The sequence below is a fragment of the Candoia aspera genome, chromosome 3 (genome assembly GCF_035149785.1).
Source record: "Candoia aspera isolate rCanAsp1 chromosome 3, rCanAsp1.hap2, whole genome shotgun sequence".
Lineage (NCBI taxonomy): Eukaryota > Metazoa > Chordata > Lepidosauria > Squamata > Boidae > Candoia > Candoia aspera.
In genome coordinates this window covers 88,639,874-88,928,231 of record NC_086155.1, presented here as the reverse complement: position 1 = coordinate 88,928,231, position 288,358 = coordinate 88,639,874, and the positions used below count along the sequence as shown (strand labels likewise).

The 288,358-nt window shown below is 40.1% G+C and overlaps 5 protein-coding genes across 8 annotated transcripts; 2 read left to right on the top strand and 3 right to left on the bottom strand.

Annotated features, from left to right (window-relative positions):
- Positions 1-85,938: 85,938 nt before the first annotated feature.
- S1PR1 (sphingosine-1-phosphate receptor 1) lies at positions 85,939-92,956 on the bottom strand. 3 transcript variants are annotated; one of them, XM_063298326.1, is made up of 2 exons: positions 92,698-92,956; positions 85,939-88,807 (listed from the first exon to the last, which is right to left on the bottom strand). In XM_063298326.1, the coding sequence occupies exon 2, from the start codon at positions 88,664-88,666 to the stop codon at positions 87,527-87,529; it is 1,140 nt and encodes a 379-aa protein (XP_063154396.1). In that variant the 5' UTR covers positions 88,667-88,807; positions 92,698-92,956; the 3' UTR covers positions 85,939-87,526. The 3 variants fall into 3 exon arrangements, with proteins under 3 accessions (XP_063154396.1, XP_063154398.1, XP_063154397.1); XM_063298328.1 differs by lacking the exon at positions 92,698-92,956 and adding an exon at positions 91,867-92,672; XM_063298327.1 differs by lacking the exon at positions 92,698-92,956 and adding an exon at positions 89,209-89,419.
- A 7,987-nt stretch (positions 92,957-100,943) lies between these two features.
- On the bottom strand, positions 100,944-179,428 carry LOC134493630 (glyoxal reductase-like). Of its 2 annotated transcripts, none has more exons than XM_063298323.1 (7): positions 179,250-179,428; positions 153,868-154,116; positions 147,459-147,560; positions 127,661-127,752; positions 123,987-124,169; positions 122,871-122,930; positions 100,944-101,514 (listed from the first exon to the last, which is right to left on the bottom strand). In XM_063298323.1, exons 1-7 carry the CDS (start codon positions 179,368-179,370, stop codon positions 101,413-101,415), a joined length of 909 nt encoding a protein of 302 aa, XP_063154393.1. In that variant the 5' UTR covers positions 179,371-179,428; the 3' UTR covers positions 100,944-101,412. The 2 variants fall into 2 exon arrangements, with proteins under 2 accessions (XP_063154393.1, XP_063154394.1); XM_063298324.1 differs by lacking the exon at positions 100,944-101,514 and adding an exon at positions 116,833-116,934 and having other exon boundaries at positions 179,250-179,427.
- A 67-nt stretch (positions 179,429-179,495) lies between these two features.
- On the top strand, positions 179,496-212,736 carry DPH5 (diphthamide biosynthesis 5). The gene is made up of 8 exons (XM_063298325.1): positions 179,496-179,564; positions 180,335-180,515; positions 181,815-181,939; positions 186,279-186,387; positions 202,713-202,833; positions 208,732-208,771; positions 210,660-210,763; positions 212,338-212,736. Exons 2-8 carry the CDS (start codon positions 180,381-180,383, stop codon positions 212,541-212,543), a joined length of 840 nt encoding a protein of 279 aa, XP_063154395.1. The 5' UTR covers positions 179,496-179,564; positions 180,335-180,380; the 3' UTR covers positions 212,544-212,736.
- Positions 212,737-214,598: 1,862 nt separating this feature from the next.
- Positions 214,599-256,601, bottom strand: SLC30A7 (solute carrier family 30 member 7). Its single transcript, XM_063298337.1, has 11 exons — positions 256,367-256,601; positions 255,491-255,592; positions 251,106-251,219; positions 247,510-247,597; positions 246,004-246,130; positions 241,132-241,269; positions 238,677-238,727; positions 234,802-234,937; positions 220,968-221,058; positions 219,945-220,094; positions 214,599-218,856 (listed from the first exon to the last, which is right to left on the bottom strand). The coding sequence occupies exons 1-11, from the start codon at positions 256,444-256,446 to the stop codon at positions 218,809-218,811; spliced, it is 1,125 nt and encodes a 374-aa protein (XP_063154407.1). The 5' UTR covers positions 256,447-256,601; the 3' UTR covers positions 214,599-218,808.
- Positions 256,602-258,216: 1,615 nt separating this feature from the next.
- EXTL2 (exostosin like glycosyltransferase 2) lies at positions 258,217-284,637 on the top strand. The gene is made up of 5 exons (XM_063298322.1): positions 258,217-258,619; positions 260,369-260,435; positions 270,077-270,504; positions 279,771-279,841; positions 282,321-284,637. Exons 2-5 carry the CDS (start codon positions 260,431-260,433, stop codon positions 282,810-282,812), a joined length of 996 nt encoding a protein of 331 aa, XP_063154392.1. The 5' UTR covers positions 258,217-258,619; positions 260,369-260,430; the 3' UTR covers positions 282,813-284,637.
- Positions 284,638-288,358: the final 3,721 nt, after the last annotated feature.

Here is a 288,358-nt window from a genome sequence, read left to right as displayed (position 1 = left end):
GATTATAGAAAGAAGAGAGCTAAGTTGTAGCCATTGAATAAGAGGTAAATTTATAATTGTACTTATAACTGCTGTAAAGAAGATTGGAAGCTACTTTTTTGTATCTTTTTCTTTCCTATTTTTCTTTTACTTTTTTTCCCTTTTCTTGCACTTTTCCCTTTCTCTGTTTTCTTTTTCTTATTTTATATTAGTTTGTTTAGTTCTTATCTTCCTTTTAAAAAATCTTTAATAAAATTATATATATATAAAGAAAACTAAGATCCATTTGGACTATCAGGAAAAATGTAAGGCATCAGATAGAAACTGGGAGACCTAAACCAGGAGACCATGAGTTCTAGTGCTGCCTTAGGCACAAAGCCAGCTGGGTGACCTTGGGCCAGTCACTCTCTCTCAGCCCTACGAAGGAGGCAATGGCAAACCATTTCTGAAATCTTCCAAGAAAACTGCAGAGACTTGTCCAGGCAGTCATCAGGAGTCAACACTGATTTGAAGGCATACATCCCAGCAGAGCACCCCTATGGATAAAACTCAAGCCTGCAGATACAAAGAGCCATCTTTCTCATTGGATGTGAATCTGTAGGCACTTATGTAAAATGTGATTTAGCTACACATAAAGCAGCCTTACCTAATTTTGGTCCTTTCCCTGGCGTTCTGCTTCAACTCCCATAATTCTCAACCAAAGTGAGACTGAGGGTGGGCCACCTGGAATTGTGGGAGTGGAAATCTAAAATGTTGGTAGGAAAGCTGATAAAGATATATACTTGGTTAGATTGGTAACCATTTCTATGGCTTCTCCCTTTCTGAAACCACACTTTCTTCCCTCAGGGGCAGGAACAAACCATGATCTGAGGCAGACAATAAGTTGGCTTCCCCTCATGCATGATACATACAGATGCCAGGTTACTTTAACAGGGACAGTGGAGCAACATCACACCCAAGAATTCCCACTTGCCTTACTGACTGTAGAAAGAGATATGAATTATATTGGGAGCCCACTTGGAATTATACTCAGATGGTATAATTTTATATGTTTATAACCTTCCTTAGTAATGTAAATCTTTAAAGAAGTTTGGCTATTGGGTGGATCAGAAATATTACCACTAATATAGCAGGAGTCTTTATTGTGGTCATTACCACTTATATTAATTAATAAGGAGGAAGAGGATAGCCTAAGGCTTATCCTCAGGACCCCTTGTACTAACGTAAAACAAGCTGGGCCCACATGTGAACCAACCACTCAACCCTCTTGATCACTTTCACTGTGAAATGGAATCCAATTCCACTGTCTGTTCGGGAAGGATAAGGGTTAGAGCTGAAAAGACCATGCCTGCATTTTCTTACTATGATTTTCTTCCAAAGCTGCCTAATTAATCAAGGAGTTTGTTCCCTGCCTCAGTGCAACTCGTATATGCCAGAAGTATATTGCCTGTGATTTTTTTTTTCAATTCCATCCTTCACACTTCTAGGAACAAGATCAGCACATGCTACCCACCCTGTAACCTTTTCCTTTATTTCTTTTGGCCACCTGGGTGATTCACAAAATGAAGTATAAATGGGCTGCATCTTTACACCAGCCAGGGAGAGGCAGAGAAGCAAATCAGGAGAAGCACTATTTGAACCTCTAACATCAGTAATGAATTGAATCGCACAGCCCACTTCAATTCATTACCTCCTCTAAGAGACAGATTTATGTAAAGTGAGCAATTTAAAAACAGCCTTTCTTTATCAATCTGACATACCATGTTGCTTCAACAAGCAGAAGCTGATAAAAATGTCCTTCATTAGAGTACTTGAACAATGGAATACAAATACTGTATGGTTCTTTGTTCAATACAAACCGCAAGCAACCATCTTCTTAAGCCTCTTTATAAGCCACCAACCTGGAGATGGAGGTGGAGAAGTACAGTTTGTTTAAATGCCTTCTCACATCTGCCACATTGATACCCCTTTCATTCCTAACTGAAGAGAGCATAACTTTATACCCAGCAATAGCTGCTACGTACATTTCAGCTATAGGATTGTTGGATCTCCAACTGTTTCTTGCTGTCACCATCTGGAAATGGTTGTATAGTTTGTTCATCAGTTATCAAATTACCTTTACTGATACTACAGGACAACTACATTCTCTCTGCTTAATCTAGATAGTGCCCCCCCCCGCATCCCTAGATACAGAGAACATGTACTCAGCTAATTAAGTATTAAGAAAATTGGCCTCTGCTTACAGAGTTGAGAAGCCTGATCGTTACCAGCCAGAATGGTGAAATTGCTAAAAAGCCTATCCTCTCCTTTCTACAGCAGGATACCTTCTGTCTGCATATATACAATGTGACATACTTGCAAAATACAAGTTATACCTACTGTGTAATGAAGCCCATTTCAGGTTGGCTTTCAAGACATAGAAGTGCCTTGCAAGAATCTGTCATTCAGTGTCTACCACAACATGGACATTGATCCTCATATTCTATACAAAATGCTGAAGCAGATGAAAGTCAAGACTATATGGGAGCCATTATATACCATCATATTATCTATGGCTTTCCCAGACTGGTGCCTTCCAGATATGCTGGCCTTCAGTTGCCATAAATCCCACTCTACATGGCTTTCTGGTATGTACATATGTATGTATGTATCTCATTTATAATGCAATTCAAGTATTATACCCAGAGTTCCAGGAAGATTTCCTAAACCACATATTGTCCTGATTCTGACTTACTTTATCTTAGAATGGCTATAGTGCTGTTTACCTTCATCTCTTAGCCTCAAATATCCAAAGCTGTTAGTAAGCATCTATGCCACCTGACAATATTTTAGAATGAATTTTAGTCAGTTTAAACAAAGTTTTAGCAGTAGAAGGTCTCTCTTGTCCTTTGTCTCTGGCAACACAATGTTGACACATAGCATGACTTTGTACATTCTCCCCTTATGCCAAGACTTAGAGAGGCTTTTTACCAATATTTAGTTAATTCCCAGCTGCTCCCACATTGAGGAAGAATATTAGCCAGTCTGCTTAGATTCAGGCATAGAATGGCATCATGCTCTGAGCCACATCTGAGCATCTCCCATCCCTGCCACACATACAGCAGTCCAGAGGTTGGGTACCTGGACCATCAAATACTAGCAATTCTCCTCATTTGCCCTGGAGGGTGAAAGGTGCAGTTCAGCAAACCTAAAGAGACCCAGGTTCCACATCCCATCACTAAGCTTGTTAACAGTCCAAGTTTTCTAACGCCTACATTTGCAAAAATAAATCTCCAGTTTATTTATTGAATATTTATGGGGAGCACATACTAGAATTATTTTACCTTGTCATTCTTGTATTTATTTATTTGGTTGTCAGATTTATATCCCACCCTTCATCCAGGAGTCTGAAGCAGTTTGCATCAGGATCTCCCTTCATTTTATCCCCACAGCAACAACCCTATGAAGGTACAGTGGATTGAGAGAGTCACTGGCCCAGAATTTTCATGCTTCAGTGTAGACCTGAGCCTGAATTTCCCTGGTGCTAGTCTTATACCTTAACAGCTATGTCTTTTATTTTTTTTCTCTCTCTCTCCATCTTCTGCTGTTGAGGTCAATGGTGCATAACTATTTTCAGGCTGAAAGTCAAATGCAACCTTTTTAAAGGACTGTACTTCAAAAATGAGCAAGGGCCATGACAAAAAATGAATTAGATTGAATAGATGTTCTTTTTAATTAAAAGTAAAGCACATTGATTGAATACAGTTAACATGAATATTCCCCTTATATTTAATATGTTCTGTCCTATTAAAAATTACTGTTTGATAGCAACATTTGGAGGAACTTGGGGGAGCAGTTTTAACCCTGGGAGCTTAGGCTGCACAGTCCTAAGCTAGCTCCTAATCAAGATTTCAGTCCCCATGAAATAATATCTTTTCTTCAATTAGGAAGATTGAGGGGACTTGGTGTTTCATTATGAGTCCCCTTTGAGTTGAACTCAGCTCTAGGAGACTTCATGTAGGTTTCCTGGCAACAAAATGGAAGCAATTTGCCATTGCCTTCTGGGATTTATTTATTTAGCTAACATCACTCTAGTGAGCAGCTATGGATTTTCAGGTACTCTCCCATCTACATACTAACTAGGTACAACCCTGTCTAGCTTTCTGAGATCACCCAAGGTTAAAGCCTAGGTCCCAAACTTGTTTAATACTGTAAGGGTATGTGGGAATGACCTTGAGAGGCAAAGGGAAGAGATGCTACAATCAGATAAAAGGGGGAGGAGCCCACAGCTGCACAACAGGCCCAGAAAGAAACTTAGACAGGATCTGCCCTAACTTCTCAGGCTGTAAAAATAGACAGCAGGAGATTTGTACTTTCAGACTTGCAAGATTCTGTTAATGCAGCCCTACAATAAAGTTGAATTAGCTCATCTTGTCGTGTTTCCTATCTGGTCTACCTGGGAGGCTGACAAATAGCTTGTCTCAGGCTGTTCAAACAACCTACTCCTCAATCTCAGAACTCTTTTTCTCTTTGCAATGTTCCAAATCAGACTAGAAGTAGCTAATAACATAATAACATTACTGAGACCCTAAAAATATTGTGTGGGATCTCATTTTAGGTAAAGGTGGCATTAACGTTTCATGAAACTTTCAAGCTAATCCTAAAGTTCAGATAATCCTCGCTTAACGACAATAATTGGGACCAGAATTTCCATCACTAAGCGATGCGGATGTAAAGCGTGACATTGTATGACCGTATCACTTAGCAATGGCAGTTCTGGCAGTCCCTGGTTACTGTTGTTAAATGAATCACCATGGGTCTTTAAGCGAGGACCTCACATAACCACAACTTGTGACTTCCTGCTGGCTTCCCCATTGACTTTGCTTGTGAGAAGCCAGCAGAGAAGGTCACAAATCGCAATCACATGACTGCGGGACACTGCAACGGTTGGAAATCCAGGCCAGTAGCCAAGCACCCGGATCACAATCATGTCACCATGGGGGTGCTGCAATGGCCAGAACTTCAAGGACCAGTCATGAGTACCACTTGATCAGTGCCATTGTAAGTTTGAATGGTCGCTTGAACGAGTGGTCGTTAACCAAGTACCACCTCTATATTACAGGATTTCTATCTCATTTCATGACTAGCTATCAGTTGCAAACCTGGAATCCAGTTAAAGCATTGATTGCTAGAAAAGCATGGTTTATGTGCTGAGCCACTTTTGCACAGTGGCAACCTGTTGCAGATGCTGCTTCTAATAATAATTATAGTAAGAATAAGAATAAAAGTATCCATTTGAATATTAGCCTATCACATATCTATGCAAGTGTCAGTCTCCACAATAAAACGTTTGGGGAAATGCCTGATTGTGTTCGTCTGCAATGGAACAGCAACTCGATGCATGTCAGAAGAAGAGAGGGGAGGGGGAAAATGCAAGGAATGTGAAACGATCTTGTTTGGGTTTCAGATGGGAGTCAAGGACGTTCTGCAGGAGACATCGGCAACTGGCAGTGTTGGCTGTTGGAAGGAGGATGGGAAAGAAACAAGGGGGAGGGGAATGCCTGGGACTGGAATGTTTTAATGGGGGATTTTGAGCAGGAATTTCTAATTGCAGCTTTTTCATTGTTCTTTGCACTTGTTCCCAATGAACCTAAATTCTGCATACAGCTATTGGGCATGAGTTGGGTGAATGGTGAATTTGAGGGTGCCAGTTCTTACAGCAAGACTTAAAATTCAGGAGCTATTTTCTAAAGGGATGCATTAAATATAGGCATTAATAGAAATATAGAAGATAGGAGACCCCTTTCACAGGGGCTAAATGCCTGCATACATGAGGGCTTAGATTGGTTTCACAGAGCTTATTTATCTTTGTTACGGTACAGTATTATAAAACGCATTCACATCCTTTACTGCAGGCCTTGCCAAGGAATATAGATTGCACAGTAGCTATGAGGACATGTTTAATAAACATCATCACCACCATTAAAAAGAAAGAGCCTTGCCCTCTCTTAAAGTAGCATTAAGGTTTTTATCCAACATGACAAAAGCAAAGCACTGAGTTAAAGCTGTCATTTCATTTTTAACAACCAGCATCCCAGGAATGCAAGGGAAAAGTTAATAAAAAGGAACTTCACTGCAGCCATCAGCTTGAGGCCTTTCAGACATGTTGGATCATGCCAGACACCCCAGCATGATTATTGATCTTCTAGCTGCCACTGTAGGAGCTGCAGTCATCCAGCTTACCTGTTAGACATGAAGTTGGGGAAAGCTGCCCTCATGTCAAGGTTCAGCACAAAATGCCATTCTAGTTGATGAGGATTTTGCCTAAGTAATACAGCAATCAATCAGGTTTCCATGGTGATTGATTTCCTCTCTGGATTAGCTTAACCCTGCAGTTCTGTGCATGATAAGTTCGGCAGGATTTACTTCCAGGTAAACACGTACAGGATTGTAGCTCAAATGGTGTCCAGCCCAATACTTTTGGAAAGCCTTAAGTAAAGTTGAAAAAAACCATGGATTTGGTCATTTCTTTTGGCAGGCCAAAGCGAACCACTCCTTCACTGCCCGCTCTTAAAGCTGTGAAGTCTCCTGAATATTTTATGCTATGCTTAGAAAGAGCCGAAAGGAAGAGATAAAGCAGTAAGTAGGCAGCCAATTTCAGAGTGGGGAAAGATCAGCACGCTCTCCCTGTTTGTTATTTCATCCAGAGCAGAACCAAGGAAGAACGTCCCTTTGACTTCAGGAATAAAATGGTCCAAGACTGCCGTTGAGGTCCATGCTAGAAGTGAGCAGCCTGAAGCCCACTCCTCCAGCCCTCTTTTTGCTTCCCTGGAGCTCTTCTCCTACCCAGATTGTGCAGCTCAGTTCAGCAGTGGAAATACTAGAATATTTTAACCCCCAAACCCAGTAAAGATACTGTAGATGGCATAACCAACCTGAAAGGGGGGGTGTCTATGATCTGTATACTTACAGCATTGTTCTTTCAGGTTAAAAATAAGCTGCTTTTGGTCTGTTTCAAAAATCTGTAAAACCAGTGAAAACAAATACGACAACAGGCCAAAAGTTGAGGATATATTATGATTGAATTTTTACCACTTGCATTCAAAGAGTGAAAAAGCCAATACTTCACATACAAACACACTTTGTTTCTTATTTCCAGCTGTTTCTTTCTACAACCTGAATCTACAGCATTGTTTTTAAAAGCAAAATAAACAAAAAAGGGGAGAAGGGGGCCCTTCAAGAAGTCAGTCCATCTGTTCATCACCTAGCAAAACCAGAATCCAGGTACTGTAGCATTGCCTCTCCGAATCAGCTGCCTGATGATGCCCAATAGTCAATCATATCTGAATCTGTCCTATCACAAAGCCCTATGCAGACTGAAGACAATTCTACTTGCCTGCCTCTAAGATGTACAGACAGTTTTGCATTATTTTCATAAACGTGTTCATAAATGGAGCTACAGCCTACTGGGGAAGATGTGCATGATCCAGCTATTGCTACTCAGAGAGAGAGAGAGAGAGGTAGCAAAAGAGAATGTATTAATTATACATTAGCTTTTTACATTGCAGAGCTTTGCTTTGGAGTGGCATGCATAAGAAAAGCCCATTGAAGGCCCACCATAGCAGTCGCCTGCCAAATAAAATTGCTACCTCATTATTGCTCTGGAACTGAATAGGGAGGCTGCACAGAGTTTATTATTAAAAATGAAATTAATAAGTTGTAAGCCTCCTCCAAAACTCAGGCAGACAATACCCAGTTTTCAGGGAACAATAACACACAATTAAGCTGTGGTGATGGTGCCAACAATACAAACTGCATGATGGCCTTTAAAACCCATTATATATCTTGGAGATTAAAACTGTCCTCGTTTCTAGGATAATTATTTTATAGACTTTAATTAGAAGACAGAAACAACGCCATTGTGAAGCTTAACTTCCACTAGTTGACACAACTGGCTCAAAGTCTGCCAGCATTTATGTTAATTTGGTCCCCAAGGGAGTTTCTCTTCATACACTGTCAAGATAGCCTCCTCCATTTGGGCTTTTCTTGAGTTGTTAACCTACTTTGGGACCAAATCTCCAGTCTGTTTTGTCTGTGCAGGGGAGATGATTTTTCCATCTCAATTACTTTTAGCTTGCATGAGAGCCACTGAGGGCCTCCTTTAGAAGTTACAGCATAACTGATGGCATCATGACTTCACTTTTTTTTCTCAGTGATCCTCTCAGTACAGGACTTTGCAGCAACTGCTAGTCCCCTACAAAGCAGAATGAGTAGTGCATCACTGCCTCTCTTTTAAAGATTTCCTGTGGAGTTTTGGCCATTTTGAAAGAAAGATGGAAGCTTCACACTGTCTCTCCAAGGGTAATCCAAACTCCCATAAGAAGAGCACCCCACCAGGGCAGAATCCATCATAAGAAGCATTCTTAGATCTCCATCAATATTCATGAATGAGATGATCAAGCCACTCAATATACCTTATTTTATTTAAGACCATTACATTCTTACTTTTATTCCAGGAGCTCAAGGTGGCACATATGTGGGTTTTCTCCCATTTTGTCTCTAAAACAATCCTTTGAAATTGGTTAGACTGAGAAATAGTAGAATCTGAATGAATGTCACCCAGTGAAGTCCATGATCAAGTAGAGATTCAGAACTGGATCTTCCAGTCTTCATCCAAAACCTTAACTAATATACCATGTTGATATGCTACCTAAGGGGAAAAGGACAGAGGAGGGGAGATCAGTCTACCAAAAGCACCCTCAGCATCACTATTTATAATAAATCTACTAATTATTATTCCCATTCCTAATATCTACATATGCCCACAAATGTCTGTGAGAAGTTAGCTGTACATGAGCAGTTTGATACATGTAGTTGCTCCATGCATTCAAGATCTCCAGCAAGATCTTTCCAGTCTTGCTGGAAAGTCTAAATCATCTTGCATCCCTTATTTCATTTGAAGAACTTCATATATCAGATTTGGACTACTGCAATGCTGTTGTATAACCCTCTTTTATCTGAAGGATTCAGACTGTGGCATGCTGTTAACAAGGGCCTATAAAAAAAATCCATTGGCCAGAGATCTACTGATGTGATGTGGAATGTGCCCAACTAGGCTGAAGTTTTTGGAAGTTAAAACCAATTCTGGTAGTTTGCTCAGAGAGTTTGGGCTGCTAAACTTCTTCAGTCTCTGAAATGGGAGAGATTTCCAAGTCTCATCTTGGATCTTATAGTACCAAGGAGGCTTCCCTGTGGTTCCTTGGCATGCCACTTTACTAGAAGAAATTAGGACTACTCCAGCTGGACTATTCCCTTCCTCCTCACAGGTCTGGTACCACTATCTACCCTGTAGAAAGATTCCTGAAGAGAAAGGGAGAAAGGCAGGAGACAACCATCATAGAAGCCTGATCAGTTGAATTCTTCCCAACTTATGCCATTTCTATGAACTGCCCCATGGGAAGGATTTGAGAAATTTCTTTATTTTCTAATAACATTGATTGTATTAGTATTTCAACTGTTTCTATTGCTTAGAGGATGCAAATAATTACAATGAGGAATTAATTAATTAATTGTGTAATATGATCCCACCCAGGGCTAATAATACGGCCATCAACCATGTTCTTCACCCTGAAAATACTGTATTTCTTAACTTCTTCCAATCTAGTGCTATTTGTCACTATCAAACCAAACAAAGCCAAATTCAGAAAACTGGCAGTTCACAAAGACTTTGATAAACCGCAGTTTTGCTGCCTGATAGAGGCTATTCAAAGCAGGCAACATATCTGACAAATAACTGGCCACAATATATCATATATGGGCTACATTCCACTTGAAGCTTTATATATGCTTTGCAAGTCTGTCCAATACATTTCCCAAGTTGCATGACTTTAATAATCAGAGGGAGAAAGAAAGAAAAAACTCTGGTGCAGTACTGCAGCAGTAACTGATCAAAGGGGTATTCAGACCATTCAAATATTAATCATCTTTAGGCTTCCAGTGGGAATGGCGGACTGAACGGCTGTGCTTGCTGGTTCAGTGGGCGGAGCTGACAACACAGTAACTTTTTTCAGGTTCAGGCAAGTTTTCCTGAAGCCCAGAAACGTTCTCTGGATCAAAGAGAACACCTGGAATCACCCCATCTGTCCTCCGGATGGCTGCTTGCAGCCAGAAGTTCACAAACAGCATTTCGCGTTTGACTGTTAAGAGCCAGCTGGGAGGTGGGGACTTCATCACTTTCCAAGCTGCTCTGTAGCCTTAAAGGGACACTAAGACTGGCCACCCCATTTCTAAATCACCAATTTGTATTTTTTTTTAAGTATATGTACCCCAAGAGAGGCTTTCTACAGCAAGGAGAAGCTGGTTCTCTTGGTGCTTAATGTTATTTTTGGGATTACTTTTTTTTAAAAAAATCTTTTAAGTTTTGGATTTTGTTTTCCTTCCAAAGGAAATTCCAAAGATTGAGAGTAAACCATTGTCTTCCTGTTATTATTTTTGTATTAAATGTGAAGATATTAGCATTTTCCTACACGTTGAATCAGCTGATTTGAACCTTCAGCTTTTTGTTTTCACTTTTCCTTGAGAAGTGTCTGCTATCTTACTCTCACTTTATGTAAACACACTCAGGAACTCTTCCATATCTTCAACTTTTGCTGGTTAAGCTCCTAGGGGGCACCATAACCTACTGCGTGAGACATGGAGGATTTCAAACAGATTCTTTCTGACTTTCACCAGGATTTTAAACAGATTTCTTCAGACTTCTATCAAGCTTTTATGCAAGATATCTAGGACATTGTGGAAAATATGAGATCTAAAATGTGCCATCAGGTTGGGGAAGTGGTGGATGAAATTGAGGAATTTAAGAGCGATAGAAAGGTCTTTTTTAAGACTGAGATTGGGATTTTTTATCAAGATGCTGGATGAAGACTGGATAGTGGAGTTGGAGAAATCTAAGGGAGAGATTGATCTGCAAGCCATACGTAAAATCGATCTCCTGGTGGAATGCCATGAAAAGAACCTGGAATCTTTGAGAGGGGCAGTTGGGCTGTCTGATTCTTTCAAGAGGAAAGTTCCATGCACATTGTGGGGATAGTAATTGCTTTCGTTTATTTTTGAAGTGGGATAAGTGTTGAAGAATGTTTGTCTGGTTTGCTTTAAGGGTTTGACTAATGATATTTGCTCTTAAAGATTTGGATTTACTGTTTTCAACTGTCTTTGTTTTTTGGGTGTATTAAGATTGGGATTATTAAAACTGTTGTGCTATTAAGTATAATAGCAGACAACTTACGTGCTTTTTAATTTGATTCTTATTATAGTAGACAGAAATGTATAGAATAGTGGTAGGAAGGGAATAATTACATATGTTTTATCTTTTGGAGAGGAGAAAGATGTTTAGGAGGTTTATATGAACTTTTTTTTTCTTTATTTTAATATAAGTGGGAGGAGTAACTGTACTTAGTGATTTTTATTATGTGCTAAAGTGGAATGACTTATAGTTTTGGTGCAATATAGAGTAAGAGATTGATTATGGAAATTTTTGTATATCCTTGCTGTTAAAAGTCGGAAGCCACATCCTTTTGTAAATTTGAAAAAAAAATTCTCCTGTGTTTTTGCACTTTTTTAGTTTTTTTTCTTTCTTTGTAGTTTTTTGTTTTTTTAGTTTTTATTCTTCCCTTGAAACCTAATAAAATTTACTATAAATATTAATCATCTTTCAAATATAGTTAGAAATGAGAAATATCACTTGGTGCAGAAGAGGACTCTGCAAATACGTCTCCTAATGTAGTGTTTCGTTTCAGAATGCTGCAGTTGTCAGTCAGTCACATTACAGGCTTAGGTCATGCATGACAACAGGCGCTTTATTAACTTGGAGCGTATAGCAAACGCGGAATGAGAAAATGCAGCTACAGAACAAAAACTGACAAGTCAAAGCAAAAATGCCATTATAGGGCAGGTAATGGGTGCCATACTATTCACAATAACAATAATGCTTCAAATCAAATTCCTATGTCATTGTTTTAAAGCTGTAGGCTAGTTAGATTCTATTAAAAGCTCCGAGAGATAATTCAGCAAAACTGTCCCCAAACGTAGCTTTCTGCTGAAGATAAAAGAGATGCAGACTCAGGCACCCCCAGACATATTAATCCCACTGAAGTAATTAATATGTTTTTCTTGGAACTGATGAGCTTAGTAAATTAACATGAATAAAGATGAAACCTGTTGCAGCTTTGTTTCCGTGATAAATTAGCAAGGGTGAATTAGCAATTTGTCACCAATGCTGCTCCTTCACAGTTCTTCATCTTGTCATTCTCTCTCAGCATGGTGAAGTGCTTCTGACTGGCCAGACCTCAGCAGTCATATGTTCTGTCCACAGATGGCAGAAAGAAATAACTGGGAATTGAAGGGAGTGTAGACTAGCAATGCCCAAGGAAGAGAAAAAGGCCCCCTAGTGAGAGAGATTTTTGTTTTACTTCATTTCATATGGGTCGAATTGAATGTTGCGTTAAATATGTATGAAGAAAAGGCTCTTTCACATATTTTTTTAATGGCGAGTAGGGACAACCAAGATTTGAACTCTAGTACATGTGAAGGAGGGTCAACTATACCAATCTTGAATTGTAAACACCACCACACCCACATAGCTGCTATTTAGCCCTGGGAAGGCAGTGAAGCCAATTTAGTGGCCTGCTAGAACCACTAAAATGGAGCAGAGCTTAACACAGGTTAGAAGCTGGCACAGAAAAAGAAAATGATCTTAGATAGCTTCAGTGAGCACATCAGAGAAACACAGGTTATTGATCTTACACACTCAGCCCTCCAAAGCATAAAGAATCACACGCTTATACAGATTAGGCTAAGAAGTAAAAGGAATTTCTTACTGACTTTAATGTTGCTTCTGCTACATCCTGGAGGAAAAGATGAAGTTCCTTTGTTCTTCTTTCCTTTCTAAATACTTAGCTTTGCCCTAAACTCTCAGCCTTACAGCTGCCAAGAGCTGTGTGGGAGAAAGGGGAATTCCAGGCCCACCACATGGTGCCCAGAATGGAGGAGAGCAGCACACATCCGTGTGCTTGCTTCTGGTGGAGAAGAAGGAAGAGGAGAAAGAGGAAGTGGGAGTGGCAACAAACAGCTTCCTCAGAGTTGCATTGTGGGACAACTTAATTTACATGTTAATTCACATGCAAATGAGGCATGCTGGATTTGCCAGAACTTCCAACAGGTAGCTGCTGGCACTAAACTTATTTGCACATGGGACTCTTGGAGAAAATCAGGTTATGTGCAAACAAAAATTCTAAACTTTCTTTCAGGATAACTTGGAGGCTTTTCAGTCCTATGTGAAACAACTGTAACCATCAGGGCCTCAACTAGGGTCTGTGTCACCTGGGGCAAACGTGGATTCCGTGCCCATTTTGGCACCCCCCCAGCGCTCATTTTGGTGCCCCCCCAGTGCGGCGCCTAGGGCACATGCTCCACTTGCCCCCCCCAGTTGTGTACCTGGTACCCATAGAAGGTCCATGTGCAGCCCCAAACACTCCTATCCTAGGGTGTGCCCTAATATCAATTGCAGGACCAGCTCTAGCTTTGAGAAGTTCCTTCTCCTGCATCAGTGGGTCCTAGTAAGCTCACCTGCACGCAGCTACTCTTCAAAATACCAGGTGGGAGGCCAAGACATTTTAATTTTCCACAAGGCCTTTTATGCTCTATCTCCCCAAGGCTTTGTGGGAAATTAAAATTAACTTGTGATCCAGACATGGTTCTGTGGTTCACTGGAATGCTGGTCTGCTTTGTCATGACAGATAGAGCTTCCTTGAGCATCTGATAGATATAGAAAAGTTTCTTTACGGAGAAGGTTTAGAAATGACAATTCACCCCTCACAAAAGGAAAAAGCAGCCGCCATCTACGCCTCTCTACCGGGTTCAACTCACAGAAAAGAGAAAGAATCAACAATCATATGCTACTATTTTGTTTTCCAAGATAAACACTGGGCTCTTGTTTTGATTTTTACAGCTCTCCATTCTGTGAATTCAAGTTCTGTGTTAACCCAAAGGTAGTCGATAATAATATCAAACCCATCTTCCTCCTACATTGCATTGTTGGGTTTTTTTACTCAGCAGCTTCAGGCTATAAATATGGATTGAAGCAGTAACACATATACTTTTCAGAGAGCTATCTTTTTTTAAACCAAGCTAAGGGTCATAATAGAACTGATGTTAACTCATATTCAGAAAATATCTCCATGGAGGGACAGTCTACAGTCCCCGTGAAACTCCGTCTATCAAAAGAAGGCAGCAAATGATCTGAACCACAGATCTGGTTCTTACTGTTCACCATGGTTCGCCTCGGCTTCATCAGTAGATCTGGAAGAATGATGCCAGTAATGTGAGGAAAACACTTCGTAAAATAACGACAATTTACAATCCCTGACTGCATCTCTGCCTACATAGGCATTATCTTTTGATGTGCTTTGAAGAAATCAAATGGGATTTCAAAAGAGAAAGAGTAAAAGAAAAAGATACTTTTGCACAGCAGCTACCATGATTACAAGAGCAATACAAATAACTATTAAGGGGTTATTTTCCTCCAGCAAGAATGGATCAGAATTATCGTTTGTGGTTTGTCCAGTCATATTTTGGTGCCTAGGGAATTACTCTTAAGCCAATCGTTTGTTATCACGCACCTATGCTGAGTTATAGTATTGTTTCACTTGGGGGTATCTTCACCACTGCTTTCATCAGCTGTTGCTGCTGGGAGTTTTATCTCGCCAGCCCAACAGATTGGTCCTAACACTGACTACTGCAGATGCCTCCAGAAAGTTTACAAGCAGGGGATAAAGAAATTAGCAACTTGTTTCAGTCTTCCCTGACAAAACAAACATCTATAAGAAATGTGTAGCTAAGACTTAATGTCTTGCTTGCTTGCTTATTTATATATACCATTTATACAGCTATTTATCTCACTACTGTGATTCTGGAGGGCTAACAGTAAATAAATAGTAAATAAACAGTACATTTTCATCTAGGGTGGATATGCCCAAGGATTAGAAATGGTTTGGTTTAGTATTTACAGAAATGGGTAAAAATCAAGTAGGAAATCTACAGTTCAACTTATGGGGAATATTCATTGAAGATAATTTTTAAAAATCTAAACAGCTGGTGATTTTGATGCTGATAGTGGAAAGAATCATGACAGCAAGAAATTGGAAACAGAAAATTTTATCCTTAGATGAGTAGTATAATAAACCTCAGTATATTGGAACAGCAAAACCTTACACCATCGAAGAAGTCTGAACTTTATTCCTTTTCTGAGTTTTGGCAAGATTTGATACTTTTCATTAAAAAAAGTATGGTAAAGAACTGTCTCTTTCTTATATTCAGATATGGAAAGATACGTGCTACTTTTAAAAAAGGACTAGGTTTGGTAAGCAAAGCAGATACATAGAAGCTACAAATAATGCAATATGGAAATGCATACACTTGTTCATCCTCAGTATTTGTTATTCTGCTGTGGACAAGCTATGGAAGCTTAAAAGCATCCCCCTCCCCCCCGCCGTCTCCTCCAAAGCATCAGGAAAAGTTTATATACTGAATGAATAAAAGATTTTTCCTCAAGACTAAGCAGCACCAAGACATCAAATGTGCAAGTTTCATCTAGCCTTCTTTTCTCCTCCAGCCCTGGATTCAGACTCCAATAGTCAAGGTTTGAATCATATCTTGCTCATTAAAAAAAAAAAGTTGGTAACTTGTTGACCTTCTGCATTTCCAGAAGAGCAGTAAGCAAACAGAACTGAGCCTGAATTTCTGAAGATAACACCACATTGGGCATTCATTGAAATAATACTCCTCATGTTTGCAAATATTGTCTCCTTTGGCTATGCAGGGCCACAAAGTTATTTTTATAAACTCTGGAATATACTGAATGCACATATTTTTTAAGTAAGTGTGTAATTGCAGGATCCATCTGGAAATGGTGAAACAAACCTTACATGCTGTACTTAAAAGTGAAATATAACTTCAGCAACCTGGAACGGTTCACATGGAGATACCTGTTATGCATATTTCCATCTCCACTTTGGAGATATTTCCAGATCTCCAAAAATTTTCAGCTATGAAGGATGGGATATGTTAGAATGTGGTATACATGACATGAGTGGCTGATTTGTGAGATGGTAGGAGTAGGACTAAGGCTAGAAGAAGTGGCTTTGGAGGTGGTTCTGAAAGCTGATGGCCCTTGGTAGTGAATGAGGTTGGCAGAATGAAGGATGAGATGCCTGAACTAGAAAAGGAGGCAGTAAGCTGCAGTGGTAGTACCTGCTGGGGTCTCCTTATGCCTGGCAGAGGGTGGAAAGACCTGGAGCAGAGATTCCTGGATCTCCTGTTAACTGAGTTGGCCCTAGGAAATCTAAGGAAATGTGCTGCTCAGTGCCAACTGAGACATCATGAGTGATGGGGGAGAGGTCTAAGAGTTGGGCAGAGGCCCAGAAGCAGGTCGTGTGGACAGCAGAGGCTTGGTGTGTTAGGATCTCAGACTGGTTCACACCTGGCTGTTACTATCAGTGATATTAGCACCCCGATTAGTTTGATCACACCATTGCCCAGGAGAGTGGATTTGGGTGATGTAGTAGAATCTGGGTTGGGTGATTCTCAGGATGAAAGGTAGGGAATCTGAGAAGAGCTGAGGCCTGATTGAGAGTACAGTATAAGACTGGGGATGGGGACCTTAGAGTTTGGGGAAGTACTTGCAGTTACTGTTTTTACATATACATGTTAGAATGAAGTACAGAATGTGGAAGGGTGATGAGGAACAGAAGCCTCCTGTTAACAGCTCTGCCGGATTGCTGGCTTCCTGGATTTTCCATATCTTAATACTGGGGTAAGGGATTCCATGCAAGAGGGGAGTTCAGCTAATTCCATTACAACACATCAAGGGAGCACTGAATTTGCTGTTCTTAGAAGGGAATCAACTATATTGTGCTGATCCCCACTTCTGGCCCACTTCTGATCTTGTTCCTGGATCCTGGTGGCCACATCACTGCTGTCCATTGTCTGAAGTTGTTGAGAGTAAACACCAAGCCTACCTGTAACACCTTGTTCATCCACTTTATGGTAGTGGTAGAACAAATGGACCTGGAATCTGGTTGGGCAAGGCAAGGGTGCCAATGTTGCCCTGTAAGAGAGCTACCTACCTGGATTTTGGGTCCTGCAGCAACTGGACTGCAAAGTTCCTTGCCTTTGTCTCAAAGTGGCAGGATGTCATTACCTGTATATCGCTGAGCTGTAGTGACAAGATAGGAATCTCACTGGGGTCCATTCCCAAACCAGGCCTAATCTTGGGACTGGTTTTAGAGCCCTCTCACCTGCTGATATTGGGTGACTGCATTTCCCATGTCCCTGGGGTAGAATCTGGGAGTAGTTGGGAATTTATGACCTCCATGGCAGCCATTCTTCAGCAAAGGATTGTTACCTTGTCGTGGTGCTGGAGCTTGAGCACCTCAATGATGCCATGAGCTAAACCGTGAAGGGCCACCCAAGACGGGAAGGTCATGACAGAGAGGTCAGACTAAATGCGATCCCTGGGGAAGGTAATGGCAACCCACCCCAGTATTCTTGCCATGAAAACTCAATGGATCAGTACAACCAGAGATATGTCAGTATACCATTGGAAGATGAGACCCCCAGGTCGGAAGATGGTCAAAATGCTACTGGGGAGGAACAGAGGATGAGTTCAACTAGCCCCAGACGTGATGACGCAGCTAGCTCAAAGCTGAAAAGACGGCTAGCAGCCGATAGTGCTGGTGGTGAACGGCGAATCCGATGTTCTAAGGATCAACACACCATTGGAACCTGGAATGTAAGATCTATGAGCCAGGGCAAATTGGATGTGGTTATTGGTGAGATGTCAAGATTAAAGATAGACATTTTGGGCGTCAGTGAACTGAAATGGACTGGAATGGGCCACTTCACATCAAATGACCACCAGATCTACTACTGTGGACAAGAGGACCACAGAAGAAATGGAGTAGCCTTCATAATTAATAGTAAAGTGGCTAAAGCAGTGCTTGGATACAATCCAAAAAACGATAGAATGATCTCAATCCGAATTCAGGGCAAGCCATCTAACATCACAGTGATCCAAATATATGCCCCAACCACAAATGCTGAAGAAGCTGAAGTAGAGCAGTTCTATGAGGATCTGCAGCACCTACTGGACAACACACCTAAAAGAGATGTTATTTTCATCACAGGAGACTGGAATGCTAAGGTGGGCAGTCAAATGACACCTGGAATTACAGGTAAGTATGGCCTGGGAGAACAAAATGAAGCAGGACATAGGCTGATAGAATTTTGCCAAGACAACTCACTCTGCATAACAAACACTCTCTTCCAACAACCTAAGAGACGGCTTTATACATGGACTTCACCAGATGGACAACACCAAAATCAGATTGACTACATCCTTTGCAGCCAAAGGTGGTGGACATCTGTACAGTCGGTAAAAACAAGAGCTGGAGCTGACTGTAGTTCAGATCACGAACTTCTTCTTGCACAATTTAGGATCAGACTAAAGAGATTAGGGAAGACCCACAGATCAGCTAGATATGAGCTCACTAATATTCCTAAGGAATATGCAGTGGAGGTGAAGAATAGATTTAAGGGACTGGACTTAGTAGATAGGGTCCCGGAAGAACTATGGACAGAAGTTCGCAGCATTGTTCAGGAGGCGGCAACAAAATACATCCCAAAGAAAGAGAAAACCAAGAAGGCAAAATGGCTGTCTGCTGAGACACTAGAAGTAGCCCAAGAAAGAAGGAAAGCAAAAGGCAACAGTGATAGGGGGAGATATGCCCAATTAAATGCAAAATTCCAGAGGTTAGCCAGAAGAGATAAGGAATGATTTTTAAACAAGCAATGCGCGGAAGTGGAAGAAGACAATAGAATAGGAAGGACAAGAGACCTCTTCCAGAAAATTAGAAACATTGGAGGTAAATTCCAGGCAAAAATGGGTATGATCAAAAACAAAGATGGCAAGGACCTAACAGAAGAAGAAGAGATCAAGAAAAGGTGGCAAGAATATACAGAAGACCTGTATAGGAAGGATAACAATATCGGGGATAGCTTTGACGGTGTGGTCAGTGAGCTAGAGCCAGACATCCTGAAGAGTGAGGTTGAGTGGGCCTTAAGAAGCATTGCTAATAACAAGGCAGCAGGAGACGACGGCATCCCAGCTGAATTATTCAAAATCTTGCGAGATGATGCTGTCAAGGTAATGCATGCTATATGCCAGCAAATTTGGAAAACACAGGAATGGCCATCAGACTGGAAAAAATCAACTTATATCCCCATACCAAAAAAGGGAAACACTAAAGAATGTTCAAACTATCGAACAGTGGCACTCATTTCACATGCCAGTAAGGTAATGCTCAAGATCCTGCAAGGTAGACTTCAGCAGTTCATGGAGCGAGAATTGCCAGATGTACAAGCTGGGTTTAGAAAAGGCAGAGGAACTAGAGACCAAATTGCCAATATCCACTGGATAATGGAAAAAGCCAGGGAGTTTCAGAAAAACATCTATTTCTGTTTTATTGACTATTCTAAAGCCTTTGACTGTGTGGACCATAACAAATTGTGGCAAGTTCTTAGTGGTATGGGGATACCAAGTCATCTTGTATGCCTCCTGAAGAATCTGTATAACGACCAAGTAGCAACAGTAAGAACAGACCACGGAACAACGGACTGGTTTAAGATTGGGAAAGGAGTACGGCAGGGCTGTATACTCTCACCCTACCTATTCAACTTGTATGCAGAACACATCATGCGACAAGCTGGCCTTGAGGAATCCAAGGCTGGAGTTAAAATCTCTGGAAGAAACATTAACAATCTCAGATATGCAGATGATACCACTTTGATGGCTGAAAGTGAAGAGGAACTGAGGAGCCTTATGATGAAGGTGAAAGAAGAAAGTGCAAAAGCTGGCTTGTAGCTAAACCTCAAAAAAACCAAGATTATGGCAACCAGCTTGATTGATAACTGGCAAATAGAGGGAGAAAATATAGAAGCAGTGAAAGACTTTGTATTCCTAGGTGCAAAGATTACTGCAGATGCTGACTGCAATCAGGAAATCAGAAGACGCTTAATCCTTGGGAGAACAGCAATGACAAATCTTGATAACATAGTTAAGAGCAGAGACATCACACTGACAACAAAGGCCTGCATAGTTAAAGCAATGGTGTTCCCCGTAGTAAAATATGGCTGCGAGAGCTGGACCATAAGGAAGGCTGAGAGAAGGAAGATAGATGCTTTGGAACTGTGGTGTTGGAGGAAAATCCTGAGAGTGCCTTGGACTGCAAGAAGATCAAACCAGTCCATCCTCCAGGAAATAAAGCCAGACTGCTCACTTGAGGGAATGATATTAAAGGCAAAACTGAAATACTTTGGCCACATAATGAGAAGACAGGACAGCCTGGAGAAGATGTTGATGCTAGGGAGAGTGGAAGGTAAAAGGAAGAGGGGCCGACCAAGGGCAAGATGGATGGATGATATTCTCCTGAAGACTCGTCCCTGGGGGAGCTGGGGGTGGTGACGACCGACAGGAAGCTCTGGCGTGGGCTGGTCCATGAAGTCACGAAGAGTCGGAAGTGACTAAACGAATAAACAACAACAACATGGCAGCCATCGGTTTGTCCCAGGTATTCTGTGGCCTGACGCTTACAGGCAGATACATTGGACTTCATTTTTACCTCAGAGTAGTTGCATTATTCTCTAATATAGAGGACATCACACTCAGCCTTTTGCCGTGGTCAAATCATTTCTTGGTCTAGTGAGGTTAATTACCACCTTGGACCTCTGTAGGGTGAACAAAGTGATCAGAATAGTCTGTCCCAGGCATTTCATAGGTCCAAATAGATTTTGGTGGATACTTGGAGAATTTCTCAACAATCTGGTGGGCAGTTCCAGTGGTTGCCTGGATAGTAATGGCAACAGATTAGCCAGATTCTCAAAATAATTTGCTTCCAAGCAATCTCTCTCTGTTTGCCGATCTTGTTAGTATCTTGGTTTCCTTAGGAGCTCTGGGAGATGAAGCACCAAAAGCAATGCCTAAAGTGTTGGTGGAGAAAGATAAGAAGTGAACCAGACTGAACACAGGCCCACGCAAAAGTTCAGGCTTCATCATGGTGGTAAGAGGTGCTCTTATTTCTCCCTTACTTTGTTGGCAGGTGGTCAACCAGTGGTCTAGGGTAGCCAATCTCTTTCAGGGAAAAATGAAAGCTAGAAATGATCAGCAACAGATCCAACAAAGAATACTGCAATACAAGGAATTCTTTCTTATCCTGACTTTTCTCCAAGAGGCACAGTAAGTGATGTTCCCTCACCATCACACACCTACATACACACGCACAAACACACACACACTGGAGAGGGTGATTAGTTCAGGCTTATTGCATATGATGTAGGGCTAAGCAGTGCTTCAATCAGAAGACAAAAACGTGCTGTGGAATGGGCTTGCACAAAATACATGTCTGCAATGCTTTCAAGCTCCCCAGATTAGGATTTGGCAGTAGATCTTTGTTGTCTGACTTCACACAGCTTAATTTGGCTGCTGGGCTCAGACTGGCTGAAGCCTTTCAGATACACAGTGCAGCACAGCCGGATACAAGTCTTTATTCCGCACTAAATTGAAACACATTAAACAGTTGCTTGCCCCTTGTCAATGTGAGGGTGCAGTTTCCCTCTTTAAACCTGTTACTGCTTCTTCCTGCCTTTCCAATATTTTGACTCTTTGCCCAGTATTTTATAGCCTTGAAACCAAGCAATTGTGGGTTGTAGACATAACTGGCATCTCTGCCCTGAGAACTACTGACTCTCAGCTTATCTCTCACAAACTCCTTAGATCCAAAATTGTACTCCAAGTACATAAGGCAGCTGCTTTAATGAGCTGCAAACAGACGCCAGGTGAGTGCACCTTCTCCAAAATACCTTTTTGCCCATGAATCTGAAAGGCTGCACTATCCTAATATGAGGAGTCCTAATCCCAAAGAACTAGACTATAGAGTTTGGGGAGTAACATTTAGTTTCTTATCTGTTGGGGACAAAAAAGCAAGGACTTCTGTTCGGTAAATGAATGCCTATCTATTGAATACATTAGCAAGGATGACATGCAAAAAATGAAAGGCAACTGTTCAAAGCCCCCACTTAAAAACTTACTGCAGGGTTCAGTATATAAGCTTTAGGTACAGTCTCCACAGCCCTTCACAAAGTTACTGAATTGTAACAGGATAAATATATTAAATACAGAAGGGATAATTATAGAATATAGAATATAGAATGCTTTATTGACCAAGTATGATTAGACATACAAGGAATTTGACTTCGGTGGAAGAGCTCTCAATATATTTACATAACATAAAAAATAAACAATAGTAAAATAATAATGTTATTTACTAAAATTATACAGTCAAGAAAGAAAAAAAATTGAAGGAAATAATACTACAGCTATTAACTAACACACACTCAATTAAGTATGTGTATGAATGTTTTGTGTGTGCGTGTTGGTGTATTCCATTGCTCTACCTACTTTTGGGAATGCAGCACCCAGCTTACAACTCTGAAGCCAAAATGGGTTCAGCCTGTTCAGAATTATCCCCCTCTGGCTTATACAGATAATAGACTTAATCAGTATTGCTTATTTCTAGTGGGGAATATGTCTTGAATACCAGCCTTCATCACCCTAAGCTTGCAGTACCTGACTGTTTAATCAGAATTAATTTCTTGTGTGTTTTTGATACCATTAAAGAAAAAAAAATTAACCAAGAATGGGGGCCAGCATGAAAAAAAGCATTACCACAAGCCTCCTGATATAAATTATTATTAGTGGAAGGAAAGACCATTATCTCTGCACAATAAGATATTCATGCTGAGCAACTTATCTAATGGGGTTCATTGGATCATCCCTATCTACCAAATTGTTTCCCTCATGGTGCACAGCAGAAGAGGGATCACCTGCTATCCTACTTTCTATCTCTCTTCTGCTGTTGTTAAGTACATAACAGGGTTAACGCTGGATTAACTAAAAGCCACTCTCTTTGGGACTGTCCATACTAATTATGCCCACTATTGTTTCCAGTAGCCCCAGACAGTTCTGGTCTTTTTGACAGATACAGAGCTATATAGATAATGTAAATTCTTGCCTGTTGTTCATATTTTTCTCTCACCTTTGCTTGTCTTTTGTCCCCTTTTGTCAAGTCAACCATTTTTAATGCTTGCTGAAGTTTAATAAATAAGCATCAAGCTATATGTTTTGCTAGCTGAACTGAGTGGCATGCATGCTTGCTCTGATCTGGATATAGGAATTGACTGGGAGTGTGCTGGGTACAAACTCGACTGGAAATTTAGCTACTTTCCAACTGATTAGATCCCCCTATGTCTTTGCAAGTCCACATTGGGTTTCTCTCTGCAAGGGGTTGGTTGAGACATAGAGATAGATCGAATTCTTAAGGACAATGAACAAAAGGAAGCCATTCAAAATAGCTTTCAGAGTTGAATGGTTTATTTGTGTGTATTAAACCCTGTCTTTCCAATTCCAGGCCCTTGATCCATTCTTTTTCAGCCAGTTATGCAATTCAAACACAGCCACCAAACGTGAATATCTGTGCTTGGCAAGTATGCCCCCTACAGGCTCTAGTTTGGAACAGGACCCCATTTTTTGGAAAGATAACCCTTCCTTTTATAGATATCAGGAGAGACAACTGAACTGTGTTTATGTACACTTGCCAAATATCGATAATGAGTGTCAATTAAGCTGCTATGCCGAGTCTGTATATTTGCAGAATTCTTGTGGAGTTCTCCAGAGCTTTTGACTGTAAGGCACTCAGGTGCTACTGTCAGATCGGTTCAGATTTTATTGGGAAATACTGGGATCTGTTTAAATCAACAGCCAGGCCTCGCATTCATAGGTAGCCCCTTTTTTTTCCATTCCAATTATCCACCAATTTCACTAAACACAGCCAAGAAGTCTAGTTTGTAAACTTACCAGACATTGCTGCCAAATAATAGTTAAAGGAGAAAAGGGTAGTTATCTGCAGGGGGACAACTAATCGAGAGGTGCTGCTACAGCTAAGTTACAGTAAGTTATAGTTTAGGTCCAGGGACATTTTTTAAAAAGAAATTATTATGCTAAATGAATCAAGAAAAGTACAACTACATATAACAGCACTAAAGGATCAAGGCAACCTCAAAGTGAATAGCTATAGCAATAAAAAGGAGGGGGAGAGAGAATTGTGTTATTAAACAAAAAAAACTTTTATCATATTGTTTGAAAATCTCTGTCTTTGCTGCTTGTTTGGGGAAAAAAAACTAATTCAAATGATACCTAACAATTATTCACTGCAGCAAATCTGGTGCAGACTTCTCCTTCCAGTGTCATAGAATAATTCTTTTAGCCAACTTGCTCACAATATCTATAATATTTTATATCAATTTCACCAGCTTCTTTAGGTTTCTAATAGAGAAGAGATACTGGTATAGGAGTCACAGATAATTCCTTCAAGATCTCTGTGTAACTTCAGAAGAGTGATCACAGATGGACCAAATAAAACAGAGCATAAATTACCAAGAAACACTCTGAAGTAAATCACTCATGCTTTAATTCTGCAAAAGTTTTTTTTTTACATCCCCAAAATGAGCTGATCCAAAGAAATAATAATATAAGAGGTCTGGTTTACTCCCAAAAGCATGTTTAAATATTATTTTTAAACTGTAATTATCAGAGAATGTAAACTTTTCATGGGCAAATAGATCAAAGTTGCATCTGTAACCTCATATTTGAGTAGGGTGGCATATAAATTTAATAATTCCCATATATGCCTTGCAGCATTAGGTGAAGGGATCTGAACCCTTGCCAGGATTTCAGTGGGTCAGGCAATAACTCTAAAATAAGCCTGAAGAGGGACTGAATTCTAAAGTTCTTTATTTGAGATGGTAACAAATCCAAAACATGATCCAGAAGGTTCCATGAATGACCCCAAAGTCAGAGATAGGGTGAATTTAAATACTGCATGACTAGCCAGATGGTCAAGGCTGCAACAACCACTCCATGCATCATTTTAAAGAAAATAATTCCACAAATATGAGTAGCAGGTAAGTTTTAAAAAATCAGATAACACTTTTGTCAGTGTCTCTCCAGGATGAGTACCAGAGCAGGAGTAAGCCTGCCCCTTCTCTGGCTGCACATCTTCAAAGTCAGCATATGATAGTTTCATCTGCCTGCCACTCACATTTAGAACATTTTTTTTTAATTTGTTCAGTCATGTCCAATTCTTGGAGACTACCTGGACTAGTCCTTGCAGTTTTCTTGGCAAGGTTTTTCAGAAGTGGTTTGCCATTGCCTGCTTCCTAGGACTGAGAGAGAGTGACTGGCCCAAGGTGACACAGCTGGCTTCATGCCTAAGGCGGGACTAGAACTCACGGTCTCCCGGGTTCTAGTCTGATGCCTTAACCACTACAGCAAGCTGGCTCTCAACTTATAACATAGTTTTATTTAAAATGGCATGTGGGTAGTTCCTGGCAGTCTTGATTGGCTGGCCAAGAGTGCAATATTTTTACAGCATATGGTGGTAACTGACTGGCTGGAAGACAGACAGACAAGCCAGCAAGTCAAAATAAGAAGAATTGAAGGAGGAAAATCAAGGCGAAAGTAGTGCAGTGAACATTACAAACAGGATGAAGTTGCAAAGAGGAAATAGATTCCAGCAATAGCTAAAACAAAACTGGTCTAGGTTGCAGGATAATCAAATTGAAATAATTGCTTTAAGTGGTTCTGTCATTTTGCCGTAACTTAGCAAAGGTTAAGGCAATCTGCCTGCATGCGGCTCCATATAAACAAGATCTTAAACTATATTGCAAGAGAAAAAGAAATATTTTCTTGCTACAAGCATCTAACTCAATTTCCTTTTGCTTTCCCCAGATAACATAAAAGTCATATGTTAATTTGTCTGGACTCACTCAATTTTTTAACAGCATTGTCTCCTTACACTTGTGGTTACATTATTAACATCAATAAAAAAAATTTTTTTAAAAAATAGCTAAGCAAGGAGAGGATTCTGCAGCTGAGGTTCTGGTGTCTACAGTCCTGAAAATTTCTGGTAGTCTCCTATCCAAGTCCAAACCCTGCTTAGCCTTTTGAAGATGAAACAAGGTCATCTTGGTTCTGACACCTGTATGGATAGTTAAAAGCAGTTGCATCAAGAGTTAGTTATTTGTTTTCTTAAGGAAACAGGTATGTATATATTTAGCCATCTGTTAGGAGATTTGGAATGCTTCAGCCAAGCAAGAAATTATAGACTCCATCTATTATGCAATGTGCTTCCTTTAGTACTTCACAGTAAAAGCTGGAACTTGCCAATTGGCAAACTTTCTCTCCATTGTCTCTAATCAATAATACAACTATGGTTCACCTTCTTTCCTAAAACAAAAAATTCCACCTTCCTAAATATTATCATCTTTAATCCCTTCAAATGATTCTTTATCAGATTACATCATTTTGAACTCATTACAAAAGTCTACAGCTGCCCCTCTGAAGTCTTGCATAAATGTATAAAAGGATGTGGTATAGTCCTGGCACAATAATTATGTGTTCTGAGTTCCTGTTAGACGACTTTATGTTAGTAGCTTAAAAACATACTAAAGTGGAAGTCATCAGCAAGGCTGATAGAGCTTGAATGCTTCTCTATGAAATGCAGGCTTAGCACTGCAAGGATGTTCTTCATTTATTCATTTTTCAAATATTTAGAAGGGTACTCAAGGCAATATATAACTTTAAAAACAACTTAGACTACTAAATTAAGAAGCAGTGCAAATCTTCTTTTCAACACCCAGAAGACAATATAAGCACGTTTAATAACTTGCCAAAACCAACCTTTATTAAAACAAGCAGGTGTTCCATGTGCTGTGTTGCTAAATACAGACATTTCCATTTTACATTAGATGAAGTTAAATTATATCTCTGGCCCTATTAAATCAAGTGGTTGCCAAATTACTGTTTTGCTGTGGATAAACCATTTTCTCTGCTCATGGGTGGCCGGGGGAGTCAAACAAGTCAAGATGGCAGCTGCAGCCATGCGATCGAAGCCCTGCCTCTTTCTTACGTGCTGCACTTCAAAATGGGGCAAGGTTGCTGCTGTCTTCTTGGTTTTTTTGACACAGATAAAAAGGATGGTGCTTTGATCACAAGGTTGTGGCTGTCAGCTTTACTGTGGACACCTCTATCTCTGCTTTTTTAACTTCCATTTTACTACCAAGCCATCCATACTCCACTACAGAAGTACTTCTTCCATACATTAACACCTCCGCCCTAATGCAGGCAAAAACAGTAGCCCAAACACATCTGGAAACCATCAGGTTGGGAAAAGCTGGTTTAAGGACACCTCTTATCACAGGCACAATTTGAAATATTTTTCCAACCCAGTCCTTCACACAGGAGTGGAGACTATTGTAACTCCCATGAAAAGGGGAAGAAAATGGCATGCAGCAGTTCTTATTTTCTTCACCTCTTATAATTTTCTTCCCACATCAACTACCCAACAGCACTTTTAGAAAAATCACACAACTCCAGCTTTCTTGATCTCCTCCAAAGACTATCTTTCCTCCTCTGACGATACAAAAAGGACAACAGAAAAATCCAGCTCAACCAACAGAAAATAGCAAGGGAAAGACCAAAAGAACCTCTGGGATGGGATTTTTTTTTCCCTATAAATCAGGATGCATGTTCTGAAATACCACATGGTTCATCTTGACCACTTCAAAATACTGTTGGAAGGAAATGCCACAAATAAACTTCTCTGCAAACAGCCACCATATTAAAAAAAAAAAAGGCAAAAATCCTTCTCCCTAATTTATTGGCATTCTGGAAGCAGAGGTTTTGGGTTTTGTCCTTGCAATGGGAGAGTATAGGTCATCTAATCTGTACCCTAGAATACTGTTCAGTTTCATAGCAAAACACAACACATTCTGAAAATGAAATTAATGAGATATTATAAATGATAGAAAAACCAAAGGGGATGTCTCACTCAGATTCACAACACTTCATCTGACCACATTTGTTTCTCTACTGATAGCAGTAAGAGTAATAGTGGTAGTATTTAACAGCATACATTTACAATAACTGTAAAAATCCAATGCAAAATTGCATATCTCAATTTGCAGAAATTGGCAGAGATTTCAGTATTGAAGATTGGGCTTATGTTAAAAGAATATCAAGGCTATGTAGTCAAAACATGCATTAACTGCTGTAGTACAACATATCATTTATTAATTGGCCCATTGTTACACATATTTTAAGTACATTATCCAAGATTTGGCTGGGTCATACCAATACAAAAGAAGGGAGGGAATCCAGTTGTATCAAAAGGCTGCTGCAATTGTCACATTTTGTTCTTGAAGAGATACAGTATTGTACTTTCAGTCCAAGTCTATTATTGATGTGATTTGTTGCTGTTTTGGTGTCCAACCAGATCATGAGCAATGTGGTAATTTCAGGATCTGGGAGAAGGTACATTTTGATACAAACATGTTTTATTCAAGGTCAAAGAAGAGAGAAAACAAGATTAGGCCTAGCAGAACATATTGACAGAAAGACTAGTAAAGCCACTGAAGGCAATCATCAGCGTCAACTAAATTGCCAGCACACTTTTTCTCAATAACACCAACTAGAAGATTAAGGCCCACTAAGTAAAGCTGTCAATTGTTAAAAATCCAAATGAGGTTCTTTCACAATCAGCAAGGCAGAATTCCATCTGATTTCTAATTGCTGCAACTAGATAGGTTTGTTCACGCCACAATTATATAATTATTAGGAAAGTAGGAAAGTAGAAGTGTGCTAACTGTTTATGCCCATAGAGTGGAAGGCTGGAGAACACAAACTTTCTCTCACAAAAACCTTCCAGTCCTTGAAATCTGATCTTATTTTGGGATTAGCAGCTTGGTACTCCTCACTGCCACCACTCTCTTCCAAGTGGCACCTCACCTTGTATCCACCCCCTAAGCCCAAAGTGCACGGAAAATAGGGCTCTCACATCTTATGCTGCGTTTCGGTCAATTAAAAGGTCAAAATCATAAGCTGACATTTAGTGCCATCTCCAGGCCATGTAGCACAGAGGCAGAGTGACTAGGAGATTCAGCCCTTCTTCCCCCAAGCCTCAGGGAGATAAACCATTCTCACAAGAGATGAATATAATTAAACTTTATTTTTTAAAAAATGAAATGTGATTCCCCACCCCACTTTTCCATTTTTAAACTTCAAGTGTTAAAATGAAGTTCTGCTACAAATAAACAGCTCTCTACCCCCAAACTGAATATACATATTACCTATTTCTACAGAAACAGCAGGCTTCCTAAAACAAAGATCTTTGCTTCTTTTCCTGGACCTCTCCAGCTTCTTGCAGATACCAAATGTTCATCAGAGGCTGCTAGGAAAATAATAGCCTCTTTCCACATATTTCTCATGATTGTTTTAAAAAGAGGAACCTTTTTATATATTCAGAAAGGAAGGGTGTACATGGGAAAGACATATCTCACTTATGGGGTAGAATGGGAGTCTGTAGTCTGGCACGCAGACTACATTCATAACAAGAAGAGATTTTATTAAAAAGTTCGCCAGTTGGCAAGTTCCAGTTTTTATTGTAAAGTATTAAAGGAAGCACATTGCATAATAGATGGAGTCCATAATTTCTTGCTTGGCTGAAGCATTCCAAATCTCCTAACAGATGGCTAAATGTATACATACCTGTTTCCTTAAGAAAACAAATAAATAGCTCTTGATGCTACTGCTTTTAACTATCCATACAGGTGTCAGAACCAAGATGGCCTTGTTTCATCTTCAAAAGGCTAAGCGGGGTTTGGACTTGGATAGGAAACCACCAGAAATTTTCAGGACTGTAGACACCAGCACCTCAGCTGCAGAATCCTCTCCCTGCTTAGCTATTTTTTTTTTAATATATATTTTTATTGATGTTAGTAATGCGACCACAAATGTAAATAAAGCAAAAACAAAAATATGAAGACAGACCAAATGAAACAAAACACAAAATTCTAACAAAACTAACAAGCATCAAGAAAAGAAAAACCACTTTGGTTTATTTCTCAATATTTCAATACTGACTTTAGAACTAATTACTATATAACTATATATACTGCAACTGAAGTTTTTTAGTTGAACCTAGACCAGAAAGGAATCATTCTGTGCAGTTTTTTTTTTCCTTTTCCCTAATAAAAAAACAATTCAAAAGCGGAGAGCATATCTCAGTAAATCAAATGTTAGTATCCAGTACATAAGTGTCTTTCCAGGAATACAGCATAAGCTTTTGGGCAACTGTCCAAGCATAGCATATCCAAAATTCTTTGTATAATTAGAATTAGAGACTTGCAAGATTGATGACAGCCTTGCAAGGTAGTCCAGACAAGAAGCACACCCAGGAGTACTAGCTCTATCTTTATTGTAAGGTTACATTAACAGACAAGTCTGAAAGTACATCTCGTCCCTCCTTGCCTTTACAGTCCAAGAAACTAGGGAGGGTCCCTTCTGAGACATGTGCCACACTCCCATCCCTTCTGCAGACTCAATTGCCGCTTGTCTGACCATTGTCTAGTCTGCAGCTCTTCCTCCTGTCTCCCAAGGTCATTCTCACATACCATTACACCCAGTGATATAATATAAAATCAGGAAAAGCTTCCATTTTCATATGGAAGCCGTAACTTTGAAAGGTTGATATTGGTATTTGACCTTTCCATGGGAATTTAATTATTAGCATGTCAATTTATTTAAAATATCTGAGTGGAATTAATATAGCCATTCCTCTAACCTTATTTATCATTCCTGAGGCCATATTCATTTTCATTACATTTATTATTTCCCATGAACTCATAGGTATTTTCATTCATCTATTAATATCCCCATAATTTGCATTATACTATTTGAAGTATTCATATCTATCAAGCAGAATATTTTCCTAGCAATAATGATCTCCAATAATTATCTATTTAATAGAATCTGAACAGAGAGCAAAAGCCAATTGTTTTCATATATCCTTAAATACCTTATCACCAATTGGAAAACTGTTAGATTTATTCCAGTTTATTGTATACCCAGAATCTGTACCATATTGCTACACCATCTCCACAAAACTGAGTAAAGATCTTTGATAATCATTAAAAAGCCCTGAAATATAATCATAATTTATGTTTGATTCCTGCCACCCGAATACCTTAAATCTCCCCAGACATTAGATATTTTTAGATATTATTAGACATCCCAAAGTTCCAACACAAAATCAAATATTAAAATAAGGGACATCCTTGAGACCTGATCCTCTTTCATATAACCAACTGTGCAGGAAGGATGATTGATGGTACCTTTTACAATCTTCATGCCAAAATTACAGTCAAAATCTTAGGATCTACATTTAACAAGAATTCATGGCCACTGTGGCAACCACGGACACTGCCAATTATTGGGAGGTTTCACATTAAACCTGTTTTTTGTCTTGGAGCAGCTGTCATGTGATCTGACAGTACAGTGGTGCTTAAATGTTTGTGAACTCTTTTGAATTTTCCTCAATGAATAAATGAACAAGTATAAAGGTTTTGATTCATTTGTTTAAATGGGTTCTCTCTGTCGAGTTTTAGGACTTGTGTGGAGAACAGGTCATGTTTTAGGTCATATTTATGCAGAAATACTGAAAATCCAAAAGGGTTCACAAACTTTTAAGCACCACTGTAGAAGATGTTACCACTGGTCCTTTGTCATCATCAGATCACTCTCTGGTTGCTTTTCAGTTTACCAGTTTTACTACCCTGCCCCCCATCACTTGCAGGGTTCTTGGTTCTCTGAGGACCTCTGGAAGATAATATATCAGAAGCGATGTCTAGAATGCCATTGGAGGAAGACAAACAACAAATTCAACTGAGCACATGTAAGGGTCCTCTTTAGGGATTACTTCATGGAGATAAGAGTGTTGAAACATAGTTATTTCTCCACTCTCATCTCATCCACTGATAACCAACCAGTGGCCCTTTTTATGGAGATCCATTCCTTATTGGGCAGGGATGAGCCTCAGGGCCATCAATCAGACCACTGTGAAGAATATCCTAAGGCACCAAGTAGGCAAAGTCACTTCAGACTTAGCTTGGTTGGACTTCAACTGAGCAGGTCCAGTTCAAGTGGCAGAGGTATAATCTTGCTTGATTACCAGGGAGGAGTTTGATCCTGATGAAGTAGACAGGCTCCTTGGGACTGCTAGCCCAGTCATCTGTGCATGAGATCCCTGTCCCTCCTAGTTTGGGAAGACAGCTTGAGAGATGACATGTGGTTCAGTCCATTTGGTGGTGTTGGACACTTTGAGAGAGGGAATAGTTCTGCTGGTCTTGAAGGAGGCAGTGGTATGTCCCCTCCTCAAGAGGCCATTGCTAATCCAACTATCCTGTATCATTTTCTTCCAGCTTTCCTTTTTTTACGGAAAGTTCTTGAGAAGGTGTTTAGGTTACAGTCACAGAGAACTCTAGAAGAAACTGATTACCAGGATCCTTTCCAATTAGGTTTCAAGTCTGGATATACTACTAAGCATTACTCTTGTTTGTTGATAACCTATGGTGGAACCACAGTGGGGGTGGTGTAACAGTCCTCACCCTTCTAGATCTCTTAGTGGTTTGTGATGCCATTGACCAAGATATATTTCTGGACTGCCTGTAGAGAATGAAAGGGGATGGCATGGTGTTACAGTGGTTCTCATTTATCTGTGGCTAGTTCTGGTTGGTGTTGGTGGGGGTAGAGAGGTCCTGATTTGTGGGCAGCATGCCACTCTTGCTTCTCCTATTTAATATCTACATGAGGTCACTAGGGCAGATTATCCATCAGTTTGGGATCAGGTACATCTACATATATGCTGATGATATTCAGTTGTACATCTTGACTCCTGTCTGACAAACCAATGCTGTCAAGTTCTAGTCCCAGTCCTGGAGTCTGTTGCAGTTTGAATGGGGAAAAATAGGCTTAGGCTCAATCTTAGCAAGAATGAGTGGCTGTATGTGCTTGGTCTTCCCTGTTCTGGAAACCATCCACTTTTGGTCCTGAATGAGGTTGCACTGCTTTATTTGGGACTGGCATGCAATCTCTGGGGGTCTTCTTGGACTCTCAGCTCCTGCTCAAAGAGCAGGTGGCAGCTGTTGCCAGGAAGACCTTTGCACAAGTTTAACTTGAGTGCCAGTTGTACCTGTTCTTGGATGGAGAAGCTCTCCTTATAATCACTCATGCCTTGGTCACTTCACAAGTGAAATATTGGAATAGATTCTAATGGGGCTGCCCTGAACACAATATAGGTACCAGCCACTCCTTTTATTTTTTATATTATTCAATAGGAAGCCCATCTGTCCCAAGGACTTTCCCATCTGTTCAGTAAGTATCTTTATATTCACATAAATGAGAATAGAACTCCACAAATTGAGAATTAATTACATTATAGTCCATATAAATAATCCACATAGAATATTTTGTTATAGCTCTTATATAATCTTGTTTCACTTAAGAAGCCAACAATTTGCCAGGTTGTTCCTTCTGTTCCCAATGCATCTGCTTAATACACTTCAATGAATTTTCCATATTCACAGTCTATAACTGACCAAATGCCAGCTTCACAGATCTGGAGCCACAATACAATTCTAAAGTGTGATTTATAGCACTGATAACCAAAGCTTCCTTTGCATAATCTTTTAATTCTCTGCAATAAAGTTCTTTTGGTAAGATTTTGACCAAAGGAACTTAGGCTATAGTCTTACCTTGTATAAAAGCTTTAAGTGCATCCCAGGCAATCTTTGTATTTGCCAATCATCTATTTATTTGGGGAAAAAATCAATTATATCTTTTTTGTTGATCAGTAAACTGAGGAACATCTAGCAAAGCCATTTGAAAATACTATCTTACACCAAAATTGGTTTTCTTACCAAAACCAAGTAACATTGTAATTGAATCAATATAATACTTCTCTGTTAATTATGGACTGAGATGCTTAAAAATAATCTAAATATGAACATGTGCTCCACAGAGTTGATGAAAAATGTATATTCCTGATTAAATTTATTTGTCTCCATATACAGGTATTGACCAAATTGAATTACTGAACACACAGTATGCATAGAAAGCACTCCAACTCTGGGAAGGTTTTCCCCAGAAATTTTATCCCAAATGATTAATAGATTCAAAACTAAATTAAAATCCTCAACTACAATTAGATGCTCTACCCGTAAGCAAAAAAAATTTGTGAAACAATTGTGCAAAATATCCGGTTGTCTGTTGTTATTCCATAAAAAAATTATATAAGCCATTTGATTGTTTCCATAATTGTTCACCAAAATTATATAATAACAATCAGTATCCAAATGTCCACTTCACAATTAAGATTCCATAATTAATATTGCCAGTCCTCTCATCATTTTTCAGTTTCCATCTACTGTACATGAATCTGATCCACCCAGTTCTTAGCCAGTAGAATTTTTCATCATGGAGAAGATGAGTTTTCATGCAAATACCAACTTCAGGCTTCAACAGTTTCAATTTGAAAAACAAGAATGCTTTTTTTCCTTTTAGCTGTACCTCTCAATCCTTAACATTCCACAATACACATAATGACATCATTTTAAAGAAAAAAAATTAGAAATATATGATTTTATACTGTAAATTCTGAACTTGATCCCATGTCAAGGTCAGAAGCCAAATGATAATTTTAAAAAATGGTGTGTTCTATTTATGAAAATAAGTCTGCTACATTTGGGATTTGTTTTTCATTTATTTAGTTATTGATATTGTGGTTTTCTAAATTTAATTTCAAGATTATGCGGTTTTTGATTGTTGTCCTATTCAGATGCGGTTTTGCCAAACTTACTGAGTCGTCTTTCGTTTGCTCAGATTTGGGGCTGCATTTATGCTGCTGAATCTTTCCTTGCTGCTGATGTTGCTGTCCTGTATTATGGTTTTAACATGAGGCAATGTACAGATTTATTATTTTTAATCTCATTTTGTGCAGTCACTTCAGGGTTATTTTGTTATGATGAAAGGTACATAATAAATTTTCTAGATTTCATTTCACCTAAAGATTGGGATTGGAAATTCTTATTGCTGAAGGCATAGATGCCAAGAGCCACTGCCATTAGATAATCATCTTCTGCTTTGGAGATAATTGTTGTCATTTATAGCCTTTTGGCCACGTTGTCTCCGCTGTGTGCTACGAAGACATCTTTAGTTGAATTCCCAATTCTTGTGTGTTCCTGACTTTTGTTCCTCTGTTTAAGGCTGACATTGACTGTGCCTACACTTTAAAGTAGCTTCACCACCATAACAATCTCAGGCAGCTTTCACACATACAAGAGCAAAGTCTGTATTGATCAGGCTGACCATACATCCCGTTTTGAACGGGACAGTCCTGTTTTTTTAACATTTCCAGACTCTCCTGTCGTTTTAATATAAACGTCCATTTTGTCCCATTTTCTTAAAAGCCTTACTTAAAAATTTGAAAGTTCCCACAAACCTGTCAGAATGCAGTCTGACTTTGAGTGGAAGGAGGGGGAGCTCAGCAGGAATGGCGAGAAAAAAGGCACAGAGCTCATCCCAGTGGGAAACCTAAAAAGAAAAAAAACAGGATGAGCTGATAGGTGGTGATCAAAGGGCGAGCCAATTGTCTCCTGCCTTGAAACGGCAGGAAGAAAAGACCGTAAAAGCACAGCCAGAGGAGGAACAGCTTGTTGGGGACAGCCGTTCACTAGACTCTCCAGCCCAGCCTTGCCTCTTGCAAATGAAGGAATCCAAAGATTCCCAGCCCAAGAAAACCAGAGAAGTTCCTGCCTGCGGATAGTTCCAGCCCGTCGCCTAGCCCTGCCCCATTTTGCCACCCCAATGTCCCATTTTTAACCCCGTCCCATTTTGCTATCCCAATGTCCCATTTTTGACTCAAGGAAATATGGTCAGCCTAGTATTGATAGATAATTCACTATATAGCCAGCCCCACAAGCCCCAGCTCCTCACAAGCCCCAGGTCAATGGAGAGGAATGCTGGGAGTTGTAGTTCAGTGAATCTGGATGGCCAGCTATATAGAAATTAAATCTTATAAAAGCTAGTGTGGGTAGAGGTCTAGGCTAGTATCAGCGAGATCTTTTATATCTCACTGTGCAATATATACTCCCAAACTATTGAGTGGAGCCCCAAGCACTCAACCATTCGAAAGCAAGTGTTCACCAACCAAGAAGTTTCACATTGCTCTGTCTCCGGCTTGTCAAGATAGCTGCTGTAATATAAATCTTTGCATCTTAAAACCACAGCTATTTTTAGTAGGGCTTTCTCTACCCACACCCCATCCCCATCACAGATATCAGGCTAGCATTTACAGCAACCTGTCATGTTTGGTAGAACAACCTATTCATTTGTTTTTTTTGATACCCATATAGACAACAGATTTTCTATAACAAGCATTATTTCTGTCAAGGTCATTCCAGGAAAGATGGGAAAGATTGGAATAAGAATGGCATGCTTGCAAATCATATTATCAGTCCAAGTAGACAGAAGATGCTTACAGAGCTTTAATGATTCTACTGAGGGAAGAGATTGTTGTGAATATATGAACACTTATATAATAGGGGAAAGGATATTTGTTTTTAAGCCTTAAGCATCCTTCTTCACCAGGTTTTTGCTCTGATATCCTCTAGTTTCTTGAATTTGGATCGGGAGGACTGTAACTTTCCTGAACAATAATAAAATTAGGCCACTCTCAATAGGAACCCAGCTATAACTGTACAACTGACACAAGAGTATCCATAGATCAGTGCTAGACCTCATCGTCTACATGCAGAAGATTTCAGCTTTTATACTCAACGCCTCCAAGTAAGGATGGGAACAATGAAAGCAAAGTCAGTCTTGCACAATGGTTAAGGCACTAGAGCAGATTGGGGAGATCCAGGTTCAGATCAACCATCACTCATGGGTGCTCACTGAGTGACTTCAGTCTGGTCACTATATACAGTCGAATCTAAATTGCCCTGTTGTATAGGAAAAATAAGACTATGTAGTGCTAGGTTGGGTACCTTGAAATTTTGAAGGAATGGCAAGATGTAAATCTAATCCATAAATAAATTAACAGCCTGAAATCCTAAAGAATCACTGCTAATCAACTGTAGAAGATACCGAGTTAGATGAATCAATAACTTGATTTAGTATAAAGCAGCCTCATATATCTACATATACAATTGATCAGATTAAGCCCTTTAAAAAATATGCTTAGTTTTGAATTGTTATTCATGGTTATCAAACACTAACCATTCCAGGCATGCAGATATAGATAGGTCAATATGATTGGGCATGTCCTTCCACTCCTGTTCACCGCTGTATTTCCATTTGAGGAAATGGAACGGTGACTCCTCCTTTTAATTCTCTGATTGTATCAAGGTATAGGAGAGGTTTAGCTTTTCAGTGGAGAGGTTTAGCTCCATGCTTTCTATGGCAGAGGAAGGTCATTTTAAAAGCATTCCATTAGCATGCAAATGTGGTGATATTAAATCATATATACTGTTGCATTGTTACTAACTTTTATGAAGGAACTAGGTGATCATCATTTTTTTGTATTCTGTATGGGAGTGGAGAGGACCAGTTCTGTCATAACCAGGAATATGGTTAACATGTTAGATATGTAAAAAACATAAGACTTCTCGTGCCATCTCTAAACTGATATTGTACTTATATATCTTACCTATTTATAGGACTGTACAAATATTAGTCATTCACCATTAGATTATAATCTTCAATTGCCTAGCTGGACATAGTGAATTCATGCCATGGTGATGATCCTTGTGGGAGAGGACAATTCTACTTTTCAATTACTTTGAATCTTTTTGTTTATTTAGAAAAATCAGGCTATACATTTTAACTGAATAAGATACACCAGAAAGCCGTTTAGCCAACTGCTTCACTAGAACACAAAGAATTGTAGGGTTGGAAAAGACCCTGGAAGTCTTCTAGTCTAACTGCCTGGCCCCTGCCCAGGAATCCTCAGACCAAATGGCTGTTCAATTTTTGTTGAAAACCTCCAGTGATGGAGCACCCATGACTCAAAGAAGCAGGTTGTTGAACTGCGTAATAGCTGTTGTGGTCAGGAAATTCCTCCTTATTTTGAATGTGGATCTCCCTCTGCAAAGCTTTCACCCATTGGTTCTTGCCTTACCCTCAGGAGCCATGGAGAATAAATCCACACTTTCTTCCCTGTAACAGTCCTTCAAGTATTTGAAAACTGTTGTCATGTGCCCTCAGCCTTTTCTTCTTTAGGATAAAAATTCCCAATTCCTTTCATGAGGCTGCTTTATACTAAATCAAGTTATTGATTCATCTAACTCGGTATCTTCTACAGTTGATTAGCAGTGATTCTTTAGGATTTCAGGCTGTTAATTTATTTAGGATTTAGCTTCCAAGTTCATCATCGTTTTCTGCACTCTTTTCATTTCCTCAATATCCTTCTTGTATTGTGGCAACCAGAACTGGATTCATTATTCCAGGTGTGGACTGACCATGCAGCATACAGCAGAACTATCAATTCCCATGAAAAGTACATGTATAGACACAACTCAGGACCTCTGCATCTGCCAGCCCGAGCTTCCTTTAAGGAAAGTATGCCCATTCCTGTCTCCTGATGACCTACCACTGTTTTATCCACAAATAAAAAGAGGACAGCTACAATGTTTAGTGTATAAAGTGAGTAAGGCTTGAAAGTAATTAAGAATCATGGCCACTGGTCAAAGGCTGTTAAACAATTATGTCATTGTTGAAGTTTCAGTGCAGGCCCTGCCTTCTATGCTCTCGTAGACCTGAGAATAATTGGACTTGTGAATACATTACAACTCTAAGAGGGGACAGCCAGAATACAGTTTTGAGCATGGGAGAGGGGAGCCCAAGCTATTCGAAAAGCAGCTGGAAGACAAAAAAAGAGCATTAAATTGGGAAAGTCAATTACATGTTGACTGGGAGAGAACAAGCAATTTCCAATCAAGCCATCCAGAGATCAAATGAATATTCTTCCCATATCTTCCACAGCACAAAGTCAGAGCATTTCCCACTTTAGAAAACACTTACTTATAATTGATAGGCAACTCGTTGCACTTAATCCACAAAGAACTCAAGTGAAACCTTGGTTAGCAACTGACAGCTTCCAAATTAGCCACCGAAACTCTTCAGCAGTCACCACCAACCATGGGAAACCTCAAAGTAAGCTTTGCGTAGGACTCAGTAAAACTGAGAGCAGATGAGACAGCCTTAATTCATAATTCAGCATGATTCATAACAAAAGCATCCTTGCAAGATGCGAGAAGCCACACTGCACAAACCTGGCTATTTAAAGCATAATACAAATGAAGGCCATTCAGTCCTCTTCCCCACATGGAAGAGCAGGGGGCAGCGCGTGACTTTGCATTAAATCCACTTCATTTTGTTTCTGTCACACTGCAGGCAAACGCCAACGTTGTGTAAAAGAAGGTAGCTCAACCTGACTATAACAAATCTGTGCTTCTCTGTAACAGTGGAAGATTTTGCCTCAGGCAGACTTTTTCATTTGAAGTGCTTTATGACTACCAAGGAAAAACAAGTGGCAATTCAAGGCACATTCCCCCAAAGATCAAGATTTTAGAACTCTCTTCCTTGCACCATAGGAGCCCTGTTCAGCCAGTAGAAATAGTTCAGCATTGTCTGCCAGCCCTGAGACATGTTATAGTCTGTGAGGGTTCTTCCAGAATAACTCCCACTGAGAAATGCAGAAGACAAAAAAAGAGCTAGGTTGAGATTGGATTTTTCAGGGTACAACATTCAGAAAAGCAAAGAGCTCTGCAGGTGGCTCGTGAAGGATTGCAACCTGGAGGGATATTGTTCAGAGTCGACATATAAGGCCCCAAGAGCCAACCCACTGGAATTCAAGCCAAAAAACTCTCTTTACGTAATTTTAAAATGTTGTGCAAAACAGCTCTTAGGATTCCATTAAATCTGAACTGTTACACCAGATAACACCACTTCCTCCTTCCATTCATTCAAACAAGACTGTCAGTCTTCAGTGGAAACATCCTGGTGATGATTAAAGGCCATCAGATTTATCTGAATCCCATTTTCCAGGATCTCATATTCTTCTCCTATTTTCTATCTCTCAATTATGTTAGTATTGTCGGAGACTTAAGAATGTTCTTCCATCCCACAGACATCTCACCCTCTCCCCTCACTGACTCCAGGAGATAAATATGGTGAAATAAAGAGAATGATTCTATTTCTAGGGTGGTGTTTTAAATATCTGAACAACTATAGATGACTGGTAAGCAAAAATGCCTGCTTTTCTGGCTCAGTGATCAGTGGACATACAAAATATACTAGAATTTGGCATTTTTGCAGATGGATCTCAAGAAAGAAAGGAAAGTCCAATGGCATGCTGTTGCTTTGAGGAGAGTTTGAAGGCCAGCACTACCTAGCTGCTTACTCAAACAATATGAATATTTTCCTAGTCACTCTGTTTAGTTTCCCCTAGAAGTTTCCACCACTCAAGAACCTGAGCAGCATAAAAAGCAGATAGAGATGGATGGATGGATGGATGGATGGATGGATGGATGATAGATAGATAGATAGATAGATAGATAGATAGATAGATAGATAGATAGATAATAAAAGCACTTCAGTTACAGCAGGGTTTGATAAAGCAGAAGTCCTTTAATATAGATTTCCATACGAATGTCAAAGAGAAAATAATCTGACTTTCCAAGCAATGAAATTGTCAACACTTCAGCATTGATTCATCACAGTTATCAACTTGCTTTTGAAAAGAAATCACCAAAACAATATGGCATTTTTAAGCAACATATATACTGTGTGTTTGTGTGTGTGTGTACTGTATATATACATACATACATACATACAGTATATACAGTATATATATAGTAAAGGTAAAGGTAAAGGTTTCCCTTGACGTAAAGTCCAGTCGTGTCCGACTCTAGGGGGCGGTGCTCATCTCCGTTTCAAAGCCTTGGAGCCCGCGTTGTCCATAGGACACTTCCGGGTCATGTGGCCAGCATGACTCACGGAACGCCGTTACCTTCCCGCCGAAGCGGTACCAATTAATCTACTCACATTTGCATGTTTTCGAACTGCTTGGTGTGCAGAAGCTGGGACGAGCAACGGGAGCTCACCCCGCCGCGCGGTTTCGAACCGCCGACCTTCCGATCGACAGCTCAGCGGTTTAACCCGCAGCGCCACCGCGTCCCTCACAGTATATATATACAGTATATTTAAATGAATTAACTATAAACTCTCTAGTATATTAATATGCTAATTTTAAAAAGTTAGGAAATGCTTCTTTATGCACAACACAATAGGATTGCAAGGATTCTTATAACATTATTATAGTATTGGTTATATTCATTTGCAGAATCACACTGATACTTTTCTAGATTAGTCACTTATTCCCATTGTTTTTGGATTGTTTGATTAAATAACAAATTTATTTTAAAATGTCTATCATCATCTTTTCCTCTAGCAAAATCAATATTTTCTTTCATTGCTTATTTGGAGAAGAACTGGTACTTAATGTTGTTAATCATTGCAAAATCTTCTGTGCTCCATACACTCATGAAACCCAATAATAGAAATAACATGAAAATAAAACTGGGGCACTCTGGGAGCCTCAGAAGTAACTTACAGACCTTTTCCCCACAGCCTAATACACAGGAAATACCCTGAAGAACAACATAGCTAACCAGTTGGCATAATCTTTAAACAATCTGGACTTCAGCAATCTTTGCAGTGCTAGACCGGTTAGTGATTTATTACTCTTGATAAGCTAGAACATTTCCCCTAATGCTGATTGACACATAGTAGCTGCATCTTTGCATTCCTAGGCTTCCAAATGAATCACCTATTTGTCTGCTTAAATAAAGGGAAACGGAGGATTATTCTCAACAGGGTTGTTGCTACATACTGAATAACTAAAAGTTGGGCCTTAATGAGGCCCCATGTATATAAATGTTTTTTTATTCTTTCCACCCAGTGGAATGTCTGAAGGAAATTGTCCACAGGGGCTGAGGACTGTCCATTAGCATCATAACCCTCCAAAACCTGAACAATGTGAGACCAAAATGGAGATGGGGAATGGGGAAAAGAAAGATTGAGTTAAAAATGGGCTGGATCTGATTAAGGGCTGCAGAGAAAACAATTCGGGGGGAAAAAGTTCCCCAGTGCATCCTTAGGGAGAGGCAATTGGCAGTGCCTTGGAATGCTACCAACAGTTTCATTCTTAATTCTCTATCTTTGTCATGTGACCCAGAACATTGCTGCTATTGGCTATTACTGAGTTAGAAAGAATTCCAGGAAGCCTCCTCAATGTGTTCTTCTCTATCTTGTTTTCCTTTGCACATCTCTTCTTCTCTTTCCTTCCACCTTTCCCAGACTTAGGAACTTCTCAAGGGAGTTGGGTCTTTGAATAATATGTTCAAAATACGATAATTTGAGCCTGATCAAATGAGAACTCTGGATTGATTTCTTCCATTATTCATATATTTGCTTACTTGGCTGTCCATGGTATTCTCAAGAGTTTTCTCGAACACTAAAGTCCAAAAACGTCAATACTCTTTCTAACCTACTTCTTCAAAATCTAATTTTCATTTCCATAGAACATCACATGGAAAACCACTGCCTGCATGATTGTGATCTTTATAGATATAGACCCATCACAGCATCTAAATATTGTTTCTAAAGCTTTTGTTGCTACCCTACCAGGTGCTAGTCTGTGGCATGTTCCTTGAATGCTGGTTGCTTTATTGTTGATAGTCCTTCCTAAAAGGCAGAAGCTATCTACCACTTCACTGTCTTCATAGTCTTTCTATAGTTGCATGATTGCTAGGCAATTCTGGAAGTTGGTCCACACATATTAAAGTTGCTGAGGTTGAGAAACACTGCCTTAGTCAATGACAAATCTGTTGGGGAGGATCTTTGCTCAAAACCTAAAGGGGAATGTCCTACAGTCAGTGGCTGTCTTCACACATCACAGCTGACTTACAGCAATCCCTCCCCTGGCTAATTCACTCACTTCTGTGCATCAGCAACACACAAGCCGAGATCTCTGGATCATTCATCCCTTAACCATTATCTTAGTCTTCCCAGCAACTGTTTGGAGGCATTAAATTCCTTTCCCACTTGATTTTAATTGCTGGAGCAAAAAGTAAAAAATCTACAGCCATCACTGCTGACAAAGGGGGCGGGGTGAACACATCAGTTTTCTGTCTCTTTTATACTTCCTGCTTGGCTATGAAGAAGTAAAAAGGAAAATCGCCTCAAAGACAAAGTGCCTGAAGATACTCCATGAGTTTATCTTTGCTCTGGATGAGGAATGGATTAGTACGTCTAGCAACTGGCTGTTCAGAAGGCACAGCTGATTGACAAGAAGGAAAGTTTAATTTCAAACAAACTCAGGGTTGTTTGGGGCTATATCTAACCCCATTAGGATGACTGAAACTGACTAGTTTGGCTCATCAATTGTCACAGTTTTCTGTTTGCATGTCATACTACTCCCTCTGATGACCCAGTCAAGTAGCTTGTGCAAACAGAAATCATGTCCCTTTGCATAAAAGTACAGGAGTTTTCCAAAACCATTGATGTAACTGTTCAGATTTGCCCATTTGCACATGCTAAGGCATAGTGGTGATTGTTCCATTTTGGCATACTGTGTTGCATGAATCCAACTATTGTGATGGGTGAATCATGGTTTATGGCTTAATTACGTGAAATTAGCCAACTGTGGAATAGCCAACAAAGCAATGTTAAGCCAACGGTGTAATGTGTGAACTTCAAACTTTAAAAAGAGTCCTTTGTTACCGTAAAGCCCAGCCCTTCAAAACTGGAAACCTCCAGATGAGTTGAAGCTGCTCTCCAAGAACTGGCAATGCTAGTTGATAAGTGCCATTCCAAAACATCTGGAAGACACCATGCAGAGAAAAGGTGGTAAAGACTGACAAGTTTATTGTGGCATAAGCTTTCATGAGGTAGGAGCTGCTATGTCAAATTCATGAGGTACTACCTGTTTATCTGAATCACTGTTAAGGTGTAGGGGATAATTAATAAGAAGAGAAGCACAAAAAGTACAATTGGTTCTATTAAATTTTAAAAGTTAGCAGAACCAACACAGCAGCAAAACAAGCATTTATGGTAATGCAGGAATCTCAGTATTCCGTATTTCACCTATGTTTAAGCTTGAACATAATTGTCACTGCTGGTATTTCATGCATTTCATTTCCCTCTTACTTCACAGCTTCCACTTTCCCTGTCATCTGATAAAGTGCCCTTCAGTCCATGAAAGCGTAGGTGACAATAAATTGGTTTAGCCTTTATATTGCCACAAGTCTCTTGTAATTCTGAAATACTTCAGATGAAGACTGCTCTGCAAATACAATTCACCATATTCCCTTCTCCCTCTCTCTTGTTATCTCTTTTTGACATACACATATTGACATCCACAAACACACCATTCTGGGGCTGCTCACATTAGATTGTGGGGCAATTCAAACTGACAGAAGAATCTAGTTGTAACATGGTAGGGCCATTTTGGCTAATTAAGAATACAGGAATTGTTGATGATAACATACATTCCCATCATGCTGTTCCCTTTCTGGATAAGCAACCTCATGCAGAGGACAAGGCAAGAGTAAGAAACAGTAAGCAAAATAAAGGTACGATGTGAAAATAAATAAATAGATAAATAGATAAATAAAATCATGCGAAATCCAAGAGCATTTATTATACCTCTCCATAACATTCTATCTTTGAAAACCATACACACTGCCTTTTTTCTTTAACTTCTTACCTCTCTTCTGAGAGTTATCAACTCAGCAACTCTATACAACCATGATTTTCTCATTATTCTCCTTCCTTTCAACCCAACTCTATTTCTTCACATATTTGTACTGAAGTTTGATCTGCATCCATTCTCACAATGTATTTTTTTCATACTCACTTTGTATTCAATCCACATTCATTCAACATCCATTCATTCTTGGCCCCATCTTTTCTTGTACCTCACATGCCTCTTAAATAACCCAGTTGCTTTTATGTTTCTCTGGACATAGCCAATTCTCATTCTTGTATAACAGAGTAGGCAGAGGCATGCCCACATATACACAGTTATTTTCACTTCTAATGACAAATGTTTATTTCTCACAATAGATCATATACTACCCATTAGATTTCTACCAGCAATTCCACATCTCAAAATTTCTCAATCCATTTTCCTATCATTATTGTAGTAAATATTCTACCAAGGCATACAAATTAATCTGATCGCTCTAGTTTTCCTCTACTGATATTTAACTTGCAATCGTTCACTCCATTTTCCCATCAAACACAATTACCTTAGTCTTTAATAAGTACATTTTCAGAATGTATGTTATCATCAACAATTCCTGTATTCTTAATTAGCCAAAATGGCCCTAACACGTTACAACTAGATTCTTGCATCATATAATTTATCTAACATTAGCTGCAAATCATTTCAGTTTTCAGCCAACAGCACCATATCATCAATATACAAAAGGATACATACATTCAGATATTCACCAGCACACCTCTAACATCACCACAAGCACTCCTAATGCATTTAACCATAAACAAACTGATGGGTGCCTGCAGAAGGGGCAAGGATAGGCAAATGGTGAAACATGCATTGTGATGCAGACTCTGCCCAGAATATATTTGCTTGGAACACTGTGACACAAATTCAAAAGAAAGGAGCCTGATGTTGTGACTTTGCAACACATGTGTAATCATTTTGGTACCACTGTGTACATACCTACAGGATGTGAACATCTTCCAAGAAACACTTTATGAACTAATTCCCCAAGATTCTTTGTATTTACTGTTGCTATCTTTCCCTTTATATAGGTCTGGTGGTAGAAGGTTCCCCTTCACACAAACCTATGTGAGCTGTACTCACTATCAAACCTATGAGATGCCCCCTGCCATACCTGGGAACTGCTTAAAGTGCCCTTGTAAGAAAACATTCACAGCAAGATGAATTGACCCTGAGTGGCTACAGGGGGAGGAATCAGGCAGGGACCAGTAATCCAAATCATTTATATTCTCTGATTCTCAGAGATAGTATGGCTAGCATGCTGACCTAGGAGGAAGGGATGAATAATAATAAAGTCACTTGGATGGGTTTATCTGAAATATTTAGCATCACCCTGTAATTTCCACTGTGTCTGCCTTTTTGTCTTTGAAATGTAGCAGACCAAAGGTACATAAGCTGTGGTCCTGCTTTTGCTCAGGGCTGCTCAACAAGTCACCAATGCTTTGCTGAGAGCTCAGTGTACACTCGTTGTTTACAAGCCTTATAAAATTATGTCATATCATCAAAGTGATTTTGGTTGCTTTAGGTGAGCCAGGGTTTGGCCACAACATAGGGGAACAATAAAGGCATTCTTCCAGTTGTCAGGCATATACAAACTAAATAAGTTGCAGAGCTTCTCCATAAGCAGACTACATCCATATTTTGACATTTCTCCATTTACATCAACACCTGTAGCCTTATCATTTTTCAGCATTCTCATGGCATTTGTAACTCTTTTTTGTCCATCTTTTTTTGTGGATATTAGCATTTATAGCTGTTGCTTCAGTCTTATTCTTTCGTATATCACTATCATTCCCATATAAATCTGTAAACTACAGATTGCCTCACTTCAGTTACATCCCAAATCATTTCAACACTTTAATTTTTAATTGCATTTGCTCTGCTGGATGAAAAGAGCTAAACAAGACTCCTTGTTTAGCCCGTTTAAGCACTTCCAAAATAACTTTTCATTGTCTTCAAAACCATTCTGCATTTCCTCTGCCTCTTTTAATCTTAACTATTCCTTGCTTTCTTTGACTACATTCTTTACAACTATCTTTTTTCTCTACATTTACATTACACAATATTGTTATTTCATCTGTATTTTTGCAGCAATGGTTCTCTCATATGAGTTTTTCATCCATAGCATTTTTTATTTAATTATTCCACCAAGCATCCTTTTTCATACTTCCCACTATCAGAACTCTACACACTTCACTGGCACTCTAAAAATAATAATAATTCACTCTGTTTCAAGCAGCTTCTACATTCTTTTTCTTTGTGTCCATCTTCCATTCACCTTGTTCTGAAATATAACTATTTTCTAATACGCTTACGTATAGAACTTGTCCTTTCTCTTCCTGTGGTCATTCTAATTTCATTCTTATTTCTTTCATTTTTTTCTTCCACTCTTGACATTATCAAGATAATGCCCAGCCCACATTCAGAGCCTCTCATCATCTTTGTATCCTTCATTAATTCTCTCAGTCTTTCATCATAAGCAATCAAATCAATTATACCTTTGAATTCATTCCTTTTCCATGTATACACATTAATGGATTTATGATTAAACTGCATATTGGAACCAAACTGACATTTTTCTAAGGAGATACTCAGCAATCATCACTGTTTTTCATTGTTGGATCTCTGAATGGCCTAATCATTTTTTTCTGTACTATCTTATCTCATGCCCAGCCATGCTCTCATGAGATCTAACAAAATAATGTTTTGCCTTAGGTTAATTCATTCAGAATGGTGCACAGATTTTTGTCCCCTCCCAAACTTACCCCTGTTCTTTCACAATCATCATTCACTGGAATATAACACACAATTATCACTAACCTCTGTATTCCTATTTTCTTATGCACCCCAACAATAATTTCTGACAAATATTTCAGCCATTTTATTCACATCTACACCTTCACGTCCCTCCAATCCATAGGACTAAATCACCTTTATTCACTCATATTTTCCCCACCTTCATTTCACTCATATCTTTCCCCTTTCTCATATCTTTCACAAATGCACCCAACAAATCTATTTTTCTTTTTTAAATTTCATTTGTTAACTCACACTTTGTACCATTTACTCCTCTTCCATTCTAAATTCCAATTTGCCATATGGCATGGTCATCACATAATAGGTCCATAAATATTGGCCTCTACCGCCCATCATGGCTTTGGTTAACTGAGGCTTTCACACAACACTTTTTAGTAAGATAGAGGAGCACAGACTAGGTTACCAGCATCCTCTTCTTCCACATGCAGCATTCCCTTCAAGGGCACAATGCTGGTCAGTTTGAGCATATTTGGTCCAGTATTTCACAAACACAACCAAACCCCTGTTTTTATCACCAATGTGCTCAGGCTAGTCAACGCAACTAGGATCTCTAATCTAGAGCCACCTCACCAACCGGTATTTGGATACCCATAACCCACCAAGCACATGCAGTATACAAACACATACTCAGGACATGTTGGTAATAATAAATCCAGAAGAAGAAAATCTTATGAAACTGAATAAAAAATTCAAAGCCTATAAAGAGTGGAGGCAAAGTGGAATTCTGTGACTTCTTGGCATTTTTTTCAAATTCTTCCTATTCTTTTCACAGCAACCAGCTAACTTTATACCACCCAAATTCCTGTATGTTAAATGGCTCTTAAGTGTCCTAGCGCAGCATTATGTTTTTGTTTTTAAAAAGCACTAAAAGGCTTAAAAGACAGAGTAGCCAGAAACTCTCAGATTCTCTCTCTCTCTCTCAATCTCAAAAAACAAAAAAAACAAAAAACCCAACGACATACTGACATCAAGCGTTTTACATTTCATCCAGATAGAATTACAGTAAATCCAGTGCCACCTAGTGGCTAAATGATTTATCAACACAGGTTACAAATCCTTCTAGCTAGTACAAATTCAACATCTGCAAAGAAGCAAGAAGGAAGAGATTGGTTACCAAAAGCACTATGCTGAAAAAAATTATTCTGTAAATTTATTTTTTAAATTTTTATTTATTCTTCTCATTCGATTTGAGAACACTTGAACAAAAACAAACTTTTCAAAGGAAAAGGAAATTCCAATGCAATTCTCAGAGGTGGAGATGCAAGTTTCTTGCCCTTACCTTGGCTTCTTGATGGCCAAGGACTGTGTGATAAGCAGCCAGGAAACCTTTACAGTGATCAAGAAAAGTGTAACAGACACTCACACCTTAGACACCTCCCAAATGGATAACTGCAACGCGCTGTACATGGGGCTGTCCTTAAAGAGTATTCAGAAGCTTCAGCTGGTGCAAAATGTGGCAGTGTGGGCAGTTATGGGTGCCAATCATTTGGTACATGCACCACATCTGCTCTGTGAGCTGCATTGGCTACCAGTATGCTTCCAGCTGCAATTCAAGGTGCTGGTGGTTACCTTTAAAGCCCTTCATGGCTTGGGGCTGGTTACTTACAGGACCATCTCTCCCCAGTAGTGTCTATCCATCCAGTTAGATCTGGCAGGAGAGGCATGCTCCAGGTCCTGTCTGCAAAAGAGCATCATCCGTTGGGATCCAGGAGGAGAGCCTTCTCAGCCATGGCACCTGCCCTCTGGAATACCTGCTGGCCTTTCACAAGGGACTAAACCCTGGCTTTGCCATCAAGCCTGGGGCCCTGATAGCATGGGTGAGCCCATATCATAGCTCGTTTGAGGGGTTGTGAGTCTTCTTGGCTGCTATTTTTATGCTATTTTTGTTGTTTTTAACTCTGGGTTTTTTATTGTTTTTTATTCTGTTTTAATTGTGAGCTGCCCAGAGTCATGTGTATGAGATGGGCACCCTATAAATTTACTAAATAAATAATAAGATGCTGAAAACAACCAGATCAGCAGCAAGCTCCATTCACAATATAGCAAGCCCCAAATCAGTACTAAAATATATTCTAAACAAATTTAGAATGGCATGGCAAAATGAGAAATCTCCTTCAGAGAAAAGAAATCTTTGGGGAAATGGACAGATGGTTTATACAATGCTAGTTATACTAACATCTTCTGACAAATAGCCAGGAATAATAGAATAAAGCTAGATGCTCCAGGACCCAAATCTGGAGCCAGCAATGCTTTAAAGATGGCACTAGATGGCACTGGATGCATTTCACATATTATTTTCAATATCGTTTCTGGGAATATTTTGGAGGATTCATTTTAATTTTTGAAAGGCAAATGAAACTTCTTTATCCCCAACTGCATTTGTGGCATTAGAAGAACTTTAATTACAAGTCAGTTTCCCCCTACACAATTCGTGCTCCAGTTCTAGCTTGGCTACAGGATTGAAATCACCAAGAACTGTTGGTTTCATTTATTTTACTTCATGTTAAATACCCAGCTCCTGGCTGTGCTTTGGCATGCTCATTACCTCCACCGGTCCCTACTTTATCATTTGCTTTAAAAATTAAAATTTGGTAATTGCTACATAATTCTTCTTCAATCCAATTAACTCAGAGCTATTCCAAACAGATGGTTGGAAAAGAAGGTTGCATAAAGTGCACCTCTCAAGAGCAGAGAATAGAAAGTACAAAAGAACCTATATCCTGATAATGTTGTGATGGAAGACATTGCACTCATAAGGCATCAGTCTTCCTTCAAAAGACAAAGCAAAATGGAAAATGGCAGCTCCACTTTCTTTGTACCCTTGTACCTAAGGAAGGTGTACCCTTCCTTAGAAAATGTCCAGAACACAAGATTGGGATACTGAAGGATACAATATTGTATCACTTCATCATGGTAAGGCTAAAAAATAATGCTGGCCATGATCACTGCACTTAGATACAGAGAAAATAGCAGAAGGGATACTGAATATGGGATTGGAGGTTAGCATTGGACTTCTGGAGAGCCTGGAGGCATAGTGATAGAAAGGGAGAATATTGGAGAGTAGATGTAGGCAACCTGGCACTTCTGGATGTTTTGTGCTCCAGCTCTTAAGAGAACCCACCACCATGGCCAACTATCTGAGACTATAGGATTTACTTTAAAAATCTCAAGAACACCATGTTGTTCAGCCCTGCCTTAGAAAAGTAAATAGGCCAAAACATAAATATAAGGAAAGAAAGAGACACAATGAGACAAATAAAAGGTGGTTGTAAAGCATGTGGAAGATCTAGGTATAATGTTATGTTGTTGGGCAGAATAGAGCCATGTTAGTCTATGGTAGCAAAAATTCACAGGGAGTCTGGGAGCTAACACATTTTATTAAAAGGCATAAGCTTTCATGAGCTATAGCTACAGTGACCATATGTCCTTTATTATAAAGGACAGTCCTCTATTTCAAAAAGCTGTCCTTCAGATTTATTTTTCAAAAACTCACTTTTGTCCTTTATTTTGGTCATTTAACTTTTACTGTTCAGTTGGTACCACTTAATGCACAGTCTTTCACATTCATGTGAAAAACATAAAATTGAATTCTCTTTTTAAAATAAATTTACCTATACCATTTGATTTTAGATATTTTTATTAGAATATGTGTTTTTGCGAAGTTTTTCTTGGTTTTGCTCTTGAATTTTCCTTTGTAAAGCAAAGTTATAAACATTAACAATTAATTTTTTTATCCTTATGAACCTCTTTCAGAGTTGCCCTGTTTTTCAGATTTGTCCTTTATTTTTCCAAGAAAATGTGGTTACCATAGCTACAGTATATGCTATTTAAAAAAAAAGACTAAGTGAATTCCTGTACATTTTTACTCAGAATTACATTTTATAGGTTTATTAGTTCTTAGTCCCAATAAATGTATTTGGGGTATAAGTTACTGTTATTATCCTGCATTTTAATCTTGCACTTTAGATAATGGCTTTCCAAAATGGCTTTTTTGTCTCTCTCTTTATTTCTCTGACTTCCACCAGTAAGAGTTATAATACTGCACATTCTTTCCAGAAGCACAGGGAAACCATACTTGCCCGAAGGACAATTATAAATTCCATTTAGGAAACCAAAACAAAAAAGAAATACTGAGAAACAATAGCGCCAGGAGTGTGAGTTGGGGAATTCCTTGTGTGTGAGTCAGGATAACATGCTCATGTAGCTTGGCTCCTACTTGATGGAAGTAGGCTTACCCTGCAGCCTCCCAGTGATCCCTGGGCCCACTGAATGAGCAACTCTTTAGCTCTTCAGACCCAGGACAACCATCAATAGGAACTGAGTGCTTCTATCTGATGGGATTCTAGCAGAGGAGGGGCAAGTCAAGAAAGGCCTTATATCTGCAGCAATGCTATATGAAAGATCTCCAACTTAGCCACTACCATCTCCTAGGAGTCTTGGAACAATTCCTATGTGAAACCTTGGAGACCTGCTTGATGGTGTAGAACTGGGACCCCTACATGGCAGTTGCTTATCTCCATCTGCCTTAAGACATCTCTTTTGGTGCTCATCAGCCCCCCTGTCTCACTTTCCCTTTTCTATTATTTTAATTTCATAAATAAAGTCTACCCTGAATCAACAGATGTTTTTTAAATCCAACATTCCAGTCTAATCCATAGACTTGGGAATTGGGGAACAACCAAGGTTGACAAAGTCCTGGTATCTGCTCTAGATATTTTGATTTTAAGCACAATTAAAGAAAAAGCTGGCATGTTGCAAAGCAAATCATCATACGCCAAAAATGCCTTTAGATTCCACATAGAGTCCATGGTTGTTTGTTTGCTTGTTTATTTGTTTGACTTGCAAAAATGTGAGTCTGGGCAGATTACAATAGTAAAAACAAAATTACAATATCCTCAGCAATAAAACTTCCCAAAAGCAACAGAAACTATGAATATCTGGAGGACTGGAGAGAGCGGCAAGGACCATCCTCAAACACTTGACTTCTCTTAAATTGGTGTATTGTGGTTGACTGAATCCATTGTGACAGCCATTTTGTGAACGGGCAAGTCATCTCTGGCTGCCATTTCCTATGAGTGCCCATGACATGTTCACAAAAGTCAAAGGTGCTCAAAAACTGTTATTTGAGTCTTGTAAGGCAGTTTGGTTCTTACTCGAGGCTCAGTCTGGAATCATAGGGAGTAAGTGAACTCTCCTATATTCTTCATACAACCCACATCAACCCCACTAGGTAGACCAGACCAAGAAATCAATTCCACAGGAAGACTAAAACTACTTGTATTGAAACTGGCTATAATAACAGAATCTTGCAAATCTCATTGTGCTCCTCTCTCTCTTTGTACTCCAGTGAATCTGTCCAGAAATCAGTCTGGACTTAGGCAATGTTTTACCTCTTGTTGCTTTGGCAACAGAGCTTGCATATTGCTGTCAAGGCATCTTCCTTATGCTATACACCACAAAGTCTCCCTCCTCCTTTTCTTCCAAGAGCTCAAGGTGGTATATACAGTATAGCACTCCCTCTATCGATTCCCTAAGAAGAAGATTGGGCTGAGAGTGACTGACTGGCTCAGTCACCCAGGGAGGTTCCATGGCTGAGGGTCTTGCTGGTCTTAATCGAATGCCTACCTGTTAGGCTTGTTCTCCCTCACATTCAACAATCAGGCTCCTATTAACAGTTAGGTTCCTGATGCTACTTGCTGGACAGGTGCACTGAATTTATTCTACGCTATCTGACGGAATTGATTTAGTTCATTTCAGGCCTATAAACAAATGTTTGGCATTACAGTAAGTTGCCCAGACAGAATCTAAGGTGCAGGCTTATAAACATGAGGAGACAGTATGTTGTAGGAGGAATGCTGTGTTAGCCCAGGGTGGCAAAAAACCAGGAGTCTGGTAGCACCTTTTCTGACTAACAAAATTTATTTAAAAACATACATTTTTGTGAGTTGCTTGATGCTTTTGTGAGCTGCATCTGATGAAGTGAGCTGCAGCTCACAAAATCTGATGCCTTCTAATAAAATTTCTTTGGAGAATACACAGCACCTGTGCTGCAATCAGGTCACACATCCCAGCTTGTCTGTGGGTTCCCTCCTTTTGCAGGGGAGTTTCAAAACCTACATTATTTGAAGGGTTTGTTGGCTAAACACCCAACCTATTCTGACTTCATTTTCTTAATCCTGGTCATGGACCATAATAAATGACTGACTGACTGACCTGGCAAATCTGGATTATCTGCATTTCATTTACATGAATCCCACACACTGAAAAAACTGACCAATAAAGCAGTAATATTTCATGTTGAATCCAACTTGGAAGGGCACCATTTATGAGTGAATGATCTTCAAAGCTTTCATTTCAGTCACAGTGTTGACAACGGCGAGTCTTCTCCTTTGGTCCCCAGAGAAAGGGGATAAATGAGGGATGAATAATAGCAGTTGAGCTTTCTTCAGTTCAATGCTAAGCATGACAAGGATTTTTTCATGAAAAAGTGTCTTTATTTCAGAGACAAACCTGAAATCCATGACTGGGCTTCGCTGGAAACCACCCCCCTTTCAGAAGAATTTCCAACAACTAGAAATAAAATGAATGCCGTGACAATAGGCATGAAAAGCAAATGAATTTGCTTTTTTATTGGACAGCTCATCTAACACTAACCCACTAGCTTTTAAATCACTGATCCTTGTTAGTTTTCTGCCTTTATTGACATCTAGTGGTCACTCAGATTTTTGCAACCCAGACATGGTGACCCTACTCATCCTCAAAGCAACTGAGTAAAGGTTCTTTTTTTTTTTTGACACAAAAAGATGAAACGCATAACCAACAGCATGTAGCTTTTGCTGTGCTATTTCAGACCCTGTCTGAGGAATGCTGCCTGACAGAAGAAAACCTCCTGCTATGTGAATTGGTTAAGGCTAAGGGGTCAAGAAACTGCTTTGCCTACTGAAAGCTCTAGGTCCAATCCATTCATCCCCTGTTAATAGGATGAGCTACAAGTGAGGTGAAGGCCCCTCTGCCTAAGACTTGGAGAGCTTCTGCTTGTTGGATTAGACAAGGTGGTGTCAGATGGACCAGTGCTCTGACTTAGTATAAATCATCTTCTCCTGTGTCAGCTCCATTAGGAAGACCAGGCCAGAAAAATCTACTCCACACAAAGGCTAAAACTACTTTTCTTGAGATTGGCTATAATAACAGAATCTCACACTAACGCACTAGCTTGTGCTGTGCCTCCTCTACCTTCTGATACTCCAGCGAATTAGGGAAGCATCTGCCTGAGCCACTTCCAAATGTTATCTCTTATAATACAATTACTAATTATTAAGAATAATGTAATTATAATAATTATAAATAATATAATTTTATAATGAAGGACGTATGATCACCATGCATATGTATCAAAATGCACAGAAATGCATGCATCACAACTCTTTCAGATGAAAAAACAAGGTATTCCATTAGAGCAGGGGTCCCCAACCCCCGGGCCGTGGACCGGTACCAGTCCGTGGCCTGTTAGGAACTGGGCCACACAGCAAGAGGTGAGCAGTGGGCGAGTGAGCGAATTTACAGCCTGAGTATTTACAGCCGCTCCCCATCGCTCGCATTACCACCTGAGCTCCGCCTCCTGTCAGAGAAAGCAAGCCCATTGGCTGCTAACTCCAAACAGCATGAAGAAAAAAGAATAAAAGGTCAGGAAAAAGAGGAAGCGCTTGAATCATCCCAAAACCATCCCCACCCCCCACCCCCCAGTCCATGGAAAAACTGTCTTCCACGAAACCAGTCCCTGGTGCCAAAAATGTTGGGAACTGCTGCATTAGAGAACATACTGCCACGGCCTTACCAATACATTTCTCAAAAACTGGTTGGCTACAGTGCTCCAGCCACACCCACAGCTGCCTTCCTGTTCAGTGGGGGAGGGGCCACTGATGCAATTAAGCCTTGCCAGTATTACTGTGTTGCAAAGGCTCATGGGATACCAGGAAGAGCAGGAGGGAGTATACAGAGATTCATTGTTTCCTCGAGTGGCAGCCTTTAACTTGGTTAATGCAATTGTGTGCTGCCAGATTCTGGCATAAGTCATGAAGACTGGGTTAAGGGGTTTGTGTGAATGAGGCCGGAATCCAGAATCCAGCTAACTAGGGTTTAAACAAACCATGTTGCTGAGAGGTACAGGAGGATTAGAGCAGAGTATGCTGTGTGACATTTTTTATACCTCCAAGCTAATGTTGAAATCAGATTCAACTGCAAGTCTGGTCAGTTTTTATATATTGCATCTGATGAGGAGGTATCAGATATCATATTCTTTAGTTTGATTAAAATGTTTAATAACATTATGAAAATTTTTACATATATTCTTCACTCTCTTGGAAGGTCAAATATAATTCTATTACAATACATGGGGCAGGTTCACACTTCTTTTCGTTTGTTTGTTTGAGACAAAAGCTTGCCTGTGTGAATTTTGCCACCTCACTGGAAACTTTCTAGGTTGCTGTTTCTCAGCCAGGTTTTGAAAGTTTCATTTTCTGTGGCTCTGCCATTGTTTTGCAGAGAAGTACCACAGTCTCTCACACATTTCTTTTTCTCATGTATAAATGAAATTATAAAATTGGAGCAAATGTATTTGACCCTGTCAAAAAATAAATTTGCAATCAGTCCTGAGAAAATTAAACCAAACAGCCCTCAGCTAGGGTCTGTTTTATTATCATCTAAGAAACTTGAATATTGAATCTTTCACAGTACTAAGCACATTCTCGTGGCATACTAATCCACTCAGTGAGAGCATGCTTGCTACCATTTCATCTCCACCTCACCTCATCCTGAACTGCAGCTTAATCGTAATTGGTGGATAACCCGAGGTTAGGTGTGTCATCTGAATTCAGAGGAATATCTATTCCCTGTTAGCACTAACTGATCAAGCTTAGTTGAAGGTTTCAGGTTTTTTTTAGTGCTGCCTGGAAATGGTGAATGCCTTAGATGAGTCTCCGGCCATGGTTTAAAATAATGTAAGACAGAAGACAAGATGGATCTACACATACTCCCATTAATCAACAAGAATGGCTGAGTTGGCAGACAGTTTTCCATGCCAGAGGGAAGTCAATATGGCTGAGCAGGAACAACAGCTCAATATAAAGAGCACTTGCAGACAATAGTCCTTCCTGTCTCCCAGCTCTTCTGTTTCAGTTTAAATCACTTAAAACTGATCTGGACCATTTCAATTGTTTCCAGATTTATTTAGACATCTGGATACTATGAGGATGGATATGTATGTGAGTCTACAGAGCTCACAGAGTGTGTCTAGCCAATCAGCCCTTGTCCTTTTTGGCCAATAGTCAGTGAGTAACTGTCAACCCATTAGTGCTTGCTTGTCAGCTTGTAACTAAATGACACATCCCTTTCACTTTTCACCAAAAAGAAAAGGAAAAACAGTAATAGCATTTCCCCATGTTACTGTGCTCACTATAGTGCTAAGCCTCCATTTTCTTCCAAACTCCCAAGGCCAGCACGTTGGTAGTTCTGAATTTGGGCTTCTTGAATGCATCATGCCGACACTCTACTTTGATGGATCCAAGGAAATGTGATCAGGGCAGGCCAAGAATCCCCTTGACCAAGAGTGCAGACTGCCCTTTCAAGCACTGAGACACTGCTATTTTTAACGTGGCATTTTCTTCCTTGAAATAGCATTTCTCCATCCATGGATACAATGCCACTGTCACAGGAATATAATGAAATGACTTACATTCACAAGCCCTGTTACAGTATCCTATGGCCTCATTTCTTGTGAATCCTGCAACTGTTCCTTCATCTGGAAAATCGAAATGACTCTTCTTTCTTTTCTTAAAGTATTTCTTTTTATGAACTTTGGATATTCTGGCACAGGCATGCCAGTGTGAAATCCAGAGTAAAGCAAAGATGATCTGTTACTCACTATTTCTTTCTTCCACCTTGTTTCTTCTCCAAAAAGGATGGCTAGTTCTCAAGTGCAGTGTCTCTGCTTAAATCACCACATGTTCTTTTAACAGAACAGTGGAAAGAAAAGAAAGGAACTAAATGGGCCAGCCACGCCAAAGATAGCTGGGGTAAAGTCAAAATGTCTCCCAGCTAGCCAGCCAGGACTGGCCTCAGTTTACCCATGGATAATACGAGACATGTCACGGTATATTGTGCAAATGTGCTCTAAATTCAGTATCTGTCAGGCCTGGCCCAAGGACAACAAAGAATCAATCCAGCCAAACTTCAGTTCTTTATTTGCTCACACCATATAGACAGAATCTTGCCAGACTAAAGCTACTGTACCTAACCTAAGGGGAAATAACCTGGGAAGGCTCTAGGGTGGGGCTATTCTGAATCCCTCCATTTTCCCACAATTGCCTCCTGGACTGTGTCTCCTCTTATCTTGTCCTCCTCCTTGGAATGTGCTCCCTCCGTCCTGAGAACCAGCAGCATTACTGAAATCCACCACAGTATCTTACCTTAATAGGGAAAGAAACTGTTAAGTGACCCAGTACCTCAGACTTTATCTGGGTGGCTACATTAGACAAAGAAGATATATTATGAAGATAGATGATACATTTCAACATGAAAGTATCTGAATTGTAAAAAGCAAATGAACAGCCTGAATCCACTTGTTAGGTGATTAAGTTATTTATGTTTTATTAAGAAGCTGAGAATATGAAATATGTCCCATGGAGGAGACAAGATACTCATTTTCTATCTGAAATGACACTTGTGCATCTATTGTTCCCATTGCACTTATTATGTGCTTTTTGATGGTGATCAGATACTAGAATTGCTTCTATTTAGAAGCTATCAACATTTCTAAAAATGTAAAAGTAACACATACGTTACTATTCTTAATTATCTCCTTTCCATGAAAGCGCAGTTAGAAAAATCCTGGCATAGAGAAAAAGATCATTGTCCTGTTTTTGTGACATTTGTAGGTATGCCAAAAATTGGACTCTAATGTTGCCTACAAACTTACCTGCCTTAACCATTCATTTATTATGGATTTTTAAAATTATTATTAATTTTTTTTAATCCTGCCAGAGAGAGAGAGAGTCAACTCAAGGCGGCAAACATACCTAATACTCCTGCCTCCTATTTTCCCCACAACAACAGCCCTGTGAGGTGGGTTGGGCTGAGAGAGAGGGACTGGCCCAAGGTCACCCAGCTGGCTTTCATGCCTAAGGTGGGACTAGAACTCACAGACTCCTGGTTTCTAGGCGAGCACCTATACCACTACGCCAAACTGGTATTTCAACAAAAAGTTTTGTATTAAAGTATGCTTGCATGAGCATATAGAGAATATGATGTACTGGGTCTCATAGGGGGATCACTAGATCTCCACCCATGGACCTCTTGCACCTTCCCAGAACTCCTGAGGGACTGCCTATTCAGAAAACCCTCCCACATTCTCTTCATTCTAGAGAAAGTCCTTCTGCACACGAGTTTATTCAAGAGGAGAAAAAAAGGCAAACCTACTTTCTTTCCTTTTCTGTAGCTCAACTTAGTGAGGGGATGTGTATGCGCTAAAATCCTTTCAGGATAAGCATGCTGCGTCAGTAAGAAATGCAAGTCTTTATGATGTATAGCGAAGGTAGGGAACTAAAGGAGAAAGGGACAAACAAACAAAAGGGAAAAACTATTGATGTCTGCAGAGTTTTCCAGCTAGGAATACAAGTGCCACTCATCCACACATTCAGAGGCACCTAGCTCTAATCATTTCAGTTAGATAACTTCAAAAACCTTAAACCACCCCTAGTTCTACTATTCTCTAGATTGCTATATTTTTCCTGAATCTTCAATCCCAGTTTCCTGAGGGTTGGAGTGTTGTTTACCTAGCTTAGAGCAAATGAGAGAAAAAAAGAAAATGGAGCTGTCCTTCCTTTTAAAAGCTTGCTGGAAAGGAGAATCTTCTTGCTCCTGATTAGCTCTTTAAGAATTTGATTGTCTCTACCCACTACCTAGATTGACAGATCAAATTCCATAGACAGATTGGATTTAGGATACCCTAATTCTTTTATCACTGAACTTTTGGGGATGAGATTTCTTTCTATTCACTACAAGTACACTAACAAAACTTTAAAAAAAATTGTAAAAGCATAACATAGAACTAATAAACAAACAAAAAACAAAATCTACTCAGGAAAAGAACCTGAGGAGTATTTATAGTCTGACAGTGAAATGAATAATACTATTCAATATCTCTATCCAAAATGACATTTGTTTAGATAGAGATTATCTATTAGTCATTACTTCATTAGCGTAAATAGGAAATGTAAAGGGATCCTTAACTGAAGGGGTTTTCAAGGTTCTGTGTTGTGCTGATTATTCAGCCAGTGCTATTTCCCACATATTCTTTGATTCAAAGAAAAAGCCATTTGATAGACTTGAAAGCAATAATGCCTTTAGCTTCAGAGCACTTCTCAAAATCAGTATTGCTACATGGAGACTTGCTTGCAAATAAACTATTATTTGCATGCTTATGGTGACTTGATAAAAAGACTTACACTGTTGCACCAGGTACAGTATTTATGTGGATAATCCCCCAGTCAGGAAAAGGATAACATCTTTCTCTACTTTTCAAGTCAATTCATACACCATCAGCCACTTTCCAGAACATGCAGAGCTCACAGTTATGGGAGGTAACTACAATCCATACAATTGCACAGAAGTTCTGATTTGCAAAAAGCGGAAATTATTTTCTAATCCACTCCTGCGGACATGGGTTCAGTAAAATGCACCTCTTCAGGATATACGTGATATTCTTCTAGGCTGCCAATTGGGCTCTGATGTTCTGCTGTAATTTTATATTGATGGATTGTTCTTTTCCTTTTCCTTTTTCTTAATTCTGTAAAATATAAAAGGAAACATTATTTGAAAATAACATAAATCCATGGGAGAATCACCCAGGCAAGAATCTAACAATAACCCAACAGACATCAAATGGTTTTGTATAGATTATGGATGAAACTGGTGTGGATTAATATAGTCCTATCCCACTGCTTAGAATAGGGAAGAAGATGGAGAATTAGTTACTAACTTAGTGCCACAATCATGTGAAGAAGGCAACATGCCCTCAATGATCTCAGAGTCTATCAGGGATGATGAGGTCATGTACGGGAGACTGAATCTGCTGTTCTCCCAAGATACCAGTGTGGTGTAATTATTAAACTGTTGGACTAGAAGTGGAAAGATCCAGGTTCAAGTCCCCTCACAGCCATAAAAGCTCACCAGCAACTCAGGGCCACTCATTCTTTCCCAGCCCAACCAACCCTATGTGGGGGTTGTTGTGGGAAAATGTTAGAAGTGGGAGTGCTATATAAATACACGAAATGACACCAAACTAGGACAACTATAGTCAGGGTGGCATGCACAAACTAGTTCAGAGAATTAACATTTATCTCATTAATAGCTCATTTTTCTTCAGAGAGCTAAAGACAACATGCATGGGGGCATGTTTCATCCCCACAATGATGTTTTTATGAGGTAAGTTGGGCAGAAAGAGACTAACCGCTCCAAATGTTCATTGGTCAAACCCCATCTCCTTGAAGAAGTGTGAGAAGACCCACCCTATGCTATTATCTTACTTTTCAGTTCTGCAACCCAGAGAGGCATCTACTATGGGGGAGGGGAGGTGATGCACCCCAGAACCACAAGTGAGAATCTGTAAAAAGCAACATACTCTGCATTTTATTCTTTGAATTCTGTAAGTTGATAAATAATTTGATGAACATAATATGAAAAACCGTTCAAAGAACACATGGGTTAGGAAAAATAACATGGCCAGGACTAGCATTTCCTTCCCATATACAGATCTATCTATATCTGTATATATCTGTATCTATTCCTGGATTATTTCTGAAATAGCGATTTTTCAAAGGATGTTGTAATCCAACCAACAAATGTAAGTAGGTAGGCAAAAGGTATCTGCCATTTTATACTGGCAAAAGTCATAAATGTTTGTTATTTATTCCACTGAGGTTACTGAACTTTATGAAGGGATTTTAAAATCTTATTTTGTCAGTTTCAGTATGAGACAGAAATAACTTTTCAACCTCAAATCCACCCTACCCTCTGAGGGAGCTGTGGTCAGGTTTCCTTCCCCCAGCAGTAATGATTATAGTTGTTGTTGTTGTTTATATGCCACCTCTCCTTCAGCTGGTTTATTGATTATATATATATATTTGTTATATATTTATATTTATTGTGTTTGTTTCTTATGCTTTAAGATTACTATTGTTTTATCTATTGCAAGCCATCTAAAGTCATATCATTATTGGAGCATAGAAAAAGTGTAAAACAAACCGATATGTACAAATTCATTATCACCTGCAGTCTTTGGTACAGACTTCTTCTGGCATCAAGTTGGTATAGCAAAACCCTGACCATCTTTTGCCAAGGTCTTTCAAGGGTTTCTAGGGTTGAACGCATCACCCAGCATTCAAATTGTCTGTGAAAGGAACAATCACCATAAATCGGGTTGCCTAGATTGTGGCCTTCATTTTGTCTTCATAAAGGCTTTGTTAATCGAACATATTGTCCTCATGGATCATGTGCCAATATTTGTCTGGTTGGTGCCCCAGCTGCCATATCCATAGGCCAGTGATTTAAAGTGGTCACACCACCCCTTTCTACATGCCAAACCACACCAGTGGTCAGTCCTTCCAAGGAATCACCTGATCTCATTTCCCCGGAAAGAGGTGATGAAGGACAATGGTTTTTTCCCACCTTCTGTGTCAACCTAAGCAGGAAACAACAGTTGCTTTTGGGAACATGGAGAATTGGCATGAAACTGCTTAAAGTCTGGGAGTGAGATAAAGCTGGTGTTATGAGATCAGGGAAAAACATTTCAGTTGCCAAGGTATTCTGGTGCCAATGTAAACGTCAAACAAGGAAAGGGCCTCAGTCTTGCAAATAAGCTTCAGTCCTTCAAATCCCCGTTTGTGTTAGGGAGCGAAACAGAGAAGAGAAATCTGCATTGGTAAGCCCTCTTACTCCATGAAACACTTTGCCCCACAAGACACATGCCAGCAGGCTCTGCACTCCTACCCCCGGAGGGGACAAGGGCCCAATTGTAATTGGTGAATTCCACAGGATTGCTGAGAACACAGCGGCACAAATACTTCAAAGGCACTCACTCCTTCCCTCTCCATCTCTCTGATTCAGAGATCAGAATTCCAGGAGGAAATATAAGAGAATACATCTAAAGAGAATAGTTGTTGGGGAGCCAGAATTGGTACAAGAGAGTAGGGGGGAAAGCAAAGGAGATGGAGGGAAGAGAAACAAAACACAAAAGGCAAAGAGAAGGGAAAACCAACAAGCAGGGGAAATTGTTTGTGTTGGCAGGGGGAGGGGGACAAATAACAAAATGGAAAGAAAAATCACTTGGAGAATGGCCAAGTCTGGGAAGAAAGGAACAGAGGTAGGAACAAAAGGATTGCAGGCAAAGAGAAAGACCAGATGGTGTCAGTGTTGTTAAGAGGACTAAACCGTATTACCCACTAATTGGGTAAGTAAAGTTTCACTTGGGATGAATATCGCCAATATCGCCCACATTTTGTGTATTACATTTTCTTTCATCCCTTCTAAATGGGGCACAATTATTCACATTGTTTGTAGTCTTCCTTTAAAAAAAAATAACAACACACATAAGTACTTTTTTTCCAAAGGAAAAATATTGTGCAAGGCCCCAATCAGGAAATGGACACCAGCATTCCAATTTTTTCAAGAGTGATCACTCATTAACCCCTACTCACACAAAATCCCACTGGTACTGAGCTAACAGCCGTACTCCACTACTACTACCATACAAACTTTGGGGAAATATATTATAGAAAAGGAAGTGGTGAAGAGCAGTTCAAAATAAACATCAGAGGACGAAGGATGGGAATGCCGCCCACTCCACATATGGGTCATGTGTGTACATGGTCATACCTTAGAGACAATCTATTGCTTCCCACCTGAATGTGCTAAATATGCCAGAAATATAGATAAATGCTGAAGTATTATACAGTACCTCTCTTGCAACTCAAGCTTTCTGAAAAAAAACATAGGAGCACAGTAATCATTTGTCAAAGTATTTTATATATGCCCAGCTAGGTGGCAGCACCTAGCTAACTTTGGCCAATCTTTGAAAACTATGCAGAGGCAGACTTGGTTGGTAGGTGGATGAGAAATCACCAGGACTATACACTAGACTAGAAAGTGTAAAGAGGATTCCACAAATCATCCCAGGGAACTTGAATTGTTGCCAAGAAAGTTATATGGACATGTCCATGAAACTCACCAGAAACTGAGCTCAACTCAAACAGTTTTTACTTTTACCTTTCATCTCACAGAACAAGTCAAAACAAGAGTTGAAATATAATAAACAATTGGGTCTTCAGGTGAACATTTCCTATCCAACGGGAGGATATCTTTGTTGCTTGGATGACAAAAATTTTATTGATTGATTGATTGTGTGCCATCAAGCCCTTGACGACCGTTAGTGACCACATAGACAGATTTTCTCCATGACAACCTATCCCTAACCTGGTCTTTCAAATCTTCCAAGGGTGCACTCATCATCACTGTAACTGAGTCCATCCACCTTGCTGTTAGTCATTCTCTTCTTCTTTTTCCTTCTACCTTTTCCAGCATTAGAGCCATCTCCAGAGAGTTAGGTCTTTGCATAATATGTCTGAAGTAGGATAATTTGAGTCTGGTCATTTGTGCCTTGATTGAGAGCCCTGGGTTGATTTGTTCAATGATCCATATGTTTGTTTTCTTGGCTGTGTATCAGCCCTTCAAGGTAGATCAGACTAGGAATCCAATGTCATGTAGGTCAGTACTACTTTTATTGTAAAGCTATAGTAACAGAAACTTGCAAATCTGAATATGCTTCCCCCTTCCCTCCCTTTATCTTCATGAGAACTAGGGAGGGGCTTGTCTGAGACTTTTACTCAGGTTACATTCCTGCCCTGGGCTCAGTCCTCTTTTATCTGACCAGTCTTGGTAGTGGCTCTTCCTCCTGCCCCTCAGGGCCATTTCCTCTGCTGTCTACAGGTATTCTCAGGAGTCTTCTCCAACACTGAAGTTGAAAAGCATCAGTACTCATCCATCCTGCTTCTTCAAAGTCCAACTTTTGCTTCCATTGAGTGTCTATATGAGATTGCAGCAGGTATTGCTTATATAGTTTAATTAAAACCATATTAGGTAATGCAACTCTATTAGTATTATTTGCCCTAAAGTGGATGGAATTCAGCAGTTCTTCCAGTGTTCCTTTTCCATCTTTCTTGCCACCTTCACAGATACCCATCATAAAGACAGACCTATCCAATTTTGCCATTTCTTGGTGAGAAAAGGCTCGAATTACTCATCCTTTATGTTAATTTCTCCCACTAAAGCATCTTTCCTTTGCTGTTCTCTGGTGGTTCTTCAGATGTCTCAGTAAGTTTCTCTCTAAGACACACATTCATGCACACACATTTAGTGGCGAGTCAAATATATTGCTTTGCAGGGGAAATCTCACCAGTTCTGCACATGTTGCTTTCCAGAAATAGGAAGAGATCATGTAATCCAATGGTTGGGTGGCATATGATTTCAATTTGTGTAAGTAGATTTTGAATGTTGTAACAAATGGAGGAAACTCTTGAGGGTGTAACAGAGAATATTACATCAGTAAGGAAAGATAACTAAGCATTTTTAAAGAAGCTCAGTTCAAGATTTGTAAACAAATGATCTGCAAAACCTGATGAAACAGGAAGGATTTAGAAACTGAGATTAAATTGACCACAAGATTTGACCTTATTTTTGGACTTTTTGTAACTTGTTATATATTTCTATCTATTGTGTACTATCTTGCTTGATTAAAAGTTCTGGAGAACTTGAAAAATTGCAGTCTTTTGTGGCATTTTGATTGTTCCTAATATCATCATGGTTTTTGTATATCATTTTCTCATGCCTGTCCTTACTTCTTACAGGACTTATTGGATTATGAAGAAAAAGTGTCTTAATCCTTAACAATTTTTAACATTTTACCAAATGGAATGTGTAGCATTTTCAATCAAATAACAAGGTACCTTTAATGTAGGAAGTGAAATTAGAGTTCATCAAACACTTAAATAGGCACTCAATAAGGGGAATTCATTCTATGATCTTTTTGTCAAATAACATAAACATATGCATGTTTTAGAGAGGTACAGATCTAGTCATCAAGCAAGATGTTTAAAAGCATTTAGGGAAGGAAGGCAGAGAGAAGAAAAGGGCTGACTTGATACTAAAGCCAAAAAACTAGCATGGTCAGAATGAAATGTGAGAGGTAGAAGCTAATAATTATATTATGCATGCCTAGAATTTCTGGGATGGAAAAAAAAAAACCAATGGTAGATCCCCCTCTCTTTTGAAACTATGAAATTAGCAATAAAAGGAAGTAGCAACTGTGCCGATATTAGAGAATTAAAAGAAAAAGCAGAACACATCAGAGAATTGGAACATCTGTCAGATCTGATCCTTTGGGTAGATGCTAACTGTAGGGGTTTTGCTTTGTTTTGTTTTGTTTTCCCACATAATACAAATTTCTGCAGAACCTACCACATGAGCACTGGGAAGAAGCCTGTCCTATCAATAATTTGTGCTGTAATGTCAATTTTTCACACTCACAGGTGTGAGTTCCTGCAACATGATCCCAAATCATGAATTATCTGCATGGAAGCTTACATAGGAGCTTTCACCTGTATAGCTCTACATGCTAACACTTCCCCACTGCAGATAGACACGTTACACTCATGAATAAGCAGTGTCATACCATCATTTTAAAGAGGAGAGGGGCTCCTGTGTGAGGTTTGATTTATCTGTTGATTCAATCTCCATGCCAGAAACAAAGTATTATTTATATGTAAAAATTGCATATGGAGCTTAATCTGGTGGAGCTTAATACAATGAAACCTCCATTTTCCAGACTTGGATGCAACAGGCTTCACAAGGAATGGACAACATTCCACTGCAATTTACTTTGTTCGCACAAGGATCTTGGCACGCAAATGATATAAAGTGAGGATCTGAAAGAAATGAGGGGTCGGTTGGTTTTTTAAAATATATCTACGACTAGAGATCAGAGATTTAACATAGGGAATAGACCATAGGGAAAGTCAATAAAATGTTTTATTGATTCAGGAACTACATCAGAAGTACTCTTCTTAGAATCTACATTGCTTCCTGAATTGGGAAGGTGTTCCTTACTTTCTGAGGACACCACTGACTCCTCAAAGTGAGAGTTACAATAAAGGTAAAGGGAGCTCTCAGAAGAGTTGGATGTCTATAAAGAAGACTTTGCAGACCATCTTCTACAACCTGCTCAGGACAATGAAGCCAAACCTACTCATTTTGGCAGAGCTTTGAAGTCAACTGCCCAGCTGCAGAATCTTTTTCAGTATATCTGAAAAGTGTATGGAAGGGTCAGGACCTTCATTCTTCATCCATCCCATCCCATCCCATCCCCCATTAATCATCAGAACACAAAAGAACAGCACTTATTGCTGCTCAGATTTTGTTCTCAGTTCAAGTTCTATCTGTTTTGCTGGGCTGGTTCCTCTACTTTCAACAGCAGCTTGATGTACAGATGAATGTTTGTACCTACTTCATTTCAGTAGTACAACGTTTAAAAAAAAATCAGTTTCTTTTGGGTTTTTGCATGACAGGTGGCTGTAAAGCTGCAGGAATAAAGTTAGCAAAAAAAAAAAACCTCAACTCAGAGTTTTCTTTTCTTTTTCCCCCCTTGGGTTTTAGAACAAGAACAAATTAAAATAGGGGAAACACCTATTTTATTCCCCTTTTCATTCCTGTTATTCAACTATCCAGCTGACTGGAGAAAAAATTCTTAGCCATTAGCTTGAAATGAATGTTCTTATCCTGTGGAGCTGGCAATACTTTGATCACATTGGGGGGAAAAAACCTTTTGCCATCCATTGTAGGAGTCTCAAATAATGAAGCCTACATTTAGAAGCCATACCAAGGGATCAGCCAGGAAACAAAATTGGTAATAAGTTCAGATCCAAAAAGGTCATCTTAAAAACTGGCTCCTTGGAACTTCAGCATGTCCTTGAAAGAAGAATACTTGAATAGAGTGGATTTGAAAAAATGTCAGGTTGTTTTTTTTTCCCAAAACAAAACAAGACAAAAACTACCAGACAAAACAGCTTTTTCTTAAATATGTTAAGTACATGTTTTGTCTATTTCTATAGACAATTATTGTGCCTACTAAGTGACAGAAAGATGATCCATGACAAGATCTACATCCATCCATCTTTCTTTCTTTCTTTCTTTCTTTCTTTCTTTCTTTCTTCTTTTCTTCCCTCCCTTCCTTTGTGCTTGGAGGAACTTTTTATCTGTGCCATTTTCTGAATCTAATCCCCTGAAGGGTCATGTTGGCTGGGAATTTTTAAAACCGAATTCCCCAATTCCAGGACTGTCAGTAGATTGGGAGAGCTGAACTAAGTCTTGCCCATTTCAAAAGCAAATGCTTTTGCTTGGAGGAGCAGGAAGGAGGTAGAGAAAGAGAGCAGGATGTTTTAGAATATAGTATCAAGAAAGCCATCTATCTGAAACGCTCTACTGCAATTGTCTGAACTTGTGTTCCCCTGTACATGGAAAAGGTAGATGGGACATGCAAACATTGTGGCTCTTTGCTTATTATCTTATAAGCAGAGAACTTCCTCTGCCTTCCATAATTTGTACTTGAATGATGGGTCATCCACACAAAATGTCTGGGAAGTTCAGATGACTGCAAAGACCATCAAAGTTTGGCTGACTGCATCTAGTTCTCTGAAAACATCGCCAACATATTCTCAGCTAGTTCGTGTCTAACCTGAGGTTTACCTTCCTCTCATTACCCAAAGAGATCATGATGTCAGGGAAGTAGCATCAAAGAGACTAAATGTGGCTTACAATAACACATCCACCTGTTGAATGATTCATATAGCATAGCACGATAAACCAATGACCATGTCATACTGACAATGGCAGTCTCGATCTTGGACCTAAAACAGAGATGTCACGGTTGATGGCAAGTATCTGGGAAACTGAGTCACAGAATCACTGTATGAAAAGCAGCCATATAGACTGTGGAGTTCAATCAATTGCTTAATTAAAGGATTAAAGTGGACCCAACAGGCAGCTGTCCAGCTTCTGCTTGAATACATCCAGTAAAGAGCCCACCCCTCCATAAGTACTGGTTTCCATTGTTGAATTGTTATTGTTGTTTACTGTTGTTTTCCTAATATTCAACTAGATTCTGGATTCTTGTAACTTAAGGCCATTATTCCATTTCTTGCACTCTAAAAAACAGGTCGTGGCTATCTTTTGTATAAAGAGTACTGTTACATCCTCTCCTCAGTCGTCTTTTCTGAAAGCTAAACATCCATTTCTCTCTACCTTTCCTTATCTGATTTATTTTCTCATGCTTTGATTCAGTTTGTTGCCCTCTTCTGAACCCATTTTATGATATCAGAATCCTTCTTAATGTGTGATGCCCAAAACGGGATGCAGGCCTGGAGATGGGGATCTGAACAAAGCAGAGGAACTATTACTTTCCATGATTTGGAAACAGTTGTTCTATTGATGCAGCCTAAAACTATGTTTGAGAGTCAGTTTGGGGTAATGGTTAAAGCATCAGGCTAGAAACATGAGACTGTGAGTTTTTTTTAGGCATGAAGCTTAGGAAGAAAGCAATGGCAAACCACTTGCAAAAATGGTTGTGGTGAGTGAGCTCACAAAGAGTGCTGCTGCGCAGGGTGCAGGGAGGGGTCTCGGCATCCCACCCACCCTATCGCCAGCCCTGAAAGGAAGGGGCCAGGCACGGGACTTTTTCCCAGGGCCCCATGATTTTACACCAGTGGGGGTCACCCCTACTCACTCACAGGTTGGGGTTTCTCCAGTTGGTGGGATCGCTAAAGACTTTCCAGTAAAATTTGATGGCGATCCCACGAACCTGTCATTTTTTTTAACTAACACAACAAACTACATGCAGCTATACGGACATTGTTATGCATCGGAAAGTGTCATGAGTAAGGATGGCGAGCAGGGGGCTCCCATCCAGACTGTTAAGCGCATGCGTAGCACTGAGGAATTAGGTAGCCATTCAAAGAGACACAGATCGGGATCGCCTTAACCCTTGGGGGTTATATGGCTGGGTTTTTCCCACGCTTCTTCAGTTTGTTAGGATTCCTGTTATGTACAAGCAATAAAACATTAGAGACCAGTTCCTTGTCTCAGCGTGTTTCCTGGCAGTTAGGACATCAATCCTAACAAACACTTACTCCCATCAAAAGAGGGAGGAACAAGAAATTAAGGAAAGACATTTGGAAATGTCTTCAGAAAACCAAGAAATGCAGCTCGCCATCCAACAATTGGCAGCAGCCCTGCAGCAACACCAACAACAGGTAGATCTACAGGTTAACACATTACAAGCTGCCATGCTACAGCAGTTACAACAACCAGCTCCGATTAACCCACAACCGGCGCCAGTAGCAGCAGCAGCAGCTCCACCAGTAGTCTTGGGATCCCAGGGCAGTCTACCAGAGAAGTTTGGAGGAGAAGCAGGACAGTTGAGAACCTTTCTCACACAGTGCACAATGTTTTTTGACAGCAGACCGGCAGAGTTTCCCACAGACAGAACCAGAGTCACCTTCATCCTAAGCCTGCTAAAGGGACTAGCAGCCAAATGGTGGAGAACAACGACCCGATTCTCAACAACTACCAGAACTTTTTGGCAGGGTTCCAAGCACACTTTGACGACCCGATCAGAGAGGTCACTGCCAGCCGGGAAATTCGGAAGCTCAAGCAAGGTAACAAGAGGGTGGGAATCTACATTGCTGATTTCAAGTTGTTAGCAGGAGATCTGGACTGGAATGAGAGTGCATTAAAAGGCCAATTCAAACAGGGGCTGGATGAGGAAATTAAGAATGAATTAGTGCGCCAGGGAACACCAACTACCCTAGAAGCCTTATATCAGTTGTCGGTGGTCATAGATGCCAGGCTAGAAGAGCTCAGACAGATGCAGCCGGGGAGAAACAGGGCCCTCAGAGTGTTTCCAGGATTTCCAGCTCTCTCCGTAGCATCCACTCACTCAGCACAAGAGGAACCAATGCAGATTGGGGCGAGCAGGAGACTGATTTCCGAGGCTGAGAGGCAGAGAAGGAGAGAGAGAGCCCTTTGTTTCTACTGTGGAGCCCAGGGGCACATGGTGAGAGCTTGCCCAGCGAGAGGCCAAGCAACTTCAGTAAGACCCCCAAGGCAAGCAGCTGAAACAGGAACCATCTCCGCCTCTGCTCCAACCAGGGAAACTCTGTTGGTCTCCCTCCACAGAGCTCAGCAGGGAGACCATCAATCAATTAAGGAGGGCTCATTCCGAGGATTCCAGGCAAGCCTTTTACTACTTACCCGTAATCATGCACATCAGCCCAGAGCACCAGGTCAAGCTAGAGGCCATCGTGGATTCCGGAGCTTCAACAAATTTTATTGATGTGCAGACCGTACAAGACTTCAACATCCCAACTAGAGAATTGCCATGCCCCATAGAAGTGGAGACCATTGACGGCCAGCCCCTCAAGGCAGGGCCGATTAGAAGACTCACAGAACCAGTGCAACTGACAACGAGAGACCACACTGAGTGGATCCAGCTTTATGTTACTGCATCACTTAATGTGCCGGTAATCCTAGGCACGCCTTGGCTGAGGATCCACAACCCGTTGCTGAACTGGACTACAGGAGCAATCTCCTTCCCAGCTAAGGAATGCCAGCACCACAAGATTCAAGCCGCTCCACGCTCTCCAGCAACCAACACAGTCACAGAAGCAGGGGGGGTCCAGTTGCCAGCCAAGTATGCAGATTTTGCAGACGTTTTCAGCAAACAAGAGGCCACAGCACTACCCCCCCATAGGGACTGTGACTGCACCATTGAGTTGATACCAGGAGCCAGGGTTCCAGCAAGGAAACAATATCCCATGTCTCCCAAGGAACTAGCCACCTTAAAGAATTACTTGGAGTCCAATCTCCAAAAGGGATTTATCCGACCATCTACTTCCCCAGCGTCTGCTCCTACCTTCTTCGTACCAAAGAAGCCTGACCCGTTGGCACCTGCAACCCAGGAGACACCCATGAGAATGGTCCACGACTTCAGTTTTTTAAATAAACAAACAAAAAGAGAATCCTATCCTCTGCCTTTAATCTCGGATCTGCTAGATCGCTTACAGAAGGCACGCAATTTTACCAGGTTGGATCTCAGGAGTGTGTACAATCTGATCTGGGTGAAAGAGGGGCACGAATATCTGACTGCCTTCGACACCAGGTTTGGTAAATTTGAGTACCTTGTTATGCCCTTTGGCTTGTCTAATGCAGGAGCCATATTTTCCAGATTTATGAATCAAGTTTTCTCTGATTTACTAGATAAGTATCTGGTCATTTATCTAGATGACATATTAATTTTCTCTGAGGATGCTACAACTCATGTAACCCATGTACGTAATGTCTTGCAAAGACTGAGAGAGAACAGGCTGTTCGCCAAGCTAGAGAAGTGTGCCTTTGATTTAACTGAATTACATTTCCTGGGCTATAAAGTATCAACAGAAGGCATATCCATGGATCCTTCTAAGGTCCAGGCAATTCTCTCTTGGCCACCTCCCCGAAATGTTAAAGATGTACAAAGAATTCTAGGATTTTCCAATTTCTATAGGCGTTTTATAAAGAATTTCAGTGACAGAGCTAGACCCCTCACACAGCTTTTGAAGAAAGGATCAAAATTCATTTGGGGGGAGAGAGAGCAAGCAGCCTTCCAAGAATTTAAGCAACTCTTTGCATCCCAGCTGCTGTTAAGACACCCTGATCCCACGAAGCAATTCATAATGCATTCAGATGCTTCCGATATTGCCATTGGGGCAGTGTTATTGCAATATACAAACAAAACCGAGAGTACATTGCTTCCTTGTGCCTTTTTTTCACGCCTGCTCTCACTAACAGAGAGAAACTATGATGTTTTTAACAAGGAGTTGCTAGCAATTAAAGCAGCATTCCAAGAATGGAGACACTGGCTGGAAGGTGCAGCCCTTCCTGTGAAAGTTTGTACTGATCACAAGAATTTACAGCTTCTACAAAACACCAGATCCCTCACCCCACGCCAAATCAGATGGAGCCAGTTTTTCTCCCGTTTCAATTTTGTTATTTCTTATGTGCTCGGGGCGCAAAACTGCTTGACAGACGCCCTGTCTCGAACCTTTCAGGCAACCCCCGCCACTCACCAGGAGGTACAGGCTACTATATTACAACCTCACAACTTTGATCAGTCTATGAGGGGGAGCCAAACAGAGATTTTAGCAGCAGGCAGACAAGCAGAGGACCTATTTACAAGAGTCAGAGCTCAGCAGCAACAAGACCCGTATGCCAGGGCCAGGATGGATGACCTCCAGAGGGCCCCGCAAGACACTGCCTCACCATTCAATGTGGAGGCAGGAATCCTCTGGCATAGTGGGCGATTATATATTCCCCCTTCATTGAGGGAAGAAGTACTGAGACTTTGCCATGACCACCAAATGGCAGACCACGGAGGTGTTTTCAAAACTCTCCATAGAGCTCTGAGACACTACTGGTGGCCTAAGATGGCTGCAGACATAAAGGGTTACGTTGCTTCTTGTCACACCTGCAGACGAGCCAAGCCTCTCCCAGGGAAGCCCACAGGACTCTTGCAACCCCTAACCACCCCCAGTAGGCCTTGGGATACAATCTCCATGGATTTCATCACTGATTTACCCCCGGTCCAGGGGCTGACTTCCATACTGGTGGTGGTGGACCTTTTCACAAAGATGGCGCATTTTATTCCTTGCAAGGGCCTCCCATCTGCACCAGCCACAGCGCAGTTGTTCATGGACCATGTTTTTAGGTATAGAGGCATGGTGAATCACTTGGTGAGTGACAGAGGCCCACAGTTCACTTCCAGGTTCTGGAGGGCCCTTTTCCAGTCATTAGGGGTCCAGATCCACCTGTCATCAGCGCATCATCCTGCCAGTAATGGGCAAGCCGAGAAAATTAACCAATGGTTACAGCAGTATCTCAGGTGTTACACCACTTATCAACAAGACAATTGGCCAGCCCTGCTACCCATGGCAGAATTTACATATAATAATTCTGTACAGTCCTCTACCAAGATGTCCCCTTTCCAGGCACTCTACGGGGTTAACCCTCGGGTGTTGCCCACCTCCTCCCAGCAGGGAACTGTTCCAGCCGCGGCTGATTTTCTTAAAGAGCAACAAGCTGCACAGGAGTTGTAAAAGGAACAGCTGAACAGGGCAAAGAGTGCTTACAAGAGGGCTGCAGATGCTCACAGACAAGAGGGGCCAGCGATTGCAGTAGGAGACAGAGTGTGGCTCTCTACCAAGTTTTTGAACTCTACCAGACCCTCCAAGAAATTGGACTCTAAATTTGTGGGCCCTTTCACTGTGGCGCAGCAGATAAATCCAGTGGCTTATCGTTTACAGCTCCCAGCATCCATGAAAGTCTACCCAGTGTTTCACAGAGCCTTGCTAGCCAAAGACCCTCCCCCAAGTGCCTTGCGATTGCAACTGCCCCCCCCCACCTCCAGTAATTGTGGAGGGGGAGGAGGAATACGAAGTTGAGGAAATTCTGGACTCTAGGAGGAGGGGAAGGGGCATCCAATATTTCATACACTGGAAAGGGTACCCTGAGGAAGAGCGCACGTGGGAGAATGCCAGAGATGTACATGCTCCAGCACTGGTTCATCGTTTCCATCAGCTTTTTCCTCACAAACCCAAGCCTCGCACTCTACCCGAGATTCCTCTTTCGGCTGAGCAGGCCGAAGAATCCCAAGCAGAAGAGTTCGTGAGTGTGCACCTCCCCCCGCCCCCACCTGAAGCCTTGACTCCAGTTACAGAGGAGGTGGGGGGACTGCAGCCCTCCACCTCGGGCTTACATTTCCCAAGGGGGAGGGGGGATGACTTTTCTAATTATCTAGCTATTTTCCAGCAGCCACCTGGGCCAGAAGCGTTATCAGACCTGGAGAGCAGCACTGAGTCGTCCTTGGAGGAGTTTTCCTTTGAAGACTTTCCATCATTGCCCAGTTCCCATGGGACCTTAGAAGCAGACGGCCAATCTTATCAAGACTCTGGAGGGAAGGGGGCTGAAATGGAATGTGAATCTGGAGGGGAGGGTGATGTCATGAGTAAGGATGGCGAGCAGGGGGCTCCCATCCAGACTGTTAAGCGCATGCGTAGCACTGAGGAATTAGGTAGCCATTCAAAGAGACACAGATCGGGACCGCCTTAACCTTTGGGGTTTATATGGCTGGGTTTTTCCCACGCTTCTTCAGTTTGTTAGGATTCCTGTTATGTACAAGCAATAAAACATTAGAGACCAGTTCCTTGTCTCAGCGTGTTTCCTGGCAGTTAGGACAGAAAGGGCTAAAATCTCAGCTATTGCCACAAAACTCAAGGGCAGAGCCGCGGACTGGTACGTACAAATGTCAGAGTCCGGAGCCCCAGCCCTGACTACCTTTCACGCCTTCCTGACCGCCTTGAAGCGGTACTTTGAAGACCCCCTGGCGAAGGAGAGGGCTAAAAGCGCTCTGAAAGAACTTAATCAGGGGCAGAAGTCGGTCGCAGATTACGCCCTAGAATTTAAGGTCTTGGCAGGGAAGGTCCCTGAAAGGTCGGAGGCCACCCTGATCGATATGATTAAGGATGGCCTCAAGCGAGAGGTGTTGCAATGGGCGCTGTACAGAGATGATCCAGACTCACTGCATAACTGGATCTGTCTTGCCGGGAAGGCTGAACACGCCCAGCGCACCTTCATGCTGGCGGCTAAGAGAGACAGGCTTCCTCCCAGAGGGAAAGGACCAGTGCCACAGTCGGGCCCGACATGGGACGCCGAAAGACAATGCCGCTTTGCCCGTGGGCAATGCATCAAGTGCGGTAAGGCAGGTCACCGTGTGGCAGAATGCCACAAGTCTAGGACAGCAGATCGCCCACCTAGACCAACGCAGAAGGCTCTGCAGAAACCACCCAACCCTCCCCAATGGCTGACAGGAGCACTAGCGACCCTGGATGAAGAAGAGGATGTCTACCTAGCAGGGGACGGGTTGGCCGCCCCAGAGCAGCCAGCGGAAAACGCCTCCCACCTGTCCTAAACAGTGCCGCTGGGCAGGTGGTGGAGAACGGGCGTGATACCACCAGGGTGAGTGCGGACTGCCCCATCCTGGCCGTAAAAATTGAACTAAGCTACTGCTCCAAGACCATCGAAGTCAGGGCTTTGGTGGACTCCAAGTGTTCCAGATGCCTGATCCACCCCAACCTAGTCGCTGCACTAAACTTACCCTGTTTCCCTCTCCTGAAGCCGCTGATCTTCCAGCAACTCGATGGTTCCACGGCGGGGTGGGGGGGCACCCAAGGTACAGGGAATGTTACCCTACAAATAGGCATGCACAGGGAAACCATAGAATTTGTGATCACCACGGTGGGCAAGCCTATAGTGGTTCTGGGAATCCCATGGCTAACTCGCCACAATCCCTACATTAACTGGAGGACCCGTACAATAATGTTTGAGGATGGGTTCTATCAGGCACCTGCTAAAGGGAAATCCCTCACTTTAACTGTAGGGAGGGCTGAGATTGTAGACCCTCAAGTTCACACTTCCCCCATAGAGGGGTTGCCGGAACAATACGCAGACTTCGCTGACGTCTTCGGGGAGGAGGAGGCAGACCAGTTACCCCCCCCCCATCGCAAGACAGACTGTGCCATTGAACTGCTCCCTCATGTCCCATTGCCTAAGCCAAAAATCTACCCAATGACACAAAAGGAATTGGCAGCATTGCGGGACTTCCTCGATAAAAACCTCACTCGGGGCTTCATTGAACCGGCAAACTCGCCGGTTGGAGCACCTGTTCTGTTCTGCGAGAAGAAGGACGGTACCCTAAGACTGTGTACAGACTATTGCAGGTTAAATTCAGCCTCCTTGTCAAACAAGTACCCCCTCCCCCTTGTCAAAGATATGTTGGCACACTTGTTGACTGGAAAGGTCTTTTCCAAACTTGACCTCCACGAGGCGTATTACCGCATTCGCATCAGGGAGAGGGATGAATGGAAAACAGCTTTTAACTGTCCCTTGGGCTCCTTCCAGTATAAGGTACTGCCTTTTGGTCTTGCGGGGGCCCCGGGGGTTTTCATGCAACTAATTAATGAGGTTCTGCATGCCCATTTGTTTAAAGGAGTACTGTTTTATCTGGACGATGTCCTGATATACTCCAAAACTGAGAGAGAACATGAAAGATTGGTGAGACAGGTTCTCACCAAGCTCCGGCACGCTAAACTTTATGCTAAGCTTTCCAAGTGCGAATTCCACAAGTCGCGCCTGGATTAGTTAGGCTACAGGATCTCAGATAAGGGCATCGAAATGGATCCTGCAAAGGTTCAGGCTGTTTTGAGGTGGGAGCGCCTGCGCACCCAACGCCAGCTCCAAAGTTTCCTGGGATTCGCAAATTTCTACACATCCTTCGCAAAAGGGTTCGCGGAGATTGCCCTGCCCTTGACTGATTTGTTGCGGACCAAAGGCGTCGGGGAGACGCACAAGGTAAAGAACCCAGGGGCCATGCTCAATTGGACTCCTGCCTGTCAGGCTGCTTTCAACCGGTTGAAAGCTCTCTTTACAGCGGAGCCAATTTTATCCCATCCTGACCCCGAACGGCCTTTTGTCGTGCAGGCTGATGCCTCTGATTTTTCAACTGGGGCTATCCTATTACAAAAGGATTCTGCCGGACTCTTGAAGTCCTGTGCCTGTCTCTCCCAGAAATTTTCCGAGACGGAAAGGCGCTGGCATGTCTGGGAAAAAGAGGCATTTGCAGTAAAAGCAGCACTGGAGGCTTGGCGTCACCTTTTAGAAGGGGCGACTTGCCCTTTTGAGGTCTGGACAGACCACCGCAACTTCGAAGCGCTCCACACGCCCCGGCGCCTCAGCCCTAAGCAGATTCACTGGGCTCAATTTTTCAGCCATTTTAACTTTCAGCTGAAGTTTATTCTGGGGAAGAAGAATTTTTTGGCAGATGCACTTTCCCGACTACCTCAGGACGCGGAGCCTGTCTCCGCTGTCATGGGCACTGTGCTCTCTGAGTCTCAATTGGGTTTCGCCACTGTCAACCGGAGCCACGCTCAGGAACAGCCTCCTCCCCCCTTGCAAACAACTCCGGCGCAGCCCGCTCCGGGTCGCAGGCAACCACAGATGCCGGGTGGGTTGCATGCAGATTTTGCCCTCGCATTAAAGTCTGATCCCTGGCTCCTTGCTAACCCTGACAAGGTTTCCATGGAACAAGACCTTGCCTGGGTGGAGGGACGTTTATACGTCCCTGACTCGCAACGATCAACTATCCTCAGCCGGTCTCATGACAGCAAACAGGCTGGTCATTTCGGGTTCCTCAAATCCCTCCACTTGACCCAACGCCAATTTTGGTGGCCCTCGCTGAGGAAGGATGTCAAAACGTATGTGGCATCCTGCCCTGTTTGCGCAATGTCTAAGCGACCGTCCGGTAAACCCCAGGGGCTGCTGCAGCCCGTGGCTAACCCTTCACGCCCTTGGGATGAAATATCTATGGATTTCATCGTGGATTTACCATCCAGTCAAAAGAAAACAGTCATTTGGGTAGTCAAAGACTATTTTTCCAAACAGGCTCATTTTGTCCCCTGTGCCTCTATCCCGTCAGCACAACAGCTGGCAAAGCTCTTCTTGGTGCACGTGTACCACCTTCACGGCTGCCCCTCCCGCTTGGTGACCGATAGGGGCACACAATTTACCTCACGGTTTTGGCGGGCTTTTTTGAAATTAATTGGCACAGAGCAAGCATTGTCAACCTCCTGGCATCCCCAGATGGACAGATCTACTGAGATCCTCAATGCCACCCTTGAACAATTCCTCCGCTCCTACATCAACTACCACCAGGACAACTGGGTGGATTTGCTTCCTTTCGCAGAGGTCACATACAATAACGCTGTGCATCAAAGCATGGGACAAACCCCCTTCAGGGTGGTATCGGGTCAGGACTTCGTCCCCATTCCCGAGTTCCCACAGCCCCCATCTCCAGTAGTGGTGGCCTGTGATTGGGGTTCTAAACTCGCAGACTCCTGGCCCATCATTAAGGACACCCTCAATGAGGCACAGACCTCATACAAACTTCAGGCTGACAAGCACAGGTGCCAACAGCCACCTTTTCGAGTAGGGGACCTGGTTTACCTCTCCACTAAATTTGTCAAGTCACCTCAGCCTTCCAAGAAACTGGCCTCCAAATTTATTGGCCCCTTTCAGGTTATACAAATTGTGAACCCGGTCATGGTGTGTTTGGATCTACCGCATAATTTGAAGCGGCTGCACCCTGTGTTCCACTGCAGCTTACTCAAACTGGCCAGTGACCCCTCCCGGTGGCATCCCCCCCCCTCCACCCATCATGATCGACAGACAGCAGCACTTTGAAGTCAAGGAGGTTCCCAACTCCCGCAAGCTTCATGGCTCTCTCCAATACTTAGTGCGCTGGAAACACTTTCCCCACCCCGAGTGGGTCGCTGCCCGCGACATTCAGGCTCCCGAGCTAGTCCACAACTTCCACGTGGCATATCCATCTAAGCCCGTGGCTTGATTTTCTTCAGGGGGGCGGTATGTCATGATCGCCATTGTGATGTTTGCGACATCGTAACGGCTCGCATGACAAAGCGCAGATGCGTGTCAATGACTGGAGAGGTGCGGGCGATAAACCGGACAAAGGAGGTAATGGGTTTGGGAGATCTATTGAACAACAAGGTCACACCGCCCGGTAATCGACCATTGACACCATTGTTAAAGAAATAACCAGGGAGAGGTTCGGAAGGGTGCGGTCGGCTTTCGAGGAATATCGAAGTCTAATCGCTCGGTAATGGACCATTACCTCACAGGAAGATAAACGGAGTGATGCCAGGGATGAATGGGGCTGGACGACCTCTCACCTATCAAGTCTGGATGACCTGTCACTCCGTAGAACTTGTGGGGCACACCCGGGGAGTGTGGGGTGGAGCGCTGTTTGGCGCGAGACTATTTAATTCAACTTTTGGCGCGCTTCCCTCACTCTCAGCTTTTTACTGGTGTGCATTCTATTCTAAATAAAAGCCAGAGCTTAAACTTGATTTAGAGTCTGAGTCTTTTATTTAGTCTTAGGCATTCCTTACACCACATCAAACTGCCAGATCAGTGAGGTTATCCACACTAGAGTTGCCTTACTCTAGAAGGCTGCCTAAAATCCAAAATGGAAAGTATTGTAGACGTATTGCCTTGCTAGATCAGGCCCAGGATCTCTCTCCAGTCTTCCACCTTCCCCTAGTGGCCACCTCAGTTCCCTGGAATGCTCACCCAGGCACAAGGTACTGTAGAGTTGTAGTTAGGTCCCTGTTCTAAAGTTATATATTGTTTATGCTCAGAGTTACAAAACAACATGTTCCATCATATTAAGGCATAACCCAGAATCAGCATGGCCATGATAGCTGGGAACTGTAATCGAAAACATCAGGAGTATCCCACATTAGGAAAACATGTCTAGCTATTTATGGTAAGTTTAAAAACACTGTTGAGGTGCAGATTTTCTAGAGTTCTAGGAAGCCTGATGTTCCTACTTTCAATTCAACACAATGCTGTTGGCATGAATGTTATCACAGTCAAAAGTTTGATCTTCCTTTCCTGAAAAATACTTTCCAGATTGATTGGACAGCAAACAGGCAATCTGGTCAGTTCTTCTAGAGATGCCAAGTAAGGTAAGATTTTTTTAAAAAATTGTGGAATCAGAAGTGCATAGGTGCAGCAGCTTGGAACAGAGCAAGTTATGCTCCATTTGTATGGCTCCACACAATGTTCTCAAATATTTCTTGAAATGAAGGGCATAGTGCATTTCTCATGTTTTCTTTTTCAAATTTCTCTTTTAATTTGTGCAAAGATTTAATGACTTCAACTCTGAAGCAAACAAATCAGGCAAAATAATGTATTTATTTAAAACATTTATGTCTTGCTTCCCATTTAAAAGAAACTCAAAGAATTTACCATTAAAACAAAACTAATCTCAGGACAGCATAGTTAAAGCAATGGTATTCCCAGTAGTAACTTATGGCTGCGAGAGCTGGACCATAAGGAAGGCTGAAAGAAGGAAGATTGAAGTTTTTGAACTGCGGTGTTGGAGGAAAATTCTGAGAGTGCCTTGAACTGCAAGAAGATCCAACCAGTCCATCCTCCAGGAAATCAAGCCAGACTGCTCACTTGAGGGAATGATATTAAAGGCAAAATTGAAATACTTTGGCCACATAATGAGAAGACAGGACACCCTGGAGAAGATGCTGATGCTAGGGAGAGTGGAAGGCAAAAGAAAGAGGGGCTGACCAAGGGCAAGTTGGATAGATGATATTCTAGAGGTGACAGACTTGTCCCTGGGGGAGCTGGGGGTGTTGACGACCGACAGGAAGCTCTGGCATGGGCTGGTCCATGAAGTCACGAAGAGTCAGAAGTGACTGAACGAATAAACAACAACAATCTCAGGACCCAGAAGACTAAAACTATTGCAGTGTGGTGCTGAAAAGGTGAGAGAAATCCATAAATGGGGATAGTTTCTATTGTCAATACTTATTTACCTATCCAAGAATCTGGAAGAGGGTCCCCAAAGAAGAACTCAGTGTTCCATCAAGTAGTCAGAAAAAACCCTTGGTGGAGAGGGATCAAAGTAAGCCATCTATTGCTACTGACACCATATCCTAGCAAGGCAACTGAGTTGGAGAAGTTGGCACCCATGAAGCCAACTGCCAATATGTCAGGTAAGAAGCACATTTGTCAGCATTCCATCTTCCATTCCGTCAATGCATCCAGTAGGATTCTGGTGGACGCTATGGCTCTTCCTTCATGTTTTCCACCCCTCTAGAGCAGTGTTTCTCAACCTCAGCAATTTTAAGATGTGTGGATTTCAGCTCCCAGAATTCCCCCAGCCAGCATGCAAACTGTGTTTGCAAGTGGTCCAGGAGCCAATGGAGCAATACCAAACTACTTCAATTAGACACATTCTTTGTACAGATAATCCCATTTGTTTGTTGTCATCCTGAGAACCAGTTTGAGATGTTGGCTGAGCTGAGGTGCTTAGAAATGTGGCAGTAGTCCTCACTTGCCTTCATCTTCTTGGCCACCATCCAGACTATATGCGATAGGACCAATACTCAGAGCACAGGCAATGTGATGTGCAACCTCTCACTTTTTTTTTTTAAGGATCAGATAGCAAATAACAGAAAAAGCTACTGGCTGACACTTAAAGAAAACTACTAGCCAAGCAGAATTGATGCACGATAAGCTATACATGATGGGTTTGCACAGCTGACTTTTAACCAGGTCAGTTAAAGACTTAGCAGCTACCTTCACAAAAACACACTCACTTTGATTGTAGCCTTCAGGGTAGTTTTTTTTTAACCTGTGATTGCAGTTTGCACCAAACCAACCAATCTGTCTAAGATTCAATATATTGTGTGGACCTAGAAAATGGATTAATTCATTAATGAAATTAAGTGTGCAGTGCAAATACAGCCCAGTAGTACAAAGCTACATATTTCTGTGAACATTTGCATTCATTCTCATTTTTCCACTCCTCATTTATTTATTTATTTGAAAATTGGAAATATGACTATAAATAGAGTAATAGAACCAGGGTCGTTTCTGTAGCCTAGTTTTAAAACTCTCTCTCCCAGAAGTTTAGATTGGCATTCCTTTTGTTTAATGTTAGATAAGCCATTGGAATGTTTTGGTTCTGCATGGTCTTTAAAGAATCTTAAATTACAATAATTCTCCTCTTTTTCTTCAAGGGTGGCTTTCATCTTGGAAAGCTTTGTATAGCCAAGCAGCAATTCATAAATAATATTATAAAGAAATAAAGTGTCAAGGCCATGACTAGCAACCAGGCTACAATGGGGGAACCTGAATTTTCAACCTCCTATATTTCATGTAAATATATTAAGAGATTAAGAGATAACACAGACGGCGAAGCAACCCATAAAAGCCCAGATCAGACTTCCCACAACCTGGCACCCTTCTGATGTGCTATTACAAATCCCAGAATCCCCAAACAACATGGCATTGACTAGCATTTCTGGAAGTGGTACAGTAGTCCCAATGTATCTAAAGGGTATTAGGTTGGAGAAATTAATCTTAGTATTTTGCGTATTCTGACCAGCCACCTCCCACTTCCAAACTTTGCCAAAAACACTCTCTCCAAGAAAAGGAAATGATTGCAAATGAAGTCATTTCTTCCATACCAGGAGACAGATGGAGAGAAATCCCAGCCTTCTTCCGTTTTTTGTCTTCAGGGCATTTTTGGAATTTCCTTCAGGAAGTAAAAGGCTGCAATCTAAAACATTTCTTTCACTTGTCAGGCAGCTGAGATTTCCACCATAAAATGTTACAGCAAGATGACACACAACCTAAGAAGGTGAGGGTTATCTTTGTAACCCAACTGCATCCTGTAAGTTTCAATGAATTCCGAGGAATTACCTGGGGAGTTGGCAATGAAGAGCCAGCATGGGGCACAAAAAAAAAAACCATCGACATATCGTGTTCTCTCTGAACCAGCTCTCCCCAGCCTGATGTCTTCCAGCACAGTCATTGGTTAGAGACAATGGGAGCTACGGTTCAATGCCGTTGCACAACTTCAGGTTTACTGCAACATCTGGAAAGTGTGAGTTCTCACTGGTTTTGCCTCCATTGTAAAACAGCTTTGGGTTTCAATCATTTTGACACACTATAAAATGAGAAGTGCACAGAAATGTTTTGTAATGGAATAAAAGTCTAGCGAAACTGGCAAGAGGCAATTCCCTTATAATCAGTGTGTTAAAACTCTGGATTTTAGCGTAATAATAAATCCTGTATGCTTGTAATCAGAAATAAGACCTGCTGTGTTCCGTAGAGGCTTCCTCCAGTTAAGTGGATATAATAGGATTGAAACCTACTCTTTACATTTTGGGATGGGGGGTGGAATCTAAGAAAAACATACTGTGTATTCTTTCCTTGAAAAGCCCAAAACTGTTCTAACCAGAGAGTGAACATGAAGCCGTGTAGGGAATATTAGTCCCGTTAATCTCTTTTGTCCCTTCATTTGAATGGGGCGGAATGTATACTGGCATACATGTGTGTAAGAAAAACAAACACACTTCATTTTTTTACATAGCTGTGAAAAAGCTGTAGTTCAGAGTTATTTTTAGGGCCCTGACCTACACACGTGCCTCAGGTTTTTGTAGCACTCATTTTCTCTCTGTTTGAACGCTGTATTTAAGAAGAACCACCTGATCCCATCACATGTAACCTATCTTTAATCAAATTCTTCTTGCAATCATAATTTGCTTTTTCTCATTCAGCCTTCCCTGGCCTGGTGTCTGCCAAATGTCTTGGATTACAATTCCTAGCTAGCTGGACAGTGAGGAAAGGAGTTGTACCCCAGAACATCTGGAAGCTATCAGATTGGGAAATGCAGCTTAATTACTATTTATTCTCATTTGAATCTTGGCTTGCTGATCTAAGAACCAATATTAGGTATTTGCGATAAGCCCTATGATCCAGCACTTTCAAACTAATGATTGTCTGTGATAAATGAGGATATCAGGGTATGTTCATATGTGTCATTATGCATGGATACTATGATTAATACTGAGCTGTCCTCTCAGCACAGAAAGGAAATGAGTATTTCCATTGAATTCTTAAAGTATCCTGTCAAAACCATAGCAGAGTCACGTATGACATCAAAGGAAGGATGGGTCAAAACACAGTTTATACAAAATCCCAGTTTATTAATACTTAAAGGTCATGAAGCTATATGTAAATTGTACAACCAAGTTGAAAACATTTTACATACTTTTTTTAAAAATTGCACTGCAAATAATGCTAAAAGGGCCAATAACCTTGTTTCTAACATCCACCTATGAAGTCAGCCAATACTTGTACATTAATCTGTTGGTTGCAGCTACTTTGCATATGCTTAGCTCAGTAATGCACTACTGATGGATTAAAGGCCACAACAGTGGAGACACTCCTGCCATTTTTATTTCATTATTTAAACTTTGGATCCTCCCAGATGCAAAACATGGGCTCTTCCACTGAACTCTGCCCCTTTCAAAGGACACCAGCTCCTGTGCCTGTTGCAGTTGGGCAGCAGAGATAATTTTAGGAGGTATTTCTCTCTCTCTCTCTCACACACACACACACACACACACTCATTTACTTCATGGTAAGCTGCAGCTTCAGAAATTCCTTCTCTCACACAACTATTTTAAGTACAGGATTCCTCAATATCCTCCTTTGCAACTGATCACTCTTAAGTGGAAAAGATAGACATATGTCCCAAATAATTAATATTGGGACCCTCCCTCCAGGTTGGGATTAAGCATGAATTTCTCGTAAAATTGAAGACAACTGCTCCAAATATGGAATAGCATCTATGCTTATTAACATCTCTACATCTTATACTTGTTCAACCTTATTGACTCAGGTTAACATACACACACACACAAAATAGCAATTAACACTATAATAAAATACATTCATTTAACACAAATAATGCTTTCCATGGATGGACACGGATTTGCAGTCAGTGAACACCATTTAAAATTAATGGACATAGTGGTTATACAAGGATCTTGTGTGTGGACATTTGGCTGAGATTGCAGAAAGGCCCAATCTTATTTCTTTGTTCAACCTTAAAAGGCTTACTAATAACTGTGATTCATCTTTCAGCTTAAACTATATCTCAGAATTTAATAAGTAAAATGCTACAAATTGAGGTAAACCTCCCCTTAGTCACATATACATTCATGGGGTCTAAGCTATCTCTAAGCCTCGTGCGGCGTAGACTGGTAGGTGGCAGTACTGCAGCCGAAAACTCTCCACACAACCCGAGTTCGATTCCAGAGGAAGCTGGATTCTCGGGTAGCCAGCTCAGGTCAACTCAGCCTTCCATCCTTCCGAGGTTGGTAAAATGAGGACCCAGATTGCTGGGGAAGGTGACAACTGGGGAAGGCAACGGCAAACCACCCCGATATAGTCTGCCAAGAAAACATCACGAAAGCGGCGTCCCCCCAGAGGGTCAGACATGACTCGGTGCTTGCACAGGGGACCTTTCACCTTTCACAAGCTATCTCTAACTAACCAGGGGAAAAAATAGTATGGTCATAGTAGACAGCTAAGTTGACCAAGTGTGTGGCAGCTGTGAAAAAGTCCATGCTTGAGATTGAAATAAAACCATCAAATTGTAATGCCCTTACACAAATCTAGGGTTCATCCATATTTGTAATGCTAATTACACTTCTGGCTGCTACATTTGGAAAAAGATGTAACAGAGCTGGAAAAAGTGTAGAAGAGGGCAATGAAACAGATTAGGGTTCCAATATCTTCCTTATAAGAAATGACTAAACTATTTACTTATAAAAAGGGAAATGGGAAATCATGTATGCTATGTAGAAAGAAAAGAGGGAAAATGTGTATCCCTCACTCAGAACATTAAGATTCAGGAAAGTCATCCAACAAAGTTGATTGGAAGGAGATGAAAAACAAACAAAAGAAAGCATTTATTCACACAACACATAATTAACCTGTTGAATTCATTACCACAAGACAGGGTGAGGGCCATTAACTTGGATGGCTTTAAAAAGGGATTGGATAAATTCATGGAGAATACTGAAGGTCTATCAAGAGCTATTAGTCTTGAAGTCCTATAGGTTAGAACAGCCTGTCTCCAAATACCAGTTGCAGAACAGTAGTAGTAGCAGTGAATGGCTCCACCTCCTGCTTGTAATACCCCAGATCTGGTTGACCAGTGTGGGGGAAAAAAAGAATAGGGAAAAATATGTATCCTACACTAAGACAAGGTTGGTCATACAACAAAGTTGACTGGAAGGAGATTAAGGATGATCATTGGCCTGCTCCAACAAGGCCGTTCTTACATTCTTATGATTACCATGAGCAGAAATGGGACATGGCTGGTGGTTAAACCTGTGTATATAAAGCTGCTGTTAAAAGTTATTAAAATGCAACTCATCACTGAAAGCAGCATATTTTTCAGTTCTTTTTTTTTTATGGTTCAAATGACACATCTATTAAGTTCAAACAGCCCCAACCTAATTCACACATATCACAGCCCCACTAAATCCTTGAGGATTCAACTACAACCAGGAGTATGGGGCTATGTTCCTCAGAGTAACTCATAGCAGCCTCCAGCACCTAATTCCCACTGACTTTCCATTTATGATTAAGTGCCAAAGGGACAAATGCACCTGAACAACTCTTGAGGTAAAATCCCCCCTCCCCGGTTCTCTTTCTATTACTCAGAATATACTAGCACATTTGCTTCCCTTGACAAGGAGTTAGTTGAAGAAGGCTGTTGTTCCAAAACAGCAAGAACTTGGTTTCAGGGGTCCACTGAAGTTTTGCCTTGAGGAGGGGAAAGGGTTTGAAGATATTTCTCTCCTTCCCCACCCATACTCCAATTCAAAGGCACTGCTTACCCAAGTGTCCACTTTTCAGAGATGTACAGAGCCTGAATATTCCTAATGACCCTAAGTTGCCTAAGGGCAAGCCAACACACAACATTCTCCCAGAGAGGAAATATTTTCAAACGACACAACATGTCTTATGCCATCAACTGCACCCCAATCAGTACTCCATTTCCCCTTCAGACCAACTCGTTCTCACTCTCCTCCTTCTGTCTGGAGACAAGCAAGCAGAGCTATTCCCCATGTGTCAGCCTTCAAGGGGCTCAGGCCTCCTCTTTGCCAAAGCTCCTAAGATGATGAGGTGACATTACCAGAGGACACAATTGTTTCTGGAGGATCCCCCTCATCTTTCTGTGGATGGGAGGAATTGTCGGACTTACTTCGGCTGAATTCTATCCCTCCAATGATTGGTCTCTTGACTTTGGTCCCAGAGTCTGCAGTGGGACACGTACAGCACCGTACAATCTTGAAAAAGGCCCTCCGCATCTCCTTGTTGGTGAGCGTATAGATGATTGGATTGGTGGCTGAGTTTAGAACCGCTAGTACTAAGAAATATTCAGCCTTGAAGAGGATTGGACAAGACGTGACTTTGCATCTCACGTCCAGCAACAGAAAAATGAACAAGGGAGTCCAGCAGACAATGAACACACTTAAAACAATAATCACTGTCTTCAGCAGAGCCAGTGACTTCTCAGAGCTCCGGGTTGCTTTGGCAACATTCTTCCGAAAGGTCAGCCTACGGCTCCTTGTCCTTACCAAGATATAGATCCTACAGTACAGGATCACAATGGCCAATAAGAGGCCAGTAAATATACTGGTGCAGAAGAGGATATAATGCTTATGATAAAGAGGCAACACTGTGGAGCAGTTCTCCAGGAAGCCAATGCAGTTCCATCCCATAATAGGGAGCCCCCCTAATATCACAGAGATGACCCAACAGGCGCTGATCAGCAGGAAGGAACGGAAACTATTGCTGCCATTATGGAGCTTCATCTTCAACATGGTAATGTATCGCTCAATCGCAATAGCCAGCAGGCTGAAAACTGAAGCAGACAAAGCCACAAACATGCTTCCTTCCCTAAGAAACCACTGGGCAGGGGTGAGGGTGTAAGTCTTGGAGCCAGACAGCAGGATGTTGGCGATGTAAGCCACTCCTGCCAGCAAATCTGAGAGTGCCAAGTTACCAATAAAGTAATACATTGGTCTATGGAATTTCTTGGTTTTCCAAATAGTCAGCAGAACAAAGATGTTCTCGAGGATGATGAAACAGCAGATAATGATGAAGACCACTGATGCTGCTCTGATCCCACTTTCGGCATTCTCATTGAGCTTCCCGGTGTAGTTGTAATGCCTGATGATGATTTCATAATTGAGGTAGTCACTGACTTCGCTCAGGACCTTCACGTAGGGGCCCCTGGCGGAGTCCATGGTTCCAGCCTGGATTGCAGTTTTCCAAACAACTGGCAAGAAGTGGTGTAGAATGTCAGTCACTTCCTGCCCTGCCTGCGTCCAAAGTCTGCAGTTCCAGTGGCCAGTATCTCCTCTTGGGTAACCTCAGAAACCACGATCCTTAAAAATCAAGAGAGACAAAGCAAAAGAGGATTAGCTAAAGAGCATTTGATTTAACCCAGCACCACTCAAAATCCAACAAGATGAAATCACAATGTCAATTCCTGCAAGGGTGCTGCAGTCTTAATTATGCAGAATGAAAGATGAAGAACGAAGAAACTATGGTTTGATTCAATTTTATACATTGCTTATATTTGATTAGTTTCACAAACCACATACGTCTACAAAAATAATAGCTTTTATCTATATGATAATCCAGCTGGCTGAAATAATTTCTACTAGATCGTAGAACAGCTTAAGTGCAGGATTGTACAAACCACAGCAGCCACCACCTCATCTCAAAGCCTTAGACAACTGGGTACACTCACACAGTAATGCTTGTAATCATGAGGTCCAGATACCTGCTTTCACTGTACATACAAGTTGTTCTGATTTTTACAACAGTGGCCAAATTATATCACAGCAGGTGGCAGCACCTAGCTATCCTTGGCTGATCTTGAGGAAGCAAAGCAAGCTGGACCTGATTAATAATTAGATGGGATACCATCAGGAAATTCTCAGAGTGCAGATCAAACTGGGAAGTAAAAGAAAAAAAACAATCAAAAACCACAAGTAGGAAACAGCAAACCATTTCTGTACTTCTACCAAGCAATCAACATGGATATGTCCCTGTAGAAGAGAGGCATTCCCTTCTTAGCCAGATTATGCAGTTTGCAATCGTAACACTGATAATTTGTTTTAAAAGGTCACCCAGGACAATACAAGTGAAATCTTTTTTTTAAAATGCCCACTGATCTCACTGAACAGAAAAACCAGAGTGTCGAACCCAATTCAAATGCATGAAATTAAATCCAAGTTTTGAAAGACAGAGCTTGGAAACAATGAAAGGAAATAGGAATCACTCAGAATTTCTGTTGCAAGAAGTTCCCACCTAATTCCACATCATCTTCACTTTACAAGTCACAATGCAGCTTATCCCTGTCTACGCACACACCAGTGAGCCTAATCCCAAAGTGGCTGTTTATAGCCAAACAGGGAACCTTTTCCCCTTCAAGATGTTTTGAAGTACAACTCACATCAATTTCAAGACCTTAGGTCACCTGTCTCTGATGGCAGCCTAAGCAGTCTTAATGCCTGAAACATCTTTCTTCAGGTGGCTGAAGCAATGGAAAGAATATTGTTTTGGTTGGTTCCACGTACACAAAAGAGGCAAGTCAAGCTTGAAAAAGAATCACTTTGTAGAAGTTTAGGAAAAGGTCATCTTGGAACAATGGACTAATTGTATCATTTAAAAATAGAAATGACCATTAAATTGGAAGAAACATTTTTGTTTCCCATTCCCCCAATACCATTTTCAGATCTCTGGAATAAACACAGCAAAAACCTAGAGGACATAAAAGAAAAACCTCTTGAACTTTTGTAATTGGGAGCAGAAAGAGAGAAAAGGCTGGCTTTGGGCTACAGCCTTGCATGTAGTTTGGAAGCTCATCTTCAACAGCCCAATTTGTTTGCATACTGCATTACCAGATGAACAAAAGCATAGGGGAAGATATAAATAAATACTCATGGCTTTTACACTAAGTATTTAAAATAGTAGATCGGTCCGACAGAGAAAGCAAAGTTAAAACTTTCACTGTGTGAAGGTTTTTTTAGGGAAGAAGAGAATGAAAGTTACACTTGTGTTCCATTCCCTTCACTGGAAGATCTTAAAGCTTATTCTTTCCTCACTATGAGTCAGGACAAGGTGAAATAATCTGACTCTTCAAAGACACACACTGGATTTCCTAATAAAGGACTAATTCACATATAAATCTTTGCACTTGGATACACACCATACCAGACTTTATGCGGTACACACAGTAAATGGTACCTACCTGCTTAAATAGCTGGGTTACCTTACACAAAGCATGCCAGGTATATAAAAGATACATGCCATTTCTGTGTTTGGCAGGACATAAACAATGCACCATTTCAATTTGGTCACTTTTTGCCCCAATGCGTAGCATCTGATCTGAACAGAGCTTTGAACCAACCAGAGAAGCTTCCTCCCTCCCCAACCATTTCTTTATTGTCTACCTCATGCCCAGGAAGTAAGAGAATGGGTGCCCATATAACCCAGGCAACATTCAGTTAATAGGAAAAGGGGCAGATCAGGATCATGCCAATCCACCATCTTTTCTCCAAAGCATCAAGCATTCTGTTAAACTTCTTTACAAAGAACTATGGTTGCAGTAGGACATGCTGATTTATTTTTTAAGATTTATTTTAAAGACAGCAGAGAAGGACCTGTATGAATACTAACTGTGCACACAAAACATTTTGTTTTGAACTTCAGCTGAATACAGACATACCTCAATGTCCCCCTTTAAACACCACAAGACTAGTGAAGGGAATTTAACTGCAGCTGAAAAGTCTCCTAAAGATGATCAGGTCATCAAGCTGACTGAAATACCATCTTTTGCAACCAAGTTTTGTTAAAATAGACTAGTCCTCCTGAGTCAAACTGAAAGCACACCCTCAAAAAGTTACAAGCCTTTGGGGTACAGAGGTTAACAGCAACAGCCAGAATCAGCAGGAGAAAACGACTTCCAGCCCAAACCTGGCAACCCAGTAATCGCTAACAGAAAAATAAAGTCCCATTCTTTGGATCCTCCAAAACAGCCTGGTTTTAAATCATGTTCTTTCAACATCTCTTCTAAAATTGCGCCTGTTTTCAGTTCCTCGGGAGGGAGAGGAAATCTAGTGGTTGCTCCCTTCTGAGATTGCCTTGTCTCCTCCATCCCAGGTACAATATAGCATGCAAATCAGGAGAGTTTTCTAATGACATCGAATATTCACGTGCAACTTTCACCAGAGGAAACATCTCGCCAAAACAGCTCTCGGCCATTCATTCCGATTGAAGAAAGAACATCTCTACTCCAGAGACTTTACCCAATTTCTTGTATTCTAGGCTGTTCGTACGTACATCACCATCAGACTTAGCGGTAAATTGCGTGTTGGAGTTAACGTTGCTTCCCCTACGAACTTTGCATTTCCGTTAGCTTCAACATTTTTCTCACCTTTTTAGCTTTCTTAATCCACCACCGCGATTCAGCCTACACGCACGCATCCAGGCATCAGCTTCCCGGTAGATCCCACCGAGTTCTCCAAGTCAGCTTTCCAGGGCTGAATTGTTACTAAGCACGTTTATTAGCTGCTGCCTGCTGCAACATTAGATAGGGACTGGCAAGTGGGGCGACGCAATCCCAAATCAAATGCCACCACAAAGTTAGCTGGTAGTTCAAGCCCAAGACTCCTCCGTTCACGCGTTCAGCTGCTAGGAGCAAAAAGTTGGGAGGGAATTTCTCCCGGTTTGTGCGCGCGCTCTTCCAGGGAAGTTTGCTGGGTCAGGTTTAAAACAACGTAAATCTTTCCGCCACTTCCCACCGATTCCTGATAATATATCCCGGCAAGCTCCCGGAAAAAAAGAGCCAGCCTTCGCGCTCGAGAGGGAAAAGGGCAAGTGTCAAAGCAGGGCTGAAGGCTGCGCCCCTATGCACACTTCCGTGGAAGTAAATTCTAGTGCACAAAGCGGGATTTACAGCCCAAGGAACACATACCGGGTAACAACGGCTTAAATCTCAACTAATTCCATGGATGATCCTGCGAGGCCAATCCTTGGGTACTATTTCCCAGGGGTTCGGAGTTTTGCCAGCGAACGCAACACCAGCACTAGGAGGTGTTAAAAGCCCTCGAAGCCGCTTGCAAACGAACTCGCGCTGCGGTGGCTTTTCCCACTTGGCGTGTTGCGAAGCGCCCCGGAAGGCGGAACGCAGCGAGGCGCTTCAGTCTCTCTCGCAAATCCTCCTCTGACTCAAGCCGAACCCTCGAGACCCTCGCCCAGTTCTTACCTCGCTCGCCCGGGGCGCTGCTCTCGCTGGAGGAGGCTGCATCGCTCACCCTTCACCTCGCGCCAGGCCCACCCGTCGCCCCCCTTGCATAACAAAAGCGGGGCTGCCTCCTGAGCTCATTGGAAACGTTTTCCTTTCCAGCGTGGTCTCCACCCCTTGAGGTTCCTATTTCTCTCGCGCAGCGGAGACGACTTTAACTCTTGCTGGGCTTTGCCACCGTGCCGGCCTGGAGACAGCGAGGAAAAGGAGAAAGCCGGCGACCAGGCCAGCCACTCTGGCCGCTCCGATTTCACGAGGCAGCACTTAAGCCGGGCGTGGCTGCGGAAGGGTTAACACCTGTTTCCTGCGCCTCTGGCTGCGCTTTGAAAGTTTTTTGTAGGGGTTAGTTTAATGTGGGGTAGGTGCACGCGGGGGGAGGAAGCCTGGCAACCGCGGAGCGGATGGGAGGCGGGGACGCGGGAAAGCTGGTTTACTGGAGACACCAATGTGCCGGCTGGTCTCCCTAGCATCGCTTCCCTAGACTTTGCCGAAGTCGCCTGCCACCTCCTCCTCCTCCGTGTTGGAGTCGCCCGTTTGGTTTGCCACCTCGTTTTCGTTTTAATTAATTTCTTTTATTTATTTGTCATATTTTTATCACTGCCCATCTCCCCCACTCTGGGGACCCTGGACAGTTCACAATAAAACAGTATAACATTCAGTAAAATCAGAATAATATCAATAAATATACATATAAAATATAATAAAATCCAAGTGATGGCAGATCTAATCCCCCCCAAAGGGAAGCGGCAGGTCCCGGCAGGACTAGGGAACCAACCAACCCCAAGAGTGGCTCTTCCTCTCCCCACTCCAGGCATGGTGACAAAACCAGGTCTTCAATGCTTTCCTGAAGTCCAAAAGAGAGGAGGCTAGCCTCACTTCTGGGGGAAGAGTGTTCCAAAGGGCAGGAGCTGCTACAGAGAAGGCCCCCACTCCTGGACCCTGCCAGATGGAATTCTCTTGCAGACGGAGTCCGCAGCATGCCCTCTCTGCATGAGCCGGTGGGACGGATTGATGTAACGGGGATGAGACGGTCCCTTAGGTAACCTGGACCCATGCCATGTAGGGCTTTAAAGGTGATAACCAACACCTTGAATTGGACCTGGAAGCAAACTGGCACCCAATGCAGCTTGCAGAGCAAGGGAGTAATATATGCTGATCTTGAGGCACCAAAAACTGCCACACAGCTGCATTTTGGACCAGCTGTAGCTTCCAGATACTCTTCAAGGGTAGCCCCATGTAGAACACATTACAGTAGTCTATATGGGAGATGACCAGGGTGTGAGTGACTGTTTGAAAGGCCTCTCGCTCCAGGAATGGGCATAACTGGCATGCAACACGAAGCTGCACAAAGGCCCTTCTGGCCACAACTGCCACCTGCTCTTCGAGCAGGAGTCGTGAGTCCAAGAGGACCCCCAAGTTACGCACCGGATCTGTCTGGGGCAGTGCAACCCCATCCAGTACCAAAGATGGCAAATTCCTAGGAGCCGAGGAGCCAAAGCCACTCCATCTTACCAGGGTTCAGCTGAAGCCTGTTGTTCCCCATCCAGACCCCAACGGCCCTCAGGCACCTGGAAATGGCAATCACAGTATCTTACCCCCCCCCCCCCCGCGAGATGGAAATGTATAGTTGAGTATCATCAGCATATTGATGATACCTCATCCCATGGAGACAGATGATCTCACCCAGAGGTTTCATGTAGATGTTAAAAAGGAGAGGAGAGAGTACTGATCCCTGCGGCACCCCACACACGAGGGGCCATGGAGCCGATCTCTCCTCCCCTATTAACACCAACTGAGACTGGCCCTGGAGGAAAGAGGTGAACCAGCGCAACGCTGCACCACCCACCCCCAACTCCCTCAGACTCCCCAAAAGGATGCCATGGTCAATGGTATTGAAAGCTGCTGAGAGTTCAAGAAGAGCAAGGATGGATGCACTGCCTCCATCCCGCTCCCGCCAGAGATCATCCATAAGTGAGACCAATGCTGTTTCTGTCCCATATCCAGGCCTGAAACCTGACTGAAAGGGGTCTAGATAATCCACTTCCCCCAGGATCTTCTGGAGCTGCAGTGCCACCACCTTCTTAACCACCTTCCTGTGGGGCTGTTTCTCCCCACAGTCAGCTAAGGCATGTGGGAATACTGCCATCCCCTTGTTCTTCTAAGCTGGGGAAATCCACTTCTACTTGGCAGTCTAGCCATATCTGTAGCACAGGCATAGGGATTGCCCCTATCCATCTTCCCCCTCTTCCCTCTCTTTCTCTTTCGTGGAAATGAGATTCTGAGGCAAGCACTGACAACGGCTACATCACGGGCACAAGAGAGTTGTTACCCTCTCCGTACCGCAACTTGGATTCAAACTATGAGATACGAGCAGCAGAATGGCTTCTTGAAGACATTGTAGGAAAGGAGCCATGTTAGTCTACAGTAACCAAAAATCCAGTAGTACCTTTTCTGATTAGCTTCTCATGTGAGCTGTACCTCTATGACTCTATGCACATGATGAAGTGAGCTGCGGCTCACCAATGTTTTATGTCTGTTAATAACATTTGTTAGTCGGAAAAGGTGCTACCACACTCCTGTTTTTTTTTTCCTTTTTGAAGTAAAAGACAAGCAGTGTCCTTAAGGAAATCCTGTCTCCCTAATTCCTAGTCAGGCTGTTCTTTCTTGTATACAACATTCACAAAAACTTCCTGGGAAAGGACTGTTGGTCAGTTAGAGAATACATGCCTTGTTGGCAGGATGTTCTGAGTTCAGTCCTGAGCTTCTCCAGTTTGGAAGGTGGATACAACAAATCTCTACATGAGAATGTGTAAGAACTGATATCAGCCAGAGCAGACACCATGTTGTTGTTGTTGTTGTTGTTAATTAAACTTGTATGCTGCCCAACTCTCAACGACTTTGGGGAGCTCACAACAATCAATCAAAGAAATTACAATAATTACAAGATCCCTATATTTCCTTAAGAACTCCTGGCCATCTTCCCCTCCCTCCCTCCCTTCCTTTCCCTCTTCTCTCCCCATCTCTTCTCCTTTTTAATGCATGCATTATAAAATCTGTAAGCGAAAGGATCAGTTGTAAGCACAGGGCTGTTTTGTGTTTTGTTCAGCTGTAATTTGTTCCAGAAAACTTTCTCAAGGATAAGGTATTGGTGCTTTAAATAAATAAATGGATAGGCTGGCTAATTCTGCTGTAAATAGCTTTTTATTTTCTCTCTGTTTTCAGACAGTGATATATATGTTGCTGATTATATAAGATTCCCAAAAGGAACTGTCATCTTTTTGAACAGTGTAACAGACATAAAACCCCTAACCACAGAACAGTAATATCATAAAACTGATTCAGACAGAAATTCCGGTTTTGTTAAATGGATCGACCCATCTTGACAGTTAAAATTGATCTCAGAGCAAAACTTCTAGATTTTTTTTTTTTTTGCTAACAGTTTCAATTGTTCCACGCCTTTCTCTGAATGACCACACTCCACCCTCACGTTTTGAGATCAGCAGAAAATGAGCCCCAGATAAGAGAACCGTTATTCTGCAACTGTCAGGGTGTCATGTTCATCGTTCCAATCATTACACAGGGAGAAGGGGAGGAAAATGAACTTGAAGACATTCTGTGCAACGGCCACACAATCAGGACCTGCACGTGTTCTGCTACAGTATAAGCAGAAAGGCAAGAAAACAGGGGATACCCCCTTCTTTGGAAACCTGTTCTTAACATACCATATCTGGAGGGATTAATATATCTAAGTAGGGTGTCTAACCGAGGGATGTAGTGACTCAAGAAATCTCATAATCAAATATAAAAGTTTCATTTTTAGATACTAATGACATCATCACAAAAAAGCAAACACTATAATCCTGTGAACAAAGACCAAAAAAACTGTCTTGCAGGAGTTATTGGAAAAGAAAAATAGGTATATATTGCTCCTGAAAAATCAATATACTGTACCAACCACGTCCCAAATATAAGTGTAGGCAACCTGGTGCCCATGGGCACTAACATGCTGAAGGACACTTCCCATGGTCCCCAGCTGATTCTCTGCTTCATCTAGGTTAAATGGTTTTTAGATTGTTTTAGTAAGTAAATAAAAAAGGAAAGTGCCAGCCTCTTGCATCACTTCTATTTACAAGAATGCTTTTGAGCACTACAGAGATACACAAAAGATTTTTTTTTAAAAAGGGTGGCTACAAGCTCATCTGCTAGCTTTTCCCATCCAACCAAATGTAGTCCGAGGTTGCATCAGTAGAAGTATAGTCTGTAGATGAAGGGAGGCTTTGGTTCTCTCTCTTCTGCATTGGACCACATTGGAATACTGTGTCCACATCTGGAGCCATTGGCAATTTGAGGTATGTCTAGAGAACAGCATCTAAGATGATAAAGGGCCTGGATGGAAAAAAAAAACTTATGAAGAGCAGTTAGAGGCATTGGATAATATATGTTTATATCTGCAGATAGATATGATAGCTGTCCTTAAATATCTGAACCTCTGTCATATAGAAGATGGGATGGAATTGTTTAGAATTGTTTCACAAGGCAGGACAAGAAACAATTGGTTTAAATTACAAGGAAGTAGATTTCAGTTAGACATAAAAGTTTTCTAACAGTAAGAGCTGTTCAACAGTGGAAGGTGACATTGGATGAAGTTAGACTCTCCCTTGCCAGAGATGTTTAAGCAGCATTTGGATGGCCATCAGTTGGGGATGTTTATAGATGTGGATCCCTGTACTGAGCAGGGAATTGGACTAGATGATGTTCAAGGTCCCTTTCAACCCTTATGTTCAATTATTCTATTATTCTATCAGAGAGGGGAAGATTGGCATATATCTTCATCTGGGTTCTTCTGTGTGCTACAAAGAATATGGCTGCACTATAGAATTTGGAAACAAAGAACCCCTAACAGATATTCCCAGTAACATAATGTATGCATTATTGCTCCAGGAAGAAGGCAAATGGGGTTAAATATTTTTGTTCTTCAAGTCACATATGAAAACAGTACAAGGGTAAGACCTATGGAAATATTTCATGCAGCCTATTTATTTCTGTCCTTAGTGAAAAAGAGGAGTTAGCATGTTACTACTTCACAGGAATTTAGTAACTGCTCAAGTGTATTTGCTTATAGAGTCAATGATGTGCTTAGCAATGGATGAATGGTACAGCTCCAAGTGGCACAACCCCGGGACTCCCTCCAATGATTGTGATAGTTGCTACAAGATGTTTTCTTTTTCCTTTGCCAATGTCACACAGAGTGAGTGAACTACTGTAAAATGAAGCTATGTCCAGCCTTCCTTGCCACTTTCTTTTTTCCAGCAAGCTGAAGTTTTGCAAAGTACTATTGTGACTAGCCATCTGTCCATTAAGAATAGCCAGTGGGAATAAATGGGGGCCCAGGAAAAAGAACTCCCATTCATTCTAGTATGAAACAGTGCATAAAAAAGGAACAGAGTGCCTTTTCAACTTCTTTGTATCTTTAATTCTGTGATGTCACAATGCACATATAAAAGGAAAAGGCTTGCATCACACTGCTTGTGTCATTCAGTCCCCTCCACCAAGATGGTTTTTAAATTTGCATCATTGTGGATCTTCTACCTCATCCAGTTATGTTGACCGGCAGTTGTATTTGTGAGATCCATTTTCTCTTGTTTTTGACAGTTCGTTCCCCAAAACAACTTTGCACAGCCTAGCACCCATCAGCTGTATTGGATGCAAGTCCTGTAACTCCCAGGACAGGCAAGTTGTCTGAAAATACAATTGAGTGGCTGTAGTTACTGACAAAGGTAAGGCATTGTCTGTATGCTAAAATGTGACCATTTTGATTTGTGACGAAGTGTAGTATCCTCTTTTTTTGTTTAAGTTAACCCCTATCTGTGTGTCATTGTTCATAATGCAAGAGGGGTAACTTGTTGAACTCCAACCCTCATGAGACCAGGCATCAAGGACTGTAAACACTGTAATCCAGTATTTGGAATTCTGCAGGTTTTACACCTTTGCTGAAGTCAATCAAAGCTGACTATACTGGTGGCAGGTTCTTAAAATTAAACATAGGCCTAGTTCAAATCACACATAAAGCAGAGCTTTGCATTTAAAATTATAATAGTAGCACATGAGCAAGATATACTCAACTGTCACCCTAAGCGTGGCCTTCCCACATATTTTGTTTCAGCTGGGTTACATAAATGGTAAGAGTTCAACTTAGCCGAGGGGAAGAATAGATAGTAACTATGAGATAGAGAGGAATTTGAATGAGACAGATCCACATTTAAGGACCCAGGCCACTGCCTCTTTAATATGTCTAATTAATTATCAAGGACTCCAGGAGTTAAATAAACCAGATTTTAATACTTGAATAAACAGAAACATTAGATTCCAGAATTCAGAATTTTCTCAGATGATTACCTGACATAGAAAGCTCCTGATTATCTACCATTACTTTGTTCTCCAAGTATTTAATTCTTAAATTGCAAGTTTCCTTATTTTGATATCTGTTAATTCTATGGATTAAGGGATCCCACATTATACACTCCCTAAGCAGCATAAAGAACAAAAAATGTTCAAGAAAGCTATTCCTGCTGGACATGCTGAAATATAGATGTGGTTATCCTATAGAATAAGGGACGCGGTGGCGCTGCGGGTTAAACCGCTGAGCTGTCGATCGGAAGGTCGGCGGTTCGAAACCGCGCGGCGGGGTGAGCTCCCGCTGTTAATCCCAGCTCCTGCTCACCTAGCAGTTCGAAAACATGCAAATGTGAGTAGATCAATAGGTACCGCTTCGGCGGGAAGGTAACGGCGTTCCGAGTCGTCATGCTGGCCACATGACCCGGAAGTGTCTATGACAACGCCGGCTCCAAGGCTTAGAAACGGAGATGAGCACCGCCCCCTAGAGTTGGATTCGACTGGACTTTACGTCAAGGGAAACCTTTACCTTTACTATCCTATAGAATATTTCAACTCTACACGAACACCCTCTATGGAGGAAGAGTTTTAGGACTTTGGAAGAATTCAGGACTTTGCTTGATAGAATTCAGGGACAGAAATATGTGACTATAGACCACAGCAGAATCTCCTATGTCAGCTTGCAGTCTTATAGTACAATACCATATATTTGTACTTACATGGAAGACTCAGTGAAAATACATCATGCAATCATCAGCAAAATAACATTTTAGATATATAGTATGTTCATAGGAAGATCTCTAGCACTCGAGAATAATCATACTCATGCTTGCTCCAGCCCACAATTGTACTACAGAGTTGACGAATTCTATTCAATTTGTCCAAATTTGCCATTGAAGTATGAAGATCTGAAACTGGAAGTTAGAATTATATCAATATGTCCATGGACATGGATGCTTCTCAAGGGGCTATTTACATGGGGTGTTGGGGCTGAAGTATACTGTCATGCGCTGCCTACCTCCGAGTAATACACAGACGCTGATTCCGATGAAGCAGGCTCTGGTTTATTCGCAGTGTAGATACAGTGATAGAAAAAAGCTGAGAGTGACAGGAGCGCGCCGGTGCGGGGTTTAAATACCCCGCGCCGGTCAGCGCCCCCTCACTCGCGGTTACGTCACCCCCCTTTGTCCAACACGCTGTCTTGCCGGTAGGTGAGGGGTTGCGAGGCCCCGCTGGCGCTCCGGGATCGCCCATCATCGGTTTCCCTATTCCTCCGGTGATTGCTGTCAGCTGGGCGATCTCCGTTGCGCTAGCGCTAACAGCTTGGGTGTGCCTCGCGATCCGCTTAGCCATTGTCTCTTGTCCTTTAGTCTTTGTAAGTTGATGGCTACTTATCTTGAGCCCCTTCCCCTGTTTCCTTGTTATTGTCATGTGTGCCATTGCGCTGATGTCTTCAGCTCAACGGCACTCATGACATATACCAACCACAAGATCCCTGTCTTGCCTTCTTGTCACTTCAGCAGCCTCTCCCACACACTATCAGAAGCTGTACTGTTCTGGATCAAATGAGGGATTATTTATTATCTCTTGCTATGGAAAAAAATGAGAATAAAATACTCTACTGCTATGAGACAGAGTAGTGGCACCAATTGTATCCTGGTCTGAATGAATATGTTGCAGTATAACTATCTTTAGTAGATCTGGAGGGCTATAGCAAGTGTTTTTTTCCACAAACTGCCTTGCTAAGTTCCTGTTCCTTACAACAGTTTTAATTTAAATAAATATTCCCAGAACATTGGTTTAAATGTTTTTTATTGGCAATACAATTGGATTGCAATTGTGTAACAGCAATATGTGGTTCTAAACTGATTTGGTTACCTCCATGCAAAAATGAGTAGATAAAAACAAAACATTAATCCAACATTAATGGTCTTAATTAATTAATTTTAATTACCATGCAGTTCCTAACTCCAAATTGTCTCACACATGGCCAAAACCAACAGGGCTGCAGCTGTGTTAAGTTTAGCAATGTCTTTTTTAATTCAGTTCTAATTAGGCTCAAGAGTAACTTACAACTTCCTGAAAAGTCTTTTAGTGAGAACTTGGAAATGGGACCACCACATACAATAGTCTAATAATTTGTTAATAAGGAAAGATAGGTTTGAGCAAAAATTATTCAATCTGCAGTAGCTCTGAATGCATTAAGTAAATAGCAGAAACAAGCTTGGGAGAATTCAGAAGTCGTCATGTTCTCAGCCACTGTATTCTGTAACCACTTTATGGTTATCCCTTCCATAATGGATAGGTTAGATAGACCAATTTTCTGTTGATGTTCAGGCAGTCAAGCAATTCCATATCTTCTTTTTCAAGCCTAAAATCAAAGACCTGGAAATCAATAATGAAAGAATAATATCAGTACATTAAACTATAATATTCTGATACAATGTTCTTGATAACCCACAGCACCGTCAATCTTTGTTCTACCCATAAACTACTATTACTTGTACTGAAGACAGAGGATAAGTGTTTTTCCTTCAGGCTTGAAGATGGAAGTCTGTGAGGAAAACTGCTATTGTTCCTGGTGAGTAGACCCACACTACTTTCAACTCTAGCAAATAGTGCCCCCTCCCCCCTTTTTGCACCGTTTCAAAAACCTGCACAGTTTAATCAGAGGTCACAGCAAGATGAAAGAACTGTCCATTTCTGGGGAAACAAAACTTTAAACAAGTTTTCAGGCCTCTTAAAAGACTGACATGTCCAACCCTGAAGAAAGGCTCAAACTTACTTAAGATTTACTTTCTAAAAACCTACTAAATTTCAAAGGCTATTTCATATTAGTTTAGGTATTATGAGAGCTTGAATAATATTTCAGGTTACAAGGATCCTTTAATTAAAAATAATGAAAAATAAAAGCAAATCTGAAATCACTGAACTATCCTAGTGAGAGCCAGTTCAGTGTAATGCTTGAAGGTACCAGGTTAGGAACAAGAAGACTCTGAGTCCTGCCTTGGGCATGAAGCCAGTCAGGTGACCCTGGGCCAGTCACTCTCTCTCAGCCCTAGGAAGAAGGCAAGTGCAAACCACTTCCAAAAATGTTGCCAAGAAAACTGCATGGACTCATCCAGGCAGTTGCTAGGAGTCAAGACTAACTTGAAGGTACACACACGCAAACCAAAATCCCCTCAGACATCCGAATTAGCTACTTTTGTTAATGGTTCAACAGAAATGAATATTTTTCTTCACAAAGGAAAAGTAGTTGATGGAAGTATTACCTTCTCTAAAGCCAAAAGATACATACTACCGTTGAGGAAGAAATTATCATTATTATAATTTGATAAGGAAAATCCAGCCATCCCAAATTATTATTAGATTTTTATCCATATATTTATTTATTTCTCTCAATGCAGCAGACATACCTAATGCTCCTGTCTCCTATTTTCCCCACAACCACCTAGTGTGGTGGGTTGGGCTGAGCGAAAGTGACCTGCCCAAAATCACCCAGCACCGTTCATGTCTAAGGGAGACCTAGAACTCACAGTCTCCTGGTTTCTAGCCCAGCACCTTAACTACAACACCAAACTGGCTCTCAATTGGTTGAACTGAGACCCATTCATATAGTACCTTTTCAATATTGTTATTGTTATGGTGCTTTTTATATTTGAGCCATACTGGTATTAACTATGTAAAATGGAATAAATACGCATGCTACAGAAGACAGGCTTTCCAAAGTATATTACTATTAACATATTAACTGGATCTGAGAGTGATTTCCAAAAAACAAAAGAAACAAATTCTTAAAAAGAATAAGGAAAAGTATGCAAGGAAATGTCTTGTCCTATTGAAACTCTCCTGTAAGAGCTGGTTTTTAAAGAGATTTCTCTCTGGTACATAATCAGTAATCCACCAAATGGGAAAAAGAGCCTTAAAATTAAGACAAGAGAACTAAAAACTAAATGTCAGTCAATCATTCAAAGAAAATGAAGATAAATGACCTTTAAAAACAAAACAGAATAGCAACAAAAATGCTGCACAAAGGAAAAGGATGCATGATAAAAGCGGATGAAATGACAACAAAAGTTGCATCAGTGGACCACCTGAAATTTTCCAAGACATTGTGACTCAGCTGCAAACATTACGTCAGGGAAACATGACTTTTGTTAATACTGTCAATCCTGGCATTTTGCCAGCAGAACTGATGCTTCCAACTGTTTCCCCATCAACTCAATTCATATCATCTGAGTATTTTCCTTTCAATTAGCATATTGGGGTTTGAAGCTTAATTCTCTGCCTTCTTAAATAACCTCAGCCTAGAATCAAAATGAAGCAGCATGAAAATGAAATAAAAGCAAGGAGTCTTCGAAATATTTTTTTTTGTCTAGAACTAAAAGGCTGTAATTTGCTTTTCAAATGACAAAAACAAATGAAGCCCCCAAACCACAGCCCCCAAAATACATGAAAATAAAACGTTGAGAAATCTAATTAGTTTCTAATGTGTCTGTTTGGATCCAACTCTCCAAAATCAGTGATACCTGTGCAGACATCTATCTTTCTAAATCCATCTCCTTTCAGGCTTAGAGCCTTTTGGGGGGGCTTTTCAAAATGATGAATGCCAATACCTGTTTTAACTGTCCAAATGAGATATCGTAGAAAGGAAAGAGAAAAGATGCTGCTGTAAGGAAAAGATGAAGGAAGATTTCCTCAGATATTTCATACAACCACAATAGAGGCTTATGGGAATAAATTCAGTTTTTTCCTCAGAAATACTCAATTTTTAAGAAGACTGAGAAATATGTTCAAGAATCTGAGTTTCACAAAGCAGTTGCCTTCATTGGAACCATCAAGAATAAGGCAGGAGCCATTTGAAAATAAAACAGGCTCATTCTCGGCAGATATTAAACATACTACAAAACGGTTTGACCATGTGCAGGCTTTGTTTATACATCAACAAAACAATTTTCATCCAGGAACAGAGCTTTGAAAAAAGAGTTGTCACTAGCTTTCCTGTCAATATAACATCACCGTACCACTTTAAAGGGAGAGAGACTGGTGTTTACTAGAGCATATCAGGCCAGTAACACATATATTTTGACTCTGAGGGCTTCTGAACTTATAATTATTGCAGCCTGTTTACTGCCTATATAGCAGTGATATAATTATCTTCTAGCCTCAGTTGTGGGCTAGGAAAGGGGCCGGAGCATCTTCGACTCTCTGCAATCATATGTGAGCTTGGTTAGAAATCCCTTACGTGTGCATTTTAAAGCCACCACTGGTTTCTTTCAACCAGAGGGTCTGAGCTACATTTTATCAGGAGGAGGAGGAGGAGGAGGAGGAGATTATTCACAACCAGATGCAACAAAGATGGATTTGAAGAAACAGGCCACATAAAACAATTGAAGAAAAAAAAATGAAAAAATTTAAGATCCAAACAAGGGGACAGAAAACTCAAGATAGCCTCAGAAAAAGGCCACATTCTTCCCCTTCACTTTTTAAAACTGATTTTGCTCTTTTCTTATTTCAAAGTCATTGCCATTACTTCTTTAGCTAAAATTTGTGACATTTTCACTTAAATATTTGAAGTATGCAGCCTATTCCTACTTCTTCCCAAACAGCGACACTAGCTTGCCCCCACATTTCAGGGCTCTATATAACTGTTATTTCTGTCCCAAGTATCAGGATTAAAATGCCAGCATTTTCTAGTTTCCCTATGAGCAAAACCTCAGTGTGCATCAGTTATGTAAAACTGATTTATTTAATCGTGCTACCTCACAGAAGTTTCATTTAGGTGGAAACAAACAAGCAAAAAATAGAGCCAAACCAGGGAGCTGAAGGAAAAGTTCCCAGAAGAACTTTTGGCTCAAAACTGTGGGCATCACAAAGCTCCTCCCCTCAAACTGGAACAGCTGCAATCCAAGCCCCACCCCTTTTGCATGTGTGTCAGTGTGGCATGTACCACAAAGGGGAAGAGTGTTGCTCCAACCACCATTTTGCCTGCTTTGACCCCTCCATGGATGTCACTAAATAGGAATTTGATTTGGAAAAAATATGTTATCCCCAAATTCATAGGAACTGTGGTAGAATCACCCTTTCCCCCCCTTCCTTGAAAATGTGTTAATCCTGTCACCATAGGTTGCAAAAGCCAGGCTTTTGCCAGATGGTGGTTACCATTTCCTGTACTTTCCTATGTTCTGGAGTGAAACCACATATCAGAAGTTTTAGAGAGAAGAATGATCACATCTACCCAGCACCTGACATTTTATACTGAGTTTTTAAAAAACAGAGGAGGAGAGGGAGAGGGAGAAGCTGCTGTGCTACAACTGGAAAGGTCCAGGCCACCCAAACTCTTCAAGTAATTCCCTTTGCAATTGCCAGAAATACACCCTCAAATATGCTGCCTTTGAAAGGGACGATAAATATGGGATATTCTCATCCAACCCAAGAAAGAAATGTGCCATTTACAACTGATGATTGTAATTATCACTCAGAAGGTAGGCTCTTAGAAAATTCATCCCGTCCAAAAGACTGGAGGATTTACAGATCTAATTTTAAGTTGGCTGTGGGAAGGGGATGTAATTTGAATCAGAACGTTTTTTGGTACTAAAGCATCAATATTATAAAAATACTTACCATTCACTCATAATCTATCTTTTCCATGCACAGAAAACCTCATGATTCCTTCACACTATAGTAAAAAAGACTTTATCCTATAATCATAACAAGCAGCAGAACTGTAGTATGAAAATAAAGGGTGGGCAATATAGATTAAGTCTAATTCCACTCTTAGTAGCACCAACAGAACAGATTAAACAGACTGTACTCTGAGAAATACAAGAAAGAGGCTAATTTGTTTACTGTAAATAATACCTTTATGGAAGAAAATGTACTTTTATACTTATGTAAGAATACTGTTTTATGACATTTTAATGATTTTTTACTGTAAACCCAGAGTCGCTCCTTGAGTGAGATGGTGACTAAATTTGAAGTATGTATGTATGTATGTATGTATGTACAAATAAATAAATAAATAAATAAAAATAATAAATTCACCAAATGCCATTTTTAGGAGCCAAGTCACAAAAGTGGGAAAGCTGCGCACATAGCATACCTGAGGGTAGAGGGCTCAGTCTCCACTAACAGGATGCTAGCAGTACGAATGGATGCCTGTACCATGTCATCACGAAATGTTTTGGGATAGTCCTGTAGAATTTTCTGCCACAAATGTGTCAAGATACTTCACGAATATCGTAAGATAAAGACAGTATCTCCTTAAATGGAGCAACAACAGCCAACCTTCACATTTTGGAATTAAGAAACAAAGCTTCATGGAAGATCTAGATTCAAAGCTGTCTTGAAAGGCACTGCATCCAAAGGCGCAAAGTACACACATGAATGGATTGTCAACTAGCTCCAGTGTGTCCTAAGAGACACTGAATAATAGCTGCCATATTCTGTCTGTCTCTCAGGAATGTTAAAAGAGTCCCTGAGAAGGTATTTTCTTCTAAACGGGAGTGGGCATCCTAAATTCCTTTCTGTGGCACCCCCCACCCTCTGGGATTTTGCCACAGAGCTTTTCAGAAAAATGCAGCCTCGCTTACTTGCAGGATGTCACAAGGTGTCCACTCCCTGGTAGCCCCTCAACCTCTTTGCCAAAATAGTAGAACAATGAAACAAAAAGTGGGGGCTTCTGGCCTTCAAAAAAATTGTCTAAAATGAATCACTCTTGAATGCAAAGCATACAGCAGAAAATATGACATGAACAGATATAGAAATGTTTTTATTAATGCATTTCTTTAATTTAGATTGTATGGAACATTTTCAGTCATGTTTATTGCCTTGATGAAAACATATTCCCCAAATGAAAACATGCGTGCCTGTGAAAATTTACTCAGAGGTGTCATTTGTTTTATTTACATCAACATTTGAAGGTCATCAGCAGATATACATAAAATTACAGTGTTTGTGAGTAGCCTCAGGATAAATATCAACCTACAGTTGATGGACGTATAGCTGGAATAGAGGGAAAGTTACCAGAGACTGGAACCAGTTCTACATGGGGATAATACTGTTCATATCTATTTTTGTCATATATAATAAAAGCAATCTTCACCAGTGGATGATACCCTGGGTACTCTGTTAACAGCAAACATGGTAGAGCTTGGTTTTTAGTTTGCATACCTAGAACTGTCTTTTAAAACAGCTGGCTCCCTTAGTGCATTTTTGCTTCTAATACAAATGGGATTTCAGTGCTGCTTGTGCATATCCTGAACAGCAGCACAATCTGAAACTCCTAACAGAGATGAGGAACTCTGTTCTTCCTCTTTTATTTGTTTAACCCTCTTTCACATTACTTAGAATAGTGATTAGCAACTTGGTGCCCTCCAGATGTTTTGAACTACAAAACCTATAATCCCCAACCACTGGTCAGGCTGAGTGGTTCTTATGAGAATTGTAATAATAATAATAATAATAAAAAACTTGGTGGGCATCAGATTTTCTACTTCTGGACTAGAAGACAAAGAAATCATACTGCTCTATGATTTCCCTCCATTCATATAGGCTAAACTATAAGCCTATTCCCCCATTTATATAAGCTAAATTTCCAAAAAGCCAAATACCTATCATGAAGAATTGCTTTTAAATGTTATCATAGCAGCTTCTCCCTCAAGTATCCAATGGACAACTGGGCCACAACAAAGGTAGACCTGGATATACAAAATTTTCTTTGGTCAAGTTCATTTCCTGATAACTTCATATTTTCTCATCAACAATACAGAAGTAGTTTGTCATTGTCTTCTGGGATGTTTTAATGACGTCCCAATTTAGCATGCAGCTTTGGTATTCCAACATGATCATTCACCAAAGTACTAATCTGATCCTGCTTAGCTTCTGAGCCCAAAGGTGGCCAGTTATAGCCAGCCACTGAGTATCTGGATATCAGCAACTCTGATGAACGGATTTGCATACTGCTATTGTATTTCAATGAATATAAATTGCTTAGAACATTACTTAGGCTTAGCCTTTTCTTTTTCATTGTTCCTCACAGAAATCAAGCAATGAAATATACCGCCAGAGAAAAATTTACAAATCAAACATAATCAGCAATTCTGTTTGGTATTATTTGCCACACAGAAAACTGGCATGCAGTCATCCAATGAATCTAAACACTGAAGTAGACTAAATTTTCCATTGTTATACAAGTTCAAACATTTGTTCCCCAATCCAACAGATCTTTATTAAAAATGCTATCTTTAACAACAGATAAATCTTTTTTTTTAAAAATAGGATAGTTAACATCTAAAACTCCACTGGTAATAGTACCTTTTAAAATGAAAAAGTACCAAGAACAGCTTGTTCTTGTTTTCTGAATTGAGAATAATAAAAAGGCTGAGGAAGAACTCCATGGAGGAAATAATAAAAAGCTATTAGCAGCAAGACCCAGCAAACTTCTGATTTAGACAGGAGCATCCCACTCTTGCTGTATTGGAGTCCATTTTTTCTTTTAAGGAAACGAGGCTTTCTGACTTAGATGTCTGCATGTCCCAGAATGCCTATAAAGAAGAGGCTGTGAGATTTATACCCACAGCATTGCACATCCTCCCTTGGGCCATAAACATGAGGCAGGACTCCTCTGGAACTGCCAACAGAGGGGTTGCAGAAGGAGGAGCAAGAAAATACAAGAGAATGAAAGCAGAAGAGAATGCCAGCCTGGAAAAAAAGAGAGCAAGAAGGCAAATTTCCATCAGTATCAGATGGACACCTGCTTCACATGTGAGTTTTCAGTGTGCATGTCACTTGTCACACCTACCTTGTTCAGGTAAGGTATGCACACACATTTTACAGTAATTGTGTAACCATCATAAGACTGGCTAAAGGTTTCCTAGACATATTTCAAGGCATTGCAGACTCAGGCATGACTTGTGTACCTGACCAGTCCTAACAAGAGAATTGCCCAAACAGGGTTGCTGGAATTTTTATCTACCTACCCATCTATCTCAGCACAGTTACTTTATTTTATATACTGTACATATCAGGTTCATGAAATAAAGTCACTGGAATGGCCCTCACTGATCCGCTCCAAGCATCATCAATTCTAAATTATTGGTGAAAAGTAGATATGCCTCTTGGTTATCTCCCCCTCCCTTTCCTTCACTGCTCTGTGGGGTGCAGCACTTTGATTTGCATTGGCAGGGTCTGCGTGTGTGAATGACAAGAAATGGCTAGAACAAAAATCAATGTGGCTGTGTGACAGTGGAATCAATAACCTAGAAAGGCACGTAGGTAGCGGGCTTCCTTTCATTGGATGTGTTCAGGTGAAGGTTAGTCAGTCATCTGTCTGGGATGCTTGAAGATTGGAGCTCGTATACAAAACTTGTATGTATGTATATATGTGTAAATAAATAAATAGAGTTCCTGCACTGAGGAGGGGATTAGAGTAGATGGCCTAAATGGTACCTTTCAACCTCATAATTCTATAATTTACAGTAATTTACAAATTTAATTAAATTCAAAGGAAATATATTACTAGTGCAATGAAGCTAATACTGTTTTCCTTCATTCAGATTAAAAGTTAGGATCAGTTTGCATCCTTGGATAGGTGTTGGGAAATTTTATCCAAGGGTGGGAGGGTTGTATATAGCCCTGGGGCCTCAAGTTGGGCAGCTTTGCTCTGCTGAATAGGCAAAATAGCTTCTCAGATAAACATTCCAAGTGAGTCCACTGTAACCCTTCGACTTTCTAATTCCCACTCCACAGCTTCATGGTCTATGGAATTATTTAAATTTTACTACCATTCTGTTGCTACAAGTATCTTACCGTCATCAGGTTCTGTTATCTTGCCAAGGCATTTTGTACCAGCATCTACAGACCAGGCACCCCCTTCCTAACTTGAGTGATGCAATAGCTGTCACATGCTGCACATGAAGAACTTGGCACAGCAAATAGATGCTCACGCTCAGGGATTGCAGGCTTTGTATTGGCATGCTTTCTCTTGTACAAGTGCTCAAATCTTTGTACCCTTATAAGCCCCTCTCCCACTTCTGCAAGAGATGAAGCTACTGATTGTGGACTCATTTCATAGGGGAGGCCTGTATGTGCATGTGTTAGGTAGGTTTACTCTACTCTCCTGCTCCCCATTTTTGCATTGTGAGAAACTCACAATAAATAGCTATGTAAGGCAGCATCTGCGTTGAGCACAAAATGGAACTTAGGAAAAAAAGAAGAAAGTATTAAGCACAAATGTTACTTTCAGTAACTGTTCTTTGAAAGGAAGTGTACTAGTAAAGGAGCCTCTCTCGCATATTTCCATGCTGAATTAGCACACACAGGTACCCCAATATGCCAAGTTTATCCCCCCCACACAAACATACTTGGTGCTGATCTGGAATATGAAGACAACAGTGTGGAGCAGCTGCATCACATCTTACGTTGCAAGAACAGGAATGGGATCTTTAAGTGGGTAAGTACCTAAACTTGAAGAATGTGCTCATATACTAAATCCAAAAGTGAATATCTTCTGAGCAGATAGGGTCAGAATTCCACAGATCATGCCAAGCATTTAGGAATCTGAATCTGCCATTCCTACTTAATACAGTTTGTTGTGGAAAATTTCAGTGCTACCCCAAAATATGGTGGCTATATAAACAGTGTCTTCATGGTCACTCTCCAAAGAGATCCAGACAATCTCTCCCCACATAGCATGTTTGTTTGTTTGTTTGTTCATTTAATTTTTATATTGCTGCAATTAAAAGACTCGTGGCAGCACACAATATATTTCACAGGTCATGCAGGGCTTGAAACAGTGGTGTAATATGTTCCTGGCCTCTATAAGCAAACTGCTGGATTATGTACCAACTACAGTTTAATGCAGCCCCACATAGATGGCACTGTAGTAATCCATTTGGGTAACAATGAGGATGTGAGTTACTCTTGGGAGATTCTCCCACCATGCCAGATAGGCTGCAACTGGGGCACCAGCTGGAGCTGGGCAAAGCCTCTACCTAACCATCCAGCAGTAGCTCTGAGTTCAGAATACTCAAGTCAAAGACTTGGTCTCTTGGGGCAGTACTATTCCTTTGACTGTCAACATAGCTGACAACAAATCCAGCTTGCTGAAACCTGACTGAAAGGAATCCAATAATCAATTCTTCTAGAACACTCAATTGCTGCCTCTCTTCCAAAAGGAGAAGGCTGGAGACCTTGACCATAATTTTCAAGTATGGCTGGACCCAGAGAGAGAACCTCTTAAGGAAAGGGACCACCACAATCTATTTCAAGATAAATATTTTTCTATATCTAGAAGCTCAAAATGTAAATGCAATACATGCGCACACACAGAAATGTAAGTAATGTTATTTGTCAAGAGGTGATTGCTCTGTAGATCATTCTTGAGCATACAGTCCTGACTTTGTGTGTACAACACTAAACCATGAAATGATTGGGCCTAGCATGATGTGCCAACTTGGACTATGGACTGAACTGTGGTCAAGTAGGAGCAATTCAATCACAATTTGTGCCCATTTTTTGGTAGCAGATTTACTTATCTTAACTATGGCTTCCACTTGATGGAAGGTGTGTGCAAAGAATGGTATGGTTAACTCTCCCTTCTGGTCTCTGGATGAAATGAGGCCACTTCAGCTGGAATGATTCTGACTGCATCAGACATGTTGGGGATTAAAATAAAGATGGCAGGAGGAAGATGAAGGTTCAGACCTCTCCCATTCTGTAGACTGGTGCTTCAATCCAGATTGGACACTAGATTTTTAAAAATAGGCTTTACAAAAATATAAAACAAAATATAGGAAGTACCTGCCAACCAGTATAGTTAAGAACAGTATAGTTAAAAATCCTAGCTCAGTATTATGCATAAACACACTACGTGGATTAGTTTAAGATATACTGAAAGAGAAAGATGGGGGGAAATGAACTTAATCATAAAGTTGTCTCTTAAAACATGAACAAATATACCTCAGGAGACAAATCTTGAACTTGCTTTGAAATGCTGACAGAATCTTCTGGAAAGTGTAATCAAGGGAAAAAAGTTGTCTCTGAAGTATGTAGTAAAAAAGCTTCAGGGACAAACAATACCAATCCACTGCAAGCTGGGTGTTGATAAAAAGCAAGGAACATGTTTTTTTGTGATATGACAAAAACAGCACAGCAGTGGGAAAACTGCTCCAGGAAGTCCTAAAACAATATAAATCACAGTCAGACTTTCCATACTCTTCTGGACACAGGAACTCCTAAAATATCAGACCAATATGACTACTTACCAAATACCAAGTTGCTAATCGAATAGTGCTCTCTAAAAGTTGATTGCACTATAAAGACATTAATATATGCTTTTAAATATAGGCTCCAAGAACAGTACAGTATTTGACCCCAAATCCATGTTCAGTAAAAGCTAAACTAGCTTTTAGCAAAACTGCAACAAAACTCTGAAACAGAGCCCATCAGGGTATGGAGAGAAGGTTATTCCCCACAGATGCCCCTAAGTATGTATGTATTGGCTTCATGCATACCAATTCATGAAATAAGAGGCTTTTCAAGGACAGCAGTTACAGGCATAGAAGATAATCTGCTGAAGATAACCAGATAATTCTGCATCTGAGAATTCTTTGAGTGGGGGACTTACTGAAGGTTGAATAGAGCTGGTTGAAATTTTATGACAGACTAAACAAGCATAGATTTACCTGGAATGGTATCTAAGACAGTCTATATAGTCAAGTGAACTAGCTGTAGCTAATGAAGAAAAAGCCCTGCTACAATAGATACGATACTAACAGCACCTCTCTCAATTCCTTGACAGAAAACCAGGGACGGTGAGCTACCTGAAGGTAAAGATGCAACTGGCATCATTCTCTGACCCCCAACAATGTTGTAGATCAGGGATCTACAACATTGTTGGGAGGTTATGTTGTTGCTTTTTTACTTATTGTATCTTGCAGAATTGCTGTGAAGTTTACAAAAAATGCACCTTTTTAACTGTACCGCCACTGCAATATCATCCTCCCTCCCTCCCTCCCTCCCTCTCCCCACGTATGTCAGAAGATCAGGAGAGGATGTTCAGGAGAGGATGTTCTTTGGCTTCTCTATACAGTATTTGCCTGCCTGTTTCAACCCCTCCTTCCTCTTGTTGCACCTGTTCATTCTTCCTGAACACTGTAAGCATGCATATGGGTGTTTCATATCGTATACTGGTGCATATCTCTCCTCTTTTTCTTTTAACTCTAAATTCTGGAATTGCAAAAATCATTAGAACTGGATGATGGATAGTTGGAGTTTTTTGACAGATGATATTTGTGTTTTCCACAGATTGGCAAGGCATCTGCAGAGACTCTTACCAAATTTAAAATGTAAAGAATTATTGGAGCAACCCTTCCACCTCCATGCATACTACACAACTAGGTGCACCTCCTGCTGAACCCCTTTGATTCATGAGACCTAAACCATAGAAAAGGTCTGGTTGTCAGAAGATTATTGAAGAAAGAACTGCTCTTCCAAAGGCTGCTTTTCTTTGACAACAAAGATTCAGTCTATGGTATTGGATGAAAGTGGAAGACTAAGCCTAAGTAGCTGTCCTACTTAATTTTGGCAAGAGAACTTACCATGCTGAAAAAGGCCATCAAAATTGCCTTCACTCTTACACAATAATTGCACATCCCAAGAAGAGGCTGTTCAGCCAACTCATGGCAAAGCTTGATGGTTGCCCTTACCCATTTAAAGAAATGCTTCGGTGAGAGATTAAACCTTTTATATGTTCTTTGGAAATCTAAAAATAAATACTAGTTCCTTTAGAATGCTGTCATACAGCCAAGTAAAAGCCCAGTGCTCTTTAGACATTGAAGGAATGGAGATACCCACTGTTGCTGAGGTACTGGGGAAAAGGTAAAGCAATAAAACGTCCTGACTCAAGTGAAATGCAGTGATTGCCATGGATTCAAAGAATTTTGACACTAACAGATTCTAGACCAGGTCTGCTTCAAGAAATAATTTAGGTTATGAATATTCAGTATAAATCTAAGACTGCCATCTTGGGACTAGTAAAATATCTTCCAATTTCCAGAGGACATTTTCAATTGCCACTTTTTGTGGAGGAGAGAGAGACCTTCTGGCATAATTCTTAAATAGTTCCTAAACCCATATGGTAGTAGAGTTAGCCCAAAATGTAGAGTTAGCCCAAAATTCATAGTAACACTAGAATACAGTCTAAGATCCCCAGAGGACATTAGTTATGGATGCCCACATACCTTGAATGCAGCTTAGTGAATAAAGCCCTGATGTGCTAGATGAGGAAGTCATATCCAGAGGAAGCCCCTGGATGCAATGCAGTATATATACTCAGTTAGAAAAGCTAGTTTCCAATGAGCAAGGAAAAAGTGGGACCAATGTTAGATGCAAGAAGGGACAAAGTAGGGTTGCTGTTGTGTATAACTTTGAACCATGTCCAGGGGGTCATCAATCTTAGTGCTGAATAAGCCATCTTCACCAAACAGAAATCCTAAATTCTAGCCTTAGTTTCCAGTGTCAGTCAGGAGTGAAGTCAAGATGTGACAAAAGGCTATGGAGGACATCATTATCCTGGCTACTGAATCAGTTCCATGACAAGCTGTTCTTGCTTAGCTTCTGTCTGAAAAACTTGAACTATCTGCTGCTTGTTCTCTGGCAAGTGAGTTATAAACTGGGATGCCTAACACCATAAAAATGAACATACTTCATTAAACATCTCTTATATTTGGCTATATAGGGCAAAATAACCTGAAAGTATAGCCTGCAGCCAAGATGGTCCAACTTCCTGCGTATCCATGGGCATAAAATGTTGTTGGCAGCAGGAACCTGTCAGAGATGTCTCCACTCTGACAGAATTAGGAGGTGAATGTTGGAATGGGAACCAGTATCCTTCTTCTTTCAAACATTCTCAACTGTTAAGAGGTGAATGCATAGTAGCCCAGGAGACCTTTGCTGTTTTCATTAAGACTAGGAACATGGGGAAGAGCATGGGGATGAGGACTAGAGACGCATATCTTTCATCAACTGGTCAAAGAGTTCCTCCACAATTTGATATGGCTGTCAAACATCCAAGCCAAGAGATTGGGCTATCCTATTAATCTGTTCACTCTAGTAATAGAAGCCTTCAGGAGAGTTAGGTGTTTGGTCTTCAACAGGAATTGATGTAGAAAGAAAAGCTGAATAAACTGATATATAATCACTGCTTTCTGAGACACTGGGCTAAACCTACAAGGTAACAAATGGATGGATCCCTTGGCTGAATGGTAGTATCAATATTTGAGGATGAGGGCCCCTAAAGATGTGGACCCCACTGGCTGAAGGGAAGATGGTGATTTGGTTGGGGACAAGAGGCTATGCAGGGGTAGAACGTGGATGTGAGATCTGCTCAAGGGAACACTGTGAAGGACAGCAGAATCTGGAGGACAGGAGAGCAATGCTACCAGAAACTGCTTTTTATGTGGTTGTTCCAAACCTTAGTTAGGAGGAGGAAGATAATGCTGGGTCAAAGGAGAAAGGACTTCGGGGAATTCACCAATCCTGAAAATACCCCACATTAAAATGTGAGAGCAGCACCACTGCATAACTAGAGGCTCATAATACAAAAATGGCATGCAGGAAGAGAGTATTTGTAGAAAAGGAAGAACTTACAAGCTAGAAGAAAATGAAAGAGAAAAAAGTTTTTAAAAAATAATAATTAACTAACAAAGAGAAAGCAACAGAAGGAAAATAGTATGTCAAAAAGGAAAAGGAATAGAAAAAATGAGATAAAGAGAAGATTAGTCAAATATTTAAAATAGTAAAATTCTGCATACAAGTGGACTAATGGAATATGCATAGGGACAAGAAACAGAAGGGAGCGGACGTTTAACAAAATTTCTGCCTAGTAGAGAGACCATAGAGGGTAACTGAAAAAAGAAGCAAGATCACAAAGCGGTTTAAACACTGAGAAATTTAAGAAGGGAAGGAAAAGTGCTCAACTGCATAATCTGTTCTCCCTGCAATCCCTGGCATCTCCAGGTAGGGTGGGCAAAGCTCCTGGCTAAAACCCTTGGCAGTGGTTGCCATTTAATGTTGGCAACACCAGGCCAGATAAACTAGTGTTTACTATATATTAAACTGGTCCAAGTAAGGAACATCAGGAAGTGCAACTTAATTAAAGTGTTAGACTAGAACCATGGAAATACTATTGTAGTCCTTCCTCAGCCATTCTTTCTCAGTCCAACCTACCTCACATGGTTGTTTTTTGGAAAAAATAAGAAGGGGCATTGCTGTGCAGACAATCCTGAATATAAACAAATTTATATTTAACCATTTATTTTAAAACATTTATTTTAAAGGGTTGGAATATAAACCAAAGAAATAAATAAAAAACAGCATTAAGAAAGAAAACCAGGGAATGTAAGACCTCAGAACAAAAACAGTAGCTATAAAGCAGTTATTAGCATAAATGCCCCTTATGAAATTTAGAGCAGAATTGTAGGTTGAATGGGGAAATTATGCTTCTGTAGCAGGGTCCTGCTTCAAAACTTCTCCCTCCTACATGCATAAGGTGGTAGGCCAAGCTAGTGGAGATGAAGCAGAAGATATGGGCTGATCACGGAAATCCTATGCTCCCTGTTACTGTATTTGGCAGGAATTGAGAAGGGTAAAAGCCCTAATAAATAACTTGCCCAGAACTTGCAACAAGAAATCAGACAAACCTTGCACTTAAACAACTGAGGTTGGATCCCAGGAAACATGTCTCCCATCATGCATTCCATTTAGAACTGCAACATCATCAAAGCTTAGTGAAAAATCAAAGACCTAAGGAGAATGCATAGAGATTAGTGGAGTATATACATAGGCAACACTAAGCTTGTCTGCTACTTAAACCTAACCAGCATGCTTAATTGTTATTTTGATTCAAGGCTTTCTCTCTAAAGCCAGAGTAGTACAATGAGTTAAAAAAGCATTCTTCAATCTGCTCAGTCTACAACTCCAATCAAACCCAGATAGCAGCATGGCTAAGTTTGCTCGCAGTTGTACTCCAGCACATGTAGAAGGCACCAAGTCAGAGAAGGCTGGTTTAGAGTGACCAGTCTCTATTTAACTGGGAAGAAGTTTGACTTTAATTATATAATGTGGATAGGTTTGTTGGCTTGATTAACTAAGCTGGATTGTTTTTGCCAGGAGTCTAATGCTGGCACATGTTTGCTACTACATCTTTCTTTAAACACACCAATTATGGCTTAATTTGTAAGGAAGAAGACTGATGTCCCTGGAGTTTTCCACAGCTACACATAGTTTCTTAAGTCCAAAACTTTAAGTCCATAATCTATGTTGCTGGATACCTTCTGCACTCCTGTCCTGCGGCTTTGTGTAAATATTCATTAATCATGTAGAAAAAATGTGGGCAAAAACAAAGAATGAAGTTGAAAACAAAAGAAAAAGGAAATCAGTAACTATTCCTTTCAGCCTCTTTCATGAGAAAATCAGTGAATTAACAGAGAGATTGTTGATAATGACTAGAGATTCTGGGCCAGAGGGGTTTCCCTGGCTGGGAGTTTTTTTTTTTTAAAGAAGACTTTCTCTTTTCTCCTGGCCAGACAAAATAGCCATCCCTTCTTGTAATACAGATTCCGAGCCACATATGCTTAGCTCCTGGAACACAGCAGTTGGCACGTAGCACTGCTGGTTCTTTATCCTGGGAGGATGGACTAAGATGCAGACGCCAAGGAGGTCTCTTCCCTAGAGTTTACTAAGTGTAAGGACAGGCATGGAAGGGGGAAACGTAGAAAAGAAGTCGCTGTCACAGAATGAAAGGTCATTTCCTTGTCTGCCTCCCCCTCTCCTTGCCTGCTCCCCAAGGAGCCAGAGTTCCTGTAAGCTGTGTGCATGGATGAAGGTGCAGCCAGCAACATTAGATACAGTTTTTATGTTACACATATAGTGCATTCTTGAAGAATCCCTCTAATCCATTTATGGTCTTAGCAACACTGCATCGCTAACACAACAATACGAGGCCTAAGCTGATTTGGTCGGAAGAGCAATCAACTAGAGTGGTTTTGGCTTTTAATGGCAAGGGACAGTTTCAACAAAAACTTGGCTCCCCCATCTCTTTTGTCCCAGAGCTGATTTGGGAGCTCACTGAAGGGAATGGTCATCACCATAACTTCCAGCAATGAATTTCAGAAGTAACTGGCATCAGAGGAGCTTAGATGGTATGAGCAGGGAGTGGAAAGGAGCTACTGTTTTATTAGCTGGCAGTTAGGTGGCTGAAGTGGTGATCAAAGTAGGTGTGAGGTGTGGTGATGCCATCAGCAATGCATTATGATGCTGGGAGTTGCGTGCTACAGAAACAGCAGGGACGCTCAGCGGAGACTGAAATTGAAAATGGGGGATTTCTATCTGCCTTCTCTTGGTGAGGGGTCTGAAGCAGCTCAGGAGTACATGGCTACCCTACAGCCATGGACCTGTTCCAGATTACTCAGGACTCTGTCCATCAGTCGGCAGGATAACTCTCCAATACAAAAGAAAAAATTATTGATTACTCTGACCATATCAAAAAGCTATAAAAACAATACAGAAACAATAGGACATATTCTCAATAAATTATCACTCCTGCATCCTCTGCTTGCTTTCCTTTTTTTTTAAAGTGGTATGACAGAAGAGCATATTGTACCATATTCTGAATGCAACTTGAGCATGTATATAAAAAGAATTATGATACTTGCAGTTCTATTGTCATACTTCTTAGTCTTTAACATAAAACTTACTTTAAAAAAAACACTTCCTGATCTGACCTGACAATGTCAACCTTTACTGATCTGACATTGCTTAAGATCTTAAAATCTCTTACTTTGCACTATTTTCAATGACTTGTCATTTGCAAGGTTGGCTCTTTATTATTCATCCCAACTCCAAATCATTTATGACAAATTCAACTTTCACTGATTCCAATATTAATTCTCTAGGAAACCTGTATCATACTTAATGGTAAAAACTGCTCATATATTTCTAACCACCCATCAGAAAACCTGCATGACTCAAGGGTCATAGTAGAAGTTTCTTTGTTTACAAGTCCAAAAATATTACATTGATTCTTATGCAATTTAGCTGCTACAGAATTAAGCTAAAGGGTTTGTGACTAGTTGTTATTAATTATGGTTATATTAGCAATCATCTGGGGAAAATGCTCATTTTGTTGCCAGTTTCTACATTTTTTGTTAGATCAACTATGTGTCGATCTATGCTTAAGTTTTTAAAAAATGTATGTAAATACGCTATCCAGTCCTCACTGGTTTGAAATGTGCCCCATTTTGGAACCATTTCATGATTCCCTGCATTTTCATGGGAAACAGAAATTGCTCCCACCATGTACAATGAAGTAGACTATCCAAACTGGGATTGCAATCTTATGTTCTTCAAGATGCCTTTCCTGAAAGAGCAGGTTCAGGAGAGAACCTCTTTGTTTCCCTGTAATCTTCCTCTCCTTTCCATCAACCTTTTAAATCTTGAGACATATTAGTACACCAGCACAAAACCTTCTCACTATAAATTACAATCCCCCAGCACCACTGGCTGTCCTGAGAATGATGACAGTTGCAGTCCACCATACACTGAGGTACACAATTGGGGAAAGGCTGTAATAAAATCAATTCTTTCATTACTGAGTTTCCTGCTTTTGTGGTTTGTAAAGAAATATACATTGTTTCAGCCCTGTAGTCTTCTGGCTTGATGCTCTTGTCTATTTTCATCACTTATTCAGTGATAATCCGGCTTTTTAAATCTTATTTTAATCTCTTTATTAAATTTATATCCTGTCAAGACTGTTGGTGGCTTTACAGAGTATGCAAACAATTATAAAATCTATGGTACAATAAAAATAATAAAAAATCTAGCAACCTAAAAAAAAATCCAGAATCCAAAATTAAATGCCCTCCAAACAGCTCCATTTTCAGCTACTTTTGGAAGACACCAAGGTCAGAGTTAACCTGGGCTCTAATAGGAGGCCATTCCAAAGAGCAAGTGCTGCTACAGGAAAGCAGCTTCTCCAAGCTTTAGCTCTCCATAGCTCCTTAAAGTGGGGAATCACCAGCTGCTTCTCCCAACAAGCCCAAATTGTTCAGTTCAATTTTTAAAGGAAGTCTTCTTGCTTTTGATACCCTTCCCATACAGTATGTGGATTTTGACTAAGAAATGGATATGAAATATCTCATAATATTATACATTTCTAATGATGTATTGGAATATATTAGTTTTATGATATTTATACCCACCTGATGTTGCTCATGACCTCATATGTATCTTTTGTTCATTCATCTCCTTGCCTGTGGCTTCCTTCTCTGTTTTCTCTAGATCACTATTATTTTGGCTTTAAATAATCTTGAATAATATTTAAAAGATTTTATCCTTTTGACTTTTCCCTTTAACTTGTTTTTAACACTTGTTCATTTAGGGGGAATGTTCCCTCTCTTAGAAGTTAAATGAAGCTTTTGGACTTTCTGGGCAGCTATCCACTTACACAATTATTGAATGTAATAGTATTGTAGCCAGTGTTCCTGTGTAGCTGAACAAAGACTGGTCAGTCCTGTGACTGACTATTCAAAAGTGAAGTCATTTATTACACACAGAAATACTCAGCAAAGTATTTTCAGTTCATGTGTGGGGAAATCTGTTAATGCTATGGGACTTTGTATTATCCCTTATATTTTCCTGTTTGCCCTCAAAATATGCTCTGGATTATTATCCAGTCTTCTGGAGAATTCCTGGAACGTATTTTATGGATACATAAGAGTACAGAAGGGGAAGTGGAATTGCCCCCTTTTAGTTCCATTAACAGTCTCTTTTAGAACCAGTAACATACATTCCTCCAGACAATATGTGGATGGTAAAGTTACTGATACTTAGGTCATTTTTGTGTGTTTTTCACATTTCTTGCTCCATCTCAGAATTATGGAGTTTGGATGGGTGGCAATGGGTGTTTTTGACAGATTTCATATCCATGTATAGTATTCTCAGTAGTTCTTACTTTTTCTTCAGACTCCTGATCTAATCATTTGATTTACTGGATTCACATTTTCTTTTAGCAAGAAGCACTCCAACTGTCTATCTGGATTTGAAGTTTTTGGAATTAGATAATAAAAATCTGTTCATAACTGCACAGTTCTTTTCCAAATATCCTTTTTGGTGCAATTTTGCCAACACCATTTTTTAACTGCGGACATTTGATCCTGCCTGCCTTTTAATTCTTTTAACCATCAGGCCAAACTAAATCCTTTTTTCTGACATCACTACTCACTGATGCATTGAGTCCCTAGCTAGTCCTGTCTAGTTGGTCCTATGTATGAAAGACTTTTTGAAAATGCTATCTTAAAAGTCCTAAACATTAGCTTCTTGTCTAACCACCTACACTTGACTTCCAAAATCTCTCAACTAAATTCTGCTGGAAATCATAATCACTTATTTTTCATCAATTATACATGTAATCATCAGAAACGTCTAACTTTCTAATTATCACTTCAAGGCTAGCTCTTTACCCCCACCCCTTTTAGCTAATACTAATCTATCTATTCATCACACAAATAGACCTTGCTAAGGGATTACTTTTCATAAATTCACAATGACATTACCTTCAGCAATGACCTATCTTCAGGTTATTTTTTTAAAGGTATTAATTTTTTATTTTTAAAATAGTGAAATGCAAACACCACCACAAAAGAATACAGCAGGACTATAAAATATAAAATATATGACATATATGGCAGTGATTAAAATAAACTAAAAGTAACACAAAGGAAAAAAAGATTTTTTAAAAATCCATATAGTATCCATTTAGTATCAATATGGTATTAATTCAGTACCTAAGCTTGTCTTTAAATCTAGACCATATAAAACATATTGCCTCATCTTTTCATTTTTAGAAAATAAAGACTTCTCAAAAACAGATCACAGACTATATCCTGAACCTATTCCATAATATCAGGAGGACAAGTTATTTTCCCATTGATGTAAGAATATCTTCTTTGCCAAGGCCCAAACTCAGTAATGCCAAAGCTCTTCATAAAATGACAAATTCTATCTTTTAGAAATATAATTTAGTATCACATTTATGTCTTTATTACATTTCTTTCCAAAATTATACTAACATATTCCATGATTTGAAACCAAAATGAAGCTATACAGTAGCTGGACAAGACCAACTCATGTTAATGTTGATTGAAGTTACTTGTAAGCATTTAATCTCTTCTGCAGTTTGTTCTCTCACCAATTCAAGCTAAGTTTCCCCCCCCCCCAAGACAGAACTAAATCTTTTTGCACTTTTTATTTTAAAGCTTCTCCCTAGCAGTTTTAAATCTCTTTTATTTGGATTTAATTGTTCAGGAGTATAAAAAAGTCACTAATCCCTTTAAGGTTCAAACCTTAAATACACTATACCCTGGGTTTGTTTTAAATAATACAGTATATGTTCATTCTCTTTGCAGAGGTGCCTGACTCACATAGCTTTAATCCACTTCTTTAAGGCTTTGCCATTATGCTATCATACTTCATAGTTAGGCCAATCAGCTGCTTATTCTACTTTCTAAATGATTTCTTATTACATATGCCAAACATTTTTAGTTCTTTCACATCTTCTCCTAAGGTAATTTAACTTAGGTTTGTAGAAATAGGGTTATTCAAAATTGTGTAAACTAACAAAGTATTTAGTCCTGCATATTAAATACTTGATGTACAACAGGCAGAAGAGGGTCTGCTCTCACCTGACAGTTTTCTTGGACTCGCTCAGGTTTTGTAGATTTTGGAATGGTGACTATGCCATTCTAGAAGAACAAATAAAATCAATGATTAATAGAAGCAAAGACCTAATTTAAAAAAAACACACAAAAGGAAAAAGAATTTAGGATGATGTCTCTATTTTCAATGAGTTTACACCAGTATAACTTGTCAATAAATCATATCCTTATGATGTGTTACGTGCAAGTTTAGCCACAAAAGAAGCCTCTCCCTGGCAGGCTACACTTCTATGTACACACATATTTTTGTGGAAAATGTTCTGTCATTTGAGTTCCCATCTGCAATTTCAATAAATAGAGCCAAATACCTAAGCTTACCACCTCATCGCTCTTTGGAAGAATTAGGCCATAAGTATTTATATACAAAGATTCAGATAGTCACTTTGGTGTGTGTTATGTATCACATGTATGTATTCTTGTGGCCCTACAGTATGCCAACATTTTCATGGCTGATCAATAATGCTTTCTCAGCTTTCCTAAAGTCCTGTCTCCTCCTGAGACATTTTATGACTTCTTGATTATTTAAATTCGTGGGAGGAAGCCCCAATTAAAGTTTCACCAGAATCTCAGTTACTTTCACCTTACCTACATCCTAAGAGGAGACTAACTCATGTAACAGATTTACTTTTGGATGCTATTGTGTAACTATTTACAACATATAAATACTATCTTTTCCTGAAAACCTACATACTACTACAGATATATCTTTTAACCAGAACAAGCTACAACCATATCTGTTCAGATTCATGACAGCCTCAAAAGTAACAGATTTAAAATAAGGCCAGTTCTGAGACTCTAATAATTACGCAGTGAAATGCAGAATGGAAATTGAAAAACTTCAGACCTCTTCCTGATAATTTTTACTACAACACAGCCAAGACCAAATTATTTTTAAACAGTCTCAGATACTGCTCTACTTTCAGCTACTGGTTACTGAGAAATCAGCTATTCAGTGGACTTACAACACTAAGAGACAAGCAAAGTGCATGTATTATTGCTTGGGAAGTTTTATGTAGCTAGACAGGAAATGCATTTTCTTACGTTTTGTGAATTGTTTAATGGAGGTGAAAGTTCAGGACTTACCTGGATGCTCCAACGAATACAGATTTGTGCAGGAGTTCTGCCATATTTCTTTGCAAGCTGAACAATGTTAGGATGGTTAAGGGCTTCACCTTTAGCTAGTGGACAGTAGCCTTCAAAAACAATATTCCTGCTTTGGCAATACTCCACTAGCTCTTGAGGCCTTTGGAAAGGATGATATTCTACCTTTTTAAAAAAAAAGAAGAAGAAGAAAACTTGCTTCAAAACTCTTGTCAGTTTATAACCTATTACAACATAAAGGTCAAGCTACTGAATGTTGCTACAGATTTGGCATAACGCTATCATGACAATAAAATTTTATTAACTTTTTTTCCTTTCAAAAGCCAGGGAAAATTCCCTTGTGAGGAAATGTAATTCTCAAAAAGATAGGACAATGGTTACCAGCATCCTCAGAATGTATAAAAGAAACTATTAGTTCATAAACTCTGTACAGTAATCTACGTAACTGTTTCCTGAATAAATCAGAACCCTAGACAGCAGTCATAAGATAACAACTGTATCAATTATATCCCCTCCTCTTCCAGGATAGGACTCATGTTTTTATCTTCACAGACTGGAGCCTAAATCTTGTTCCCTACTGTATGGCACTATAGCCATACATGAGGATAATGGAAAGAAATCCTAAAGCTATCCTCTTTCATTTTTGCAACTGTCTTATCTTTCTAGACCTACATGGAACATGCAATATAGTCCAACACGTCCTCAACTCAAACATGCTCAGGAAGCCTGAACACTAATCTTTCCATTGGAATCCTCCATTAGATTAGTTTTTCATTATTCAACCAAGGATTACAGGTGGAAATGTGAATCCCTAGAAGCTGGTGCAATAGAATAAAGTGAATCCTGCTTAAGTGATAGCCAGCATTCTTGGAAACAGCATTCTGTATGGCTGAGATAGCCTTGAAATGCTAAGGCTGCAAATTTTTTAATAGTTATTACAGTAATTGGAATTTGTATTTTCCATTTATCCTTTTTTCCCCCCTTTTGATTCTTTCCAATCAGTGGAATAGTAGAAAATAGTACAGGGGTCTGATCTCTATCTATCAGCATGATACTTCTCCAAAAACTGAACAGAATTCGACCAAATTTGGTGTAGACAGAGAAGCCAGCAAAAGAAAGATAGTTTGAAAAAGAGCCAGATCTGCTTGGTGGCTGTAGAGGAAAAAAAACATTTTCAATACATCCCTATGAGATGCTGTTGGCAGCTACCCCATTCTAAGCCCCCCTCCCAGTTACATAACATAGGGTGGACAGTACACAGCTCATCCTGTTCTTGCCAGGGGATATGTATATGGTCACACAAATACAACATGAGGGAAAGCAGAAACACATGACGCTCACAAATACAACGTATTTCTTTGTTACACAGAAGAAAATACAAACACTTCTTATGGCCACTGCTGGTAAAGCACCTGGAAACAATGCCAGAAGCCACTTTTCCTACTTTTACTTCTCAGTTTTCATTTTAAGACACAGTATACATATCTCAGTTATTCATGCTCTTCAAATTTCACTAGTATACAAGTTCCTGCCTAGCATATTTATATGTAAACTTTTAATAAATGAGACTTCTTGGCATGCTTAGTATTAGAAATGCAATGAAAAAATAAAATAAAATAAAATACTGGTGTTTCGCAAAGGTACACCAGATGTTCCATGGTGTGGATATGAAAATAAAAATATTTTATTTAAAAATAGTTGACATTTCAAAGATTGCCAAATTCTGGGAGATTCTGAAATCTCCTGAAGTTGATATTTTGAATTGTTATGAAATTTGAACCTTCTTTTAAAAAAAAAGATTAATTTTTATTTAACCTGGTGATGGTACAGTCACAAAACATAGCATTGCCAACATCTGGCTATGTGGCATTCCACAAAAGCTTTTGGCTATGATGTAGTAGTCCACATAACAAAAAAAGTTGGAAGGCATTGATTTAAAATATACCTCTATGGTGAATTCTCCTTGGTGAAGGTGAATATGGATTGTCAGCACTCTTCTTGTTTAGTTTAATCTTGTGTAGATAGTAGTTAAGTAGTGAGAGAAATATAACACATTTTCTGGGCAGTACTGGAATGGACAGATGTTCAGATACGTCTAAGGAAAGGTGACCTTTTTTATATAAAGAATTTAATATACAGCTTGACCTTCTTGGACAAGTCATGCTATGTTTGTGTTTTGTCCATACCATTTCTTGGTGGTTTGGGGGCTCACTGAAGAGCCTCCTATTTCTCAAAATCCATATTCATCCTGGAGAGTGATCCAAGGAAAATATGAGCACAGAAGATGATAGAAGATCAGAGAAATAGGCAAGACAAACAGGGACTAAATACATGATGAGCATGAGTTTACTGATACAGTGCCCCAAGTTCTCCGCAAGTAGTAATTATGTGGTAAAACCTGGAAAAATGTGAATTATCCTGGTGTTCTCTCTCCCTGTAATTTTAGCACAGAAGATTGAAAAAACAAAATCTTGACACAATCCCTGAACAGAAAAAACTACTTCCTAAAACATGCAAAAGACAATAGAAATTCTGTGACAGAGCTAGTTCATAGAGAGCAATCCCAAATTGCCATCAAACTTCTTCTTCCAATGACCTAAATGTCTGTGTATTTTTATTATGAAACAGCAGCAGCAGCAGCAGCATTGTTTAGTACAAATGACATCAGCATGAGGAATATGGAAATTTTCATCCACCCTGAGAAGGATGAAGGGCTGTTTCCTGTTTCTCATCTTTAGGACATGTTGTCTATTCAGGCAACAATAGCCAGAAACAATAGGCTGGCATCTGCTCAATACTGGCTCTGAGAAATGCAGGCACTCCAATGCTAGGCTTAGTCAGCCTAAGCCTACTGTGATCAAAAATGACTGCATCGATGGGATACAAGGTTCAAGCAGCAGACACATCCATTTCTTCAACCTTTGAAGTTTCTTGACCTCTCTGTGGCCTTCTCCACCACATGCTTACAGTTGCAGAGACACTATACAGAAACATTCATTTGCTCATCTGCTTGCACCCAAATAGGCTACAAGAGAGACCATTTCCAGTACTTACACTGGAGTGCTTTGAGGAAGAAGGGAGAGGCAAGATATCCGGGTGTACCGTTCCATTTCACAGAATCCCTAAACACTAGACAATGATCACCAAAGATTTATGGGAGGGAAAAAACATTGAGAAAGAAAAGGTCAATCCAAAAATGATCTGCCTATTGGAACATCTTGCCTCTAAGGAAAAAAACGAACTGTTTGTACACAATAGTAGTTTATAAAATTACCTGAATTATGAAAAAAATAAGATTAAGCCATTTTCTCCCTTTTTCTTAGTATTATCAATTTCAGTGGATGTTCCTGAGTACCAGACTATTATGAATGAGTTTTTCCCTTAAGACTAGCTAATGAAATGAGAAAGATTTTGCGAGAATTCTCCATTCAGGATCATCCAATGAAACAGACAGAAAGTTCAGAGAAGATTTTTAAAAATACCATTTCACTGGATTTGGAAACCAAATTTTTGTAAAACAGTGAGCGTCATGTTAGTTCAGCCATCAATCCAAATTGGAGAGGATAGGATTCTGTTCTCCAACCCAATTTCAGCATTTCAGAGAGTCACTAATTTGCTGGTCAAAGCTATAGAAACCCTATGTATAACATACTTACCTGATTTACATGTGGGGTTATCTGACAGTCCTCCCTGAGCTGCTCCAAGTGCTCAATAAGAAAGTTGCTTACTCCAATCGACTTGCATACACCTTAATAAAAACAGAAAAGGAACTACTCATGTGTAACAGTTAGTCATGGTTTTCCAAAACAAACCAAAAGCACAGTGGTTTTAACCTTCTAATACACCCCAAGGAATGCTGAACTTAAAGACAGAGGTTCCAACTTGACCACTTTTTCTCAAATGACCCAGGCCAATGTTATATTTTAAAACTGGAAACTAACATGCATAAGGCAATGGTGAATAGCAGAGATGAGCTTAAATATTTTAAATCAAAGATGGCCCAAATCTTTCCCTTGACATTGAAATTGCAGCGTCCACACATAATTGCTGGGAATACATACTGATTCTGTATTTAATTTTGAATATGTTCCCTATAGGAGCTTCAGTAGTAAAAGATATTGTGGCTGTATCTCACAGGCTTTAAGCAAACCACCCTATTTCAGCTTTAGTCTTCTTCCTACCACTCTTTTGATTTATAAGGCAAGAAGGATCAGCCTATTCATTTCAAGAATGATGAATTCACCATCAGCTAAAAGATGTGAGGAAGAGCGATTACGTACACATCAATGTCCGTAGAACACTATGCTGAAAAAACATCATGGGGAAGGGGCTGATCGCTGAAAATCCAATATGACAACATTATCTAAGGATGCTGTCCAATCAAGATCCCTTTAGGAAGCAGTTTTATAATCTAAGCACATTGGGGATTCCCTAGTGGATTCAAGTTCCAGGCTAAATTCTGGGAAAAGCTGATGTAGTGTAAGCAAAGAACAATTGGACTTCATCAGGTTGAAAAGGAGGAAATGGTGTTCTGAGGAGAGTGCCAAAAACTAGAGAAAAGTGGAACACTGATAGAATAGGGTATAAGTAAAAAAACTTCAGGGACAAACAGTTCAAACAGACTTCCGACTCCTTGCAGGTTACTATTGCAAAAATGTTGCTATATAACAATAATTTTTTAAAAAATGTAACTATGTTTAAGAAGTCAAGAATTAAGAGCATGGAGTGCACCAATTTTACATTGTTGACCTTTTGCATTTCTGGTCCTGCCTGCCACTATAATGCCCAAGTACCTGAGATCATAATGCTTTCCAAAATAAATACAAGTGAGCGTTTGTGCAGGCAGGCACGTGTGTGAAAGGGAACATATAAATCTGAATTATACTGACAGTCCTAAAAACAAGCAAAAGGAAGAAGTGTGATTAAATTTAACAAGTATAGCTTCCCTATACATTACATGTCACAAAACAAGGCAAACTCAGATACCTAAGAGTATGTTTTTTAAGGGAGAAATATCTAATGTAAAGATGGTAACCAGAGGCAATTTTAAAGTTTATAAATAATTTGATCTAATCAACAGTCAGGTACAATGAGAGGGAATCTAGAACTTAATATTATTTTTGCAGTTTTTAGTATTCATTGTTCTTTTTTCTTCTTTCTTTTTATAAGGTCATTAGGCATTTATTTTAGATAATGATAAATAGTGGTAACATCAAAATAAATATTAATGTTTAGACTTTTGTAGTGACTTATAATTATTTCTCAAGACGATATAATGAGCCTGGTTTTTATATTCAATTAATTATTTAATACAGTAATGAATTTAAAATTTTATGACAATTGTAAATTCTGTTTATTTATTGATGTTTTATTTTCCATCCACTATGTCATTTCTCACTTGCTTCTTGCTTCTTTTAGGTAGTCATTCATTTTATTCCTTAATTTAAAAAAAACAGGAAAAAGTAGTAATAGGAAAAAATTCTCAGTGTGATAAGCAGTTACCTTCTCTTAAAAGCCAATGGATAAAACCCAGTTTCAGACAGCCAGCTTCAACATCATGCCCCCAAAAAGGGCTACAATTCTATCCCAGGATGTCCCAAGGCAACCCAGCCATGGAGGCCATCAGGTTGAAGGTTTTTTTAAAGACAACCTCTTTTCTTAACCCACTTAATTTTATTTATTAAATTTATGCACTGCCCAACTCCAGACTGACTCTGGCAGCTCACTGTACTGATTTCTTTACTAGGAAGCTAGGAAATTTCCACACAAAAGAGAATCCTGTTTTGGCTTAAAGTAATTATATGGTACAATGGGCAACCTGACATTTTCATACTCTGCAGAACTGCTGATTTAAATGTTATCCTCTGTGCACTACGTAATATTGCAATAGAAGTTATCTTTGTGCTCTGAACAATGGCAACAGTATAGTGATTCTCTCCTTTATGGTATTAAGGAATAGAGATCAAGCTCAGGGATGGAGGAAAGTTTACAAGAAACAGAAATTATTTCTATTATAGACAGTTTGGCCATATAATCAAGACTTAAAAAAGAATTATTCAGAGGCAACAGAAGTATTTTAACTTACTTTATATAGCATATCAGATAGGCTTGTGCTAATTCAGATTTTTTTTTAAAGTATTCAGTATGAGCACACAGTAGTACGGTAAAGAGAGTAATTGTTGGGACTTTGTCCAACTAATAATGTTTTTAGAAGAGTTGTATGGCTTTTACCAAATTATAATTGGTATAATCCTCAAAAAAAAAAAAAAAAGACAGAATCTTATTACATTATTTCCCAAAAGTCTTCAGGCTAAAGCTTAGTGAATTTCTGCTCAACCTGATGCCCCAAGAAACAAAAAAGTGATATTACTGCCACTGTTGGAGACTGCTTGTGCTTTTATAAACAAACATAGTGAGTTATTGGCCCTATTAGTTATCAGTGTTCATAATCCACATAAACACATACACATGAGCTCAGAGTAAATAACTTACTTAATGGACAACTTTCTAGTGTTTTTAACAGACAATATAGTTTAAAAAATAAAAAAAATGTAGTTTTGCTACTGGTAGAACTTTCAACGGTATTTTTTTAAGCTTAAGAGATGAGGAAGGAGTATTAGGTATGTTTTCTGCCTTTAGTTATTTATAAAAATTATAAAGGCAGGAAAATAAATGAATGAATGAATGAATGGTTTTCTCAAAGAAACCAGCTAAAGCCAGAAGACTACATTTAAATATTACTGGCTTTATAAAAATGTAAACATTATTTCCATTATTTAATTCTGTGACTGACAGATGGCAACAAGCAAAAAAAGAGAGCCAGTTTGGTCTAGCGGTTAAGGTGCTGAACAGAAACCAGCAGTCTGTGAGTTCTAGTCTTGCCTTTCGCATGAAAGCCAGCTGGGTGACCTTGGGCCAATCACTCTCTCTTAGCCCAACTCACCTCACAGGATTGGTGTTGTGGGGAAAATTGGAGGAGGAAGGAGCATTAGGTATGTTCGCCACTTTGAGTTAGTTATAAAAATAATAAAGGCGGGATTAAAATAAAATAAATAAATAAAATCCTATCTACCTAGATTTTTATATAGTGAGTCCATTCAACGGCCAGAGAGATTGCATGCTAGGTAATTAAGAAACTCCTGACCATCTGGCCAAATCTGTATCCTTTATAGTATCTCTGAAAAATCCTGGCAAATGGGTAAATATATTTTGATTTCAGCAAAATGTTTGACATAGCATTTTGAACAAGAAACTAGTTTAGGCTGGATGGCATGTCTTATAGCTGCTGGAAAACTGTATTCAAAGAACACTCATCAACAGTTTATTTTATTTTATTTTATTTTATTTTATTTTATTTTATATTTCTTTCTTTCTTTCTTTCTTTCTTTCTTTCTTTCTTTCTTTCTTTCTTTCTTTCTTTCTTTCTTTCTATCCCGCCTTTAGGTGGTGAACATACCTAATACTCCTTCCTCTTCCTATTTTCCCCACAACAGCAACCCTGTGAGGTGAGTTGGGCTGAGAGAGAGTGTCCTTATCAAACTGAAGAGAGGCAGGTATCACAAGGTTCAATCCTGAACCCAACACTCTTTAACATCTTTGTTAAAGATTGGATGGAAGGCATAGGCATAGGCAAAGATATAGGAATTCTTATCACATCTCAAGATTATACAAAACTGGGTCACACAGCTAACAATGCAGAAGGCAAACAACATTCAAAATTATGTTTCTTGGTTAGAGAAAAGGGTTGAACATAACAGAATGAAGAGAATAAACACAATGGCTAGATTAACACATAACTGTCAGCATAAACCACAGTTTACAAACCATAAGCTGGGTTCATATAAGCTAAGACAAATCAAATAAACCATACTCTGTTTTCTTGTAAGGATTCAACTCTGTGAATTGCAAAACATAGTATATGGCTTAAGTATGATATGTGAACTAGACCATTATGGCTTGTTCAGCAAACCACAGCTTAATGCAGTATATTAACTCAGTACTTTATTGATGGAGTCCAGTGCTTTAATGTGGATTTGCAGGAAAAAATTGAGAAGCCATAAGCACATTTCCCAAAACATTAAGGTAATGCAAATTCAGCAGCCTTTTTTCTTGGGAAAACAAGAACTGCAGACTGCAACCAGATAACACAGGAAGATCATTAACATACTAATGAATTGGCACATAGCCATTTGATGCATGAAATCACTAGTGATTTGTCTTGTCACAGAAATCCTGCATAAATAGAAAGAACCTATCCATTTGAAACAGCTGTGTTGTCAACCCAGTATGTCTGCATGACTTCCATTAATACTAATAGGATACCAAGATATATAATGGGATGGAAACCTACCTTAATCCAAGATTTAAATATAAATATCTATTAGCATAAATTAAAAATTTGCAATTCAGATGCACTATTCAGCTTACATTTGCATACTAAATAGGAACAGCAACATATCATCTTGGCTTTTTACATACCATAATCAAATACAAAAGCAGGGGTTCTGTGACATTTAACACTCTAACAATTCAGCTTTTAGAGCTGACAGAATGACCCTGAGCCTTTCCTCAGCCTGTCTTCACAGGTTTGTTGTCCGGATAGAATGGGTCATAAATGGAGAACCCTGGCATCTTGAAGGAAGAGGCAAAATATAAATGCAATAAATACATAAATAAATGTAATGAATTCACTAGGGGATGTTCGTGTGGTTAGAGAATGCCAACACTCTTAGGCAGTTATTAACATTTACAGCTGTAGGTCTGATTCACAGACTTTGCTTCATTGATAATCTGCACATACAAAAGTTGGCATTAATCAAGTTTCATGTTTTACTTTAATATATACCTAAGACAAAGTTGCATGCTTCACAGCCTAACATCATAAGATATGCCATTTGTTTAGTAAACAGTGCTTAAGAAACTTTTTGTAAATTGAACCTATAAAGTTGTATAGGTAGACCTCGCTTAATGACTGCCCTGTTTAGTTACTGTTCGAAGTTACAAGGGCACTGTAAAAGTAACTTTACAACCAATCCTCGTATTTACAACTGTCACAATGTCCCACAGTCACGTGATCGCCATCTGTGCGCTTCACAACTGGCTTCTGACAAGCAGAGTCAATGGAGAAACCAGCAGTAAAATCACAAGTCACGGTCATGTGACATCTAGCTTAACAACTTGTGGTGATTCATTTAACGACTGCAGCAGAAATGAAATCGTAAGCCTGTTGTGGTCACATGATACTTCACTTAGCAACTGTGGTCGCTAAGCAAGGACTACCTGTATTCAATAACAACAAAACTTTATTATGGCCATAGATCAGACCAAACTTGGAGTGAAAGATAAACTTTCTTCCGCTTAATGTATATCCAAGAGTTATCAAATTAACTAGATTAGTCATCCTGACCTCATAATGGCTTACTTCTGACTGCACAGCCTTGATGTAAGGTAGCAGAATTTGGCAACTGTACAGGCAACTTTGGAACCTCTGTCTGCGACAAAATAACTTGGGTCAAATTCCTCTACTCAATTGGGCAAAATTTTAAAAAATGTCTCTAGCAACTTTTGTCTCAGATTAGAATAAAATATTTAGCCTACAAAACACATACCATAGATTTATTTCACCTGAACCATGTGGGCATAATCTGATAATGGAATTTTGCTGAATCTGCCCTCCAAGACTATTGAGAGAAGATTATGAAAATAAGCCTTAGTGAAGGCCCACTGTTCATTATAATGGCTAAGGGTATACAGAGATTTTTGTTGGGATGAGCCTGTGAGTTTCCCTAAGTAGTCAATGAATCTTTGTAGTTTGGCTCAGCTCACTTTGAAATTCAATATCACTGATCTATTGCTTAACTATTTCCAGCTCCAATATTAGCAAAAACTCAGGTGCTAATGTATGCCACTACCATACCTCACATTTTACAGGTATTCACCAGTCAAAATAGCCCCAAGAACCACTGGAAGCATTTTTAGATGAGGATCATTGAGAGTCCTGAGCAGAGCCCAAGTGGAGACTTGCTTCCAGCAGCACACCTGAAATTAGCTATATCAACTAGACTCCCTGACAAATATCACTCATACTAATGACCGTATTTCAATTTTGTCCTGTTAATTGGGTTTACAACCAACAATACTGCAATTTGCCTAATTTAATCTGTTAGTACAGGTCAGACTCCCAGAGGTTAAATCTGTGGTGAAAAAAGAGGCAGCAGCATTGTAATAAGTAAGCCTACGTAGATCATACAAATAAAACAATTTTCCAAAAGTAGCCTAGAACAAACCTGTATTGCATTGCAACATGGAAAGGCATGGGTCAGCAACATATTACTTTGTAATAATTTTTTTCCATTAATTGATATTGCCTCAAAGAATTACGTAATTTACAATAACATTGCAGCGGAATAATAGATTATATAAATGCAGATACTTTTTATATACATATAAAAATACACTAAGGAGATTACAATTACCTCTGTTGAGCTAGTGAGCCAGAGGCAGTAATTCTGATAAGGATGCATAAAGCCAGCTTTTCTCTTCCAGATACGCCGTGCCTGTATCAATGATCACCTTTGTCTACTCCATTAATCTAATGCATTTATAGTTCAAGTACTATCCTTCCAACAGAGCCATACTTCTACCACTAAAATGTCAGATAGCAGTAGAGCTGCTGTAAATCAGGAATGGAGAGAAGCAATTTCAGAGACAGCTCAATAATATGGCTATTAACAGGGAAACAAGGACATTTTAACAATTATTTTTTGATAGAGAAAACTGGGTTATGTTTGTAATCAAACAGTTTATTTACCTGCTTGCCCCTCTCAATATGTATATACACACACACACCCCTACATCCTGCCCCCCTAAACAATGGTCTGTTCTTCCACTTATATCCGTATTTGCTAATTTTACACCTTAATTCCACAGTTTATATACTACCTCTTTAACCTAAACTAAAGCTTTCATTGCAAAACGTATTTAGATAGATAGTGTCTTCAGGTCAGTCTTGACTCCTGGTGACTGTCTGGACAAGTCCCTGCAATTTTTGGGAAGTAGTCTGCCATTCATTGCCTTCTTCTTCCTAGGCTGAGAGTGTGTGATGGTCCCCCAGTTTCTAGCCTGATGCCTTAACCACTGCACCAAACTTGCTCTCATTCATTGCAAAACAATCTACACTTTATCAGAGCTGACCTACAAAAGGGCTTGGAATACTATGAATGAGCTTACTTAACTGGAAGCTTTTCCAAAAGGGTCATACCGGGAGGGGGGAGGGGGGAAATAATCAAACCATTAACATGATGATGCTAAATCCAATCTTCACTGCAAGGATTTGACTTTTGCAAGGACAAGATGAAAGTTTCACTATGTTTACTCTGACTGACTTTTACATAGGTATGCAAGGTAGTATTTATCTAAAATATGGTTACTATACACTGCAAATGAAGACCTGCCATTTGAGAAAAGGCCTCACAAGAGGAAGAAAGAAACAAGAGACAACTTTGCTTTTTCCTTTCAGGGTGATTTTCTATGCAAATAGCACAGTATAACCTACAACAAAATTAGCTTCCTGATAGAAGAAATGTTAACTCATGTTGATTAATTTTTCTAGTATGTTGGTTTCTGTCAGACACCTAGCAGTAGGGAGGAAAGCAGAAAAAAACAAATCAGCACAAGATATTCATGTCTTTTAACATGGCCCTAAAATAGGTTTGTCTCATATATACACACCATAATCTATTTTCACTAAGTATACAAAGGTAGAACCTTTTAAAATGTTTGATACTAAATCAGACATAAACATATTTACTTATGTGTAGGAAGAAATACATTTTTCCCCCAAGTTTCTAGCCAAAACTACTTTGCCAGAAAAAGATCACCAGAAGATCAGAAAAATCTATTGGAAGGACCACAAGCTATTTAAGCCCCTTCTTGGTTTCTGCAAATGTATTTGGACTACAGCTCTCATCATCTCCAAACCATATAGTCATAACCCAATATATCTGGCAAGCCCCAGATTGGGGAAGACTAATTTAAGATAAGCAATGCTATCTCCAAGATTTAGGAGACTCTTAAATAAAGCAATATTGATGATCCTTCTGGAAGAGATGGGAGATCTACAAATCATGAGTCTCTCTGACTCTTCTAGCTTTCATGATGGTCCCATGCCAAGTAAGAAAAGTCATGCTGCTATAATGGCATACCCTTTTCTGTCCTTGGAACTCAAGCAAATGCTTGACCTCACTCCCTCTTAAGTCTGTATTATGCAGGTGACAGTTTAGCTGAACACTGAATGCTGCTACTGTATGCAATATTTCCTGGTCAGAAAAATATGGTCTTCAAACAAATGCCACATAAAGATCAAAAGGAAGAAGGAAAAATACTCCACGTACAAAGTAAGATGGACATGCTGATCTTTTTAACACTAAAATTCATAAATAAATGGTCTCAGCAGCAAAGCTTTGTTTGACTACAATAGCAAGCCTTATCTTTCCTAAACACTGCTATGGGTGTGTATCAAGAATTTTAAACCTTGAACATTAACTGTATCAAGCTCATACATCAAAATACTTTTCAGAACTTTTTCTGAATCATATTATATTTATAATTTTATTAGCTCAAAAGGTACACCGTATACCTTACTCTCTGACTCATTACAGGAAGAACAAAAAAAAAAACCCTACTCAAGAAATGCACCTTCAGTTCTCAGGTTGTTGGCTTTTTTCCAACAGAGGCTTTGTGACAAACTGAATAATGGACAGATGGTCAACAAGTATACAAATAGAAGTGATGGAGATTAGAACATGTACTGTGGAACGACACAAGTTCTCTTGAGACTGTATTCTTATGGTCTACTGTGTTCAGAGATGAATAGCAATGGAAGGAAACAGGAATTGGTTAGGAGGAAACAAACTGAAATTTAATCAAGATAGGAGTGTTATGAGTTAATGAACTGTAGGAGTAGGTAATATTTAGCCTATTCTGAAAGGGATTGCCCCTTGAAAAATTAAGAAATAATGTGAATAATTCTTCAGCACTGTTTTGAAGGGTCAGGTGGCAGCAACAACTAGGAATACAAGTAAACCTTGCTTAATAACTGCCCTGTTTAGCGACCGTTCAAAGTTATGATTGCACTGAAAAAGTAACTTTATGACCAGGCCTTACATTTACAAGCTTTGTAGTGTCCCCGCAGTCACGTGATCACCATTTGCATACTTCACAGCCTGCTTATGATAAGCAGTCAATAGAGAAGCCAACAGTAAAATCACAAGTCACGGTCACATGATATCTCACTTAATGACCTGCAGTTATTCGCTTAACGACCACAGCAGAAGTGAGGTTGTAAGCCTGTTAAGGTCATGTGATGTTTTGCTTAGTGACTGTGTCGCTTGGTGATGGAGTTGCAAGTCACAATTGTGATTGCTAAGCAAGGACTATCTGTACCTACTTCACTTACGACCTTTTCTGAAATAGTTAGAATGGCTGTGACCATTATCCATGCTCCAAATTTGATTACTATAATCTGGGGCTTTGCCTGAAGACTAGTTAAGAGAAATGCCACCACTAGGCTGCTCTCCATTTAAAGCACAATAGTTCACTATTGATCACTCTCCACAGGTCTGTTTGTTTGAGTCATCCCTCAGTTCAAAACATGACTTCCTATATTCTGTTCCTACTCTGAGTATTCCCACAGATTGAAATTTGACAACAGTTTCTCTAAAAGCAGAAACTTTGCAGTGTGGAATGTCCTTCACAGGAAGGCATGCCAAGTCTTACTACTGTGTGGCTTCAGAAATCAATCAAAATCCTGATGTGCAGGATCAGTTGATTTTCCTGCCCATCTTCCAACCCATACAAGTTATTCCCTATTCAGACAATCAATATTGGTTTTTGAGATTCCAAAGACAATCATATTCTTTTATCTTTGTCCTTCAGGTGATGCTGAAGGCAGCTGCAATGCTGAGTCCCTCTCATTACTGACTTTTCCTCTCAATAGATCCCAACTTGCAGCTGTACTGAGATATACTAAGTAGTTTGTGTCCTCTGCAGATAAAGTACAAGATCCATAGGGAACAATGAATGAATCACCACATTGCTCTCCAAACTCTCCTATTCCTAAGTTTTCTCCAGTTATGTACTCTTCTACAGGAGAAAAAAATATTTTAAGAAGGAAAGGAACAATGGAAATAGGCAGGAACTGGCACTTTTCATAGGTTTTGCAATACTACCAATAGCAGCCAATGTTCATGGACACAATCCCTAGTCTAAGTTTTTGGTGCCTAATATGAGACATTTAATAGCAAATACTCTGCCAGCAAAAGGACACATATGCAATAAAAGGAGCTTGCTTAGTAAGCAAGGTGAAATCTGTGCTCATGTAATTCTGTGTCACTGCTTACCCTCCTGAGTTAAGGCTGCAAACAAGACCAGACTGGATCTTGCTACATCATGGAAGGCTTTCTGCTTTATTCAGACCAGACTGAGGAATACGAACGTAGCTGGCCTTTTCCTCCAAAACCAAATCTTTAGAGGATTTGCTTCGGACCAGCCTGACAAGAAACATTGACAACGGCAGGATGGGAGTGAAACTGGCAGGAGATCTGGAATTTCCAGAAGGAAATCAGCAGAAAGAATAAAAGAAAGAACAGCTATGGACTATTTGTCCTTCCATTTCAATACCTCTGGCTCATTTAACCTCCAGCCCAGAGCTATAATTGTTCCCTTCATCAAATACTATATTGTTTTTCTGGCATGCGAATAGCAACCTAAAGCTGGCCCACAAAATATAGCATCTTCCATTCTTCACCTGAGCAGTAAACACCCCTGTAGGAAAGGAAAGGAGTTCCATTCCTCAAACAAACCTAACCCTGTTCAATCAATGGATGTTCATGCAAGCAAACATCTTAATAAGGAAAACCAACCTTTTATTCATCCAGCAGCTCATTCCAACAATGGCTGAGAACTAAACCTCTCTGTATGGCAGCACCAGGCCAAACATGTTTGCTCTCAGAAGCTAGGCAGATCACGTGAGAATCCCAGGGAGGTTGACTGATCATGAGGTTCCCCCCAAGGTCTGGATGGCCCCCACTCTGCTGTTTTTTAGAAGAGCCATGAGGAATTGGCTCTTCACCAGGCCTTCAGTGAGGAAGAGTGAGAACCCTCACTTCATCATGCGTACCATATTTTATCTTTATTGTTCATGTTATATTGATTTGATTGTAATTTATTTGATTCTTATGAGTCTCCCAGACTTGTTGAGAGTTGGGAGGCATGTAAGTTTTATTATTATTATTGTTGTTGTTGGCCGCACAGTCAGCCAGATGTTTAGACTGGATTTGTCATTTTGTCCACCTATTGAGTCCTTCCCAAGGACCTGAGACAGGCAGATGTTTATTATTATTATTATCATCATCATCAAACAACCTTCCTGAAAGGCAGCAATGGCAAACCACTTCCCTAATACTGCCAAAAAGCCTGCGTGTATACAGCTACCAGGAATCAAGCCCAACTTGAGGGTATTTTTACCTCATAGTATTTATGCTCAATTTTTCAATGAGTACTGAGGGCTGCTCAAGAAATCAGAAGGTATCAAATAAATGAACCATACCTGGAAGCTAAATCCGTAACTGTCATTCTGTGAACACTTTGGATGTCATTCATTTCACACAATCCATTGAAAGCAACATCTTGTGACCAGATGTTGAAGTAAATAACCCAATCTCAAGCCCTCTGCATTAGAGTCATACTTCCAAAGAGAGGGGAACAGGAAGGCACAAATATCAGCACTGCACACAAAGGCTTCCTCAAGTGTAAAGCTGATAGGAACTACAGAGCTGGGGGAGGGCACATGTCACTATACACTGTATTCCCTTCCTGCTATTATATTCCCTAGATACAAAATGCTGCTTATATTATATAACTCAAAACTTAGAAGCTATCAAAGGTCATCTCCTCTAATTTCCTCAAGAGGAAAAAAGGCATTTATAAACAGATTGAATCTGACAGAGGCATGTACAAAAAATCCACTTTCACAGTAGCTTTTTATGGCTTTAGTTACAACTTCATTTTATCCATCTATGGAATTTCCCATTTCCTTTAAATATATTTGTTTTATTATGTTTTATGTCAGCCCTCTGAGGTAGGCCAGGTCACAGGACAAAGGCCTGGTAAGGATTCCAGGAATACTCTTCATTGGAATAAGGTGGAATAATGGAATCTTGAAAGCCCGTCCAAGTTTATTTCTGTCCCATCTTACACTAAACAAAATCAAGGTGGGTTTATTCTGAGTTTCTTTTCCATGCTTCCCTCTTCCTCTGGATTGTATAAACTCTTCTGCAAGTCCCCCCTTAATGCTCATTCATTCTTTCCCTCCTTAACACCTTGCTCAATCCTTCCCTATCACCAAGGTCAGCTCTAAATTCCTTTACACTTAGTTCATGTGTTGGATTTATATGCCACTGTTCTTTTAAGAGCTCAAGACAGGTTACATGGGGATCTTCCTTCATTTTATCCCCACAACAGCAACAACATTGTATATGTTTTATTTATTTATTTATTTACTTACTTACTTAGCAAACGTATATGGCCGCCAATCTCATATAATGATTCTAGTTGGCTCGCAACAATCCATAAAACAAAGATAAAAACAAAATTACGTTTCACCCCAGTCTCTGGAAGACAGTCACTGGCTCAAAGTCACCTGTGAATTTCCATGGCCCAGGGTAGATGTCAGACCTCTCCAACCAAAGAGTTCACAGAACCCCTTATTGGAGCATCTTCCATCATTTCCTTATCAATGGAGCAGACTCTCTGTCAGCGGGTGGGAGGGGGTGTGAAGTTGGAGTGTGAATTGTATTATTATGGCTACACATTTATGATGGCAGACATCAAGGCCAGTTGGTGGAGAGACACCAGAGACGCCACCTGGATGGGAAGGGGGGTGGTATACTTTTGTGGGAAAGGGAACCAGTCAAGGGAATGTAGTTTTAAATGTAGGTTTTAGCGGGAACTCTCCATTCGCAGCTTTACCTCTGTCCTATTCATTTTGCTTCATTAAACAGTTAAAGGAACTTGGTCTCCTGACTGTCATTGTGTGAATGCTCAAACGAACTAGTGCTGACAGTAGACTTAAACCTGACTCTCCCTGGTCCTAGTTCAACACCTTTAATCACTACATTATAATGGCTTTCATATTTCCTTTTACAAATAACTTTAAAACACTATCTTATGACAATCAAAATATATTTTTTGTAATGAGCCACAGTGGGAGAACTTGGGAAACATTCCCCCCCTCTTAGCGAATGGTAGATGTAAAAAGTAATTAAGTGCAAAGAAACATAAGTTTATGAAGTCTTCTCCAATCTGGTAAGCTTCAGAAGTGTTGAGCTAAAGCTCCCCTAGTTCTAGTCAACATGACCAATTGCATGTCATGGAGAGAGTTACAGGAGTTATAACTATCTGGAGGATATCAAATTGAGGTAGGCTAGTTTTACAGTTTCTAAGTAAATAAGCTTGAGTCTACAAGTAGTATGTTTATATGATATAAGATAGACGGATCTGCTAGATCATAAAAATATATACTTGTTATCTCAGATGTACAGGAAAATGCCATAAACCAGCAGTGCATAGTTACAGAGGAAATGAAATCCAGTTGTGCCACTTGGGGAAGTAAAGTATGCATTAATATATTTTGAATGAAAGAAAGCACGATGGACTTTCTCCATATACTGCCTTATAAGGCTTGCCAATGGGCTCCTCCTCAAACTAGTTTTGCCAGGCCATTCCTTATTTGTTTCAACTGCTCACTCTCATTTGCAAAGCTGAATGGCAGAAAAATTCTCAAAAGGCTGCCATTGCTGCTTGTTTTACTTAAATATGCCTTAGCTGAGGAGAATGGGTCAAAAGTGAAGATGTCCTTAGGATCAGATGACATATCATGAGCTGAAGGACAAGACGTGGGACCAGACTGAACTTCTGAGTGAGCAGTCACTTAATCCCAGCACAGATAAAGCACTGCCAGTTTGCATCAGGAAGAGGTGTACATAACAGGAATGAACAAGACTGTGCTGCTTATCATGGCAAATGATAACAAGCTGTGAAGGTTGATGTTTCTAATGTCCCCTTCATAAAGACATGTTAATGAATTGCAAGAGTGCAAAAGGCATGCACAAATCTCACCCCTTTTCTCTATGCTTAGCTTCAACATTTAGACTACACGAACAAATTTTACCAAGTTACTTAGATCTTGGAGTAGCTAAAATAACAATTAAACATCAAAACCTAGTGCTGTCGGAATGGGAGCCCACTTACTATCCTAGGAAGGAAGGAGGCACTTGCAAGCAGGATAATCCTCAGGGTAAGGTTCAGTGTGCATAATGTTACTATTACTAAGATAATGGATTCTGATAATTCATCAGTGATATGTAAAGCACAATTTCAGTAAAGTTTTCTCACAGTCTATTGAGATATAGACTCAGTCCTTGACAGTCCATTGCAATATGCACAACCATATGGCAAATATAACCACAGAATAATCAGCAAAATGTCAGAATCATAAGCACAACAACCTCAGTTGAAAACATTTAGGAGATCTTTGTAGCCATGTCATGAATTTCCACTTTGGAGCAGTAGCACACAACTAAAAGCATCCCAGGGGTGATGGAATGTGAGGGTGACCTTGGAGAATAGAGGGAAGAGATGCTGCCTAGGGAACAATCAGATAAAAGGAAAGTGAGTCTGAGAGAGGGTAACAGTCTGAAGAAGAAACTTAGGAAAGACCTACCCTGACCACTCAAGTGATAAATAGGGACAGCGGGAGATTTGTACTTTCAGACTTGCAAGATTCTGTTAATGTAGCCTTACAATTAGGTAGAATTAGCCCATCTAGTCATGTTTCCTGTCTGGTTTACCTGGAAGGGCTGACACCAAGAGAGAGGAATATGTTCCAGCAATTCAATAAAACCTTGATATAAAGGAACCTATATAGCTTGACATCCATGTACTAAAATACCACCAGAGATTCAACTGATCCAAAGAAGTCCTCAAAGGAGAAGTTGCTCATGGTACTCCACTTCCATGAAGTGAGGAGACACTGAAACTAGAAAGCATTGCTTCTCCACAATTACATCTATGCTACAGAACAGGTTCCTACTTGAAGTTCAACTGGCCTCCTCTGTGATGGAGAAACTTTTAAAGAGTAAAATATTTAGGAGGGCTTTTAAAGTGTGATTTTCCAGCACCTTTACTCAGATGTTATCTATTTATTATTAGCTACTATATTATTGGTTTGTTCTTTTAGTGTACTGTGTTACTCTTCATTAGCATGTAACATCGTACTGCATTTTAGTGTGCTATAACCTGTTAAGAGCCTAGAAAATTCAGCAGCATACAGATAAATCAATAGATTCCTTATGGAAATGTATTCACCTCCAGCTTCTTGCATACTGAGGAATTTCATATCTTAATCTAGCCTACATTCTTAGATGTCGTGAATAACAGACTCTATGAATTTGTTTCAGCCTTGGGGGCAGGTTTTCTTTTTCCCAAGCTATAAATTAGCAGCAATGATCAATTTAGCTCTTGACAAACATACTAGAACAACCTTCCCCAAACTAGGGTACCTCAAATGTGCACCTCTGAACTTCCAGGCAACAGGCTAGTAGAAAATTTTAGGAGATGGAGCCACATTTGGAGGATGGCAGGTGAGAGAGATTGCATCAGACATGATATTGCAAAATTCAGGCACATGGAAACAACGGACTGGAACATTTCAGTCTGAGTCTCCACATATATAATGTTTATGTATATAATGTCCACAATCTTCCTTCCCATGTTGGGCTCTTACATAGGTCCAAAATATCCAAAGGAGCAAAATACCCCATGAGATCATCCCTGCGCCATCATATAAATTTTGAACTGTTTCCTTTACATATCCTATGAAATGTAAACTATATGGTTATATGCTTCATTTAAAAAATTGAGGCATTTAAATGCATATAATAAAATGAACCTGGCATTTATGGAACTGAACAGCAGGAGACAGTGCACTAGGAACAGAAGTTACAAGGCTGAGATGAGAGCTGCAGTTTAACTGATAAGGCTGATTATCGCTAGAAAATGGGAAATCTGAAATCACAGGAAAGTTATCAGTCAATTTTTCTAGAGTCAGAATGTTCTAATTAATGCAAAAACCAGTACCACCTGCCCAAATTTAAGGACACAAATAGTCAATTAATTATAGCATATACAAAATACATTTCAAATATAGAAAGTAATTAAGTTAAATCCTACTTTTCAAATATCAAAAGCCATTAAATCAAGTCAACAGTCTTTACAAAATCCTTGTAAAACATGTCCCTAGCTTTCTAAATGAGTTTGTGGCTAAAGAAATATCTGAAATAAAAATGTCTCCAGCTCTCATTCTTCTAGTGTAATCCAATCAATATTTACCTAGAAGTAAATGAGAATGTTCAGTAGTGCTTACTCTCTTGTATGTATGTATGTTAGGATTGCAACAGCTGAACAATTAAACAATGTAAATTAAAAGACAGCTCGAGAAATCCCTGATCAATGCCATAAGACAAATAGTACCTTTAAGTATTATCTGAATGTCAACTGAAAGTTTAGTGGTTAATTATGCAAATGAATTATTTAATCTTTTTTTCCTCACGGGCTACTGAATTTAAACCTCCACATTTATTAACATTTGCCTATCATTTCAGAAACACATGGCCAGAGGTTCTAAAACTCTGCTTCACACAAGAAAGAAAAACAGTGATTTGTAGAGCAGATGAGACCGGACAACACAGAGGCTATTTTAACTGATATGAGATTTACATGCCATTAATTTGAATAATGTAAGAAAGGGGAAAATAGCAAATAGCATTCAAGGAGAAATGGCTCCATAAGAATGAAAAAGCTCTGAATTATAGTGATAAATTAAGGTACCTTCCAACATCCAATTTTAATTCCTCATATAGTATTCAACGTAGTATAGATAGATAGTCTAGCTGAATTAATACACAGAAGAAGGAAATGGGGAGAGTAATAGCAAGGGCAGAGGTATTACCTGGCTGATTTGAGAAAATGAGCCATTAATTTTTTGGACACAAAGCAGCAAAAACAAAATCTCACATTTTTTCTGTTTGTCTAGACGGGGAAGGAAGGAAAGCCCAAAGTGAATCTGACATAGATTGGGCTTTGCATACAAATATAAAGCCACAACCCTGACATGATTAAACTCCTGACTTCTCCAATAGCCAACTTGTCCAGGTAGAACAGGAAAAATATGAAATTCTGGCTTAATTGTTCAACTGCATTGAAAATACTGGTATTTAAGAAGCTAATAAAGAATCTAATTTCTATTTATTCCCTTTTAAGAGAAACTGATATGCATAGTTATGGTTTATAGGTGAAATTTTCTCCCAAATGTCTATGTGAACATTTATTTATTTATCGAATTTATCACCGCCCATCTCCCTGGAAAGGGACACAGGGCAGTTTACAATAAAACATAGATTAAAAACCCCATAAAACTACAGAATAAATATAATACCTAATACATATAAATATGATAAAAACCCGATGGCTAAAGTTCTCTACGATCCGCAAGCAGAACAGGGCCACTCTAAGGAACAGGCATGATAACAAAACCAGGTATTTAATTGTTTTCTGAAGTCCAGGAGAGAGGGGGCCAGCCTCACTTCCAGGGGAAGAATATTCCAAAGGGCGGGAGCTGTTGCAGAGAAGGCCCACTTCCTGGACCCCGCAGATGGAATTCTCTTGCAGACAGGGTCCATAGCATGCCCTCTCTGCTTGACCACAGAACATGTAGGTCTCTTGGGCACAATAGTGTATTACCTCAACCCAATTCTAAGCAGAAGTGTGATCAATGAGTTTAGGAATGCAGCTGATCCCTTTTAACTTGTAAAGCCTTTAAAATTGTTTTAATTATTGGTTTACCATATCAGCAATATTAGTAAGAGGGGAAAATGTTACATAAGGGGAGAAAATTGCTTAAACACTCATATAGTACTTTCATTGGCTATGCACAACAGGGATGTAAAGTAATGTCTCCCTGTCTTCAGTTCAGCAACCAGAAACAAATCTTGTAATTTTTTATAGTCAAGAATTACCATCTCACTCAAAAGGAATTCTTCATATGGAAAATATTTTTGTCAGTCTTAACATTCCAAAACCACTGCATTTTTCAAGGGTTTCAGTTTAACTTTGGTTAAATTGTATGATTTACAGCAGATTCCTGAATTTGTGATATCAAGATTACAAGAACCCTAACTTCAATTCTACCTAAAGCTTGAGATGTTGATGGCATCACAAAGTTTGAGAATCCTTCTCTTATTAGTATTCTTGAGATTCACCATGTTTTTCATCTCTGTTGACATAATGCAGCTTTTTTCAAGATGTCTTGGTACATCCTCATTGTTAACTATTTAGATATTTTTCATTTTGAAGGACTAACATGATGAATTATTGTCAGAACCAGTTGTGAACTGATTTCTGAAAAGCAATTCAAAACTTTCCCAAAGAGATACTGTGAAACATAATTAACAAAATAGTCTTCAGTTTCAGTTCTTCCTTGAGTTAGCAAACTAATGCCGATGTCATAAAAACCAAACATGAAATTGCTACACAGATAAAATCTCCATCCATCATCACAAACCCTCTTTAGGGCCTATTAGGATTCCCCTTTAATAATATTAGAACTCAGGCTGTGCAAGAGACCTACAAACCCAAGGGCAACTGGAGCACTTGGGTATGGTGCATAAAACCCAGCTGTTTCAGCTCAGCTTTCTTGTATTCATCTCACTTTGTTTCAAAGGGCCTGTGCAAAGATGAGAAAATAATGATTGAGGTTGTCCTCCTTTGTCCCAGAAAGTTTTTCCATGGGCAGCATGAGAATACTAAAGCATGCTGTACATATACTGACAAAAAGGGATTGTCAGGGATATCTATGGCCAGTACCAGAAGATGTGAGAAAGGGTTACAGTCAGTTTTAGTGCTGAAGTCAGACACCATTACTTGTCAGAGCTTTTGCATGACGGTAGAAACCAAGCTTCTACCCTTTTACAGGAATTGGGGGTGGGAGAAGTGACAGCTAATGATGGAAAGAAGTTTCTTCCCATTCTTGCCACCTCACTCCATGCACTTCATTTCCGTGTTACCACTGTTCACCAGATGAAGAGCTGACAAAAAAAAAATGTCCAAGCTTTCCCACAATTTCAATTCAGATGCTTTAAGGAACATTGTAGGATCAATGAGCTCCAAAAAGAAATTTGCAAGTGAAGCACTTACTCAGTGATTCCCAAGATTTGGCATGAACAATAGAATTTAGATAAATAGAATAGGATAATAGAATAGAATAGGATAGGATAAAACCTATTTGGAATATTTTGTGTGGAAAACCCTAGTACAAATGCATTACAGAAGTCATCTTACCTTTCTCATACAACTCTTCCATAGCCCGCCAAGTTTCTGCTCTGACTTCTCGACTGCTTTTTCCAGGGACTTGTGCATCTGGCCAATGTACTAAATAAAGATCTAAACAAACAAACAAACAAAACTATTTTATTTATACTTTTCATTAATCAACAAGCTTAATGATGCATGCAGTACGTATAGCACAAAGATAAAGTCCTATTTATACAATTCCAATTCAAATGTTCCTTCTTAAGATCCAAGGAAAACCACTTTTCTAAATGCTCACAAAAGTAGCTATGCTAAGGGTGAAAAGGTAAAAGGTCCCCTGTGCAAGCACCAAGTCATGTCTGACACTTTGGGGGGATGCCGCTTAAGGGTAGTCATGTACAAAAATAGCTTCAAGCCATGCTTGAGTCATTTGACTTCTAGTTCCACAAACTGATTAAGTAGCAGCCATGAGAATATTCAGTGGTGGTTGCCATAATTTATGTAGCATTTATACAATCGGCCTATACAATTTTTAACCTACTAAGATGATTGTGGCCAACTATCTACGTTTCTTGTTTCTCAATCTTTCTCCCTCTTTTTGTAAGGTCCAGGCAGAAAGCAAAATCAAGAGGTTTGTTAAGATTCCTGTACATTATTGCATGTAATTGATGGGGTACGTTTAGCTTGATATATTGTGTATCATGCCAGGATATTATATAATGTTGAGACAATGACCATAACAAATCCTTGTAAAGAAACTATATACTTTGCTCTCACTAGAAACTGTGCAAATATAACACTTTAGTTTTCTATACGCAAATGAATGGCAGCCACTTGTTTAAATAGGCTCCTTTAGAAATAAAATAGTTGTAGTGAAAGAGTAGCAAATCTATCCCCAAAGCTTCAGATACAAAAGAGTTAAAGGATACTTAAACTGGGCCTGCTAATCTAAAGATTGAGCAGAAACCAGCAAAATCTAGGAAACTCAAACTCTGAGCAATCATTTTGGACCAGGAAGTTTTCTCTCTCTTTCAGGTGAGCATTAGAAAATCTAGAGCGACTGGAGAATCAGAAAGAAAATAGCCATCTAGGGAATAGTAGAACTAGATAGGGATTAAAATCCTTTTGTTGAGTTATTTAATGAATTGTCTGAAACTGTGCCCTTCTATCTTGAGTCCTATTTTGTTGTACCTGTATTATGTGTGCATTCAGATATATTCCTGCCTGGAAAAGCAGACACAGAGTGAAAGACTGCAGGAGTTAACGATTTCTTCTTTCTCTATTTTTTCCCATTATCTCCAATTCTCATTTAATTCCTTAATCTTAATTCACCCAAATAAAAGACTAGTACCTTCTTCCAAAATCAGCAGTCTCATTCTGATACGGAATTTAATTTATTACATGTTCCATCTGCTCTGTTAAGCTATAGAAAAGAAACAATCTAAGACAGGAGGACTTCCCCCCCCCCACTTTCTTTCTCCTTAGAAACAGAACAGACAGAATCAAGATGGCAGCATACTAAAAAATGTGGGAGGATGCAGCAGGTTGTGGGTGGAGGGCCCAAACCACCACATTCCTAGATATGTGCATGTTTTGCAAACAGCCACCCCATTATAGTACTATGTTACTGTATTAGTAAAATATATAGGAATAGTAGGAATAAAAGGACATTCACTAATCACTAAAGGGCTATGAAGTTTGGGACATTCTCCTTGTATTAATTGAGATATGAGACTGATTTATTCAAAGTCATTTACTGAACCTATGAACTTCAGTCTCTATGGACCTAATCCAGATGTAGAAGAATACAGAAATAACCTTGAAGAAAATATGGAGTTGTTAAAAAAAAAATCAGCTAAGCTCAGGAAGACATGAAGGGGTGATGAAGAAACTCAAGACTGGCCCATCTTGATTCTCTTAGGTATAAGAGGAAGACAAAGAGAAACTCTATAGTCTATACAGTAATATAGAGTTCCAGTATTGCTTGAGGTATCTATTTCCTGAAATGGTCTACTTCATAGGGCCAGGCCTCTATCCACTTGAACACACAGCTCAAGTAAGTTAGTCTGAGACCTGCAATGTGCTATTTCCAATTTGCCAAGGGAAGAATAGTATTTTGCTCACACAGAAGCTGATAATTGTCTTGTGGGTTCCATAATGCCTTTGGTGACAACCATACTCAAGAACAAGTGTGTGGACTAATTTGAGGAGAGGACAAAATCCAGGATCGCTGCTGACACTGCAGCATTGAAATAAATAGTAAGCAAATGCTTACTCATCATTTGAACGGCTAAATGTGCAATGTCAGGGAACAATTTTTAAAGGCAGGCACAAATTTCATTTGACTTTTTACATTTAATCATACAAACTAGATGTTGAAATATGTCTGTAAAACTCACTGGGAATTATATTAATTTTCTTAGTGACATCAGTGGGATTTTAATGAGCAATAAGCAGCAAATATGTTTTGCTAGTGATACCAAATATCACTGTAAGAAAAAAAAAATATTTTGTTGTGCTACATGTACTGTAACTTTCAGCTTAGCACAACAGTTACATACCAAACACCAGACAATGAAAACAGTTTCTTGAATTTTGCATTTCTATTCAATATGGACAATCAAAATGAAGTTACACAATGGTAAAATAGTAATCTCAAGTTAGGATGTCCATAAACAAACAGGAAAACAAAACACATTTCAATGTGTATAGATTTTCAGCCAGATATTCTGCCTTCTCAAGCCACACTTGGTATCTCATTAATTTTCAGTGACTGATTGTTCCCAGGCACTGTCAGGGCTTAGAAGAAAAGTTCATCTTCATTCAAAATGCAAGACTATCAGTGTGTTTGTTCGTAGAACTAATATTTGCAATTTCATCAGAATTCCTAACACAATAAAAGAGGAGCTGTTAGTTCCAGAAAGCAATTCAAAACATACAGGGGAGAGAATAGAACAGCTTATATATTCAGCGAACCATAAGGCTGATTGGGGGGCGAGGGGGCAGGATGTTATCATGACAAAGAGTCCAGATCCCAAGGAATGCAAGCTCTAAAGCCAAACCTAAACATTTTATATTTTTATAATGTTTTATTGATGGATGCCCAAAGCCAAATTATAATAATTTATATGGAAAAAGTGAAAATGATATATTTTATAAAAAAAATAAAGAGTGGAATGTATTTATTAAAATACTGCTCCCACAATTTGGTACATTTTCAATTTCTCATTAGTGTGTAATTTGCTACAAGTTGAATACCAAATCTGCAGATGGGAGCTTCAGGATGCCTGCATGCACAGATCTTTATCAGCACAGCTCCAGACTCACAAAACCTCAATGACATATGACATTTTGCTTCAGTGTTTTATTTTGGAGGATTTGGAAACAATTTCTGTTCCAGATCCACTGAACTGTACATTAGTAGAAATGGACCAACCATTTGCTGCAGTGCCTATTAATTTTGGAAGGAATTTCAGAAGGTTTCCTCTGCAGATGTGAAATTGTGTGTATTTTAACTGATGATTTTAATGAGATGAGTGAAAGAACTCTTTTAAGATTTTATAACTGAAAGGAGTGAGATGATTTTTAAAAACAGACCATTGTCTGAAATAGAAACACTGAACATGAACTCTCAAAGAGCAACAGGGCAGATCACTGATAAACCTAACCAGATCTAACTACTTCTGAATACTCACTGGTCAGTGACAACTACATATATAAGAAGGTACAATGCAACCCACAGATTAAAAAATACTATCCTACTGCACGCACACATGTAACAAGCTGTTGTTGGGAGACAGAGACAGAGGTCTGGCAAAGAGGATGGGAATGATTTATGCTCCAAGAGGGTTAGACCTCTGAGTCACTTTTTTAAGACTTCCAATTTTGAATACTCGTCCCATCACAAGTTCATATATGAATGCTATTTCAGTCATCGCTCCATCTACTTCTAAATATGTAGACTGATCCCCTGAGTAGGATCAGTTCTCATATGCATTTACAAGAACTGACTGCAGTTTACTTCACATACTGGGAGAAGATGTACAATTTCAGTTCATACACCTCCAACTCATTCCAAACAGATTAGGAGAAAATTTCCTAGTGACTTATAATGCTCATGTGAGAGCAAGACAAAGCTTTGTAGTGTCATGGGATACAAAGTGCATGGTAGTGTTCATGCAGCATTTGTCCTCAACTCCTTCAAGCAGATGTGCCTTTTCCCAAGAACACGTGGCTCCCATCCAGATCTGCCATGTGATCCCAAGAAAAGCCACGGCTGCCTTCAGGACTCGCATGGAGGAGCTACATCCATGACCCCAAATACTGCAAAAAATCTATTGTTTTTGGAAACAAAGAGCTGCAGAGTCATATAAGGTAGTGGACAACAACCCTATAAATCACAAGAAAATGCAATTAGACTATATGGGTAGGTCATAGTAATGTTGTACTTTGGAAACTTCATGAACAAATTAAGTAGAAGTAGTTATCTGAAATCTCCAGGAGAGCTATGCTATCGAAAAGTGGAAATCAAGAAATCCAAACAAGCTAAACTGGCAAAAAAGTGAGCAGACATTATGCAAACAGAAATATATCAACTTCCTCGACTATATACCAAACAATAATGAAGAATATTTGGAATGGAAATATTTCTTGAGAAGCACAAGGCCCAAATATTTCTTGAAATAAACTTGTGGTCTTGAAAGGGCATTAAGTAAAAAAAGAGGAAGGAGAAGAGTTAGATCAATCTTCCTTTCTGCAGAATTCAGCACTAGAAACCAAATTAAAATGAAAGACTAAAGACAAAAAAAGGAGAGGAACTAAAAGATAGGAGAGAAAAGTAAAACGATTTATTTAGACAGTATTTAATTATTGGCTCTTTGTTTATAAGAATCGTCTTCAATATCTGGGACAGAACAGAAACACAATAGCAGTTCAGCACCATTTTCTGAATACAAAGGAAATTTTCAGTAAACCCATTTAATATGACAAACACAATATTTCGAGAAGGAGGAATATTTCAAGACCCTATTTCAGTTTGACTCACAACATGCTGAATAGGCTTTCCATAACTGCTTTAATGTCTCTAACACACCCAAACACAGAAGAGGCATGAATGATACTTCCTCTGGCTTCTGAACACATGAATGACTTTCTGCAGTTCTTCCTGATTTGAAGGAAGTGTCCTGGTGCAACCAACATTCGAAGCTATGGCTTGCCTCACAGTGGCCTGTTGAATTTCTAGCTGTACTCACACAACATGCCAAGTCATAAATTATCATCACAATGGCTGTACTATGCCAAAACATATTGGCTTTAGTACAATATATGAACCCAACTGAAATATTGATCTTCCTTTGGGGAAGGCCTACGCCAATTTCTGATGCAACCAGGACGTATTGATGTTTGCATCAAGCTTGATTTTTTTCACAAGTTAGTTAATCACATTGTTGGAACAACAGGATAAAGAATTGTTTGCAGCAGTTTAATTATACAATTCGTGGGTGTACTTCTAAGTCTTAAAACAAATTTTATTATATCTTTCTAAGACGTTTAAAGCTGAGGCTCTTGATTTGTACAGAAGTTTAAGAAAAAGCATAGATCAGTTTAAGCTGTGCTATTAAATGGCACTAAACTTGAACTTATTCTAGTTCTGTAGAGATCTTATGACAGCATAGCAGCTACATACGGGATTAAGAGCTATAATGTTAACAAAAGCAGTCATTTAAGATAAGGAGTGTAGGATCACATGACCCTTTTTCTGAATTCTTCCCTTCTGCCTTAACTGAAGGGGATGCCTTAAGAGTACTGAAATTAGCACTGAAATTAATAATGGTTAAGGCTAAGCAGGATAGAAAAGTATTGACATTTTTGCACTTTGGCATTGGAGAAGAGTCCTGAGAATACCATGGATAGCCTAGAAAACAAACAAATGGATAACTGAACAAATCAACTCAAAGTCTCAATCAAGGTACAAATGACCAGGCTCAAATTACCACATTATGTGAAGACCTAGCTCTCTAGAGAAGTCTATGATGTTGGAAAAGATGGACTCAATTACAACACCAATGGATACAGCAGCAAGGGGTACACCTGAAAGACCACGCTGGGGACAGATCATCCAAGAGAAAATCTACGTGATCACTAAGAGTTGACACCGACTTGAAGGCACATAGTCAATCGGTCAAGGCTAAGCAGACAAATTCTCTTAATAACCTTCAAAATCCTTGTTGTGTTTTCTTTCCTATGGTTAAGAGATCAGCCCTGCTATATTTTCTCTGATCTAGAGGAATAATCTCCTTATTAAAAATCCTTGCTTATGATCTGGAGCAATCATAAAAGCATGCTGTTGCAGGTGAAGCAATAAGGAAAATATATTAAATGCTCACCAAGATTTATTAATATAATAATCTGAACAGAATTAGAAAAACAAACACCATACCTAGATATTCCACCCCAAGTCTGTTGCAAGACTCTAAGCAGGCTTGCTTTGTTTTGTCATAGCCATAGTCAGCATGCCAGAGTTTAGTTGTTATCCAGAGATCTTTCCGTTCCACTCCACTCTCTTTGATAGCCTTCTGCAGGAGTGATTCACAGCTGTATCGTTTTGCCGTATCAATATGACGAATGCCACATTTCTGAAGTGCGTGTACCACAGCATCGTGGGAATAGCCACCTTCATGGGATGTTCCTTGAAACACCAAAGGGAAAAAAGTCATTATTTTGTTAATATCCTCTGTACTTCATACAGAGCATTATAGAAATATAAAATAAACTAAATAGAACAAGCTGACTAGGAATGAAGGGCTTGGTTTCATTATTTGGGGCATCTCTCTATCATAGCTGTTTTAAGCAACTTATTTCATTAAATTTTTATTTATATATCTACATTCAAAGAACAATTTAAAAAGGAAAAATATGTTTGTGAATTAAAATGAAATAAGAGAAGGAACAAATGAGATAAGTAAGGTAAAATAGGTTAAAATGAAATAAAACAGGAAAAAGGTGATTTTACACACACACATTGTGTACAGGAACACATGGCATTGTATACAGGAACATCTGCACAGTGTATGGGCTAGACCCTCCCAAGTCCAGATGGGAGATTCCACAGAAGGTTGTGGAGAATGACAGATCTAAGATCCTGTGGGACTTCCAGATCCAGACAGACAGGCAGGTACTGGCCAATCAACCAGACATCGTGGTAGTAGACAAGGACCAGAAGACAGCAATGGTGATAGATGTAGTGGTGCCAAGTGACAGCAACATCAGGAAGAAGGAGTATGAGAAGCTGGAGAAGTACCAGGGCCCGAAGGAGGAACTGGAGAGGATGTGAAAAGTGAAGGCCAAAGTGGTTCCAGTGGTGGTAGGGGCACTTGGGGCTGTGACTCCCAAGCTGGGAGAGTGGCTCCAACAGATCCCGGGAACAACATCAGAGCTCTCTGTCCAGAAGAGTGCAGTGCTAAGAACAGCTAAGTTACTGCGCAGAACTGTCAAACTCCCAGGTCTCTGACAGAGGACTCGAGGTTGAGGAAGACACATACCACCCATATGAGTGAGAAGGGATTTTTTTTTTTTTACTATATATTAAGAGGTCAATATGTAGAACTGGGTTGTTTTAAGCTACTTTTTCTAGCATCCTGCAAATTCAGTTTTGAATGGGTATTTCTTTTTCCTCTGGGATCATAAGATCTTTTTGATTGCCATTTTATATCCCCTTAAGTCTTCACCCCTTGCTTTGCTTTTTCTGACATAGCAAACAAACATAGGAAAGGCTTTTCCCCCCCATCTTTAAAACTTTTTGCTCTTTTTCTGAAGCCCCACTGCAGCGTCACAGATACTTTGCCTTTCATGAAGCCTAAAGCTCTACTAGATAATCATTCCACTTACCCTTAATTGTTCTTCTCCTCCCCATCTGTCTCTTCGTGTAAAACTGCTCAGGCCTACTCTTTACTTTTTCCCACCAACCAAAATAATTTTCTAAAGATGCTGATCAGATCATCTATTTGGCATTCTCTAACACCAACTTAGCAATGGGGATCAATTCCCCTAACATAGCATTCCCCTATCCTATGCTGATGAAAATTGTGGATTAATCCACTTGCAGGGTGCTGGGTGGAATAAAACTGTCCTAAACGGTTACATCCGCACAGTCATTTGTGTTACAGAACCCTGGAATTGTGTTACAGAACCCTTTACCTGTTCTGAATAAGGAAATGAAATTGTAGGTATATGCGAAGTAGAGATATATAGTGGCAAAATGTTAAATGTATTTGTTCCACCCTGGCATTTGTTGGATGTTTAAATCAAGTGCAGTATGTATGCCAGCAGGAGAGGAAGTGGTTTAGCTGGGAAAAAAAAATAGCAGGAGGCCTGCAAGATAAAGAATGTTGGACCCTAAGAGTAGAAGGCAGTAGTTATCTTATCTTAGACTTTCCTTCAGCTGTTTTTTCCTGCCAACAGCCCACTTGTCTACCAGACAAGAGCTCAGCATTTAGGGAAGCACGTATTCCTATTTCAATCTTATGAGTATAGCCAGAGTTTCCAAGGCCACCTGTTTGATATGTTTAGTCAGCTTTTTAACGCACTACATTACTTACTAAAACTGAGGTTCATACTCAAATTTCTCTATGCAAACAGGTGGATGAAAGTTCAGCACATTGTGGGCTTACAGTGTAAAAACCATGTTTTGTCCACCCATAGTTTACTGAACAAGTCAGAATTTGTTGGGTTTGTACAGCACACTAAGTCACAACTCATGATTTATAAACTATAACCTAGGCTTGCACAACATGGCTGTTAGCTCACCACACTTATCAACCAGTTCAAGCATCTTGTTCTCCCCATTATCATAAGGCATAAAGGATTCTATACATATTTATTAGGACTACCAGGTCTGGTCTGCAAAACTCCAGCCAACCACTGGATGGCAGCAGAAGAGATTTAAATATCTATCTATCTATCTATCTATCTATCTATCTATCTATCTATCTATCTATCTATCTATCTATCTATCTATCTATCTTTCCCATCACCTAGTGATTGTCTGAAGTTCTGCAGACCAGATCTGGTAGCCCTATACTTTATATAAAATGTAAACTAACCCTGAGAAATGTTGTTTTCAAAGACATAACTTTACACTACTAGATTCCATTGTATTAGCCCAGTTCCTGAGATTGTTCAGTTTGTAATGTATGGTTTCCTGAGACTTCAGTTTTAATAGTGCTTCCAAGCTTGGTGTCATCTGAAATTGTCATTAATTCACTCCTACTTTCCCCTTAAAAACAGATACAGGAGAGAGGAAAATGAGGTTGATCTATGCTATTATTTATCTGAGCTAAAACATGGATATATAATTGCAAATACGTAAAAGTGAGACACAACTTATATTGAACCTCTTCTGCTTGCCATCATGCAAGCTACCTTCTTCCATAGTCTTAAGTATGAATTGTTCTAGGAAAGAGATTAGAAATCTCTCTATAGACTGACTCATGAGAAACCTAGGAGGGGCCACAGCAATAGTAGGCAAAGTCATCTCCTCATCTATTAATGTCTTATTTCACTAAAAAAACCTCTTCACTTGTTAGATTACCTCACCTTTTATGGTTCAATGGAAGCCAGAAAAGACACCCCACACATACTATTTCCCAGATTTCTCACCATTCTTCTACCATTCCCACTGTCTCTCCATATTCCCTCAGCTCAACATACAATGTGTCTATGCAATGTTGGAGCCTTTCACCCTTTTTTACCTCTACCCACTCCCTCAGATTCTCCACCTGCACCTCCATGGTTCTATGCTAGGCAGCAGAGGGGTTTTAATATCCCTCTTACCCCACACTTCCCTTTTCTCACTATGTGTTGATGAAACTTCTGCTCCTCTAGCTCACATGAAGGAAAGGAGGTCCCATCTCATTGTCTTCCCCAAGAGAAACAGAAGCGCAGTCAGAGGCAAGAGCCAGAGGGCTGGTTGAAAGCAATTCACAGGCCAAAGGAACCTCACCCCAATTCTCGGTCCATGCCTGACATTAAAATGGTCCTAATATCACTACAGTATAGAAACTCAATACTCTTAATTCCTTTTCTTATTTCCAGCACTCATCATGGAGGTTTTATTCCTTTAGCTATGGAATTAATGGATGCAATGAAATTATTGTTAGCAGGCTGCTAGTAAGTAGTGGGCCAACTGATACCTTATAATGCTTTGATGAAACAACTGAATTTTACTGCCAAAACCTTAAATGACCTGATATTAGCCACTATGACTCATTTCCAATATCCTGCAGATGTGTATTTTTCCTTTGCTCTCAGCTAACTCTTGCTACTAAAACTTGAAGATATTTATAGTTTAGATAGCAGGCCAATGCACACTTCAAAAATGATTCAGAAGAAGCATTCATTAAAGCAACTCAACTTTTTTCAGGCTTCCTCATGAGCCTGTAAAAATTATGCTGCTTCTTTATAAGAGCAGCATTAACTTTAATGCGTTAATGTCTTAAAGCAACATCACCTTTTTTCCCCCAATGCTGCGCAAAAGTGAAGTCTAAAGCACTTCCATCCAGATATTTTTTCCAAGTTGTGCTATGCAACAATACAGACAGGTCCTTACTTTTGTCTGTAGCATTTAACTTTCCATTTAATGTTCCTAAAGCAAATCTCCTGCTATGCAATATGTATTATTAGCACTAGTCTGCCACTAGTGGGAAATTTTCCATGTCAACTACTGTTTTACACTTTGCGCTAAGCAGAACTCATCTATGAATCTATTAATAGATTAACCCCAGTTTGCTGAATAAACTACAATTGGCTAGGCTTACACTATAGTTAGCTAAAATCAAGCAAACTATACTAAGGCTAAGTGTGATATATAAAGCCACTCAGTTTCAGTCTTTATGATTAATGAGCCCCTCTTATTATGCTTCTTCAAATAAGTCTTGCTCTTTTTTTCTATGACTTCCTTGTTGCTCTCTTGTGATCATCTTCTTGATACATGACTCATTCCTTGATTTATTTTTGTAGGTTTTAAAGATCCTCAGGCAGCTCCACTGAAATTCAGGGGCAAAACCGCATTTATTTATTTTATTTAATAAATGTATATGCCTACCCGTCTCATGGACAAGACTCTGGGTGGATAACAATTAAAACAGAGTAAAAACAACCAAAATTAAAAACAACAGAAACAGCAAAAAACAGCAACTGAGAACACTCATAAACACTCAAACTCAGCATGAAACAGGCTCACCTGGACTATCAGAGCCGCAGGCTTGATGGCAAAGCCAGGGTTTTAGTGCCTCGCGAAAGGCCAGCAGGATCGGGGCAAGTCTAATTTCTGGGGAGATGATGTTCTAGAGGGCAGGTGCCACAGCAGGAAAGCCTTTCCTCCTGGGTCCTGAGAGATAACACTCTCTCACAGATGGAATCTGGAGCGTGCCTCTCCTGCCAGATCTAACAAGATGGGTATACACCACTGGGGAGAGATGGTCCTGTAAGCATGAATGCTATTTTTTATTATTATTTTTGCCCTTTAAAAAATTAATTAAGCTCTAAAGCAGGCACATTATGCTTCTGCAAGCCCTAGAACATCCTTTTCATACAAAAATATTCTAGTTCTCAATTCTTAAACAACACATTCAGAAACAGTTAATTCAGGAACATTTAACTGCCGCTGTACTTTTGATAGGCCAACTGACTTCCTTTGCTAGTATTTTGCAGTAAGGTTGCATATTGGATCCATATTATCTCTTACTTTTTTCTTATTATACACCACCTTTTGAATTTTTGTGGGCACACATGCATTATTACATAAAGTACATAACTGGCATGATAATATAATGTATATCGTTTTCTGATCCATACAAATGATTCATTGTTTATGTCATTGGTGCAATGACACCATTATGCAAGAGATGTAAATCACCATGGAAATTTGGTCTGTTGTATCTAGGTCTGGTAAATCAAGGTTTCACTGTATTCTGCAATTCTACATTAACTGAAAATTTGTGAAGGCCATCATTTTTGAGATCTGTTTTTCTTCTACAAGTAATAAAAGCAGCAGTCTATAAGCCATTATACAGGTAGTCCTCACTTACTGACTGCTCGTTCAGCAACCATTTGAAGTTACAGTGGTGCTGAAAAAGAACATTTACAACAGGTCCTTGAAGATGCAACCACTGCAGCATCCCCATAGTCACGTAATCGTGATTCGGTTGCTTGGCAACTGGCATGCATTTATGATGGTCGCAGCGTCTGGTAGCCATGTGATCACCATTTGCGACCTTCACAACCAGCTTCTGACAAGTAAAATTAATTGGGAAGCCAGCAGGAAATTGCAAGGTCATGTGACGTCACACTTCAACGACTATGGGTGATTCACTTCATAACTGCAGCTGGAACTGACGTAAGTCAGTGTGGTCATGCAACGTTTCATTTTACAACTGCATCGCTTAGTGATGGAATTGCCAGTCCCAACTGCAGTCAGTAATTTAGCAATGGCCAATGTTAAAAGCACTGATGGGCCACTAGTCTTCCCCATTTTTTAAAATTTTTATATAACCTTTTTTGTCAAAAGTTTTTAAAAGGAAGATAAAAACTAATATAAACTAATAAAAAGAAAGAAAAAAGAAAAACAAAGAAATCAAAGAGAAAGCTAAAAGTGCAAGAAAGAAAAAGGAAAAAAGAAAAGAAAAAAGATATACTGTAAAGAAGTGGCTTCCAACCTTCTTCACAAGTTCTAAGTACAATATTAAATCTACCTGTTTCTCTAAAGTTACAACTGTCTTTCTTCTATAATCTATCCTGTCTAATCATCAAAACCAAAAATTGTAAGTTCATTTTTTCTGTTTTCAGCAAAAAGTCTACAAGGAGTTTCCAGCAAGCAGTAAACGTAGATATTGCCTTTTCTCTAATCAAAGAGGTTGATTTCGCCATCTCAGTGAATTCCATCATCTTCACCAACCATTCCTCCATTGTAGGTATTGCCGAGTCTTTCCATCTTTGTGCATACAATAATCTTGCTGCAGTTATCATATACAAAAACTAAGTTCCATGACTTTTTTCCATCTGTTTTTCCATCAGTCTCAAAAGAAAGACCTCTGGTCTCAATTGTATATTAGTTTTTAAAATCCTCTGAATCAGTGTCTGTATTAAAATCCAAAATTTTCTAGCTTTTTTACACATCCACCAAGCTTGATAAAATGTCCCTTCCTGTTGTTCACATTTCCAACATGTATTTGAAGTGCCTTTACACATTCTAGACTATTTCTCTGGTGACATATACCAATGGTACATCATTTTATAAAAATTGTCCTTAAGATTATACCATAGTGTAAATTTCAATCCTTTCAACCACAGATTTCCCCATTGCTCCATCTGTGTATTATAACCAATTTTTTAGCCCACTTTATCATACATTCTTTCACTTGTTCTTATTCTGTTTCAAATTTCAGTAGAAGTTTATACATTTTAGCAATTACATGTTCATCATTTGTACATAATTTCATTTCAAATTCAGCCTTACAATGTTCAAAACCATAAACTCTTTTGTCTACTTTAAATCTTTCTAATAACTAAATAAGAAAACCATTGACAACTATGTCCCTCTGACATCAGTTCTCCTCTTGATTGTATTTTGTATTCCCCTTGACAAAATTCTAGTATCTCACAATACGTTAGTGATTTTTATTTGCTTATTATTTCTCATCTATAAAATGCTTGTGCTGGAAATCAGACTTCCGGGGAAGAAATGGTGAATTGAAGACAGCTCTGCTAAAAGCAGAGCCGATGACCACAGTGGAATGAAGAGCCAGTGAGTAGACCAGCTCTTTGGATTCCTCTCCAGACAAGGAGAGGACCTCATATTGCTCACAAGTGCTCCAGACAGTTGCTCCTCGTGAGGAGACTGCAAGACAGTGGTCTCTGGCAGGTTTAGAGCTCTGGGAGACGAGAGAATAGCCATCTTGCTCAACCCACAGTTGGCATCTTTAAGGGTCTGCATACTTCCATTTCTAATCACTTTTGAAAATTGCTTGTTAACTGCTTTTCAGCCATTAGGAACCTTTGGATCGACAAATTTTATAGCAGCGGGTGAGTTTCTTCAATCCTTAGTGAAAGAAGTTTTAAATATTAGTTTAAGGACTTAAAAAATTGTCGGGAATAAACAAAAAAAGGGTAATTAAAACTTTGATTTTAGAAAGTTACAAACGGACTAAGAGCCCAGATAAATTTGAAATAAGGTTTTGGAATTAATTATAAGAATCCTCCCCGTGGGAAAATACTTTTGTTTTGAATTCTTTAAAAAAATGATAGGATGAGACTTTTTAAAAGATTTTTTATCCCTTTATTATTTTTATAAATAACTCAAGGTGGGGAACATACCTAATACTCCTTCATCCTATTTTCCCCAAATCCAACCTGGACTGTATCTATTTCATATTCTTAATATGGCACGTCTATCATAATGATTTTTAAAATCCACATTAACCTTGACTTTGTCATACCACAAATATCCATGCCACCCAAATCTCAGGTCACGCTCTTCTAACTCCAAAAGCCTTTTATTTTTCAGCAGCACCTACTCTTTGATCTAAACAAAACAGCAAGCTGCAAAATACAATTTCAAATCAGGTAGACCCAATCTTCCTATTTCCTTTGCATCTTATAATACCTTATATTTAAGTCTTGGTTTTTTTTCTCTGCCACACAAATTTTTGCCTCTGTTTAAATGGTGCATCAGTTGTCAAAACAAGTATTGTCTGAAACAAAAACATAATTCTAGGCAAGACATCCATTTTTATCACAGAAATTTTCCCCAGCAATGACAATTGTAGTTTCTCCCATCCTAACATATCTTTTTTAACTTCATTCCATGTCTTAACATGGTTATTTTGAAATAACATACAATTCATATTTGTCATAATGACACCCAGATATTTTATTTTCTTCTCAATCTTAAAACCCATTTTATTCATCAATTCAGTCTGATCTTCTATTTTCATTTTTTTTAACATCTTCATCTTCTGTTTGTTGATCTTAAAACCTACTAATACACCAAATTCTTTTAGTTTTCTCATTAATGTTTCAATTCCCTTTAAAGGATCTTCCAAAACCTACACCAAATCATCTGCAAAAGCCTTTAACTTATAAGTTACTTTTTAAATCTGTACTCCCACAATTCTTTCATCTTCAGAAAAGTACGTATACAATCTTGAGTTGTCTGTTTTTCTGTGTTCATATGTCCACCAGCCCTAAACTGATAAGAAAACCTTGAGTGATTTTAATATTTTTCTCAGAAGTTCTATCCAGTTGTGGGGAGATCACTTCATTCCAATCCCCCATCAAATAACAATTTTCATAAGAGAAACCTATTAGTCTCTCCATAAGTCCTTTATAAAACAGTACTTTATCCTCATTTGGGGCATAAATTCCCAATATCAGAGTCTTAGTCCCATACAAATTAACTTTCACCCCAACAAATCTACCCTGGTCATCAGTCAATACAAGTTCTGGTTTTAGTTGGGGATTTACAGTATATACAAAACAACTCCATTTCTTTTTTTAGTTCCTGCTTGTCATGTTCATCGTTCCAATGTACTGAATACATCGTAATGTTTCGCATGTCAATTTCCTGATCCCTGTCTCACGTTTGCTGGGAGGAGATTTTCAGCCGTGCCAGGCTGTAATCTCCTTACTGTAACTGAGGAATGTATGTTTGGGTTATTGCATGTGTTCAAGGTTACTTTCTCAGGCCGATGTGTGATGGTTGCCAACACCTGGGAGGGGGTGGTTGCTAAGTGGGAGCTAGGGCGGGATCGGGTTTGAAGCGAGGGTTTTTAGTTTGTATTTGGCACGCTTTTGCTCATTCCCAGCTTTCTTTGTATTTGCACACTATTCTTTCAATAAACCAGTTTTCCTTAAGCACCTGCTTGTGAGACTGAGTCTGTTAGAATAGGCAACCCTTACATAAAGCTGGGAATCCAAAAACTTATTCCGCTAGCCCCTATCCAGATCCGTCTGTGAAGGGGAGCGCTAGCGATGAGCAAACCGAGATTGCAAGAGATGGAGAGCGAGGCATCGAGTGAAGGGGAACCGGACGCCACGGTGGTGAGAGCGGGGAAGGTACCCTGCAGCGATGCTCCGGAGGGTCGGGCAGAACCCGACCTCAACCCGAAGGAGGAGGAGGGACGTCAAAAAGCACCAGAAACGACCAGTACTTCGGCCGGTGACTACATCACTTGGGACGAGGACTTGGTCACTGGGGCGACTCAAGCCTCCTGGAAGCGGCGGTACCCGCTGTCACCTAAGGTGGTTAGAACAGAGGCACACAATTTACTTCCCAATTTTGGCGGGCTTTTATGAAATTGGTGGGCACTAAACAAGCACTGTCCACTGCGTCGCATCCTGAGACTGACGGATCTACAGAGGCGCTTAATTCCACACTGGAGCAATATTTGCGTGCTTTTGTTAACTATCAGCAGGATAATTGGGTCGATCTACTGCCCTTTGCTGAAGTCGCCTACAACAATGCCGTGCATCAGAGCACTGGGCAGGTGCCATTTCGTACTGTCTTTGGTCGTGATTTTGTGCCCATTCCTGAACTGCCTCGACCAACCTCTCCTCCTTCATCCCCTGCAGACTGGGCAGCACATCTGGGCGACTCCTGGCCTAAAATCCAACAAGCTCTAGCCGATGCACAAGCCGCTTACAAACGCCATGCTGACACCAAACGCGCACCTCAACCACCTTTCAAAGTGGGTGATAAAGTTTATCTCTCCACAAAATTTATCAAATCCCTGCAGCCCTCTAAGAAATTGGCACCCAAGTTCGTGGGGCCCTTCCCTATTGTGGCCCAAATCAATCCTGTTACTTTTAAATTGGATTTGCCTCATAATCTTAAACGTTTGCATCCCGTTTTTCATTGCAGCTTGCTCAAACCGTTTCACCAATCGGATCGCTGGCACCCACAGCCATCACCGCCTGCTCCCATAATGATTGATGGCCAGCAACACTTCGAGGTCCAGGGCATTCTTGATTCTCGACGCCTTCGTTCTACCCTGCAATACCTTATCCGATGGAAACATTTCCCTCATCCTGAGTGGGTTGCTGACCGCGATGTTCACTCCCCTCTTTTAATAGCCCGTTTTCATGCTGCCTACCCTGCCAAGCCTGCTCCTTAATTTAGGTTTCTTTAAGGGGGGCGGTATGTCATGTTCATCGTTCCAATGTACTGAATACATCGTAACGTTTCGCATGTCAATTTCCTGATCCATGTCTCACGTTTGCTGGGAGGAGATTTTCAGCCGTGCCAGGCTGTAATCTCCTTACTGTAACTGAGGAATGTATGTTTGGGTTATTGCATGTGTTCAAGGTTACTTTCTCAGGCCGATGTGTGATGGTTGCCAACACCTGGGAGGGGGTGGTTGCTAGTAGGAGCTAGGGCGGGATCGGGTTTGAAGCTAGGGTTTTTAGTTTGTATTTGGCGCGCTTTTGCTCATTCCCAGCTTTCTTTGTATTTGCACACTATTCTTTCAATAAACCAGTTTTCCTTAAGCATCTGCTTGTGAGACTGAGTCTGTTAGAATAGGCAACCCTTACACTGCTCAAATAAATTCTTCACCCAAATTTTTATAAATCAAATATTTTATGTCCTTTTTTCTAATATGTGTCTCTTGTAGGCAAATTATATCTTGTTTCCATTAATCTTTCCCATTGACAGATTGCCTTCAGTGCAAAGTTGCCTGTAAGTTCTGATGCCTTAGCATTACACTGTCAGCCTAATAGTTTGAATTCCATAATCCTGAAATAAAACCAAGAAGCTCTTGCTAGCTAGAGAACTCTTTAATTAGATCTGTGTTATTTCTTATAGATGAAGACATAGGGTTCATTACATTTTATTTTCCACCCTGACACCAAATATGCAAGCATGTCTTTCTACAACTGCAACACCATTGTCACAGCTTCTTTCAAATACATAAGAACTAACTGATGTACCCTATTTTATAATAATTATATACCCACAGAGAAGCCTTAAGTTCTGTCCTTACTTTTTGAATAATCTAAAAAAATTGTGTCCTTTGTATCATTAATCACATAGATGAAATACCAAAAATAGCAAACCTGGTAAATTCAATTTCAAGAAGGTCCACTGAATATTCAAATATCAGACTATAGTGTACTTGTAATTAAATCCCATATTAATGTTACAAAGAAAGTCAGAAAGTATAACTAATGAACGGGTTACAAGAAACACTAAAAGGTAAAGGTTTCCCTTGACGTAAAGTCCAGTCGAATCCGACTCTAGGGGGCGGTGCTCATCTCCGTTTCTAAGCCTTGGAGCCGGCGTTGTCATAGACACTTCCGGGTCATGTGGCCAGCATGACGACTTGGAACGCCGTTACCTTCCCGCCGAAGCGGTACCTATTGATCTACTCACATTTGCATGTTTTCGAACTGCTAGGTGAGCAGGAGCTGGGATTAACAACGGGAGCTCACCCCGCTGCGCGGTTTCGAACCGCCGACCTTCCGATCGACAGCTCAGCGGTTTAACCCGCAGCGCCACCGCGTCCCTAGGACAAGAAACACTAAGGATATATTAAACACTAAGGATATATTATTAAACACTAAGGATACACTAAGGATATATATTAAACACTAAGGATATATTAAAGGAGAACTACGGTACTTTGTGCATAACAAACCCATCCTTTTTAACAAATTGGTATCCGTGCCAATAAAACTAGGTTGTTTCCAATTGAATCATGAATTCTAAGAAAGCAGAATGATTTAATGATTTCTTCTTTAAAGATCTTGCAAATCATCTCAGACCATTTTATGCATAACAGATTCCAAGAAAATGTGGGGCAAACAGAGAGAGAGAGAGAGATAAAATTCAGAACATTTCTTTGAACTTTGGTATATTTGATACTGTATATATGTATAAAGGAGATGGCTGTTGTTGATTCTGAATAACAAATTAAAATATAGCCTTATTTCTTTCTACCCAAAAAAAAAATCAGTTAAATTTAACTCATTTTTTTGGTTTGAAATCCACACTAATTTCAAAGTAAGTCAAATATATAGGTCCTTGAGTGCCAGCTATGCAATTCTAATGTTTCCTGTTAAATCTGGAAGCAAAAAAGTGGCATCTGTGGTTGCCAAGCAACCATCTACCCACCTTCAACTTGATTTCCCTCAAGTTTCCCTTTTATTTGGAGTCCAGATTAACCACATTCCAGTTAACAAAGACTGCCTGGAAAGTCACACAGTTGCAGCAGAATTTTAATTTAAATGTTGCACAGCAGCCAAAAAGCATCTAGGGTAGGTCTTGCATATTACCTTTGGGATCAGCTGGCAGCATCTTGTGGTTCAGATTCTGCCTGCAGGAATCCTTTTTCCAAACCCTTAATCCAAATTTTGGCCAAATCAGATGTAGGAATATAGCTTTAATTCTGGACCCTTTTCTTTCTCATTTATTTAATGGCTAAATATACAAAAGCTAACATACTTCCTTTACAGAAAGGCATATTTTAATGACTTATCTCATTCCTACAATCCTGCACATACTTAGGTAGGAATTAAATAAAGCAGACTTCTGTGCAGACATGTACAGGACTGTGCTATAATACTTTAGTATAAAAACATGTTTCCCTTTCAAACAAAGAATTACAGTAAAAAATTGAGTATCATCTGCAAGCATATTTTTAGACCTCTGATATGGTTGCCCTACGCGAGGTTTGTTGTCTCAGTTTTTCTCCAAAACCTGGATGTATGCTTTTAGTTCTGAGTGCTGTTGCAAATTAAAAAGAAAAGCAGTTTCATGGGCAGAATAAAAACTTTGTTGAACCCTTTGAAAATTATACAAAAACAACAGAAATGAAAATAAAACTTTGTGGCATTAAATCCTACTTATAGCTAATCATTCACTAATCTCATCACCATAGTATATAAATGAAAATGGCTGTTCTTTAAGTTTTCAACAGCTCCATAAAGTTTTACAGTTACTTGGCTTCTGCTATGAATTAATTTCCTGCCTAAAAAGCTTCAAACTTTTTAACTATTGTGTTTCCTACACTGCAATTCAGAATCATAGCTTAGGTATTTATCCTCTGGAAGTTCTTTGTTTTCATGAAAACAGGATGTGTGCTAAGGAAGCCTACGGATAATTATCTGGGCTACTTTAATCTTGAGTAGTATCACCTGATCTCAAGGACTGTCTTTGCAGGACCCAGATGTAAAATGGAAAATAAATTTGCCACTTATTAATTTAAGCCATTTTTACCTGATGTTTCAGGTAACAAAGACAAGACAGGCCTGTTCTCAAGTTTATACCCTAAAAGTTGGCACAAAAGGGAAAAGGATTAAAAGAGAGGAGGGAAAACACAAATTCTGACACTAGATCTTATACTGTTTTCCTGGCAGAGAAGGAAGAAGTTGAGAGGAGCCAGGCTGGTTTCCTCTTGCCATGATGATTTTTCAGAGCGAGACCCTCAGTTTTCTGGCTGATGGATGAGGCCCAACTGTGCTGCCCTTCAGGTCTACAGTCCCACGACAATGGTGTTTGCTTTCCTCTGAGTTATTTAACATTCAGACACCATAGGAATGCTTTAACAAAGTATAGATCAACTTTTTAGCTCTCTTCTTTTGCTTAAGAAAATTATTCCCAAAGCAAAAACATGATCTAAAAGGAAGAGGCAACTTTCTATTAGATTTCTTTAACCATCTATCTTACATTTAATAAATTAATAAAATATAATAAATGCCATTTTTAATTAAAACTAAAGCACCATGATTTTTCTAGCAGCGCTTAAGTTTCAATAGCATGTTCCTCTAACCGCACATAAAAATTGTGGTTAGCCTAGCACCATGAAAAGGTCACTAGAACTAGCGGCAGGCTTTTTTTTTTTAAACAAAGCAAGACATGAATTGTTACCATGTGTGATGTGTGACTTTATGGTATTTAGAAATGAGTCCCAAATTGGTCACAGAATATTCTTGAGTATTACATAGTCTGAAAGTCAGCTTGTCAAAAGATCAAATCTATTTCTTCATTCAAGTGCAATAGTCCACAAAATATTTGAAACTGTCAATTGAATTTAGCTTACAAAACCAGTCCCTAGAAAATTCCTTAGTAAGACTGGGTTATAATAGCTGTTTGCAAAGCCCTGCTCATAGGAGTGTCTTGTAATAGCAGTTTTTAAATGTATATCTGGAAAACCAGGGATTCCCTAAAGAGTTATCTCTCCCCCTAATGAAATGAAAAAGTTTTGTAATAACAGCTTTGTCATCACTACTCATCTTTCCCATGATGTGTGACAACACTTCAAGGGAAATGGGGGATTCATTCCAGGGCTTAGCTATCTCCTGTGGGAATTCACTGTATCACAAACAACTATCAGAACAAATATACAGGAATGATTCAAATGAAAATTCAGCTGGAAACACACACACACACACCACTTTCTCTAGAGGAGTCTATAACAGAGGCTGGCAGTATGACAATGTGTATGTCATAGGTATGTCACACAGAATGGCAGTGGAGCCAGTTTGTTCTGGTGCTTAAGGCACCGGGCTAGAAACCAGGAGACTGTGAGTTCTAGTCCCACCTGAGGCACAAAGCTGGCTGGGTGAACCTCTCTCTCAGCCCAAGTCACCTCGCAGGGTTGTTGTTGTGGGGAAAACAGGAGAAGGAAGGAATATTAGGTATGTTCTCCGCCTTGAGCTAATTTATAAAATTAATAAAGGTGGGATATAACAATCTAAAAAAAAAAAAACCCCAATACCCCTAGATGGCCAATACTTGAAGAACCCAAATTAAATGATTTTTTAAAATTTAACAATGGTTACCATCTCATGAGACTAGCATTTTTCGGGCAAGACCATGCAAGATACTAGGGGTGAGATATCACAATTTTGCAAGACTTTCACCATTTAATTCTTTTATATATAATTTGGGAAGGGCATGAGCCATTATGAGAGATTCTGTGGTAGTTCCTTTTACCTGAAAAGGTTACTGTACCATGTATTAAAATACACATTTAGATGTGCCTTCCTGTTTGTTCATTTCATATGGGTAACTTGGTACAGCACACAAGAAGCACAAAAAACTGAGCTTTCTGTGTTGGGAAATAGTGTTTTAAAAAATAGGTAGACAGCTAGTCAATAGGTGCCTTCACACATTACCTTAAGATTTACTTTGTTTAATATAATTTCCAACAATTGGGCAACATCATACATTGTGGTGCTAAAGCATAAACCATGATTAGTAAACTACAATGGCTGGGTTCACACAGTGTTGAAACCAAAAAATAAGTCTCAGTACTATGTATAAATCTTCTAAAGACAGGAACAATTTCAATATCAAGTTATCACAGACCAATTTATAAAGTTCTAAAAAGCTAAATATTTTAATCTTTCCGCAAGAGATTATAGCATTCAACACAGAATTTGAGGGAAGCAGTGCTTAGATTATGGTTATAAAGAAAGAAGATTTAAAGAAATTGAGGAGCCTTACCCTTCATATTACCCCAGTTTTAATCAAATCAAAACCCTTAAAACTAACTAAAGCTAGTAACTAAGAGTTTTAATCCACAGAACCCCGATACTTAAAGCACGGGATTAAGGGGTAAAAGTATATAGCTCTCTCTCTCATCCCAGCCCCATGCATCCATCCCACCAGCTAGACAATGTATTAAAAGGTGACCCTGCCAGTTACATTATATTCTGTCAACCCCACAAGAAGGCTAAAACTAATTTTAATGAAATTGGCTACAATAACAGAACCTTGTAAGTTTGATTATGCTGTGCTTTTTCCTCCTCCTTACACTTCAGTCAATAATGGGCACATCTGCCTGAGTGCTTCCGAAAGTTATCTCATTCTGGACTTAAAAATGCTTTAGCCCCTTTTGCCTAGGCAACAACTTCTGCGTTCCATCAAGGTTATCATCTTTACTCCCTCCACTTTCTCACCCTGCAAGAGCCCAGCCATTCCCAATATCATCCAAATCTCAGCAAAAGAGGACCCTTGCAATTCTCCAAAGAAGCAACCGTAAAGGGCGAGGCCTCCCTTCAGGGTCAACTCTGCACACAGCCTACCACTTGCTCCAGGCCTGGGCTAAAATCCTTATCCATCCATTCAGGCTCTTCTGACTAGGCAATAATATCCAGGGATGTGAGATTCTCCCTACCAAGACCACAGATGGGACACAAGCCACTGCTGTTGATAAAACTGCAGAAAGGCAGATGAAGCTTGGGGCTGCTCTGGGGGTCATTTTACATGTGGGCTAAATGCCCCAGCCTATCTTTACAGGCCTCCTGCTAGATATTAAGAACACCGGTGGGGGGGGGGGGCTTTTCCTTACCCAAGTCTTAGATTTAATCCAGGAACAGAACAAAGATCCATTGATTATGCCATTAAGCCATAAATCATGATTTATAAACTATAGTAAATAGTGGCACACAACACAACATGCCAAAACCAAACAAAACATATTAGGGCTTAGCATGAGATATAAACCCAGTTTTTATATCATCCCTCCTCTCTATGACTCTTCTAGATGTGTGAACCTTCAAGGGCATGTTAGCTGTGAGTGCTGAAGGCCCCTGATTGGAGACCCTGTTCCATCCTGCCAATTCTCATCTTCTTTTTCTTTTTAAAAGGAAGTGTAAGGCGCAATTTCTTTAAAACTTTATCCACAGGAAGGAGGAGGAGATCTGAAACCAGAGCAGAGACATCTGAAAAGCAGGTAATGAAAGCCCACTCCATGTAGGAAATTTCATAAGCTGTGCTACAGCAGCAGCACACTTTTATTTTCAAATGTCTTTCTGGAGAAAGTGCCAAAATCTTGAAGTCTTTTCTTTCACTCAACACTTTCCCACCGTAGTGAGAACTATTTCTCATTAACAACCAAATTGTTTTCAGATGCTCAGCTATAAGATGTTTCCTTAGAAACCATTTGGTAAAAGGCTGTGGCTTTCTTCCATAGAAAATCTCAAGCAGTGAAAAGGCAGATTTTCTGGCATAAATCAAATCCAATTTCCAGGGTTCACTAAACCTTTTCTCCTCAGAATAATGTTTTGTGACTAGATCCGAACAATTAATAGTGCACGAAGGATTGCTGGTGTGAACCAGTTTAAAATGATTTCCACTCTATTCCTTTTGTTACAGCCCAACTGAAATGACTTTTCAGGACTTACTACAGTATACCTGGTTGGATCTTCAGTCTCCCTAATTTTCTTTTAATTCCCACCATGAAGTAAGAGAAACATGACAAGATATAATCTGTTTGCAAACAGTTTTGCAACAATGAGATGTAAAAACAGTATTATACTTTTCAAGCAATTAATTTATTTCCCAGAATGATCTATTAAATTGCAAATTACCTGTCCAGGCCAGTATTTACAAACAAATTCATTGTATTATATTATTATTATTATTTAGGACAAGATAGATAATCAGACAGAATTACCCTAACTGAAAAGTTACCTTTGCTATTATATCTGTCAAATATCAACACAGAAATCACTCAAAGTTCTTGAACTGAGAATTGTGAGCAGCCTGAGGAAAAATCACCACAATTAAAAAGTACTAGTTAAATTGTATCATTAGCTGTGACTGGATAATCTTGATAAGTAAACGTTTTCTGTTTTAATCAGCTTTTGTTTATTATTTCTAATTTGATTTTTTAATTAATTATAGTATTCATTAACTGAAAATTACTGGGGAACAGGATTATTAACACTTAGAAAAACTGCACTGTTTTGAATCCATGACATGCTGGAAGATATAAATGAAATAAATATAGGGTAGAAGCCTATTTTAGTAGAAGGACCTAGCAAGAGGGACACACTGACTGTGTTGTGACAAAATGAGGTCCCATTAATCTTGGGCTACCCATACCCCTCCTCTTCTCACACAACAGAACTATTTCTGTTTCAGATGAGCTGCAGTTTAACAATACATCAGAAACCTAAACTCTGGCAAGTTATGATTTGTCAGAATGAATTTGTTCCATACCATTTAGTTTAAAGATGGTTTATTTCAGTAAATTATAGAGTTTAGTTCATATTCTATCTATGGATCAATGATCTATCAAAAATAGAAACGAAGGCTTCTAATCTGCTTGACATAGCTCACTGGAGGGCCAATGTGTAAATTTAAGGTTCCTTGGTACTGTAATAATGTGATTACACTCATCCTTTGCTTCTGTCTCAGGTACTGTATTTGTGTATATTTGTGCAGTTAAGCTTATTGTCACAATAAGCTTAACTGCACAAATAGACACAAATACAGTACCTGAGACAGAAGCAAAGGATGAGTGTAATCACGATGAAGCTGAGATGGAAACTAAATTCCTTTCTAGCAATTATTCAATTTCTTGCAGAATACTGACTTTCTTCTTCTCTAATAGTCCTGTCAATCTATCCATTGTGGCCTACAGGATTTAATCAGAGTTAGTGAGAGACCTATTGTGCCTGTGAAATTGCCAAGCCAAACTAAAATTACGAGGCTGTCCTACTTCAGTCCAGAAATATACAAGTTCCTTAGTTACTGGGGTGAGGTGGAAGAGTATCAGCTGAGAGGCCAATTAACTATGCTTGATTTACCATTTCTGTAGATAAACTATAACTGTATATGAAAGCTTCTACCTTCCTAGGATGCATTAATGAATAACACCACAATCCAACATATATTTATATCAGATATAAAATTCCATTGGCACTTATTTTGAATTAAACAAGTATGCTTTTCATGCAGTAAAATAAGCATGAGATCTGTGTAGTCCCACATACTAATATCCTTTTGTCTTCAAGACAAAAATCAAGACAAATTACATATCATGTTCAGAAGCTTGAATCTCACTGATAAAAGGCATCCTACAGTCTTTGTGCACATTCATTTTCCTCCACTTAGTACGGACAAGCAGAAACTAAGCAACACAGGATTATTCCTCTACTTCTTCACAGTACCTAATACCATATGCATTAGTTACAAAAGGAAGTTTTTAATCCAGTACTCTACATGGTTGCTTCTGTTGACAAGACATATCAAAAACTCCAAAGGGACACACAAAATCAACATTTCCCCCCTAACTCAGCTGAAGATGTTATGGCTGCAACCCAACTTGTAGTCTCACATGATGCAGCCATTCAGCTCTTCCAGATTTTGCCAAGGCTCCTGGCAAAGAAAAGCAAATCTTGAATTACAAATGTGATAAGCACATACTAAAAGGAAATACCACCAACCACCTTTGCTGAATTTAAGAAATACTGTACATATACAAACCTGTTACACTGCTTAGAGCAGCTCACATCTTGTTTTGGCAAGATCTCCCTATTGCCTTTGATCTTCTTTCTAATTGAGTCTTGGTTTAATGGGGAGGATGTTAATTATTTGATACCACAAAAATGTCAATCTGTTTTTGTTCTGCAATATTTTGTAAACATCCATTTTTGTTCCCAGGTTTAGAAAATTCCGCCAAAATTCCCAAATTATGAGGATGAAGGGAAATATTTATGTATTGCTTCCATGTTTATATCACCCTCTTGCAAGACACATAGCAGTATTTTATATTTACTTAGCAAATACATTTTCTCAAATACATTTTCACTTCATCAAGAAACACTATCTTAAAGCCATACACTAGAAATATTCTACCAATTACAACTGATGTTGGGTTAACCAATTCTATGGATCAAAATAACACAGTCTCTGTCACAAGTGGTCCCTGTAGTGGAAATAAAAACATTCTTGGACTTAAGAAGGAATGAGGGTTTTTTTTTCAGCACCACATTGGTTCTACAGAAGGAAATAATGAGCTGCATATCAACACTAGGCAAGGCTACAGGGCAGCACCATTCCATCCACACCATTAATACATGTATCCAGGCTGAGTCTGCACATCACACTAAGGTGCAATGTCATTTTCTTCATATGAATTGAGCTATTCAGGCTTAATCACGATTTATGATTTAGCATACTGTGTAGTAAACTATTCAAAGAAAACTATGGCTAGGCAAATTAGGGCTAACTGTGAATTGTGTAAGCCCAGTAACTACCAAAATGGTTCTCGTCATTGCTACTGCAGTCTTTGCGAATTGGCACTTCAATGCAGTCCAGGAACTCTGAGTTAAAAATTCCCAACTGGTCTAGAAGAGAGTTCAAGAGCCCCCTTCAAGGCTCCAAAACCATCTTAAAACAGTGGCTCATAGTGGCTCCCTATAAGGGAGAGGTGATACAGACAAGTTATAGATTTCCCTTCCCTCACAGCAAAAATAAATCCCATACCAGTTGATACACTGCTTCATAGGGAAAATAATAAATAGAGACATATATACATATTCACACACACAACCCAACACCTCCTCCATCACCTTCCTCTCTTAATGGAGGAATTAAAGGCATTTTCTTCCCTCAATTAATAATTATCATCATGCAAATTGAAAGCCAGTTTGGTCTAGTGGCTAAGGTTCTGGGCTAGAAACCAGGAGACTGTGAGTTCTAGTCCCGCCTTAGGCATGAAAGCCGGCTGGGTGACCTTGGGCCAGTCACTCTCTCTCAACCCAACTTGGCGCAATGTAGACTAGCCTCCTCATGGTGCACCCCAAGCAATGTGACTTGTCACGGCTAAATAGTCTACACATCTGGCTGCTGGACCTCATAAGGATTTCCCAGCAAGAAAAAGCAGCATGAACACTGAACTGCTATGCCATATGATAAAAAAATAATAATAATGCAAATTGGGAGTAATGAGAAGAAATGGTTCAAGGTCAACAGGGAACATCATGAACTTCTAACAATAAAGATTATCCACCTCCTGGTTGTCAAAATACATTGCTGCTTTATTTAGTCAATCTGCTGCAATGTAATCATATATACAGGTGTACCCAGATTAAACCCTACTGGATTCCATTGCTTTTGGCAGGTTGCAGGTTCAATTCCATATTCTGGATTCTTCAAAGGTAATTTTAAAAAATAGGACTATATTCTATACATAGAGTAACTGTGGGGGGGAAAAACACCTCTATAGTATGCTTATAGATTTTAACAGATGGGGTTAACACTGTGAAGTGGTTTAGTTTGGATGTTTCATAGGGCTTCAAGTCAACTCTAAGCAAGAATGTGAACCTCGGAAGGCCTGACCTAAATTCAAAATTGTGACTGGTTCACATACTGTATTATACTCTAAGGTAGATTACTGGGTTTGCCTTAGCGTATTATAGAAGCCTGGCCAACTGTAGCTTATTCAATAAACTATAGTTTAACAGTGGGTTAGTGGGCTAGTGCAAAGTCTGCCCATGTCAAATTATGCACGGATATACTATTACACTGGCCTATCCAACTTAAAATTATGGCAATTTTCTGAATGTTATGGCAGCAAGAAAGATCCATGAAATTCAACAAGAAATTTCCTTCATATAAGGAAACAAAAAAACCACTGAACTGTGGAAAAGCAACTTTAAACACCACAAAAGCCTGGCATGAATACCTATCATGCATACAAAGTTCCAGCACTTTTACATGGTGAACAGTTCTGCTATTACTTGCTTCTCTTCCAGAAGCTTGCTTTTTGTTTACAGAAATACCTTACTAATCAATTTTTGTCTACAATACTCTACTAAGTCTCTATCCTTGGCTTTCAACAAGAACCGTCACACTAAATGGCCTTTAAAGAGCTTATTCAGCTAATAAAGCTCTCTGGTCAATAGGTGTTTTTCCAACTATTCTTAGATCTTTTGCTAAAATGAAACATTTAAAAAGAATTTCTTCGGAGTCACAGAAGAGTTAATAAAGACTAGGAAGTGATGGTTTCTCACTTATTAAAATGAAGAATGTAGAATATGTGGTCCACTTTCAGTAGTTTTTAAATTAAACTAGGACTTCTTGGATTCTCCTCTCTCCCTTCCCCCAAGCTTGGTAAACCTGCAAGTTCATTGGAGACAAATCAAAGACTACTTGAAGATGAACATCCCCCCAAAACATATTGCTCAAAATTACCAATCTTTCTCAGTTGAGGTAAAGCATGGAAACAATTTAAGTCTGTATCTGCCACCTGCTTTGATGCCTTTTCTTTATTTTTCCCCTAAAAGCACAAGTAACTGTCAATTTACATTTTTTTCCTTTTCTATTTCCTTCTTCTTTTTATCAAAAGAAGAGGATACTAATCTCTGAAAATTGACCTCAACAAAGAACATCTAACGATTAACAGAATTTTTCCTGCAGACTTCTTGCTCCCACCTGTCATACCAGTGCCAACCATGCACAGCTGCCCCCCCCAAAAGGCATTCCAGATATCTAAAATTTGCATTCCGTAGCAAACTAAGAGATTTGCAAACACCACCACACTATGAATGAATAAAACAAATGATTTCATTGGGATAGAGTTGGCAAGGAATAACCATACCACTTACTAAAACATAAGCAACTTTTAACATACTTTCTTGACTTAAATTTTATTTTATTACTCTTCACCTTTTCTCTTAGCATCCATCAAAAACTTCCATTTTGAAAGTTTAAAGTTTCCCCAATTTAAAATAATGGGGGAAAACACTGAACTTCATTAACACATACACTTCATAGTCATTCCAAAGAATAACAAAGTCCATTCCACAACAGAAGTTCCCAGCACTGCTGTGATTGGTAGATGATTCTGACAGATGATTGGACCCACTGGTTTAGCCATCTCACAAACTAGCCTTAAGCTTTGCTCACTGTTTTGCCTGTGCAAATCTGCTGTGGGCTTGCTTAGGCATTATGGGAGTAGACTTTTGACAGTCTCCTGCTTTGTTTGGGCAAACCCTTTGCCCAAGCAAAGCAGTTTGTGCAAACCCCTTGCCCAAGTAAAGCAACTTTCTGTGTGCTTTACTCCCCATTTTGCCTTTGCAAATCTGGGGCTGGCTTGCACAGGCAAAGCAGGAGCAAGTTTTCATAGTACTTCTGCTTTGTTTCTGCAAGCTTGATCAGCTTTAAAAATATTGCAATCTGTATTTAAGTTACTCATGAGTCCCACAGTCTGAGAATCCCTGCACTAAATTAAGCAGGGATTTACATGGGAATAAATCTTATTGAATGTAATGGGAGTTTGTTAAAAATGTATTGTGTTTGACCCATGTAAGAAATGTATTGCTTTTGACCCTGTATACAACATGCATCCTTGGGAAATACGGCAGTATAGTAGCATAGTAACATTTTTTTTAAAAACCTCAAAAATTTGCAGCATGAAATCTCTTAAGAATATTTCATACTAAGAAGCCAGAGCACCTATCCTGAAGTCAGTCGTAATAGATTCAATGGAAGTTAGTCTTAAGGTTAGAAATAAGATTGTAGCATAAACTGTTATATTAATGAGAATTTCTTAATCAAGTTAAGGGAGGAGTTTTCATTTATGATACCTTTCATTCAATTAAATTAACTCTAATTTACTTATATAGGAACCATAAAGAGAACATTCAACAGAAAGTACAGGCTAGGGTTACTGTCTTTCAGGTAATACTTCCCAAAATATATGTTATCAGAAATAAAGGTGGACAAGTTGAGGACTTTACCATAAGTTAGGAAGTCATCTTCAAACCATTAAATCAGATCTATTTAAGAACTGCCTGTTCTCCTAGCAGTGCCTGGGCTAGGAGAAAAAACGGGATTTGAGTTTAGATAAAAAGGAATGCATCTACCCATTACTGGCTTTGGCCTTACTCATCACCAATGCTCAATTCCTAATAGGTATCTAGACCACTGTTTCTCAAAGTGTGGTCCAAGAACCCCTGGGGGTCCCCTAAGACCCTCTCAGGGGTCCGCAAAATCAAAATTATTTGCCAGCCCATGTTGAAAAATAATACAATATTAAAATCCCATCAAACAGTCTTGTGGAACCATAGCGGCAGTGAATGCATCAATTTTAATTTTTAATGCGGTAAGTTTCAATAAATATAACCCATACAAACAAAAGCTCTTTTGGGGTCCTCCATAACTTTTAAAAGTGGGAAGGGGTCCTGAGAGGAAAAAAGTTTACGAAACACTGATCTAGAGGAATGCAGTTAAAAAGAAAAAATTCCTTAACCTAAATTAAGCACTCCAAAAAGCCAAAAATATTTACCTAGAGATGGAGCATGTCTAGTATATTTCTATAGTGCTGCTCTGCAAATAGGCTGTTCCAATCAGCCTGTCCTAAGACTGGGTTATGGTGCTCCTTATCTAAGCACAGTCTTGCCAGCTCATTCAAAAACACCCAGTGCAAACGTGAGCCAAACTCCTGATAGGAGGCTGCTAGTGGATTTCTGAACGAATCACTCCTCTGAGCTTCCAGATAGGAAGCTACCTGATTTAATGACTCCTGGCAGAAAAGTGGTGCCTAAGGAGAGGCCTAGCTGTTTTGACAGTGTAGTGTTACAGATAATTACTCAGAAGTCTTAAAGGAAAGAGTCTATTCCAAGGTATAGCGTGGAGAATCACTGCCCTGTCTAAAATTCCGCAGACGTTTACATAGTAATAAATATATACAGTTGCATGACTGCAGTTGCATGTTGCACACCTGAACTTTTTCGAATGTATTATGTACAGCATCCTGCTTAATTTGGGAGGGAAGGGGCCTGATGTCATACATTATCCTACAGTGGACTTTTTACCCATTACTGCAGCAAGGATGATGGAAGCTGTAGTTCATCGCACCTGGAGGAATGCATAACGTTGATTTATAGAGTGCAGGTACAGGATGAACACTACGTGGAAAAGAAGCTCAAAGGCGATGAAAATACGCATGCACTTGGGCGATCATTTTTCATCATATTTAGAATTGCTCTTTTTTCGCAACGAGGCGAGGAGGGGAACTGTGCACTTACCCAGCCCCAATATGGGAATGTTTAAGCCATTAGAAAGGGGAACCGTGGACACCCCCAATGCTTTGCCGGATTCCCAGATGCTCATCCTGATCCTCCTGCACCTCAGCAACAAAGGAACCATCCACCCACTTCGGTCATTGCCTTCGCAGGCGAAAACTAGCCAGCAAAGCCCACCGAGAGAGCGAAGAGCCAGTCTTGCTGCCGTAAAACGTCGCAAGCGACGAGCTGTCTGTTTACGGCAAGCACCGAACGACCTCGGAAGCGAAGACGAAAGCATAAAAGGGGAAAGAGGCGAACGCTAGCTGGAACACACGTGTAAGCGGGAGGGAAGGGGTAACGTTGCGCGAGACAGGGGTTCCATGATGTCTCAGCCAATAGGAGGAAGCGTGGGCTTCCGATGCCATGCTAACCAGGGCCTGATTTGCATACGGTGGAGAGTTGTGTGTTTGGAATTACTCGTGAATGAGAAGAGCTTCTGCAAAATTTGAGTGCATCTGTATTGAGGGCGGGAGGACTTACGCCTGTAGAATTTATCGTCTAGAGGCCTCATGGTTCCCGTGTCTTTCTTTCTGTAAGGCGTCCTGGGTCGTTTACATGCAATATTTTCCTCCCAACAGCCCTGTGAGGTACAGTAGGTGAAGCGAATGAGTGGCCAGTAGATTCATCCAAAATGAGTCACCTTTGTAGCTTGGTGGGATGTACTACCGCAGACATGAATGGATATTCGAGTTAGAACAAGGTCTCCTGAATTCAGTTGTGTAGGCATCAGATACGTGAATAGTACTGGTGAAAGTGTTAACATGTCTCTCTGTTCCATAATACTTTGGAATATCACTTAATAGCTGTATTTTCTCTACATACGATTGCTTGCATATCTAAATCTATTCGTTTTGCTTCTGTAACTTCAAAGCTGCCTAATATGTTGTACTGCCAAGATATTCCAAGAACTTTTGCAGTATTTTTTTTCCTCTATGTTTGGACCACAATAACTATAGAATTTCTCGAACATTATCTATATGTTCTATTATCTAACATTAAGCTCCAATGTTGAATTTTTATTATATTTTTGTCTGTTTCATTGACAGGTGTAAAAATCCTTTATACCAAAGCATTCCTTCATTTAAAAAAAAAATGCTTTACTTGGTTGGTCTTGGACTTGGAGATGCCAAAGATATTACAGTAAAAGGGCTGGAAGTAATAAAGCAATGTAGCAGAGTATATTTGGAAGCCTACACTTCTATCCTCACTGTTGGAAAGGAAGCACTGGTATGTGGATATAGGCAGGGAAAAGTGTAAAACAATATCAGAGCAGTGAAAACTGTTCTGATCCCTAATGTGCTGTGAAAAGTCTTATGTAATATTGCATCTAGTTACTATACCTTGATTTAGCCCACATAAAATGGGACTACCTCTGTGGAGGAAAGATAGAATACAGATGTGAAAAGTCAATGAAAATAAAAGCTTTATAAATAATTCCAGTTTGGTATGGGGATCACATATGCATTTAAATAATTCTGATCCAAAGAATTTGAATGTTTTAAAAGTTTAGCATCAGATTATCATGACCCTTTAATGATGAAAGTTTCAGTTCTGACTGGTAAGATATAGAGCTGGCATTGAAGTTGGGTGCCCAGTTTCTATAACCCCGTTTGTTTCCAACCCAGAAGGTTGGAAATACGATAGGGGCAATTACATATATATTTATAGTGCTTAAGAACTTAACAGCTAAATCATAAGGAGGGTAACTTGGCTTTGGCTTAATGTGATGTGGGTACCAAGCAATGTGATTTGTTAATAGTTTTTTTTTAATTTTTATCCCGCCTTTATTATTTTTTTTTACAAATAAGGCGGCAAACATACCTCATACTCCTTCCTCCTCCTATTTTCCCCGTAACAACAACCCTGTGAGGTGAGCTGGGCTGAGAGAGAGTGACTGGCCCAAGGCACCCAGCTGGCTTTCATGCCTAAAGTGGGACTAGAACTCTCAGTCTCCTGGTTTCTAGCCCGGTGCCTTAACCACTAGACCAGACTGGATCTCTTAATGCAACCGGCTCATCCACCCATTTGTGGCTTTTGCAATATACCATTCTTTTAAATAAGCCATATGGCCCTCAGCCCCTGCTTGTAGCACCCAAAGCTCCCCTCAGTTGTGCTACTACAGTTGGTCAGCAAGCCACTGAATGCTGGCAGTGTGATTTCTTGTTGAATTAAGATAGCATACCCTATGATGTTTTTTCTAAGTCTTCAAGTGGCCTTAGTGCCCCTTAAACTCCAAAACTAATTTAAAAATTAAACATGCTGTCCCCGCTCACCCAGAAAGAAATGAAAAAGTCAGGCCCACTTGCTGTCCTCAGTGGTTGAAAATAATGGTAAGAAATAACATGTGTCCATTCCCCATGCCCAACCACCCAAAGATTGCCTGCCCCTTAAACATCCGCTCTGTCTCATCCTGACCTGCTTCACAGGATAGCTGTGAGGTTATCACAGTGCCAGACCCTCTTGCATGTCACCTTACTTTCCTTTAGCGCCTATAAGATACAGATATAACACTGTTTCTTTTTCTAGGAAGAGTTCTACGGTAAAGAGCTGATCCTTGCTGACAGAGAAATTGTAGAGCAAGATTCTGATAGTATCCTGAAAGATGCACATCAAACTGATGTAGCTTTTCTTGTAGTTGGCGATCCTTTTGGGTAAGAAGAGAAACCTCTGAAAAGAATCCTACTGCTGATGGTCTTAAACCCCAATCTCTAGTTTGATTGCACTGAAAAAAGCTTCTAATCTATAATATGTTTGCTTCAGAATCTTTTCTTGCATGTTCCTGCCTAACTTTCAAAACTTCCCTGAATAATGCCATAATTGTACATCTGTGGAGGCTAATGTCAGAATTTAAAACTAGGGTCTAAAATTTATTTGGAGGCCCATCTTATTTATTTACAGTTATTTTATTTATTTACCATAATGTGTACACTGCCTGATCATATTGACTTATGTGGGAGTCTTGTTAATAATCGTAGTTAGTGCCAGATCCTGGAAAGGAAGGGAAATTGATGAAGAAGTGAAGGGTAATTGCAGGAAAAGCATGCTCTCAGTTTCTTAGCCCTGATGGGATCAGACCTGCCAAGATGGCCACCTGTGTTGCAACTTTAAATTGGAATACAGACTTGTTTTCATGATACACCACCTTGCTCATCAGTAATGAAGCAATGGCCTGAAAATTATTAACATCTTTTAGAAAGCAGTATTTTTTGTACAGGCCATTTCTTACTGGTTTCTCAAGAGATTCAGTTAGGCTCGTTCCGATTATTTTGTTAATTTTCATGTTGCGTCTGCAACCCACGTGGTGGTTTTTGAAAGTTAATGCTGCAGTACAAGTTGTGCGGTTTATGTGTACTGTAGATATCTGGGTCATTACAAATCTCTTATCAGTCTGGTTTATTACTTATTAAGTGTCCTGGTTCCATTTCCTAGCTGTACCTCTTCCTTTCCCCAGAACACATCCTTCTGCCCTAGCAAGTCAAGCATCATCAATCTACAGTGTAAAAAGGAAAGACGCTTTTGTTTCCAGCTGGGCATTTAAAATTAATATTGCCTTTTTGATGAGAGTGTTGGGAAAATGTAATCACCATGGACATCATGTGTGGGATTCCAGCTGGGAAAGAAATGTACGCATATACATAAACAGAGAGAGATTGGTGCACGTTCACCTCCTTAGCTACATGAGGAGGCTATTTTGTTGCTTTCTTCCTGCCTTTTTAAACAAATGGCACTTAAGTACAGATGATGCCAACCACTGAGAATTAATATAAAGACTCCACCCAAGAAAGCAGTGATTTTATTAGAGGTGTCTTACTTGAATCTTTGTGCTGAAACCATGAAAAGAATCCCACTTGATAATCCAAATGTTTCCATATGAATCATGCAAACACAAACTTCATGCCAAAATTATTTCCAAACTTTGCTGTGGGTGAACCTCAGAAGTTTAAATGTTTATAAGCTTTTGGTTGTCTGGCAATCTGACAAAGATTAATCCAGATGAATAAAAACAGAATTAGTCCATATAGGGCTTAAAGATTCAGATATCTTTTGGTCTGCACACAAATGTTAATTTAGGCCTGAAAGAATCTGCTCTGCTGATACTTCACAATACTCATTGTGAAGCTTAAGATATTCTTGGACTTATGGGTCAACAAAGCAGGTAGTGGCAAGAGCCAAGGAATGCATTCTGCCAGTCTAGGCTAATCTTATCTATCAGTTATGGGTTGTCTGGCTTCTGTTAATCATGCTAGTTATCTCCATACTAGAGTGCTGAAATTACCTTTACTTGGGGCTGCCTCTGAATATTGCATTAAAAAACAAGCAAGCATAATGTCTAGATTCTAAGGAAGATCCAGAAGTCTGAAAAATGCAACCGCCAGTTTTGTTACAGTTGCATTGGCTATCAGTTGCATTTGCAAGCCAAAGTCAGATGCTGATATTAAAATATTTTAATTACTTTAAAACATAATCAATGTGAAGTTGAATAGGGTAGGGCATGAAAGCTCAGCCCTTCCCAGTTGTGGTTACTATGGGCCATAGTTCCCAGTCAATTGTTTGTCTACTTAACTTAGTTTTCCTATCTGAAAACTGTGGCCTTTTTGATTCTTACAGTGAGTTCTAAGGAAACCTTAATTTCTATAAGCTGCCTAGGGTCCACCTGGTTTCGGGTGGTTAGTTAGATTTTATAAATAAATACAACTATCCTTTGCTGCTCTCTATTGAAGTTGTCATATTACTCCTATCAGTCCCTAAAATTTCCTAGTTACAAAAAAAAAAATTAATCTTTACTTACAGTCAAAGACCAGATATGTACACTAACACAAAATCTAAACAACTGGCTAACACATATAGTATTCTGAGCAACAAAAGTTGTTATATCATACAACATATGGCCGGAGCAATCAAACAGAACCTCAAAAAGGTGATAGAAAAAGATTTAGACTGAGCAAGCCCTGGATGCACCTCAATGGAAATTAAGCACCAGTGCCAGAAAATGGACTGCTTAATCGCTCTTTTCAGCCAGATGCTCTTTCTCTTCCTTCTTTCTCTTCCCTCGAATAAGCAGCATTAAACTAAGATACCTTGGGGAAATGGTAGCAGCTGAAGCCATTGTATACATTTGGCATTCTTATTAAATTAATTTCTACATTTGGCTGGATAATGCAGTAAATGTGATTGATGCATATTTGATTAGGAGCTTTTGCAGAGTTAGAGCTCTGAACAGTCAGTAGCTATAGGAACATCTCATTTTTGGCAGTGTCTGGCTTTGCATTCAAACACCTTAATGATTCTTGTTGACCATGTACTTCTGGCCTGCTCATCTTAGTATCTGAATGGTAGGCCATATTAATTCCAATGAATAACTTTTTTCAGCCATACATTAATCAGTGATCAGTGTTCATAGGGGGCTGCTGCTCTTTTAACTAAAGCCTCGAACAGCCTTAATTTGCATGTTTTCTGTATGCCCTACTGCACTTCTCTTGATTTCTTGCAATCTTTTGTTTTCTAAATCCCTCAGAGGGTTTTTTTTTTTTAAGCTAGATGTTTGCCTGGCACATGCAGTGGAAATCCAGCACTTGTGCGGGTCTGCCATTCACTTCCCTGAAGTCCTCTTGAATAGCAAATGTGAATGTATCACAAAACAAGCGTTTTGCATACTGGTGCAAGTACAGAGCATGCATACCAAGTTTCTCATCTGCAATTACGTGAAGCTCCATTTGCACAGTAATTAAAGGGAGCATTGGAGTTAGGCCAGAGTTGCTCTTTGTGCAGAGCAGAGTTGCTGTTTGCCAGTCAACAGACGTCTTGCAGTTCTCTGAAAGACACAAAGAAGTAGAACACCTAGTTTTCAGATGCAATTATTTATTAAAGTTAAAATGCAAACAGCTGTAATTTTTAGCTTTAAGGTGTTTCAACTAGCTTTGGTACATGGTTGCTTGGATTTTTTTTCAGATTTAAATGGTTGAGTTCAGTTTGGATTTTCATCCCTCTTGCTGCTGCACTGAGGGCCACCTGAATGCTCGTACTTCTCAAGTGTACATATGTGAACTTCAAACTTACAATATAGTTTTGCAACTTTCGAGGCCAGGGTTGTACTTAGCCTTTGACTGGCATGCCAGGGACTACATTAATCTGGGGGGAGAGTAAAAGCAGGGCAGGAAAAAAAACACGATTTGATTTTGTTTCTATTTCAACTGCATTGCATTATATAAATAGATTAATTATATAATTAATACAATTGCTCTAGTTGTATATATAGTCTTTTTTTCCTTTTTAGTCATATTAAGAATTACAGTTTAATAACTTAATAAGTTCTCTGTGATTGTACCCAAGACTGTTGGGGTCACATACAATCCTGGGGTAGTGAACTTCTCCTATGGAACCAGGTAATATAACTGGCAGGACTAAATGGCAGAGCTATTCCAAGAATAAACTGTTTAATGCAAAAAGTATGTGGCTCTCCATAAGGAATCTACTCCTTGCCCAGAAAATTAACAAGTCAGGAAGAAGATTCAACTTCTCCCTGCTCACTAGGCAAGCATCTAATCTGCAGTATGACTCATCTAAGCTGTAACTTGGAATGATACAGTTCAGGGAAACAATTATTACTTTGACTTATTGACTGTATATGTTAACCTTCATTCTGGGATAATTATCATCCCATCTCCATATTGTACAAGGTGCCATGAGATCTGTAAGTCTGTAGTTTTGCAGCAGGCCGTTGTAATCAGACACGCAGTGGTGCTTGGGGAACAGAACTAGAGAGTTAGGATATGAGTGTAAACATCTATTACAGCCCATGATACAGGAAATTCTGCATCTAAAGTGGAAAACAAGAATTTTGATAGCTTTATGTTTGGGGGAGGGTTAATAGGGAAAACAAACATTTTGGTTGTTGCTATTATTACACAGTTGGAAGTTGCAAACCCTTGCAGTGCCACAGAAAATTATCCAGTAGGCTACCATGTTTCATAACTCAACTTTTTACTGCAGGGCAACCACACATAGTGATCTTGTTCTCCGGGCTGTCAAGCTGGGAATTCCCTACAGAGTGGTCCACAATGCTTCCATATTGAATGCTGTTGGCTGCTGCGGTCTACAGGTATATTTCTTGAGCTCATGGCATCCTGTTTGCTTTTTTTTTAAAGAATTTTATTAAATTTCAGAAAAAGATAAAAGATATAGAAGAACAAAAAACTACAAAAAACCTAAAATGTGAAAACACAAGTAATTTTTTTTTAGATAAATTACAAAGAGAAGTGACAGCTGACTTTAAACATCAAGGATATACAACCATTTCCCATAATCAATCCCTTTCTCTATACTCCCTCCCTTTATATTAAAAGAAAAGAAAAAATATAAATCACCTAATCAACTTTCCCCCCTAAAATAACAATAATAAAATAACTTAAATATTCCCTTCCTACTATTATTCTATATATTCCTGTCTACTATAATAAAGATCAAAAATAAAAAAATGTAAATTGTCTACCATTATAATTAATAATACAAAAAACATGAATACAAAAAACATGAATAAGAAACTTTAATAATCATAATCCCAATCATTAACGATAAGTAAAATCATCCAAAGCCAGAAGACCATCTAGATAAATATTTTTAATCCCTTAACCCACTTCAAAATAGACCAGGACCTTTACATAGCCCCATAATAGGCATAGAGCTATTTTCTTAAAGAAATTGAACAGCCCAACTGCTCCCCTCACAAACACAGACTTCTTTTCAAAAAACCTCCCATATATAATAACCCCTTCTTTTCCATAGCATTCCATCAGAAAGTCAAATTCACTCATGTCTTGCAGCTCAATTTCTCTGCTTAAGTTCTTCAATTCAGCATTGCCAATTTCATCCAGGATTTCAACAGAAGCCGAAATCTCACTCTTGGGAGAGACATTTCCATCACTGTTAGATTCCTCAGATTCATCCACATCATCCCAAACCAGATGGCACATTTTAGACCACCTATTTCCCACAATGCTCTGAATGTCTTGCATAATAACTTGGCAGGAATCAGAAAAAATCTGCTTAATATCTGCTTTAATATCTGCTTTAATTTCTCCGTGAAAGTCAAAGAGAGCCTGGTTAAGATGTCTGAAGCAGTAATTTATGGCATCCCCTAGATACTTAACTGGCAGAAGTGAAAAGTGATGGAAAATTTCCAAACTGAGTTAAGATAACAAACATTTCCCAGAGAAGGTAGCGGCAGGAAAGTAAAAGTTTGGAACAGCAGATTCAATGTGTAGGAAAAATCTTCAAAATTAGCACAAAAATAATAACAGGGAGACGATAACATACTCTCAGCCCTCCTTAGTATTGGATAGAAAGCAAAATCCAAAGCTTTAAAATTTTAAAAAAAATGAATCACAAAAATAACAAGCACCAAGAGACATCGTTTTTCCTTAATGTAAAAAGCCTCTCTTAGGGCACAAATACTTAAAAAAAAAATTGGGTGCTTTAGAATTGGGGTGGCTGCACTTAATGTCCCTTTAAGGCTGCAGGGCAGCTTGGAAATGGTGTCTTCCCAGCCTCCTGGCAAAGTCTTACGCATCAATCACAAACACTGTTTACAATCTCCTGGCTGCAACTCGCTGTCCAGAGGACAAATGGGTCAATTCTGAGCGTTTTCCTTGGTCTGGAAAAATGCTCCTGGGCTTCAGGAGAAACCAGCCTGAGCCCGAAAAAACTGCCATGATGCCAGTTCTGCCCACAGAGCTCGTGGGCAAAGCTGCTCAGTCCTTCATGTTCCCACCGGAAGTCGTCATGGCATTCTGTTCTTAAGAAAACCACAGCTTTGCCTTTTCTTTATTAGGGAGGTTGCAGAAAGCAGGTGATAACAGGCCATTAACCTATAAGAAATAGCTATGAAAGTTCTGCACTTTCTGGTCTTGTGTTTCAGAATCAGTTGTGATCCTTCCTTCCTTCCTTCCTTCCTTCCTTCCTTCCTTCCTTCCTTCCTTCCTTCCTTCCTTCCTTCCTTCCTTCCTTCCTTCCTTCTTTTCCTTTTTCTCAAAGAACGATAAGATAAGATGCTGTAACTGAACTTCTAAACAGTAAAAGCTTCCTCCCCTTGCCCATGGATAAGATGAGAATGGGCAGTGCTTTTCCCATACACCTTGGGAATAAAACTCATAAACTAAGTTAGCCTTTCTCAAGCTTTTGACCTCGGAAGAACCCTTTAAATATTTTTCAGGCCTCGAGGAACCCCTGCACATTCAGGCTCAAATAGAGGCCAGAAGTTACACAATTACTATATTTGTTTCATGTGCATTCGTGGTGTTCTTCAACTAAAAATAAAGAATGAAACTTACCTCTTTAATATGAAGTTGCCCAAATTTGAAGTAATTTTTTTAAATAAGTCGTGATCTCCCAGGGAACCCCTAGTGACCTCTCGCGGAACCCTAGGATTCCACGGAACCCTGGTTGAGAAACTCTGATCTAAGACCTGGGATATACCACTCTTTGTAGGATGTGGGCTGGCTTGACGGTTCAGCAGCATGCAAAGGCCACATTCTTCAAGTAAATCTATTTATTTAGACTTTGGTTGGTTTACAATATATCCTAAAAATATAATTTAAAATTATCTAATGACTTAAAACACGCCTCCTCAATAGGATCATACATCATCACTTCTCTTCAAAAGTCCATCTAAATAAATGGGTTTATTTTGTTGTTTAGTTAAACTGATTTAGTAATGAGTAGAGCCAATATGGCGCTGCGGGTTAAACCGCTGAGCTGCCGATCGGAAGGTCGGCGGTTCGAAACCGCGCGGCGGGGTGAGCTCCCGTTGCTCGTCCCAGCTCCTGCTCACCAAGCAGTTCGAAAACATGCAAATGTGAGTAGATTAATTGGTACCGCTTCGGCGGGAAGGTAACGGCGTTCCGTGAGTCATGCTGGCCACATGACCCGGAAGTGTCCTATGGACAACGCCGGCTCCAAGGCTTTGAAACGGAGATGAGCACCGCCCCCTAGAGTCGGACACGACTGGACTTTACGTCAAGGGAAACCTTTACCTTTACCTAGAGCCAATATAAATTTTAAATTTTCTTTGATTCCCTTTATATTCAAACTCAGTTAACATTTCCTGTTAATGTCACATTAAAAATTAGAATTTGATAATTTTGTGGAGGTCTCTCGGTGGCCACACCAAAGGGGGCTTAAGTTGTCTACCCCTAATTTTGGTGGTATTTTCTGTGGTGACATGTTGTGGCAGAAAATGTAAGTTGAGGAGTGGAAACTTCTCTTGCGCAAATCTTGACTTATTTATTTATTTTTATTTATCATATTTTTATCACCACCCATCTCCCCCACATGGCAGTTCACAATAAAAACAAGACTTAATTACAAAATTGTTTCTTGCATTTAAGATGCTATTAGCCTCAGCTGTACATTTATAATTTAGGAATGATTAGTATTACAGAACTGTTTTCTTAAAATTACTGACCCCAAAACAGTTGAAAATTTTAGATATACTCTCCATCCCCAGTTAATACCACATTATCACAGCCATGCTCCCTGAAATGGAAGGTGATTATGATGTTGAATGTTACAATCACAGTCCTAATTTTGAGGGGGACATACAACATTTTAAGATACATTTGTAGCAACCTAACCATAATTTACAGTGGTATTGACCTAGAGAAGAAACAGTGGGAGAAGCATTATGAGCACAAAATATAATATATAACTGTTATGGTATTGTGTACTGTCAAAATATTGCCAGTTGGTGGATTTTGAAACTCGATAAGGATTTTGGATCAGTGTATTTTTCCTCTTGTTTGACATGTAAGTTTAAATAGGTATGTAAGTTTAAATAGAAAACAAAAATTAAAAGAACTCCCCTCATTCCAGACCCTTGACCATTTTGGCTGGGGATTGAGGAGTGGGAGTCCAACAAAAGCTGGAGAACCATGCGTTCCTCACCCCATCTTATATCTACTTTCCAAAACAAGAGCTCGTGTTTGTATGTGCATGTATTCAAGACTGGTCTTGATGCAGAGGCTCATACTCCAGTAGTGAAAAACAGGAAACACCTTTACCTTTTTTTTTTTTTTAATGCTTACATAGGGTGCACTGAAGTCTATGGTGTAATTCTGCCTTGAAAAGCAGCAGATGTGCGATATCTAAGCAAATGACATTTTGAGTTCTAATTTATTTCTTATAAACACTTTTACAACAGTTGTGCCAGGCACATGACCAGTGCTGGGGGAAGCCAGTTTTAAGCCAATGGCACAGGAGCTGTAGGAGAAAATGGTTTGTGTTTCATGAGCACTTGAGAATGGCAGCTATTACGCAGAAACAAAAGTGTCTTATATACTGACAAATATGCTGCAGTATACTGTATATTTTCATGATTGACAGTTACAGTCCTTTCAAATGAAATGGAATGATCAGCTTTTAATCTCATGAATTTCTTTTGTTATCTGCGCAAAATAACTTGAAGAATGCTTTGGTGTCTTAGAGCCTAGGTCAACGAGTTTAGCTTTCACCTAACACAAGAGATCCACCTGTGTAATTCCTTCATACATCTACCACAAGTGGATTAAAGGAACAAGCATAAAATTAAAGTTCTGCATATTATACAGAACTGAGATTGGGGCTTGCAGGTAATTCTCATTTGATGACTATTCATTCACTTAAATGTATCAAAAATAGTTTAGTGTAGTTCTTTCTCTCTGAGTTCATGTTTGTTTATCTTTATGGGAGATCTCATTCAAAAGTACAACTCTCCACTTTGGATATAATGCAGGCCCCATCAACATTTTCCCATAACCACCCACCTGTTTGATTTAGGTATTTAAAGGCTCCCAGTGATCTGGTTGGGTGGGGATGATGGGGTTTCTAGTCCAAATTCCAGTACTTATCTTGGTTGCCAGTATCTTACAATAATCCAGTGGAGTGGGAGTGGTTCAGAGACAGGCACAATTGGAAGCATCTAATCCCTTTGGAGATGGATCTGCTTCCATCTCTTTCTCTGAAGCAGCCTGACAATTATTTGTGTGTTTGCCCCCAAACATTTAGAAACTGAATCAGATTGTTGGAAACTTCTGTTTAGTTATGGGATGAGATAAAAGCCTTGTTTTCTTGACCCCTAATCAGGGGTTTGATTAGTTTAGTTTAGTTTTAATGATCTAGGTTGTTGTTGTTCCCCAGCATGCTACCTGGGGAATTATGGGATTGAAATCCACACATTAAAGTGCTTTCCACTTAAAGTTGCTAAGGCTGAGAAACATTGTTTTAGACCCTCACTGAAAATGGGAATCATGAATGCTTAAGATGACCTGGAGAAATGCACTGACCATTCTTACAACTGAATGCAGCAATCATGCTAGGAAAGGATGCTGCAAAAATAGACATTTGGTTTTGAAAAGGTTACTTCATGATTTCTGTCATGCTATTGCATTATGGCATGTGAATATGCATCCTTTTTTTTCATCTCTTTAATTTCAGTGCAGAATTGAAGGACATATTTATTTCTGAACAGTTTTCTTTTCATAATGGCTGTTATGAATGGATATTTGGGCTTAAGCTGTCATGGTTAAAGGTAAAGGTTTCCCTTGACGTAAAGTCCAGTCGTGTCCGACTCTAGGGGGCGGTGCTCATCTCCGTTTCAAAGCCTTGGAGCCGGCGTTGTCATAGACACTTCCGGGTCATGTGGCCAGTATGACTCACGGAACGCCGTTACCTTCCCGCCGAAGCGGTACCAATTAATCTACTCACATTTGCATGTTTTCGAACTGCTTGGTGTGCAGAAGCTGGGACGAGCAACGGGAGCTCACCCCGCCGCGCGGTTTCGAACCGCCGACCTTCCGATCGACAGCTCAGCGGTTTAACCCGCAGCGCCACCGCGTCATGGTTAGGAGACCATTAACACAGATTAATTTCTTCAACCTCCCAGAGTCGTTTGTCAAGATGGGCAGTGAAGAAATGTAATAAATAAATAGCGGCCATGGGTGGAACGTAGAACAGATGTTACATAAATATGTAGCTGATTCTAACAATGGCAGCCTTATATTGATGTTCTCTTTCTCTTCTATGAAACATTTATCTGTATTAGCTGCTGGTTGCAATGGTGTAAAATCTATGTCAGTGTTTCTCAACCGTGGCAACTTTAAGATGAATGGACTTCAACTCCCAGAATTCCCCAGCCAGCATGCTGGCTGGGGAATTCTGGGAGTTGAAGTCCACACATCTTAAAAGTTGCCACGGTTGAGAAACACTGGTCTATATCAACCAGTGCTCAGGGCTCTGTCAGTTGTTTGGAATGCTCATTGCCCCCTGAGATTACTGTATCATCACAACAATCTTCCAGTTGACTCACATGATAGAGTAGCGGGCAGGAAACTGCCTCCACTGACCTGGGCCTGTGTCCTTTTATTTTTCAACATATTATTACCGCCTTTGTTCAATCCCCCACCCATCCAGCTTGAAGACACCAAAGTTGCTTTCAGAGATACAGGAATGTATAAATGTATCATCGACAGTATATGAGGATTGTTTCATCATAGTATATGCATCTTTTATTCTACTTCTATCCTATTCTTCATTTCAGTTGGGTAGGCAATTTTTTTGGCTGGTGAATGCACTTTAATTCCAAGGAGTTTCTTGAGGGCACTGTCACAAATGAGCTGTCATGGGGATGTGGCCAGTGCCAAAATCCCATTTACCACATGGAAGGATGGCAATGTTACTCCCCATTACCTGCTGCACTTTCAAGTGAAGCACTTGCTTCAGCCACCTAACATCTTTATTTTCTATGATTGTCTCTGTGTGGGATTCAGGGGCATTCTCATAAAGAAAGGTGATGTTAATAGTGGGCATTTTGCAATATATCAGCTTTCCAGTTATCTCCTTTTCTTAAAAAAAATGAACAAAACTAAAAAATAAATTTCATATGAGGCAAACAGCTTGGTCAAGAGAGATCACTGCAGGTGAGTATGAGCTGAAGGACTTAAAGGTAATATGCAGAAGATTGTCACAAATGCTAGTTAAGGCTGAAAAAGTGATTTTTGAAGAGGAGTTCATTAAACACAGGTTAAATGGTTAATACTCTGTATACTCTATTTGATATGCTGGGCTTGGAGATACACCTAGAAGTAATAGTAGCAATGTGTGGGCTTGACTTACTATTTGCTGTTGACTTACCAATGCCATTTTTCATTGAGTGGTAAGGTATAATTAAAATTGAGGAGTGTTATTTTGGATAGAAAACTGTGAACAAAAAGCAAGCAAGATATCACCTCACCTATCTTACATATCATAGGCTTTAAATCACTCCAGCTATAATGGGGGACGCGGTGGCGCTGTGGGTTAAACCGCTGAGCTGCCGATCGGAAGGTCGGCGGTTCGAAACTGCGCGGCGGGGTGAGCTCCCGTTGTTAATCCCAGCTCCTGCTCACCTAGCAGTTCGAAAACATGCAAATGTGAGTAGATCAATAGGTACCGCTTCGGCGGGAAGGTAACGGCATTCCGAGTCGTCATGCTGGCCACATGACCCGGAAGTGTCTATGACAATGCCGGCTCCAAGGCTTAGAAACGGAGATGAGCACCGCCCCCTAGAGTTGGATTCGACTGGACTTTACGTCAAGGGAAACCTTTACCTTTACCTATAATGGGCAAGATCTAGGCTGAATTCCACCACAGTGATATCTAACTTCACTCCATCCATCATTTCTCAGATGTTATCTGAAGATCATTACAGGTAGTCCTTGCTTAACAACCGTTCGTTTAGCGACCATCTGGAGTTGTGATGGCACTGAAAAAAACAACTTTTAACCATCCCTCACACTTACAACCATTGCAGTGTCCCCATGGTCACGTAATTGCAGTTTGGGTGCTTGGCAACTGTCATGCATTTATGACAGTTGCGGTGTCCCACGGTCACATGATCGCCATTTTTTACCTTCCCAGCTGGCTTCCAACAAGCGAAATCAGTGATGATTCGCTTAACAACCGCCACAAAAATGGTAGTAAAATTGGGTCTGGATCTGCTTAATGACTGCATCGCTTAGAGACCTAAATTCCAGTCCCAATTGTGGTTGTTAAGTGAGGACTACCTGTATGCAGCTTGCATTAGTACAACCAAGATGTTTCTCAATTTAATGATACCTGAATTCCTTTCTGAAAATAGGAGCAATTTATGTATCTTAAATGCACGGTTTAAGTCAAACCTCTAATTAATATGTAATGAAACTTACTCTTTCGCTGCTTCAACCTCTACCACCAAAGCTGCCTGTGCAAAAGGTTCATACACCCTTTCTAAAAAATACTGTGGGTTTGGCATCTTTCCAGCAGAGAGGAGGAGTTCTGCATGAGCAGCCACCAAGAACATCTATATGTGGCTTTACTTCTCAGATAGCTTTTGACAGATTTAAGCGAGATCCTTTTAGTTTCATCTGGCTGCTGAATAAGTAGTTGAGATGTGCCCACCTATGGTAAAAGCTGGTAATGAAGAGCAGTTCTTACAGCTGTTACAGGAAACACTGGTTTTACAGCATGATTCTAGAACCAAATGCATACAGCATGGGTATTGGACGCTCAGATGGACATCTCTAGGAAACCTAATGGGCCAAATGCACATGCTTGTCTGTAGGTTTGTACAGTGTTTACTGCAGTAGATGCAATATGTGGAACTCCTCTAAAGCCAAAAGCAAACAATTGAGAACTAAGCTTCTGGCATGTTGAATATCAGCTTTTTGTACATGAAGATATTTGTACAGGTAGTCCTTGACTTACGACCACAATTGGGACTGGAATTTCCATCGCTAAGCAATGCAGTCATAAAGCACGACATCACATGATTGCATCGCTTAGCAATGGCAATCCCAGGTAGTCCCAATTGCTGTCGTAATCCTAAAGTGCGCAGGTTGTTAAGTGGGACAGAGTCAGGAGCCCCAGTTAACGAGCGTGGGGGGTGGGGAGGCCCAGAAGAGCCAGTGCAAGCCATGCATGAGTTGGAGGAGGGAGGTGCTGCAGTGCGGCATGAGCTCAGGAAGGTCTGGGAAAGAATATGCTGCAGCTCAGGGGCTTCTTGGCACAGTGGGGCTCTGGGGCTGCAAGGAGCCCCTGAGCCATAGTGTGAAGCCTCAGCCACCCCTGGGAGCCTCAGTCACCCCAGCAGCGCAGCACAAAGCCGCAGTGCCCAAGGAAGCCCCGGCAGCGTTGTGCAAAGGGGCTTCTTGGCGTGCCGCAGCTCTGCGGCTGCAAGAGGCCCAGCTCCATCCCAGTCCCAGCCACAGTTGCCCTTGCCACCCTGCACTCCAAGGTCCCTGCCATCCTGCGCTCTGCCGCCCCAGCTGATCTTCACCATTTTGCTCCTGCTGCTGATGAGGTATTTCTGGCCTGGCCCTTCGTGAGGCAGCTGCTGGTCACATGAGACTAGGCACAGCTAGGGCTTGCTTTCACACACCTGCCTCGAAAAGAACCCTTTTAGCCGGGTCCTTCTTTCACACCAGCGCAGCTGAGTCCTCCTTTCATGCACCTGCCTTCCAAAACCTCGCAAGAAGGCTGCATGCAATTTAGACAAGGCCACATTTGATTTGGACAAGGGGCAGGCACAGCCTCAGGAAGAAGGCCTGGCATGGCCAGCAGCTGCTTTGCAAAGGGCCAGGCGCACCTTGAGTGCAGGATGGCCAAAGGGGCATAGATGGGAGGGAGATAGGCAGGTGGGGGGAGTTGAAGCACTCCTGCAGTCATAAGTGTGGGAGGGCTGCCAAGCACCCAAATTTTGATCATGTGACCGCAGGGGCACTGCAATGGCCATAACTTCAGGGACCAGTCATAAGTCCCTTTGTTCAGCGTTGCCATAACTTTGAACAGTCACTGACTGAATAGTCAAGTTGAGGACTGTCTGTAATCATGCCTACAAATTTGATTGATTGATTGATTGATTGATTGATTATGTGCCATCAAGTTGTCTCTTAGCAACCACATAGACAGATTTTCTCAATGACAATCACCTGCAAATTAGGGACACCTTAAAACTTTCTCCTCATAAAAAACAGAGCTCAATTTGGCATGGAAATTAAGATGACCAGTTGCAAAGGAAGACAGATCTTCCATCCTTGGAGTGCTAAATTGAAGAGGAAGTCCTGAGCAAACGCAACTTCTCCTGCAAGGCTAAGATGCTGCCTTTGTGAAATTTATTTTCTTTGACTTGGTTTTAAAGGTCCCAAATCTATATCACTGTATCAGGGAGCGTTTCAGGTCACTTGATAAAATGCTACTCCAACTGAATGCAGATGTGCAGCAACACTGACCTTATCTAAACAGTGCTATAGCTGGGATCGCCATTATCCATTGAATTTGGCTCATTTTTTTTTCCTTTTTGTCCTTTTGCTGTGGACTTTGCAAGTGCTGAACTGTTTTTTTCCACCAAAGAGTTGACTGCAAAACTCTACATTGTCAAGTTCTGCTTGAAGTATCTTATGAGGAGTTTTTAACTGTTCTGTGAAGTACATTAGGACTAAGTTTATACAGAAAGCATCATGGCTAAGGCAGTATTTGAATCCAGCATCTCCTATTTATATATAAAGTATGATTCTTTCCTTATAAAGGAGAGGAGAGATCTGCCCCTTGACCCCTCCATTGCGGGGTGCCGCAGGGTTCGGTTCTCTCTCCTCTCCTATTCAACATCTACATGAAACTGCTGGACGAGATCATCTGTCATCCGTCACTTCCATCGCTGGAAGAAACATTAACAATCTCAGATAATGCAGATGATACCACTTTGATGGCTGAAAGCGAAGAGGGACTGAGGAGCCTTATGATGAAGGTGAAAGAAGAAAGTGCAAAGGCTGGCTTGCAGCTAAACCTCAAAAAAACCAAGATTATGGCAACCAGCCTGATTGATAACTGCCAAATAGAGGGAGAAAATGTAGAGGCAGTGAAAGACTTTGTATTTCTAGGTGTGAAGATTACTGCAGATGCTGACTGCAGATAGGAAATCAGAAGACCCTTAATGCTTGGGAGAAGAGCAATGACAAATCTCGATAAAATAGTTAAGAGCAGAGACATCACACTGGCAACAAAGGTCCGCATTGTTAAAGCAATGGTTTTCCCAGTAGTAACATATGGCTGCGAGAGCTGGACCATAAGGAAGGCTGAGCGAAGGAAGATAGATGCTTTGGAACTGTGGTGTTGGAGGAAAATTCTGAGAGTGCCTTGGACTGCAAGAAGATCAAACCAGTCCATCCTCCAGGAAATAAAGCCAGACTGCTCACTTGAGGGAATGATATTAAAGGCAACACTGAAATACTTTGGCCACATAATGAGAAGACAGGACACCCTGGAAAAGATGCTGATGCTAGGGAGAGTGGAGGGCAAAAGGAAGAGGGGCCGACCAAGGGCAAGATGGATAGATGATATTCTAGAGGTGACAGACTCATCCCTGGGGGAGCTGGGGGTGTTGACGACCAACAGGAAGCTCTGGCGTGGGCTGGTCCGTGAAGTCACGAAGAGTCGGAAGTGACTGAACGAATAAACAACAACAACAACATCCCTTTCTTATACTCACCCTGTGAATTAGGAGGTGTCAGTCTGAGATGGTTGCACATTCCTTCTTGTTTTGGACTCAAGTCATGCTTAACTCCTTGTTGCTTTGTTAACAGATTGCTCCTCTGTCTATCAAGATAATCCTCTTTACTTTCTACATATGATTATTCAGTGGTCATTATTTATTCACATAGGTGATTTCAAGAATGAGAACATGAGATAGAACGGCATATATATATATATATATATATATATATATAGAGAGAGAGAGAGAGAGAGAGAGAGAGAGAGAGAGATAATATACCCCAACATGATCAATGGGACTTCTCTGAAAATATGTCCAGGCTGTGGTTAAGCTGTTTCCCTATTATTCTCTGTTAGATTAAAAACACAATGGCCATCCTGATGTAGGGCTATGGGGTACATCCTCAATTTACCTTGCATGTATTGGCCCTACAGGTGGAAGGAATTCCTGAGCAGAACGTCTAGCAAGAACTCAAAAAAGAACCCTTGTACATTCTCTGCTTGTTCATTCTTGCTTATCCACATGGTTTTGATTTTTGGTGCCTTTGAGTCAGTGTTGGCTCTTTGCAACTGCCTGGACTAGTCCCTGCAGTTTTTTTGGCAAGATTTTTGGAAGTGGTTTGCCACTGCTGCTTCCTAGGGAGGGAAAGATTTGACCCAGCTGACTTGATGCCTAAGACAGGCCTAGAACTTACAGTCTCCTGGTTTCTAGCCTGGTGCCTTAGCCACCACACTAAGCCAGCTCTCTTATTGAAGTGTAGCATTTAAGAACGTGCAGTTCTTAGTCATTTCCTTTGGCTCGTTTTATTAGACATTGATTGCACTGGAACTGCGTTACATCTCTGAACTTTGCACAGCTCTCTGGTTTTCATTTTTATTTTCCTTTGCACTCTTAATTCGCAGCCCAAATCTCTGGGTCATACATTCCAAATGTTCTAATTTCTGTTCTTACCAATTGAGCTGGACATGGAGTAGAGTTGCATGAATCACAATGATAAATCAGCTCCCTTTCTAAAAAGGCATTCAGCTACTTTTACAGTGTGGTAGGGGGAGCAAAACTGAAGATTTTAAGAAGCATCGAAGGGTTAAAAAGTTGCATTTTGACCTTTTCCCCCTATATTGAGTAACCTTTTTTTTCTCAAGTTCCTGGCAGGGCAATTTTGGTTGTGAAATGCAAAATCTGGATTGCTCATTCTCGTTTGGCTTACCCAAGTGTAGCATTTAGGATGTTTTCTGCACTATTTCAAGAACCATCAACAGAGCACACTGTTCTAGGAGTGTGAATGAAGCAAGCTGTCTCATGCAAAATCCAGACCACTAGTTCATCTAGCTCATTACAAGGCAAAGAAAGGGTGTGAAAGTGTTTGGGGATAGAGGGTTGTATATCTTCCAGGCAAAGTAGTTAGGCTGCATTCTGGCTGTAGTGGGTAAGGCCTCAGACAAAGGGGTTAGGCCTTAAGGCAAAAATGGCCCTCCCCGTTTCATCCTCAGTTCATCCATTCATTCTCACTTCCATTCAGTCCCTCTCCCTGCTTCGCCTCCCTCTGTGCAGTCCTCTTATTTTGTGTTGCCAGGAAGAAAATTAGAAGTCTTGGCAAGAATGCAGTACAGTGCACCTGCAGACGTCTGGGAGACTGCAGTACTCAGAAGCGCATTCAGCAATGCTTAGGCGGCCTGTCTGTTGTCTGTAGGAGCAGTGCCTTACGACTGAATTCTCCTAGGCTTGCTGTTCCTTGTTGCCACACCGGGAACTGTTTAGAAAAGGCCCTAGAGAGGAAGCTTGCAGGCCACCCTTCTCAGATCAGCACTGATGGCTGTAATCCAAGATAACATGGTGTGCCCTTTCCCTAACTCTGTTTTAGGGTTGCAGGAATTAAACTGGGATTCTCTGTATGAGCTATACTCCTCAGATTTTTAAAAAAATGTTTTTTAATGAAATCGAACAAAGAAGAAGAACAAAACAGTAACAAAATGAGAGAGAAAGCAATAAACATAAACATAAATAATATAAATATAATGTAAGACTTCATAAGCGGACACACCCACATATATGGAGAGGCTTATGAAGCTTTACATGTTTCAGTGAAGGATGATATTTCATTGTAATTATCTATACTTAATCTGAGTCTATAAACAACTTGTTCATAAACCACAAATAACATCATTTCTTCAGTCTATGAATAATTGGAGCTAAATGTTTGTCTTTCCAGTGCTTGTCTCTTAGCAATAAGAAGGGTGTTGGCAACCACGGGCTGGATGTGTCCTTCCAGCTGAAATCAAAACGAAATAAACTCACCCAGCATGCATGAGAGAGGAAGAGAGCACTTGTTGCCTTCTTGGGTGGCCAATTTGGTGACCTCTTCACCTGCCACCTCAGTCTGGGCAGAGCAACAATTCACCTGGAAATGGCGGTGGTGGCATGGCCTCTGGCCCCTACACAGAAAAAGGTTGCCAATCCCCGCATAGACAATCCACTGCTGTTGTTTGGCCATCAGTTTCCATGCAATAGGTATGAAGTTCAAAAGAATATGTATATCTGAAAATATTAAACCCTACCTCTAAGTCAAATTATTATTTTCCCAGTTCCTAATAACTTTAGGAGATTATTATTATTATTTATTAAATTTATATCACCGCCCATCTCCCCCAATGGGGGACTCTGGGCGGTTTACAATAAATAAAAGCGTGGCCCTCAGATAAGTGTCCTTCTGTCCTCTTCTCAAGATGGCTTGTCCAGTAACCACATATTGGACCTCTTGCACAAAGCAAGGATGATGGGGCAAACGCAAGCTGTGAAAATTTGATAAAACTAGGGCAGTGAAGCTTCCCTGCATGGCCAATTCAGTGTTGTCTCCTGGATTACACAATGCATTTTGTCTCTTCCGTAAGAGTTCTGCATAGGTTTTCTGTTTGAGCAGTGTCTTCTCATACCTGGCCATTGCAATGAGGGTTGCTTCATGCATTATGATGTCTGCTTGCATAGCTAAGCTGTCTTCTGATCACCGATTCACAAATAGGACTTTCCCCCCCTCCTTTTCCATCCTTATAGCCACTTCTTCCCTCTTCCACCTTTTTAATGCTTTGAATATTTAAATGGCTGGAAAGTTTATCTTACGTTTTGATTTTGAATGCAGTGTTTATATTGTTGTTACTTCGGGTTATATCTCTTATTTTATCATGTTTTTCACAAGGTGTTTGTGATATGGAAGCCAATTTGATTTAAATAAACAATTAAAATGAATGAATATTACTAATAAGCATACTGTATTATAACACTGTGTGTATAGATTGCAGGTTTGGTTCCTAACATTGTCTTAGTGATTGGATGTATTTTAAAATTTAGTTTGCACAAGGAGTGCTAGAGAGTCACTCTTTTTAAATAAGGAAGGCAGAGTTCCCTACATTACATTTTAAGCCTAGGGCAGAAGCCAGTGTACTTGCATAGCCTGTTAGTAGTTACCCAGCCTTGGCTTTAGAACTTACTGTACCTTCAAATTTACTCAGTTACTCTTTTTTTAAAACAATATAATTTTTATTAAGAATTTTAATTACAATAGTAAAAACTAATACAAACTAAACTTAGAGAAAGAGAAGAGAATGGAAAAAAAGAACCAAAAGTGTAGGAAAAAAGAAAAAGTAGAAAAAGAAAAAAAGAATATAATAAAAAGAAAAATATATAAAGAACTGATTTCCAACTTTCATCACAACTATAAACAAATTTAATAACTCTTCACCCTATAAGGTTAAATTGATATTTCCTCATCCCATATCCCACCCCTTATCTACGAGCAAATCCATAAAACATCAACTTTTCAATCCTGGTGTCAGCCAAAAGTCCATAAAGTTTGCCAGAACACTGCAAAAAAAAAAAAAAGTCTTATTTTAACCTTGATCAAATAAACCAACTTTATATTCCTTCCTTTTACTTCTAACAGTCTTGATCTTTAATTCAGTCAAATATTGTCATAGGATTTGATTTCTTTTCAATTCTTCTTATTCCATCACACAGATTTCTTCAGGGCTTTAACAAGCCTCTTTTGTAAATCCAATAAGAAAAAAAATTCCAGATCATTCTCTTGATTTATTTGTATTTCCCTTTTAATTTTTAAAACTTCAGCCAGTTTCTTTTGTATATCCAGTAAAGCGTCGTTTTCAAAACATTTTCTTGGCCTGTCATTTGTAGTTCCACATTCTGTACTTTCTCTGTCTTGTCACATAAAATTTGTTTCACATCTGTCATTCCTTAACATCTTTTAGACATAGTCTGTCCACAGAAGCAGACATCATTACTGACAGTGTTGCTGTTGTAGTTACTAACTTTTGGCTCCATTTTTCAAAGATCTCCTTTAATATTTCCAATAATATACATTTTGTGCCATTTTATAAGTCCTGATGTTACGTGACATCAGGCTTGGTTTTTTTTTCCCCTTTGGCTTAAAGTCTTTAGTCCTCTCTAGCATCCAGTTTCTAAAATCATCACTTACGTTTTGTTGTGACTTGCAATAACCAGGATAGCCAAAATAAGTGTATTTCCCATGAGAAGTTGTTTATTTTTATAGTTAATTCCAAAATCATATCACAAAAGTCAATATTCATTGCATTGCCACTCAGTAGTTACATAATTAAACCATTTTAAAATAGCAGGAATAGGCAAATTGGGGCACTTCCAGGACATGTGGAGGATCAATTTTCAAAAACATCTCTGGCCAGTGTACTTCAGTTGGTTCCAGACATTGCTTTTTAACATGTGAAAAGAAGTACAATTCAATGTTTCTCACATACCTGAAAAATCCCACAATACTGAATGTTTATAACCAGATTTTATATAACTTTATAAATTACAGTATAATGATGATTGAAGATTTTCTTTCCTCTCTCCCTCCTTCTTCACAGCTCTACAACTTTGGAGAAACAGTTTCTATTGTGTTCTGGACAGATATGTGGAAGCCTGAGAGTTTTTTTGACAAAATCATAAAAAACTTGAAAAATGGGATGCATACTCTGTGCTTACTTGGTAAGAAAGATCGGCATCTGGTATTTGTTTGTTTGTTTGTTTTTATTTAGATTGAATTGTGAGAATTGAAGCAATTGTTGGATGCCTTTTTTTTAATTGCTCGTACAGCACCCAGATTTTTTGCATTAAATGTTTGTCATAAATATGTTGTCTATTAGCGTGCTTCATCAGTGCGGACTTCTACACTTTTGTAAATAATTGACTGATTGAATAATTCATCCTTCCTGATCAAACAAGAAGCATTAAGTTGTAGATAAAAGTGGAATGGAAAAAGAGATGAGCATCTTTTACCTTGCATGGATTTTGCCTTCGTTGATGTATTTTTTGGTTACTTATATACTTCATCTGTTTTTTTTTTAAATGACTTACAGATCAGTAAAAAAGGATAGGAAATAAGAAGAAAAAAGTTCAGGGATCAATTTTTAACCTCATAATGAGTCTTGTAGGCTGCATTTACATGACACACTGAGCTATAAATGACCTAACTGAACATCTTGTGGTAGCCAGACATCACGTGCAAGACTTGTTTATTTTATTTTATTTTATTTTATTTTATTTTATTTTATTTTATTTTATTTTATTTTATTTTATTTTATTTTATTTTATTTTATTTTATTTTATTATTTTATTTAGAGGCCATGTGACTCTAGAAGAACTGTGGGTGACTTACACTTTAAAAGGATAGAAAACAATAAGGAAAAAAAATGTGTATGTCTGGGCAGACCACACTCCATATACCATAAAACACAAGCAAACTTCCTAAGGCCTGGTAGAACAGACATTTTTTTAAAGACTTCCAGAACATCCTTAGGGTGGGAGCCGCATGGATCTCTGGAGGGATATTATTCCAAAGGGCAGGCACCATGACAGAGGTAGCATGCTTCCCAAGTTCCAATAGATGGCATTGTTTCAGCAGGGGAACCCAACCCACACCAATATTACTGGAAAGGCAGAAACAATGGGAGGTGAGTGGCTCTCAAATAACTTGGCCCTATGCCATGAAGGGTTTAGGTGATGACCAGCATCTTGAATTGCACCTGGAAGCCAACTGATAGCCAGTGCAGCTCGCAGACAGTGGGGTCACATGGGCATAATGAGGCATGCCCATCACTGCCCATGTTGCTGCATTCTGGACCAGCTGTAATTTCTGAGTAGTCTTCAAGAGCAGCCCCATCTAGACCGTGTTACAGTTGTCCATTTAAGACATGAGTGACTGGCTGAAGGGCCTCCTGGCACAACAGGCACACTAGATGTGCTTGTGTAAAGGCCCTCTTGGCCACAGCTGCCATCTGCTCTTTGAGCAGGAGCTGTGTACCCCAGATTGCACACCAGTCTTGAATGGGGAAATGCAATACCTTAGAAACTCAACGACGGAAAATCCCAGTCCCAGTGAGCCCAAATATCTGCAGTTACTCAATCTTGTCAGGATTGAGCCTAGTCTGTTCCTCTCCATCCAGTCCCACACAACCTCCAGACATTCAGACAGGACTTTTAAGAGCATCACTTGGTTGGCCCAGGATCAAGATATATAGCTGGGTATCATCCACATATTGATGATACTGGACCCCAAACATGGATGACCTCCCTCAGCCATTTCATGTAGATATTAAATAGGAAGGGAGAGAGCATCAAGCCTTGAGACATCCCACAGTTGAGGGGCTGAGGGCGTGACTTCCCCTTGGCCAATGTATAGCTCATTATATTGTGCAGATCCAGAAAATTGGGTTCATTTAGTCAACCATGGTTCAGTTAATCCTGGGTAAGCATGCACATGCAGACATTATAATAGAACTGGAATACTATAATGCAGCCAGATATTATTTTTCTTATTATTCGAAGCAACTTAAAAAGAAGATAAGCCCACATTGGTTTGGTTACAGCTGAGCCAGTGAGCTGGCTGACCTTGCAGTCTGGTAGAATAACTGCTGGCTTCTGCTCCCGTAAGAAGTAGCTTAAGAAAGGGTCAGCTGACTTGTATCATCTGATCTGTTTTTGAACCATTCTGAGACCCAGATTACATGGTCCAGTACCATGTGTTAGTCCATTCCAAATTGCTTTGCTCATAGAAATGTGCATTTAGATACAGTGGCTGGGAAAGCTGTATTAGGATAATGGCATACGAATTTGACCATCTTTACCCCTACAATAGAGTTTGGTGCAGAGATGCCAAAAAAATGTCCATGTTGTTTCCCAGTCTAGATGCAAACCCATCCTTTGCCAGCGCTGTTTCTAAAAGAAAAATCCAAATTCATACATCAGTGATTCCTAGATTGGCATCACTGATTTATGTATGTATATATCGAATAAATCTGCAATAATTTTTTTCTGGGAGTGTACCATTTTGTGCTACTAGGAGGAAAATAGGATATTTAATTGTTCTTTTATGTAAGCAAGCCAGACATTTTCCTATACACTGAAAAATAATATAAGCCAAAAATAGCATTTGCTAGCCTTCCCTTTATTTTTGCCCCAGGGCAGAGTTTGTTTCAGGCTTTTTTCCTGAAAAATGTTTGTCTAAAGCTTAGTAGAATGGACTAGAAAAAGTGTTACTGCTAGACCTACGTGATATATATAAATTAGCCTGTATAGTAATCAGTTGCAGTGTTCTCTTAACACTTGGAAGAAATAGAAGTTTTACTTTCCCCATCCACTAACTTCCTAATTTTAGGAAATGTATACCACCTTATCTAGTACTAAGCTGCTAGGAAACTTGAGTCTGCAGAATAACTGAATATTGTGGAGTCAGAAGTTTTAATTGCCCCAGAACTGCACAGTAAGAAGTCTTAAGTTGCAATCAAGAGAGTCACACAAATGTGGTTCCCTTCTATTAATAGGGAGCTGATCCTGAAACACCTAAAAGAAATGTTTAAAATGAAGTTTTAGCAAGGCTATCCCTTCACTGGGATTGCTAGACTATTTACTGGCTCTGCTCCTGAGTTTTAACAGTAATATAATATATAGAGATTTAGCTTCATCTACTGCAGAGGGAGAAGCAAATTACTCATTATTTCAGATATTTCTGCACTTCTCTTAAAACTACAAAGACTTGGCCTGCAGGAAGGGAAGCAGCCCAATGGGCTTTGTAGCTAGGCACGGTTTTTTAAAATTGTACCAGACTTTTCAGACAAAATTGGACTTCACATGTAATCTTCCAGCAAGAGATATTGTACAGAGCCAAACGCACATGGAATTTTTATCAGATGGAAATTGGACTGATGCAATTAGCTCATTCAGTATTTTTTAGGTACTGGGGTTGATTTAACTGTAGCCTTTTCAGTGAATGTAGGTTGGTGGTGAGTTCTTGCAAGCAACTAATGGTCTTATGACCTCTGTTGCTTTTGTTGATTACAAGCCAGGAGTTCTAGCACTATATCCCAAAACCTCTAAGTCCAAAGGCAATTTCTCTGTATGTTTTGGAAAGATCTGAATTTTGCCAGCATATAATCACTCAACATGATTGCTGGAGAAATTGGTCTAGAGATAATTTATACATTGGGGAATATACTGGAATTGTTCCTCAATTATTAAAACGTACCAACAGACATACATCTATTTAAACTGCACAGATGTTAGGCATTTGGAATGCATTTTCAGAAAGAGAGGGATATTTAAAATTGCATTTCTTCCCTGTGATCAATGCTGAGTGAAAGAATGTTACAGTCTTTCTGTATACAGCAGCTTGCCAGATGTTTTGAACAATGTTCTACTCAGCACATCTCCCAATCTCTCCAATCTCCTTTCTTGATACCACCATTCTCAACATCCTTCCATTTTTTCTACTACATGAGTTCTTCCCTAGTGACCCCAGATATGTCAAATTTGGATTCCCATAAGCCTCTACCATAGAGGGCTTTAGGAACTCAGAGGACAAAAGGTTAGAGAAGATTTAATCCACTCACGGGGTACTGTGCGTTTTTCATACACGTACACACATACCTCTATGTTAAAAAAAATATTCATTGGGGAAAATTACATGAGCATTTTATTAAGTTAACACATCAAGCTAAGCCATTCTAGGATAACCATTTTTAAATAAATAACAATTGGCTGGGTTCACATAAATTGCTTAGCTGCAAGCCTGGTTTGCTCAGCCCACACATCAAAATCAAAGTGTATTATGGCTTAGCATAATGTAAGAATACAGTCATTGATTTATTTACTTTATCATGTCAAAATTTCCATGTCAGGAATGTTGATATGTGAAGAAGTATGAACAGCTGGTTAAAAATTAAAATGCAATTATAAAGTTATCAGCTGAATATAGAAAACGAATTAGATCCAGATTTTGGATGACTAGAATGAAATAAATACTGGGTATAAATGGCACTGGAACAGAGAGAGAGGACAGTTCAGTTCTTACCGAAAAGGTAAACTTGGAATGTTCTTCCATTATTACATTACGTATTTACCACCCCATCCCATGACTCTGGGTGACTCACAATAAAAATCCATAAAACAAATCTAATAATCTCATCCATAAGTAATTCGGTAAAACTACCATAAATAACCCCTGGTAATCAAACACAACACAACCAACACTGCTTTGACTGCCTTCTTTGAACCTTGGGGTAGAGTCTGGGGTACCCATTCCAAGGGGAGGGAAGGCCACTGAGCAGACCAGCCCCTGCCCCTGCCCCTTTTGGAGTGGGGGAGCAAGAAGTATTCTGATGGAGGGCACAGGTCAGGCAGGCTCAGGTGGAAGGAGACAATCCCTAAAATACCTGGACGTTGAGCGGTATAGGATTGTAGAGGTTAATGCCAGCCCTTTGAATTGTACTCAGAAACAACTGGAGGCGAACACAGCCTCTGCAGTTCCAGTGTTATCCTGCTAAAGTGACTCTTACCGGCCAGGAAACAGGTAGCTGATAGAAACAAAAAAGCACTTACATTTATATCCATGGCTTCTCCTCATAGCTCATTCGTGTTGCTTAAGCTTAATAGAGAATCAAATTCAGTAACTAATGAACTGAAGGAAGCATGACACACAATATGTTTTTCTGCTAGAAGATAAGATGAAAAACTTCAAGTATATTACTGATCTCTTCGACCTTAAGTCCTATAAACTCACATTTGGTTCCAGATGTAACAGCTCTAACTTATTAAACCTGATGTCTACCTAATAGATTTCAGTTAAGACTGGTAGTTTGGTCTAATGCAAAAGGAAATCCTTTTAATTATGAAAAATGGATTGTGTCTTACACGCTGTGTCATATATTCACGGCAATTTATTTTCTGAGAGTGGACCTTATGAAGCCAATCCACGCACATAAGAGAGATGTGTCAGTGTCAACCCTAGTGTCGGGAGAAGTACAAGGAAAAAAAGTCCAGCAAAAACATCTCCAAAGGCATAGCAAAGACAGAGTTTGTTCAATACCCATAGAATGCTTGGAGAACCCCCTAAACAGATAACTGGGAAAGAGGGAGAATGATTAGAACTCCATGGAAAAATAGGTTGAGGCTCTTTGGGATCCTGAATACCAACCCTTTGTTAAAATCACTGCTTGTTATATTGAATAGAGATACTCTGGAATTATTTGTTTTATTTTTGCCAACAGCTGTGTTGAGGAGGAGGCATTAATTCCCCCCCACAGACATGCATACACTCTAAAGCAGCTCAAGGGAACTGAAAATGCTATGCAGCGACAAAATGCTAACCATGTGTTGGACAACACAATAGAGCAATGAATACAATTGTGTTGGCTGGCCGGCTGGCTGGCTGGAATTAGTCCCATTTTAAAAAATATTCTCTGAAACAGAGATTGTAAGATCACACATGCAGAAGTGGAACAGTCTGTGGGAATATTTCTGTATCAGATGCAAGGGAAAAATAAAATCTGAGTCTTAATAGTTTCTACATAAATTAACTTTCAGTGTATGTACACTTACGTTTTTCTGCAGACATTAAAGTAAAGGAGCAGTCAGTGGAGAATCTCATGAGGTAAGTTGTGTCACTGGGCGTGTGGATTGTCAGCATGTAGCAGTGAGTAGCGTGTGTAGATAGTTTAGCACTTGAAAGTAGAATAACTGTTACAGGAACCTGTAGGATTACTTACATAATTAATGTAGAAGATGGGGACGAATTGTGATCGCTCATATTGTGGGTTATGGGACAGATCAATAGCAAAGTTAAATTATATTTGAAGTCCACTGGAACCCTATGAGTGTGTTTCTACAAATATTAGGTTTAAATATATGTAGGGAATCTGGAATAAATTTGCACCCAGGCCATGCCTTCAGTATGAACTTTTCCAAGATCCAAAAAGAGGTTTGCAAATATGTTTTTATCATTGGTTGAATGCAGCTGAAGGCCTTTGCACAATCAGAAACATTGCTGCAATCCATTCTCAACTTCTCTGAAACGCAGAGGCCTGACTTCTTACTGCATCCACACTTAGGCGGCTTGTCACTGCTTTTAATAGTAGCTAATTTAGTCTTGTTCACAACAGCAGGACCACATCATAGGATGAAACACTTATCTACTTCAGGAAGCACCACCAGGAATAGGTGTCCAAGAGACAGCACCCTTGGCTTTCATAAAATCATTGAGTTGGAAGGGATCTTAAAGAATATTGAGTCCAACCTCTTGCTCTATGCAAGATACACTAGATCACCTCTGACAGATGACTGTTCAGTCTCTTTTTGAAGACCTCTAGCGAAGACCTCATCACTTAAGTAGCCTCCTGTTCCACAGTCAGGAAGTTCCTCTTGATATCTAGTCCAAACCCCTCTCCTTGTAGTTTTAAGTAGCTTTAAAGGCTTGCGCTAGCTGGGATTGCAGGTATCACTCGGCCTCTGCTTCAGGCAATAGAATGCCATTGGCCAATGCCCCCAAACCTCTTTTAGTCATCTTTCTCTGTTAAAGATAAACTTGCTGCTTCATAAGCAAACTTTCATATTGCATTCAGCATATATTCACTGTTTCCCATTTTTTAAAAAGTGAATAGAGCAATGTTAGCTGTGACCGAAGTCATTTTATCTGTGGTATCATTCTTTTCCACTCCTAGTTGTTCAGTATTTCTAATCTGGGGGGACCAGTCTGCTTCCTTAGTCTCTCTGCCAGCTCATCTTACGGAACAGTTGATGGTTTCTGGACACATCCTTACTTTGGTTTAGCTCTATATTCATATGGACTGACAATCTCTGGAGAAGATTTATTTTGGAACTTCTTCATAAACTTTGCTGGGCCAAGTCCACAGTTGGCAAACTTTGCTGAAAACAACTCTTGAACACTGGATTGGGGGACTATAATTATGCAACTACAGAGTATATGGTAGAAAAATACAGGCTTTCCTTTCAACTTGGCATGAATAGCACAGACACTGATACAGGGGAAGTAACACTACATTTCAGGGGGCTGAGGAATAGACATGGCTGGGATTGCACTGCAAGGGTAAACATGTGGCACCTCTTTTAGAAGTGGAGAATACATTCATTTGAATCATGCAGGCTATAATTCCTTGGTTAAAAGCTTCAAAACAGCCACACAGCTGCCTAAGAGTGATTTTTGTTCCCACTGACATAAGTGTTGGGCGCAGCTTTTTATGCACATCTAAACCTAGGCAGTGAGGTCAATAGAAGAGTGTGCCAATATGTTTCCTTCTGCTATACAGAGTGGGTACCTCTTTTCAGCTGTTTAAAAATCTTGAATAGAAGAAGTGTAATAAGCAAACCCAGCCTAAGTCATGGTTGAGTTTAACCAGGATTGGTTGAACAAACTGCAGTGTGCAAACCAGCTAGTATGGATGTCACTTTGTTGTGCTCATGAATTCCAACATGACTAGGATGTACAAGCTCCTTTTTTGACATTGTCGGCTTTCTTCTGTCAGGGGAAAGAAGATCTTTGAGCCACCATGCTACATGAGTGTGAATCAAGCAGCAGAGCAGCTTCTTGCAGTTGTTCAGAATAGGCGGCTACAGGGCCAAGAGCCAGGTATATACAGTATGTCTGCTAGAAAGATACCCTGGTTGAAATTTCTTCAGAATTCAAGAGCTCCCATGGTGGTATGGAGATGGGCCATCCTGAACTTGGCAAGATATAGCTTGCATGGAAGCCAAAGTTTTACATTGGCTCATCATCCATAATGAAGTGTACATCACTGGCCTGGAAGCATGTATCTAAAGGCCGCAGAATGTTGGCCTGTACACAAGCCAGCCACAAGCTCAATGACCCAGTTTATTATTTTTTTTTAAAAAGCATTCCATATGGATGTATTTCAAGAATGAATCACATTGACTTTAATCATTTCCCACACTCATAAGAAATTATGCATTTCCTTCATTTGGTGTTTATGACCTGCCACAAAGCAGTGGTTCCGAATACATAAAGAGCGATTATATATTTGGAACCAGAAAGCACTTTTAATATATATAATGGAATGAATATTACAGTCTTAGATCAGCACAAAGCCATACACTGCCATCTTGTATTCAACTAACCATTTGACATTGCATTAAGAAATACAGACTTTGGTGGGAAAAATATAACCAAAAGTAGTCCTGTTAGTACAACATTTCTGTGTTGTAGAAGAAAACCTCAGAAATAAATTGACCTTGGTTTGATCCTCAAGCATTTTAATAGGAAAATTGTAGGTCAGGGATGGAAAATTGTAGGTCAGGGTTGCACTATGACTCCCATCATCCTTGTCATGATCCAGTCATGCTAACTGGAGATGATGGGAATTGAAATTCAGCAATATTTGACTGGCTGCAGATTTCCCATTTCTGCTTTAAGGTTTAAAGTAATAAAGCTTCTGGTCTATTAGTGTTTGGTCCCAGGCAATTTACAGCAACCAAACTATGGACACTCACTGTCAGGGTAATTGGCAAAGAAAACCACACTGTGTCAGAGTTGCGACTCTAGTTCCTTTTATTGTTTCTACCATATATAGAATCTTGCCAGACTAAAGGTTCCTTAACTGAGCTAAAGGGAAAAATACCCTTGGGAATCTAGGGCAGTCTAACTTTCTTCCTCCACCCCTCCACACTCTCCAAGCTGTGAGAATGCTTATCTGCCTGGAATGCGCTCTCTACTCCCTCAGCTCTGAGCTCCATCACATCACCCCCCTTTTCAGGGGCACATTCCATCACACTCACTTTCCATATAAGGGCAAGATGCTAGCTCCGATACACTATTTATCAAAAGTAAACCTGGAAGCATGTTTCATTCATATGAAGCAAAAGCATTCACTTCAATAACTGCATGACTGAGAACCTGCCTGGCTAATTATTATACCTGAAGTTCAGATTCCTGATAGAACACCGTATTTCCTGTGCCTGTTCTTTACAAATTTTGCCACATCCTATTACAAGGCAGTGTTACAGGCGTTGCCCAATTGCTGTCTTAATTTTCAGGGAAGTGATTGTGGAGTTCTTCAGAAGGTTGTCAGCAGGAAGAGGATGTAACTTTTGCTAAGGAAAGGAGGGAGAATCACTCTCTCTTAGATGTGCTGCATGAGAAAATTGTAAAGTAGATTTTCTTAATATCATTGTTCTTTGTTTTTGCAGAAATAACAGAAAACACTGTCTGTGTAGGCTTAGCAAGAGTTGGTGCAGTGGATCAGAAGATTGCTTCAGGTACTCTACAGGAAATGACTACAGTGGCATTTGGCGATCCTCTACACTCTCTGATCATAACTGGAATATTGCATCCCCTGGAAGTGGACATGCTTAAACTCTTTGCAGTAGATAAATCCATCTTTGGACATCACTGAATTGGAAACTCTTTGTACCCCTACTATGAACTGAAACTGGTAAAATCCATTAGTAATAAAGGCTACTCTGCAAAGAAGTAACCCATGTCTTGCCAAAGAAGACAGCTAGCAAGCCCAGTTGTGATTCTTTATGGCTCAGGCTCACTGCTTACAACTTTTAAATGTTTTGTTACTTGACAGAATTAGAATAAAATAATTTGAGACTAGCATCTTGATTTCACCTGTGTGGCAGCTGATGGGAAGACAGTGTGGCAGAAGACAGAGAAGTTTCAAAAATGAAATATAGCACTTCACTAGGATGCTTGTTTTCAGGGTTAGACTTAGATATTTTTGGAAGAAATCTGACCCTACACTGATGTAGATACCCTAAGGTAGTAAGCCTGTGCCTGAACAGTACCATTTCAAACTGCAGATAGTTAGGATGATGATAATAGTAGCAGTAGATAAAGCTTGAATTGAACTTAAACTACCAGCATTTGCTGAGCATTCTTATAAGGCTATTGGATCAGAGAGACTTAAGGAAACTTAGAATTAAAAATTCAGTAAAAACAATACAGGAAATAATCACTGCTTTGAGGCAGTTCAAAAATCCCATTTCAGCCCTCATTCAGTGACAGCACAAGGCACCTCAGCCCACGGCCTGGTCAAAAAGCCAGGTTTTCAGTATTTTCTATAGCAGAGTAGGGATGGGGCCAAATGGATTTCTGGAGGAATGGTATTCTAGAGGTCATGACAGTCATGACAGAGAAGACACGCATCTAGGATCCCACAGATGACACTATTTAACTGAAAGCACTAAAGTGTGCTCACCCTATCTGATCTTACAGGATGGGCAGAAACAACTGGGCAAAGTTAGTTCCATGAATAATCAAATCTTGAACCATGTAGGGCTTTATAGATGATAACCCTCACCTTGAATTGCACCTGCTCACAGAGCAGAGATGTCACAGGAGCACACTGAGTTGTGCCCATACCTACTTACACAACTCCATGCTGGACCAATCTACTTTCCAAGTGGATTTCAAGGGCAGCCCCATGTAGACCACATTATAGTAATCCAAACTAAGGCATGAGAAACCATGGGAAGGATCTGTCAGCCCAGGAAAGGGCACAATTGGCACACACAATGAATCCATGTAAAAGTCCTCATCCACCATTCTTCAAACAAGAGATGAGTCTAGGTTGTGCACTGGTTGCGTGTGAGGAAATGCAAGATGGAGATTTCTGGACTGATTCCATGCAAATAATTCCTCGCAATGAAAAGTAGCATGTCTGCAGAAGCTGTGTTAGAATTGCCTTACTAGTTCACTGCATAGATTTACCAAGAAAGCCAATTTTGCACAGCAAAAGGGCATCCAGGCCACCAGGCTGTTTCAAAAGTGGAAAGGGTCTTGAGGGTTCCATCAGTATATGTAGCCAATGATTCATAATTCTCAAGTAGCTCTCCTCTATTCTGTTTTTCCTCAAGTGTTCTTTCTTTAAGCTCTTTTTACAGCTTGTCCTCCCAAAACTGGAAAAGAGGCTAAGAAAAGTAGACTCAAGGATCTACTTCCTCTCTTCAAAGGAAGTGGCCTCAAAAAGATCTCTAGGCGCTGCCTCTGGAGCAAGCAGGAGGTATCCACTTTCAAATAACTTGTCTTTGATGTAGAAAATGGACCTTGACAATTGGTTCAATGTACTATTTTCATTGAGTCTTCCTTCTCCATACTGTTTTCTGAAGATCTGGAAGTTCTTCCAAAAGATTTTCAAGTGAGATCAAGGGATGCCATCTCTTCTATGCCATTTACATGAGAAGAAGCCTCAACTCAACACTGCCTTGAGTTTCTGCAGAAAGGATGGGATATAAATCTAACAAACCAACCTCACAGTATTTCTGTATTATTTGATTCACATATTGTGTTCTACTAAAATGTGGCTTAGCATGCTGTGCAAGACCTGCTGCTGTGATGCACAAACCACAATTTACAGCTTGACACCACTATTTTTGTCAATTAGAAGACAGCTTAAGAATTATTTAAAAGGATGTATTTGGCCCCAAGAACTACACACACAATATTTGAGGTTTAGAAAAAAAGAGTTTTATTGATAGGAAAAACTGATCCCAAATATTGTGCCAAACGTTTTTGCTGTTTCAATAAAGACTGTATTAAAATAGGAAAAAAAGCAATAAAATGTTCAATATTGCACTGATGGCAGGTCAGACTGGCCACTAGCTATGTTTTCAAGTTATTTTCAGTATATTATCTTCAGCCACCTCTTTGAATTTACCAGTACAGGAAACTCCTTCAACTGTACAGAACACCCGGCCTTTAGAAACTGAATAAAAGACTGGTTGACAGCAAAAATCCATTTTATCTGAAAATACGTTTTCAGAAATAAGCGTTTCAGCCATTTTCTTATGCAAGAAAATGCATGGCTAGGGCATAAATACAATCTATAATTTAAATCAGGGCTTGGCAACAAGACACACCACCACTATAGTGGTTACTGATCTCAAAAATTAAAAGTAGATGGCTGAAACCTCATTAGATCAGTGTTCTCATGTTAGATTTTGGCCTATTAGAAGTTTATTTGCCAGCTACAGGTTGCACAGTAGTGTCCACTGCCTGGAAAGACTGCTGACCCCTGCATAAAATTTTGGGGAACTGATACCATACCAACCATGCCTCAGTAAATGAAATATGCAAACAATGCTCTCTTAAGTATTTCATTATATTGAAACTGATTTTCCTTCCCTTCCCCTGCCCAAGACAATGAGGCAATAAAAACAAAATTCCATCTCTGCTAAAGCTTAGTCACAGAGCTCCACAGTAAAAATAAGCATTAATGGGACACAACTCTTTTATGGTAAAAAAACAGTTGTAAAAAGATAGATCAGGTCAAAGTGGGAAGCAGCAGCAGTTAAAATGGAAGGGGGGAAAGAATGCAGGAATCTGAGAAAAATGCATATTGAAGCACTTTCTGCAGCAAAATAGAAGCAGAATCATGATTTAGGAAATGTAGAACAAAACTAATGAGAGGATATTTTCTAAATTGGACAAGGCATGTAACAACCCTGGGTTTCATCTAAATCATACCAACCATATTTGAAAGAAAAAAAATGAAGTACTGCAGTTTTCCCTTGGAAAACATAATTAATTTCACTGGTTTTAGTACCCCTATCCTGGAATAACCAGCTATTGATAATTCAACTGCCAGTCTTGATTTCTTCATATGCCAACACTAATCATTTGATAAAGTGCAGTTAGCATCTCTTACCTTTCTTCTAAAACTTTGACCACAGTTATACCACAGTGTTTTGTCTACTAGTCAAGTCTCTGAATATCTGAATGTGATTACAAGTGTTCATTTTTAGAAATGAAAAAGCACTGAAAAAGAAAAATGTTACTCAGGTTGCTGGTTCCATCTGTAGAAAATGATGCCCTAAGCCCTCAGCTATGTTGGGCAGCCTACTTTCACTCAAGAATTAAACAGATCCTACGACTAAGCCTAATACTTTGAACCTAAAAGTATAAAGAACACTTTTTCTTTCATATTATCTATTTGGAGCTTGGCTGACAGTAAACTTGTTCTATAGTGAACCTCATTTCCTAAATTAAATACCTTGTCTTGTGATTACAGGCAAAAATGCACATTTGTTTACTGAGTGAGCCCTCCACTGCATTATATTGTGCAAAGGCAACACATTCAATGTAAGTTATTTTGCCAGAGTTAGATAAAAGCAAGTTTCAGTGCCACATGTTTGGCCAAGTATAATTCAACATGCTTTACTATTTGACATTTGGCTGAGAGAAGTCAGCGACAATAAAGAGGACTACATCCTGCAGAAACAAAACAAAAGAGCATATTAACCTCCCTAAAAAGGTTAAGCAGTTTCCAGCCTCTCTTATTTAGGCACACCCAAGGATTTAGAACATGCCAACAAAAGCCACAGAAACAGTCATGTCATAAACAGAAGCAAAATTCAGAGAGATGCCCAATTCAGTGGATGAGGCTTATTTTCTTTTTTGAAGAAGTGACTACAAATTAACTATTTAACAGCAAGTTAACAACCTATTTCAGCAAACTCTTACTGAAAGATATCCGAGGCAATGGGACTTCACATTAATCTACACGGAGCAAAATAATTATCTCCATGTGGGGGGGGAAATATTTCTGCACCAGGCGAAAACAGCACTTTTTCCGCTCTCATCTCCAGGGATCTACTCCTGTTGTCTTTCACATATGACGGGAATCACCATAAGAAAACAGTAATATGCAAAGCAGTTTCAGTTGTGTCTTGTGGAAAGGAATGAGGCCGAATATGTTACTGTACAAAAATAATGAATCAAAACTTATATTAGGGTTTAAATTACAGGTTGCATAAAAATACTCATATTTCTATGTTAACAGTGAGCAAAACAAAGCAGGGTTTAGAAATTAAACAGCCAGTAATAGGTTATCTAAGAAAAGTGGATTAAAAAATAATAAAGGGAAGTTATTCCCATAAAAACAGAAAATCCATGCTACAGTCTTTTCCATATAAAATTCAGATCCATTTTATGTATTTCTAATGCCTATCACAATTTCATGCAAGCAACAAAAATAATTGTTTGTGTTAAGAAAACAATTTCTGACCATGAGTTAATGGTAACCTTCATATTTCTAGGCAAGCTCATCTTGCTTGCATTATACACTTTTCTTCCAATTGCCTTTTGAAAAGGTTGAGCGATTTCTATTGATTTGACAAACAATTAATCAGAGCTTTGTTTATTAACCTAAAATGGAGACTAGCTTCTGACCAACTTTAGTTCCAGCATTAGAAACAGCAAAATTCATATGTGGCATCTTTGTTATTCTGTCCAAAGAAAACCTTTAAATATCACACTAGCACCATGGGATACACACAGAAGACATATTACCCAGAGTGTTCCTGTGAAGTTTAAAAGAACTTCAGTTATGATGGAGAACAGCGGCACAGAGTCAATGTTTGCAGAACAGTTCACTAAATAATTAAGTGCCAGAAAATGCTGCTGAAAGATTTATAGGTCCTTTAAGAATCTGATGGAAAAAGTCGAAGTTCAAATATGGGGTATGATTTAGGAAAACTCATTATATTCAGTTAAAATGTGAATGTGTAAACCTATGACAATGCAGATAATGGTGAGATTGCCAGAAGAATATCCTGACTTAACATTCATAAGTGGATTAAATAATTTGTTAAGTAAACATACAGGGTATGAAGCAAAATCATGTATTGACTGTTGACTGGCATAAAAAACCCCTTCAATCAAAATAAATGTATCCAACATAAAGGCTCCAGATAGGAAGTGGTAATGCAGGAGGAGGCAAATCCATAAAAGCATCCTCCTTTTGAGCATTTCATAAAAGTTAAATTAAAAAACCTAATTCTTTACTGCAAGACTTGTCCACGTATGAAAAACAACAATTAGAAGACATCGGATCAGAGGGAGATAACACATTCTGGCAAGCCATCCTTTTGCACAGTGGCTACATGTAGAAACACCCAATTACTGCCAGGGTGCTGCAGAACTAGCAGCCAAGACTTACTTCATGGTAATCAAACATTCTGCAAACAAATTTTATGTGTTCATTTTACCTTTGTATTTGAAAACTGAAGAGTCACCTCCCCAGAAACTTAAAAATTGTAACATTAAGAGGGAAGCCATCTTCCCTCTGTTCAATTACACATTTACATCACACAAATTGCAAGCAAAAACCTTACTGGTACAAGTCACAGCCATAAAAATTAATAAAAATCCCCAATGTTTCCTATCTGTGCTGACAGATACTTTGATATAAAGGCACTCTGAAAACCCAATATGGTTTGGCTCATTAAGTTTGCAAAGTACAAACAGTCTTATAAACAGTTATGCTGTAGAATGTCAACCACTGTGACATTACACCCTAAAGTAATTTCCGTTTAATCCCCCCTCTCTGCAATAATACCGGCTCTGTGGGAATGAGATATCTCTACAGCAGCTTTACAGAAAGCATAGTCAATGATTGCAATACCACATCTGTATTTTTAAGTCTGCTGTAGGTAGGAACAAACTTGGCAAGGAATCCACAAAGGTTTGGGGCTCCTGAAAGTCAATCCCAGGTAATTCAAGATGAGGCCCCTTTCATTTTCTCTTCTGCTAATCAGGCAGCAAGAGAATTTGCTGGGCAACTGAGTCAAGGAGTTTCAGTTCCAAAAGAAGAACGAAGTCTTTAAATGACAGTACTAGAAAGCTTTGGTCCAAGTAGGAGATGAAGAGGTTCGCTACATAGTGGCAAAGTCAATCTGTACATACAGCTGCCTCACTCCAGCCTGCAAACACAAGGAAGAAACTCTTAAAGTCAGTAATGAGAACAGATGAGCCACATTTCAAATGCAGTAAAGTCACTCAGTATGATCTGTCATGGAACTTACTCGCAAACCACTTGGCATCTGCTCCATTTAGGAAAACAGCCAGTGCCATATAGTGGGACTAGGATCGGAGAGACCCAGGTTCAACTCCCCATTCAACACAGAGGTCACTGCATGACTGTGCGTCAGTTATTCTCTCATCCCAACTCCCCAAAGAAAGTGACTGTTGCAGGGATAAAATGAGGGAAGGTTCCCTTGTCTGCCGCCATGAGTTCCCAATAGAAAGGCAGGATGTAAATTCAATAAACATGACCAGTACTGTGCACGCATGGTTCTTATTGGTAAGACAGCACTTCAGCAAGCTCTTAATTTCATTATTCCTTGGTTTTATAATTGTAAAAACAAATGGATTTTTCTGCTTCAAAATATTTTCGTAAGAATGCTTGAAAAAGGTTGTTTTGCTTGTGTAAAACACTTAATGTAATGAAAATGAGAACTAGCCAGTAAATAGGATTTTTTGTGAATTAGTCACAAAGAACAATTAAAACACACAGACATACACACAGTACATACTGATACATACATACATACATATTGATGCTATTTTTAAAGTTAAGAATCACAGCCAAGGATTATTAGAGTGCAGCTTTTAAACTTTTAAAAATGCTAGACAATGTAGGTACTTAGATACAATCTCATAATCTCAACATCTCATAATTTTTAGCAAAAAAAAATAAGAGGCAAAATTTTTCCTTTAGGACAAAGTTGATCTATAGACCAACAATCAACAGAAAAATGACAAATATTTGAGAAGCTAAAGAGCATCTATCTAGAAATAAGTGTAAATAGAATTTAATGTAGAATTTAGATTATTTAGAATTTAAATCCAGAAATAAGGCTTCTTGCAGCTCCTGAATTTTATAACCCAACGTAGTTCTTTTGAAGACTCCAAAGCATGATAAAGAATTGTTACACCTTAATAATATTTTCCTCAGTTGCTAAAAACAGCATTGTAACTTATAACCTAGGTGTACACATACAAATTTTACCTGAGTGAAAATGTTGTGAGTTTGGCTTAATATCCACTTTACATCAGCATCTGGAGCTACAAACAGTTTCAAAGTCCCTATGTAAACATCAGTACAAAGGGTCCAGAAATGAGGATCATGCAAATTGTAAACTCCTTGCAATTGCTGAACCTAAAATACAGAAGTTAGTATTTTACTTTTTCCTTCTTTTATTCATAACAGAGTGGTTTATAAAAACCATTTAATCTGAACCCTGGAAAACTGTATGTAATATTACATAATAAGCAAAATGAATTCACTCAAAAGATGTTTTAACTGTATTATTTTCCTTTTAAGCCCAAATATAGTAAATCAGTCTCAATCTTACTCTGAGGAGGGTGTTTTTTTTTCAATTTCTGTTCCAGAAACAGAAATTTAATCCATGGAGTACAAAATGTTTCTTTCATGCTATTAAGAACATCATGGTAGCTTACACTAAACCAGGTTTTTTCAAATCATAGGTTGTTAAAGAAATCATAAAACCTGCTTTGCACATTAATCCTAAACAAAAATGATGTTCATCCTCACATTAACCCCAAAACAACCATACCACATTATGGCTTAAAAATTACATGAGAAACCGGGTTATAACTCAACATGATCTTAATACTGAGAGACATTGGTAATCCTTTTTTTTTTTTTTTTTTACAAAGTTTGCCTTCAGATGTTTTAGACTACCTGCCAAGCTAAAAAACACCTACAAGGCATCATGCTGGAAAAGACTGTATTGGCATAAGTAACTGAAAGCCTAGACTGAATACGAATGTTCCTTGTTTATTCATTCTTCCTGCAATTATAAGAACCAGGTTTCAATTTGTATAGGATGAAAATTGTACAAATTCACAAATTGCTTTCATCAGATGATATTTATTAGTTTTAGTGTTTTGTTCATTTACCAAGAGAATTGTATAGGCTTTCCTTGAGGACAAGTGTTCTCCAGATGTTGCACTACCGCTGCTCTATTTGAGGAGTATGTTTCAAACCAATCAAGACATTGCAACTCACCCGTTGATAGCACTGAGGCAAAGCACTTTCCAGAGATGGAGGCGTTCGCTGCATCAAAATTCCAATGGATTCTCGCAGAAGTGGAACAACACTAGAAAAAAATTTACAGTTATTTTAAATGCCACTTTAAAAAAAATGTATATTTATCCAACAGTTCGGAATTAAGTTCCTTCATTCTCATGAAAAGATACACTGTCTTATGTTAGAGCAAAAAAAACTACTAGAACAAGCAAAACAAAAATAAAACAAAAAAGACCAATCAGCAGAATATTTTTTAGTCAATAAACACAATCTATTACTTTTGATTTTTTTTTCCTGTTGTATTACCTGGAAACATCCGCGCTCATGATTTGGATTATGAACTCTTCGGGGACACAAAATAAATTTAATGAAATTGTTTTAATGGCAGCTGTACCCCACCAAGCATGGTGAAATTTGAGTACAAATTATAATTACATAAATTCAACCATTAAAATCACCAACATTCTAAAATTCTGTAGTATTAGGCAGCTTCTTTATTTGAAAGTAACACAGCAGAAACACTATCCTTAAAGTGCATGGACTCTTTCTAGAAGAAACAGTATCCTCAGAGTGTTTAAGCATTAAAGATAATAGCTGTGTGTGTGTGTGCGCGCATCACTTTACCCCTCACTTTACTGAAGCAATCAAAAGAGAAATCCTTTGACTAATATCTTTTCCAGTTCATCCAAACCAAAAAATGACTGCTGGATTTACACATTACACTAAGACAGTTTATTTGAACTATACCTGGTTGAACAACTCACAATGATTTCATTCATGACGTGTGCTATCCCATAAACCCTGATTTACAATCCACAGTGGTTGGGTTGACACATCAAGCAACTTTAAAATCAAACAAATGTGGTATAATATAATACACCATCATTTGTTGAATTAGACAAAGTATCAAATGAATTTTTCCTGGTTTGATTCACTTACAAGAAAAAGATCAGTGAAACCATGTGAGCAGCAATAAGCCTTATTCAAAACATGCTGAAATCTGATTGTCTGAATTTAACTATTACAGAGTGATTCAACTTACATGTCCTAAATATGAATCTCCCTCCCTCCCTCCCTCTCTCCCTCCCTCTCTCCCTCTCACATACACACACAGACACAAACAGCCATTTACTAACTATGGTAATTTCCCATGGGGAAAAATGGAGATCAAGACTGTTATGCAGCAACATACAACTCAGTTGTGACTTAGGCACTTGACAGAAGAGACAACATTGAAAATAATTGAAAAAAGTACCGATGGTTCTTTAAACCAGGCTCAGTTACAATAGTAATTAAACCAACCATCAAAATATATAATACATAATTCTTTAAAAAGCATGCTGCCTTTTTCTCTGGTTTAGAAAATGTTTTTCTTACAATCCAGGATAATAAGGAATGGGGTGCAAGTGGGAGAGAACACCAGAAGAAAGATCATAGCACTAAATTAGTAGGTACAAGTTCAGCCATAATTAAATGACTTGTCTAAAACAGCCAGCTCTGCATTTCTTGAAATAAGGGGACCCAGGGATTTTAGCAGAGCTCAAGTAGGGAGCATTTGGAAGCAATTAGAGGCTCCTTTCAACAAATGTAAAATGAGCATATTGAGGTATCAGTAGAGACACACAATTCCCATGATAAAGGGCTTAGAATCACAGATTATATATGGCTGCACTGCTCAGAATACTGAGATTTCTATGACTCTAATATCAGGAATACTGACCTCACCACATGCATCTGTGGAGTGTGGGTATACAACTAAACATGCATCAAGAAGTTGCTATGCAAACTTCACTACTTATGTACTTGTGATATCACACTGCAAATATAAAAAGATTGTGTTGTGACATCATGATGCACATTTTGGTATCATGATTAGGAACAAATAAATGCCTATGTCTGTGACTACCCAATATTCTCAGATTCAGGACATTATCAGGAATCTTCAGAGGGCTGCTTTGGAACTTTCTAATAACATCATAAAATGGATTGAAAGAGGGTGTAGTTTCCTGCCCAAACTAAGCACTTTATTCCTAGCTTTAATCTCACTTTAGGCCAAACAGAAATATAAGGGTAACAATAGGGCTTTAATTATATTCAGTGGGAAGAAAGTGAATTAGAGAAGTGGCTCTAATTAGGCAGAACAATTATATCTTCAATTTTTCAAAATTCATTCTCTAGATTACCTCATAATACTTCTTTTCAAAAGGCTGGTGAATGCACAGAATGAGAAAATTATGTCTGGCCATTCTGCTGTAAACTTTGTTCATACATATTTCAACTTTCCACCACAAGCTTGTCCACAGTGGAAACCAACCATTCAATATCAGCATTACTGTACATACTTTCTTCTGTGCAAAATGTGATGTACAGATGAATATTTAGTACCAAATAAAGGCCTAAGAATTCTGTAAGGCTACGAGGTTATTGATTGCCAGCCAGCCAAGCGGTTTTCAGCCGCTTTGAGAACAGAAATGAAGAGAAGGACTTTAATCCATGTAGCCTAACCAATTTACTGCTGCCCTAGTGTGGGCATGAAGGCAAGAGTGTTCTCTTTGAAAAGAAAAGAAAATATAGTCTTCCCTAGTGTCAGGAGGAGAGCCAGCTGGTTAATGGGAGGTTTAGTGGGATCCCAGAGACGGTAGATTTACTCTCTGCAATGGGCCATTTTATTCTTAGCTTTAATAACATTTCAGGGAGACTTTAAAAGTGGAGCCATACAAAAAGACTTAAATGAAGTTCAGCTGAAACAATGTGGAAAAAAGTGAATCAGAGCAATTATTCGTTTAAAAACAAAGGAACTACAAAATCAATTCAAAACCTCTTTATCTAGATGATCTCATAAGCCTTTTGAAGTAATCTAGATCACGGGTGGTACAAGGCTTGATACATACTGTAAGGACCCATCCAAATGTAAAGCTTTTTGTCTTTAGAAAACACATAGGTAGCCCATCTGCAATATTTAACAAAGACTCTTTTGGTATTTCTGCATACTACCTTTTTATCAACAACTATAAGACATCTAGTTACTGTTCCCTGCACTTGACACTTTCAAATAATAATCCGCTGGTTATACTGCTTATTAATATACGTGCATTGGAAAGTTGTATTAGATGCATTTTTGGCTTATATATTTGAACAGCTGATAATATTGCTGATACTGGGGTATAACTGTTTATACTATTTGTGAGCAAAGAAAGGCTGGACCTAGTTTAGGATATGGATGGGAGACATCAGAGAATTCCATAATTATAGTAAGATTGGAAAGTCAAAAAACATCCCGTAAGAAGGTAATGGCAAACCACTTCTATATAGGAAAAGTATACAGGTGTGACCATGAAGTCACAGGAGTCAAGCCCCACTTGGAGATTTTACCTTTCCTGAATTTAAAATACTATTTCCATATATCAAAGGAATTATCTGGATTGCTGTTCTGTGTTTTGGGAATGAACTGATTCCAAACTGTGTATTACTTGGATCTTCAACATGATACTTACAGACATCACCCTTGTCCATCTAATTTTATTTTGTTTTTGATTCTTTTAATTTTAAATAAATAGGAAGCTCACAAGTTGCAAAATGAATGGCCAGCTTCAGCTTTTCTTGCACTGTCAGCTGCCTGGAGCACATGCACGGGGAAAAGCAGCATACAAATTAAAACAATAGGTGTCATGCTCCCAGATCAAATGTTCCCAGATCATCTGATCGAAGTCGCATACATGAATGGAATCAACACGGGTTGAGACTTGAGAGTCAGTAGAAGTGAGAGCGGGGACAAGCCAGGAGTGTGAAAGCATCTTGTTTGGACTATCTCTGGCATCCAAGGTCAACAGGCAGAGCCATTGCAGACATCTGCACAGAACTGAACAGACTGGCACGGAAAGGGGGGCTGTATAGCAAAGAAGGGGAAGGGATTGAATTCATTGGGCTGTTTAACTTGGGGAAAGCACGGAACTTCTATTTGCAACTTCTTCTCTGTACTGCACGCTACAATCCATCAAAGAGATTTCTACTTAACACATATGAATCGGACTTAATGGTAAACTGAGTAGGCAGTCATCACAATAAGGCTCAAAGGAGAGGAAAACCCTAGAAATCCCCAAATTTTTTAAATTACTGTGATTAAAATGCAAATGAAAGGAAAATAGTGGCTTTCCTCAAATAACAAGCAGCTTGCACAATGAGAGGTTCCACCATATGCAGTCTAATAAAGCAAACAATTCAGCACAGTGAATACCATGTGGAATAACTGGAATGATATCTAAAGGGTAAAGTAAGTGGGCTGAAGACACCCCTGCTCAGAGAGGGCCAGTGGAGTGCTGGCTTCCTTCTACCTCCTTAAGACTTTGTCCCTGCCCTTCTTTACTCCAGTCCTATTCAATGGAACAGAATCAACAGACAGATGAACAAATCAGAAAGCAGGAAGGAAAATGAATTGCCTGCATGCCTTTCATGGCTTTGTTTCTTACATCCATGAATTTTGCCCTGAAATATTTTCTCTGCCAAACTAATGGACTGATTTCACCCCATTACACGGGGGGGCGGGGTGAGGTATGGAAGGGAGAGCCATGCTGCTGAATACTCAAGTGAAGAGGTATTTGGGAGGTTGTTTCATAGAAAATTAGAGTAAATTAAAGAGAGGTGAAGGGCTTCTAGCTTCTTCTAGAGTAAATTAAAGAGGGGTGAGAGCTTCTTGAAAGCTCTTCCACCTCTAAAGTCATATTTAAAAATTGTGAATTTTTTGTTTTTTTTAATTAGTCATGTGAGTACTGGAAAACCACAACTGTGAGACAGCATACACTTGTAACTTCTCTTTGCTATTATTGGTCCTTGCTCTAGACTGAAGTAAACAATGCCCAGATAAATCTTTTGCCCTATCTGAGTATATTTCACAAGAGCTGTGTATGTTGATTTCAGGGATCTTACTATGGATGATTAAATTTTCAAAGCTTAGTGGGCCACTTAATCTGGACAAAGACAATAAAAGAGAAAGAAATGTTTGACACAACATTGTTATGCCACTATATTATGATGATTCAGACATATGAGGAATTAAATCTTGGTATGCAGGTCAAACTCAATGCATAGTTCTCTAGTTCTAACAAAACAAATCAAACACTATCTCTATCAAGAAGAGGAAGACATCATCATGGCTGGATTGATACAACATGCTAAGGCAAAACCAAAAGCACATATGATGGCTTAGTGTGATATATGAATGCAATCTATGTATGATACAATACCTGCATGTTTATTCATGTAGTCATGGTTTGACACTGAACTAAGCAGCCATAGTACATTCTCACAGATCCCATAAACAGCCCCCCCCCTTCAATCTGCAGCAATGAGCAGCTATATTAATATAGCTCTCCAGTGAGTTTTACACTGCAGATCTTCACCCATAAGGATATAATGGAACAGAGTTGCAATATTTACATCACTTCACGGCATATAGCAATAAGCCCAATGTCTGCTGTTATAGGCGCTCATGTATCAGGCAAAACATATCTGGAATGCCTTAATATAAATTCAGACCTAGATCAAAAAAATGGAGAATATGGAGAAGAATGAGCCATTATTTCCAAACCAAAACTGGAAATTTAAGACGATGAGCAATTTACATGGCACAGATTTTTTTTTTTAAAGAAAATAGTCTCTTCTGACTATACAGGAAAAACCACCCCTCTACTGTATTAAAAACAGGCCTCAGCTAAGTTTCAAAATAATTTCCTTTCACGCTGGATCATCCTACCACCAAATAATTACATAAGAACAACTGCATGTTTCTAAAATGCATTACACTTGAGGGTTTTGACAGGAAAATTAAGTTTGCTCTAAAGTGAAACACTGAGTTTAGGCAATTGGAATTTGGAACCAAATGTCTTATTACCCACTGCATGCTCTTTAGCAATTCCTTCTCTGTGATGGACATTATTTTTAACCTTAAAAAATGATGCATTAGTTTAGAATCAAGTCTTGATGTAAGAAGTGAACTAGCACTGAAGCTATTACAGCTATAGGCAAAGTTATTGCCCATTTTATGTAGTTAAAATGGTAGGACAGCTTGACTAGAATATTAATTAATCAATTAATCATCAAGATTTAAGAAGTGTATCTAGTGTTAATATGAATCTTACAAAAACAATGTAAGAACTAGGACACATCTTTAGAAACTTGAATAAGAACATTCTTTAACACTCTGAGTTCCAAATCAATGTATTTTTATGTGCTGTTACTACTCTTCTATCATGTTTTCAAATAAAAAGGTGAAGCATAATATGAATCCTTATATTTCCCAGGCACAGCTATATAAATAAATGCATTTATTTTAAATTGCAATGGCAGATACCATTTTGTCAGATGGACACCATGGGATACAACCCTGTAAAGTTTCATTTTCAGAAAAGAGAAGCCTTCTATAGAATAATAAAAAAGAAAGTTTTCTAGTTTATACTGTGGTGAATCTATATACTACTAAAACCCTTGTGTCTATTTGTAACCTTTAACTGGGCAAAACGGCGCATCATAGGGCAACAATTTTTGAACCAAGGTACCTCAAATGGGCTAACTTACAGAATGTGTTCAAAATCCGGGACCCATGACTCCCATGGAATAGAAATTTGGCAAATTTTATAAACCATTTTATGACATAAAAATGATCATAAAACATTTTATGACATAATACAAAATGTCATTAAAAAGTTCCTGTGGTGAACTCCTGATGTTTGACTGTGCTATACAGTTCAATATGAATGACATGGGCTATTTTCAAGGCAGATACATCTCTGAATATCTCCCTGAATTTTTAAGAGCTTTTCCAGTGAAGGCAGTACATTAGAATGTTGAAGGCATTGAGGAATCTGGTAAGAAAATATCTCTGAAACAATGACCCAATGGTCACAGGTTGTCTAGTTAACCCTTGAAACTATCACACTTTAGAATTTCAGAAATAAATGTAAAAACAGGAAAGACATTCTGTGTCTTCCAGAATAACATTTTGCAAACCTCCTTTGAAACAAATTATCCTCACTTCTTGCCATAGATGGTCCACATAGAGTTGTTTCAGCACTATGTTGTTAGCCATTCAAAGCATAATCTATCACTTCAGCTAAGCATGAGATAGGAAAACACAGACAGGGAAGGGAAGGCACTGTATGTACATGAAGTTTTAGTCTCAGATACAGTGGGGTAATTCTCCTGACAGTTGATATTCTGTCATCCAAACTGATGCATACTTATTCCCTCCCTCCCTCCCTCAGACACACACACACACACACTACAATAGACAGTAAAATTGTACGAAGTACCACTTACTTAACACTAGATGCAGCCCACAGTAGTATGACAATATATATAGCTTATTCACAGTATAAACTATATATACATAATATACTTAGTAATACTGTATAAACTACCATACTGATCCAGAAGGATATCCTTGCATTTACAAAGATCCACTCTTACCCAAAGAGGAAAGTGTAGAGACAGAAAAAATTGCACAATGACCATCTACTTTGTCAATGTAGGGCTGCCAACTCCAGCTGAAACCAATCCTGTGGATTTCCCCACGCACAATTAGCATATGCATATAACAAATGTATATATGTGACTGCATATACTGTGTATGTATCTGTATTAGAACTGTGCAAGACTTCAGATTCAGTTTCAAAAAGTTTCTTTAGAATATGTGGAATGAGAAAAGTGGCACCTGTCTGCAACGCTAAAACAAACAAGCCTTTTTCCAGGACCATGTGGCTGTGAAAAGATGCAGCTCCAGTAGGGAGTTGCAGATGTGCAACTTATATTATCCCACATACTCCAAAGTATCTTTCTGGAATTGAATCTCAGAGCACTGAACTGCCTGTGTGCATGTGTGTGTGTGTGTGTGTCTGTCTGTCTGTCTATCAGAAGTCACATTCCAAAAGAGGACAGGGATAGGACTAAATAAATAAATATCCAAATTAATACCCAATGACTGAAATAAATTGCCTATAAAATAAGGTATCCCGTATTTTATCACCACCTGCATAAATGAACCATTTTCTCTCACATCCACTGTGCATATGCGGTAAGGCCTTGGTCAAACTGCCCGCCAGATCCTCAAGGTAAACCCCAAGCTCCCAATGGAACCCCTTGAGGATAAGTCAACTAGGTAAGCCAATCTGATAGGCCTTAAGTCCCTGAGAGGTAGGGTGACACTAACAAGCCAGAAAGCAATCAGAGAGGGATCCAACCACAGCACAAAACCAATAGCGATGTCCTCCACTACCAGATCACATCACAAGTGCCCCGAAACAAAACCCAGATATAAAGTGCAACTCCGACTACATGTCAGGTCTTCAATAACTTAAGACCATGGTTGCCATGGTGATCTGAATTCTTGAGCTGCCCCAGATTCAATGTCACCAGGTGGCAACTTGAAATTCCCAAATTAATACAGGTAGTCCTCAACTTACAACCACAATTGGGACCAGAACTCCCACTGCTAAATGAGGTGGTGGTTAAGTGAGGTCACACCCGATTTTATGACCCTTTTGTTGTGGTCATTAAGTGAATCACATGGTCATTACGCAAATCTGGCTTCCTCCATTGACTTTGCTTGTTGGAAGCCAGCTGGGATGGTTGCAAATGGCGACCACGTAACCCCGGGATGCTGCAACAGTCATAAATACATGCCGGTTGCCAAGCACCTGAAATTTGATCATGTGACTGCAGAGATGCTGCAACAGCCGTAAGCGCAAGGACCAGTAGGAAGCTACTATTTTCAGCACCGTTGTAACTTTGAATGTTCACTAAACAAATGGTTGTAAGTCAAGGACTATCTGTATTCATAATATTTGGTATTTCCCCAAAAACTAGTGTGTCTTAAGTGTGATTTATTATAAGACAAGATGGCAAGATACTTTATCTTTTGCAATATTCAGGATTCACTATTAGCAAAAGATAAAATGCCTTGTCATTAGTTTTTCTATCTGAAAAGATTTTTGTTTTAAGAACCACAACCTTTATAAAATCACCATGGCCACTGGAGTAGCAAGTTTTACAATAAATAAAAAGGAGAACTAGTGTAGTGGCTAAGGTGCTGGACTAGGATCAGGAAGACCCAGCTGAAGTCTCCCCTCAGCCGTGAAAGTTCACTGGATGATTTTGGGCTTATCGTTGTCTCTCAGCCCAACCTACCACACAGGATTGCTGTTGTGGGGATAAAATGGAAGAATGAGCATTATATACACTGACTTCAGCTTCTGAACAAAAGCTGCGATATAAAACTAACAAATAAAGAGTCATAAGCACGTTATTTTGAGTTGAGAAGTTTCCTATAGATTTTGGATGCCCAACTTCAAATTCAACCATTTTCCATTTTTTAAAATGTTGAAAGCATTAGCGTAGAAAGAATGTAATTTTTTTAAATTTTCCAATGCATTCTCTAAATGTGCTTGCTGACCTACATGTTTTCACTCTAAGCATCCTTCTAAAGAAATCCTCACATTCAATGGCCATGTATGCTTAGTTCAGCACCACATTCTCTCTACTTACTAATTTATGCCATCAATCTACCTTCTTTCTGATTTGCAAAAACAAATGCAGCATGTCTAGCACTATGCATGTCTGGCTCACCAGCTTTCAGTGTGATGTTTACACCAAACTGAATTTATGATCCAGCAAATGCTGACCCAATATTATATAGCCTGAAAATGCTCTGCTGGAGAAACAGAGTGATCTCACTGTTCTCACTATTAAACTGTAATAATGAACAGTTTAAACCAATCCCTGTTATCAAAATACAGGAAGTCTGCAGAGTCAAAGCATAATGGTAATTAAGTTGAAGGCCAGTTCATCCAAACTTTGTTTAAACAGATGGGCTAATACAATACAATGTTCTTTGTGCAACACACAAAAATATGCAAACCCAAGACTTATTCCACTGCCCAGGGTCATTTCAGAATCAGACTCTATGAAAATGGGACATACATTTCTTCTTTAAGCTGAATTTGCAAGAGATACGGTTCATCTCACAAACCAGACACAATTTTAGTTTTAGCAACGTTAGATAGAGATGGAAGAGAGGGGCTGCCTTTCCCTGCTCTTCATCTGTTTAGATTGTCCCTTACAAGAATTAGCAAGCAAACAATTGGAGATTATTCGTCAGGTCTTTTTCCATGATGTGTGCAATCACCTATTAAGACTGCCTTTTTCATGCTTATATAGGACCAATGGGTTATTCCTCCAACTCAGAAAAATGAGTGACCGTCATTTTGACACTAAAATGGCCATATCCAGACATTACTGGGAAAATAGTTTCATCAGTCTTCTAATCAGAAAACCATCAAATTCCATCAAGATACTGAAAAATTAATTTCCAACATGAAATTTAAGGACTAAAATGTATTAGTGAATCTGACTGTTTTATTTGGACTCTGCCTATTCCAGGAGTTAGGTCAAAAGTATCCCCACTGCTCTGCGAGCTGCACTGGTTACAGTTGGCTGCCAGGTACAATTCAAGGACTGCTGATCGTCTATAAAGTCCCTCATAGTACAGGGCCTAGCTACTAGAGAGGCCACTTGTCTCTATTTCCACCCATCTGGTGAGATCAGGCAGAGTGGACATGCTTCAGGTCCAGTCAATGAAATAATGTCATCTTGCAGGATTCTGTTCCCATCTTAATGACTTTTGGAAAACTGTTAAAAACTGGGTTGTTCTGCCAGGCCTTGGGATAGAATGGTTGTGGAGTCCCTTGTGTGTGTGATAAGGAGTTAGTCTTGCAGTCAGTTTTGTGTGTGTGTGTTGTTTCCTTTTTTAATCGTAAGATGCCCAGAGTTGTTGAGAAGTCGGGTGGCCTCAAAATTGAATTAAATATGGATGTTGCACAACAAGACTATGTTGCATCATTCAAATGCAGCAAAACATGGACACACTCAACTTAAACAATGACACTGCACTTCACTACTGAAAGGGAACTTGGTACAAAAGTACCATTTATGCTGACATGTGGCTTTTAAGAGACTAAGAGAAATGTGACAGTCAAGAGATGCAAGGCAGAATTTGCTTCCATCAGCTTTAGACTGCAAGATTTCTTTTGAAGTATGAGAACACTGGAAGCCTATATTATCAATAGGATTTGGATTTTACCCCAAGCATGCCTTGGTTATTTTCTTGCAGCATTTCTCATAGTATCAACTGTTTGGAGGCACTGTCCTATGGTCAACACGAACCCTATCTAAAATATAAAAGAGACTGTGAGCAACTGCAAAGTGCAGTCCTAGTTCCTTAACTATGTCTAATTCTTGAATTACTACATAAAAATAATTTCTTCAGAAACAATTCAAGCTAACTGGGTTTACTTATCATATTAAGTCATAGATCTTTTCAACATGATTTATTGGACAAGATGAAATTGACTAGGTTCACACATATACTAAGCCAAAATCAAACAAACCACATTATATCTTAGTACAGAGATTCTCAAATGTGAATGACAAGCCCCCAAGGGATCATAATCATAATAATATGCCACCCAGAGTCACTTTTTGTGAGATGGGCAGCTATATAAATGCGATTAATAAATAAATAATCAACTTGGAAAAGAATCACATTTTTTAAAAAACGCTTTAGGCACATTACCTGACCACTAACTTCTGAGTACTACTATGTTTACAAATCAGTTTTCTACTGCTTCCTTCCTGTAGCAAAGGTGCAACAATAAATCACCAATATTGTATTCTTTAAATTATTATTTATGTCTGAAATAATTTTTACACTCACATATCTATTTTACAAAAGGCTTAAATTTATCTATTAAAATATATTTTAAGTTTTAAAAAAAACCCTGATGGCTTTGTAATTTGCTCTGAACAAAGCATAATGTATTTCATTGATTAGGGTAAATTCAACTGCAATGGACAAAAATCTCATTTCCACAGAATACAATGACACTAATTGATCATGTGACAAACTATTATTAAATATCAGCGATGCAAAGAAGTTGGATTTGGCTTCTCTCAAAAATATTCATATATCTTTAGCATCGCCACCCAGCATGGCATGTAATAGAATATCCACAGTCTTTGGAGTACTTGTACAAGTATTTTTATCTCCTATTTTAAATTATTAGCTTTTCAAAACAGAAAAACTTTTGTTACTTGGTAAGAGAAAAGCAAAGACAACCAGTCTTTGTTAGTACTGAAAAAAGCAAGCTGGAATCAAGAAAGTATGATGAAAGTTATTTATCTTTCAATTTCACAACAATTTCTGTTATTGGATAAGATGGCCTATTAGCTTATTACAATTAAAAAAAAACTACAGAATAAGAAATTAAAGAAGCTATTTCAAAAAAGAAATCCAGATTTCAGGAATTAGGCAAAAGCAAGCAAAGTTATCCTTCCCATTGAAAATATGGTTTGCATTTGATTTTGGTAATTCCGAAGAAAATGGTTTTATAAAGATGTAAGGTTCTACTATTATTTTACTTAATATAAATATTAACACTTATATTAACTAAAAAATTTGTATTTACTATAAGCGAAGTTTATTTCTTACCCAGCCCTTAAACCCAGTGAAATCCGAACTTTAATTTGGGGTGGGGGGAGGATTGCACAAATTGATCTATAATTTTAGGAGATCATATTTGGAACCCAGATTGAAGCAGAAAACCACTTTAAAAAATGTTAACTATGCTTCTCCATTAGAATAACATTCCCATAAATAAAATGGAAATGGAGTTCCAATAGTTCAGACTGCAAATTTCCTAGGTTATAGCACATGGCTCAGACAAAATAACCAGAATAACTGACTATATTTTTATTTGATTCTGTTTACATGAGACTGACCGGGAGGGTTGTAAAACGTGCAGCCTGGGCAACTCACACAATTACCGACATCTCTTCTGGAGCTCAGAGAATCCCCACTCCCACCCCCTGAATGGACGGGGTCACAAAATTGCCTCAAAACTTACAAAAGCTTTAGGCACAATTGAACCTCTGACTGAAACCCCTCCCAAACCAGGCTCTGGCCCTGCCCATTTCTGAATGGCAGCTCTTGATATGCCACAGGAAGGCTGCTGCAGTCCTTGCCAGGTTACCTAATGATTTTTGTACCAATAAGATCGCCTCTACTGCTTCTTAGATTAAACACACCTCTACATAAACACAGATCCTATACAGAAACTGGCCTCACACTAAGGCAAACTTAGTATGCATAACCATTTTCTTCTGGCATTTGGAAAATTAAAGGCAAGGCCAGCAGACTAGGATCCATTGAATTTGAGACCATTCTGCTTCATTCATGAGAGTCAGTTTGGTCTGGTGGTTTAAGGCAATGGGCTAGAAACCAGGAGTCTGTGAGTTCTAGTCCCGCCTTAGGCACGAAAGCCGGCTGGGTGACCTTGGGCCAGTCCCACTCTCTCAGCCCAGGTCACCTCACAGGGTGGTAGTTGTGGGGAAAATAGGAGGAGGGAGGAGTACTAGGTATGTTCGCCGCCTTGAGTTATTTATAAAAATAATAAAGGCAGGATTGAAAAGAAACAAACAAACAAACAAACAAACAAATAAATAAATGTAGTAAATAGAATGCTTATATGAACCATAACACAAAGACGTTTCATAGTGTGAGTCCGAAAAGCCATTTTTGCAATCCTAAAATACATATAATTATTTGTACAGGCAAAGTTGGTTTCTTACAGGAGAAAGTTTTCCTGGGGTAGAGAAACTAAGGAAAAAAGAGAACTGTTATAGTTGGAACAGCTGACAACAAGGCCAGTGATATTGGTTACAATTCTAAATCTAATGCTTCTAAATCTTTATCCATTGCAACACTTACCTGACTCCTATAAGCAGAGCTATAAGCATTGAACAGATTGGGTCAGCAATCATCAAACCGTAGTTCTGCATCAGTATTGCAGATATGATTACACCAATACTTCCAAGCGTGTCAGCAAGAATGTGTAAAAATACACCTGCAAGAAAATGCATACTAAGTAAGAGGTATCAATTTCTTTTCCAAGATCAAATTTTCAAAGGGACTTGAAAGAAATGGCCAGAGGATAACAGTACACCATCATTTACTTCATACATATTAACCACGTTCCTCATATAACTAGTATCTGACAGTTATCTGTCCCCCTTTTTTTGTTTTCAGCAGAACAACCGCTGTACCCACACCACAAAGCTAGCAACGGGGCAGGGCCAGATTATGATATTTGTGGGTCCTAGATACTTTTGCCTTCGTGGTCCCTCCCCCCATAAAAAAATAATAATAAAAATTATATTTCATATGATTTTCAATGTTTATATTTTTACAGAGAGATAGGGAATAGTAAATAATATATGATTATTTGCAATAATAATCAGTTGTTGCCGATTACTTATGAGAATTATTAATTGGTAGCATTTAATATAGTGCTGGGCTTAATTTGAACTGTATGTATATTTTATTTGTATTTTTATGCATCTGTATATTTATTGTGTATATTTTCAAGGCTGAAAGGCGAGGCATGAAAATAATATCTACTTTATTTTTATTCTTTCTGATCTGAAGAAAATGAAAAACATTTTCATGGGCCCTCAGCACTGTGCCTATTGGACAAGTCAGTTGTGGTCAAGAGGTCTGAAAGTTTTCCTACCAGATGCTAGCTCTTTCAGTAGTTAACCAAAGGTAGGTTGCACCTGAGTGAAGATTACCTCACTCCTAGTTATTAACAGGTATCAGTAAACATAGAAATCATTTATTATTTGTATCACCCTTCTAACAAAGAGCCATCTGGATGACTCTTGGAAAAGATATGTTAAAAATACAACCAAATGAAATAGCTTTCCAACAAATTTCTCTCACATGCCCCTAAAGATCACATGTTCATCAACTGTCTCATGACTGAAGCAATTTTTGAGAAGTTAACATTTTTATAGAGTAATTATTTTTCCAAATCATTTGCTCCAATATATATTTCGTTACAACAAAATTCTATCTACAGTGCACTCCCCCAAATAATTTATTAGCAATACAACAAACAAGGTTAAGAAATCAGGAAATGTGCTTTTTGCAAAACTTCCTTTTGGCAAAGGGTTTGTTTGTTTGTTTGTATTAATTAGTTTGGCAAAGAAACTTTGCCAAGCAGTTTTCATGACCCCTTCTGCACTTCAGGTGTTACATTTTTCTTCCCAGTCTGGCCACACATTCTTTTGCCAGATGAATTATAGTATTTAGGTTCTTATAGATTTCACAGATTTGAGCGAGTTTCAAAACCAATAGATTCCACCCCCCAAAAAATGTTTAGCCACTGTCCAAACATAAAGAATGTAGTCTCTCTCCCTGCTGATAAATTGAAGGTAAAATGCTACTCTATGTTTTGTCATTTAATCAGAGAAAAATAAAACACAATAATCAAATAAGTCATTTTATACAGGAGCAACTCAGAAGTCGTCAAGAACAAAAGTATGCACAGGAAATGAGTACTGTAGGAAGATCATCTAGCACCCTCTGCAGTCACAAAGTGGAAATATGGATTATTTATTTATTTATTATTCAAATTTTGCTACCATCCATCTCCCCCAAAAAAGGGACAAAAGAGGGATTATAAAGTTTTTTTTGCTCTGGATGGCTGCTTCTTGCAAGGAGACCGCAGGATTGAGGTTTTCTGCAGGTTTGAGCACCAGGAGACGATGGGATTAGCCATCTTGTTCACAACCACAGCAGAGACTTTTAAAGGACACTAAGAATCATTCTAATTTAGATGAAAAAAATCTATTTTCTGTTGACTGATGTTGATGAACATGTACTAAACAAGTTGCGTTGTTTGCAATTGCCGCAAGGAAGATACAAAAGTAGATGTTGTGCTGTTAATATTAAAGGGGATGTATTGAGCTGATATGGATTGTTGTAATTTTATATGAATTTTGCTAAAACATATGGTTGCAAATAAATACATATATACAGTATAATACAAGACAATACACTAAGTTCACAAACCTCACTTTCTAATCACTTTCAGAAATTGCTCAATAACTACTTCTAAACTATTAGAGACCTTCAGACCAACACATCTTAAAGCACTGGTTGAGCCTGCCTTCAATCTTGAATGAAAGAAAATCTTAAGCGTAAGCTTACGAATTTAAAGAATCTGATAAACAGCAAAAAGCTAAATAAGATTTTGATCTTAGAAAGTTATAAATGGACTAAGGGTCCAGATAAAATTGGAATATTGAAACTTTCACAATAAGATTTTGGAATTAATTATAAAGAACAAACAGCTTCTTGTGGGAAATAGATTCTGTTTTGGTTTTACAAGACAAAACAAAGATAAGTAATTTCATGATTTCAAAAACTGGACACTAGAGGGGACTAAAGTTTTTAGGTAGAGGAAAGATTTACAAAACCGCAAAATGTTGCAAAATGTTCTAACCATAAAAATACTGAAGGAGGCGTTTGAAGAATGGAATCAGAAAATAGTAGCCACAATATCAACAATGTCAGTAATGATGTCTGCTTCTGTGAATAGACTATGTCCAAAAGATGTTATTGTAGAAACGAGAGATGTAGAGCAAATTTTAGCTGACCAGATAGAGATGGTATCGAAAGTGGTTTTGGAAATTGTAAAGTGGATTTACAATTCACTTCTGTATATATTTCTTTTCTCTTTCCTTATTATATTCCTACTTTTTTCTTTCTTCCCTTTTTTCTTGCACTTTTTACTCCTTCCTTCTATTCTCTTTTCTTTAAGTTTAGTTTGTATTAGATTTTACTATTACAATCAAAATTCTTAATAAAAATTATACACACATATAAACATTTTATATAGCTTACATCTGTAGGTCATAATTTAAATGGAGTACACAAAGTAACAAAAAGGAAGTCATTTATATCAACACTGATTATAAACTTAATTATTCCATTGATCTTTTCTAAATGTTCCATTGTGTTTATAGTTAAAATATTATACCAACAGAAATTGAAACAACCACAAACGTACTGAAAATCAGAAGTTCTGCTGATCATTAGGAACTAGTCTCTCTCTAGCACTGCTTGTTAGTGATGTCAAAGGTTCATTTCTCTGGAATTTCTGAATTTTGTTTGCTACAGTACAATGCTCAGAAAAAAGATCTGGTTCTACAAAATTCAAAAAGTTCATGTGCAATATATTTAGACATTGAAGTAACTGTACTTTTCCTAAGACTGTAAAGTACTTATATACTTCCAAATAAAAGGAGTTAATTTAATACAATCTTTGTGAGTTTTCCCCAGTTGCTTTCTGTTTGCCTCATTTATCTTTTTCTCCTTGAGAAATTATTCAAAATATCTCAAAGCTTGGCAGCATTTATTAATGTATTAAACCAAAAACAAGTCTAATTCTAAAAATTCCATTATATCTTTATGTATTAGCTTATGTACCTTTTAGGAAGAAAAGAATAATTCATTTCTCTTACTGCTTTGATATAATTTTAATAGTATTCTGAAAGATAGACATCACCAGTTTGCATATACATGAATATTAGCTTGGAAATAGAAAGACTTCATATTTATTAATTCATTAACATACAACCAAATACATAATTACTAAAAAAATGAACTAATTTACTTGTCATTAATTTCAGTAAATAACATTGTCCAATGTGTGGCTTTAGACTTTTTCCAAATGCATACTATACTTTTGTTTCACATTAGCAACACCTGAAATTTAACACAATGTATCTATATCATACCTTCTAAAATCTGTTTGCTGGATCCTGCAGCCATCTCAATGGGGTGATCACCTGGCAAAACAGAACAAAGGAAAAAGTCATTTATCCTTTCAATGTGGCTTTTATTTACTGTTGAAAGTATTTAAGGAATCATATTATATTTTGAGTAGAACCTCCAGACCTTCTTAACTAAAAGCAACCAGGAAGTTTTTAAGTGAAAAATTAACTTTTTGACATAAAAAGGGAAGATATTAAACAGAAAGGAATCAGTAAATCCTCCAAAACACAGGAAGTTTCCAAGCATTTTTATGCTTTATTCTAATATAAGGTAAAAAACAGAGAAAGCTAGAAGCAATGTAGTCTCAAACCATGCTAAAGGTCTTATTGTCTACTAAAGCAGAACACAAAGACAGGATTTCTAGATAGTGAGTGAACAGGTCTGAGTAAGTTTCCAATTCATATGAAAGGATGGTTGCAAAGGGCCACATCTTTTCCCAGGGCCAGGTGGCTGCCAGGGGAGGCTTCTCCAGCTGTACTGTTCATGCGCCTGTGCATTTGAAAGCACCTTTTTTGAATCAAATGAAAAGTACTGCAGGGCTTATGTGTAATGCCCAAGTACAGTCAATCGCTAGACTAAAAATCAAGAAGCCAAATCACAATCAGGACATATTAAGTGAACATTAACGTGACATGAAAATTATGGTCAGCAATTCAGGAAAGATTTATCCTATGATATTGCAAGGATTCATACTGTTCTAAAGCTACACTACTAACATCTCAATAGGTTACCAAGTACAGCTCAGCATGCTAGTTTAACTTTGGTCTAGTGGTTAAGGCACCGGGCTAGAAACCAGGAGACAGAGTTCTAGTCCCACCTTAGGCATGAAAGCCGGCTGGGTGACCTTGGGCCAGTCACTCTCTCTCGGCCCAACCCACCTCACAGGGTTGTTGTTGTGGGGAAAATAGGAGGAGGAAGGAGTATGAGGTATGTTTGCCACCTTGAGTTATTATAAAAATAATAAAGGCAGAATAGAAAACAAACAAACAAACTTCTAAAGCCCTGTATGGCTTTGCCCCCAGGCAATCTCCTACAAATAGAAGTATTCAGTCTGCTCATCTCAACAGGGATATTGAAGATCCCCCACCCCATGTGTAAAGTCAGGGTGTGGCCTGTCGCCAGATATTCCAATGGCTCTTTTTTACTAGTTTTTATATGCCTTTTAATCAATAATAACTGTCACATGGACTTCAGACTCTGAGCTGGGTTCATGATTTTATCAGCATTTTATCAGTTTTACGTATTATCTCATGGATTTTTTATTTTGATGTTGCAAACTACCAGGAGTTTTCTCAGAGTAAATAAATATTTCAAGTAGCTTTCCTTAAAAACAAGATGATGCAGAAAGAACTATTAAGCCTTCACATAGTAAGGGTTCTTTTGATTCTTTGCTTAGGTATGCAGTGGAAAGAACCTCTGCATAGGTAAAACTGCCCAACAGTGTTCCTCCTCTAATAGATGCATTAAGAATGCTTGTGAAAATGTAATAACCACCACCACAATTAGGTCTATCTTCCTCCAGGGAAGAAAGATAGTACTACTGCACAATTTTACTCTCACCACCATCCTATGAAAAATTTAGCTAAGGGAAAGTGCATAACTAAAGCTTACTGAATGAGTTCATGGCAATTAGATCCTAGTTTTAGACTCTTTACCATTACAGCACATTGAATCATTCATACTGACCATGAAGCACCTGCTTTACATAACAAAAACATGGTTTAAAGCAGGAGAAGAATGTATTGTTCTTTCCCCTGCATTCATTACCTCTCAAAACCAAAATTCCCTGGTTCTTTTTAAAATGTGGTTAAAAACTATCTTGTAACTTAAACAAAACAAACACAATGCAGGATTCCCACTGACTCTGAAATCATGGTATTTTTCAAGTGATAGCAAAGAAAACGTCTGCTACTGAGCCATTTCAGGAAAAGTGTTTACAAAGATTCCTTGTACATACTCAGTCTGCATACACCTCTTTTGTACCTTTTACTCTTTCAGAATGATTGTAAATTGGGCCCGGGAATTTTGATAAACTGAAGGACGATGCAGAAACATTTTGAGTAATTATCACCTTTCATACCACATATATATGGAATACCATCATACAGCCAAATGGAAATATGGGCACATATCACATAGGATGCTGCACTTCCATAATTTCTGTGGAAGAAACACGTAATGCATGATGTACAGCAGATCCACCTTTTCTAGTAACTGAGGCAAGACCAAAGGTTTCCTCACCATTTTCTTTCAAATTACAGAAACAACAGGAAATAGATTAGCTCGCCAAAGACAAGATTCAACCATTTTCATATAATCTTTGTTTAGCATCTTTTCAGTGTATCTACAGAGATGTCCCATGTTGAAGACAGGTAGCATACAGATGTGCAAGCCGGCTACACAAACCCACATACCCACCGTGACAATAATCTTGAGAATGCCCATGGCCGTGGGAATGCCCATGCCCATGCCCATGCTTGGAATCATGACTGTGGCCGTGTCCTCCATGGCCATGGCTAAGAGCCCCATTAAACAGCGAATGGCTGTGTTCATGTTCTGCAAAAAGAAAGTTATTGATGTTATTTATCAATAACAAAATATTAAAATTCTGAATTTTATCAAGATTACAAAAGGTTGTACGTTGAGAAAATAAAGCAGATATATTCCAGTGCCCATGCAAGTAGATGTTCCCTTTCCAGCCCAAAGGTTAAAACAGACAATCTGCTGCACTTAAAGGGACCTCAGAATCTACTTAAAATAGACTAATCTACATTGGAACAATTTTAACTGCATTTGTGAATTTTATCTATTTGCACAATTGTATTATCCCAAGCCATGTAATAGTTCCGAAAAAAATATAATTATTTTTATTTGATGAATTAATGAATCACAGCAGACATTTTAGAAGCACTGACCTTTCTTTCTTGTAGGAAAGGATGTCTTTAAGATGGCATCTGCATTTGTCAGTTATATGAATATTTATATTAAAAAGTATTTTAAAAAATGTCTGCAGACCAGGTTTTTTTTTTTTTTAAGATGGCACCAAGTTGGTGTGAGTGTTCACAACAGGAACAATTCATTAGAGAGTTTTAGTATGTTGTCGAGGGTCAGAGAATTGGATTTTTGGTTCGCGTGTGGAGGAGTCCCTTGGGTTCACCCCCCGATCGGAACCAACTGGACTGGTCTTTCATCTGGCCCATGCAGCTTCTGATCTTTGCTGGGCTGTTTGGTGATTTGGAGTGGGGTTGCGTGTGGCCTCCAGGGCCCATTCCCTTACCTGGATCCGTGGTGGGAGCACAGCCCGGAGAACTGGCCGTGAGGACTTGGAGCCAGCGGCAATGGCTGGAGTATAGAACTGCTGGGAATGTGGATTGGCAGCCTCACACGGGAAGTGCCCCAGGCATTTTACATCAACTAGCTGTGCGGCAGTGGGAAGGAAACCGACATTGAGGACGGAGGAAGCCCTTGCTGGCTTGTGGGAGGGGTTGCACTGTGGAGCGAGGAGGCAAGGAAGACAAGACTGCCGGAGTGTGGATGAGGGCTGCTTTTTGTTATCATAGCTGCGTGGAGGTGAGGGATTTTGCTGTGGCAGAGGCAGAGCTGGATCGGGCTGGTTGCAAGGGCTGGGGCTCTGTAGCTGCAGTCCCCTCCTGCAGTCCCCTGCCCATGGGTGAAAGCCGGGGAGGGGCTTGAATCACAGGGACTGTGTAATTGGAGCCTAAGCAGTCTGGTGAGAGAAGACTGGCTTAAGGCATAGTATGGTTGGTGCATGGGGGATGAGGAGAAGGGGCCCTTGATTAACTAGAGGTGCTGAGTACCAATATTGTAGAAGCACCTCAGGTATCTAGGAGCCTTGCTGGGAACTATATGTTGTATGTGAGGTGGGGGGTGTGAGTCTGGGCATGCAGCTTGATAGACAGGGGAGGGGGAAAGGCTCTGGAGGGATGAGGGCAGACTATAACATCCCAGTAATTACAGGTTGAGGGAGATACGGTGGGAGACGAGGGGCAAGGTTTTTACATGGAAGGGGCCACAGGTATATTGTTCCTGTGGCACGTTCCAGCCCCTCAAACTCACTCCTGGGTCCCAGTTGGCAGACTTTCAAGGCCCTGGGCTGTTGGCTGCTGCTACTAAACCAGGTCAGTTTGTAATAAGGCCACCTTTATCCATGATTTGATCGTGGATGAAAAAGCTGACCTGGCTTGTATTACGGAGACCTGGCTGGGAGAGGAAGGGGGAGTTCCCCTTTCTGAGATGTGCCCAGCTGGTTTCCAGGTATGGCACCAGCCGAGACCCCAGGGTAGGGGCGGTGGGGTGGCAGTGGTCATCCGAGACACTTGGAGGCATCCAGGGGCGCTGCTCCTCAGATTGCCGGGTGCGAGACCCTGTTTGTTAAGTTGGGCTCTAGGGGTCAGCTGGGACTGTTGCTATTGTACCAGCCTCCCTGGTGCGTAGCAACCTCCCTGCCTGAGCTCCTTGACTCCGTAGCCAGGTTGGCGGTGGAGTTCCCCAGGCTTATGGTCTTGGGGGATTTCAACTTGCCTTCCTTGGGGGTGGGGGTGGAGGTAGCTCAGGAGTTCATGGTTACCATGACAGCCATGAGCCTGTCCCAAGTAATATCCAGGGCCCGACGCATAATGGTGGTCATTCGCCTGACCTGGCTTTTCTGTCAGAGCAGTGGCAGAGTGTTCTGAAATTGGGGGAGGTTTTGGTTTCTCCCCTGTCATGGTCAGACTACTTCCTGGTGAGCCTCCAGTTCTCTGGCGCCACCCCCCTCCACAGGGAGGCCGGGCCTGTTAGATCGGCCCGCCCCAGGCGACTGATGGACCCAGTGGGGTTTCAGAGGGAGCTTGGGGTTGTTCCAGGAAGTCTGCTGCACGGTCCGACTGAAGCTTTGGTGGCCACATGGAATGAGAGAGCAGCCATGGCTTTGGATCGGATCATGCCTGAGTGGCCTCTCCGTGCCCATGGCTCCTGCGGCTCCCCGTGCTTTACAGAGGAGCTGAGGAAGCTTAAGCGGGCTAAGAGACACCTAGAGCACTGCTGGCGAAAGACGGGAAGCGAAGACAATTGAACACGAGCTAGAGCCACTGTTAGAGCCTACCTTGTGGCGGTAAGGGTGGCGAAACATGGTCATTTCTCTGCCCTTATTGCATCTGCAGATAGCCGCCCAGCAGCCCTGTTTAGGGTGACCCGGACTCTCCTTGGAGGGAGTGATTCGGGGGTCTACCTTCAGGGCCGATGTGAGGAATATGCTGAGCATCTGGCAGGTAAAGTCACTTGCATCCGCTCCTCGTTGGACTCCAGCCTTAAGGCAGGGCCAGTGGAGGCTGCGGGGGCTAAGTCTGGCATGGTTATCTGGGGGGAGTTTGATCCGGTTGCACCCGAGGAAGTGGACAGGGCCCTTGCAGCTGCTAGTTTGGCCACTTCTGTATTGGATCCGTGCCCCTCCTGATTGGTCAAGGCTGTACAATACCCAGCTTTATATCTCCACTCCCGGCTGCCTGAGTGACGCCATGGATGTCCTGACCCAGTGCCTGGAGGCTGTAAGGATGCAACGGGCTTCAGCTAAACCCAAGCAAGACTGAGTGGCTTTGGGTTTGTGGGCCTTCTGGTCACAAGGTTTTTCCATCATTGGTCTTGGATGGGGTTGCACTGCCCCAGACGGACCCGGTGAGCAATCTGGGGGTCCTCGTAGACTCACGGCTCCTGCTCAAAGAGCAGGTGGCAGCCGTGGCTAGAAGGGCCTTTGCACACCTTCGGGTTGTGCGCCAGTTGTGCCCATTCCTGGACCAGGAGGCTCTACCCACTGTCACTCATGCCCTTGTGACCTCCCGTCTGGATTACTGCAACACATTCTACATGGGGCTGCCTTTGAAGAGCATTCAGAAGCTTCAGCTGGCGCAGAATGCAGCTGCATGGGTAGTAAGTGGAGTTGGATATTTGACACATGTAACACCACTGCTACGGGAGCTGCATTAGTTGCCAGTGTGCTTCCGCATGCAATTCAAGGTGCTGGTTGTCACCTTTAAAGCCCTTCATGGCTTGGGACCAGGTTACCTAAGGGACCGCCTTCTCCCAGTTGTTCTACCCATCCAATTCGATCTGGTAGATTGGGCATGCTACGGATTCCGTCGGCCAAAGAATGTCAGTTGACGGGGACTAGAAGGCGTGCCTTTTCAGCCGTAGCGCCTGCCCTCTGGAATATTCTCCCCTCAGAGATCAGGATGTCCTCAACCCCGCTGGCCTTCCGTAAGACTGTGAAGACCTGGTTATGTGCCCGGGCCTGGGGCCCCGAGTGTGGTAATGGTCCCATTTCTTGGTTGTATTAACATCTTACATTGTTTACTTGGCAGCCATGTATATTTATTTTTTATTGTAATTGTTTTAATTTGTTTTATTGTTTTATGCTTTTCATTGTTGTAAGCTGCCCAGAGTCACTGGTTGAGATGGGCGGCTATAGAAATTGAATGAATGAATAAATAAATAAGTCTCCTAACTGAAGAGTGCCCTTGATTAATTGGAATTAATTAATTCATTAATTAACAAAGTTTAGGTGTAACTACATTGTATCAGTAAGCTATCTTGGTTTTACTTAATACTTTTGAAGCACCAACTGAACCACACTTTTCTGGACAGATACAATGGGAAACTGTAATTAGTAAGTCAGAATACAAACAACATGTGAGATATGCAAGAAGAGAAATATGGAGGGCACATGGCTCTGTCCTGGGCTTAGCTATGACCAGAAGCATACCATACCAGTTCAAATGAAAAAGTTTATATTTCTATATAATTACACCTTCATTATTGCAAAGTATAAAATTTTTCACTTAAGCACCACAATTCTTCTGCAAGGGATTTTCCACATTTTATATGTTTCTAAGACAAATTAGTTGATCAAACAAACTAAGTTCCACTTGTTTAAATGACATAATAGGTGTCAAACCTAAGCGTCTATCCCGTTTTGACTAAATTAAGGAGACATGACCTCTTTGCATGGCCTTAACACATGGAACAAAACAAAGGTATTCTGAGGCTTTGATCTGTAGGACCTGAAATGAAGCAAAAGTATTCCCAGGTTTCTAACCAAGCTGGTTACAGTAGATCAGACCAATGATTCCTGATGATACAGCATAAGAGACAGGGTCACCTTGCAGCTATACAATAAAGCACAAGAAATCCTACTAGGATAAAAAAATGAATCCTGAGACTAGCTGTACAATATGGACACTTCTACTACAGCTAGGGCACAAGTCACTGATTCAATGAATTGGTAACAATTCTTACCAGAACCATGAGAATGGCCATGTCCGCCATGTTGAAACACAAAGATTCCTATCAGGTTTACAAGGAAGCCAAGTATAGAAACAGGAAGGAGTCTTTCATGATGCACATCAGGAGGTTCAAGTGCTCTCTGCAATAGTGAAACAAACTGTTTCAATGAAAGTTGTGCATAGACCTACCAATAGGCTTTCCTCAAATTTGCATAAATGTTAATACTGTCTAATTCAGAAAACTATTGTTATTGGAAACTAAAGCTAGATTTCCAAGCACTCACAGTATAATCTCACTTAACATTATAACTCAAATCATTCCATGAAATTGGCTGATGGGAGATTTGGGACATGTTCATCAAGTGCATAAATAATTTTTGGCATTTAGTGAAGAAAAAGGTAAGGATGCTGGCAACTTAAATGGCTTTTAAACACATTCATGATGAAAAGTTAACTGATAATTCTAGGTACTGCTGACTACATGTAACATTCAGGTTCAGAAAACATACTGCCTATGAATACCAGTAACAGGAGAGCAATTGTATGAAGAAGCCCAATACTTTCATGACTTGTTTCTCAAGGCCATTTGACTGGCTACAAGATACTGGAATACATGGATTTTTGATCTGATCCAAAAGGGCTTTTTTCAGATAAATTATAGTCTGTGACATAATTTTTAAGCGAATTACCGCACATCAAAGAGAAGTCAAATACAGCCTAGTCTTTGCAGAATGAGAAAAAAATGTCACGAATGTTCTAGTGTTAAGTAAACATAATGAAACTAATATATAGTGTAATCAAAACGACTACTTGAAAATACATTTTAAAGACTTTTTGAAGATTTGAGAATGCCAGATTTTTAACACTCTCATGGAAAAAAGGGTGGGATAATATTTCTTAAAGAATTAGTGTCAGTAAGTAAGGCGATCACCGTATGCACAATTACTACTGAGTAACTTCCACTGAACATCATATTACTTATTTCTGCAACATATTCAAAACGGTATTGTTAAATTCTGAAGACATTCTGATTCACTTCCTATCCAAGTGGTGACAACTTTTTGTTAAATAGGGTGAGAATTACTTTCTTACTGAACTTACACCCTGACACAATCAAGTGGTTCTCTTTTACATTTTCTGGGCTGCATTTGGCAGTAACTTCATCCAAGTGAGTATAACTGGATTTTAAGTAAAAATGTCCTGACTAAGCAAAGACCACGCTGAGACGAGGAGAAAGTCTCTAGTGTTTTATTAACTGCTATTGTAGACAGAAAATCCTACCAAACTGAAGAAGCATGGGAAAACCCAGACAGATAAACCCCAAAACTCAAGGCAGGTCTGTTCTGGGTTTCTTTGAATGACAGCTCAAAGTCTCTAAACTACGCATGTGTTTTCCCCCCTGGATAGGGGCCTCCTCCTGCTCACCATCCATACTCATGACAAAAAATCCACAAAATTGCTCTGCAAAGATCTCTTCATTCAACAGAGGAAAATATTTTTAACTGTCTTCAAAACATACCTCAACCCCTTCAGAGAAAATGAAGAAAGCTGTGAAGATCAAAAATAGACCATTTACAAAACCAGCTAATACTTCTGCTCGAACGTACCTAAGATGAAAAAAGCAGATAGTACCATTCTAGATTAATGCAAAATCCACAATTAATTTCATGTCCTGTTTTTTGCCATTCTTCTGGCTCATATAGAAGATAAACACAAAGGTAGCCATGCTTGATCAGTCAAAGCCAAATAAAATGCACAGACATGCAGGAACTATATCATCTCAGAAACCCCTATTTCTCATTTTCCAGAAGGGATAACCATTGGAAAATAAATAGAATAGTGCATTCTGCTTTTAAAACAGACAAGATTATTCCTGGATTGTCAAGATACCATTCACAAGGGACTTCTGGTGGGGACATGGCTGACTGAACAGCTGTGTCCGCGAGCTCCACGGAAAGAACTCACAGCGGTAGGGTTTTTTTGGGGCACAGGCAGGTGTTTTCCCAAAGCCCAGAGCATTTTCACAGACAAAGAAAATGCTCGGAATCATCCCATCTGCCCTCTGGAATGGCGACTTGTAGCCTGAGAATCGCAAACAGCAGTTCAGGACATAATCATTTCCAAGCTGTGCTGTAGCCTTAAAGGGACACTAGGTCGAGCCGCCCCATTTCTAAACCACCAAATGTGCGTGCGTGCGTGCTTGTGTGTATATATATATATATATATGTATATATATATATATTAAAGTTATGTATCCTAAGAGAGACTTTCTACAGCAAGGAGAAATGATCTCTCTTAGTGCTTGTTGTTATTTCTGGGATTAATTTTCAAAAATCTTTTTAAGCTTTGACTTGTTTTCCCATTTGGATATTGATGAGGACTGAGAATAAATAATTTTCTCCCTATTATTTTTGTATTAAATTTGAAGAATTTAATATTTTCCTACATGTCGAATCTGCTCTTTTGAATCTTTAGTGTTCTGTTCACTTTCCCTGGAGCTCTTATTAGCATACTTTCTCTTATGTCAACAACTTTCAGAGATTTTCCCTTAACTAATTAACTCCTATGTTCACCAGTCAAGTATCTAGGGGGCGCCATAATCTACTGGAGGATTATGGATTTCAAGGAGACTTTCTCAGAGTTCCATTGTGAGCTTTGCTGTGAGTTTGAACAAATCTTTTATGATACCTGTCAAGCTATTTTGCAAGATATTCGGGACACTGCAGAAAATATTAGTTTTAACATGTATCAAGTGGCAGAGGACGTCGTGGAAGAAGATGAAGCTTTTAACAAAGATAGAGATGTTTCCACTGACAGGGAGATTGAAGCTTTTGTTGAAATGCCAGGCAATGATTATATTTTGGCATTGAAGGGGTTAAAGGGACAGTCTGACTTGCAAATTACAAATGAGTTGGGTTTTTTTTGATGGAACGTTATGGGAAAGAAAAGGCTCCGTTCTGTGGGAGGTTTTTGCTAAGAAGTCTATGTTTCTAAGGGGGGCAGTTGGGCTGTTTCATTTCTGTATAAAAAATGTCCTATGAGTAATATGGAGATATGTAAATGTTTTGGTATATTTTGAGGTGGGGTAAAAAATTAAGAATGTTTTTTATTGATATTAAAGCTTTGTATGATTCCATTTTTCTTTAATGATTTGGATTAAGATTTACTGGATTGCTCTTGAGGTTTGTTTGATTTTTTAAGATTTATAAGATATAATAATTGCTGGGTTTTAGGTTTAATAGGGTTAAGATTGTTATATATTATTAATTATAAAAGTAGACAATTTAAATGTTTTTACTATTTGATTTCTATTATAGTGGACAGAAATATATAGAATATTGGTAGGAAGGAAATAATTAAATATTTGGGGGTGAGTTGATTTGGAGGTTTATACATTTGTTTTTCTTTTAATGTAAGGGGAAGGAGCAATTGTGTTTAGTGATTTTTATAATGTGCTAATGGAATGATTTATAGAAATAATGTGATCTTGGTCTGATATAGAGAAAGGGATTGATTATGGAAATTGCTGTATATTCTTGTTGAAAGTCAGAAGTCACCTCTTTATATAATCTTCCAAATCCTTTTTTCTTGTGTTTCACATTCTTTTATTTTTTATTTTTGTAGTTTTTTTGCTTTTTTGTAGTTTTTATCTTTGTTTCAAACTTAATAATATTTTTACATCTGACATTAGAGCAAGGAATTGGTAGAATAAACAAAAGTGTAGGGAAAAAGAAGTAGACAGCTAGACAGGGATCAGCTTTACTCCTATCTCCCACATACTCCATTTAGCAATAAAAGTACACTGCATGCCCTTGTTTTATAGCAAAATTGATAGCTATATATTTAGCACAGAGATCAACAGAAGGAAGATCAGCACCTAACAGTAGATCTCTTGATGATGTAAAATAGCTATCAAGAACTACTGACATCCTACTGTTGAACAACAATGCTCATCGCTTCATAATTATATTGCCAAAATAACTATTGGAGAGTAAACCCAGGAATAGGGTTTTTGTGTTTTTTTTGTGGGAAGATTGCTTCTGCAGTTTAGTTTTGGTACTAAAACAAATTCTGAAACTCAGAATTCTTAAATTCTAAGTTAATTATGTTCTGTGCTTAAGTGGCTTATTTTTTGTGCATGATTCAGAAGAAGGTAATGACAAACCATTGCCATGTATTATTGACAAGAAAACTCCATGGATGTGTTTATGTAATCACCAGAAGTCTAAAAAAAAGGGGGGGGGGAGAGACTTCACCTTTAAAAAAAGAGAGAGAACATATACACATGTATACATATATAAAAACATAAATTTATGTATGTAGTTTCTGTATCACCAACTAAAAGCTACTATCATGAGAACAAGTAAGGCATATGAACAAATAATAACTTTGATACTACCACTTGGTAGTGTCTGTCAGCTTTGATCCAACAGAAACATTCCATTATTTTATATCCACCAACTTCCTGAACATGGGGGACTCCTGAGAAGAAAGCTGAAGTGCATGCAGGGATGAAAGCAGAACTAAATTTCATAGCACAAAGAGAAGTGTTATTATATAACATTAGAGGAAGGCCCATAGCAACTGCAAAGTGCATCCTGTTGCTCTCACACAGAGTAAGCAGTGGCAAACCCACATAAAAGAAAACCCATAAAGAATGGAACCAGAACAGTGCTAGTCAGATCTCTGGGGCACTAGGCATCCATATGAAGTATTCATTATCTATTTTGATGGAAGGTAATGGAAGCTTCAGACCTTTGGGGCTCACCAAATGTTTCCTGGGATTAGAAAATATGCCTATATGAACATTAACAGTTGACTAGTTTGGCATGGTTAATTTAACTACATTGCCATTAATACCAAGAAGGAAAATACTCAAGGCAAGCACTGTAGACTTGGCTCCTCTCCTGTGAAAAACTACTGAAATTTGAAATATCTTTCAAATACATTAGCCAAATTACACAAGAAATATTTATAGGCTGATTCCATTAACCACTTTAGTACAAATGCCAGACTGCTTTATCAGCACGTTGTAATAAAACTGCACCTTCTTTCCAATTATTGTCAACAGGTAAATGTTTCAACAAATAAGCTTCTCAGAACATGAAAGCTTACCCATAGGAAAAAGCATCATTTGATCTCCATTTTGAAATGACTGAAGCTGCAAGTCCAGCTAACAGAGCAGTACAGTCAAAAAACATGTGAAATGAATCTGATATTAAACCTAGACTGGGAATATAAAGATAAAAAAAAATCAGTTAAGGACAGAAGATTACAGAAGGTACAGTACATTTGAACATTTTTTTTAAAAAATCGTACCAGTAGTAGTGTCAGTTTGGCCCTGTATTTACTGAAGTTGTTATCCCCCCAAATCTCTCAAAATATAATATACTGGAGTAAAGGTACAGCCCATTCAAGACCAATAACCCATTTAACTAAATTAGAACCAATGAAGTAAACCTAATTACTAAGCTTATAGGCACCCTGTGTCCCCAATCTGGCACCCAGGCCAGTCCTATGCCTGCCAACACATAACTTGGCACATACCAAACTGCCTTAACCATTTTAATTTTGGTTTGTTTTTAATTAAAAAAAAAATAGGAAGATGGTATTCTGCAAAACAAAGCACCAGCTTTAAAAATAATATGTGTTTCCAAAAATTCTGTTGGTCAACATACAGGCCCTAGACACATTCTTAGCAAATAAAATATTAACTGGTTGCAGCTCAGGGCTCTGTTTACCTTCTAGTATATGGGCATTTTAATATTGGCCACACACAACCATTTTATGAGTATGGTTATCAAACATTCTCAAAATTCTGAATGTGCCCACTGTCCCTAAGAGACTGGGACCCTGGATACATATATAAATATTGGGAACATTCAATACAAGAAGCTATAAGAAGTGTTAATTTCTTAAGCAGAGATTCATTTTAGCCCAATACCAGCCAAAATATAAATCTGTATTTAAAAACCAATATGTACAAACATCATTCAAATGGGAATTAAAAACCCAAGATGTCACCAACCAATTTCATGATTGTTAGGGTTCAAAACTTTAATCAAAGATTAGTGACTTATTGCAAATTCCTTCCTGAGCAAGCCCATTTAATGGCCATCTTCATGAGAGGGAAGATGACTATGAAGCCAGCCAAAGTTTAAGAGGGCTTTAGTCACTTAATAAGATTCTATAGAGAATTATTTTGCCTATATCCCATTCAAATAAATGCAATAACTTGTTATATATATGAAAGTGTCATACAAAGCCTTTTGAAGAGTTTGCATAGCACTTCATAAATATTATTAGGTTTATATCCTCCCTTTATTTTGTGCAACTCAAGGCAGTTTGCATAGTGTTCCTGCCTCCTGTTTTTCAACTACCCTATAAAATGGATTGAGCTGAGAGAAAGTGCCTGGCCCAGAGCCACCCAATCTAAGGGAGGACTAGAACTCAGTCACCTCATTTCTAGTCTAGCACCTTAACCATTGTACCAAACTGGCTCTCATGTCCACAATTAAATAGTTATGAACTATAATGAAGCTTATTAGTTCTCACAGTTCAATGTTTTCCACGTGGTACATTCCCAGTCATTCCTAAGCATTATAATATAGGATGAACTATAATATTGTATCTTCCAATACAGTCTCCCAGTAATAATTCCATAACAGTAGTGCTTGGAAAAGCTCCATCTTATTCTCTAATTTATCAATAAATACAAGTTTAGTTTAGTTTAAAAAGTAAGTACCAAACAGTACCATTCCATTATATAACTTTGTTACAAGGCCACCAATGCAGATGATGCTATGCCTCACAGCTTCTTGAATGATGAGAAAGGATTTGATTGGGCTGGAACTACTATCACACCAGATATACATACATACATACATACTCTCTTGGTAGATTTTGCCTTCATTTGAAAGTGCAGCGTTCATTTTGGCCTTCTTACAATGAACTATGTTATCAAGAGTTACTAACAAATCCTCAGATTTACAGCTGGATTAAAAAAGGAGTAACACCTTTCATTAGGCTCATTCCATAAATTCATCTGAGTCAAATGGAATTAATCAGGATCCATACGGAGATACTGACAGAATGCATTTGTAGCCCACACAAAGCTGCCCAATGTCTTACATCAGCTTTAGAGGCCTTCCCAAATATCTTTAACCACCAATGAAACAAAGAAGGCATTGATTGGAGGAAAAGCCTTCTCTTCAAAGGTACTTTAATTATGGTACGTTCTCACTATGAATGCTTCCCACTTCTTCTTGACCATTTCTCCAGGTGTTTTAAAATTGATCTAGTTCAGCTTTAGAAATTTAATGGGCTTTTAAACCTGACACAAGTACTCTCCATCCATCCATCAAATCAAGCTAAAATCCATGCTGGAAGTCTCTGATATAAATACTGTAATTACTAAATAATCTATTTCAAATGCCCTCCAAAATTTAATAGAAATACACAATTTAAATGTCAGCTTTCCTTGTCCATTAATTTACCAACTGTTTACACTTAATCCAACTCTCTTCTTTGATTATTTGGAATGGACAGCACAGAAGAAGAAGAGTATTTTTTATGAAGATATGACTTCATACTAAGGCTACACCTTCCATTCAACTTTGGAGTTCAGTAGGTGATAGGTATCATAGTACTCTGGGACAATTTTCATCAGTCTTTACTGCTTCAAAGTTTGAAGGAAGCCAAGCTGCTTAGCATACTCATGAGATATCACACGAGCTAGGGCAGGCCAAAATGCTGAGGGTTTAGAAATATCATAGGGAATAAAAGCCAGTCTAGTATTAAATGAGTAATACATGTTTCTTTAGATTTTAACTGTATATGTCCTGACATAAAGACATCCAAACATTTCTCTAGCATCTTATATTAAGACATACCACCATAACAGATACATGCTCCTTTGCGAAATTCATTTGCAAAATGAATTGTGCTACTCATTTTTGTAATACAGTACCTTTGTTAAATATACCAGCCAAACCACCAAATGGATGAATACTGAATAAGCTAGTCTGGTACGTCATCTTCGACCTTAACCCAAAGTGCTAGATTTTGTTTCAAAGATTTACTAGATACCTGCAGCAATAAGATCATTTTACTTATAGTGTTTTCCTATTTCATAGAGTGACAATTTCCTAGAAATTCTTGAACTTTAATTCTTATAATCCTCAGCCAGTATGGCTGCTGATTTGAGAAGATGGAAACTGAAATATAACTGCATCTGGAGGGTCATGGATTGCTTATCCCTGCTCCTCCTAATATTCATGGCATACACAACGTGTAGACAATATAGTATGAGAGTTTATACTGCACACATGCCTAGATAGCGAAGCTACTCTGGCTTTCTATACTGATAATTACATATGTTGAGGAGGAGGCACATAAAAACAGGGCTTAGCATACAGGAAATTAAAAAGAGCCTATGCACAGGCATCTGCGGGGGGTGGGGACGCCTGCCATTACAATGCAAGCTGCCACCCTTTTCTACATGTGCTGAAATGTCATACACACAAATGGGATGGATCTTGTATCATGCTCCACAACACCAATTTTATCATTTCAACAAAATCACTGGATTTTACAGAACCATTTGTGTCATGATTTCTCTGGAACTGCTACTGCCCTTGTCAGTTTGGGCACATGAAACAGAGAAAACTAAAGGGTTGATAGGATGATACATGTTTCCACAATTTTGGTTTTGAACTGAACATAAGATGCAAGGACACTCCCCCTTCCAAGGAATAAGATAGGAAATCTATGGCTCCTACAGGAGCATGCAAGTCCCAACAGCTATCAACTACAAATAATTTATGTAAGAATTAATATCCGCAAGAAAAATATAAAAGACCTATACATTCACTGAGATCTATTTCAACAACTTAATAAACGCAGTGTAAATAACATCACCCTTGGACGTTTTATGGAGTAATTGCATATTTGCAAAAGAAGGGCATTTCATCACTGATATTTTGCCTTGAAAAGGTTTAGGCACTTCATCTCAACTGTTCTGTTTAGACTGATTAATCTGTAGCTCAACAAGTTAAAGGATAACAAATTATAATGTCTTAGGAGTAATGGTTTCATCAGCTCCTGAACTCTAAAACACCTGGCTCAACAAAAATCATCTGAATATGGCAGAATGGGAGAGAGACTGCAGAATTTTCCCAAGTACACAGGACAATGTTAGCAATTTGTCCAAACCTTTCTGGTTTTCCCCTTGAAGCTTAAAAATCAGCTTCTACTGACTGGTATTTAAAAGTGAAGAAAAAAGCCAGCGCTCCATGGTAAGATCTCAAAGTTCTCCAAGAGGCGAGGCCTGAGACCACCCTTTCCCCAAAGCTAATGGCACTCCTCTTCAGAGCAGGCCAGCTGGGCTTCCTCCTCAGCCCCAGCCAGAGGGAGACGTGGCAACACCAGCAGAGCTGAACTTGACGTATAAGGGAGAAGCGCCGCCTCCCGGCTCTTTCTCCCTGGCCTCCTCTTTGTACCTGTTGCTCCAGATGCCGTACAGCAGCTCCACGAAGGCGAAGGAGAGGTTGAGGCAGAGGAAAAAGAAGAGGTTGCGCGACGTCTTGTCCGAGAGGATCGACCTAGAAACAGGGACGGGGAGGGCCGGAGAGGGTTAAGCGAGGAGGCCAGATCCCGGTTTGCTCCTGCAAAAACCAGCAAGGCTTTCTAGGGAAGCGGAAGAAGAGAAGATCGTCGGGCCGTTCCCACGCTTGAGTAGCCTAACGACAGTTGCAAACCGCCACCCGCCTGCAGAGCTTTTGCTCCGGTTTCCATGCAGACCTTCAAGGGAGACGCGTCCTTGACAGCCAGGCCTCGAAACCCCGCCGCCTACTTCCCCTCTAAGCCCCTGGCCCGGCCGAAGGGACACCGGCCCCTTCCCTCGACTGCATTCCCGCCCTGCAAACGACGGCCCCGAGTAGCGCGCCAGCGCGCACCCTGCTCGAGCACCTCTTCTGCCAGCTAAGCTAAGCTAAGCTGGGTGCGACGGGAGTTGTAGTCCACGCCAAATAGGAGAAAGATGCCGCTAAAGTCAACCCCCGGCTCCTTCATTCAGACGCTGAACTGAGAGATCCCCGTCCTCCCCTCTGTGGATCCGGCGCCCCCGTCTGCAAACCCCGCAGCTAAATCGGCTTCAATATTCAGCCCACCCAACGAGGCTCCTTCCGTTCCTCCCCAGCTCCCAGTCAGAGCCAGCCATTCCCTGGTCTCGAGTTGAGCACAAGGGGGCTCCCGCTGCCCCCGTTTCTCCTCTTCTCGGGCGCCTGTTAACATCCCACCCCCCAGCGGCTCCCAGCTCCCCGACATCCCGGTCTTCTGCCGGCAGCGCCGGGTGATGTGGCCCCCCTCGCCCTCACCTGAACCATCCCGAGATCTTTCGCAGCAAATGGAGCTTCGGAGGCTTGTACTCGTCGTCCTTGATGGACAAAGGCAGCATCTTTCCCAGCGGCGGAGGGAAAGCCGGGGCCTAGCCTGGCGTGAGGGGCCGGAAAAGCAGCGGCGCCCCCAACTCTCTCTTCTTGGCCAGGCAGCCGCCTCCAAGGCAGAAGCCGGCCTGTTCGCTGAGCAGCAACTTCCGGCACAGCCGGAGCCAAAGGTCGCTAGTGAGCCTGCGCGGTAGGAGGGGGTGGCTAAGTTACATCATGATAGGAAGGAAGGAAGGAAGGAAGGATCGATCGCCTTGTTTAATTTTACGCTATAAAAATAATAGTGTAGTAATCGTGTGTCTACTGTATAGCGATCTGTGCTTCGACACTGGTGGTACACTAGGAGGGCGGCGGGATTCTGATTTCACGTAATACAGCTTTACAGCTGATCCTTAACATGTGGACTTCGCTGTAATCCCCACTGAGTACAGTGGGAATACGTCTACATGAAATTACAGGTGGGCATGTTACACAGAAGAAAATTCCATTAAGTTGATGGGTGTCTATCCCAAGTCAACGAGTCGAATTGTTGCCTAAGAATTTCTATTTTACCAGGCTAAAGAAGTAGGATAACCAGTGAACTTCAAGGGCTCTTTCCCAAAGAAGTATTAAGAGTCCATGTTGACCTGATAGCACATAATCAATCAAAAATAAAAATCAAGTGTAGTAGCTGGAACAGAAGAATGCCAGTTCAGAGGCATGCTGAGCATACTTCAGACCCCTATTCTGCCTGGCAAAAAAGGAGAATTGGTTTTTCTCTGCAGTGAGACCCTGGGGGAGGAAAGAAGCTAGTAGGGAGTACCTCCTTTGGTGCCAGTAACCTAAGTTATCCACAGGTCCTCTGCTGCCAGTAATGGGCACCAAAGGAGCCATTTTCCACCTCTGCTCTGCACCAACCTACTTCTCTCTCCCACCCCACTCCACCCCTATTTCTCCTGCCACCAGTTCCCCCCATCTCTTGACATGGGTAGCAGACAAAGTGGGGAGAAGGAGGAGGGGAAACTGGAGTTCTCACCCTTTCCCACAGGGATGTAGGCTGCAGAGCCTGCGCAAAAAAAAAATCAACACATAGAGTTGTTGAAGATCACTTTCCCCCACTTCGCTTTCCAGAACAAAACCACCCCACTAGGGAACCACCTTTTTGTGGGAACAGAAATGAGGGAAAGGAACTCTTCAGCCACTCAGTGGATATAATGAGGTCTTTTGTGTGGCAGGGAGAATTGGCACTAAAAAACCTGCTTCTCTACATTCTCTATCCCATGGCTGGCTGGGGAATTCTGGGAGATGAAAGTTCCCAAGGTTGAGAAACACTACTCTATCCCCTTCTCCTACCACTCATAGATTGACCAGAGAAATGGGAGTGTTGGCTTTTCAGCACCGTGGCAGAGCCCCCATTATCTTGGCCTAAAAGCAAATAACTAGGGAGCATGTTGACAGCAGCTACTCGTGGGCAGGAGCAGCAGGGCAGGCCCTGCCCTTAAATTTACCATGAAACAATTGCCAGACTGACTGTTCTGAGCAAAAACTGAAAAGTGCCATTTTTGAAGTAGAGCAAGAAAAGTCAGCGGGAGGCTGCCTTTGCAGTGGGCTGGACGCAGGATGAGGACAAGGTTTTGCATTCATGACCTCAACACATGGTTAGTGTGGCATCTTTGTGCAGGGGCGAAGTGGGGCATGCCACTTTTTTATTACTATTAAAAGGGATTTCTTTTAATAAAATGTGTTAAGTCAGAAAAGGTGCCACCAGACTCCGTCTGAATTTTGCCTGCCAGAACAGGAGAGGCTGCAGCCCAACGTAACTGTTAGGCTTCACGACTGAAAATCGTCAGTCTAGCTAGGGAAAAGAAAGGAGGGACAGAAATGCATTATTGTATATTTGCAAGAGTATTATCGGCCTGCCCCATCGCATTGGCAACCGCCGGAGCTTGGAGGAGGAGCACTTTCTTCCAACAGGAAGCACGGGGCGACGAAAAGGGAAGGGACTACGGGACGGGGTCCAGCCCCTTTTGCGTTCCTCTCACGTTGCGATGGATGTTTTTTTAATTGCGATTGAATCGAGTGGTGCAGGGCTAGACGGTTGCAAATCGGAGTCGACTCCTTTGAAACCGGCTTCCTAATTCCCGAGGTGATCATTTCTGCGGATATGTGAACTCGCTCTCAGTCCTCGAACCCCCTTGATTGCAGGTGAGCAGGGGGCGATCTGAAGCTGGGATCGTGGTCAAGAAGCAATGCGGTGTCATAAACGCTGCGGGAGGTGGGGCGGGGGGGCGCGAGAAGACACATTTTGTGGTTCCGTAGAGGCGCGGGTGTTCACACGCGGGAGGGGTCGGGGGATAGAAGTAAACTGAGGGTTCAAAAAAAGATCTTTGATTCAAACAATAGCCTATTGAATCTCTTGTTTTCATCTCACTCGTTGTGCGTCGTTTTCTATTACGTTTTGCTTTTGTTTGCTCGAACGACGTGGGGAAGAGAAAAATAAACCTGTAGGGTATTGTGGAGATTTCATAATGCCAGGAGAAGGAGTTGCAGATTCGACTTTGCGTCATTTGGAGGAGGAGGCACGCGGATCCCAGTGGCGTCCAGAGCCAACCTCATCACCCCTCAGCAGCTGCAGGAGCATCACTGGGTATTGTCGTGCAAGCCTCTCCCCAGTGCCATCTCCAGCTGAGGAGTTGGGGTCGTTGACACCCTGTCATATATCCTAAAGAGGTTCCTTACAGACTTAGGTCTCTGTAAGATAATACTTTGCTCCAGATGTGTAAAAATAGAGGGCAGTCCCCTAAAAAAGAGGTGTGCCTCTCCCATGTTTGATGCAGCAACCACAGTCTTTCCTCACATTTGCACTTACAGTAGCTGTTAAGGGAACCCATAGATGATTATTCAGAAGTAACTCTCCCCCTGCTGATTCTCTCCATATACTGAATATTGGCCTGGACATGGGAATTCTGGGAGTTGAAGTCCAAAACCCAGAATGAGCAGCCAAGGTGCTCAAAAAGTACTCATCAAACACACTTTGGCTTATTTATTTATTTAGATGTTTGATTAATTCATATCCTACCGTTCGTACAGGAGCTCAAGGTGGTGGTCACAGTGCCCCTTATACCCTGTAGTTTCGTATTAGTGTCACATTTAACACACAACTCTTGGTAGTCTGAATTTTGGTAAACACACATTTGGGACTGTGGCCCACTGAGATCATTGGGTCTTTCTCCCAGAGTTGTATAATATGAAGCTGCAAGTCAAAAATATTGAATACACACATCCATGGTTCTAAACACCTTTAGATGGAAGTACCAAGAAATCTAGGGAGAGATTTTCAGTAAACACCTTTGTCCTAAGACAGATTCCTTGCTTCAAGATTATACAGAAAAATAGTGGCAAACAAATAACCATTCCTATCATTACCCTCCCTCACAATATTGTCTGGTTTTTGTGCGAGACTACCAGTATAAATAAAGCCATCTGGTGAACAAGAGGGAACATTCATTTGTGAAAGATGCATGAAAAGATGCATGGAAATGTTGATCTCCCTGTTAAGGGTGGGAAGTTTAAACACATTGGTCTGTTTTTGTTTACTAAATGCATGTCTCTTTGGAAATGAGTTTATGTTCAGAGGCTCTCATGTAGAAGTTCCCCATGTAATGAAGGCAAATTGCACATTTTGGTAGAAAGGTGTATAAAAACGAAGATGTGAGATCTCTTCTCTTTGCAGTGATAGACAGTAGAAATATTAACAATATCTAAGAGGCAAAATTTGAAGGGAAAATTTTTTGCCCACAAATGTCTTTGCTAGATCTTGTGCCTGTATGCAAGTTAGGAATTCAGGGAGTTGCAGTCTCAGTACATCTGGAGGGCATCAAACTGGGAAAGGATGGTGTAGCTCCTAAAGCAATGTGACAATGCCTAATTTTGAGTCACTTCATTTTCCAACAGAGCTAAAGTTTATTCCAAAAGGAGGACCCTGATCAACAAACAAGAAAACTTCCTTTGCAGGAATGAGGTGAGTTCAGACCAAATAGATTCCTCTGTTGGATTGCTTTGCATATGTGCTTTTTAGAAATTAAAACATTATTTGTGTTTCTAATGCCTAGAAGAAAAACATGGTGTTGTCAATGTTCAATTATTTAGAAATGTTACTGCTACTTGGCTTGCTGTACAGTAGGGATTGAATTGTTCAACCACAATGTATACATCATGTATGTATGTATGTATATTATCAGTCAGTCAATCCACTGCATAACCTCTTCACTGAAAATTATGGACCATAATCTACCATGTTGATCTAGTGTAGATTGGTAGGCAGATGTTTTCAGACTTCCTAGTCTAGGGCTGAGAGAGAGAATGACTGGACCAAAGTTACCCAGCCAGCTTTCATGTCTTAGGGAAGATTAGATTTGGGTGCCCCTGCTCCCAATCCCCCCTTCCTGGATCACTGCCTTGTCATGGCAAAGGGGCTTGCATATCTCAGTGAAGCCATGAGCTATGCCATGCAGGGCCACCCAAGACAGACAGGTCACATGGAGAGTTCTGACAAAATGTGGTTCACTGGAGAAGGAAATGGCAACCCACTCCAGTATCCTTGCCAAGAAACCCCCATGGACAGTATCAACAGGCTAAAAGATATGATGCTGGAAGGTGAGCCCTAATCCACTTTAACCATCACAAAGTTGAACATCTCTTTTAGCAGGTGGTACATTTTTATTTTAAATGTATTTATTAGATTTACCTCCTGTCTTTTATCTAAGAGCTCAAAGAGGCTTATATGGTTATCTGTCTTCATTTTATCTTCATAGCAGCACCTCTGTAAAGTAGGTAGGGGAGAGAAAGGACACTGGCCCAAAGTCACCCAATCAGTTTCCCCCATCCTGGTCCAACACTTGCACTACCTCTTAATATGTGGGAATTGATACTTAACTGGGTTATTAATTATCCCATTGAGTCATAAACTAAATGAACAGATTGGGCTCACATAACATGTTAAGCCACAAAAAATATAACCAAGGTTCAAACAAACCAAGGGTGTCATTTTGTGTGATTGTAGCTGCTAGATTTTTTAATCTGGTTAAGCATGTTATGGAAATGCAGCAGTTAATAGTTAACTTGTGGCAGAAATGCTCTGGGCAACCTCCCCCAGTCCAGTATCCTCCAGGTATGATGGGATGACAACTGCCCAAACAGTCAATAAGTATGGGAGCTGTAGTTGTACATATCTAAAGTACACCAGGTTAGGGACAGCTTGCACACATTATAGAAACTCTATCTTTGCTTCATGTATAGGTTGGTGTGTTATCATCTATTCCTAGGAAGCCAAGATTTCTTATCATCCTAACATACCCAGAGCAGGTATTATGGTATCCAGTAGTTCACAATAGTTCTTCATAGCGAATGGGTTTGTGAGACAAAGTCTCTTCTTGTGTGTTATTTCTTTAATTATACATGTGCCCAACAAGTAAGTCTACCCTTTTTACTATTGATCACTGAATACGAAAGGTCTCTTTAGAAGCTAGGTCATCCTTCCCTAACCTGATGTCCTCCGGATGTACTGGAACTTCAACTCCTGAATTCCTAAACTGCATGTAGCTAGGAAATTGTGGGAATTGCAGCCTTAGCACATTTGGAGGCCACCAAGTGGGGAAGGCTGGGTTACACTGTAATTTCAGGCTAGTTTGAAATTTGTCTTCAGTCTTGAAGATTACTGATTGATCTCCTGCTTATTTCGTCACTATGTTTCTGCAAGAATGCATATTTAATCATCCAGTGGTTGGAAATCTGAGGGTTCTCCCAGTTTTTCCCAAATGCCTCTAGAAATTTCCCCAGATTTTGGGGTTACTGATTCCATGGCTCCTTGTTGTTGTGCATACTGTATACTTACCATGTTTTGTTGGTAAGAAATGTTGGTGTTACTGGCTTTGAGTCATCTTCATGATAAGCCCTGCCCTTCTTACAAATTGTGGTGCTTTGGCCTTTCAAACTCTTTGCTGTTGCAAACTTGAGACACCCTCCCCCTTTGTGTATCATAGGTACAGCACTAAAGATGATGTACAAAGCAATGTACGAACAATGCAGTGGTGAAGAGAAGGTAGATTGGGATATACAGGTAGATTTGGGTGAAGTGCAGTAGCTCAGTTATTGTTTTAATACAAGCATAAGCCCCCCCCCCCCATTTTTTTCCCAGATTAGGCTTAGAGAAGACGACTTGGGGAATCAGAGTTGGGTTTTTCTAGAGAAAAGACTGCAGTTTCAGTTTTTTTACTACACAAAAATGAACTTGGATCTGTCCTTTGCCCTAAGTGAACGTTGTCCCCTTTGTCTAAGTTGTTACATTGCATCCATCAACTATTGTCCTACAAGATTGTACTGTTATGAGCCTTATTCCTTGTTATTATGTTCCTAATTGTCAAACTTCATACCTGGATTCAGCAGTAAATCTCAGTTCCCCACTAGACTAAAGACTCTCAGACAGAATTAACCTAGTCCCAATGAATATGCAGATTGCAAATCTGTAACTAGTCCATGCCCAAGGTTATTGAAAATGTAATGGGAAGGCTAAATAAAGTTTTGGGGATTCCTGGAGATTGTTGATGGTGATTTGCAGAGGCTCCATGTCCTCCATGACAGACCCTTAATACAAGAACTGACCATCAAAAGTCTCAACCTAACAGGAGTTTGAGCAGGCTAAGTGGGCAGAGCATATTTGGGTGCAGTGGAGGATTCAGTGAAGATACCCATGGCACCATTGTCGATTAAGGCCTGTATTGGTGATCCCCTCATTCAGTGCTCACACCTTACAAGGACAAAGCCTTTCAGCATATGGGATTTTGCAGTATTTACCCTCCAGCACTGCTGACAGTAATGGCAATGATTCAATTTGATATGCAATAGAGTAAAGAATTAGTTTCCTATATATATAACACCTCTTTTCAATGTCAGTTGAATACCAAATTCTTCAGTAGATCTTAGATTATGTTTTACTTAAAAAAAACAAAACATCTCATTTTGGAATTCCATTGTGCGTGTAGAAAAAAAGCTTGACCCAGTGTCTTATAATTGTTATTTTTGGGGAGGAAGTTACTACATATTTAAACTCAGTTGTGAGACAAGATTTAATATTCTCTAATGTTCATATTCTTCTGAACTATATTCCTATTGCATGGAAGTTGACATTTGGACAAAGAAAGTGGATTGTCTATGCCTTGCTTACAACTAAAAGACTTACTATTCAGCATTGGAAAGATAAACTACTACTCAATGGTTTGTGGAGATGTTATTAGCAACATACAGATGAATTACCTGCTAACATTGGTTAGCTATGGATTATTATAATGAAATATAGCTACCATTTATTGAAATGTTTGTGTAGAATTTTCACACACACGGACACGAAAATACATGTAGCTATTCATGAATATATACCTTGTATGTTTTTGTTCCTTTCTTTCTGGGTTTCTTCTGTTTTCTTTTTGATAATTTTGGGTTTGTTTTCTCTTTCTTTTCCTTTCTTTTTGTGTATTAAGTTCATAAAAGCAAAAATGTTTCTAGTACAGAAGCTGGCATTGGGCAGATGACAAGCTTCTACTGTTAAACATAGTTGCAAGAATGCCTTTAGCCACAATAAGGATCCCACTGTAATGGTAAAAAACAGTTCACCTTCGGGTGAATGGATGTGTTGTGACAAGCTTACCGTGGCAACCATTTTGTAAGAATGCCCACTAGTTGCTCTCAGAATCCCAAATGGTTCCCAATTCAAAAGTGTTGCCTATCTCTGCTTATGAACATGTTCAACTTCTCTCCATTTTCTTTCTGGTTTAGCTTTTAATTTATCTGGACTCTTCTCTGTTTAACTGTCCTATCCTCAGCCTATTTTCTTTGCTTGCTGTTTTCTGGAGTTCTTGCTTTTTCATTCATTGGGCTTCATTTATCACATCTATATACAATCTTTATGTGGTTCAAACCAGCACGCATCATTCTTCCCTTCACAGCAGTTGTTGGTAGAGATACTGTAGAGCCTGGGCAAAACTCACCAAATGAGCATCATAGCAAAGTGAGAATTTGAATCTAGGTCTCTTTTTGCCTAATCTTGTCATCTAACCATTGCACAACCCTAGTTTTACTTTGAAATTTCTGCTTTAATTTGAAGTGAGCATCTGAACCTTGGGCAGGCTCTTCTGCATGTTGTCACCGCAAACAGATAAACACAATGAGAGTTTTAGTAGTATATGGATAATGTGTTATAATATACTACTAAAACTCCCATTGGGTTGATCTGTTTGTCTGTTTGTACCCTCAAGTTAGCCCAAATGGTGCATTATACTGCAACAATTTTTGAATCAAGGTACCTAAATTCTGCTAACTTAAAGAATGTGTAAAAAATCCAGGACCCATTACTCCTGTGGAATTGAAATTTCCACAATATTCAGACCAGTTTTATTTGCAAAGATGTGGCTGTTGCAGCATTCCTGTGGTCATGTGATCATGATTTCCGACGTTCTCTCCCAGCTTCCCACAAGCAAAGTCAATGGGGAAGCCTGCAGGAAGTCGAAAGTCGCTCTCACTCCCACTGCTTTTTTTCCCCATTCGTGATCATTCTGTTTATCATTCTACAAGTAAGTATTGACTTATTATTGAAGTTTGTTTGCCACTACAATTATATATCTCTTCTTAGATGATCACAGGACTGTCTAGTATTGGGGTAAAAAAAATATGGTCAGCCTAAAATTTAATGTTCATTGTGGTCACATCAGACTGCACTACCTTTCCCTCAAAGGATGACCCAATGGGTCTAATAATATTTTAAAATTAAATATACATCCCCCCAATGTTGCAGTGTATCTTCGCATAATTCTTTTTGCATAGAATTTTATGTAAGTGGATCCTGTTCTGAAAATAGCATCCTGCTATTCCTCGCTCAGCACATATTTGTTCAGATGAAAGAATTATGTATCTGTTAATTCACGTGCACCCATTATGTACTCTTGGGCCTTCATCAGTAAGCTATCTAAATTTAAATTTTCACATCTTAATTGAATAGCTCTCCTTGATGAAGTAACCCAAATGGTTTAGGATACAAAATGTATGCGTTAATAAAGTATTGTGTGCCACAGGCTAGTTTTTCTAGCATTGTAATGAATGGCACTTCACCAGTTTTGTCTTATTTCCTCACATCCACAATGCCTGTTCTGAAATAATAGATTGAATGATGTATTGCTTGCTCTTACAAAGGGGCTGGGATCCAATCTTTAAAATCTATAAATGGATGATGATGAATGTAAGGTTTTGCCCACATAAATAATACAGTGTCCTTCCAGCATCTCTATCTATTTTCCTTGATTTAGTGCACCTTCTGATCCACCTTTTCAGAACCATGCCAGGAATATGCTGGTAGGAATATATTATGTGGTAGCCCTCAAATCCTAAACAGGTAATCCTTGGTCAATTGTAGACTGCAGGATTGAATAACTGCTTAAAATGGCCTGATTCAAGCTCTTGATGGCTCTGGATGGTTTGCTAACTGTGCTTGGGGAATTCCTTGCCTCTATCTGCCATAACTTTTGCTGCCCTGGCTGATCTATGGAACAGATCCAGGGTCCAGGAAGTTGACATTATCATTTTTAAGCATCTTCTTTTCTTTAGCAGAGCTCAATCAGCATGTTGGTTTATCAGGGAAATGAGCGCAATGAAACATAGGGTGTAGGGGAGTACAGAAATAACTTTGAGGAAGGAATGCAAGATCTGTTAAGTAAATGACAACTCAGTCCTGGGAAAGAGAAAGTGTGGGAAAGAAACTCAAAATAATTCAACTAGATTCTGTTTTATATGAGAGAGAGCAGAAGGATACTTGGCAGGTTTTTAAGATTCTGTTTTTATTTGTTGTTGTTTATTCATTCAGTCGCTTCCGACTCTTCGTGACTTCATGGACCAGCCCACGCCAGAGCTTCCTGTCGGTCGTCAACACCCCCAGCTCCCCCAGGGACGAGTCCATCACCTCTAGAATATCATCCATCCACCTTGCCCTTGGTCGGCCCCTCTTCCTTTTGCCCTCCACTCTTCCTAGCATCAGCATCTTCTCCAGGGTGTCCTGTCTTCTCATTGTGTGGCCAAAGTATTTCAGTTTTGCCTTGAATATCATTCGCTCAAGTGAGCAGTCTGGCTTTATTTCCTGGAGGATGGACTGGTTTGATCTTCTTGCAGTCCAAGGCACTCTCAGAATTTTCCTCCAACACCACAGTTCAAAAGCATCGATCTTCCTTCGCTCAGCCTTCCTTATGGTCCAGCTCTCGCAGCCATATGTTACTACAGGGAACACCATTGCTTTAACAATGCGGACCTTTGTTGTCAGTGTGATGTCTCTGCTCTTAACTATTTCATCGAGATTTGTCATTGCTCTTCTCCCAAGGATTAAGCGTCTTCTGATTTACTGACTGCAGTCAGCATCTGCAGTAATCTTCGCACCTAGAAATACAAAGTCTTTCACTGCTTCTACATTTTCTCCCTCTATTTGCCAGTTATGAATCAAGATGGTTGCCATAATCTTGGTTTTTTTGAGGTTTAGTTGCAAGCCAGCTTTTGCACTTTCTTCTTTCACCATCATAAGGCTCCTCAGTTCCTCTTCGCTTTCAGCCATCAAAGTGGTATCATCTGCATATCTGAGATTGTTAATGTTTCTTCCAGCGATTTTAATTCCAGCCTTGGATTCCTCAAGCCCAGCATGTCGCATGATGTGTTCTGTGTACAAGTTGAATAGGTAGGGTGAGAGTATACAGCCCTGCCGTACTCCTTTCCCAATCTTAAACCAGTCCGTTGTTCCGTGGTCTGTTCTTACTGTTGCTACTTGGTCGTTATAGAGATTCTTCAGGAGGGAGACAAGATGACTTGGTATCCCCATACTGCTAAGAACTTGCCACAATTTGTTATGGTCCACACAGTCAAAGGCTTTAGAATAGTCAATAAAACAGAAATAGATGTTTTTCTGAAACTCCCTGGCTTTTTGCATTATCCAGCGGATATTGGCAATTTGGTCCCTAGTTCCTCTGCCTTTTCTAAACCCAGCTTGTACATCTGGCAATTCTCGCTCCATGAATTGCTGAAGTCGTCCTTGCAGGATCTTGAGCATTACCTTACTGGCATGTGAAATGAGTGCCACTGTTCGATAGTTTGAACATTCTTTAGTGTTTCCCTTTTTTGGTATGGGGATGTAAGTTGATTTTTTCCAATCTGATGGCCATTCCTGTGTTTTCCAAATTTGCTGGCATATAGCATGCATTACCTTGACAGCATCATCTCGCAAGATTTTGAACAGTTCAGCTGGGATGCCGTTGTCTCCTGCTGCCTTGTTATTAGCAATGCTTCTTAAGGCCCATTCAACCTCACTCTTCAGGATGTCTGGCTCTAGCTCACTGACCACACCGTCAAAGCTATCCCCGATATTGTTATCCTTCCTATACAGATCTTCCGTATATTCTTGCCACCTTTTCTTGATCTCTTCTTCTTCTGTTAGGTCCTTGCCATCTTTGTTTTTGATCATACCCATTTTTGCCTGGAATTTACCTCCAATGTTTCTAATTTTCTGGAAGAGGTCTCTTATCCTTCCTATTCTATTGTCTTCTTCCACTTCCGCGCATTGCTTGTTTAAAAATAATTCCTTATCTCTTCTGGCTAACCTCTGGAATTTTGCATTTAATTGGGCATATCTCCCCCTATCACTGTTGCCTTTTGCTTTCCTTCTTTCTTGGGCTACTTCTAGTGTCTCAGCAGACAGCCACTTTGCCTTCTTGGTTTTCTCTTTCTTTGGGATGTATTTTGTTGCCGCCTCCTGAACAATGTTGCGAACTTCTGTCCAGAGTTCTTCCGGGACCCTATCTACTAAGTCCAGTCCCTTAAATCGATTCTTCACCTCCACTGCATATTCCTGAGGGATATTAGTGAGCTCATATCTAGTTGATCTGTGGGTCTTCCCTAATCTCTTTAGTCTGATCCTAAATTGTGCAAGAAGAAGTTCGTGATCAGAACTACAGTCAGCTCCAGGTCTTGTTTTTACCGACTGTATAGATGACCGCCACCTTTGGCTGCAAAGGATGTAGTCAATCTGATTTCGGTGTTGTCCATCTGGTGAAGTCCATGTATAAAGCCGTCTCTTAGGTTGTTGGAAGAGAGTGTTCGTTATGCAGAGTGAATTGTCTTGGCAAAATTCTATCAGCCTATGTCCTGCTTCATTTTGTTCTCCCAGGCCATGCTTACCTGTAATTCCAGGTGTCATTTGACTGCCCACCTTAGCATTCCAGTCTCCTGTGATGAAAATAACGTCTCTTTTAGGCGTGTTGTCCAGTAGGTGCTGCAGATCCTCATAGAACTGCTCTACCTCAGCTTGTTCAGCATCTGTGGTTGGGGCGTATATTTGGATCACTGTGATGTTAGATGGCTTGCCCTGAATTCGAATTGAGATCATTCTGTCGCTTTTTGGATTGTATCCAAGCACTGCTTTAGCCACTTTACTATTAATTATGAAGGCTACTCCATTTCTTCTGTGGTCTCTTGTCCACAGTAGTAGATCTGGTGGTCATTTGATGTGAAGTGGCCCATTCCAGTCCATTTCAGTTCGCTGATGCCCAAAATGTCTATCTTTAATCTTGACATCTCACCAATAACCACATCCAATTTGCCCTGGCTCATAGATCTTACATTCCAGGTTCCAATGGCGTGTTGATCCTTAGAACATCGGATTCGCCGTTCACCACCAGCACCGTCGGCCGCTAACCGTCCTTTCGGCTTTGAGCTAGCTGCGTCATCATGTCTGGGGCTAGTTGAACTCATCCTCTGTTCCTCCCCAGTAGCATTTTGACCATCTTCCGACCTGGGGGTCTCATCTTCCGATGGTATACCGACATATCTCTGGTTGTACTGATCCATTTAGTTTTCATGGCAAGAATACTGGGGTGGGTTGCCATTACCTTCCCCAGGGATCGCATTTAGTCTGACCTCTCTGTCATGACCTTCCCGTCTTGGGTGGCCCTTCACGGTTTAGCTCATGGCATCATTGAGGTGCTCAAGCTCCAGCACCACGACAAGGTAACAATCCTTTGCTGAAGTCTGTTTTTATACCCTATACTATAACAATAGAGTTTCAGTAGTCTTTGCATTGTCTGTACCATGACCTGACCTACCTTGAAGGGTTGACATAGGAGAGTACAAATGAAGGAACACTCAAGGTGGATAAAACTAAACACATAATTGTTAGACTTACCTAGCTCCAGCACTTACAGTAGAGGGTGACCCTTTTTAAGGACCCGTTGATATCCTACTCCATGTCAGTAAACGCGACAAAGAGAGCGTTCTTCTCTGTCTCCATTGCAGTTCATAGGATAGGACATTGATGTTTTTCTGGATTACATTCATCTGTAGTCTTGGTCTTCTAAAATCTTGAGGAATTGTGTAGTTGTCAGGGCATAGCCCAAGTGTTATTAGGCTGTACTTTGGATATGAAAGTATGGATGGGAAGGGTTTCCCGTATTTGCCTTCATTTTCTAAATTTCAAGTAACCAACTTAGAAAAACCTGCCTCTGTGTTAGTGCTAATTTTGTATATAGCATTATATGATCATGAATGATTGATTGATTTTCACCTCTTATTTTATTTTGAATACTTAAGGTTTTACCACACCTGCAAGCTACCTGGAAGAATTATGGGTATCCGGCTACTTCACTTCTCTTCTATAGTGATCTTTTTGCTGCTTCTGGTGGCAGGTGCATTAACAGCTTTACTGCCTAACATTAAGGAAGATAAAATGCTTACTCTGCGAAGGGAAAGAAAATCCCAAAGCCAGTTTGCTTCGGATTCGTTTACTCTTATTATGCAGACATACAATAGAACAGACTTACTCTTGAAGCTTTTAAATCATTACCAAGCCATCCCTCATTTACACAAAGTGATAGTTGTGTGGAATAACATTGGGGAAAAAGCACCTGAAGAAATATGGAACACCTTGGGACCTCATCCTGTCCCAGTCATCTTCAAAGTGCAAACAGTAAATCACATGAGGAACAGACTTCAGGTTTTCCCAGAGCTGGAAACAAAAGGTAATTACTCTCTCTCTTACTCTCTCATTCCATCTCCCCATCAGTAATCATTACTGCTTATCATACAACAAAGGGCTTGTTGATGAAAGGGAGGAGTTATTAATGAATAATTCACACAGTGCATAACTGATTATCTAATAACTGCAACTTCATACAGTGACTGTCACAGCTGAATAAATCATCCTGGGTCAATATGATCAAACTTTAATATGGACATGAATTCACATGTCATGTTAAAGCATAATGCAGGTTTATTTGGTTCTGGTTTAGTATGTATTGTGGTTTGAATACTCTGATTTAGGTTTAGCATGTTCTATGAGCTGAGTGAACTCAAACAGTTTTTTATTCAGTATACCATGGATTCACTCAAGACACTAAGCCAAAACCGAACAAATCACGTTTTACCTACCTATTGTCCTAACAACCAGGAAACACACTGAGACAATGAACTGGTCTCTAATATTTATTGCTAGTACTTAACAGGAATCCTAACAAACTGAAGAAGCGTGGGAAAAACCCAGACATATAACCCCCAAGGGTTAAGGCGGTCCCGATCTGTGTCTCTTTGAATGGCTGAACAATTCATCAGTGCTACGCATGCGCTTGACAGTCTGGATGGGAGCCCCCTGCTCGCCATCCTTACTCATGACATCTATAATGCGTAAATCTACCCAGTAACTTGGTGGGACGCGGTGGCGCTGCGGGTTAAACCGCTGAGCTGCCGATCAGAAGGTCGGCGGTTCGAAATCGCGCGGCGGGGTGAGCCCCCGTTGCTAGTCCCAGCTCCTGCTCACCTAGCAGTTCGAAAACATGCAAATGTGAGTAGATCAATAGGTACCGCTTCGGCGGGAAGGTAACGGCGTTCCGTGTCGTCATGCTGGCCACATGACCTGGAAGTGTCTACGGACAACGCCGGCTCTAAGGCTTAGAAACGGAGATGAGCACCACCCCCTAGAGTCGGACACGACTGGACTTTACGTCAAGGGAAACCTTTACCTTTTTACCCAGTAACTTATATATAAAATATAATTACATATAATTACATATAATGACTTTGCCCACAAGATTCGAATGGTCCCCACCCTACTGGTATATTGAAGAGCTCTGAAGACATGGCTCTTCACCCAGGTCTTGGACGAGAGTGATTGAAGCCCCCTTTCCTTCTTCATCTTTGTTCCCTCTGGGTTTGTTATCTCTGCTATCTTTGTTCTTTTTGTTTTGTGTTGTGTTGTTTCCTTGTTTGTAATATTTTTAACAATTTGTAAACAGCCCAGAGTCCCTGGAAGTTGGGCGGCATATTATTATTATTATTAACATCATCTCAGGAATTTTGTTAAAAGTTTGTCATTATTTGGTCCAATATATATGAACTTTATTCATCTTTCTTGATGGTTTGAAAGCTACAGTGGTGTTCTGCCTTGAGTCAATGTCCCTGGATGTTTGCTTTCCAAAGTATTTCTCTGGTGCATGGGACATGAGTATCGGTGGAAGTCTGTTAAAGAAATAGAGGGCTCACATGGCAGTGATCTAAAGTCCTATTTCCTCCTTCTCCTCCCCCCTATCCCCTCAGTTTTAGCAATTACTTGTTCTCACTTTCATTCCATACACCCCTTCTATTTTTTTCTCCTTTCTCCACAATGGTTACCAGCACTACTTCTAACCACCGCTGTGTCATGCGCTGCCTCCCCCTGAATAACATTCAGACACTGGTTTGCGAATCAGGCTCTGGTTTATTGCAGGGCAGGTACAGCGTTGGTAGAAAAAAGCTGAGAGTGACAGGAGCGCGCCGGTGCGGGGTTTAAATACCCCGCGCCGGTCAGCGCCCCCTCGCTCACGGTCACGTCACCCCCCTTTGTCCCATGCGTTGCCCTGCCGGTGGGTGAGGGTTTCCGGGATCGCCCATCATCAGGTTTCCATTCTTCTGCTGATTGCTTTCAGCTGGGCGATCCCCGTTGTATTGCCGCTGATGGTTTGGGTGGCTCCGTGATTCATTTGGCTATTGTTTGTTGGCCGTTAGTCGTTGTAGGTTGATGGCTACTTAACTTGTACCCCTTCACCTATTTCCTTGTCATTGTCATGTGTGCCATTGCGCTGATGACTTTAGCTCAACGGCACTCATGACATACTGCCCCCTTTTCGAATAGTGTTCTCCCCCGGGTTTCTGGGTTTTCCCCGTGGAGCTGTCAAAACGCCACATTTTTTTTTTTTTTTTTTCAAAGTTCCCGCCGGAGTAGTTGTCGCCCCTCCCTTTGCTCCTCCCTCTACCACGTGCCTTCCCAGGGTGTGTCCATGGTGCGCATGCTCGGGTTCTGACCTGGCGTGCGCATGCTCCAACCACACCCTGTTTGTTTGGCTCAGTTCGGCGAGGCGAGAGGCGTGGCTGGTCGGGTGCTTCTCAGCTCCAGGTAGGGCCCTTCTTTTCTTATTTAGAGTGCGTCGCCTTTGTTGTGTCTCCTGGGCGTTGCCCCCAGGTTGCCCTGTTGACTTGCTTGCCACTCCCCCGCGGCCGGGGGGCGGGGGGAGGGTGCTGGCGATCGTTTGTCACCACCCCGTGGGCCCGGGGCGGGGGGAGTGAGTCCCGGGGGGGGGAAGGTCCACCCAAGTCGCGGGCTTGGGGGGGGCCCTTTCCCTTGGGGCACGGGAGGCGGGGGGGGCCTGCGGGGGGGGGTTTGGTTTTGCTGACCTTGGTTGCGGTTTGTCGGGGTATGCCCGGTGAAATGCTCTGGTCAGGTCAGGCGCGTTAACGTTGTGCGCCGCCACCCATTCCGGGTGGGGGAAGTGTTTCCACCTGACCAGATAGTGTAGAGTTCCTCGTTGCTTGCGGGAGTCGAGGATGTCCCTTATCTCGAAGTGGTGTTGCCCGTCGATCATTAGCGGTGCGGGCTGTGGCGTGCTTGGGTGCCATCGGGAGGTGGTTGCCGGTTTTAGGAGGCTGGTGTGGAACACCGGGTGGAGTCTCCGGAGGTTGTGTGGCAGGTCCAGGCGTATTGCTACCGGGTTCACTATTTGCGTGACTCGGAACGGCCCGATGTACTTAGGCCCCAGTTTTTTCGAGGGTTGCGTTGACTTTAGGAACTTGGTGGATAGATAGGCCATATCCCCCGCCTGGAACGTCGGTTGTTGGCGCCGGTGCTTGTCGGCCTGCTCTTTGTAAGCAGCCTGTGCCTCCTTCAGCGCCGCCGTGATTACTGGCCATGCTTCCGCGATCTTCCGTCCCCAGTCGCTGGTGTCCACCTGGGGTTCCGGGGGTTGAGGTAGCTCCGGTATGGGGACGAAGTCGCGCCCCGAGACTACTTCGAACGGAGTTTTCCCCGTGCTCGTGTGGACGGCGTTGTTGTATGCGACTTCGGCGAACGGGAGCAGTTCAGCCCAGTCGTCTTGGTGGTAGTTCGTATATGATCGTATAAATTGCTCTAAGGTGGCATTAAGAACCTCAGTGGCTCCGTCCGTCTGAGGATGCCAAGCCGTAGATAGGGCCTGTTGGGTCCCCGTCAGCTTCAGGAAGGCCCGCCAGAATTTGGAGGTGAACTGTGTGCCCCTGTCGGTCACCACACGTGCGGGACATCCGTGTAGCCTGTACACGTGGATGAGGAAGAGTTTGGCTAGCTGTTGTGAGGATGGGACCGACGTGCAGGGGATGAAGTGGGCCTGCTTTGAGAAGTAGTCCTTCACCACCCAAATGGCCGTTTTCTTCTGGCTGGGTGGGAGGTCCACTATAAAATCCATAGAGATTTCCTCCCATGGGCGGGAGGGTTCTGCCACCCGTTGCAATAGCCCCGCGGGTTTGCCTGGTGCCCGTTTGGCCCTAGCGCACGTTGGGCAGGACGCCACGTAGGTTTTTACGTCTCGCCTGAGCGCGGGCCACCAGAATTGGCGCCGTGTTAGGTGTAGGGTCTTGAGGAACCCAAAGTGTCCCGCTTGCTTGGCGTCGTGTGACCTATGCAAGATCGCCTGGCGTTGCGAGTCCGGGACGTAGATTCTGCCTTCCCCCCATGCCAGGTCTTGCGCCATCGTTACCTTGTCGGGGTTCGCCAGGAACCAGGGGTCGGTTTTGAGGGCGGCGGCGAGGTCCGTGCGCATTCCCCCTGGTAGTTGCGGTTGGCTTCTTTCCGTCGCCGGTTGTCCCGCCGTCGGCTGCGCCGTAGCGTCGAGCTGCCTCCGTGCGCCGCTTCGGGTGGTCACGGCCATCCCCAGTTGCGAGGCGGATAGGACCGTCCCAATGGTGTCTGGGGCGGGCTCTTCGTCTTGGGGCAGTCGGGAGAGGGCGTCGGCCAGGAAGTTCTTCTTGCCCGGCATGAACTTCAGCTGGAAATCAAAGCGGCTGAAGAATTGGGCCCATCGGACCTGTTTTGGGCTAAGGCGTCTAGGCGTTCGTAGGGCCTCGAGGTTCCGGTGGTCCGTCCAGACCTCGAATGGTTGGGTGGCTCCCTCGAGTAGGTGTCGCCATGTCTCTAGTGCCGATTTCACCGCGAAGGCTTCTTTCTCCCAGACGTGCCATCGCCTCTCTGTCTCGGAGAACTTCCTTGACAGGTAGGCGCATGGTTTCAGGAGCCCCGTGGAGTCTTTCTGTAGCAGGATGGCTCCCAGGGAGAAGTCTGAGGCGTCGGCTTGGACCACGAACGGCCGTTCTGGGTCCGGGTGCGCGAGGATTGGCTCCGTAGTGAACAGCGCTTTCAGCTTGTCGAATGCGGTCTGGCACGCGGGAGTCCAATTCAGCACTGTGCCTGGGTTCTTGGCGCGTCGGGTGTCCCCCACCCCTTTGGTTTTGAGGAGGTCCGTTAAGGGGAGGGCTATCTCAGCGAACCCCCGGGCGAATGACCTGTAGAAATTCGCGAATCCCAGGAAGCTCTGTAGTTGCCGTCTGTTGCGGGGCCGCTCCCAGTTTAGCACCGCTTCGACTTTTGCGGGGTCCATTTCGATGCCGTCCCCGGAGATTCGATACCCCAAATAGTCTAGGCGCTCTTTGTGAAACTCGCACTTTGTAGGCTTCGCATAGAGCTGCGCCCTTCTGAGCTTGTCGAGGACTTGCCTGACTAAGGTTACGTGTTCCTCGTGTGTTTTTGTGTAAATAAGGACGTCGTCGATGTAGACCAGGACCCCTTTAAACAGATGTTCATGCAGTACCTCATTGATGAGCTGCATGAACACCCCAGGGGCCCCCGCGAGTCCGAAGGGCAGTACCTTGTACTGGAAAGCGCCTAGGGGGCAGTTAAACGCCGTCTTCCATTCGTCCCCCTCCCTGATTCGGATGCGATAGTACGCCTCGCGAAGGTCCAATTTGGAAAAGACTTTGCCCGTGGACAGGTGGGCGAGCATGTCCTTCACCAGGGGTAAGGGGTATTTGTTGGACAGGGAAGCCGCGTTTAGGCCCCGGTAGTCGGTGCAGAGCCGTAGGGTCCCGTCTTTCTTCTCCCGGAATAAGACGGGGGCTCCGACCGGTGAGCATGCTGGCTCTATGAATCCCCTGTCTAGGTTTTTATCGATGAACTCCCGGAGGGTTGCCATCTCCTTCGGGGTCATCGAATAGATCTTTGGTCTAGGTAAGGGGACGTCGGGCAGTAGGTCGATCCGGCAATCCGTCTTGCGGTGGGGGGGTAGTTGGTCCGCCTCTGCCTCTCCGAAGACCTCGGAGAAGTCGGCGTATTGTTCTGGTAGGTCTGCTGTGGTAGCGGCGTTGTCTTGTGTGGTCGCCTCCGCTCGTCCTACCGTGGGGTTGCTTTTGCCAGCTGGTACTGGTGCTCGATACTCGCCGTCGCCGAATGTGAAGGTGCGGGTTGCCCAGTTGATCCGCGGGTTGTTTTTCGCGAGCCATGGCATCCCCAGGACTGCAATGGGCCGTCCGATGTGCGTGACTACGAACGATGTGCGCTCGGTGTGAGTGCCCATTTGCAGGGTGACCGGCTCGGTTTGTAGCGTGGCTGGTTTCCCTCCCGCTGTAGAGCCGTCCAGCTGGTGGAATGCCAGCGGCGTGGGGAGGGGGAAGCAGCGGAGGTCGAGTTTGGCGACTAGGTCGGGGTGGATGAGGTTTTTTGAGCACCCCGAGTCCACTAGTGCCGCGGCCGTGGTGGCTCCGTTGCCGGTAGAGAGTTGAATTGCTGCCAGTATTACGGAGCTTTTGTCGTTTCGTTGAGGTGGTCCGCGTTGCTGTCCCACCGCCTGCCTCGCCACGCGTCTCAGAGCAGGCGGGGAGCATTTCCCGCCGGCTGGTCGGGGTCGGTATTGTCCTCTTCCCCCCAGTAAGCGTCCCAGCCCTCTTTCGGTGTCGCTGTGGCCACGGTGATTCGGCGGTGAGGCGGCGGCCCCGGGTTGGGTGATTTGGGGCTAATTTTCGGGGTGGGCTTGGGCGCGCTGGTCGGCGGTCGGTTGGCGAAGCAATCCGCCGTCTTGTGCCCTAATTTGCCACACCTCCCGCAGGGCTCCCGGTTGAACTTCTTTTTTGGGTATATGGGGCCGGCCATCCCCCCGTGTGGTGCGGGTACCTTTTTCCCGGCATCGTTTGTGTCTTCCGTGGTTGTCATGAGGAAGGTGCGGTGCGCGTGTTCGGCTTTCCCCGCGAGGTGGATCCACCCGTGTAACGTTTCTGGGTCGTCGCGGTAGAGGGCCCATTGGAGAACGTCGCGGTTGAGCCCCCTTTTGAAGATTTCCAGCAGGGTGGTCTCGGACCAGTCGCTGACCTTCCCCGCGAGGGCTTTGAACTCCAGGGCGTAGTCAGGGACCGTGCGGGTGCCCTGTTTAAGTCTTTGGAGTGCGCTTTTCGCCCGTACTTTGGCTAGGGGGTCTTCGAAGTAGTTTTTCATCTCTTTGATGAAAGCAGGGAAGGTGGCGAGGGCGGGGGAGCTGGACTCGTACAGTTGGACGTACCAGTCCGCCGCCCTGTCTTGGAGTTTGATCGCCACGGCGGCGATCTTGTCGGCCTCGGAGTCATAGGAGTGTCCGTGCCTCCCCATGAACTCCCTAGCGTTGGTCACAAAAAACGAGAGTTTTGTGGGGGTCCCATCGAAGAAGATGGGGAAGTCCTTTGGGGCCCGGGCGTTTTGTGCGGCCCCGCCTCTCGCTTCTCGGGGTGTGGTGTCGGCCGCCTGTGCCGTCTGCTGGCCCTCCGCTGGCCCGTGTGGGTTCGATGCTTCGCTCGGGGTGTGGGCTTGTGCGGGGACGTCGTTGGGTGGCGCGGGGGGCATAAGCGCCTGGAGCATGGTCCGGAGTTCCGTCAGCTGAGCCCGCATGGCCGCGAGTTCAACTCGTGCCTCCTCGTCCACAGCCCGCGCCGCCGCTGGGGCCGGTTCCGTTGGCGCGTCCTCGGGGGTGGGTTGCCGGCGGGGTTCATCGTCCCTCTGCCGCGGGTCCGCTTCCTCCGCCGTCTGATGGGTGTCTCCGTCGTCCTCCTCCGTGTTGAGCGCCGTGGGGCTGTCGCTCCACGCCCGTTGCTGGGGTGCGATGTGGGGCGCGGGGTCCTCCGCTGGTTTCGGAAGTCGTGCTGCTCCCTCCCGCGGTCGGGTTGCCTCCGTCGCCATCTCCCCTTGGGGTTGGAGCTGAGGCTCGGGTCGGGTGGGGTGGGCGTCCATGGCTCCGGGAGTCCGCGGCGCCTCTGGCCTTGGTCGGTCCTCCTCTGTCTCTTGCCGCGCGGCTCGCCCTCCTTGCCCGCGCCGTTCCGGCCTCATCTTGCTGGTCTTCTCGCCGTCTACTCCTCCCGCGGCTCGTTGTCGTCCGGTGGGGCTCGGCGAGGCTGAGTTTATGACTCTCAGCTTTATGTCATGCGCTGCCTCCCCCTGAATAACATTCAGACACTGGTTTGCGAATCAGGCTCTGGTTTATTGCAGGGCAGGTACAGCGTTGGTAGAAAAAAGCTGAGAGTGACAGGAGCGCGCCGGTGCGGGGTTTAAATACCCCGCGCCGGTCAGCGCCCCCTCGCTCACGGTCACGTCACCCCCCTTTGTCCCATGCGTTGCCCTGCCGGTGGGTGAGGGTTTCCGGGATCGCCCATCATCAGGTTTCCATTCTTCTGCTGATTGCTTTCAGCTGGGCGATCCCCGTTGTATTGCCGCTGATGGTTTGGGTGGCTCCGTGATTCATTTGGCTATTGTTTGTTGGCCGTTAGTCGTTGTAGGTTGATGGCTACTTAACTTGTACCCCTTCACCTATTTCCTTGTCATTGTCATGTGTGCCATTGCGCTGATGACTTTAGCTCAACGGCACTCATGACACGCTGTTATACTTGCTTCCAGACACTTTTTCCTTTCTCTCAGTTAATTTAATGCTAACTTCTCTCGGCCAGGACTGTGATTCTGCCCTTTGCACCTCAAGCAGGTTACAGATTTGGTACTATTTTTATTACCCCCATTATCACCTGCTATACATTGTTAAGAGTGGATTCTCACAACATGGTAAGCCCCAAAATGTGTTTTGCTTGCTTTGTGGTTTAGTGTGTTGTGGGGGACCTAGATGGTAGGTTTGCAAATCATGGCTTTAGGGTTGTTGTGTTTTGTGAACCCTTCTAATTCTAATTGTGGTATATTCGGTAGGTAAAGGTAAAGGTAAAGGTTTCCCTTGACGTAAAGTCCAGTCGTGTCCGACTCTAGGGGGCGGTGCTCATCTCCGTTTCTAAGCCTTGGAGCCGGCGTTGTCATAGACACTTCCGGATCATGTGGCCAGCATGACGACTCGGAACGCCGTTACCTTCCCGCCGAAGCGGTACCTATTGATCTACTCACATTTGCATGTTTTCGAACTGCTAGGTGAGCAGGAGCTGGGACGAGCAACGGGAGCTCACCCCACCACGCGGTTTTGAACCGCCGACCTTCCGATCGGCAGCTCAGCAGTTTAACCCGCAGCACCACCGCGTCCCTACCGGTATATTCAGTAGGGTATGGTAAAAAAACATAGGTTACAGCAATGTATAAACCCAGCCTACACTTGGAATCTTAAACACTCTTACTACAGAGTTAAGCCCTATTGAACAAAGCAGAATCCACTTTGAATATAAAGCTTGAGATCATGCTGCACAGAATGAAACACAACTACTTCTGTGATTCTTGGTTTAATGAGATCCGGAGGATTTTTCACTAATTATTGTTCACTTTTGGGAACTACAAGAGAACATTTCAACTGCTCACATCATATTTGGCGTTCTCTTGAAGTTGGCAAGATCCTGCTAAAGAGCAGCTGGACTCCTCAGTGTTTTCCAGTCACAGTGAATATTGTTCAATCTTTTGTAAGTATTTTGCTCAGTAAATGTATGCACTCATTAAAATCCATTTTTCTCCATTCAGCTGTTTTGATGATGGATGATGATACCCTAGTTAGCGCCTATGACCTAGTTTTCGCTTTCTCCATTTGGCAGGTAATGTTTGCATTCTGCTTTGCATACTTTATTTGGTACAAAATGTATTTGAGCTATGTAGTGGTCTTCAAAGGTCCTCTATGCACACTTACTTAGAAATTCGTCCCAAAGAACACAGCTACACAGATAGTTGTGCAGTATTTTTTCCTAAAATTGGTGATTTCCAAAAGTGCCAAGGTCTTCTAAGTAGATTGTATGTCTGCTAGGTAGGTGTTAGACACAAAGGAATTCAGCTCAGATTTCAGTCAGATATAACTAGCATACCAAAAGCCAAACTACACATTCAAAGATTTAACAGAGAGATCAATTGTACATGTTTATTATGTGATACTTCCACTCTACCAGTGGAACAGTCACCATGTCTTCTAATTGCCCAGTCTGGGAAGAGAAAAGCAAAATACAGTAGAAAATAAAGAGATAGCATGTACACTAACAACATTCCAAAAAACACTGTCAGTGACCAGTAGTTGTTGGCTATGTAGACAAGAACATCCATCCCTATAGAGAGATGACAGATGGCAGATTTTCATAATATCACAGGGACCATAATCTACTAACCTTAATGGTAGAACCTGCAACAATCCCACTTTTGCCAATTGCCAAACTCTCCATATACTGTATATCAGACTTGGAGTTCTCTTATGCGCCTACAAAGCATTGTTTTTGAACAAAACATGCACAGTAGGGCTGTGTGACACTTTGGATTCTCAGGGTGGGGGAGTGCACCTCCCTGATGAAACTGCATCTTTTCCCAGGTTTGCACAACTGCCTTCTGCAGCAGCACTGTGATCCCAGGAAAAGAGGTGTTTGGCTTGAGGAGTTGCAAACAGCTGCTATGCGCACATAGCGCATTTGAATCTGAAGCACTACATAGCCCTAACACACAGACCATATCACGTAGCTTGCTGAACAAGCACACAGTCAGCCCCACTACGTAGACTAAACTAAGAAATCAACTTCACAGAAAGGCTAAAACTATTTTTATTGATATTGGCTATAGTAAAAGAATCTGCTTTATTCCCCACTCCCCTACCCCTATACTCATGTGAATTAAGGAGGTGTCCGCCTGAGCTGCTTTTGCATTCCTTCTGCCATGTTTTTCCACTTGTCTGTTGGTAACAGATCTGGCCTGTCTCTGTCAAGGTCATCTTCTTTTCTCCCTTAACACACAGCCTTCTAAGGATAAGCTACACAAATAGGAAAGTATTCTTTGAGCAAGCAGTCCAAAGGATGCAAAAGAAAGCAAGCCACTGCACCCACCTCCTCTGGCTCACTGTATAGGATACGAGGCTGGGAAGCCAAATATGAGAATTTATTTCTATCTGGGAAGGAATGAATACAGATAGTCCTCAGGTTATGACCATTCAGCGACTGTTCGAGTAACAACAGTGCTGAACAAATGGTACTTATGAAGGGTCCTCATAGTTCTGGCCATCACAGCATTCCTGCGGTCATATGGTTGTGATCTGGGCACTTGGTACCGGGCTCACAATTATGACGTTGCAGCAAGCCATGGTCATGTCACAGTTTCTGACGTTCCCTGCCAGCTTCCCACAAACAAAGTCAATGGGGAAACTGACAGGAAGTCAGAAGTCGCGATCACATGAGGTTCTCGCTTAATGACCCACGTGGTCCTCACTTAATGATGGCTGCTGGGACTGCTGTCACTAAGCGATGCCATTGCGTGACATCATGCTTTACAACTGCATGATGTGGCAACAACAATTCTGGTCCCAATTGCCATTGTAAGCCGAGGACTACCTGTATGACACTTTTTGCACATCTGGCCCAAACTGAATGCATTACAATTCTGCATGTACCTGAGAGCTGGTGTAACATAGTAACACCAGTTGTAAAAAAAAAGGAGACCCTAATTCAAATCTTACCTCTGCCATGATCTCCCTATGTGCCTTAGGCAAGTTTTTCAGTTTTGCTCTTTGGAGATTAATAATACTGGTATTTTATAAGATAGCTGTCAGGATTACATTAGATTATGGATTTGGTACATTTTGAGTATGTGAATTATTATGTAAATTGGAATATTGCAGATGTGTAGCTCCCAAAAGGAACAAATCTCCTCTGGATTTTTCTAGAAGAAATCTCAGTGCTCAGACTGGCAACAAGATTCAGAAAAAAATGAATCCTGTTCTTTCATAATATAGCACAGAAGATACACAAATGGCTGTAAAGTATACAGGCAAACTGGACCCTACTGAGTGCATAAAGCATGCCAAAATAGAAATCAGGGCGGTTTCTGGATACCACTCTTAATTTTTAACTTAACTTTTTAAGTATCTATCATTTCTTGGCACAGAATGTGGTTAAATTTGCAATGATAGTAAACCTTATTGTGGGGAACACCTTGTAAAAGATTCTTTTTGATATATATTTTTGTTATTGTGTCATAATCCTTTGCAATCGTGATACTTTTCAACAAGGCACCAAATAGCAATATTATGACAATTTTCTTTTCTTCCAGCAATTTCCAGATCAGATAGTGGGATTTGTTCCCAGAAAGCACATACCCAGCCCTGCAGGGATATACAGCTATGGGAGCTTTGAACTGCAGGGTCCTGGCATCAGCAATGGGGACCAGTATTCAATGATCCTAATCGGAGCAGCCTTCTTCAACAGTGCATACCTAGAACTTTTTCAGAAACAGCCTGAAGCTGTGCACGCCATGATAGATGAGACTCAAAATTGTGACGATATTGCCATGAATTTCTTGGTAGCCAAACAGATGGGAAAGCCTTCAGGCTTGTTTGTGAAGCCAGTAGACCTCAGGAATTTAGAAAAAGAAAGTAACAGTGGTTATTCTGGAATGTGGCACCGGGCAGAACACTTGCTGCAAAGGTCCTACTGTCTTAATAAATTGGTCAGTATCTATGGCAACATGCCTTTAAAATATTCTAACATTATGATTTCCCAGTTTGGTTTTCCAAACTATGCTAATCACAAGAATAAAGTATAAGGATATGCTCCAGTAAATGCTTCAACATGCTTCTCAGCAATTAAAATAATAAACCAAGTCAGGAAGTATGTAAAGAAATCTGTAGGGTACACATTCTTTGGAGCTTATTTCTGCAAGAGCTCTTTGGGGATGTAAAGTCTGGGTGAAACATTCCATCAGTTGTGCTCAGCATGTGAAAGCTTCAGTTGGCTTTGCTATTTATCCCCATTTCAGACAACCCCAAACACTTGAATGCAGATTATCCCAGAAAGCCATGTGCATTCACATAATCAACATTGCAAATGTATTTCCAGCCGAAATATGTAAGCCCACGACCATTTTTATTTTAAGTCTACCTATTCAAATATATCAATGAAAGATACATAGATTTGTAGCATCTTTTTTTTCCCCTTCACATACAACCAAGCTACGTGTTATTTGTATGTCACATATTGCTCCAGTGACACTCATTAATTTTATCCATAGAATATGAAATGAGATATTTTCTGGGGAATAATTTGCTGATTTGAGAACATTTGCAATAACATTATTTTCTGCCCCTCCCCACAGCTAAATAATATTTTTAAAAAAACATGGTGAAATATTTGTCACAAATACGTTCTCTTGATCTTGGGACATGTGAAAAGTTTGCCCTCTCCTTCCACAAATCTCTTTATTTTAATAAAAGTTGTTTAAATGTTGAGACAGTGCTATTTTACGTGTTAAGTCAAAAGCTAAAATAAATTGTTTGCAGTTTTTTCTGACTCTGACATAATGTTAAAATGTTTCTGAGTTTATACAACTTATAAAATTTATGTGCTTCAATCTGAAATGCTTCTATATCTCTGAAAGGACATACCAGTTTTAACCTCTTATCTATCAGTAAAAGCCAATAAAGAAAGTTGCAAGGTTGGGAATCTTTTCTATGGAAATCATAATGCAAGACACAGAGAACGCAGTACCTCTGGGACAGATACAGTGAAAGCAAGAGGAAAATCTCCTAGCATTTCAAGTTGCTGTCTTCTCTATAAACTACTACGTCTGTATATTCAAGAAAAGAATTGTGTTTCCAACTATACAGATTCCATGGAAGCCAAGCCTGAGATCCAAAGATCCTATATAATTCTTTTTTTTTTTTGCTTGCTTTTTCAAAGAAACAGCCCCCATCCAAAGCTATTCAATCCATATTTTAATATCCAACATTTAAACTGAAAATTTGCTACTACAAAAAAAAAACACCATTTCATCTGTGCAATATTTTGATCGGATTAAAAAGATTAAGCATAGATTACCATACAAAAGCTGCAGCCAACATCTGCAACAATGATCTGGGGCAGCTGACAGTATGGTTGACAGAACACAGAGGGCGCAGTAGCAAAGTAGAAAATTGCATCAAAGGTTACTCAGCCTACGATCAGTATGAGTTCAATTGCAATTTTTTTATTTGAATGCACATTTTTTTCAGGCTCATGTAGATAGGTATCTGAAACTGATGGCTCATTGCTGCCTTCAAGAAGATGAAATGTATATTAGTATTTGGTTTGGAAATTGGGGTTATGCTACCTTGTATATAAAGGTGCTGTATTTCTGTTCATTCAGTTAGGCTTATTCTGTATCTGAGTTTGTATATTTCTTTTCCTTCCGCTCAACAATTTTCAATCTGTTGAAAATATTTATGATTTAGAATTCAGTGGCTACTGGAGATGTGACTGCCTAGTTCAGTTGTATTTTGATCTACGTTTTCCCAAGAGTTGTGCATTTTTCCTCTTTTACAGTCATATTGTTGGACATTTGTTTTTTTCATCTTTATTTTCTAACAGAACAGCTAATAAAGATGTATAATAATGACAAATGTTATGTGATTATTTATTGGCTGAAGTGAGCTGTATTATACAGAAAGTAGACTAATTCCCTCTTTTATGCTTGTGTGCCAATGAATTCCAACTACTGGAATTAAATGTACATAAGATTACAGCTCTGAAGGTTGATTAGAAATGACTGAGTTTTAATCTTTATCTAGGATTGAACTACATTATTATAAATAGTATCTTGGAAATAAAATCCTATTTGGGATTTATTTCCAAAGAAACATGGTATGTCCCCTGCACATTCCCTTAACCCCAGTATTAACTACCTGAAGCACATTGTTCAAGGCTCTGTCTTAATATAATGTCATCTCAGCTAGAGGACACTTTATGGGTCCTGGATATGGAATACTGTTTAGCTACAGATCTGTGATTTAGGTGGGTTACTTCACTAAAACCTGCATTTCTGGTCAGAAATTCTCTTAAAAAGTTAAAGTCTCTTTCAAGTTAAACTTGACTCCTGGTGACTTCATACATATATCCACGTGATTTTCCTGTCCCCATGGAAACTAGTGGAACTTTCAGTAGATGTGTCTGTGTGTGTGTGTGTTTATTTGGTTAAAATAAAGACTCACTCAAGTTGAGTTATTATTTGTTAGATTTATATCCTGCCTTTCATCCTGGAGTTCAACGCAGCATTTCCTCCACCATTTTTTTCTCACAAGCACTTCACAGGCCTGAGGTTACTGAGTTTCCATGGCTGTGGGTGAACCTGAATCCACATTTCTCTAGTTCTACTCCATTACTTTAACCCCTATACCACACTGGCTCTTCAGTTCATCTTCCAGTGACTACATCCATATGATTGCCTGGCAATGTTACAGAAACGATTTGCCACTGCATTCTTCCAAGATGTTTTAACCTCCTAGTGTAGCCAATAGCCCTTTAATTATATATATATAGAGAGAAAGAGTGAGTAAACCTCCGTTTTAAACTCTGCGGAAGAAGATCCAGAAATACATCCATACAATAAACATTAACTGCAGCTAATGCTTTTCACTGGAGTTAAAAAGAGAATGGGGCTTATTTAGATGCTTGAGCCTCAGCACCACTTTTTAGACAAATTAAATGATACTGTTATGTAGTGGATTACTTTAGTGAAACTTGGCATGTCTTAAAGTCATTATAGGCATTGGACATAATCCTAAAATGGGGAAGAGAATCTTAGCCTGTTTTCTAAATCCAGGGAAATGTTTTCCTACATAATGCTGTTGACCCATTTTAGATTAGAAAATAATGAATGGAAGTAGAACTGCATCATTAGGCCCATTACTTAAAAGAATTGCCCAATTTTCAATATAACAGATGGCACTCCTAAGATCTTGCCAAGCAGTACTAAGAAAGAATAAGATTGTTGAACTTTGAGCAGGATTATATTGAAAGCTTAGTGTTGTACTGCAAACACTGTTTCATAAATATGGTGTTATTTATATAAATACGATTTCAGTTATTAATGCAATATTTATGCCAGTTCAGTGAGCTGTACAATAATCATATTGGTAGCATTAACTGCTATTTTTTTACAACTATTAAACAGACAATGTGATTAATGGACTACAACAGAGTATCTGAGCAAAGGAAACAAAGGAAAGATATTTCTGAAAGCAATGTTTGATAGAATTGAATAGGAAAATAGTTTCTGCAAAGCATTAAAAAAATCCAGGTTACTGGGGAAAACAACCTTCAGACAATCCATTTCCACTGTCTTGTCCATAATGTAAACTCGTTGAAACAGTAGGATTAAGAAAGACATTAATGAAAGTTTTAGTAATATAAATGATTAAGGTAGAATGGTGTTTGACCTGAACGAGAGTTACAGCAGACCAATCAGATGCCACCAAATCTAGATGCCTGTGCCTCATAGGTATTCTTAATGTTTATGCTGGTCATATGGTTCCCCTCAGTTTGACATTGTAAAGACAAGTATCTAGAAGGTCTAAGGGAAAAGTAAGTAAGTTCTTGAAATGTTCTTATAATTTTAACTTTTAATCTGCTAGCTTCCTCGGAGCTTTTCCTTGCGGATAGCACCCAGAATACAGTTATCTTCCTATACCATGGGTTAAAGTCTTTTCCAACATTTGTATTGGAAGAGAAACATCATTGCTATCATTCCATTTATGTCTTCAGAAAAAAGTTTGAAAAAAGGTAACTTCTGGGGAAATTAGTAATACAGGATCATACTACCATACCTGTAACCTCGAGAATTTATATTTCTTCTCTATTGCTCAAGGTTGCTGCTGCTGAGCACAAGAACCAGACTGATGTTTTGGTCAGTTGACAGCATAATATATTCTCAAGCTTCCTGAAAAGAAGATTCTTTCCATAGCACCTCAAAGACCTTTCAGAATTGTTATCATCAGATGTTTATATGGTGGATTTACATAAGCTAATTTCAGTAATTATGATCATTCCTGTGTAGGCTCTTCTAAATGCACATCTTAATGGATTTGATGCCAGAGAACATCACTATGACTATTAGGGTGTGTTACCAACTCTGTCAGTTGTTAGTATACTAATAGTGGCTATGTTTGAAAGCCATTCTAAACCAGGAGTGAAAAACTCTAGCCCTTAGGCTGCATGTGCTCATTGATGTAGCCTGTGTAGCCTGTGTTGCTCCCACATCCCCCAATTCCATCTCCTCCTCACATTTGCAAGTAGCATTATGAAATTCTAATGTCTTAAGCTTCAATAAAATAAAAACGATCTTTTTTCACCCTTAGTTTTTAAAATTTTCTTAGCCATCCTACTCACTTTGGGAATATGGCTTTTGACATGTTATTTAAACCAATGTAGCCCTCTAGACTTGCACCATTGCATTATTAAGTACTGTACAATCAATAAACCACAATGGCCATGCTCATATAACATGCTATACCCAAAGAAACTTTACTGTATAATGTAATGCGATGGCTGGTTCACACAACATGCTCAGATGTAATGTAGTCTGGTTTTGATTTAAACAGTACATTGTGCAACTACACTATGTATATATATTGCAATGTTATATGCATGCAGTTGTACTTCTGCAAGACAATTGCAGACATCCTCTTAGTTTATAATGTTGGTCTTATGTAAGGTTAAAAGAAACAAGCATGCTCCTTATCAGAAAGCAAAAACTATTATTTAGGATCAACACCACTACTTGACATCTTTAGACTACTACTCATGTTGCATCATATCCCCACTTTTTAAATTTCAGCAGCAGCATCTGCCTTTTTGATCCTCCACAGAGTCCCTAGTACAGAATCATTCTGCAGAATTAGGGATATTAAATGTATCCTCAGACCTAGTAGTGAAGTAGTGCTTCAGATTTCCTAAGAGCAAACTGTCTCTCTGCTATTCATTGAAAAAAGCAACTCTTTAAAATCATGAAAGAAGGCAAATTTTTTAGGCTTTTGCGCTAGCTTGAAAAAATGAGGTTCTTTTTAAGCTAATTCAGAAACCTAAAAAAATTCTTGAGGAACAGGAGAGAGGTATGGTGCTTGTGAGAGGTCAACAGTACTTTTTCCAAATCAGTTTTGAAGTGTCCTCTGCCCTAGTAAATCCAAGAATCATTCCGCCTAAAGCTTTCTAAAACTGTAGCTTATCCTGTTCACCTGTTTTCATGTAATAATTCTTGTGATGTGAGGCATGAGACCTAACTTTACTCCAGTCATGTAATGTGTTGCTTGTGATAAGACAATCAGTTGTAGCTATTTTCAC

Excerpts from the sequence above, each read along its gene's own strand:
- EXTL2 (XM_063298322.1), top strand. Across the intron at positions 270,505-279,770 it reads CCCAGAGCTGGAAACAAAAG|CTGTTTTGATGATGGATGAT; the intron begins GTAATTACTCTC and ends TTCTCCATTCAG. Across the intron at positions 279,842-282,320 it reads TCGCTTTCTCCATTTGGCAG|CAATTTCCAGATCAGATAGT; the intron begins GTAATGTTTGCA and ends CTTTTCTTCCAG.
- SLC30A7 (XM_063298337.1), bottom strand. The coding sequence starts at position 256,446 with ATGCTGCCTTTGTCCATCAAGGACGACGAGTACAAGCCTCCGAAGCTC. Across the intron at positions 246,131-247,509 it reads TTTTCTCTGAAGGGGTTGAG|AGAGCACTTGAACCTCCTGA; the intron begins GTATGTTTTGAA and ends TCACTATTGCAG. Across the intron at positions 218,857-219,944 it reads CTCACAACATTTTCACTCAG|GCTGGAGTGAGGCAGCTGTA; the intron begins GTAAAATTTGTA and ends TTGTGTTTGCAG.
- LOC134493630 (XM_063298323.1), bottom strand. The coding sequence starts at position 179,370 with ATGGTTCCTTTGTTGCTGAGGTGCAGGAGGATCAGGATGAGCATCTGG. Across the intron at positions 154,117-179,249 it reads CATTCCCATATTGGGGCTGG|GAACATCCCATGAAGGTGGC; the intron begins GTAAGTGCACAG and ends TGGTGTTTCAAG. Across the intron at positions 101,515-122,870 it reads GAGTCCAAGAAAACTGTCAG|GTCTTTGATTTTAGGCTTGA; the intron begins GTGAGAGCAGAC and ends ATTGATTTCCAG.
- DPH5 (XM_063298325.1), top strand. The coding sequence starts at position 180,381 with ATGCTTTACTTGGTTGGTCTTGGACTTGGAGATGCCAAAGATATTACA. Across the intron at positions 180,516-181,814 it reads CTGTTGGAAAGGAAGCACTG|GAAGAGTTCTACGGTAAAGA; the intron begins GTATGTGGATAT and ends TTCTTTTTCTAG. Across the intron at positions 181,940-186,278 it reads GTAGTTGGCGATCCTTTTGG|GGCAACCACACATAGTGATC; the intron begins GTAAGAAGAGAA and ends TTTTTACTGCAG.
- S1PR1 (XM_063298326.1), bottom strand. The coding sequence starts at position 88,666 with ATGGACTCCGCCAGGGGCCCCTACGTGAAGGTCCTGAGCGAAGTCAGT.